We start from the raw sequence: 276198 nt of genomic DNA on the forward strand, positions 1-276198 counted from the left end.
TGTGTTATTGGTCCTTTGGCCTTCCTAAGCTGAGGCAAGCTACATTTGATTTCTTTGGCATCCTCTAGCATGTGTAATGCCAGTGTGTTGCCCTCAGTGCCTTGTGTAAGCCCAACTGGCCACTTCAGTGACCTCTTGTTCTTTCTATACATGGAACATATTTAGATGATTTTATAACTCCTTAAATAAGGTTTCTTTTATTCTCATCTGAATGCCCCATTAACTTGGTTTTGGGTCCTGTCCCAGTCTCCAGAATACCTGATGCTTTATAGTTTGTATATACCAGACTGCTTGCTGCTCCAGGCTGTGACAGAAGGTGTCTGGTTCACACAGTTCTCCCTTTAGATGTCAGATTGCTTAATCCATTTTCCTATCATCACTTTAATAAATACATAAGTAAATGAACGGGAAAAAAAAAAGCATAAGCAGCTTTCCTTCTGCATTCTCACTGCAAAAGCTGCCCGTTAACTCATTTGTGTTTTCTTGTTAGCTAGCAAAAGCAAAAAGTCCCCCTTGCTGTTCAGTTCAGCCCAGGTAAACGGACAGATTTTGCAACAAGAAAGCTCAGCGTGGGCCATTTCAGCACACATTCAAGGGGCTGATGATTGAGGCACAGGACTGTTGAGATGAGGATCTCCCAAGCAGAGCAGGAAACTGGCATAAGAAATGCCACATTTCCCAGAAACTGATTTGTCAGGAGGCAACCTGCTTGCAGGAACACTGGAGAGGGAATAATCTCCAGATGTAACATTAAAAAAAATACTTTTCAATTTGCCGTAATCTGCTCTCTCTCTCTCTCTTGTATTTTCTTTTTCAGATGAATAATTTCTTTTGATTCTAAAGCACCTTCGGTTTGAAATTTCAGTGCACTAAATGTTTCAAAAGTTTTTTGTTATCATTAGATATCAGAACTGGAACAAATTGCTCCCATATGCTTCAGATTAAAGATTTCAGTTGAATCAATCTGAAATTGGAGGGGGGGAGTATGGTGTGCAGAGTTTTACTTGTTCTATTTATTACAGGAGGGGGAAAAAGAAAGCCCTGAAGTCTCTCACAGGATGGGGAATGAGTTTTCTACTCACTTGTAGAGGCCAACGCTTCCAGGCAGAGCTGCTCTCACAGCAACACAGCCTTAGTGAAGGTTTCTTACACCAACAGATGGAGTGAAAATGCTCCCATCTCAAGTACACACTGGTCACGGACAGCAAAATGAAAAATGGAGGCAGATTAGGCCAAAGTGGTCGATGCTTTCTCTCATTCTCAACTCAGCTTCCTCCTCTTCCTCCATATTAACCTGTTTCATTCTACATCTCCTGCTTAGTATTAAGCGAGCAATCTGTGCAGTTATATTAAATGATAGCAATTGACCCCAAACTTCCCCTGCTTTTTTAACTCTCGTGGTTGCTTTTGACTTCTCTGTCCCTCCCATTTATTCCTTGAACTTCACCCTTGAAAAGGCCTCTCAAATCCTGAAACAGCCCCTTGTGTCTTCCTTGCCTGCAGATTTTCCAGCTGAAGCATCCCAGACTACAGCACACTGGCTATCTTTTAGAAAAGCCTTCCAGCAGGAAGCTTCAAGTGTTTCCCCCTGCTCTCCCCCCTCTTCTCACACCATTTTTTTATTATTATTTTTTATTTTTCTTTACAGTTTGAACTCTGGGCTGTATCATCTCTGCAGCCAGTAAATTATCCAAGAGTTCAGTACAAGTGCGTTCAGCATCATGCAGGTTCCTATCAATTTCTTTGCTGTGCTCTACTGCCTTTCTCCTCCACAGCAGTTGGGAGAAAACAGTGCTTTCAGCAGAAAAAAAAAAAAAAAAAAAAAAAAAAAAGGCAACATGAGGATCCCCAGGTCCCTCAAGGAAGGTTCTTCTCCTGCAATGATGGGAAAGGCTGGTGGGAGCCCTGTGTAAAGCAGAGCCATGCTGCAAATTAAATACTGGGGACAAGTGAACTGTGGAGAGGTTTGGGAGCAGGTCAGAGAAGCCTCTGCAAATCTGGCTGCGTTTATGAAGGTTATTATTACTTATTTTATATATATATATCATGTAGAAAGATCTCAGTGCCCCCCTCCACTGGTGGGAAGAGCTGGTGATGGGGTCGTGGAAGGGCTGGGGAGGGGAATTGGCATGCTGCTGCTGGGGAGAGGGCATTTTGTGGAGGCTTCAGATGGGAGCTCTTCCCAAGGCATTCCATTGGGGCTGCATTAGACAGAATATGTTAGCTAACCTCAAATCACTAAGTGTGGAGGCTAGATGGACCAGGATGTGGGGACATTGCTTGATTTGGAGGTTCCTCCTTCATGGGGCGTGAGAGATGACAACACAGGACTGGTCTGGACCAGAAACGGAGGACAGTGTGGGATGGCGAGGACCAGATACCTTAACATAATCTCCCAGGTAAGTGTAACACCAGAGTTTTCACAGGATGTCTCCATTCAGGAAGAAGAAGAATAGGGAACTGTAATCAATCTATCCCTACATGGGATAGCCCTACTGATGTTCTGAAGTTTAAAATAATAACCTGTAATCCCAAGTGAGGAAGAAATTACAATAAGTGTGCTACTGCCTGAATGAAACTATTTTCTTTCCAAAAAAAATGAGTGGTAAAGAAGATGTAAACATTTTAAGAAATTCCCAGCAGATGCCCCATACGTTTTTGAGTGTGTTATTTAATTATCTGATGGGATCTGTGTTGCTATGGAACCTGACGAACTTGGAGAGGCACAGCAAAATGAGGCCCTTCCATTTGGGACTGCGATGTCTTTGGTCCCAAGCACTTTGCAATGTATTGTAATTATTTAAATGCCAGCAGGGCAGTGATATCATGCAAAGACATGACAAATCACACTTTTCTTATATTAGCAGAGAGGGCTGGAACGTGAATATATGTACAGGAGTCTGTAATGAAACTGCTGTTATGGAGCCCTTGTGTGCTTGCAACCTTATTTCATTGACTTAAGAATACTCACTTTTCTTAATGCTCGTTTAATGTGTTTATTTAAATATATTTAATAGCCTATGGAGTCCATTTCCATTTACTGTAGGAGTTTTTTAATGTATCTTATTGGCATTGCTGCAGAAGATAACCATGAAAAACATCAGTAATGATAACATATTGAAAGGGTCTGAGGAATGCGTGTTCAGGCTGCAAGAGGGCAACCTTCAGTTTTGTATCAAAAAACGAGTGAAGGAAGAAAACTGTGGGGGCATATTAAAATACAGCAACCAGCCAGGAAAGTTATAAATTACTCTATGTATCAAAAGGGAAAGAGTGAAGAAAACCAGCTGGTTTTTTTTTTGTTTGTTTGTTTGTTTTTTTCCCCCAGATGTGGAAGCAATAGATACCCAGTTTGGAAAAAAATAAAAAATAAAGTAATAAAAATAGAAGATATTGCTCTCTGCTCCTTGTTCACCATTTGACCTCAATGCTATTGCATTCCTGGCTGTTAAACATCCCAGCCTCACGGAAAAGACTGGAGAGCTCTCAAGAAACCCTATGACCTGGTGGTTAGGACACGTGTTGGTGTGAAGGAAAGGAAAGTTTGGTGCCCCATGGTTTCAGCAAGAGCCTCCCTCTTCCTAAAAGAATACAGTAGCATGCTAGCAGCTGCCACTACCAAGAGTAAAAGAAGGCAGCAGCTGTCCTGGCCACACTCCTGGGAGCCTTGGGTGGCCATGGTGTGGCTGACTGGCTGAGGCTGCGACCGAGCTGAGGTGGGAGATCACCCCCTGGGTTTACCATCACGGGCTCCTCTGGCCGTTCTGAGGACCAAAGATAAGCACCTAGGGAAATTTCAGGCTAAGATGCTACAAGTCCCACAGTTACTCCACAATTCTTGGTTGGTATACAAGAAACTGCCTGCGTGATGACCCAGGGGAAGGGAGGCATCAGAGGAGGCTAAAAGCCTTGAAGCAGAGGCACCGAGAAATCGAGAATCCGCCTGTAAATTGCAGGAATGGCAAGGAGATTTTGCATTTACTACTGCTGTATTTCAGTACTGCAGGCCCTGTTATTCCTGCTGGAGAGGCTGTACATTAGGAAAGTGGGTTCTGGTGGAAATGGACACAATGATCTCTTCGGAAGGATCCCAGCTGCCTTTCCCTGTTCAGTGTCACTCATACTGCCGGGCCCGGGGAGCCAGTGCTCATGCATGTAAAATCACTCTTTTTAATTTTCTGTTTCTGTAACATGACCTATTACTATACTACATCTTCATGAGGCAGAGCTGTCTGGAGAACATCTGTTGCAGTCCCAGCTGTTCGGGTACTTCCTCTGTCTGGTGTTTCAGCCCTGATCTGTGCAGATCACTGGCAGTATCACATCCCCCAGTTCCTCCTACAAAGCCTGTTTTCTCTGTTCTCACAAGAAGAGGCATGGGGAAGAGACTTTGTATGGTTAAATATGGGCTGGATGCTTTATTCTCACCAAATCAGGACCAGTAAGGTCATTGTGGATTGACTCATACCAGACAGACAGTAAAAACCATCCCAGTGTTTATTCCCTTTGGAGCCTGTATAATTAAAGCTGCCCACCTGCTCCTGAATTTTGCTGTCATTTTTTGATGCTACGGGCAATGTGATACTCAGTTATTATCATAAACTATGTTAAGCTCTACCCACTATGGGGTTTATGACAACAGTCCCTGAGAAAACTGTAATCCTCTGTGCTCAAGTATATCTCCTTGTTATAATGCTTATGATTCTTGGCCTGAGATGATGGCAGATGATGGGCCATGAACAACTTCCAAATATGGGTGCTGGTAAGTTGCTCTTTCCTTCGTTTGGCTACATTTAATTAAGCCATTTTCAGCCAATCTCTCACAGGCTTTCAGCACAGCCATCACTCCTGTTCTGGGATGCACGGCTGAGAGATGTGACAGCCTGTCCCAGGGCACTAGTGTCCCTCTCTTCTCCAAAGCCATCCCATCCTGCACACATCTGCCGAGGGTTTGGTTGAATTAGGGTGGCTGCAGGCTTGGAGGTTTCATCCAAACAGCTCTCACGCTGCTTCACCCCAGAGTCTGGAAGCAAACCACCCGACTCCTTCCCCTGCCCAGCCCATAACTCTTGGTTTCATCCCCATGCAATCCCAAGCATCAACATGCTGAGCTGAGGGTGCCCAGTAAATCAGGACAGTCTGGGACAACTTCCAGGGTTTTGGCTGGAAACTTTGCAGGGGCGGGGTTGTACAGAGCCCATCTCCCGTATATTGAGTGAGAACATCACATGAAAGGGTGACAGTTCAACTGTGTGCATTTTAATAGGAAGCACTGCTTAGATTTTGAGAGAAGGGTTGTAGAGAAGAGTGCTCCAGGATGTGGATCCCATGCAGACACATGGAGTTTGGGTATTTCCGGTATCTGATATTCCCTCCTGGAAAAATGGGCATTTTTGACTATCCCTCCTATAACACTGAACAAGTACTGCCAGAGACGAAGATCAAAATGTGACTGCAAAGCTCAACACTGAAGCTGCTACATTAAAAAAAAAAAATCTAGTTTATGAGCTCCAAATACTGTTTATACTCCAAATACTTACAATATTACAAATACAACCATGGGACGGCTAAATGTTTGACAGTCTTGGAAACAATAAAACAAGTTTCCATATCATCCAACCCTGGTGACACAAATATGAAAGCAACAATCATAAGAAGCTCACTGAAACTTTGTGATTGAAAACAGCAGAAATATGTTCCCTCTCTGCAAACATTCTTCTCTGAGTTTTTCTCAAAGTGTTTCTTCTTCTGGAAAATTAAAAAACATCAAGAACTAATCCTTATAATCTTTATAATAACATTTTAAAGATAGTACAAACACTGAAGATTTTGGAAATTGAACTTCTTGGTGACTTATTTTATTATTTTATTTTATTTTATTTTACTTTATTTTATTATTTTATTTTATTGATTCTGAATGACCAAACATCCAAAATTTAATATCACACAGTTACAAAGCATTCACATCTGTTACAGTTTTCACTGAACTTGTGCCTCCCGCTATGATCTCAACAATGAAAAACTATCAAGATTAACAATCCAAACATTTCCTAGACAGTCTGGTCATCCATAATTGTTGGAAGCAGCCATTTCTCTTCATTGCCAAAATATTGTCTATCATTTGTTGCCTGATACTCCTGGAGGGACTTATCAGTGTTTATTAAATAATTTGAATCTGCTTCGTAAAGTTTCCATTTAATGCTAGTTGAAATGTGAATTATTTATCATGTGTTTTTTTGTTGTTTGTTTGTTTGTTTTCCCATCTTTATGAAGGACAACACATGGGCTTTGATAAAAACTTTTGACTGCTGGAAGTGCATGAGCTGGAAACACACATAGCTAACTTTCTGTAGCAGCTGCAGGACAAAGGTTCAACATTGACACTTCTTGCAGGGGTCCTCCAGGATGGTGCAAAACAAAGTATCCCCTCATATTTCTTTTGCACATGTTTATCCAGAAAAAAAAAAAAAAAGAAAAGTAATTTTTCAGTGCTGATGACAGCAGTTGTCAGAAAGCTGTTAACTTTGGAAGATATATGAATTATTCTCCCAAAAAGTCCAGGATACAAATTCCCAGTGACTTCTGTGAGGTGAAGTTCAACCCAAACAACTCTGATGGCCTCACCTGGTGGCTGGGGGAACAGTTCCACTTTCATTCATGGCTTTTAGACCATGTTTTGGGAAAAATAAGGATAAATCAAGATGCTGCATGGAATAACAAACTAGTTGTACCTTCTGTTGAGTGAGAAACTGAGCTCAGCAGTGGTATACAGCCACTCCAGTATATTCACTCTGTCACCAGCTCAGATTTCAGAAATAGTTCATCTTGGTCTTGCTTTGCTTGAAGCTCTGAGAGACAGCAGATGCCCTGTGATTTCCCTGTGTCAAAGAAGCATTAATGATATAATGACAAATTGGTTTGGACAGACATTAATTTGGAAATGTTTTGTGAATCTAAGTCCATAGCTCTGCTCTTGCTGCTTAAATAAACTCTTTGTTTCTCTGAATTTCAATGTCTCTTCTGCACGGAGAGAGTGGTTATTGCTGTGATTCACGGGGGTGTAGTGAAAACAAGCAGGCAGTAGTGGCCAGAGCATAGATACTCTGGAAATGATGATATGTAAACCACGTATGTAGACCATAGCATCTTCTAAAATTACTGAACAAGCAGGGTTTCCTTGATTTTAGGTTCCATTCTGACCTCGTTTTGTCCATGCAGTTTTCTGCCTTCTTGTTTTGTAGGTGCCTGTTCCAGCCAAGATGGCAAATCAGTTTAAATGCTGACGGGACTGGCACTTTAAATGCTAACCGCAGAGCCGTGTTTGCGCAGAGGCCCCTGCATCACTGTCAAGGAACCAAAAAGCAAGTGCAAACAGAGTTGTGCTGACTTTATGGCCCCTTACAAATCTTTTCTGGCATATGGGAGCATTACGTCTTAACACACCAAAATGAGAGAGAAGCGTTTTATCACTTCTCTCTGCTATCGTCCCAGACCTGTCCTCACACGCAGTCTCTATTGTGCACGCACATTTGGAAGAGGCTTTCAGATAAACATCAAAATGCGTCTCTTCTGATGTCAAGCAGGAGGGCTCTTTGCTCTCATTGAACCATGACAGAGGGCAGCTTATGTTCCTGGCAGCGCGGGGCCGGGGCCAGCACACTGCGACGGGAGCAGTGCGATGAAAGCTGGGGCTTGTACCAGCAGGCAATCCCACCCGGCAGCCTCTCCCCGTGGATTCCCTCCCTTTGTTTCCCATTCATGGGCAGGAAGGGTTCGGGAGAGCACCAACCTCCCAGGCTCTGAGACCAAGCAGCGTAAAGAAAGTCACAATTATTTGCTTAGGACTCTACCATTGGGAAAAATTAATGTATATGGGCACTTTACCAATTTGCAGAGTATTTCTGTCATTTTCCAACTCTCTGTTTTGTACCAAAACCCAGATTCATCCTTTTGTTTCATGGTACCTGGATGACAAATCTAGCTTAGTTTGTTGGCTTCAGTGCAACAGTAAACACCTTCGTGGGTCTTAATCTCCACCCATAAGACAAACCAGCTTTGGGAAGTGCCCATTTTTCTGCCCTATTTAAGGAAACTCACAATTACTCTGTCCCTAACTTCACTATCTTGTTTAATTAGGATGAACCCAGACCTGAAAACAAATTCTTACTTCACTTTGAGATCCAGACAAAGCAAGAATGTGGTCTCGTGCTTAGGGACATGGTTTAATGGGTGACATTGGTAGTAGGGTGATGGTTGGAGCAGATGATCTTGAAGGTCTTTTCCAACCATAATTATTCTATGATTCTATGTTTCATATTAAAGGGGTTCACCAGTGTTGTGCTCCAGAGAAACGGCCTGTTATATGGGAATTGAGCCCCGGTTTGTCCTAGATCTGGGGGCAGGTGAAGTTGACACCATGCAACAGCAACCCTGCCACTTTTATTTTAATCTTAGTCTTTAATTTTATCTGCTTCTTTTATTTTACTTGTCCCTCTTGATCATTCACAACTCCTCTTTTCACATTCACCTCCTGTCTTAAGCAGGATGAGTGAAAACATTAATATTGAAATAACACAGCCTTAAATACTTACTAAGGACTATTGAGGATGCTATCTCCTACTGGTTTCAGGATCTGGGCCTCCATCCTTATCTCTCTGATTAAATTATTAGCTTTAAAATCCTTCACTGTTTTCAACCCAATAATAAAGCACAGGAAAACATGGCTGCAAGATTCATGAATATTTATTTTTTCAACAGCAAAGGAGCAAGTTTACCTAACAGCTTTGCTAACTGATTGTCTGCAGAACAAGGAAGTTATGGCCATGTTAACGCAAGCAGTAGTAGTTTATTGTTTTAGTAGACACTTCTTTTTCCTTCCCTTTGAATAAACACACCGTAGGGTCTGGGAGGACGTGTGCCAAGAGCGTTACTGAGTGCAGCAACAGCCGAACAAAGCGCGGCAAAAGCACAATCCTAATCATAACAGAGCAAGCAAGTATTGTTACAAATGTTCCCTTTAGTATGGAAATGAGCCAGGGGTAATAAAAACACCATAAAAATGTCAAAATGACTGATCACCATGAAGCACTGGCCTTTTTATAACCAAAACTTGTAATGAACTTTAAAAAATGCCTGTGTTAAGAGAAATGCCATTTTTACTTAACTTTATTGTTCGACTTATCCTCACTTCACTGCGCAGTTAAATGACTGCAGAAGAGAACAACTTCAGAAGGCCATCAGTAAAGATCTGATTGAGATTAAATGGCATTCAAGCATGATGGTGGACTCTGGATGGAAACAAACTGTTAACCAGGGCATTAACATTAGCACTGCTACTGCCTCTTTATGAGAATATGGGGCATATTTAGGTACTAATTGTTTGAACAGCAGCAATAAAACATAATGTTTAATGACATACAAATGAAGAGCTGTGTAACTCGTGTAATTCCATCAGAAAATGCTCAGGAACAGCAGCTTGACTCTTTACTTAGATCAAAGAAAAAAAGGCATTTTGAAGTCAGCTCTAAAGTGTTATTTATTACTCCTCTCACCAAAGCATAGATTGGCTTGGATAGAAATAGCACTGCAGACTGGATTTGGTTAGTGAAAATGGGAAAATGAAAGAATATTCATTGCTTTGCTGATGCCCATTTATATTGTGGAATATATTAAATCCTAATTATAACAAACTGACAGAAGTGAAAGAGAAAAGGAAGAAGAAGTGTAAAAGTTAAGTTAGGAACAAATAGAGGTCATCGTACCATGTATTGCTCTCATTGATCAGAAGCTGGTGAGCACACACAAAGATGCCTGGGCTAAAAAAAAACCATAAAGTGGACATTCTCTCCTCCAGACTCCGCACAAATATGTGTGTGCCACTTAATAGTCAATGCACCAGTAGTATTTTAAAAATTAAAAATGGTGTAATTCTCAACTACAATAACCCACTTTTTTGTTTGTTTGTTTGTTGTTTTTTGGCATTTAAAATAAACTTTTGTAACCTATGGATCTTAGCTCAAGAAACACTTTTCTGGTAAGACAGGGTAAATAGAAAGTCTGATATACCTACAGATTTGTAATTAGTGGCATTTTCTCCCAGGTCCCCAGTGCAGAACCAGCCTGGCCAATGGCCTGGGTGCATCCCAGCACATTTGGTTGGCAGACCCTGGATGTCATCAGGCAGGTACCTTCCTGCCTCATTTTTTCCTCTGTGAAGTTGTTGCTGAGATCCATAGGTGAAACCCACTCCATAAAGCTGGGTGTGTTTGTGGCTGTGCCCCTTGCACCCACACTACATGGATCACAGGCAGAGGAATTCACATAGGTGCCCTTTTTGTGGCCCAGCACTCATCAGGACCAGGTGTGCGTAGGGGACCTGCAGGGTTCACTTTGGCCAAACCCCACAGCCCAAGACGTGAGCCCACACATACCCAAACAAGCGCCAGGACAGCACTGTGTCCACACCAGGGCGAGAGCAGAGCAGGATCCTGCCCCCTCACATGCACGGCATATAAGGGATTGAAGACACTTACACCACCAACAAGTTTAAGCAAGTCAGCAGGCCATTAACCACATGTGTTTACATTCATATGCACATGTAAATCCTTCATGACACTAACTGCAGCAAATCCAGCAAGATTTTCCAGAACGCTGATAGCGTGGAGGAGTGGGATGTGTGTACACACAGGCCTCTGCCGCTGTTTACACAAGGGGTTATTTGCAGACACAGTAAATGTTGAAGCACAACTCCGTTTCATATAAATAATGCCATTACTTAAGTAATAAGCCAGAAAATGCTGAGACAGCACACTCAGAGCCCAGAAGCAAGCGGAGCTGTAAGGAGCAGAGCTGGGTGTGCAGCCCAGGCCCACGTGCCAGGCAATGCTGCCAGGCCTGCACTGCACACGTGTGGTTACCATGCTTACCAGCCCCTGCCCGGCCTGGAGCAGGGACCCACGCTTCCATCTCCTTGCTTCAGCCCATATATGTGTCTTCAGGGCCAGAAGGGACTGCTAGATGAGCCCACCTGGCCTAGATGTATCCCTTTGGCCTAACGATGTACCCAATACCTTGCACCTGACAGAAGCACCCACAAAGCACCCAGCCTTGATTTGGTGCTTGTAAGAGATGCAGTCTCTATCCCTTCCCTTGATAGCTCCTTCCAAAATGTGTGCATTTCCCATTTAAATGTGCCTGGCTTCTTGCTCTGGCCATTAACTCCTGTCACGTCTTTCTCTGCCAATAGGCCCGCCAGAACAATGATGTAAGTTTTACAATGTCTCCATGCCTATAATTGATTTCCCAATGGATGCTGTGGTGTTTTTATTTTATTTTTTTTTTCAACTGGCATCTGCAAGAGCTGGAATGGGTGTTCTGTGTGGAATAATCACTGACCTCAGGGCATTTGGAGGCCTGGGCACACAATGTACACCATGTTGGCAGAGGTGATGCCTAGATAGCAAAGCTATGAAAAATTCGCCATCAGCCTTTGACCATCTCCCAGTTTATGCCCACTGCCGTGTCTCCCCCAGGGGCTTTATTCCATTATTTCAAACCTCTGAAGATCTTCAGACAGTCACAGAAATGGAGCTGACAGAGAAATATTTCCTCTTTCCCACCACACGTGTACTGTTTCCTCATGGGGCGCTTTGGGTCCAAGGTCCAGGTCAGGCCAAGATGAAGTTTGGGTGAGGGCCAGATGAACTTAAAAGTGTTACAGCTTGGACATTTGCTGCCTCTGAGAGAGTAGCGAGACACCCGCACATTCACCCCAAAGGGCTGGAAGTGCTGGGCCTCATCCTGAAATCCCTGCTCTGCCTTGGACACTGTAATTTTGCCATCAACTCCAGCAACCCCAAATTTTCATCTTCCTAATTGCAGTTTGGCTCTCGTTGCATCTATGGCATTTGGCTATGGAGGTGAAGAGATCAAAAATAGTCTTTGTCACTAAAAAAACTAGAAAACTTTTCCAAACCACTAAAAAGTCTGCTCTGGATTCACAGCACTTACACAAATCATCAGATCAAGTCATGGTGCAAAAATAGTTCTGCAGTATTGTGTGCTTCATCATGCCAGCATATATTCCTCCTGTGTACACACATGCACGTGCACACACTCACACACAGTCACACCACCACCCCTTCCCTCAAAAAATGTTAAATTTATACAATGCTATCACCTAGGAGCATACTTTTTTCTAGTTTTTATTACACAGCACAGCCATACGAATGCTGTGCCATCCCATCTCTTTTTGATGTCCTCAGTTACTGTATTTGCCACTGTTTGAAAATCACGTCACTTTTTATTTGTAAATGTCTGATAAAGGTTTTCAGTTTAAAAGAGCTAACAGTACAGGGATTGTCCATACAAAGTTTAAAAATGCCACACACAAACCGACATGTAAGGCCATGTTTGATCTGTAATGCAAATAAAGTAAACAGAGATGGAGAGCTTTAAGCCTAAAATTCCTTAGATCTTTGAAGCCCCGTGGCTTTAAAAGTACAACTGCCTTCTGTATCACAGCCTGGCATGTACATCTATATGCCTATATGTATACATGTACCTATGCATAAAATAAAAAACTGTGTTCAAAATAGGATCAGTAGTTAATAGCAAGACTATGGTTTTCTGTAAATGCCCTGTATTCATAAGCAAAGAGTAGTTCAAATCTTGTCCCACTGATGAAAAACAAATTCAGACATGAGCAGGACCTGGCAGAATTTATTTAGGCTAAGGAAGACTTTGCAATACATGCAAGGCACAATCAAGCCCTAAAAAGAAATGGCATGCAATAGGCATGGGACAGAGTAACTTGTAAGAGCACTTATGGGTGTTCCGTAGAGGCAAAATAATTCCTTGAAACACAAAACCCACCCAGGCCCAGCAAGCCAGTGCAAGACCCAGACAATATATACAATACATGTGCAAATCGAGACCTCTATAGCATCTCACCCCAGAGCTGCCTTCTGAGTGCAGTGTCTTTACTGCAGCTGTGCTCAGACCTTGCATTGTCCATGCTGGGGGGCTTACTGATGCATTCCCTCTCTGTTAACATTGCTAGAGGTTTGTGTTTAAAGGCTGGAGCTTTTATGGGCAGGAGGAAACCACTTCTTCCACCTGAGCCATCTGGCAATATGTGAGGTGTTGATTTCATGATACAACACTATAGAGTGCCAGGATTACAGGGGCAGAAGGCACCAGTGGAGAGCATAATGCTCAGTGTGGAAGCTCTATGTGGGAAATGCAGGACTGTTTCTTTTAGCCCACTCACTCTCTCTCTGAGGGTCAGTGATATAGCTGCCATTTGAAAAAAGGGTCGTAAGACCATCTTTTAGGGTTTGCATAGAGCTGAAGCATATAAAACCAATTATGCACCTCCTCCTTTGAAGCTGGTCTCAGTACTGCTATCACAGCATGAGCCACGTGTCCCCTGGCTGCAGCATAGATACAGATAGCTGAGAAAAGATCATGGGCTTCCAGATGAATCCTGTCATCTGCCAGGCTCCTAACACTGCCGAGATGTGCAGTAGCTTGGTGCCTACCACAGTGCAAGAAGTAGCTTCCCATAGGCGTGAGTTATGAGATGTAGCCCTTAATCTCTCATGGAAATAGCCACGTGCTGCCTTCTTAAAATAAGGTGACACAATTAGTGTATAAAGGCTTTTTGGCTTTTCCCATGGAATGACTCCATAAAATATAGCCATTAAGAATGCTGCCTACATCATGCCTTACATCCAAGCAGAGCCCACAGCGCTCATATTTAAGCCTCCCTGAAGCTGGGGGGATGTATGCAGAGACATCCAGGATCTGAACTTAACTTTTAGAGGCTTCAAAAATTTGTGTTAACAAAGTTTAACTGAACCCTCCTGCTTCCAATATATATATACACATATGTATATATATATAGGTTGTGTAGTTATAATCTCTACAGAAAGACCATCTTGCTATCAGTGGGCAGGGACAGGGCCACCGACCTGGGTGGCTAAGGCAAAAAGGGGACTTTTTTGGAGCAGCATGTGTTGGTGAAGGAAAACGGGAGCGTATGTGCTTTGCTGAATGAGGGCCCCACCTCACAGTGCTACGGCTGAGCAAACAGGGAGCTGTTTGGTTTGCTGATGATCCAAACAAACCGGCAGAAAAATCACTGCAGGTCAACCTAGAGCAAATAATTTTGGAAACATTCAGAGAAAAAGAAAAGCCTAAAGCACTGTTTTGTTTCAGGTTAAATGAAGTGTTTCACTTTAAATTGGAGCAGCTGGTTTGCTGAAGATTTCTCTTTTGCAGAACAGGCCTGAGAAGGAAGTAATTTCAAACTTAAAAATTGGCATGTCTCAAATTTTTTTTTTCTTCCCCGTGAAACACAACTGAACAGCAAACAGTTGCTGCATTACTGAACCTGCCTTGTCTAAAGAAAATTGTGGCCACTACAGGGTTAGATGCCTCTCTCTACTTGCAGCAGAAATGTTTGCACCTTCCTTCTTGAGGGGAGCAGCTGCCCGCGCGCTCCCCTTGCTGCACCCAGCTCACCCTCGCTGGTTCCTCTAGCCTAACAGCAGCATTTACAAATGAAGGGTTTCACCCCCGTGGCATGCTTTCCCCTCCCAGGCACCCTGAGGCTGAAGCTCATTTTACAGGCTCACAAATTATGATGTTTGATTTACAAAATTTTCTTTTGAAAAGAAAAACCCCTGCAGGTTTGTGGTTAAAAAAACAAAACAAAACAAAAAAACACAAATGTAACCTCTTCCCCACCCCCCAACACGCCCTTCCCCCCCCCCCAAAAAAAAAAGATTCATTTTTTTAAAAAAAGCATAGTGAAACAAATTTCCCTGTGAGCAGAGATCTTTGCTACTGGAGATGACAAGGGGTCCATGGGAAGTGATCTGGCCACTGCATATCCTCACAATCAGCATTTAAATGATGGAAAATGCAAATTTCTAATGGAAATGGTGGCACTGGCAGTACCTGAGATGATGCTAGGAGAGTACATGTGGCTGGTGTGAGTAAGCATACAGATAGATGACCTCCAAGTTAGGAGAAATATGGTTGGTTACATGCTACATTGAGTGTTTTCTGAGCATGGCATCTATAGAACCTGAAAAAAAAATCTTTATTTTCTTTGATCAAAAATATGTATAGAAATGCCTGTTTTGAGGAAAATATCATACATTTTTTTTCTTGTTTAACAAAATAAATTAAATATACATGACTTTGTTTAAACTCTATATAGAATTACAAAGGTTTTATATTTGTAATTGGATTCATTTCCAGTCCATATAGGTATTTAATACGGTCCTTATTTACTCTCTTTTCTTTCTGTTTTTACTGTAGTTTGAACTGAAATGTAGTTGTATCATTTCCAGACTGTTATCTGTGGGGAGGGGGCAACCACACACAACCTAGGTGAATATTTTTCAAATGCAATTTTTCCTACAAGATTATTATTTCATTCTCTTTTTTTCTTTCTCCTTTTTCTCATGTTTATACGTATTTTGCATTGATGTAGAAAATCCAGTAGCTTGTCACTGTAAGCCATCAGAGAAGGACAGTGTGTTTTGCTTTCTTCGCCATCAGCAGTTCAATTATTATTATTATTAATTATTATTATTTCTTAAATATAAATATAAAGGTGTTCTGTACAATGTTCCTCTTTCTTTCCTTCCTTCCTTCCTTTTTCCTGGCAGTGGCACTGAGTCCTAGGACCGGGGCAGTGAGGTTTGCTCAGCAGAACCCTCCATGAGAAATGTGACTTGCAGAAATCAAACCAAGCAGCTCGGTCAGCATTGCAGACAAAACGACTGTGCTTGAGAAACATTCGACATTTCACGTTGTGAACAGAAATTAGCTTTTCCAGACCCTCTTGTGTTATTTTTTTCCCCTGGAATAGGTGAATTGGTCATGTCTCCTCATGCTTTGGCACTAAACCTCAGGTACTTTAGCGCTCGAGTCACTCGGAGGGAAAAGGCTTTTCCTTGTGCTCCTGAGTGGGACAGGTCTGGGGGCTTCCCACCAAAACAAGTGATGTGCCAGGGGAACAGGGCTGCCCACCTGGAAAAGCACCACGGTCACCTTTTCTTGCTCCTTTTAGCTACATGAGGAAGGAGGTGGTGGTTCATATCCCTGCATCCTGTCTTACTTGCCACCACCTTGATTAAAAAATCCAGGAAGGCTCCACTGTTGGGGATGGCTGCCTAGCTGCTGAGATTTGGAGTTCCTTCATTATTCCTTGGCTACATCCTGATTGCAATAATAAAAAAAAAATCTCTTTTCTCTCTCTGTCTTTCTCTATTATATATATATTTATATAGATAGATATAGATATATACACATATATATATACACACATACACACACGCATATACAATTATATATATATGTATATATATATTTAAAACTATATATATAATCTTTTCTGTCTGCTTTGCCTATTGCTGGCAGTGTGAGCTGACTCAGAGCAGTCTCTTCTGAGGTACCAGGGGGAAAAGCCCAAACGAGCTACTGTACACGGCCACCCTCTTAGCACTGGTACTGAATGTGCTGGTGCTGATGGACTTTGCCTTCCACATGCGAGTGAGTGTGGGTGTGGATGTCCGTGTAAATCTTTGGGTACATTTTGGATGCCATGGCTGGGGCGAGTGCAGGCCCTTGGGACAGTAAATGCTGCTGCTGGGCGACGTATTCCTCATAATTTATGGAGGAGATGCAGTCTTTGTCAGGGACCTGGGAGACGCAGATCCTGTCCCGGGGCTGCGGCCGGTGCACGGGGGCAGCAGCTGGTGGGGAGCAGGGTTTCTTCTTGGTCTGGCAAAGCCACAGGAGGATTGTCCCGAAGATGAAGACGGCTCCGGCGGGGATGCCGATGATCACGGGCCAGGGAAGGCTGCTGGCTGAGGAGGGGGGCACAGGTGCACTTGGAGGCTTGGGATCTGGACATTGTGGCAGGGAAGAGACAGAAAGAGTTAATTAAATGCAGGCAAAGTAAATTCGTAACAGATGTCACACTTGGGCTGGCTTTTGTACAGGCTGTCTGGCAACCCTGCCAGACCAAGTAACAAGGGAGAAATCAAGCCAGCACATGAAGTTTGGTAACTGTTTTGCTTTTCAGTGCTCCTGGAAGGACAAGCAACTCATTTTCTCTGGTTTAGGGGTCAGGAGGGTGGCCTTTGGGGGATTTTTTAACTTTCTTATTCAAGTTTTAATGGATGCACTAGAGCCAGCCCAAGAATTTCCTAACACCTTCGCTCTGCGATGGAGTGGGCTTCGGTGCCCAGACTGGAGGACACAGCACAGCACATGTCAGCAATTCCTCCATGTCAGCAGCCCAGGAAGCACGACCGGGTTACGCAGAGCCACTACATGTTGCCCTCTTGTCTTTACCAGGGTAGCTGCGTCTGCATGGGCTTTAGACACTCTTTAGCACCCTTGTCCAGTGCTACTGGAGCTACTCAGCAATGCTCTGACAGGGCAGGCAGCAGGAATGTGGTGATTTGAAGGGGTTGTCTTGAGTTTTTGGTGTGGCTGGGAGAAAGGTTGAAAAACACAGGTGAGCTGCTGTCCTCTCCTTGGTGTCCAAGCAATGGGGAGGTGAAATTTCATATGATATTAAAGCACGTGTCCAACTCTCAATCCCAAATGGGCTCCACCTCCACCAGTTTCTCTGGAGCTGCCGTTGGCTTTCTAGCAGCAAATTCAGTTAACAAAGGAGATAAGATGCTTCAGAAAGCACCTTTCACCCCTGCCTTCTCCCTGCCCACTGTGCTGTTGGCAGCCTGTACAACCGTCAGTAGCTATTCCTGTTCCTCAGCCTGATCCCTTGATTTACAGACCCCAAAGGAGACCTAGGGTAGGGTCCTAGCTATCAAAGTCCCTGTGTAGACAGCTACCAGCTGGTGTTTCCAAAAGCCCTGAAAAATACCTAGGTGCAGAGTTCAGCTTTCAGGACAGCACTCAGAAACACTGAAAACTGCAGGCTATCCAAACAGCCCAGCACGTTATTTTCAAACATACATATCATTTAACTTTCAAGCCAAACTTCTTTAAGACCCTAATGTCTTTTTCTCTCTTTGACAAATAATCCTATGGGTAGTTTGAAATATTAAATATATATGGTGTGGTCTCTCTGAAGTCAGAAGGATGTATACTGTTGACCTCCAGAGACAAACTTTCACCCATCAACACTGGAAATGACAAAACAATTTAGGCTGGGAAGGGACTCTGGAGGTCATCTGGTTCAGCCCCTTGTTCAAAGGAAGACAGGATCAGGGAACTGCCCCAACAGCTGACCACAAAACAACAGTCTTCATGCTGCTTGGCAAAAATCCTCTGCTGGGCTGACACAAAAGTGTTTTGATATTCATGCATGCTGTTTTTCTGAGCTGTCTGTGTCAAATCTGATAGATTTACAAGCAAAATGGTGTTTTTCTAACTCATGGCCTTGCAACCACATCTTTCCTTCAGAGGGCAAGCTGGGTTCTCCTTTTCCGTCACTGCCAATAACAACAGGCCTTCGGGCACGGGTTCTGGTATGAGGCCTCATTGTAGTCGCACTTAAATCAATGGAAAGTCTCCCACTGATTTCATGGGAGCTGGATCAGACTCTCATAGTTTGGAAACTCCCAGAGGCTTTGAGTTATATCCCACCCATACAGCATTGTCCTTCAGAAAAATAAGCTGAAGCTTTCTAGCTGGAGTTTCGTCCTAAATCTAAGTGATACAGAAGAAGACGCTAAGGAGCAGTCAGACTTTCCTTTTACTTGGCAACCTGCTGCTGGTGTCTAAATTCACGTTGTTGACTCTTGACCGCGACTGAGACATAGAGTGTGGCAATCAGAGAGCAGAAGTAGCCATGCTGCCTTAGTTATAGGAGTCAGGAGCATTTTCCCCACCACCTATGCAAAAACCAGTCTCGTCAGCCTGCGAGAGTTAACGGTGTCTCATTGATATCTTGACCAGAGACACCCCATTAGATTTGACAGCTAAAACGTTCTGATATTGGCTCCAGCCCCTGCACTGTCTTAGCTGTGTTGGCCCTGCACGTGTGGCGAAAAGGAAGGAAAAAACAGAAAGATAGATTTTTGTTATAAAGCTGGTGGTTCTAAAGCTAGATTGACACGTCCGAATGAGGCAGAAGGAGATGCCCTTTTCAATGAAAAATATTTATCAGGGCAGAACTGCATGCTCAGGAAGCAAAGGCATAAATGATAAAGTGAGCATGGTGTGCCTGAAACGCACACAATACAGCTTCATTTGGACACAGCCACCAGCTCTGGGGCCCAGGGAGAGCAGGAAGCAGCTGTGAGTTTGGTACAATGGTCCTCAGGAGATCATTGGGTAAGAATTTAACTAATCGATCATTCGCTCTTTCACACTCACTCTTTTCCTTTCCTTGTGACCGGGACAGTTTTTATTCTTCTCTCATTTTATGATCCCGTATTATTGTTTTCTTTTACCAGTAAAGCAATACAAATAAGAGCCAGAGAAAGGAGAAATGTCAGGGAATGGGGCTGCAAACTGTGCTGCTGTTCCATTCCCCTCTCACCTCTTGCACCCTGTCGATGAAGCCTGCAACTGCAGTATGATTTCCTGGCACCTGTTTCACACAGGAGCACATCCTTCATTTTATTTCGCTTTGCTGGAATCATTGTACCCAAGGGAGGGAGAAGAGGAACCATCAGCAAGAGAGATTAAGCAGGGGCAGATTTAAATCAGTGCTAATGCCCTGATTTTAGTCCCTGATTTTAGCTAATTTAGTCCCCCAATTTGCTAATTCTTTCTAAACCTGGACTAGCCTCTGTCAGCACAGCATCACAGAAGCCCATGGGCACCAGCAGTTGGGAATAATGCCATGACACAGGCTATTGGTTCAGAGTAGGGAAATAAAAGCATAACTCACCTGGCAGAACTGTGAGGAAAGCGCTGCGAAAACTGTAGCCCATGGTGTTTGCCCCCAAGCAGATGTACATCCCCGCATCCTCCTCCTTGGCTCGAGTAATCATCAGTTTGTTCAGGTAGGAACCGTCAGGACGGGACCAGACCTCCCCTGTGGGCAGAACAACAAACTTCTGCCCCCCAACGTCGATGGTGGAGTTGTACTTGCTCTCTGTGCCGTACTCCACCCTCTTCAGCCACTGGATGACGGGTTTGACATCGCTGCGGACTTTGCACTGGAAGGATGTGGTCCCGCCGTAGTCTACCGTGGTGTTGACGGGGTGTGTCCCTGTCAGGATGGGCTTGGACCTCGTCCTCTCTGCACAGAAACACAGGGAGATCCATGGAAAAAGGTGTTTGCCAATCTGATTAGCTTGTGATCGTAGAAACACAGGAAAAAGGTATAGGAGAGATGCAAACCATTTAATTCAACTGTCTGCCCCACAGCAGGCTGAGATCTCTGCAAACCTTTCTGATATAAATTTGCCCAGCCTCTGCCAAAGCCTCTAATGGAAGAGACTGTCCAGGTTCTCATTCTTCCATTGTCTGAAGCTTAGTAAATCTTTTCTCATGCTCAACCTGAATCTTCCTATTTCTAGCGAGGCACTTACCCTACCTGCATCAGAACAAGAGAAAACTTTGCTCTCCTTCTTAGCCCTTACAACTTTGAAGATTTTCTTCAGCCTTCTCTTCTGTACCCTGGAGAACACTCCTGGCTGCTAAGCAAACAATGCCCTAAGAATCTCTTATAGAAGGTTTTTCTGTCTGTGCTGTGCTTCTGTTCCCTCAGGTCACTCACTCATGAAACATTTATATTTGGGTACCTAGTTTGCAGTGGTTTTACTCAGCACCACACAGGTCAGACCATGGAGACACCTGGCCCTTCTGCTCCTTGGTAAGAGGTGCAAGTCCAACTCCAACCGCTGAATTTCCCCAGCCCCTTGTTGTACTCTGCAGCTATGAGAAGACAAAAGGGGCCATCCATCCTTGTACTCCCACTAATCCATGTCTCAAGAACCGCATCCCAGAATAACAGGATATTAATGATGCACCTTGACAGGGTATTTAAAAGGCTGCAGAGGTCTTTCTCGAGACTTGACCAGAGGAAGATAAATGGCCTGAAACAAGCCAAAAAGGTCAAAACCGATTTCAGGATTAAATCTGGGTGATATTGCAGGTCTGAACATGAATGAAGTGGTTTATTTCACTTGTTCTCTTGATATTGATTCACTTGTTCACTAGAATATTCGATGTTCACTTGATTGACCCCAATGATGTCTTATCAATGTGTATAAATATCTGAAGGGAAGGTGTAAAAAAGATGGTGCCAGGTTCTTTTCTGTGGTGCCCAGTGCCAGTTCAAGAGGTGCTTGGCACAAACTGGAGCCCAGGAGCTCCCTGTGAGCACCAGGCAGCCCTGCTGGGCTGGGCAGGGATGGAGCCTGGCACAGGCTGCCCAGAGCCTGGGGGGCTCCTCCCGGGGGGCTCCAGGAGCCGCCTGGACGTGGGGCTGGGCACCCTGCTCTGGGCCTTGCTGCAACAGAGGGGTGAGACAGGATGACCTCCAGAGGCTCCTGCCAACCTCAGCCATTCTGTGGTTCTGTGTCTTTTATCACTGTATCTTATAGGGTGTAATTTACAGGTGAATACAACAGAACCTTGTGTATTCCATGTGTAAGGAAGAAATTCTTTATTCAGAGGGAGGTGAGGCACTGAACAGGCTGCTCAGAGAAGCTGTGGCTGCCCCATCCCTGAAGGTGCTCAAGGCCAGGCTGGATGGGGCTTTGGGCAGCCTGGGCTGGTGGGAGGTGTCCCTGCCCATGGCGGGGGGGGGAACTGGATGATCTTTAAGGTCCCTTCCAACCCAAACCATTCTGTGATTTTATGATTCTCAGACACAACCTCAGTTTTTTAATTCAGATTATTTACAAGTATGTGGCTACCCCAGTTTGGGTAAGACATGTTCCTTCTCCTTTTGGTCTTTCCAAATGTCCCCTAAAGACAGAAAAAAAAATGGATGGGGAAAGGCCCCTTCCTTCACAGACTGTCTAATGACAGTGATGGCAGACTGTGGATATTGTCACATCTGTGCTCTCGGAGTCTCTCAGGAGCTATCTGTCACCTTTCCTGCTGGGCCTGGCAGATGCCCATGGGGATCAAACTGTACTGGCAGTCATCCGATGCCATGTCATCCTCACCTATCTGCTTTTATTATTCCTTTCTTCAGCCTAACGGTCCATGTACTCATTGTGGAGTAACTTATTTGTGGAGTAATAGGCCACAGTCATTTCTTTTCTAGCCAATAATAAAATCTTTCATTTCTCACACAAATTTTGCCTCAAGTCTCAGTTGATGAAGGAAACAAGGTGGTAGGAAAGGAAATCAAACACAAGGGTTCACAAGACCATGCTTTCCAGCATGATTGTAAGTCTTAGGTTGTGTCAACTCCACATAAATCCAAAAGAAAAATATATCCCTCATCCTGAGCAATGTTAGGGTCTGTTTTAGTGCTAACATCAGAGAAATCAGTCAGTTTCCAGGCAAGGAGGTACTGCAAACCTCTGTCCTAGGCACAGAGAGAAATTATGGTATCACAGTGGGTGGTAACTGCTGGCAATCATCAACCACTTTTGATGGCAAGCACTGTTGGACTAAGCATGTAACAAAACAGCTCCCACCAGCACAGACAAGAGGAAGGAACAATGGCCACTCTTTCAAAAACTCAGGGTACTGTCAACAGTGAGGGCTCTAAAGATGTGCTTGGGGGAAACAAAAAATACCACCATGGTCTCTAAAGGCTGTGCCTAGGGACTACAAGCAGGAATCACAGCTGGGGAGACTGAGACTCTGATAAGCGGGACAGGCTGAGGAGTGGAGGCTTAAGGAGAAAAGAAGAAAAAAAAAAAAAGGGAATGGAATAAAACCTGAAATGCTCCACAGAATGATGTTAAAAATAGAAAGATGTCTGAAAACTGCTTAATGCCCTTATCTGCCTGACTCTGGTTCCAGCTTTGGTTACTGTTTTCACTCCTAGCCAGCAAAAGCTAATGAAAACAAAGGTTACATACATCTTTAAGTTGATAAAAACCAAGATAAACAAGGACACAGAAAGGGGTTTGTTCCTGGTGCTGTCTGGTTTTGATGAAGTGAAAATGCCACAGCTGCCATTAGGATGGGGCTTGATTCATTTCCCTGTCTCTGCTCCTGGTTTTAGTGTAAACACATGTTTTTACTGTCTCCACACAGCTGCATCTTTATCAAATCCAGATGTCCAGCAGGTTTGTGCCTTCAGAGCCCAACAGAGCTCCCCACATGTGCTTTTAATTCCTGTTATTCCAGAGAAGGGACTTATCAGAGAGCAGATCTTTACCTTTAAGAATAGTCTTTCACCCTGGGATAAACTTTCTCATGCTAAAACTCATGCACAGACAGACAAACAACATGCTTTCCATGTGGCTGGAAATAGCCCTCCACGCTCCTTCTGGAGGATTAATGAGGGATATTTAATCTTCCCCCACTCAGCTCATCTTCCCCTTTTTCTTGAACTGGCTGTTCCATAATCATTTCCATGGCAACTTATGATGATGTCACAGACAAAGCATGATGATTTAAGAATAAGAGTTCTTCTTTGGAAGACTTAGGTAGGCTTTGAGTATAATTTCTTCAGTAATAATAGGAGAAACAGGAAATTAGGGACCAAAAATCAGAATAGCTAGACAGTAAGAAGAGCTATTTACTCTACCTCACCACAAAGCAGGATAATCCTCCAGAGCTTATCTTCTAAGGGCTGAATCTAAAGATACATACAGGACTCTAGTGGGATTTTAAACTCTTTTTAGTATCTCATTTGAATCCACCTGAACTATCAGATGTCTAAATGCTTTTAAAAACCTGGCCCTAAAGCCTTGTTTTGCTAATCAACCTAGTCTTAAGATTTCTGCTAATTCTCTTCAGAGACTTCTCTAATGAAGTGGGCCTCTTATTACAGATACCTAGCCTAATATTTCAGTTATTGGTTTCACCCTACTACCACTCTGAGAAAGTAGCCTGGGCCATCCTAAATGTGCCTTCCTCTCTAAATGTACCTTTCCTCTGTGGCTATCTATGAAGGGCCTTCTCAGTAAGTTCTCATTTTGTCCTTAAATTGACTCTGTCAGCTGCATGGGATTGAACCGGGGAATTGGGAACTATGGCCGTGTGGGTACCTTTAACAATGACAGTTACCCAAGTGTTTCTTTTAATTTCAGACTTCTAAATAGTGTTATTAATATTCTGTCTTGCTCAGGTATTAGGTTTATTCTAGAGTTTCAAAAAAGATTTCACTGTTGATTTCTGCTGATATTTCTAACACTTCCCCATGTCTGCATCCAGCTGTCAGCACTGCATCCTCACAACCACACTCTTTACTCAGCAAGACCCTTTCCAAAAGCTCCCTCCCCACCTTTGCACCCCAGGCTGTACTTACGGATTACTTCAACTTTGTATGTTGCATTGATTTCTCCAACTTTGTTAAACACTCGGCAGGTGTATTTCCCACTATCCTCTGGCTTCAGGTTCTTCAGGTTCAGCGTCCACTTCTTCTTCTTGTTCTCCCCAATCTCCTGGGGCGTGAGGGGCTTATTGTCCTTCAGCCACGTGATGTCAGGCCGTGGGTTCCCGCTGGCCACGCACTTCAGGCGGATGGAGCTGCCAACGGGACGGGCGATCACTCTCCGTCTCATCTTGGCAGGCTGTGTGAACCTGGGCTGGGCTGCAAAAGGCAAGGACAATTGACTGTGGTGAGCAAAGGACGTATAAAGGAGAATACTTCTATCAGGTGCTGTGGCCAAATTTGCTTGAGAGGCACTTGGCAGCACCATACATGCCAGTGTGTCACCGTACCTCATATTCTAGCTCAAACCAAGTTACTTAGCACCCTCCAGTCAGATGCAGTTGAATGTCTAGTGGACTGCAAGGACCACCACGTTAGCCTTCTGCATAGTACAACCCTGGAATTCCTCCGTGTCCATAAGGCAACTGAATGAGTCACATCTCACAAAATAATACCAAAATCACGCTAGTGCAACTGAAGGCAAAACACAGCCCCATAATCACATTGTAATTGTTACCATATTCCATGCCACAAATGCAAGCCCTTAGCCAAGACCAAAGGAGAAAACTCAGATTCCTGTTGGACTGACCATTGTCTCAATCTTTTGCTTGTCACTTGAAGCTTCATTTTCTGAAGATGTGTTTTGCTCTTAAGTTCTCACTGGCTTTAATGGAACTTGAGAAGGGTGAACGTCTATTCAAAATGTAACAAAGTCTTAGAAGTGAGCCAGACTTTTAAACTTTGATCTGAACTAAAATGTATGAGATTCACTCAACATTAATTTATGAAGCATTCATGTGGAAAAGCACAAAGAAATAAGTAAACAAATGGAAAGATCCAATAAAACAAAACTTGAGTTTGTTATTGGAAGATACCCCCACGCCTGTCCATCCTCAAAACTGAGAAGATGAAGTTGGTGGTGGAGAAAATCATGTGTTAAGATAAAGTTACCTTCATTTAGCAAGGAAAACACAAATATTTCTAGCAGCAGTCACAAGAACACTAGAAAAATGTGAGGTCCCCATTTGGCAAAAGCTAAAAAAAGTCAAAAGTTTTACTCCCAACTGCACCTAACTTTAATTCAGATTATGTAAGAATTCCAGGGAGAAAAGAGGTGACATCTTTACACGCTGGTAGTGTTAGTAATATTGCAGAAGATCTTCCTATAAAGTTGTGAGTTGGTCTAACTAATCAAGAGAAAGAAAATGTTCTTTACAAAAGGTTTTAAGACAGTTAAAACAATAGTATATGATTTGTTGCAAAGCAAAAGCTTCTCTAATAGTATCATGTACAGAACATTTCAAAAGAATTTACAAACTTCCTGAAGTTACCTTAGTTATGCAATGTCAGTAAAGGGGCACTTCTAACCACAGCCTCCTGCTGAGATTAACACCTCTTCTGAGTGCCACCTGGCACTCTCCCTCTGCTTCCAAAATACTCCTGCCTAATTCACTTCTCTTCTTTCTTATTTTGACAAAGCCAGTTTCTCCCGAGTCCATTTGGCAGCTCCATAACAGGTTTCTCTCACTGTTTTGAAATCCTATTTTTTTGCTTACTATAATCTTAATTTTCAGCCCCAAAGGGTGGTGACCCCGCATTTTCCTACTCCCTGGTAAATCCTCCCAGATCATTTGCTTGGGAAATTAAAAAAGTAGCTGACAACTGGACTGCTCTGTGGCACATTGGTTTGGATTATGCCCATCAGCCACTGATATTCACCAACAGCAATTGCAGAGCCACAGCCTCAGTCGCACGTGACACACCAAAACAAGCTGGGAAGGTTATGCTTCAGATATCAGGGAAGTTTGCTACAGGACAGGACAGGAGGACTCCCTATCACAGAGCCAGCCCTGCTGCCCAGGGCCAAGCCAGGAGCTCTGGGATGTGCATTATGGTGGAGTTTTGTTGGTTGAAAGAGGCTGTTCTGCAGTTTCCCCCCTCCACACACCAGAGAATCGCAGCCGTTGCCTTGTGAGGTCCGTGAACATAACCCCTAGTGGTCTCACCCCCCTGCAGCCTTGATCCACGTCCCTCCCTCTTGGAAGAAGACACCCTTTGGCATAGCCCTCTCTCCAAGTCCCTTTCTGTAGGAGAAGCCATCTGCCTCCACAGCCTTCTCTTGCCCCCTTTGGCTGTCGTTTTGGGTCCCAGCCATTTCATGTTATTTCAAACTCTTGCTCAGAAATGCTTTGCTCTCCGTGCAGAGGCTTTCATGTGTAATCTAATGAACTGGAGCAACTCCGGCACTGCGAGTCCTTGCCATGACAGCTGAGCAGCAAGTGTGACATACTAACCCACTGCACAGGTCGCGGGGCCTACATGGCTGGGTATTCCCTTGAGGATCTGCTGCAGGAGGAGGCCCCTGCCCAGCAAAAACAATCACCCTCCCAGAGAGACGATTAACCCCATCAGGGCTGCACATTATGAGCACTGACATGCTGTTGTTTAGGTCTGAGCCGAGGGAGATGTGTTGATAGGGGCTGTCAGTGGAGAAACAGAGTGAATGTCTGCAAGGCGCAAAGGAGGGGTTAAGAACCAGCCAGGAAATGGATCTAAATGGTTATTCTCTAATATGGCAATAATTTACTCTGAGACCAGGGACTGCAGGCACAGGTAGGGGTAGATCCCTGCAGGATAGGACTCCTGGCCTGGGATTAACATACTAAAGAGCTGGTTGGAATAGGATAGTCCCTTATGTAGTCCATGTGGAGCAAAGAGTCAAGTGAGTGACTCTAAGCTGAGGCCTTCCCTTCCCTCTTCCCTGCTTCCACAGCAATATTTCAGAAGGACGTTGTCTCCCTTCTCAGTAATAGCACTCCAAAACAGAAACTCTATCTTTTCTCCCCCTATAACATTTCTGTTTTGCTTCTCCCACTGTCACTCCCATGAATCTGAAGCTTTGCATTCACCCCTCATGCAATGTTGCCCAGATACACACCAAGCTACAGGTAAAGCTAAACTCCTTGGGCTCTTTCTGTCTTTCTTCTTCTGTTTAGATAAGGTTAAGCGATTATGTGTTCTCAAAAGCTACTCCAGGCTGTGTGCAATACGCTGAAACCAGATCCCATTTACACAGTCCTGAATGTTTCCTTGACAAAAGCCTGAATTGGGCAAGTTTAAAAAGGCCAGTTAACAAAAAAAGGAGAATGACACACACACATATACAAGAGAAAAATAGACCCAGCAAGCACAAAGGAGAAAGAGGGAGAAGCAGCACTGTGAAGGAGACAGAAAAAATGTCCTTTAAGTTGGTGCTAGTAAATGTCTGTCCCCAAATCTGTACCATTTACAGAAGTTTTGCTTGTTGGAGTGCCAGAGAAGGCCACTACAAAGTGACTCTGTGTTATTTATACTTCGGTTTCTTGTTCTCCACATCACTTGGCGTTTGCTTCATAAACATGAACTACACATTTGTACAGTAAAAATTATGCCACACGCAAGAGCAAGGGAAAACACAAGTGGATGGGGACAATGACACAGTGTTGTGTAAGGGTTTCTTGCTGAAATCTGTTTACCATGAAGGTTCAAGCTAATGAGAATGAAATGAAGCAGAAGGTTGTCAGCACAAAGACCTGGGAAAGAGTTCAGCAGCCTCCTCTCCCTAGATGACACCTTGAGGTGCATGGATTAGTCCCAGAGGCTCCTGTCAGATATTGCTCATACAAGTTTAAGTGGTTAACTAAAACATGTAGTCTGCTGTGATCCGTCGTGATTACCACCACATAGTGATGGTCAATACCACTTCAGGCTTTCGTGATACTTACACAAAAAAAATCCATGGTATTATTAAGTACTGAAATACTTTCAAACCTTTTGAATAAGAGCTCGATCTTTCATGGAATGGGTGTATCTATCTTTCCCTGCTCTTGTGGGGAAGGTCCTTTCCCTGGCAATTTCATTCCATGATAGCAGCTGGAAAGCAGAGTGGGACTATCACCATGCTTCCCCTCTCCCACTTCTCTAGGGCCCAGGACTCTGCAAACACAAACTGCTCTGTCACCCATTCTCTTTCTGAGACCCCGAGACACACACTGAACCCCCCTCATGACAGCACTTTAAAAACCTGGGCCAGGACAGCACAGGTCACAACACAATCTCCTATGAGGACATGCTTGTCTATGAATTCTAGCAATATGTACATCTGTTATTGCAGTATCACTGTGGTATTGATCTGTCATCCACCAGTTCTCCTAGCAGCACATCTACCATGACTTTCAGTATCTACTCTTATTTCCACCAGGATAATGAAGGGTAGAGAAATGGCAACTTTTCTTGCTAGCTAATGAATCCCTCCTGAGGCACTCCTGACCTGGAGTTTACCTGAGACACCCTTTCTTTAGCTCTAAAATGTTATTACCCTTTTCCAGAATGAGTGGAGGTTACCCTCCTCTCTCAGAGCAAACTCAGGCTCAGATGAATCTGTAATTCATGGCTATTATGGCACTGCCTCCTTTAGCTTTGGACTGGACTACACTGCAGCACTCCGTGTCCTTTGTTTGCCAACTCCTGAAGGAAACTGGCCTCAGTTCAAATGGTGGGGACTCATCTGGTGACAGCTTGACAGGTTCCACCCCTACCATTGCTATGAGGTTACTCACTTGCCACGAACGTGGGAGAAAGCCATCTCTATGTCATAAAATTCAAAGGAGGGATAAACTGCGGGAGCAAAATGGAAATGCTGTGCTTCATCCCTTGGGGTCATAAACTCACATCACACTCCTGTCAGTAATGGCCAAAAGCTGTTTGGCATCAGTCTGATAACTTATTGTCCTTCAAGGAGTGCTTGGACCGAACTTTGGATCTGTGAGTCTTACAGTGATTCACAACCTGTTCCAAGAGAGATTTTAGCAGTTCCCCAAAGCTCTGCAACAGCATCAAAATCCTATGCTTGAACAGTCCGGGATTTTGAGAAGTTCATGCAGGTGTCTAAAAGAGAGGGTAGTTTTCAAAAATACTCAGCTTTGGCCTAATGCTAATTCTGATGAAGTGAAGTCAGACCTCCCATTTGCCCTCAGTGGGAGCGGTGTTATGCTGGCACTGAAGACTTTTGGAAATATTGCTGTAAAAGTCAATATACCTTTTATAGAGAGTCTATGAAAGCTGTAATAGCTGCACATGCAAAGGAAAGTCACTGCCCAGAAAAACAAATTCAAGGGAGAACCATGCTGGGGTATAGGGCAGGGGGCTCTAGAGCAGATGATGGGCTGTATTTCGCAGAAGGACGCCTGGATGGGATCCATTCACACCAACATTCAGCTGAGACTCTGTTTATTATTTGAGCATCTGTAAGGAGAACTCATTCCAATTGCTCTGCCTTTTCCTTTCCTTCTGCAACTGAGAAATGTGCTGGCTGAACATCGCCGAAGCTGGAAACAAGGTAAAATATACACTGCTCCTTACCCCATTGCTTCCCAGAATGATCTTCATATTCTCCATTCGAACCTTCAGGTACCTGGCTGTTCTTTCCTGAGCTGGTGTCATCTGCAAAGGAAAGGAAAACGATGTTAGGAAGGTCTCCAGCAGCGCAGCAGTGTGCTAACAGGAGTTTGCATTTCCTCTTGGAGGCACCACGCAGCTGAAAGGCACTCAACATACATTTTGCATTCACGTCCTGGCACTTACAGCATGGCCAGTTTAATGAACAATTTAGTTGCTGCTTTACAAGCTTTTCGGCAGGCTACCAAAGCAATGGGAGATTAATCAATGTTTCCATTAATAGCTGACAAAAGCCTCTTTGTTTATGTTTACAGGTTGCTGTTCCCTAGGAGGAGCTGATCCATTGTACCTTCTATGCAAATAATGGTATAAATCAAAATTACAGCTAATTAAACCTGGGAGGTGGGGAAGACTTATGCGATCGGTCACACAGAGCACAAGACATGGAATTAGGGCCAATTTGCGTTTCAGCTTCCCTACAAAATCCAGAGAGCAAGCAGGTCTGCTGGGGGTCAAATGAGCCCTCAAGGGACACTGAATGCAAAGCTATGGCAGGACAAAGTGATATGGAGTATAAAAGCTTTTTTTTTTTATAATTTAATTAAGGCCACCCTTCCACCTTTATCAATGACACATCTCTGTGTCCCTAATCACTCTAGTTATCTATACTACAATCATGGAGCAGCATCAAAGTTTCCATTCTGTGCCCCATATCACTCGCAGAAGTAGACATCACCAAAAGGTAGACATCATCATCAAAAGGTGATGTCTACCTTCATCAGCCCTCTCTCCAGCAGCCCCCACATCCAATTTCAGCTGTACTTTGACCACCTAAAAGGTCTCCACAAGGGCTGAGGGAGCAGGAGAGTGCCCTGAGCCTCTTTCTGCAATGCAGGTGGTGCTGGTGCTGATGGTTTCACACCTCCACAGCACCAGAATGAGGATGAGAAGCCTTTTCCTCCCCCAAAACAGCCCCACCTTTACTGTACAAGCGCTCAGCTCTCCTAGGAATGCCACATGCTGGGAGGGAAGCCCACCTGAGGGACACCTGGCAGCTATGGTTCATGGCACAGCAAAACGTGGCCCTAACGAGACTGCTCCTGCGCGCTGCAGGCCGAGGTGGGCAGCCCCACAGCGAGGTGAAGTCCTTCATTGAGAGCTGCTCAGCTCCTAAAGTGCATCGAAGTGCCTGAATTGTGTGAGATGAAGCCAGGCCTAAACTCTAATTTCAGCCCTGTGAGAGCAGCTTGATTTTCAGAAAGAGGTTAGGTGAAGGCAGGGAACAAGTCTACCTCGGTAAGGAACTATGCGAGGGTGTAAAACCCATCATGAGAAGCAGAAATACCTGAACTAAGTAATGAATCCTTCCAAACGCTCAGCTCCTAAAACCAATACGAAGAAAGGTTTCAAGCAAATGAGAGGAACAAGCTCTGTGTTTTTGTTTTTTTTTTTAATTATTTTTTTGTCTGTGTGTGTGTGAAAAATGAGCAAATAGTAGAGCTTTTCATTTGCTTTAGACGATGGGTTGTGCTTAAATAGAGTTTAGTGTGTAAAATTCTGTGCAGGCTTTGTGAGAGAAGACCATGGATTTAACCCCATCCTCACCCCAGTTTCCACTACTTTGGAAAATCATCCCGTCCCTTCAATGTGGGGCATTTTGTGCCGCCACATGCTCCACTCTCGTTTGCTGCTGTCTCTTAAGCAGAGAGGCTGCAATGCCATCTGGGTTTGTCCCCCCTCACCCCTGGCAGATTTTTCTCTTCTCCTTGCAGCGACTTCGGCACAGTTCCCCCGGAGGTATGTGCAGCTGTCATTTCGAGGGGGAAAGCAAGCTTTCAGGGCAGCAGCACGCCGTGCCCTCGCTCCGGCAGCTCCCTCTGGCCGACCAGCCCTAGCCACCTCCCTCGCCCTGTGTCTGTCACTGGAAGCCCGGAGGATTTCCCAGGCCAGTTCCCAGCCCGAGTCTCAGGGCAGCAGGGTGAAACGCAGCCAGGCTCAGCACACAGCACCGCCTGCACAGCGCCGCGAGGGCAAATGCACCGTGAAGGCTGCGCTGGGGCTGGCCCGCAGCCCGACTGACGGAGGAGGCTCGTAACCCACGTGCTGCGTTCTGCAAATATAATTTTACAGCCTTGGCAAACCAAACGGAGGGAATACAAATATACCCATTATATATGATGGCTTGCATATGACAGATCATCCCCTTTAAGTCAAAATACTGAGTTGATTATCTTCTGGTGCTTGTACAACTTTTCACTTAAATATTGGTAGGGCTACAAACGAAATCCTGGATGCCCTCTGACAGAGAACTTAGCAAATCCCTCAGCACAATTAGAAAAATGCATTGGGTAATGGAGAAGAAAGGAAAACTGTGGTTGGAGATGTAGGATTCCTGCCCATTGTTAAGCTGCTGAATATCTTAAAAGCGGCTAAGACGTTTAAGTGGTGATGTTCTGTCAATTATATCTTAATCCTACCCAGGGTGATGTACAAAGAGCGGTGTAGCCTCCCTTGCCTCCTGCCTCATGTTACAGTATGTCAGCCCATGTGTGCTCCTCCTGCCTGTACACAAGGTCTGACTGGCATCCCCAACACCTCCTGACACGCTGCCAAGCTTTTGATGTGAGTAAAATTGCTCTGATTCTTTTTGATCCTTTGAAGATGCCTCTTTGGTTGTTATCCTGCCAAATCCCAAACCTGCGGAGTAACCTACCAAACCCAGAGAAAATCATTTTGGAGGAAGAGATCAGGATAGCTAATGCCACCGTGCTGAGCCTATGAAATAAATAATTTGGCAGCGGAGCAAGATTTAAATAAGTAACTGCACGCATTTAGGCATGTTGTTTTAGATCCACTGGAACCAGTTTCATGTTTGTTAGGAATGTGGTAACGTTAACAACAAAACACAGCAGAAGTCTCGGGGAGGGGTGGTGGAAATGTCGTAAACATGGAAACTGGTGTAGAGCAAAACTACTGCTTCCCATACCCAGAGGTGTGCACTGGGTGAGGGGATGCTGCAGATGTCTCTGTTCCAGCTGCAAGATGCAGCCAGCTGGGCTCCTACCTTGAGAAAAGAAATCCCCAAACTGGATGCAACTCAGCACAGCTCATCCGAGGGACGATTCCCTGAAGCACAGGAATCTCAGGCCAAGCTTAAAAGTGTGAGTGAGCCAGGAGAATAGCCAGTAATATAACAATAAAGCGTTAACCTGAGATGTGAGTGACTCAGGGTCAAGTCCCTCTTCTGCTGCATTCAGAGGGATTTGAACCTCCTCCCTTGCACCTTGGGTGAGTGTTTTAAGTTCTGAACTATAGGAGCAGAGAGCCAAAAAAAGAGCTTATTATTATATACAATGGAACAGCACAGCAGGAGATAGGTATCCCAGGAACACCCTTAGGATGGAACAACCCCGTTTAATTCAGATATCACCAAAATTTGACTTCCACCTGCTACGACCACATTGAAAGTTATACTGTGGCTGCACGGGAAGCATCTGTCAAAATTTCATAAAAGTTCAGAGGTGTCTGGTCCAGCCCTAACCTGAAGTCTGAAGCAAGCTCTGAATTATACCAATGAGGAAGAGCAACAAGGTCTGAAAGATCTGGTTAATACCGCCTGATCTGAAGGCCTGCTGCTTGTATTTCACCCCAGCCTTTGCAAATGCAACTGGCCTGGCAATATTCTTCTTAGACAGAGAGTGCACCTGAGAAAATGAGCCACATTCAGCTATGTTTGATCAGCATTTAAAACGATGAGTTTGTAGCAGAAATCACAGGAGTCTTAGCTATATTCAAAAATGACCTAATAAGCCGATTGCTTACTCATTCTCTTGTCACCTCCCACTGAGGCAGCCGGGTCAGGGTGATAAGTACATACAAAAAAAATCAGCCTGCAGCCAAAGGGCAGCAGGGACCAGCTATGCAGCACTGCCAGCTTTGCTGCCAGCAAATTACTGCAAGAGGCAGCACTAAGGAGGATGAGCTGCTGAAGTTTCCTACGAGCTCCCTCTTCTGTGACCTATATTGGAAGGTCATCCTGTACTGGACTTCTTGGACACTATCACAAGCTTAGGAGAGCAGCCAGTTGGAAGACGAAGTGGAAAACCTGCCTTGAAAAATAATCACTGACTAATTTTATGTCACGAGTATCTGGGGGTAGGAAAACACACCCTGTGTACATGATTTAGGTGTCCTCACCATACAGCTTGGTTCTGTGGTGTTACAAAGCACGCTGGTTGGTCAAAAAACCTGAAGTGGAAGACTCCCATATGATGTCAGGTGATAGACTCGGGGACATGGGACAAACCTATGTAACCCCTCTCCCCTCTGTATACCTCACTGGCCATACGAGATGGGGTCAGGATGGATCCAGAGGCACCAGCTGTTTGTTCAGAAATGCCATCCTGGCAGTGTGACCTGCAGAGAGGCGATCACTGCCCCTCTTTTGCTTCGGGATCTTGTTCCAAGCTGGCTCCTAGGCTGAGATCCCTCAGGTCAGATGTTGGTGTGGGCCTGGGAAGTGTGGGGTGGGGTGAAAGGGGCAGTCACAGGCTTGTTTTTGCCTGAGACCTGACACGTCTGAGCGTACGAGGCCCTGATTATCAGTGCTGACGTCATGGGCCAAATTGCCCTTTCACACCCCAGAAAGCATGACACTCCACGTGTATTGCCTGCCATGTGTCCTGTTGGTCAGCACCTTGTCCCAAAGCAGGCTGGGTTTCTCCAGAAAGAGATTTCAGTCTGTAACTCCATCAATTAACAAAGGGGGTCCAAAGGGACAAAGAGTGCCATATAAACGGGGTACAGTTTCTGTTTATTACCATGGCAGAATCGTTCCATTCCCTATTAAAAGTTAAAACAAATGGAAAATTCTGCATAACAGTCCGACTCTGAGAGAAACTGATGGGAAATATTCACAGACTGTTAACGAGCCAGGATCAAATTTTATTTACCCACAGACTTTCTGTGGAGGCTTCGTGTTTTAGCCAAACGGGCATGACTTGTTTTCAGGCCAATACCAGGTTCTTAGAATCCATCCCCAAGTCAAAACAACGTCCCAATTTACGAAGCAAAAAATCTAACCATAATGTTTCTCTATGATTCACAAAGTTGCTTTAATTTGTTATAATGCAAGGCCAGTCCCTGCTCTGACTTGATGGGACCAGCTTTGGAGCCTTTGATGTCAGAGGCCTTGAAAGCCCCATTTCACAGATGAGCCAGCTTTGCATAAATAAACAAAGTGACCTCTGAACTGGAGCCTGAGACCTGAGCACACTTCAAAGCACTGGGGGAGGCGATGGGGGGGCAGCGGGGAATGAAGCGATCAGCATGCTTCATTAAGGCAGCCCCCCGCTCCACGCTGCTGCCGAACAAGGGGTGTAAATAAAAGGAGGGAGGCAAGCGAGGAGGGAGTGAAATGAGGGGGAAAGTGATGTAATCCAGTCAAGCTTGAACAATTATAATGAGGCCTTCTCCCATGGATGAATGAAAGGGACCTCTCTGAACTCCAGCTTTAAGAGCCAACTCTCGCGCTTGCCCAGATGCATCATATTTGCACATCATACTTGCACCCCGATGTCCTTTGCTGCTGCAGAGGTCCAGTGAGTGGCAAATCTGAAGTTCCTTGGCAGACGTGGGTCTTGGACCTTCCCATGAGCTAAATCAGAATTTGTTCTGCTGGCCTTAACCATAAAACTGAGGGGAGGGAATAGGCCAGTAGGTGTTTGGACTTGTTTTCCTGTAGCCCTGATGGTGCAGCAGATAGAAGACAAACTTACAAGAAAGTAAGTACAATCTGAAAAAGTCATGCTCTACAGTTTATCTCCGATAAATTCAGGATTTCCTGTAATAATTTCTGGAATTTAAAAGGGAAGCACAAGGGAAAAATCACTCTGTACTTGTTTTAGTAGGTCTTCTGCTATCCCAACTGGTTCAGCCGATGCCCAGATGAATGGTCCATGAGGTATGTATGTAGACAGGCAGTAACAACTTTATCACAGGGTTTGTGGGGATTAAGTCACTTGCTTTCCCCAGATCTCCTTAATGCGGATTAACACTCCAGGTTTCACTTAGAATTTCAGCTGGTATTAACCCCCAGCAGCCAGGGAAATGCATCCCAACCTACTGGCTAGCACATGATTTCCATCTGAAAGCTACTTCTGTCAGCTGCCAGGATTTTATTGCTAGTCTTGTTAGCCTTGTGATATTTGGGGGGGTTCTGAAGGACCTTGATCCAGGCATGTGCTTGAGAATCTCTCTCTCTCTTTATTTTTGTGTTATTGAATAACAGTTCTTATCATTTGTGATTGTAAAGCAGAACTCTACACAAATATACCCTAAAGACTTGGAGGAATGGGAACCAAAAACTGATTTTTGAGATCTTATGATATTTTCAGCCTGTTTCATGGTTTTCTGAGGCCTGAATTATGTCTTCAGGACTCTTGGGACTGGTGATCCATAGATCAATTCCAAGGCTGATTAGAAATCATGAAAAAGATTAAGATGCAAAGTTTGTATCTTGAGTAATTCTGAATTTCCTCCCATCACTGAGGTATAATTTAGCAAGCCTTCTCTCTGAACCCTCCTTTATGCCAGAGTCAGACAGGAAAAAAACTCACATGAATTCATCCCACTAATATAAACCTGGTTTAAATCTTAGATGTCATTCTGAATGCTTTTCATAGCTCCTCCAGCAACCCTTGATCTTGCTTGCCACTCCTTAACCTGCCTGCTGTATTAACAGTGCCGTCCACTGTATTAACAATGCTGATGCCATGGAAAGGCAGGAAATGTGTTTAGAATTTATTTGGAAGGGCACAGTGAAAGCAAAGGGATCAGGAATATTTGGAGGGATGAAAAAAATCTCCTGGAGAAAACCCCTTTCCTTGGGCCTTGCCAAACAAAACCCCTCAAGATGAAAAAGAAGAAATCCACTCAGAGGAACACATAGCCAAGGAACACTCTAGTTGTGCTGTTTTTTTTTTAAACCTAAAAGGTTACTGGCATTTGGCATACTGGAATTTGGCTCTGTAATGGGCACTGAAGACTTTACTCCTATTGCCTTTGGTTCCAGTTGGACCAGAAATAACCAGAACTATTGATACTAGAATTTCCTGAGTATTTATATGTGGACGGTTTGTGTTAGTGGCTTTTTTGGTATTTTCAGCTCTGGCTATTTTCATGAGAATTTCCATGTAAAAAATGTTATGGATTTTACTTCGGCCCCAGTACTGAGAGTCTCTCTATAAGCACGATGCTTTGCAAAAGAAACCTTGTCAGCCCACTTGCCTCATAAAACACAGGAGGAGCACCCCAGTCTACAGACTAAACCCATGGGCAGTGAGTGAAGAAACCCAACTTTTGTCCCTTTCTAGGTCCCACATTTTTAAGCCACAATAATGAGGGCTAGGCCCATCATCCCTCAGTTGTAGATGGCAAAGTTCTGCATTTTTGTTTATTGCTGCATCCCGCATCTCAACGCACAGGTGAACAAATATTGGGAGCAAGTGCTTTAAGACCAAAGAAGACATAACTCCCTTCTGCAGAATAAAAGGGTGGACTTGGGGTAGCATAGACATATCAGAGCCAATTTATTTTTTGGGTTGACACCAATCTAGCTCCAAGAGAACAGCGGTGTGCTGTTCTGCTTCTCTGGACAGTTTTAGCAGCCCACAGAGAATCCAGCACTGCTGTGCAAAAGCTGCTATCAGCACCTGAGCTAACTCTTTTACCACCAATTCCTTCTTCATACAGCAATCCTCTGCTGGGAGTGCGATGTAGACACACTCCTAGTCTGTAATGTTGCAGACCACTAAAAAATGCTGTGGTTTATAGCCTATGCTTGGTTAAAAAACTTTGATTTGGAAAAGGATCACATATTTCCTCAGAGAAGTAAAAGTGTAAGGTGGAGTGATGGAACTTCAGAAAACTGGACTATTTAAGGCATATATAAAGGGATTAATACACAAATAACAAGATATAGAGAGTATTTACATTTCAATGTATGTGAGCTTCTCAAGAGGGCCATCTGTTAGACTATATCACCCAGAAGAAGCAGAGGTTGTATTACCCTCAATCTTTGGAACATTTCAAATCATAATAGTCTACCTATGGCTGAGAGATTTTACAAAACCATTTGCCGAAGTTGGCTCATCTGGTTCCCAAAGCAAACTGTAGCAATTCCTCTACTGTTTCTGTTAATATAGTATAACTGTATGATCAGGATGAATGAAAATACTCAACAGAAAAGGATGATTATGAAAAAGGAGTCCTTGAAGACATCCCCTCTCCTCCCCCCAAAAAAACACAAACCAAAAACAAACCCTTCCTAGTGGCTATATTTATACAGTGGAACTTTGGAGATCTTCCAAGCTCCTGACTCCATGAAGATGAGACCTGGGTGAGATCTGGGCATACCATGCTCATCTTTCTCCTTCTCTTCTCAGTCCCCATGTCTCCTCTGTATCTGGTCAGGTCTGCACCTACTTTACAGCTAGTTCTCCCCCCTCTTCCCCAGCCACTTCCCATAAAGCTGTGGAGGGAGAAACCTTCCTGAAGTTTGGGTTCTTCCCTTGCTCTTTGTGGTCCATCATTACCCGTGGAGCTCACAAAGTCATCAGAGACACATTCTCAGCCCTGGAACATCTGCATGTAGGGAAGCTCCATCTACTGCTGTAACCACAAAAAGAACCACAAGGAGAGATGGCTGGAGCTGCTCGCTGAACCACTGCAATTCCCTGACCTACCATTATCACAATTACATTACAAAGGCAATCACAGGCCTTCCGCCATGCCGACTCCTCCAGACCTCCCGCCTGCATCCAGGTCTCCATTCCACAGGGTCAAGAAAACAATTCTTCCTTCTCTGTTGTTGTTGCTGAGGTTACTTTTTTATCAGCAGGCTACATCACACACAGACAGCAGTCCCCAGAGCTCTGCACCACAGGCACCAGTCTGCGGTTACACTCTCCACCTACTGCTGGTGAGGATGAAAAGGCAATGAAATCAGAGAACAAGACAAGTGGTTAGGCTTCTGCCTTGTCACCAGCATTTTTGGGGCATGAAATAGTAGCACCAAAGACAGTAATTACCAATCTGCTCTTCCAGCCCTTGAACAAACTGAGAATATCTTCCAGTATTTTTTAATTGTTTAATTGTACCATGCATCAAGGATTTCTTAGAAACAGGTTCCCATTATATTAGACATTGCTCACACACACCATGAAAGACAGTCCCTGTTTAGAGAGTTTTCTGTCTTTTAGAGAGTTTTCTGTCTGGGTGGTGCAGGAATGGAGTGGATACCACATGTATCGAGGTTCCTCAAGAAACATCTTTTTCACCATCTACCCATTTTGGCCTGCAAGGCGAATGATGGAGGTCTCTCATCCCTTTATAGAGTTGAGAAGTGAAGTTTCATTTATAACACCAATGAACCTAATCTCTGCATTTATAACAATTTTATTCAAATTATTTATAGTAATGAATCATTTCTTACTTATATAACGTTAATAGAAATTGGGTAGTGTCATATGATTTACGTTGTTACCTACAATTTTTAAATAGCCCCTACTTTAGAAACCTAACTCTACTGCCCAAGTTAGGAGAGAGAATCAGAAGAAGGTCAGGTTGACATCTACCTCTCCTCCCTGACTGCAAAGGGATGACAGAGGGGGCCTCAGCCACGCACAGTGGGTGCCAAAAGCGAGGTGGTATGAACACTCCACCCAAGAACATAGGCCAAAATTCCATCTTCAACAATCCTAAATTGCTTAGGGTTGGGGGAGGGAGGCATGCCACTGAAAGGACTAATGGAAGGTTAATGATAAGAAGAAGATTACAGCAGAGCCGAGGATAAACTGATAAGACCTGGCTCTCAGCTTTCTATTTTAACCACTACGCAGCTGCTGTTTCTCACATAAAGTTATATCTCTATCACCCCTCTTCCAAGTAGCACTGATCGATGTTCATTATTTCCTTCATTCAGATGTGTAGGAACATCACTGATATGTGTTCAATCTCCCTGAACTTTCATGTGGTCAAAATAGCCAGCTGAAAGAAATTTCCAGAGGGGTCAGAAGGAAAGAGGAGTCAGACATGTCAGTGATTGAGTACCAGAAGTATTTTTGGATGGCATTCATAATCAAACAAAAATAATCAATTGTACAATCCTGACCCTTCCAAACACTGAGTTAATTCCTTAGTGTGGAATTACCCAATCCATCATGATGAACTGGGAATTGCAATACTGGATGTTACAGATAGGAATGGGGATCCAGCTGTTTCTTCAACACCATTACGAAAATTATTTAAACATTCCTTATGGGCTTGCATATTTCATAGTCTTCTGGTAGAAAGTGAAAAATATCTCTTGCAGAACAAAATTAAACATCCTATGTATTACAGCAGTTATCTAATGAAGCAAAGTCTCAGAGAGAACTGCTGCATAACATCTTTGATGGGAAAAGTGAGTTCCCTGTCAGTCTGCTTGAGGCAGAAACTCACACCTCATTGAGATCCATCAACAGCATATTATGTTTTAACTTTGATTTCAATAATCGTACCTCTACAGGGTAAAAGTGCTATGAAATCAATGGAAGATGACAGTTTTCAATCAGATTTTAAAGAACACATAAACGTTGGAGCATCTAAGATGTTAGTTTAATTCAGTAAGGCACAAAATGGTGTTAAGAAATCCTTTGTCTCAGATTTCAGAAGTAAAGAGAACTCCAATTTCAGAAAACAGTCCGCAGGTGTAATAAACAGGATTTCAAAAATGATGTCATTGCAACCATCAGCACCTCAACAGCCACAAATCTATGACAATATACTCAAATATCTTGATAAATGAACTTTATAAAGGACAGGTAAACTACTAAGATAGAAAGCACAGAAAAGGCATTTCAAAGGGAAGAGAGGAAAAACAAATTTCCATTAACTTTGTTGTTGTTGTTCAACTTAGATTTATCTTTGATTAGCAAACTGACGTGCAGCAGTGTAATAGCAATATGGCAGTGGTGTAACCTCTGCTTTTCACACAGTCTCTTTAAACACTGTATTTTATAGCATGATGAGAATCTAAAGGTAAAAAAGTGTGATTCTGGGGTCTGATTATAAAAGATACAAAGTAGGTGCGGTGCCTGAGGATGACGAGCAGACAGCTATATGACATTCTCCCCATACAGTGTCAAATCCATAATTTTATTAGCGAAGTGCCATACACCTTCTACATAATGTTCAGCGAATGCTCCATACATCTCTGGGTCATTGTCAGACTAATAATAGCAAGCAGCAAAATGTTACCACTTTCACAATTCTGTCCAAGAACAACTCCGGACAAGTGGCAATTTTGCTGGCTCCCAAAACAAACTGAATACTTGGCACCTTACCTAACGTGAGGATTACAGTATATTACACTGGATAATACGGGCCTGTGTCTCGCCAAAATTAAACTTAACCTAATTACAAGGAGTAAATTATAGCTTTCCATGTGGGGTCAAACACAAATTGTAAAAATGGTTGCTCCACAATTAACTATATATTTGCAATGCTGTCATTACAAATTTCTAAAACATACTTCAAAACAATGACTAGTGTAGTACAGTCATTCCTGCGGGATGGAATTAAATTCCTTTGTGTTTTTTGTTGTTGGTTTTTGTTTTTTTTTAAATTCCTGTCCGAGCGCAGGACCAGTAGTGTATGAGAATGATGACCAGAGCAAGACCAGAAAGAACGAGAGACAGCAGCTATGTAACAAAACAAGTGAAAGGCAGGATTTTTTCAGTCGGGATTCAAGGCTTTTGGGTGCTTAGCTGCAGAGTTACTGCATATTTTGGAGAGTGAGGGTGCAGCTCTCCCCAGCAATCAGAACTCAATACAGAGACTCAACTCACCCCTTGTTGGCACACTTTGGACCTTGGACCTATTTAAGGGCCTTACTGAGTTAAAGAAAAACTGCCAGAGAATCTGCAATAATAAATCTATTTTGCAGATGGGTGACAAAGACACAAGGACCATACAAACACATTGAGAAGACAGACTAGGTCTGCAACTTGAACCCAGTGGTTATGAATGAATCAGAGCTGGCTAGCACCTAACCAGAGTTAGCTGTCACCTATGACCTTCCCTTGCCGATCCACAACTTTTTTCCAAGAAGTATTTCACCACCTTTGATATTTAGAAGCTAAAGCAGGTGCAGTTTATTAGCTTTCTACATGAGTTACCCCATAAGGCCTGATCTTGGAGGGCAGTGGAAGCCACAGTGTGCACTGAGGGTGCAAATGGGAACATTTAAGCCCTCCATTCAAAATACAAAGAATATATCTCAGTATTAGCTGTGGGGAAAATATTTATTTTTTCTGTATTAAACAGCGCTTTCTCCAAAACCTCTAAATACTTACTTTTATGAGCACTGCTTTTACACACCTTATTTTTCACTGCGATAATGTATACTATTATTAACATACTCATATGAATATTACATAGTGAATGTGTCCCACACGCTGCTGGCTATTTTAAACAACAGATGTGAGAGGGATTTAAATGCCAATTTTAAAACTGTGCAGTTGATTAAAATCCTGTGAGCCATTCATAGATTGCCAGATATTCTATTTACATGTATTCCTCCTATGTAAAATACTTCAGGGAATACTCTAGACCCTGGCATATGGTATAGAATGATGATAACCGATGTTGGAGATGCCACACAGACAACAGGCCATATTATCCGGTTACATCTGTGTGTAAAATGCTTTGAGATTTTTTGATGGATGGAGTTATGAATGTGTAAGGCTGAGATGCTACATTTATGTCCCTCTAAATCATGCTCAGAGATAACAAGCAGCTAAAGCCCCATCAATACAAAAACAAGCACTTTTACAAATGCGTTTCATTGCATCCATGTGCTGTTATTCTCTAGGGCAATTATGACTTGCGGGTGAACCTTGAAAGATTGCAGAGGATCAGCTTAAAAGGAGAACTACAATGCCAAAAAGCATCGAAGCCTTGGAAATGGAAACCTTGTGAGAATAGCCTGTGTGAAGTCGGATCGCAGCGCACTCAGGGCTTACTCTTCACTTCTTCTTGCACCAGGGAAACCCCCATTCATGCCACAAATCTGACTGACTCCAACTTCTGCATCTGCAGCCTCACAAATCCCATGGGCCTGAAACTCCCACGCTCTACGGCACAGGCCCTGCCTGACAGATTACATGCAAATGTTACAAATACATCATAGATTATCGCGGAGGAATGTTCGCGGCGCTGCATTCAGGAGAAAAGGTTCAGCAAGATCCCTTGGTGAAGTCCCCGTGGTTATACACCCCAAACGAGGAGCTCCATCGTGTGAAAACATTCCTAACCATTCCTTCTGTTTTCATTAATAATTTTCCATTTCCTACTTCTGGGGTGCCTTTTTGCTTTAACAAGCATAGGTCTTTTTTGTCTCATCTTCTGAAAGACTGTGCCACTGTAGCCCATTATTGCTACTTACACTGAAGTCGTTTAAATGGCTCAGGCAGCTATATCCAAAATCAGCAATTGGCAAGCCATAATCTCATACCACCAAGATTAACGTGACACCTGAGATGTGTTTTCTTTCGAGACGTAGGAGTCTGAATGGCTGAAAGTGTCAGAAACGCATGAAAAAAACAGTCTCTCTGCTTCAGAAATGTATATGCAGTTGATTCTGTAGTGCTCGTAAGTGACCTTCGGCAATTTTTTTCTTGACAAACAGCCAACTAAAATTAAGTCAAATTGTAATAGGCCAATCATTTGAAATCACAGAGAAAAAAAAAAAAAAAAGAGTTGCTTTTTTACTATTTGAAATACCTCATTCTGGCCCAGAAATAATTAGGGGCGGATAAATTATCTGGTCTACGATTTTCTCTGGCATATTATTTTACTCATGCCTTTCTTCTTCCTCTGCAGGGGGTGCTTGTGGTCATATTGTTCTTTTATTTATGACTCACAGCCTTTTCAGTGGCAGCACGCACACCAAAGCGCAGGCACAGAGCGGGAATGCAAATTCCTGGCGAGGTAACCAAGAAGAGAAAAATGTCCCAGACCATGCCAAATCTTTACAAGAACAGCAGTTAAACAGAAAACTATACCCTTCAAAAACAAAACCTGGGAAACAACAGCGCTTAATTAGAATGTCATGATTTGTATATTTATAAGGTTTAAATATAAGACCTGGTTCCCTATTGAGGTCTAATTGGTTCTTTTGAAATTCCCCTATAAACCAGTGCTCATTTTATCCAGCCAATGCATTCCCCTATTTATTTTGCTTGATGGTGACTTGCTTCCACTTTGAATTGGTCGCTCCCAGGACCGCTCTCTGGCTCAGCTTTCAAGCTGATTTCTCTGACAAGCTGGCAGCAATAAAATAATTCATTCCAGAGGCTGAGAGAATCACCCACAGCATATACTGCGAGTATCGTCTGGCAGCAGTACAGAGGCCGACGCAAGGGGAAGCCTGGGGTAAACCCTGCCCTGGGACACATGAATGCTGCGGGGAGCAGGAAAGGCTGCCGTGATTTGACTAAGAATAAAGGCAGCATCATGGCACTGGGATGGGAAGAACGCAGGAGAGGGGATCCTCCAAAGGAGACTCACTGAAAGGGGGAAGAAGCAACCAAGGAGAGGAATGTATGGAATAAAACCGTGTTTTCCAAGAGAAGAAGCGAGCCCTTGTGATGAACCCCGTGATGTGGGAAGCGCTGCAGTGTGGTAGTTCAGCCTCTGGTTTGTAAATCCACGGCTGGTTTTGGAGGCCAGGGAAGATAACCGAGGAGGACAAACCAAACTGCAGTAACCATGCTTTTGACATAGGTTTGTCTGTATTTCTGCTGGAAATGCTGGGGATCCACAAGCTGTGAAGAGGCAGAAAAAAATCCTTGCAATAAACATGGTGTAGGAAGTCTTATAACTAAGAAACCCTGAAAAAGACGAGACAGAGCTCCACTCCTGTTCAGAAAGAAAGACAAACTCCTTGAAACCGAATGGGAGCACGGGTTTTTGGATTGCATCTGTGGCTGGGGTTTCTATAAGAAATAAAAGGCTCAAGTTACTGCATCTCCCCGCTGAAGTCACTGGATCTTGGAGCGCTCAAGGCTATCAGGACTTTCCCGTACCAGCATGACGTGTAACGAACTGGCCCAATATCTCACTGCACAATCACCAGCCTGTTGCAAGGAAACCTGATTACATATCCCCGTGTACTTCCAAACCAACCACATCTGGGCAGAGATTAGTCACTGTTTTTACAGCAAACTCCTGCACTCAGATCTGCTGTCTGATGCATTTCCGAAGGCTACAGACCCTGCTATCCATATACCCTGAAACTAGCATTAGTGACAGCCCCGGCAGACTCCCATGCAGGGGGAGGCAAGCCGGGGTGATTTGGCAGGGCCCCGTTGAGATAACACAGCAGGGAAGCAAGGAACACAAGCTCAGCAGGGCTTAGCTGTGCTGGCTTGGCTCTTGGAGCACTCAAAAATTATACTGTTGGAAAATGATATCAGCTTCCACATGAATCTTCCTTAATTTGACTTCTGGCTGGTGTAACCATAATTTCTCGCCATTTCGAACTGGAAGAACCCTCTTCTGCAAGACTTATGCACAGAGGGAGCCGGCCCTCCTGCATCACCCAGTGTGTTCAGCTCAGCTGGCAGATTTCCACTGACACCTCTGAAACCTGCCCGTCATCGTCCCAGCCCAGTGTGCAGACAGCCCGGGCAAGGCCACCTGCAGCCAGGAGGACTCTCCGGAGAAGCTTTCTAGAAGGGGATGCACCAGGTTGCCCCTGAACATGAGCCGGCAGTGTGCCCAGGTGGCCAAGAAGGCCAACAGCATCCTGTCCTGTATCAGGAATAGCGTAGTCACCAGGGCCAGGGGTGCTCGTCCCCCTGTGCTCGGCTCTGGTGAGGCCACACCTTGAGTGCTGTGTTCAGCTTTGGGCCCCTCACTACAAGAAGGACATCAAGGCCCTGGAGCATGTCCAGAGCGGGGCTACGAAGCTGGTGAAGGGCCTGGAGCACAAGTCCTGTGAGGAGCGGCTGAGGGAGCTGGGGGTGTTTAGTCTGGAGAAGAGGAGGCTCAGGGGAGACTTCATTGCTCTCTGCAACTGCCTGAGAGGAAATGTGGGGAGCTGGGGGTCGGCCTCTGCTCACAGGTAACTAGTGATAGGACTAGAGGGAATGGCCTCAAGTTGTGCAAGGGGAGGTTCAGGTTGGAAATGAGGAGATATTTCTTCTCAGAAAGAGCAGTCAGGCATTGGGATGGGTTCCTCAGGGAGGTGGTGGCGTCACCGTCCCTGGGGGTGTTCAAGGAGAGGTTGGGCCTGGTGCTTGGGGACATGTGTTAGTGGTGACATTAGTGGTAGGGGGGTGGTTGGACCAGATGGTCTTGAAGGTCTCGTCGAACCTTAATTATTCTATGATTCACAAGCGAGAAGCAATGCAGCGACACTGCCAGGACACCAGAGATGCAAAACAGACTTCATAACATGGCATTCAATCGCAAAGCCCCAAACTGAAAACTTTTCATTACATTGCCAGGGTGAGGTTGGCAGAATTTCGGGTTAAGTTTTAAATGAAGCAGCAAATTGCTTCCATTTTACTTCTCTGTGTTACTCAAGTGACCAGATATTCCAAATGAAAACTGCATTGGAAACTTCCCAGAAACCGAGGTGTGGCATTAATTTTGTATAAAGCAGAGCAGAAGGCAGAACGCTATCTCCTTTCTATAGCATAAGTGGTTAGTTGGTGCCCAGCAGTCTTAAGAAGATTAAATATCACCTTAATTTCAGAACCTTTGTGCGCTGGCAATAAAAATGCTACAACTGCAATAATAATACATCTGCTTGTAAAACTCCAATGTTTGGTTTGGATTAACACCACTGCTACTTTATTCCATGGGGAGAGAAGTGCAGTGGGTCTTAAGTGTTATCTCCTCCAGACAAGAGGGGTTAATTATGCATTATTCATTACAACTGTGGTTTTGCCTGTTCAGTGGACAAATGAAAAAAAAAAAAGTTTTCTGCTTTATAAACAATGAGTTAATCTTATCAGAAAAAAAAAAAAGAAACTACAAGCAGATCATTTCTCTCCATTAGTCTTGAAAAAAAAAGCATAACAAAGTGAGAAAGCACTTTTTTGCTACTGATTTAAAAAAATAAAAGTTAGAAATCTGATTTGGAGACAATAAAGCCAGGGAATGCACATCCACCTCCAAGGTAAACACACCATATGATCTTTGTGCAGGAGACATCTCTCGGAGGAGACTTTCAGGGAGCTGTTAGCCCAAAAGCATGAAAACCCCTGCCCCTTTCCCTTCCTCACTCTTGAGGAGGAAAAAAAGCGGTGCAGACTTCGAGCTCTAGCCATGCTCCAGGCTCTCCTCCACCGCCGGGGTCACCTTCCCTGCCAATGGCCCTGGACCTCATCTGTGAAACCAGGAGCAAGGGGTTCCCACCAACTGGGAGTAACATGAGGATAAATACAGGCAGTTTGTGAGCCTCTCTTGTAGGAGCACAGACGCAGATAGACAGGCATGTTGTTTTAGTCAGTGTGTATAACTCACTTAAATTTACCATGCAGTTTCAGCTTGCAATCCCATATTTCCTCTTCTAATCTCATATACAATGTGGGTTTTGTACTGTTAAACGGCTTCTCTGTGGTTGCTGCACAGCAATGGGCAAATTGATTCCTATACGAAAGGCCAGGCTCTGCTTTCAGATGCAGACACCGTTTCTACTGGTTTGAAATGGGAGTTGCTGGTGTGTTCGAGAGCTGTTATTAATCGCAGGAGCGTTACTCAACTGTCTACAACCAGTTGCACAATAGGTTCCCACTACAAGGAGCTAGTAATAACTAAGAGCAATGCTGGGATGCTTTCAGAGGAAAGCCTAAATGCAAGCTCTTTTAACACTCTGTACAGCATGACAACAACCTTATACAACCACAGGCCTGATCAAAGTGCACTAAAGCCAATTAAAATGTTTCATTGGTTTCAAAGAATAATGGAGAGAGGACTTTAATGTTCAGGGATAGACGTGAAGAACGCTGAAAGACTCAGGAACCTGAAACTGTTCTCTAATGGCTTCTCCCTGAAGGGCTTAAGTGTCCTCCATCATGTAAGAAGGGATTACATGAACAAGGCCGAAACAATGCCATGGGAGAGGGGGTGGAGGTGGGGGAATACAATTAAAAAAAAAAAAAAAAAAGTAGTGGAAAGCACAGGCTGTAGAAGGTCCCAGTAAAAGGAACAATACAAATTACTTAGAAATAAAAGCCTGGATAAAATTACCACCTTTACCCTTGAAAGTTTCTGCCTGAAACCAAATCTAAATCACACCTAAACTGCGCAGGGGTATTGCTGAATGGGAGGATGCAATACCTGGTTAGCAGCAGCAATGCAGAGAGATGCAAAACCATCTGTTTAGTTACAAGTTGCCTTAGGACAACATACGTTATGTAGGTTATTTGTGTGAGTTCTTTGACATCTGATTTGATCTACTCCTTCTTGTTGTTTTTGTTAGTTTTTTTTTTTTTTTTTTTGTCAGCTTAACCAGTAGTAATCCTTATGATAAAACCTGATCTGTATTCACAGTCAGTGGCCCCAGTTATTACAACTTTTGCTTTAAAAGGGAACTATTTTTTCAAAAAACATTATTCCTTGCCTGCGCACAGTAGATAAGCAGACATCGGTCTGTACTTCTGCAGGGATAAGCTTCCAACATCCCTGACCAAATCAGACAGGACATGAGTGAATTCCCATGTGCCTCTAGGAGAGGGAATACCCCACACATGGGAAACTCTACCTGGCCCTAAGTGTTTTTTGCTGTTCTTAGGGTTTCTTAAAACAAGTTACTCATCTTTGCCACTGCCAAAAAACCTATTTGGCAACAAATCACTCCTGACGGAATGGTGGACACTGTGAAGCCACCCCAGCATGGGCGGTTCATGGAATAAAAAGGGAGATGATCCCGCAACAGAGGCATAGAGGCAAAGTTCCAGTGGGAACACATCAAATGGTGCTTGATTGGAACTGGGCGGGCATCACGGATATGCTGAAACCCTTTAGTTTGCAAGATAAACTTTCTCAGAAAGGTGAGGATGTACTTGTTTAGATGGCCTTACTCTGTGCAAGGAGAAGGAATGGATAACAAGTATAACATTTTCCACCTTCCCCATTTCCCTAAGGTGAAAGATAAGTCGAAGGCTCGCCTTTTCCATCATAATCACTGTATTTCACTGTGGGTCTTGGCTGCTGGATTTTTTAATCATGTATCCTCAAGATCTGAGAGCAGGAACTGTTTATTAAAATGGCAGCAGCTATGAGTGAACACAGTTGACAAGCACAGCCCAGGAGGCAGGGGAAAGCTGGCTTTTATGTCATACATTACAGCTTTTGAACAAGGAAAACATAACTGGCAATAAATTACAATGAAAAGAATCAAGCTGATCAAATACTCAGCACTGAAAAAATTGTTGTTAAAGGAAACCGATTTAACCAGCCGCAGGTAGTGCATAATGACACATTTGAGCTTTGCTCTGTGAAAAGTAAAGGAGATGCTCTTGGAAAATGAGCTGAATGCCTCATAACTTACAGAACATAAAAGCAGAGACACCTGTAGTGCAAAGGCACAGCTGAGAACATTTTCAGGCTTATTAATACCAGGAAAAAAAAAAAGGCTTATTTTTCTTCTGTTTTAACTGTTGCATATTCAGCATGGGAAGCAGATATCTCCCATCTTTGCTCCAGCCTGGCCAAGCAGAGCCAAGTAGGTGCTCAGAGAAAAGTGGAGCATCAGTGAGAAATCAGCTACGGATCAAGAAGCCCCACAGGCTTGCCTTAAATCCACGGGGATAACCTAGCAGGTCTAAAGACTCTGATTCATGGCTTAGGCAGGGTAAGATTAGACAGGGCTGACAGAAGCCAAAAAATAGCAGAAGAAAGCAAAAGGAACCCAAAGCCAGGGCAGTTGCTCTGGAGGAGAGGCTGTTGTATTGGCCGATTGCAAAAGCTGTCCCTTTCTTCAGAAATTGCTTGCAAATAACTCTCAAACATTGTAAAAAGAATTGTTCTCTACTACTGCAGAATGTATTGGCATTGTGAAGTTCAAGGCAACCCTTCCCCCTGCAACCCTTTGCTATTACTAATTCCTTACCTTTCAAGAAGTCCTGCCCAGACCCAGATAACCCAGGAGTCTGGGAAAACTCAAGTTTACCTAAAAATGGGGCAGGTCAGACACGACCACCTGCCTGTATCAGACTTGGAGCACATTATCTGCAGCTGCCTGCCTTTAAAGCACCTATTGCAGTTTTCCTCCCCAGAGCTATGTGCGTGGTGGGCTTCATCCGCACAAGTGTCTAATAGCCACAGCATGCAGCGGGCTGCGGGAGAAAAACGGAAGGATTACGCTACAAATGGTTCTGTAGCCTTCAAAAGCCTTCACTATGTTAATAGCTTTTAAAGTGCCATTTCGGAGCACCTGGGCCAGCTGCTCGCAGCTCCACTTCCATCTAAGCCCCTCGCTGCTCATCTCCCAACCCCACGGGCCAAGGTGAGGAGGGCTTGTGCCTGCCTACTCAGTGCTAAAATTTATTGGTTAGGCAAGAGGAGAGAGGACACAGGATTCTCCTTCGGTTTCTTGTGCACATTCTCCTCTACAGCTGCTGAACGTAACTTTAGCAAACATCAAGGAGAACAGGAGGCTTTACTGAATTAAAATATTTAACATACTGGCTAGTCATCGTTCCCTTTGAAACCAATACCCATCTGGGATTTGACTTCACGAAGACTGCGACAGTCTTTCCATACCATGTCCCAAAAAAGTTCAGAAGGGAAGCACATTGTTGTATACTTTATGTGGGCCCACAGAAAGATTGGGTTGGAGTGCGTATGCACACAAAAGCTTTTTATCTCCAGGGACCTAACCTTTGATAACGGTCATTGCAAGCATTTTATTTCGCTCACTTAAGTAGCGCTATCAATAACTGCCTCTTGCTCTAAAGACAAACGTGCTCTGCTTTTCCAAGCAAAGGATAGCAAATTAAAGACTCAAAAAGACCATCAGTTGTTCACTTCAGCTATTTGATCACTATCTTTTTTTTTTTTTTTTTTGGACAGAAGACCCTTCAGGACAGATAATAGTCGCTCACTGCCTGCAATGCTGCACTTCGGTCCGCAGCATGTGTATTTTTTGAGAGCTTCAGTGAAATATGAGCAAGAGGCACAGATTAGAATCTGGCCTGGAATTATGGTTTGAACTGTGCAAAAGCGGATACAGCAGGTCAAATTCTCCTCTCAGTTACACCAGAGTAGCATTCTGGCAAAGAACAGAAAATCCATGTTTTTAGCCCTCATTTTTTTAGCTTATTTACACAAGCCAGAATGATGGGGGGGCTTTTAGAAGGATTAAAATCATTTGTATGAAATCCGTGGCAAGCTTTGTGTATGCACCTCACTTGCGCATCAGCTGAATGCTTGACTGCAGGATAAAAAAGTGTCATTTGGGAGAAGGTAGAGAGGTCTTACTGCTTACAAGTCCTATGGCTCTCAGCAGCAATTCCTGGAGTCTGGCTGAGTCTAGAGGAAGTGCGTTAAAGCAGCTCTCCAGGCAGCACACAGCTCAGCAGGGGTGATTTTACCCAAATACTCCGGATTCCTGGGTTACTCTGATTTGCTCTCCCTACCAGTACGATAAGACACGCAGGCCTTCAAACAACCATGGCTAGATGGATGCTGCTCCTCACGACACCCAGTCTAATCGCATCTGTCATCACTCCATTACACTGAAGACAGCAGTGGAGGCATATCCAGAAAATGGGAAGGAGAATTTGACATCTACCATTAAATGGGCAGTAGGGACATTAAACGCGGTGATAAAGAATAAAGGACCAAGGTATCCTGTGCAATGCAGCCCGGGGAGCACTGGTGGGGGAGAAATGCATGGCATTTCTGATGTGCTCGGAACAAAAGCAGCATGGGGAGCCCCAGACGTGTGCGTACGGGTGGGTGCGACGGTGCGAGTGGGAACGGGAACAGGGCACATGCACCTCTGGTGCTATTGCCCTGGAATTATACAGGAGACAGCATTTACTGGCCCTGCTCCTCTGCTTGCTTACAGTGGAGAAACATCAGGGATGAGTTTCATCCTGTGATTCTAAGCAGCCGGCCAAAACAATAAAACTGCAATCCGTAAGCGTGCTCAGATTTTCTTTTTCCAAAGGTAATAACTTCCCCTTATGTACACACATGCACATTGTTCAGAAATATTAGCCATTTCTCCTCTGCTCCAGCTCTGGTCAGTCAGGTAATTGAAGCTTCAAAGGAGAATCACGGTTTAATGGAGCTGTGCTTGCCAAAGAAGACAAAGGACTTTCATTAGATTTTTTCCAGCTTATTTACATGACTTATCTTTTTATAAATTCCACTTCCTTCCAAAGTTGATAATGAGGTGCCTTGAAAAAAAAAAGAAAGAAAGAAAGAAATGGAATGGTTTATTTTGTCGCAAGACAAGTGATTAGTTTTGTGATAGAGTATGTCTGGTGTAAAGTTCAAAAACAATGGAAGCAATAGTCTTTAGGCAAAACACATAATTGCTCCTGATAACAGTCTACCAGGAAAAATGGCATTTTTTCAGAATTCTGCATAATAGCATTGACAAATACCTTCCAGGAGCATCTGTCATGGTTAATTTCTGCTCTAAGATCTAAAACCAGGGGTGACTTTTCAATTAGATGTTATTCATAACTTTTTTGCATTTCATTTCTTTTGCCTGAGTAGAGAACAGACATTTCCGAGACAGGAAAATAGCTATTAACATACTAGATTAAAATGTTTCCATGCATTTCAGCCCTTGTCATCCTTATTTGGACACAAATATATCCAATTTCTCCACTGTGGAGTCCTCATAAAATCATAGGCATGCTGATAATTTCCTAAACTGGTCTCTGAAGTGTGGCAATAAGCTTTGTGGATGTCAAGATTATAGTAAAGGAAAAACAGAAAGAGAGCAATTGGGTGATTTGGAATAATGATGGAAGCTACTTACTAGGTAAAATGTGATCCAAAAAATGGGCAGGGTGATTTGAACTGATTCAGTGACTGGGATGCATGGAGGAGACTCACCCAAAGCAACAGAAGGGGACAGATGATCAGAAAAGGGATGGAGCAAAGCATCCCACTCTGGAGGGAGTCAGGTTCAGCACTTTAACTAACTACACCTTTACGGTTTGCATAAAACTAACAAATAAGCACCCAACCAGGGCATCCGCAATTAATCTGAGGGTCTGCCCATGTGGATTTATCCCAAATAGCTATCTCACTTCAATCATGTTTTGGCTGAATCTAAATTCACTTGACAAGCACACAGTTTTGCCCCCAAGATTCCTGTTTCTCAATTTTTTCAGTATATACATCAGCAAACGAAATGCTCATATGTTCGAGTTCACTCAAAAAAAAAAATTCCATGTCATGAAATGAAAACAGCATTAAAGCAAAACTATGTGTGCAGTAATTAAACAAAAATAAAAAGCTCTAGCATACTCGAGTAGACGACCTAAAAATAGTTTCCAAGGAGATTCTCAAGATTTTTAAAATTAAAAGCTGTCATAATAACAGCATGTTGCAATAGCAAATATTGCTGTAAAAAGTTCTGAACCTTATGTGTGTGAACTGAAAGAAACTAAAGCAAGAATTTTTACAAGTCGCTTGACTCAATATTATGCTACATTAACCTTGATTTTTATTGCCGCTCAGCATTTTTGCCTTTGGACCAGACCAAAACCCAGAAATACAACTGAATACACAAATGGGGGTAGGGAAGAGAGAAATGGGAGGATCTGGCTTTGTAAACACTGCAAAAAAATGCAGCATGAGTTCTGTGCTAAAACCCGAGTGGGCTGTCATTTTATCTAACTGATTAGCTTCATCCGTAATTAAAAAGCAACTTTTCTCCCTGCAGGCTATGAATCAAAATCCGCGTTTGCAAACTGTGCGGGAGGGATGACCAGGGATGGGACCCGGGCTCAGGTCCAGGACCAAGCTCGGCCCCTCTCCATCACGACGAGGCTCCAGGAGGAGCGTAACTTGCCAAAAGAGCCATTTGACTGACCACCTCTAATTCACTGGAATATCACGTGTCCGCAAAACCCGCTTGCTAAAAATAAAAGGGGTAGCTGCTCTGCTTCTGCCCTGATGGGAAAGGCAGATGTTGCCTCTCCCCACCACAATTTTATTCTGTTTACCCACCACCCCGTGCTCCGTGGCTCATCCTGCGGTAAGGTGCTGGAAGTTAGAGCTGCTGATTGCCAGTATGAACCTCGTGCTGGTGTTTATAGTGCCTCACACCAGCAGCCTTTGCTTGGAAAACAGATTGGAAAATATCAAGAAACGTACTCCAGTCATTCCAGTGGGAACCCGTGAGAGCTCTGAATTAACCTTGGCCAAAAAGGAAGTGAAAAGGGAAACAGAGAAAACAAGTGAAGATAGTATTCCCGACAATGTGATCGGTTTATGTGCCTAAACCCTGTCTGCAGATAGAAACAGGCGACTCGGCTGCTAAACAAATGCTCGAGCCAAGAATTTGGCACCTACGTTTCTAACCACAGGCCACTGCGAAGCAAATCGTCTTCTCTGCCCTTTGCAGACTGGGAAAGGTCATTTCCCCAAAAACACAGAGCCCCAGGGTGCTGCGGTGGGCCAGGAGACCCCAGAAGCACAGGGAGCATGACAGAGCAGCAGCAGCTCACCTCAATCTCTTTGTAGGGCAACCAAGCCCTTCTGCAGCCTTCCAGGTGTGATTAAAAGCTGCTTGTGTTGGACACGACGAAATGCCGGTGGTGTGGCCAACCTAGCTTTTCTGGGCTTCCTCTCGTCTCTCATCAGGGCCTCATGATCTCACGATTATCCCAGACTCGTCCCATTTCACAGGTTCAAGCTCTGCCAGCACAGCGCGGATGCCCTTTCCCACCCAGTGTTTGCATCCCTCCTTGATTCAACACACCTTTACAATGGCCATGTCTGCAACCAAATGTCAGCGCGTTACCGTGGGACTTTTGTAAAACAAATATTTGAGTTGAGATTTCTCCTCATAACAAAGAGCTCCTGCACTGAGCTGCGAACGCTGTTCTTCTACACACGTAAAATTGTGAAAAAACAGGCAGACGCGTTTCAGAGGAGCCAAACAGATTAGGGCAAACGAGCTGGCAGCCAGAACTGAGAGGAAACACCGTAAAAAAATGAGCCCAGATTTCTTTAGTCAAACTGACATGCGAGTTGTTCAGCTGTGGCTCATCTCTAGTGGAAATGCAGCATACGCTGAGTATTTCAGTGATGTGGTGAATGCAGTTAGCACAGAAATGCAAGCCCTGAGGAACACATGGCTGGTTTTACAGGAGGTACAACACAGACTCCTCTCAAACAGGCTCCCTTGTCACCAGCCCACCTCCATCCGTCCAGATATTTTTTAAAAATGTCTAAACCTTCTAATGTTCAGCCGTATATCCCTTAATTCATAGAGGTGTGCACACTGGTGTGCCTTTACTGACCAGGAAATGAAAAGAGGGTATGAACACACATGTGAAAATAAGTGAGGGTTGTAACTTGATGATTTTTTTTGCGCTTCTACTTGAAGATATTTTTTATATTCCTCAATTGTTGCTCTTTCTTTAAGCTAAATGATTCGGATGCCTTTGTATATGCAGGCTGGCATGGGGAGGCAGTGAGACCGGACCTCCAGGCCCACCAAAACTCCCACTGCTCCAGGGGAAATAACTCTGAGAGCATCTGCGCTTGGAGCTGGCTCCAGAATAATTATTTTGCTGTAATCCCCTTGACAATACCCTTATTCCCAAGCTCTCTTTCCAGATGAGGAATGAGCGGTGAGCTCAGGCCCCTGGAAAGCGAGGTCTGCACTCCAAAATTGGTGCCTAACAGTGAATTTAGGCCACAAAAACCTTTCCAGAGTCTCCAAGTGTTTGTACGAGCAAAGCAAACCAGGCTCCCCGGACAGGTCTCTGTGCCAGTTAAACCTGCATTAATTCTGCATTCAGCCGCACTCCCCGAGAAGAACAAGAACTATTTTGGTTGCCAGAGGAATGTTCCATAGGAACAGCAGGAGGCGAGCCCCGGAGCCCTGAGCCTGCTGGCCGGGCTGGCCGATGCTCAAGAGAGGTTTCCGTGCAGGATGGAGGGAGTTTTACCTGCACACTAACTTCACGCTTTGTCCCCAGGCAAATATTGATACCCCAAAATATTAAAAATAAATAAATAAATAAAAATAAAGCCTCTCTGCCTCCAGAGAAGGAGCATTTGGGAACGGAGGGAAGTTCAAAAGCTCCTAGCGAAGGGAAACATTTCCATGGAGAAACTCCTCCGTGAGGGCAAATTAGTAGTGGAAAAAAAAAATCAAAGCTCTGGAGGGTTTTATGCAACAGTAGCCAAAACCCTGAAAGAAAACATTGTTAAAGGTTTGTATTTTCTCTTTTCTTTGGGGGACTGTTTCTTCTGGAGTGGCCTACGTTCTCAGGCCTGAATGCTCCCAAATTAATTGCCTGGTGTCCCCTTCCCTCCCCCAGCCCCTTTTCTTTCACTGCCTTCAGCTTAGTCCCAACCCAGCGAAGTCCTTGCGGGGCCATAATGAGCTGGCAGGATGATAAAGAGAGCCTGGGCTGGAGGGGAGCGAAAGCCCGCTAATAAGGACAGGATCCCCTACTTACGCCGTGCCCCACCGCGGGGAAGCCATTAAAGACCGGCAGAATGGAAGAGAAAAGGAAGAAAGTTCTTAGGGGGAGACCTCCCCTCCCGGCCCTCTCCAGCACTCGTTGAGAACAGAGCCCTCGACATGGCTAATCCCCCCGCCACTTAATGAACTACAAGCTTCCCTTTCACTCGGACAAAAGTTTCTTTCCTTTCTCGGGCCTAATCGCAGACAAATGGTCCCCCCACCACGATGCCTGTTAAAAACCCATTCCCTTTTTTGAGGCTGCGAGGCAGGAGGAATGCCACTGGCAAGAATAGGTACCCTTGAAACGAGCTCCTTCTGCGCTTCTGGGAGATAAGTGGGAGATGACATTGGAGCTATAATGGAAAAAATATTTTCACAAGGCAGCATCTGTTGTTTCAGTGGATGCAGCCCCATTTTTGTTCCAGAATGCTTCTGTGCATCTGTCTATATCTTTTCTGTCAGTGAAACAATTACCTCCCGCCCTCCCTCTCTCCCCTGCTCGCACACATGTATTATTGGTAGGAATGTTGTATGGCTGCACAATAAAGCTGCCACAGCCTGGGCCGACATTCGTACAGACAGCAACTTGCTGCAAGAGATATTTATCGGTTTGATTAGGAATGAAATACTAGGCATGACTTTTACAATTTCTGTATAATGCTTCACAGCATGTGGGATGCGCTCAAATATTGCCAGTTAGATACAGAAAAATGAAGATATGCTACCTAATTGAGTATTAAAAAAAAAAAGCATACAAATTTTATTTAGGTGCATTATTTCAGGATAAGAAAGAGGCAAAGCATTTGCAGTTCTCACTTCTGCTCAGTGACAACGAAAACAGGCTGGTTATCCCAGTGCTTAACATTTGAAGTATGGTATGAACATTTCATCTTGGATGACTTTTTAGATGAGCATCTAAGCTGATTTCCCCAGGTTTGTAAAATACGTCAGTAACAGATCAGGGAATGCACCAGGTCTTCTGAGCCTCCCCCCGGAGCTATGTCTTCTGTCTCACACTCATGTTTGACAAAAAGATGTATAGACTTTAAAGCAAGTAGGGAATGTTTGATCATCTAATCTGAACTCCCATCTGGTCAGTGCTCCTGTATTTGGCAAAAACATTTTCCAGGAAGGCTTCCAGAAATAAGCTGAAGACATCAAAAGGTGGAAAATCCATCCCTTCCCTTGGTAGTTCATCCTGAGGGTTTTTCACCTCCCCTGCCTGGCTAGTTTCTAACTTGCTTTTGTCCAGACTCACCTTTTAGCTCTCTTATCACCTCATGACTTTCTTTTGCTAAATTAAGACCTGTTTGATATCCTGCACCTTGCTTCCATGAAGTACTTGCACGCTGCAATTAAGTCACCTCTCAATCTTCTCGTTGATAAGGTTTACAGCTGGAGTTCTTTAAGTCTCTTCCTTTAAGGCCCTATCTTTCTCCTGTTGATATTTTTGCAGTTTTTCACGGTAAGTCAATGTATTTTTTAATGCATGGGTGGTTTGGGTTGTGTACAACATCCTATCGTCTTACCAACTCTGTTCACATGGCAAAATGACTTCCTACTCCTTACAAACAAGACAGGCCTTTTGCACTAATTTTCTGCAGCTGGACTGAAAGAGACGGCAGACTTCAAGTTGTTTCCAAAAAAGATTTAGTTACTGGACTTGACTGGAAGGGAAGGGAGAAGGGAAAACTCCTCAACCTATCCCAGAATAAAGCCTTTGGACACAGGCTTCTTTCATGCTCCATCATAAAGAAATGCTGGAGTTTGAGTCCAGACTGGAAGCATGTCTCCGTAGACTTCATATCCAGTCATTTAATATTTTAAAAGGGGAGAAAAAAATCTGTCTATGGATTAAATGAGCAGCTGTTGAGCAATTAAGACCAAATGCTCACAACAACAACAAAAAAAATCATCAACAAGCAGGTCCAATAAGACCCAAAGCATGTCTCTGGGGCATCACACACACAAAGTTTCCTCCTATTACAAATTGTCACAGCAATAGTAAATGCAGTTTCCTAATGGGCCCCTGTGTAGACGCTCAAGAGTTCTGGGTATGTCATAGCAGCCTACAAAGCCTGCCTGGGAAATGACAGATGCATTTTTCCCTGCAGGACTCCCAGCAGCTCTTGCTCTTGTTCTGCTTTCCTGCCACAATATTTCTGCCTGCGCTCTGGATATTCAATCCAACAAATGCCAAGGCCATGGAGGAGATGACAAGCAGCAACACCAGCACGATGGGAGCTGTGCAAAGCGACCCAACACTGCTGTGTGCTGTGCAGGAGACAGAAGCTGAAATCTGATGGTGAGAATAGCAGCACTGTGGCTTTGAGCCCACCTTGAGCCACCGCATTTATCTAAAACAAGGGTGATGACACACATTTGGACCACCGAGGCTTTAAACAGAACCAGTAGCAGCTACACAGAATCAGGAAAATGCATTTTTGACAGAAGATGTCTCTTCTAAAGGCCTTTTCCCACTGCTACACCACTGAATTATGGCTCTCCTGGGAGAGGCTCTCCACACTGAAGTGGCATGGCCCCCCCCGATATCAGAGTTACTCCGGGCTTTTGCAAAAGCAGCACGGAGCTTATCATCACTGACTTACAGCAGGGTTCACACCGCAGCCTAAGAGAATCTTTGCCAATGTCTGTAAAGCACCTAGGACGTGAGAAGTGACAAGTATTAGTACTTTCAACCAAGCATTTCTGACTCTCCAGAGCAGGCTCAGTTTCAAAGGGCTGGATTCAGTTCTTATTTCTCTCAAGATTGTCTGTCCATCAGTATTTGCAGGGTCAAGCATGGGAGGAGGGGACTTCTACCCAGCAAATCAAGCAACTACAAAACAAAAGGAATCCCATTCAATTATTCCCAGCAAGAGGATTAAGCAATGAAAGCGACATACGAGTCCTTTGTGTGGTATTTTTGCAATTATGTTCATTTTTCCTACATTACTAATATGCTACTAGAAACCAGACACCATGACCAATAATGCAAAAACAAGACAAAAGAATGGAGCCAAGATGGGGAAGAAACAGAGTGGAAAATGCGAACCAGTAAACTATTCCTCTTAGCAAATGCTAAGCATCAGCAAGGGCACACTATAGCCGGGCTCCAGGCTCACGCAGCAGTGAACTGGGAGCAAAGCAGCAGATGGCGGTGCAGCAGATCACAAAGTGACACCAACTGCCTGTCTGGAGAGCTTTGCTTGTGGTTACAGACTTGAGAGTAGAGCAAAAACCCGTAGCAAGAGGCATCAAAATGTAGGGATCCTTGAAAGAGGAAGGGCCCAGGCTCAACGGAGATTTAATCTGCCCATGTGGGCTCTACCCTGGCAGTGTCGGGGAAAGCAGACAGCAAGGTTTTGTGAATGTGTTACTAGAAAAAGTAACTGGATCGTGTTACTGTTTTGAATCAGTGCAGCTGCACTGGCACAAGCAGATCCCAGCCCAAATGTGCTCGCTGAGATTCCGTCTTCAGAGACCAGGCAAGAACTGATGAAGGCAATCAGCTTGTGGTGCGTTCACAAAAAAGTGAGAAGAGAGGGAAAAAAACAACAACGACAACAACAAAAAACTTGGTTTATATATGTCCTAGAAGGAAACACTAAAAACACATTGCTGGGTGATTTTTTTAAAGACCACTTACATACTCTGACCAAGAAGGGCTGGAGCAGCTCTGCAGTTCTTGTAGTCTCTCCCTGCCCTTTCACAGAGCCTGGTGTCAGTGTGCTGAACTCTCCACATCACTCTCATGGTTTCTGGACAAAAGGATTGAATGCACTAAGATGTTTACTTCAGAAGCATACCTGTGGTGGGAGAGTTTCAAGCACACCAAAGTACTTACACGGTGCTCCCTTCAGTGGAGACCAATGATTAATTCTTCTTTACCTATCTATCCCCACTGTCGTCCACGGGTAATGGCAGACTGCAGCACTTTTTTAGTGTGGAATAAGAGTGTCCAACAAACTATTTCATTCAGAGTTAGCTTTTGAACCATAGATTCACATTCCGTCTCCCATTCTACAGAAGAACCCATTCTCAGCAAAGTGCATTCACTGAGAATGATTACAGCTTCTGCTTTTATGCGATTAGGATCACTTTGAAGGACGGATGATCAGGTATCTCTTGAGATGACAAATGCAGCTGGATAGTGTTTGTTTGCTACCTTCACACCACCTAATGTTATTAACAACCTGGAGGAGTCGGAACAGCCAACCAAATAATGTCACAGAGCTTGGTTTAAGCAAGCTGAATGCTCCCTTGACTCACAAGGTCATCCTCATATTAAATGCTTAACTAAATTCTTGATAACTAGCAGCAGCTCCTGGTGTATCAGTGCATCTCTAACCACGAGATGACAAACACCACACCTAAGCATGAACCAAAGAGGGCAAAAGTTTGACTTCAAACTTTACCACATATAGCCTTCCCCATGTACGACCAGAGATATTTTCCAGAGCAGAAGTTAGATGAAAGCCTGGGAGGAGATCTACCATAGCAGGATGGGCAAATGTGCCTGTATGCATATATTTATCACTGCGGTTCTCCCAGCCACTCAAAGTGCCTTCTGCAGAGGGATACAGTTTCTTTACTGGGTGATGTCCAAGCATCAACTTCTGTCGTTGGCTTTAACTCATGAAACATTCTGACAATAAACTGCAGCGAGCCGCATACCACATCCCTCGTTCCGAACCCGTGTGTGTTTGCACACACATTTTTGAAAGCACATTTTCCTTGATGAGCCTGTAACTCGACTCATTGGGTTAGAGCAATGTGCGGTAAACGGGATGGGAGAGTCCTTCACAGTATCATTCACATGGCCAAAGATCTGAAGCAAATCTACTAAATGCATTATGTTATTCCAGATATTTAGCTGTGGAAACAAGATCAGGACCTGGCTTATGATCACAAGAAGAATGTCCCTTATGACCTTTGTCTTTCAAGAGTGAGGGGAAAAAACTGCCACTTGAACACATATAAGGTTTACAGATATAGATTTCAACCTGGACCAAAGAGGACCTAATGAGTGGGGCAAATGTTAAATCAAAGCAAAAAAGTATTCTACAGCAGGTCAAATCTGCAGCTCCAGTTGTCGGTCCCACCAAATGTTGATGTCTTTCTATTCCAGCATCCTCCAATCAAAGCAACACAGGACTTCATTCTCTCTTGGGAACACAAAGCTCCAAGTAGCCTTGCAGTTTTACTGTAAAATATCTACATGCATATACTTTATAATTGCACCCACACCTCAGCATGAACCCACTCAGCTTATGGGAATGTATCTTAGTAATAAACTATTTTTAAAAAGGAGTGAAAAAGGGAATGTCTTCCCATAAATGCCGCCATGAACTTTTGAAGGAAACCCAGTCCCCACCAAGGTAGCCGTCCCTGTCACAGAGGGCGACTATAAGGAGGAGAAGTAAAGGTTGGACGCGGTGCTTAGGGACATGGTTTAGTGGTTGACATTGGTAGTAAGGGGATGGTGGGACCAGACAATCTTGGAGGGCTTTTCCAACCTTAATGATTCTGTGATTCTAAGTACCAGCTTAGTTCATCACTAACTTTCTAAAGTCAGGTTTGCCATGAACAAAACCATTTCCCCTTAGCCCAGGTGCTCAGAAAGCTGGCATTTTCACATTGTGTTTCTCAAACAAATTAGATTTTCCTGGGAAATAATCAAAGCACACAGGCTGCCTTGACAGGGCTTTTTCTGAGGAGACCGGGAACATGAGCAGCAAGATGTGTCATCGCTCACTGCCCCATGGGATGTTAGAGGGTCAGATCCTGCTGGCCATGCCACTGGCACACACCGGGAGCCCTGGGAAGGGCACAGTCAGGGTTTGTTGCCACCTCCAGGAGGAACAAGCCCTGATTAGACTGGCCAAGGCAAATGCTGGCCTGCCCTCCCACCTACCGCAAAGGTCAGCGCCGGCGGGGCCAAGCCAAGGGCTGGCTGTCATGTGCTGAACCCATGCCATTCCCCAGCGCAGACGAGGCTCTGCTTTTCCGAGACGCAGCCACGTCCAGGCCTGGCAGACACTCTTTTTGTTGGCGATGCCAGGACTTTCGCCTTGGCTTGGCTTCTCCCATTTGGATGGGAGTCACTTCTGGCGGCAGACAGGCCGACGCCTGACGAGAGCTGCCCTGCAGGCAGGATGCGACCCCTCAGCGTTGACCAAGGCCTCCTTTTTCCCTCGCCTTGGGCAAGTCCACAGTGCACAGGGCTGCTGGATCTGGCCCTTGCTGCTCAGCAGATGAAGGCATAAACTGTGGTCGCTCCATCCGCTGCAGAGAGCTCAAGTCTATAAAACAGCAGAGCTGGCAAAGTTTCTTTTAAAGCCGGTGTTGTTTGTAATGAAGGCAAAAGAAATCTGTTAAACTAAAACCCCAATTTATAATGGCCTTTTTACATCAAAAGGGAATTTAGTGGCTTTGTTGCTTTCATAGTACTAATAAAAAAAGAATCGCTTCTTGGGAGACACAAATTAAATATTTGTCTTCTTTCCTGGCAGAAAGGGTGAGGTTTCTCTCATCTGCTGCACAAGTCATTTGTGCGCACTCCCCTCGTGTAACACTATCCCTGGCTGCCATCAAAGCAGTGTGTGGGTAGAGTTTAATCGCTGCCCCTACTTGCTCTGCCTTAGCAGACAGGTCTTCCCTCGGAGATGGATTTTACCATCAAATCCCTCTTTTCAATGCCACACCCACCGCACAAGATCACAAAGAAAAGGGATTGTTTGAACACAAAACCACAACTGTTTGATCACAGCAGAGCTATCACGTATAGATACTGCAGATTCTTTCAAATCTCCAGGTATTTATGTAAGAAATAGTTAATCACTCTTCCATGTCTTAAAGACATATTATACCCTCTTCCCTAAAGTTGAATTAAACTCAGAAAATGAAAACGGCACTTACATATGTAAGGTCTAAAAATACGTTTCTATTCCCTTTTCTACACATTAGAGTTCTACTTAATATTAACCCAAGCCAAAAGCCAGGATCTAAACAACATCAGGCTGTGAAAATATGTGGATCCATCAGAATTAAGGCCGGCCTCAAGCAAGATAACATGAAGATACCCTGGAGCAAAAGAATTAAAGACCCCTTCCCCATCTGAACCAGAAACAAATTGTAGCAGAGTCCTTCTTTCAGTTTAAATGGCTTTCTAGAACATCAGCATCTGTGTTACTTCTAATGCAAGCACTATGTAAACCTGTAAGATTATTGTACGAAAAAATAAAAAAAGAAGACGGAACAATCTAGGATGAAAACATGCAAAATAACTTGAAATAAATAAGTGCATACCTATAGCCCAGTGACCTTACAAAGATGTATCTTAGAAGTTTGCTAGAACAACTAACACAGAGAGAGCTCTTGAGACAACTTTGAGCCTGGAACAAACTGAAGAGCACAGAAAAATGCAGAATTTCAGCTTTATGGAAAATTCTGACAGTTCAACATTTGTTTTATTTGCTGTGTCTGCATACATTTTTCACACCTTTCAATATCTGTCTAGCGGACAAAATGACAAGCTGATTCATCGTCATGTTGTCAAATCAAAACAAAACATGCTAATATTCTCATAAATTAAACACCCTATTGAGATGCATTGAAACAACCTGAAATGCTACATTTTCTCCTTTTTTGCCATAATACTCTCCTACTTTTGCATATTGACTTATGGGAGCTGTAGTCCTTGGCCATACCTCATTTCCTATTAGGTGTGCAGAATGATTCTTGGGATGGATCAAACAAGTTTGGACAAGAGATACATGTACTATGTTACTAAAATAGCTCATGGGAAAGACTGGAGTATAACAGTGAGAAGGTGCTTGCTGCATTAATAGAAGTAATTTAATACCTAATTGACTCAAAACAAAGTAAGTAGAGTCAGATTCAATAAAACAAAATATTTTAATTTGAATCATACATGCTCAAATAAAATTTCTTTGAGATTTTCCCAACAGGAGAACTGATATTTTTGGCATAATCAGATGTTTTCTGAATTAATGTTTTTTTAATTTTATGGAAATTCCACTTTCCATTAGAAAATGTCCCAGGGAAAAAGCTCCCAAACAGCTCTCAGAAACTTTGTGGGGCAGCAATACCTTTCTGTTCGTTGCACACTAGCTGGTACAATAGGCTCCCAGTTTGTGACGGTGCTCTTGTCTTACCTTGTTACCAATATCTTTAAATCCTACAAGAAATACACTCCCATTGCCTTGTTTTATAACAGCTCTTTTGGTTCCCTGTGGCATATTTCTTTCATCTCTAAGACAGAAGTCAATTTGACATTAATGAAGTTTCTTGTATTGCCATAGAAAGAACTTGTCCTTGGATCATGAAAGAAGCTGGCAAGGTTTCCAAACCCTGGCAAAACTCTTCTAACATGGCTTAAATGCCAAATTTGCTTTGAAAACACCCAGAAGAGAAGCCTCACACTAATTTCTTGCACTTCACCCATACACCACCAAATAGGTCCCCTATGGCTGACAACCCACAGGTGGGCACGTTTCATACTAATCTTCATTCTCATGGCACACACCTACTCCTCCATGCAAGAGAATTTAATTCCTGGGCCTGAGGGAAAGTATTTGACAGTAACTGATCAGGACGAATGGCTGCTGTGTGCCTCCCCGAGCCAGTAAAACACGGGAACGCGCCATCCAGAACTTGTACTACCGCAGCTCAAAGCACTTTAGGAAAACAGCCTGATCAATAAATCCTCAATGAAAGCACTATCGCATTGCTGTGTTATCACGTGAGTGGAAACAACAAATGTGTCACTCCGGCAATTGTTTGATGTGAAACCATGTGGAACGCCTCATTTGGAGGGCGGCCCGGTCGGCCTCTCTGAAACCGATCCCCCTCGCGCCATGTTCACGAACGCCAGAGCGTGAAACCCAACCTCGCATCTGCGCTGTTGCAGTCTCGTTTTGTGCCCGCTACGTGTCAGCGTCTGTTTTTATTTTCTGGCACCTTGAGCAAGTGTTAGTGACTCTAAATAATAAGTGACATACAGGCACTTTGCTGGGAACAAGCACCTGGACTGGAGCACGGCATTCATTAAACCCCGACGCGTTCGCCCGCCACGCTCTTTTCAGTACTTTTCTTTCTCTCCCGCGCCACATGATTACTCATGTGCCTACTGGCGATGTGAGAAATGGAAAATATAGCATGCCCCACCGGCCTAACAACTGGAGTATGATTCCAGCAAAACTCTCCTCCTCTATGGTCCCTTTTATCCTTGTTGCACAGCACACTTAATAACACCACAGGCACACCTTGGTTGGTTTCCTCATTATGGAAGATTAGGCACTTATTTTTCTTTGCTGCGTTAAAACCAGGGATGCCATCCAGAGGTGCAGTCAAGCTGAAATGGTAATTATGTTTTGCTTTAGATGGGAAAACAAATCTCAGAGTTTAACGGCAGCTCTACAGCTTTATAACTTGCAAATAGTGATGAGTGTTTGATGCACATCTTCCGTGAAGCTGAGCTTCAAAGTACAGAACAGAGCATGCACCACGATGATTTTGAGGTTTGTTAGTTCCCTCCTATCTTGTGAAACAACTATTCACTTACCAGCACACTATGACTAGGGAAGGAATTTAGAACACGTACTAGTTCCTCGTTTTACAAACTTGAGGAGGTGAATTAACATGGAAATTTGTAGTCCTGTAGAAAACAGAACAAATGTGCCTTCTCAGCTTGACTGCTCTAGCCTATGGCACTCTCAGTGTCTAGTGTAGGACAGACAAACTCTGGACAGGTCCAACTCTTCCCAAAGGAAGAACCTGACTTGGCTTTCACATTTAGCTTCAGACCCCAATTCCTATATCTGATGAGTCGATAGAAAAAGATGGAAGAAGATACGTGTTGAGTAACTTGTGGGTGAGCAGGAAGTTGCCAACAGCCATCATCCCCTAAAGATTTGTTGAATGAAGCACCCAATATCCTCCAAAGATGAAGGTGTGTCTGCAAGGGTGTAGGGAGTATAATCACTGTGCCATACTGCACTGGGTAACGCAGGATAACCTAAACATTTCCAGACCGTGTGAAGAAGAAAGAGAGATTTATAATTATAACTTTTACCTACAACAAGCCCAATCCAATGAGCTCAGTCTAGGACAATCAAGAGGCTTTTTCACAGAGTATCTACTTTCCTTGGCAGACCATTCATTTCCCTTAGCAAAGACAATGACTGCTCCTTAAGCCTCTAGTCATAATGTGTTGGTTTTCTTTTTCTGTTGTTGCTTTTTGTTTGTTTGTTTTAAAAGCTTTCCAGGGAGTATTTGGAGTATTTAGTCCAAGGAAATGGAGCATTTAATCTATTCCCCATGCAACCAGTAAACTTCCCATTGGTCAAAAACTGTCCTGGCTAAAATGGTGTGTGAAAGTAATACTAAAACATTAAGAAAAAGCATATATATATATATATATGTACACGTATGTATGTATGTGCATGTGTGTATATACATATATATACACGTTCCCTGAAAAACAGGGAGAAGATTGATGACAAAGAGTATTATTAGTCTTTAAAAAACACAGTCTGCAATAAAACTCAAGCTAAAAGAGTGAAATGCCAGGGACTCACAGAGCCAAAAACAATAAAGCAGCATTTAAAAATCCATTTCCAGTTTAGGATAAGCCTCTTCCTGGATGGGGAAGGAAAATCCACCAGTGGTAAAACAGAAAGGACAGAAGAAAAAGAAGCTTGTGGAGATTGTACACACTGAGAAAAGAGATGGCTGCTGGAGCATAAACTACCCCCTCCACTGAATAGGTAACTATTCATCAAAGTGCAGGTCAATGCATCCAAATGCAGAGATTTCAGCACGACCAGCTCAACTTGAACTCTCAGGCAAAATCTGTGACGAAAAAAGCTAATGTATTATTTGGATATAAGGGGAATATTATATAGAAGTGGATAGGTGGTGTGCCTATATACACAACAGTATATGAGATAGCATTCTCGGTCCACTCGATGCCATGGCTCAAAAACTAAATGGAAATAATGGAAAAAAGGAGGTACAAAAGTGGGCTCAAAATAATTAAGACACCAGGAGAAAACATTTGTAGGTGTTAAGGTCCTCAACACATCCTAATACTTAGAAAAAAGGCTAAGTGAAAGATAATACTACATAAGCAACACATAAAAGTAGGGCTTCTACAGCCTTAATGAATGAGGGAAATGTAAGCCCATGGCTGGGGTTGGAAGTCAGCAAGTGGCAAAGGAGAATTTGCCATGGTATAACTTTTTGTTTCACTTGACAGCATCGTCAAACCCTTGAATAAACAACTTTCCAACCCTTTCCTTGGAGCACCCCTACTTTGCCACCACTATTTCCCTACCTGTAGCTTAAATTTCTCCTTTCCATTTTCAAAGCTGTAAATTCTTGGGCTCCTTTAAAATATTTTTCTTCACTGCTTTTAGCCTTAAAAAACAGTAGTTCCAGGTCTTTTTTCTTCTTATCATAATGCCCACTCGCTGGCTACAGAATACTGTGAGTCAAGATGGCAATTTAATTAATATGTTTCTACTATTGCAATTGAGAAAAGCACCTTCATAAACCGTGTTCACTGCTATCAGCAACCACTGCTGTCAGACTAGGCGAACCTAGCCACAAGAGTTCAAAACTCTAACAGTCCAAGCAGTTTGCTATTTTCTATGCAAAGCAGCCATAAAGTTGACTGCCAGCTGTTTTGAGCCCCTACATAAACAAAACACCTACTTCCTAATATTGGTTTTGTGCCAATACAGAATACCTGGATTCCAATAACCACCTAGTATGGAGGCACAGCATCAATTTCCAGCCTCCTCAGTACTTCACTTCAGTATGTTTCCAGCACCTGAACTACAAAACCCACAGAAAATCTTTCGCAGTTTTCTAATCCTGCCATTTTTCATCAACTTTAATTTTGGCAGGTAGCAAAGTTTCACCCTACTTTATTAAAAAAAAAAAAATCCAAATATGTCACAATTTTCCCAACATAAGGAACCAATGTAGTAGCATAGGTAGCAATTGTGATGACATTTGGGATTATCCTGTAAAACAGTTTCAGTCTTCCATCTGGAGAGTGGAGACTGAATGGTCTGAAACCTGTGAAGACATTTGATTTTAGAGACATAGCAGGTAAATAAAAGGCAGCGTAGGCCAATGACACCAAACATGCTGTACAACGTGCAGTATGCTGGACCCAGATCTTTATACGTGTCCTCTGTGTGCTTACTCTCATATAAACAGTTACAGCAAAACAGAAATATGTGCTGTCTGTGCAAGACGGACCGGAATTCTGTCCTTGCTCACGCCTGATCTGTTCACACAGAAGTCAGCAGGATCAGCCAAAGGAAGAGGAGTTCTCAAGACAGAAGGTATTTAACAACAATAACAGCAAAAAAACTCTAAAAAATTTGATCGCGAAGGAAGAAAGGTCATGTGGAACAGAGTATGCATCTTTATATTCCTTGTGTTGTATGTGACTATTTGTATTGTGTGTGACTAGCTCTTGTCCACTAACTTAATCAGGAAGACATATTTTAGAGAGTGACAAGGAAGAATGAATACAGTCAGCCTTGTTTTCACCGCAGGACACAGAGCTGGGGTTTGGATGTCTTTTTGAAACATTCATTTGCCAGGCAGCATGGGAGCCTGAGGGCAGAAGGCTTCAAAAAAGAAAAAAAAATATATATATATCCCCAACGTCATCTAAAATATAGGGCTACACTGTCAGTTAGTGTAAATGAATGTAACTCCACTAACGAGACGGAGTGTCTAGAGTATAAACCAGAGGAGGATCTGGCCATGACAAACTGAGATTGTGCCCTTGGTCACATCTGATGTATTCACAAAAATATGCATGCCTTCTGGGGCAAATTTTGCTATCTGCTCAAGTTTGTTTGGGGAGTATGTGCAGCTATGTCTGCTGGGAGACCCAGGAGGGGCAGAGGGAGAGCTCTGGCATAGAAAGCACTACATCATTAGGCATCTCGAGGAGAAAATCCCACCCGCTGTTGCACAGAGGACAATTAACCCCCTTCAGAGCTCTTCTGGTCCAGACGATCAACCCAGTGCCCCATATTCACCATTCTTATAGCAAAACTGACAGAGCTGTTCTTCTCCAAACACTGTGTTGGCACAGAATAGGAGCAAGTTTGCTGAAATAACCATCACAGCCCGTTTACCATGCAGCTGAGCTGCCTGCAAGGGGAATGTGGTTAGAATTAAGAGAGAATTTATCTGTCACGAGTGGCAATGTGCCCCAGTTCAGAGCGAATTCCTTGTCATTTACGCGTGCAGCTCTGTGTGGTTTTAACCTTAGCGGAGTCGCTGGTAAGTCAATAGTAACAGAAGGGGTAGGGGGAGGATGATTTATTTTTCCTTCTTGCTGCTGCAGAGCAACTGCATATTTTCCTTGTCAACAGCTGTGGTTCATACACACTACAGAGATAGGCGGAAAGAAGGAGAAGAAAAAAAAAAACACCCCAATAAACAAGATGTAGGACTCTGAGGAATTGTTATTACATGCTGAGCATGCCAATATAATGCTCCTCAGTCTCCTCTCTAGTTCACCAGAGATTCCGGCGTCCTTTGTCCAAAACAGTTGCTCTTTCCCTGGAGGCTGTGCAAGCCCTCGTCTTTCTGCCATACTGCCAAACCCCAACGGAGGTTTTAACCAGGGCAGGGTGAACAAGTGTCCCTTGTGCACCTAGCTGAAACGCCCCTGCTCTTCACACCGTATTACCAGAAGCCTGTCTACCGTCTTTGTATCCTTCTTTCCATGCTTCTTTTCTGCTGCCTTGCATGTGACTGCTCGTGTCTGTAATCCCTTCCCAGTCCCACTTCTCTAATGCCTTCAACACGCTCCTGCTGGGAGGTTTCACTGATGCTAGAGCCCACGGGACAACTAATCTTGACACTGGCAGGCAGCGATGCTCCTGCACACTTTTCACCTTCTCTGTACACAGCATCTTGGTCATGGTTTAGCACACTGGATGCTCCAAGAGGATGAACAATGCTCTCTTTTAGCAGAAAGGATCAGAGCCAAAGAGAGCAGAGATGCTCTGGTTGTCCCAGCCAGCTCTTTGTCACAGTAAATAATAACTCAGCCTGCCCCGGCAGAAAATTAAACATGGGGATCTAACCTGCTGCAAATGGGATAGCTCAGGAATGCCCAGTTTTGGTTACCACAGCCCAGCTGATGAGGGGTAGCTCATTAAAGAGTGTTCACACCAGCATAATTCATCAAAAGCCTGGGTATTTAGGTTGCTTGAATTCAGCCGTAAATGCACTAGCACCTTACTGGCATGAAAAGCCACGTGCATTCAGACTCAGCCCCCTGCTTCAGCTTTTTCCTGGCTATGACAGCAAGTATCGTCAGCTGTCTACGAACACAAAACACAAGTGTTGACCTGAACCTTCACCCACCATCTGAGCCGAACTAAAAATGTATTCCAAGGGGGAGGAAGTCCTTACCTTACTCTAAAAACTGCCCTGAAGTGTTTTGGCACTTTCCACAGAAGCCAATGTCACAGGTTTGTGACAGATGCTGTCTGTTGAAATGTTGATTAACGTTTCTGTTAGTCATACAGAATATGTTAATCGTATGTCAAAGATAAACTCTGTCAGGTCCCCATTGTCTGCAGCAGCCTCTTAAAAAGCATTCAGCCTCCTGAAACACCAAGTCATTTTTTCAGGTTTACATGCAAAAAAACATGCAAAAATATTCCCAGGGAGACTGTGACAATTGTAACAGGGCCACACAAGCCACCACCTGAATGACCCTATGGCCAAATGCACCTACTGCAATGCAAAAATGTCTACCTACATTCAACAAGAATTTCTTCAGAATGGATGAAACTGGGAAAGAGAAGAAATTAAGGTTAATCATTCAGATCTCCAATGAAATTCAAGTAAACCTATTTATTGATGGAGTTTCGAGCTTAATTTTGTCCAAAGAGGAGCTCAGCAGAAGTTGAGGTCAGTAGAAAGAACATGGTTTTTCATTGTTTTCATCAGAGTGAACATTTTTAGGGGAAAAATAATACTGTATCTGAGCCACTCACAGGAATCATGGTATCCAAGTTTCTCAGTTTGAGATCTCATTTCATGCATGTAATACCGGCTGCATAAATGGCTCTTGGAGAAAATCATGTTACAAATACAAACGTATCAGGAACAGATGTAGTCCTGCAGAAAACCATCTGTTCTCAGGTAGAAAAGGAAGGGCACAGAGCACCCAAGACACTTTTAACGTTCGTTTTCATAAATATATATAGATAATAGAAAATAGTCTGTGATAGTCACAGAGGTGCTGTAGCCAGGCTGAAACCTGTCTGCGAACTAAGCGTTGTGGAAAAGCGAGCAGCACAGCTGGCACTTCCACAAGGCAGGTTGGAAGCAACGCTATAACCACTGATTGACACTCGACCCCTTCCAAATATCCTTCAGGAGGTGCACAAAACCAACAGCTCTCTGCACCCACTTGCCTTCCACTCCCGCTCCCTGGAGAAGCACACTGCATCCTCCCAGAGGGACTGAAGTCGGATACTGGCAGCTGCACGGACGAGAACAACAAAGCACAAAACATCTCGCTCCCAGGGGCAAGGCGTTGAGCTATGCCTACGTGTCTGGAGACAGCTCCTTTCCTGCCTGGCTTTCACAATGCTAACTTCTCCTTTGTCATGCAGCACATCTTACACACAGAACCTGGTATCTGCTTTCATTTTCATTCACAAAGATCACCCACGCAGCCCGCCCGGCGTGTGCCTGGGAGGAAATCTCGCTTTCACTCGGTGGGTTTTATGAGGGCTATCTTCCAGCTTGCCCAGCTAATAAATGGTCTGATCCAAAGGGCATTCAAGCCCGCAGAAAGGCTCCTGATTTCCACAGGCTTTGGCTCTGGCTCCTCTGAACAGCAAGGAACTGTAGCCTTCATAAGACTCTGGGCCAAAAATAGGGTTGAGCATATGACATGATTCTCACCCCAAGCCTGCTCTCATCGCCCACCTGCTTCTACAGGTCACGGCTTTGTAGCCACAGGAAGATGTTTACACCCTGGTCCTGTTGACACGGGTCAGAGTTCAAGGAAGCCCAGTAAATCATGAGGCTAAATAGGGCAGGGCCAGAGCCAGGCAGAGAAGAGAGGGGAGGTAATGAGAGCAGCACCTCTTTGAAGAGGAACAAATGTGAATGTTTACAGTCCCCCTGGTGCATTCTCCCTCTGCTGAAAACATGTTCAGGCGCTGGGTGGATAATCTGCCTTCTGAGAAGCTGTGCTGAATGGCAAGGATCCCTATTCACTCAACAACATCTTAGCCGATGCTTTAGTTTACCCTGTAAAAATCCTAGTGGCATGGAAGGGAGCCAATGCATTAGTCCTGTATTTTTGCATGCACTGTATCGAAGAGTCCACAGACTGAGTTCTGTATCCTCAAAAGGTTGGTGAAATCAGACGCGGTGCCAGCAGAGCGGGATTCTGCTGAAAAGAGCAAAAACCAAGAAAAAGGAGAAAAAAAAAAAAAAGCCAACCAGCAAACAAGACAGGGCATGTTTCTGCACCAAACCACAGCAAATAGTTTAACAACCTTGCACAAATCTTCGTCGTTTATCGTTAATCTGAAGGCAACTTCTTTTTGCCCAGCAGAGTACGTGTGACCCAGCTCCTTAATACTACAACATTTCTGGGTTTTGTATACTGTCCAGATGATCTCAAAGATATTCCTGCTGCCCGTAATTACTGCAAAGGGCATCAGCTCTCCACTCCGTCACTCACTGATTTCCTCTGCCTCATTAAGGCTCCAGGAGTGTCTGATGAGAGAATTTAATTAAAAGTGAGCACAAGCTGATTATGAGGCCTTATGATCCTTTTGATCATCTGTTTGCTGATCAGTAAATGGTAAATGCTAGGGACTGAGGGGGAAAGCATAGGACAAAATGAGTGGAGGAACACTCAGAAGGGAGAGTTGACGTCCAGGTGTGGGACATCAGGAAAACCGAGTCCATGCCAAGGTCCATGCAGCAAGGGTTGACATTGTGTTAGATATGCTTGACCTTTCTTCCTTCTTAAAACAGTTTCAAAAACATCTGAAAAGCATTTGCAGGATGGGACAGTCCTGTGAATGGGGACAGGCTTCTAGAGGGAAGTGTGATCTGTCTGCTGTGCTCCATCCACTTAGCAAACATAATCCAGGCTGTCTTCAGAACAGCCTCTTTACTGATGCCTCATCCATGCTGGAAACATTATACTTGCACAGCTTTATTGCCAGCCCCTCCCTTGCTCAAACAGACAGAGCAGATAATAACATGGACAAAATCCTGCTATTGCTAGTAAAACTGATGTACTCCAGCTGAGCAGCTGGTCCGAGGCTTCATTTTTTCTGCAAGAAAGTCCCAGCAGGGATTCCTACAAAGAAAGGGAGCACCAGGTAAAGGGAACATTCGTTTGGCTTCCCGGATGTAGCCTTGGCTGATATGTCTTTTATTACAAGGCTGTTTCAGTGAAAAACAGGATATTTATCATGTGGACAGCCAGCCTCCCATTTCTGTAGCTAAGAGTGAAATCTCCAGTTTGACTTCAGACCTTTTAAGCCACAAATATTGTGCCTGATCAAGCGTCTCTATAAATTGCAAAGGCAGCCACTTCATTTTACAGCAGTGGCCTAACTATGGTCACACAACTCCTTGCCCACAGAAGCCAAAGGGCTCCTCTCTGGAGGCAACCACAGAAAAGCCTGTGGGATCACACTGGCCTTGTACACTTGAAGTTGTAGTTAAAGGTCAAAAGAGATCACTGAAAAACTCTATGGTGACTGCCTACCTAACACGTGGCACGATATATTGCCTATAATCTTCACTGAAAACCCAAAAGTCTTTAGTTACACAAATTTTCCAATTTTCAAGCAGCTACATTGAACACAACAGGGAAGGCCCATCCACTGGCTCATTTTCCAGGCCCTGCTGAAGAAGAGGGTTAATTGCCATACCCTTGGCTGCAAGCAAACCACAACAAATAAATCTTGAGAGGTTCCTGCCAACCACTGCTAAAGAAAAAAAATTGCTGGCTTCCAGTCTGGCAACGAATGGCCCGTGCCATGTGAGAAAGACACAGGAGACAGACACTGAAACCACTGCACTTGCTGTCTCAGTAATAAGACAGAAGGCCTCCATTTTGTTGGTATAGTCTACTCAACTGGACTATAAAGCAGGATAATGTGAATTATTCTGTGGTAGTAAGAATGTTCTTCATTCTTTCCTCAATTACTTTTCTGTTACCTGTGATTTTTAATAATGTAGGATCACAGGCATTGCAATGACAGCTGTTTTCATTATTTAATTCATAGAATTATAGAATCAAAGAATGGCTTGGGTTAGAAGGGACCTTAAAGCCCATCTAATTCCAACCCCCCTTCCATGGGAAGGGACACCTCCCTCCAGCCCAGGCTGCCCAAAGCCCCATCCAGCCTGGCCTTGAACACCTCCAGGGATGGGGCAGCCACAGCTTCTCTGGGCAGCCTGTTCAGTGCCCCACAATGGCTACCACAGCCTCACAGATACCACTCAGGCAGTCCACTCAGGTCCAGTGTCTGGCCACACTGCACTCCCCATAAAAAACAGACATAAAACATGGGTGAGACTCACAGGCCAGGAGAGTACACACAAGGTGACACGGATACGCAAACTAGCCTTACATCTGGCCTGTATTCTTTGAATCATTGTTATTTTCTTGTTAGGTAACGAAACGTGAGATTCAATGGTATCAGCCATTCTTCCCGGCGCCTGCCCAGCCACACAAGTGATAAGCAACAAAGCCCACGGTGCTGCTTTTAACAGGGGAACATGCATAAATCCCTCCTCTGGCTACCTGGAACAATACACTTCAGTCTTATCAGCGCCGGAGAAAAGCATCATGTTAGCAAAATATATTTGTTAGCACAATGTTCAACACCATTTTGTCCTTGGGAACAATGACTATCACGTTTAAAAACACATTAAGCGATCTCAGATATTTCACAGAAACCCAAATTGGTTACCTGCTAATACCTTTAACTGTACCTTGGCCCAAGCCCTCTGGGAAGATGAAGTCAAGGACAAGTTTATCTCCCTATCCACAAAGGACTGAACTATCTTTACTTTTATATATATATATATTTTAAGAGTTGCTTGTGATACTTACTTGCAGAATTCTCTGATTCCTTGCATTCTGAGCTGCTGCAGGTATTTTTGACTACCCTCAACTGAGCATCCAGCATCCAGTGCTCCCCTCTCTGCAGAGGATGCAGTCCATCAGCTGCAGCATTTCAGACAACTTTCCTAACACCATCCCATGATGCAATGTCTCCTGCTCAGAAATTACTCAGAAATTCCCCACTTCCAAAAACAGGACACAGGAAGAGGATTTTTAGGACACCCAGGACAGGCTGGCATAACCACAGCTCTGTCAAATGTATGTGTCCCTCCGCGGACATGGTAATGCTCTTGCACGGTTAAGTGATGCAACCTGCTATGTTCCAAATAAGCACCAGCTGCAATTTTCTCCATATTTTGCAAATTACACGTGGCTCTCAAGAGCTTGGCAAATTGTCAACGCAGCCCCTAGTCTGGTGCAATTTAAGTGTCCGCAGTCCAAATCGTATAAAAGGAAACAGTTACAGAAAGTCTGAAATACAGGATGATGTTGGGTTGATCGCTTTCTAAACATGTCTTAAAGTCCTGGGGGTGCCTTCTGTAGACATCTACTTTCAGGCAAAACTTTAAAAGCCTGCCATCACTTTTTAGAGAAGCTAGCTGAAAAGCTATATTTAGAAGATCTTGTCAAACAAAGTTTCCTTTAAATCAGGCTGCTTAGTCCTACCCAGAAAAGGATGTCATTTTATACTCATTTGCTTAACTTTTAGCTATTTCCACACATATACATTTTTGAAAAGAGAGAGATGACTGGGCTACCTCCTAAACTTAAATGAAACCATCATTAAAAGCTTGCAGAGAAAATGCCAGCTTTGTGCTTCATAAAAACCAACGTAGTATTTTCCTGGCAGCATGCAAATGACTGATTCAATGGTTGTTATCTTTGCAAAATACTCAAATTAAGAAATTCTTTGTTGGCTGGCAATTACCGAAAACTTTTGGGCAGAACCCAGCTTATGTGATTTGAGCACTGCTTAGCATCTCTCATGAGAAAGGCTTAGGATGTGTTTTCTTCTTCTGCGGGAATGCAATGAAATAAAACCTGAAACTATGAGGAAAGAAACAAGTGAACAGAGTGGCTAAGTTACTACTAGCTTAAAGTGTCTTGAACCATCAAACTTTAATGGGATGTCTTGGGGATGAATTAGATAATCTATTTCTGTAAGTCTTTTCCAGCTCTTACATCTATGACTCATCCCTCTTTGGGGCAAAATGTAAAGCCAGTGTGCTGATCATTCATCATCATTAAAAATCTCATTGTATTTTTGAAAAATTTGTTTGTTCTGGGCAAAATTCAAATTTGCGTAACTACTGTATACCCTGTTACCTCAAAAGCTCCCTTCAGTTTCAGCCACAGAGGCATTACTCTATAGTATCTTCTTAACAAAGGCAAAAGGCTTTGTTCTTTACTTTCTTGAAGGTTGTGCAGTCACTTGCACTTACCCAAAGTAGAGACAGAGCACTGTTTTGCTGTCCCATTTCAAAGGACAGCACGTAAGACCCTGAAGAAAAAAACCTCAGTGACAGTACAGCAAAAATACAGATAATGATAATTTCATAGTATAATTTTGTAGCACAAAGTCCAGTACAGATTACAAGCTCAAAGACTCCTCAAAAAAAAAAGCAAATCTTTAGAGAACAGAAATTTTACTTCATTTATTGTAACAATGCTATAAATGCTATATAATTCTAAGACCAAACTGATTTTGACCAGGGGGTCAAAAAGATTTATGGCACCTCCAGTATGTTGAGACATTCTTAAGAGACCCCTTTGGGTCATTAATTTAACAACTAAAATGTAGTAACCCCCATGCCCATAAAATAAATTTGGACAAGAAATACATATATGTGTATAAATGTATATAAACTAAAGTGGAAAGCATTGACCATAGCCAGGGTTTAGGTTAGATCGTAGATCCTTCTGGGTTGTTAGAAGATTGAATCATCCACATTTGAGCCAGGTATGTGTGCGTGGAAGCACCTTTGTCTCATGTCTTCTCTTCACACTGGAACATTATAGTGTGCTTTAATTTCTTTTAAAAGCATGGCTAACACGACACCTACCACATGTGTTGGATAAGTTTCCTGTCGTACCAACAGATCTTCTATTTGTAAGTAGGACCTAACCCAACAGTTACTGTGCTCTATCATGTACCTGAATTGTCAACAGTAGAAAAACAAAGCCAAATCCAAAGGCATTATTGAATTAATTACAGTGTGTCTACCTCAAACTAGCAGGATGAAATTCAACATGAAAATATTTAAGCCCCATACCAGTAATTCAGAAAAGCCCTCCATGCAGAGAAATAATGTCTATTAATAAGTTTTGGGGAAGGACAGACTTCTGATTCTGGCACTGGGACTTGTAGCACAGGGGCTCAGTTTCCAGTTCCTGTACAAACTTCCTTTGGGAACTGGGACAAGGGCTGTCACTCATCATTCATCTGTGTAATTGGCTTTGCCTGTAAGATCATAGGGGTGAGATACATTTCTTACTACATGTTAGAAAAATGCCCAGCACAACGTGGCTTTGCTTTCCATCTGCACTTCTGAGAATTATCATATAAATACGAAATAACTCCAATCTATTTAAAACTGCTTGGGACAAAGAACTAAAAAATAGCCTGAGGGGGACAAAATAATAGCAATGATAATAAAAAAAAATGCTTCTTGCAAAATACGGTGCAGAACAGGAATGGAAAAAATGGTGTCCAAACAAAGACCTGTCCTGGGGTGGACAAGGCAGAACTCGTAGCTGGGTATGGGCAGTAGCCTCCCAGGATCTGGAAAATGGGTGTTGCTGCCTCGATACCCAGGACAGAAGGATGGGAGCATCACTGTATCCATCCTGAGCTTCTCGTCTGGTTGCATATCTGTCTTCAATTGCTCTGAGACACTGCTGGGGGCTCTGACGGCAGCTCTTGCTCTGCCTTCCTCAGTAGGGCACCTTGGGTGACTCTGATGCAGCAATCACATCTTCCAGCCTCAGCAGAAGTCTATCACAGCACCCATCCCATCACCCAGGGGACACATTTATCTGCTGGTGTCTCCCTTGCTACTAGCCACCGTCGGAGAGGCAAGAAAGGACATGGAGAAGACACGGCATAGTGCCTGTTCTCCCACGGTAGGAATCTTGGATCCTGGAAAATACATGCTGGATTTTCCCTCAGACAGAAAGCAGAAGGATTTAAAAACTGGGGAATGAAATTCAGCCTTGGCACAGTCCCAAGCAAGCGGACAACTCTGACTAGACTGAAGCCCAGGGGACTGCAAGGCAGCATCCTGCTTTTTGGCAACACACTGGCTTTTGGCTGTCCCAACACCACACTGCAAATTAAAGATCCGTAAAAGTCTCCACTTTATAAACCTCTGTCGGATACTCCCATGCCATACAAAAATGTACCTGGCAGAGAGAGGTAAGTGGAGTGTGAGGGGGAAGAACTAAGGAAATCAAATGCTGTGTGCCCAATGGATGTAAACACTGAATATTGACCTCAATTTAAAACTTTTTTCCTTTACAGTCCTATCAAATCACCTTCCCAATCATATGCACTCGCTCTTTGTCCCCAAGGACGTGAGCACAGTTAGCAAAACATCTGCTTGAGGAAAAGCAAAGCGGTGATAGTGTGACATGAACTGCTGAAAAGCACCTGACTGGGATGTGCTACCGAACGGATGAGCCCAAAAATCACTAATATCTCTCCTTCTGTCTTTTGATTCAGCCACTCTGTGCTAACCTTTCGGCTCACCAGAACCCACATTTCACTTTAATTCCTAAAATAAGGTAATTACGATAAAAACCTGAGCTCAGCTGCTTTTGTCTTAGCCTGAGATCTGCCCCTTGAATGAAGGCACTACTTTCTCAGCTTCTATTAAATGGTTTTTGCAGAGGAAATTGTTTTAGCAGGAGCTACGCAAATGCTGAATCTTTTGCAAGCTGTGAAGATCCACAGGAACTGAAGAGCTTTTCTCCCATGACTGTTGCATTGTTTTGCACAAGGAAGGATGAACAAGAGGTCAAAAGCAACGCAGGAACAGAAGCCTTTGGCCAACTTTGCCTACTGAGGTCTAGGAAGTCCCACTAGGAATTTGCTCCGCATTGCACAGAACAATATGGTCCCCTTGCAGCGTCCAAAAAGCCTGCCCCACCTCCTCAACAGTGGCACATGGCATGCAAAAACTGCCTTAAACTATTCCATCCTGTGCTCTGGCTAAAGCATTAAACCAGGTTTCCTTCCATCCCTTAAAGCTCATTCTAAAAAAAAAAAAAAAAAAGAGCCCCGAGCTCTCTGCAAAGACAATATCCAGAAACGGGTCTTTGACTTCTCTCACATCCAGGACAGGCAGATGCAGAAATAAGCTACCACGTCTCAAGGATTGCAGAGAAATTACAAGGAAAATACTTAAAAACAGTCTTTTGTAATTTCAGAGTGACTCACCACTAAAAACGATCTGAGGCCTTATTTGAAAACTTAGTAAAGAACGGCAGAGGATTGCTTTTGGAGTGCTATTGAATAACAGGGGGAAACAATTCCAGATGTAATGGGGATGGAAAGGAAGAGGGTGCCTCACGCTCCTTCGCAGTTGCATCTTCAGACGACTCTTCTGCTTCAGCTGAGATTTCCCCCTCCGTGTCCCAACAGCGGAGGTCTGCAGTGCCTGACACACTGCTAAGACGAAGCCCACAACAAATAATAGCGCTTTTGTTTCAAACCAGCTCTAATTCCCATGGTTTCGTTTGAGATCCCTCTCCCCCTTCACAGATTCTACATCGTGCTGACTTTTCCTTATATTTAAGTGTCAGCCAGCGAAGAATTGGCAGCAATTGTGGGACAATTGCTTCTCCTCATCTCCCTCTTGCAGGAAAAAAAAAGGGGGGGAGAATTCAGACAGCTTGAATGAAGCAGTGAGGCTTAAACTGTAACTGCACATTTTCAGGGAGCGTGAAGCTGTAAAGTGGAAGGCTTGGGGAACTGGAGAGACACAGCACACCTCAATATCTAGGTTCGTCGTGCCACTTGAAGCAGGATTTAAGGGCTGAGCCATATTGCAGGGCTCTTAGTGACTCCTGCAGTCAGACACCAGACACAACTTCGCCCATGGGTGTGCAGGAAGGGTTGGAGGACCCAGGAGACCTGGGATTTCAGAGACCCAAAGGCATCTTGAGTGGGGCTGCTAACTCCTAATGGAGCTCACAGCCTGATGATGGCTCCTTGATGTCAGACTATAAAACATGAAGAAAACTGTAAAGCCTTGGAGTGAGCCAGGCAGGGAGCTGTTTTCTTCCTGGCATGGTCCGCCAGGGAAGGAAAAACTCCCTTTCCACTGCCTTTCTACGTCAGCCTAGGCTAGCTGCCACAGAGACAAGCACAAACAAAGCACAGATAAATTGTCTTTAATGAACAAAAGGTGGTCCAAGACATGCATTTGCTGCTGGCTCTTCGGGAACTTCCAGGAACTGGGGTTTGCTACAAGCGAACTCAAACAGCAACCGATTTTTGTCTTTTATTTGAGATCAGAAAATAGGTACCGCTCTCGGGAAGTTTCTAATGCAGTCCTGAGTGCCACAAAACTGCAGCTATTCCCAATCCTGAATCCCGAGGACACCTGAGATAGCCAGGAGGCTGGGGAAAAACTGATGCAGGAACCTTTCCTACCTTAAACTTTATGGGCATGAACTTGGATCCCTCCTAGTCTCTCACACACGGGTCCCTGGGACAAACTGCCTGGATTATTCACCTTCCTCTTCCTTTCCATCTTCCCTAATGCCATTACACCCAGTGAAGCCCCATGGGACCCGGGAAATGGCTTTGCAATTGCTCTGCATGAATCCACTGGCTGTGCACAGGAACGAGAGCTCAGCCCGGAGACATAAACCCAAATATACAGCCATGGACGGTATGCTGAAAACTAACCCGGCACAGAGAGCTGCTTTTATGGGCAGGATTTGTTTTTCCAAATGGGATTTATTTAAAGGAAAATTGAATGGTTATAAAGAGCTCACTCTAACAATAACACAGAAAATGAATCCAGTGTTCGCTGCCGGCTCTGCTCCATGGTACGATCCAGACGGAGAAAACTCCTCCGGCGGGGCCTGGCAGCAAGCAGCCGGCCCTGCAGAGCCTCGTGGGGAAGCGCCTGGGTGCAACTGGGACTCGCTGGTGCCTGAAGCTAAGGCAGGAATTTCGCTGCGTGGGGTTTGCAATGCCGATGTGAGGAAGGGAGGATGGGAACAGCCCTGTTTCGATAACCCGTATCACCTGCGTAGCCAGCTCTAGGAGACAAGGAGGGCTTCTCCTTCCAGGAGATCGTTGGTGCTCTCATTCCCCATTTCACCATCTCCATTGGCAGGGCAGGGGCCCCTTCAGTCCAAACATCGCTTACATTCCCTTGCTGCTCCTGCCAGCTGTATAAACTGCCTCTGTAAATCTTGCTTCTATTTTACTGGCATTTGGGCACTAACCTATGGGTACTGTGGAAGCATGCATCAATAAAAACCTGAAACTTTAGGTTTCTTCGTTAAGTGTCCTGCCCCACTGAGCTCCTTAAAGCACTTGGGACCTTCACACTGTACAACTGACCTTCTCTATCTGCCTTTCCCAGTGCAGCACAAAGTGTTGCAGCATCCCATGTCCTGTTTTCCTCCTCCAGTGTGTCCCAACAGGCTGATACACCCAAACACCTAATTGCAATTTATCTGACCATCTGAAGAATGGAAACACAAATAATTAGCTGTGATCATTAATATTTCCATTGCAATTTACTTCAGATCTACTAAATCTACTTCAGAGATTTCTCTTCTTCTACTAATTAGAGAGACCATTAGATGTCATTAATCTGGGGCACATCAAAGATCTTTCTTCCCCAATTAGGCAATGGGCTTCACTGCGTCCTGCCCAGGACACCGAGCCGTGCACTGTGGCACAGATGTTTTCAAGTCACAGAGCTGAGCGGGTGGGGGGGACAATTTTTACAGCTCTTACTGGAAACCTATTAAGGTCACGGTGTTGAGAAAGAGCACAGTATGGCCTTCATATTTGAAGCTTTGGAAATATCAACCCCAGATTTATAAGATTATTTATTCTGGAAGCTGCCTAGCAGGCAGTTGCCAGGGTAGAGGTAACCAAGGGACCGGCTGGCCTATTAATCCTGACATATTCCCTTGCCCACAGTCTGCCCATAGCTTTCCAGCCTGCTTCATAGTTAGCAGATAATCCATTACACCAAGAGGTCCCGATGAAACCCCAAAGGCTCTGGTTTTAATCCAAATCAGCTCCCATCTCCTCGTCCCACTGCTTTAAAGTTATCCTAAAGGACCTCACATTTCAACAGCAGTTCCAAAGGTACCTGCTTGCCCCCAAACAAAGCAGATTTCTCCTATATAAATCAGCCATGCTGATATCCCAAGCTCCACCTTGTCATCAAAAACATGCTTACCTGATTCCCTCCTGGGTTGTTCGAGGATTAATTCACTCAGAATTGTACAGCACCTTGAACAGGTGAGCCACTTGGGCAAGGGCTAAGTTTTAGTAGGGTATATGAAGCGATAGTGAAAATGAAGTGGGGTGTCTGAATGATGCAACATAAACTGTGGCCTATTTGCTGAGAAATCCAGTGTTACCCAGCGCTAAGGAAACCCTGTCAAATAGCTGCCAGTGTTAAAAAGGAATTTCCCTTACTTAACCTTTTGAGGAACAAGAGGTTAACAGAAAAGGTAAATTGTAAATCTTACCAGTTTAGAAAGTGGGACCTTTTCAACAGCATTTTCAAGAAAATCTACTCCCAGAGTGTTCCCAGAATTAAAATGGAAAACCTGACACCTTTAACAATTTCCTGCCACTGTATAACTGTCAGCATTGCATGGATTTTATCAAGCCAAAAGTCAGGAAACCTTTGCATTCACATGCTTTTGGGCTGTTTTTACACACTTTTCTTTCCTCTTCAACCTCAAGATTCCTGGCTGAGGAGTCCTGGGAAAGGCAGCCTCGTGTTGCCTTTCCACTGATTCTTCTTTCCCCGACGCAACACCATGAAATACCAAAAAGGATCCAAAGAGGAGAGCTGTGGACGACTCCTGTGATCCAAAATAGCTCAGATCTGGTGCCCTTCATGTCAGGGCAGAAGGCACAACTTCTACAATGCTGCTGAAGGAGCAAACAACATCGATGTGGCTTCTGCTGGTCATGCAACTGAATCCAGATGCCATAACCAAAATCAGAGCCCCGTGGGGATGAACACTCCACGATTACATGAGGGGCATATGCAAGACCCGGGTAGGAGAGCAATACCCAGTGGCATCTGGAAGCTAAATGCCAGAACCAGGAATAAAATCCAGTTTTCCCAACTCCTTGCATCGTAGCCAGTCTGTTGTGGCACCTGACTCTGGGGTGAACTGGGAATTTGGCTTAGCAACTTGGGCTGAGTGTAATTCAGGCAGGGAGGACTGTGGTGAAGTTATGGTCTTGCTGGGTTCATACCACACGTGGATGCACACAGCTCTTACAATCTTATCAACCTGGATAAACTTTTTTGTAAATCACAGTTTCTCTCTTGGTTTCTCACTCATATGCAATTAAAAGTCAACTTAGCATCACCAAGATCACAATGAACATTTAGAGTCACCAGAATGGGAAAAGGTCCAAAATTTTACTGCTCCCTCCTGTTTATTAGAAAAAAAGTGCTGGCTTTCTTCTTCAGAGACGTTCTAGAGAAGAGCAGCCCACTTTAATCACTGTGCGGGCATTCGCATGCCCACATCTCACTCAGAGGTGCCCCATTCAAATGTTTAAATACAACATTATAAACACAACCTGTAAAGCAACCAACAAACATGTGCATCGCTAGAAGAGCAGAAGAGCTACAGGAAAGCAGCCCACATGGGAAGATGCAACTACAATTGCAGAAAACGCTTCTACAGTGCTGATAATTATTTTAAAGCCATGCTCGCCAAAATATGCATTTTTTTAATTTTTTTTTTTATTTTTTAAACAGAAAGAGCATTTGAGCCAGGAGAAGGCATTCGGTTCAGCTGTCCGCTCCCAGCCCTGCAAAACCACAGGGCGCTCTCTGTGCTCCCACCTCCGCCGCGCCGGGGAATGACATCAGCTCTGCTCAGGGCCGGCGGGCCAACACAAATAACTCTTACTGACCAAGAGCGCTATTGCAAGGAATATTTTTGGAACCGTGCTCCGCATTCCTCTGAGTCCCCCGCTTCCTAGTCCAAACACATCATGGCCTAAAAATTCCTCGCATTTTCTATGCAGTGTTTCCTTTGGGCTCACACAATGGGGCAGTTCTTCTGCTCAGCAGCACTAGTGTTCGGGAAAGGGAAGGAGAAAAAAAAAAAAGGCTGAAGCACCAAATAGCCCAACAGGCAACCGCAGGGGCTGCGGTGTTATTTTTAGGTCAGAAAAATGATGCAGGAGGCAACGGAGTTACCTCAGATTTACCTTCCAGTGGCCTTTGCTGAACAAAGGGCTAAAGAAGTCGGTCATTGCTTCCACGTGGCGGTAACGGGGGCTCACCTATGTTTGTGGCAAGGACCCAGCTGGTAAATCCATGGGTTTGGGCATGGAGGGAGGAGGACAGGAGGATGCGGCATCTCCCTCTGAGAGGAGCTCTGGGACAGTGCAGGGGTAATGAAGCCTGAAGCCTCCTCTCCTCTGTGCTCAGCTGCCAGAGGGGCACAGCAACAGAGGCAAATTTTTGGTTGTGTGAAGGATGTGCACCAGCAGCCATCATGTTCTTGGAGAGAAGAGCAGGAGTCCCCAGAGGTCACCGGCTCTCCTAACAGCCCCCCCAGTGACACTGCACTGATCCCCTCCACTGCCACATCTTACATCACGTCATTCTGGGCACTTTCTTCCTAACAATCAAACCATTTTGGCAAAATGCGTTCACCTAAAAACATTCCAGCCTAAGTCGAGCAATGTGCAGAGCCCTTATTCCTTCTTCACTGTGCATTTCTACCATTTTTTTTCCTCCTCCACTGGAAGAAAGCTGATTTTCCCAAGGTCAAAGTCATGGCGGACCTTGCAGGGAGAAGCTGTGTGCACCAAAATGGTAACTCCATTCCCAGCCTGCTCCGTCCCCAGCACAACTATTTACCCATTCTTGCTGCAAATTTCTATGTCAATAGAGACGGAGGCTATTAGACAATATGTGCTTTACTGGCCAATACCTTGTTTCTTTTTTTAGCTGCCGAGATAAGAAAAACAATACAGAGAGGAAAGTAATAGGGGACATAAAGAGGCCACTTACACCACTGATGTTCTGCACAAGGTTTAGAAACTCCTGTTACCTTTGTGTGCCTCCTCCAGCCCTTGATCAACTTTATCTGTCTAGACTATGAAGTCTGAGACATGTTTTCTGCTGTTTCCCACTCCCTGTTGGGCCTTGAAGCAAAACTTTATTAGAATTTATAATGTTTTTAAAGACGTCTGGATTCACTGCACATCTACAAACAAACCAGTCGCCGCAAAACTGTTTTCAAACAGAGGGAGAGCAAACAATATTCACTCTTCAGGGTGTTGCGATCGAGGGACGAGGAATGGGCTGGGGAAATCAGTATTTAGGTGGAACTAATTAGTAACGACGAAAAGCTAAATGACAACGTAACCCACAGCCCCCTTGTGGGATGTTCTAAAATGGCTGTCCCCGTCTGAAATGTTTCAAGGACGTTCATTATCTGCTGGGTTGAGCGCTTTCGCAGCTCAGATCAGCATTTTGAGCCACGGCATTCAGCCTGTTGCCCTGCGGAAAAACTCCCCAGTTCATAACATCCAGCGATACAGAAGCACACAAAACACGATATCTTTTACTAGGCTAATAAAAATCAGAACGTATACTGCATAAAGTTTATAGACCACAAAGGTCTATCTTCCGTAGGAGGAAATTGGTACTTCAGACTACTGTTGGCATTGTAACAGAGAAAAAATATTTATCATCTGCTTTGGAGAACCTAACAGATAAAAGTCACCAGCAAAGCAAAATAACATCTCTGTAAGCTTACCTGAATCATTCCTCTCCGTGGAACTTTCTCATGGTACGGTTTCAACTTGCTGATTAATGCACGTACAGCCACAAGGGGAAAAGGGCCAACAAGCAGGAAAATACTTCTGCCTCTTCGAGCCTACACCGAGCAGGCAACTCTATAGGATCAGAAAGCAAAGCGCCAGCGCCATAGGGGTCTCACTCATGCATCGCTGTGATGAGCCCGCTCTGGGGGGGGACTCAAGTCCCAGCTCCCTCCAGCTCCGAGGGGGCGTTCAGAGGGGAAAGTCCTGCTGAGTGAGATATTCCCATGTCACTGAGAGCTCTGCTACACCAAGCACAGCCCTCACGGCTGTGTTGCTCCTTGCTGAACCAGGGACAGCAGAGTGGAAACCCAAATATCTCCTGAAAGCCACCTGGGTGCCTTCCAGGAGCTATGTCCCAAGCTGAGAGGATCCATATGGATTCAGCTTCTCTATGCACTGGAGGAAGGCAGGATGTGAAAACAGGAGGAGGAAGAAAAGGAAAAGCAAAATGCAATTTTCCCCAAGTTGTTGAGCTACTGCTTTTATAAAGCTGAATGACTTGGTATGAGGTAGGAGTGAAAAGATGTTCTCTGCTGGGGAAGGACTTTCTGACTGTCAGACTGATGAAAGAGGGAAGAAGCTGAATACTGGGGTCACAACAGAGACACAGACCGTGGCTCTGAGCAGAAGCTGGGAACTACAGAAGAGAGCCCAGGAGAGGTGAGCTGGAGACCTTAAGAGGCACTAATAGAGATTTTGGAGATCACCTCAGGGTTGGGAGGATCCCTACATCTGCAATAAGTTTATGTCTCTCAATATAGTTCCTGTGTGGTACAGAGCAGAAAGTGACTGCTTCCAAGATGTTTCTGCAAAATCCACGTCTGCATGCTTGAGGGCAGAATTGCATGTCCCAGGTGAAATCAGACACCTCAGTAAATGCTCTGGAGTTTCAGAAAGTTCCCAAAGACCCCAAACCTCATCCAGTTCCTTTGAGAGCAGAGGCAAGACCAATACCCTGTGCACAGGCCTGAGCAAATGGGTTTTCGCGTGCCTTAATGGACGGCTCCACCTCTAAAAGCGGTCATGGTTTCCCATGAAGGAGAACATTTTCCCCTTGGGTTGTTTAGGTGTGGAGTGCCTGTCCACATGCAAACACCTCTCCTCACCTTCCTTTCAATGCTCCGGGACTGAGCAGCTTCAGAGAGGAGGCATAATGGTTGTACAAATAAAACCAGCCAGGGACCATTTGTTGGCATGGAGGCCACGTGGCACAGCTCAGCTCATATCCACAGATTTAACTTCGCACCACTGCTGAAAACAGACCAATATGCCTCTTAGGAACAGTCCCTGGCCCAAATATTTCTAATATTACAGAGAAGGTGACCTGAAAAGCCATTCAGGAGGCTGCAATCTACCATCACATTTTTGCTCCTCTAGTGACCAAGGAGGACAGAGACTACAAGGCAATGCAAGCAGCAGTAAAAGCCAAAAGGTTGTTTTTGCTTCCCCCATGATGACAGTTAGGCTGGATTGCACAAAGCAATCTGACTCTTGCCAGGGTAAGCAAAGTGTTCTTGGCCCCGAGAAAAAACATCCCCCAAGGCTTTCTGTCTCACCCACCATGGACAAGCATGGCACTGACCACTCTTCTCTCCAGCCAAGCCTGTTGCAAGGGAAGATGGACGGGTGTTTGCTCCAACTGGCTTCCACCTACAGAACTTCAGACTTAGTCCCAAAAACATCAGCTGATGATCTCTGCTTCTAACAAATGAACAAACAGAATCCTTCCCTGGATTTGGAGAAGGAAGTGAGACTGCAGTAAACTTGGCAGGTTTGAGGGAAATGGGAAGAGCAGAGAGAAACTCTATTGAGATAAAGTTCCTCAATAGTATACCTCAGGGGTCTTTCAAGGTTGTGTATAGACAGTACTTTTAGGTGGCTGGGTTATGTGCATTCTTTCTGGAGACCCAAAAATGTCTGCCTCAAGGATAGAAGCTGTGAGGCTTTACAAATGTTCAGTCTTGAAAAACAATATTAACAAAGATTCAGTCTTATGCATTAAAAAACTTCTCTAAAGGGTACAGGTAACTGGAAGAAATTAACGCATAAACAACAGAGTTATGAAGTATAGACAGTGCTCTGATCCTCTTCACCTCTCTGAATTTTTCTTTCTAACTCTATTACTACCCTAAAGCAAGCCCAGGCAGCCCACCTGTGAACGAAAGCCTTTCGTCCCACATCCACTGCTGATAGCTCGTTTCAGTGTTCCCTACTTCCACAGACAATTTAATGGATCTTCAGTGAGGAGGGGTCTCCTAAACCTCAGGAACACCATATAAAGATCTATCAGCACAATAACTAAGCACTGAGTGACAGAAAACCTCCAAAAGTGCTGTCTGCCCAACTCGCCTCCCGCTGGAGTCAGTAGGACTTAATTACAGAACTCAGCCTCCTCCAACAGCAAGTTGAAGCCTGGTGCAAACACGACACTCCCTGACTGTTACCTCTATTATTGGGGGTTAAGCACTGCTTAAGCCTTGAAAAGTTCCCCTTAACTGGCACAGGTGAGTCACAGAAACATCTCAGATGCACAGCTCTGCCTGCCAGCCAGTGTGGACCCTACGCGATCGCCAAAGGCTCCTCACTGTGCTTTCCACCCAAAAAGAGGAGCTTTGCACCCAAAAAGAGAAGAACAGAGCTCTCTGTGCCTAGGTCTCAGCCTCCACGGCAATCATATCCTCATGGCTGTGAGTGCCTTAAGTAGAGTTTGACCCTCTCTTACAACAAACCTATAGCATTTCTGGACAGTTAACCCAAAATACACTGATAGTGTTCAATTCATGAAAATTTGGTCTAGGAGGCTTTTGCTGGAGAGATCTGTGAACACAGACTAGCTGTTCATAAATGTGCACGGATGGATGGCTGTATGACTGCCATCTGAACAGAGAGTACAGATCCAGACATCAATTTTAATGCAGTGACACGAAAAACTCTAGCTTAGAAAACAATGAAATTTGTGCTACAGGTACAGTTGTGAAGCTTGACCTTTCCAAAAACCCAGGGAATATATGGTGGAAGAAATGAGTGTATACATACACACGTATGTAGACATAGGCACATACATGTCAGGTATGTCAGCAAGGATCTTGCTCCTGTGTTGGGTGGGATCTGGGAGCTAAAAATGGGCCACAAAAGGGAGGGGAAGGATTGAGAGGAGAACAGTAAATATTTATACAAAAATAAATAAATATTCTAACACTGCTCAGGTTGAAATGTCAATTCCCCAGCACTTCTAGGTTGTGTAACTTTTGTTTTAAATCTCCAAGGGAAATTACCCTACCTACTCTGAAGTATTCAGCCCAAGGCAGTTGTTCATTAGCCCAGGGGGAGCAAGACAACCCTTCTGAGGGCACATTCACGGGGTTCAAAGATGAGGTTCTGCTACCAGCCCAGTAAGCCACCCTGCCCTCTTTTCACAGAAGAGAGAGGGAGCCTCATGACCAGCTTAGCACAGGTTAGCGAGATGAGGAACCCATCCCAACAGTCTAGTGGAAAAAACAGCATGTCTTCAGCCCAGCTCTAGTCCTCATTTTGGTGCTAAAAGATGGAACAAATAGATCTGGCTCATGACTTTGACATTTGCTCTGGTATCATCATCAGCTCTATCTGATAGGATGACACTACTTATACTGTGGTAGCCAGAGGAAATCCAATGCTAAGGAAATGGACATTCATTTAATGTTTATCTAGGATCTGCTCCACCAATGAATTCCAGATGTTGGCTTTAATTGTCGCATTCTGGTATGTTTAAGCAGCAGGAGTTTGTAAGGCCGATTTGTAAATCAATCTGGCAGACTCATACAGAATCCCATCTCTGCCAGCTTTTCTAAGTAAGATGCTCTTAAAATATTAAGTACTTAACGTGTCTGCAATACAAAAGGAAGGAAAGATTTTGAAGAAATCCCTCCCCTGATGTTTTTCTCCTTTTGCTCCTTCTCCCCTTCATTTCCCCCCTGTGGAACTGCAACACAAGCTATTCCCCTTGGATGAGTGCAATGAATTTTAGCAGTCCTAAAGCTGAAGAGGGTGACTCCCTGCAACAGGGTATGAGGGTGACTCCCTGCAACGTGGGCAGAGCACCCTGCTCCTGACTCACATGCATTCTTTCTGGGTAATTCCACCGATTTCCCACCACGACCAACGGCAACTGCATGCATGGACTACATCCAGTGATAGTGCTCCTGATATTTGAGCTCTGAGTTCTCTTAAAGCAGAAGAAAAAAATTTAAAAAAAATTACTGTAGTCTTGGAACTGTCTCAGGCCCCACCTTCCATGTTCCTATTAATTTGTATTACACTGTTACAGAGGTCACAGCTCACATTCAGAGGTGGCTCAGAAATGCCTTTCACATTCTGAATCCCAAAGCATTGTACAAGCTCTGAGTTAGGCACTAGCAAGCCTTGCAGTTGTTTTGTGCTCACTGTGAGTTCACCCAACAGCAGAATGTGTTGCACTTGTGTTAGAGGGATTGCTTATTGCGACAGCAATACTGGTCAGGCTTTGCTTACAAGAGAGCAAACTATCTTTAAAAATAGGTTCAGCTTAAGTACTATTTCCCTAATGGTTAGGGCACACACTATAGTTTCTTAAAATTGCTTTAGAAATCCATTCTCTCAATCTCCTTTTAAAACACCCGTTCCTGAGAAGCACCTCAGTATTCAACACATGTGAACCCGACTTACATTTTCCCAAGGAATGTGTGCTCAGTACACACATTTTTCAAAAGGTGTCACTGGACGGGTAGGTAGGGTTTCAAAACCTTTCAGCATTGGCAATACTCATCCCAAGGAAGTTCATGGGAATACTTCAAAAGGCATTGACTCAGCCTCGGCTGAGTAATTTTGAAAACCTCCCCTTTATCTTCCAGCTTTGCTGGCCCCAGAGATAAATTGCTTTAAGTTCAGTTAAACATCCTCCTTTAAAATTACAGGCTTCTAAATGGGGTCCTTCTCTCTTAAGAGCACAAAACCCATTTCACTTGTGGCCTGAGTCATGCCATATTTGAAGAGACATTTGGGAAAAGCAGTGGCTAAATACCCACCCATTGCTTTACACGTTGAGCAGGGACCAAAACATCAACAAAGAACCGGCTGTACCATCTCAGCTTACCAGTGGTTTGCACTTGGAGGCTGGAGGAGAAATCCCACTTCCCCACAATCCCAAACAGGCAGGATGCAGTGAGCAGGCTTGGAAATACCAAGGCACAAAAGCAGCGCCATCCCAAAAAGTTAAATCACTGCTGGTGTGAAAAAAAAGCTGGTAAGGGGCTCCAGAGAGGTGGTTGTCAGTAAGACAAGCAATAAAATACTGCAAAAACAGGCTGCAGCAAAAAATAACAGGAAAAATGTGCAGACAACTTGTTGGGTTTTATTTTCTACGTCTGAAACCATTTCTGCGGTCCATAGCACATGAGCAAAGACAAACAGATTTGGCCCCAAACACAGAGGAGTGCTTTCTCCAAATACCAGATGGAAAGGATCGAGTGAATCTTTTAATGAGTTTGCCTTTCAGGACATGCCAGAGTGGCCTTGTAGGAGAGGGGATGCTTTCACAGGACCAGCAATACTCCCTCCCTCGCTGCAGATGCTGAAGGATGGCAGAAATGTCACTGGTGAGCAGCCGGGTGTGCAGCCTGTCCTCCTGCAAAATGTGGCACTCGAGCACAAGAAGAGCCAAAAATTCCTGAGAAGAGCTAACACAGGTCAAACAAACAAATAGCAATAACCACATAGAAAGCGCAACCTTGGTGTCTGAGGTTTAAGAGTTTAATTTATAGCTGAATGTGTCCGTGACCCAGGTTTTGCCTAGAACAAGGGTAAAACATATCCAAATCATTCCTGGCAGAGGAATAGGAGATGCACTCGGGTGCTGAGGGTACTGAGGGTGTCAGGTGGTCAAATTCCTTTCTGATGCAATTCCACTGACCTACCCCAAAAAAGCCGCTGCCCTTTGGTCTGTGTACCATGGCAAGGTTTCAAGGGCCCACCACAAAATTATCTGTAATTACCCGAGGATGGAGTGCCCAGAGAACAACCTCTGTTTTCTGAAGGTCGCGGAGCCACGTTTTGAAAACGGGCATGATCACAGCTTCTCAGACACCTCCCTGTAGTCTCCGAAAACCATCCCAGAGGCAAAGGGCTGGTGGAGTCCCCGCAGATGATGCCAAAAGATCCACTAATGTGCGTGGGAAATGGCTCACATCTCAGGAGCACATGGCTCACATCGGCACCAGAGCAACACGCCCGGCACCTCGCTGCAGTTTCGAGCCAGGGGCACAGATCAGCTCCTCACAATTCGCCCTCAATAGTCTTCACTTCACACAAGTGGAGGCTGCTGCATCTTCCAAACCTCCTTGAAGGAAAGGGATTACGGAAACCACACTCAAACCAAAGCAGCTCACAGGAGACCCTGGCTGGAACAAGCTGCTCTGCGTTGAATTTCCCCAACTTTCTCTTGGGTTGGAGCATTTCTCCTGCCAAAGCACACATGAGGGCTACCGGGAGAAGCTGAAGTGGGCTCACAGTTGTCAGGAGACACTGCAAACACAGCACAAACACTGGGCTGTGCCAGGGGCTGGGGAGGCACCATCCCTCTCCTCTGGTACAATATTCCTGGGATTGCTCCGGAGAGAGCAGCAGGCAGGTCTGGGAATCCCACCCGTGTCTGCAGTGGGTCCAGCTCCCTTCCCAAATTCCCTGGCAGCAAATGAGGAGGACTGCCACCAGCCTTTCTCTGTCCTGCCAGCTGCACGTTCAGTGCAGGTGAGATGGAGACTCTTGGTTACTTCAGCAGATAGGTCATTATAATTTTTTCTAGCTGAAAAAAAAAAAATCAATATGCCAACCCATATGGCTTCTCTTTAAGAGGCGAAACTCTAATACAGGACCGAAGAAAATTCAACTGAGAATCTGGTGGTGGTGTTTTTTTCCAAATCAAAATGATTTTGTGATGGAGGATTCAATCCCAAATGTTTCAAAGGCCTGTGTTGCCAGTCAAGCAGAAAACTGACAACTCAACAGCTGTAGTGACTTGACAATGTTTTTCAGGGAAACAATGAACTGGAAGTAAAACAAAAATGGTAATAGAAGTCCTATTTGGACTGCTATTTTGGAGTCCAAGAGTCATTTGGATTGTGTGATGAACTCAGATTTAATGGCTTGGTTGGCATAAGGAGATCAGAGGATCCATATTCTGCATTTCTTGCCCTATAAGCTTTGTAGTGTGTCTGTAAGAAAATTGTATACATAAGCAGGAACACGTGTATGTGTATCAACATGAATGGAAAGAAGAAAAAAAGAAAGGCATCAACTGCCTTTGTCGCACTGGATCATTGCAATGGAAAATAAAACTATTTGCTTCCTTTTAATTTACATGAAATATTTTCTGTACAGGGCTGCTTATAATTTAGCTCGTGATTATACAACAGCATTGTTCTTACTGTTTGTCTCCCTATTGTTCTGCCACTTGCAGTAATTTAAAGCAACGCAAGAGAAATCACAGACAGATGCATTGTGCAGAGGACAGATGTGTTGACCCACAGGGTGCTTTAACAGCTAAGCTTGTAAGAACAATGTTCATGTTCCTCACTTTTACTGAACATGAAAAGAAAGGTCTCTTTAAAACACTAATTTGAGAGCTGCAAAATACATTATGAGAGTAGAAAGTGAAGGGATAAATTCTATGGTATCTGATTTCTTTCACTGCTTGGAGGGGCTTTATTTCTCCCCTCTTTTCCTTGGCTTCACTGAGAGCAGCAGGTTCCACCTTGTCAGCGAGAACAGAGTAAAACTGACATTTTATGAGTGGAACCAGTCCAAGACTGGTGGCTTATGCTCTTAACATCCTGACATCTCAACCTCCGAGAGCAGCAGCAGCGCTGCTTCCAGTGGCTGCAGAACACCTTAAAAAGCAGCACAAACTGACAATGAAAATAAACTACGGTTGCTGCACTGCTGGAGTCTGGCAGCCCTTAACAAATAAAGCGGCGTCTGGGTGTTAAAATACATAAATCTGTCATCATTACCAGGCTAAGGGGTCGTCATCCTACTCACAAAATAAAAGAACTGTGCATAATCAGTAGGGCAGGGAGTTCAGAACAAAGTACGCCTTTTACAAACTCTCAACTGCTGATAGATGGATGTTTGCAAGGGACTTAATGTCTTTAACAGGGTACATTCAAGAAGGAGTGTAGGTTTCAGAACTCCTGGGATTAGTGTTTGTTTTTTTTTTTCTCTTCTTTTCCAAATTTATTGCCAGAAGTGTATAATGTAAACACGTGGGTCTTCTAACTGTGAAACCCACGTTATTATAAAGTACGAAGAATTAAAGCATTCTAGCACAATGATATTATTCATCAAGCACAACGTTGAATATGTTCTCTCATCAAACAAAAAAAAAAGGATTTAAAAATAGGTTTATACACAAATTGCCAGAAGGTTTTCTTTTCTTTTTCTTCATCTTTTTCTTAATGTGGATGCCAAAGACAGCACAGGAAAGGTAGAGAACCAGATCCTACAGGAATGTAAAAATACACCTCCTCTACAGCCATACATTTTAACAGGCAAAGTATCTACATGTATAGATCAAGAAGCAGCATGTGAGCAATCAATGGTGTGTGCGTGCATGCATTTACACATAAAGAGGAAGTCTCCAAAATCAACAGTCAAGTCACACCTTATAAACTTGCCCAACTTCTGCTGTTCCCTCTATAATAAATATTATGCACTCTGCCTTAATTTACAAGCATGCTTTTTGTACATTTCTCTGTTAACTGATACTAAAGGACTGAAATTTGGCCACAAACTACCATCCATGGTATTGACTGGGCAAACTGAGGACAGCAGAGCTGTATGACACCCCGTGAACAAATGGGGCACAGTGCTCTTCGGCAGGGACCTCCTGGAGACACTGTGCCCAAAAAGCTCGACCAGCTTCAGTGGTCTGCTGTGCCTAGTGTGGCCATGTGAAGTCCAGCCTGGGGCAAGAAGAGGGAGCACAGATGCCAAGGAAACACTGGCAAGAAAATGTAAAGATACTTGCAGAAATTTTAACAGAAAGATCTTCCTGCTGGGGGACGATGATCATCTAGGATGGTAGGTGAGATGGCAGGTATCTCAGAACTGTTGATGACCATTCTGTCCATCAAGCCTGTAATTAGCCTGATTGCCTCTCGTTGCTTGGGGCACCCCTAATTAATTAAAAGACCCTTAACTAAAGATCTGCGGTCACAGCAGGCTTTGTCTGGTAATCTAGACCACCTTCCGCAGGCCTGCTCTCTACACACATTCACATCTCCTGCTCGGACCTGAGACTGCTGTGGCTTTTGGACCAGCAGATGTGGACAGATCAGCAGCTGTGCACATCAGCATTGCTCTGGCAACACAGACTGAAATTCTGCCCATTAGCTCTATGGAAGATTATAACAAAGACAACTCTGATTAATAAAATCAGAGGCAAAAGCCGTTTTTAGCCTCAGACTTACTGACCAAAAAAGCCCAACGCATACGCCACAACCTCATTGGGATTCTATTAATATCATTTAACAGAAGGAAGCCATAAACTGCTCAGATCAAACATACTTTTCATGTCAGCCCTCCTGGCATTGTGTATTGCTTTCATTCCCAAACAATATTTGTGCAGCAAGCAGAGCTGCAGCTTGATACTTGCACGGGTGTAGCAGCAGCTACACACTCCAAAGCATCTGCAAAGGACTGTGGGCTAACTGCATCCATATGTCCTGCACGCCTCGCATTTACACTGCCTGCAGCTCTGGTCTGCCACAGTCTACCACAGGATGGAGTATGGGGGGAAATTATATATACATACATATATGTATGAATTTCATGCTTACATTCGTGGAAAAAAATCTTTTCATTTCCTTTAAATTGTGAACAGGTGTTGTCACCTTCTTAACTCGACTTCTATGTTACAGTTTCACGAAGGGAAAAAGAAATCTACCCGAAACAGTGAGGCTTTTGTTAGCCAGAACATGATGTATTGATAAGCGTACTGTAAAGTTTGTTATAAAATCAAATGAAACTAATAAAACCCAACAAAGATCTTGTAAAATCTGTGGACATTATACTGCATTAGTGCTGAGCTACGTTATAGATCTGGACGTGGAAGAAACAAGACAACTGCCCAGTTCTGATGTTTTCCAGCCTTTCACACCCATTCACCGAAAGCCGTAGGTTAAAACTCTTGTTGATACATTTTTGATCAGTCATTTTCAGGATGATAACAGCTAACATTGGCATTCACATCATCACCTCTTTCTGGAGAAAGATTTTTCAAGAACAAGTTATTACGGGCTGCAGTGACCTCAATCTAAGTGTAGAACTCATCAAAATGACTAAAATTAATTATTTTTTTTTCCCAGCAATCCAGAAATAGTCATATTTTCATTAAATTATTTCTCTCTCCTCCTTTCCTCTCCCAGGACAGTGGACACTTTCCAGGACTAAACGTGCTGCAGATCGGGACAGGGAGCTTGTTAGACTCTAAGTGGGATTCCCCAAATGAGGAGGAAATGAAGCACCACTGAAATTCAGGGGATGGGAACACTTAATTGCTTTTAGATGTCTTTTAACATCCAGACCTGTGTGCTTGTGCTGTCCTCGCACAACACTAAGCTCGGTCAGGGTGTGTGTCTTCACGCCTCAGCTAATAAACACTCGGAAGGAAGAGCCCTTGCTTGGGTGAGACAACCATTAGTCAACGATGAGTCACTTCCACTGGAAAAGGAGCTTCACTTCCAACCGAAAAGTTTTAGCTACGAATTTACACTGAAACATGAAAATACTCATACGTGCTGAGCATTTCGTACTCCTCTATGTTAGTCAATGGGACCCCGTCACTCAGCACCACAACGTGCATCTGCACCGCGGCCTGCCGTGCCCCGGTACCGCGTGCTGGCCAGAAGGCCTCGTGCAGTCACTGCGACTGGTAGGCCTCAAGTAGTAAATTAAGGCTCCCCTTTTCTCCTCAGCTCCCAAAGGCCAAAAGCAATCTGAGCTTTAATTAGCAACATAACCATTACTAAGCATCAGCAACTATGGCCAGATCCTCATCTGGTGTTAATCAGGCTGCGTATGCACAGGAGGCCACCAACGTAGATCCAGCTGCCGGATTGGGGCCTTAACAAATTAAACATGAGAACTTTGTTACTGTTTATTGTCACAAGGAATTCTTCATTTCCATATAACAACTGACTAATCATCATTAGTCATGATTATATGCCCTGTGATTGTGTTAACGGTCCCATGCTGGATGGGCTGCCTTTCGCACTTGGTGCTGAAGTAAATGTGCTAAAGCAGGATTGCTAGCCCCATACCATGCCTAGCACAAGCTTAAACCACCTTGTTCTCAAATGCAAATACTGCACCTTTTTTTTTTTTTTTTAAAGTGTTGACTCATTTCAGTTTTTGCTTAGCATTAGCAGTCCCTCGGTGCACACATTGCTGACTCAATGTTGATTCACATCTTCTTGCTGAGCACATTTCTCTCTGGTCCCCGGAGTTTATTAAGACGCCAAAATCCAAACATAAATGAATTTGTCATGCTTTTCCAAGATGGCTGGTGGCACCTGACTCTAGGCTACAAATGTTTTCTCAGCTTTTGCAGTATAAATGAGTTCTGAGACACGGATTGATGACTTCATTGGAGAACTGTAATGCAAACCATATTTTACTGTACTTGACTTTTTTTCACTCAGTATTTTCTACTACTATGAGCAGGAAAAAAAAGCACATTAGAATAAATATTCCTTCAGACATTGCCATGAGATTTTTCAGGATACTTATGCTGACTGTTAAGAAAAAGGTTATTTTAATGCAAAATTTTCACACATGCCTGTTATCCAAGAGAGCTGTCTCTGGACAAGTTGTAAAAAGCATAAAATAGGAGCTGGCTCAGCAGGAAAAAGCTACTTTAAAGATAAATCTTCTGATGTCAGGGAAGATTCTCACGGCAATCAACTGCAGCAGACAGGCAGCAGACATTTAAGAATAAATTTGATTTGTTTGAAAACAAGATGTAGTTCAATTTCTGAACAACCCATGTGAGTGAGGTTCAGAACAAGCTGCTCTGCCTCCTGCTCTATGCATCAGGATTTTACTGATGGCTTGGCTGCTCAGAGGGCCAGGCAGCAGAAAGAGAAGTATGAACTGGATGGTGATGGATTCTTCCCCAAATCTTCCTCCAAATAAACCCAGAGAAGAGAAAAAGCAAATGTGACGGTCAGAGATACAGGACAGAAAGAAAAACACTGGAGCAGCTGTTCCTTGAACTTATATGTTGATCTTTTGGGATGGTGTGCAAGATGTCTTTTGCAGCCTACAAACATCAAGTGAAGCAGGAAACCTACAGAGCAGAGACAATCCCAACTCTGCTCTTGCTACTGCTTCCTATTTTCTTTGCTACAGAAGGTAATAAGAAACAAGCATGCAGATGCAAAAATAAATAAAGTCTGATCTTTCATCACTTGGTTTAGCAGTTGATGCAAGACGAAGTATTTACTGGTAGCACCTGTAGCAATAGCCCTGTGTGTTGCAACGCTGGCACACCTCGCAGGATTTCACCCAGAACATTTCTGTAAGTGAAAAACCTTCTGTGTTGTGTATTAGTGAAAGAGGTTATTATGCCACAGCATAAATATTTGCTAATAGTCCTTCCTACAGCTGTTCATCGATGAATTTCCCTTCAGAAAATGGCCAGACTTCTGGAACAAGTGATAACTGTTATTGCAGAAAGGGATGGTGGTGGAGGTTGTCCAGCACTTCCTTGTTAAGTGGCTTTAGTTTGGGTTATTCATAAATTTCATCTACTTGGGCTAAGATTCCCCAGGGAGGTCCTGGTGGCTGCAGTGTGCAATGGCTCCATCTGCCTCCAGCACCCACATGTCTGGGCTACAGCACTGATGGGGGGAAAGACAGGTGAGTATTTTGGCTGGCAGAGCAGGGGACCCATCAGGTGACACACACATGGCATTGGGACAGAACATGCCCCATTCAGTACACAAGGTGGACAGTTTTCAAAGAATGAGGAGACATTCAACACTCTGCTTCTTCCTTAGGCTTCCCTTTATAGCATACCGGCAAGGAAGTTTCATTGTGCAGTAAAGAAACTGCACGTTTCAACCAAGCATCTAAAAACAAAATAAAGCTACTTTTCACACCTGGAGATTAGAAACCAGCTCTTCTGAATTGATTTAGCTGGGAGAAAAAAATAAAAAAAAGACACCCTTCAGTGGACAATCAGAGGTAAGATTTCATGGGCATCATTGTACAAGCAACTTTTTGGGGAGGTACAACACATTTCTTTTGATGAGCCTGCAGATAATTCTCTGCAATAAGGAACTATTGTACTTAATAACTGTAATGCAGATTTAATACTGATTAAATAGGAGTTCCTTTTCCAGCATCTGTAAATCTGTCTGTAGTTTAATTGGCATCCCAAATTTTGTGGTAAGCCACAAAAACTATTAAGGCTGGCTAGGAGAGGAAATTGTAGTTTTGACTTATATTGGTTATCTGCTTTTACTGGCTTACATTTCACGCAGGGATGCATTTGAGCAGGATTCTTTGGATCTTTGGGATCTGGGTCCTGCTGTCTGAGAGGATGGAGAAAAAAACAGTGCAGAAACCAATTGGTACCATCTGGGTTGGCAAAACCTTTGTCTGAGAAGGAAGATCAAAACCCCAAAATAAGAGAGGACTCCCTTCCAACAGAGCAGCAGGAAGATACTAAATTAGGAAGAAAAGACTTTACCTAGAGTTGTGGAGAAGGAATAGAGTGAGACTTAAGAAGCTTAGACTCAACTCCGAGGCACAGCTCATATTTTCTGTGGTCTTGGATTAATCACTTGATCTCTCTTTGCCTTAGTTACCATCTGTAAAATCCCAGTAATCCGTCTCATCCACACTTGCAGACTGAACGTCCTCCAGCCAGGCAACATGTAGGTATGTCTACCAGATGGGCGGAGGCTGACCCAAGTTTGCTCTGCTCATGAGCTGAGCTGGCTGGCTGCAGCAAGATCTGGCACAGAAGCCACAAAGAGACATGAGAAGAGCCTTAAAGCCAAATTATCACATCTCACAGAGACCAGACGTAGACAGGGGAGCTCACCTCTGCCACATCTGCTGACACCCATTGATATTGGTGGATCCACTGCCTTATATATGGTTTTTTTTTTTACAACGTCCCAGATTTTTGTTGTCTTTCTGTAGTACTCTAATAGAATATAAGGACTAATAAGAGTTAAGATTAATAGGAGCTATATAGCACTGAATGCAGGCAGAGAGGTTCAATGCCACTGAATTTTAGTCTCTGCTCTTTGTAGGGCCTTGGTTAAACCTTCACCATATCCTGCCACAGTTTACATATAACCCAAGGGTGACAGTTCCCCACTTGCCAGTGGTGTGGCAGAGCTCAGTTAAAAGCATATAGCGTTTAACTACAAAATCTTTCAATAAGCTACTGTATGGATAACAGATATTACTGCTTAAACTCACAGAATGTTTTCATGCCAAACTAGGTTTTATTTTTTCAAGTCCCAGTGTTTAATGAATCATCTGATTCTACTCTGGATTTAATATCTTAACCACCTTGCCGGAGTCTGACACCTGCGTGGTTTATACATGTTAGGTGTCGGCAGTAAAGCAGAATAAGAGGGCTTTTTCTCCTTTGAAGGAGTGGGAGAATGAGAGGCCATATGGTTCAAAAGGCTACTGTGCCTAATGAAGTTTGTGCTTTCCGGAGCACAAAAAAAACAGTTCCATCAATTTGATCTTCATCCTCAGAACCGACATGCGGTTGGTTTTAAAACGCTGCCTCCTTCTCAAAAACCAACAAAGGACCTTTCTCGACCGAAAGCATTTTCACCAAGACGAACGCGAGCATCTGGTCAATGCATTAAATGTTTGGATCCTTTGAAAGAACAAGTCGGCCATACCTTGTGTTTACTTGCAGACCTTGGAAAGAAAGACACTAGGGAAACATTTGTTTTCAGGGGAAAATCTTCTAATGAAAAGAAATCGTTTTGAAACGTTACGTGAACACATCTGTACCAGTGGAGACAAGGGACAGAAGTAATCCATCAAAAATGCTCCAAGCAACAACAACCACACTGTGAGACAGGGCAGCAAGGTGCAAAAAGGGTGAGAAATAATATCTTCAGCCAGCATTACAATAAGGATGCGTGGAGACAAACGATAACTCAGCCCATACATCTGCCACACATTTATTTTAAAGTTAGCCTTTTCTTGGCAGTTGGTGATCGATATTTATTTGCATAGGGCTCAATCTCACACCCACAGAGGCTGGTGGGAGCTTGCCATTTCCTTCCATAGCTTCCTGATGAGGCTCCAAATAACTAGTGTTTGTGCTCAGGGCTTTTCATTGCCAAATATAATGAACGCTATTGTTCTTGACACAATTTAATTTGATAACCCAATTTCCCTGAGCAACTGAACTGCAGTTTTTGCCTCAGTCTTTCCTGAATGCTAGTCAGCTTTTACCCTGCGCCTCCCCGCTTTTCCCTCTCATTTGTTTCTGTCATGCTCCCAAGAACAGGCAGTGCCTTCTTTGACTCACAGATGCTGAGATGCCACTTTGCCTTGGAGTAACAGGAGCCATTTTGGACCCTGAGCCTAAGAGAAGACACAGGATGACAGAGATTAAAGACTCTGGCTACCTCCGTGTACAGCAAAAGCACAAGCAGGGCTGAAACAGCTCCTGTAGCATTCCCTCCTCCACACCAAACAGTCTAGAAGCCATGCCCAAAAGGAGTCTGCAGAGACATCAATTTTCATAGACTATTTCCACTTCACCATTCCTGCACAGGGGAGCAAAGAAGGAAGGATGAACACAGGAAGGAAGGAAGTGTATGAGGAAGACCAAACCACAAATTGCATGTAAGCTGTAAGCTGGCTTTGGCAGCGTTATATCACTGATGCTCCAGGAGCTGTAAAGCAAGAGGGTTCCCTCACCTAGGCATCTCTTTCCTGATAAGACTTTTACGTTCTGGTCTCTCTCTCATACTGGCTCCGCAGCAAAGTGCATTCTCCAAGAATCACCCTGTTATCGGGTGATAATCCTCCATCGAGCAGTGCCAAGTGTTTGCTACATGCTCTGAGACCACAGCAGCCCTCCTACTGTGAAGGGGAAGAAGAAGAAGTAGGAAAAAAAAAAAAAAAAACCAGGCCAAGTGCCAACCAGCAGGCAGCTGGATACAGCCCGGAACTGCATCCTCACTTTTACTGTGTGGGCAGAAACAGGACTTTGTCGGCCAGATACCGGTGTGTTGACTGGACAATAGCATGAGCAATATGCCTGATTTCCCCCCTCTTTGTACCCTTTTCTTTTGCTCCAGCATCCTCCAGCATGTCAAATTTCATCCTGCCCATTCCCAAGTCTTTCCCCTCACACAGACAAAGAGCAACGAACACATTTCTGTGGCAGCCACAGCAGAGGAATCTCCGATTATCCAGAGGAGTTTCTTTGGGGACCTTTAGGAATGCTCAGCCCAGCAGGTCACCCCAAAATCCCATCACCAGGCCAAGGAAGCCCTTGGGGGCCAATCAAAAGCACAACTGGAGAACCCACGGTCACCAAGTTGGCATCCAAAACTTTTAATCTTGTCTACATCAGGTGGTTTTCTCAGCAACTGAGCATCCTTGAGTCAACTACCAGCTCTGGGCCTTGTTTCAACCTAAATATTACTATTCCTGAAGATACCACGTTTTGCAAAAGCTCAGTACATGCTGAGCTGTACCAGCTGTACCTTTTTTTATGGGTACCTTAACATTTGTTTTGAGAACTATCCTGTTCCAACAGCAAACATAAAGATCAGCGTGACCTCTCCTTATCACACAGCCTTTCCTGTGTGGAATTCACTGTGATCTGGACCCTAGCGGCTATTGCATCATTTCTGTTTATTTGTAACCTTTGGCACCGCGCAATCTTATCTGCCTGCAGTCGGCTGCAGCAGAAGATGTGCAGCAACACCGCCAGCTCTGGCAGTCCTCAAACACTGGAAAGGGCCAGCCAAGAGCGGAGGTCAGTAAATGATTAGCAAAGCAAATCTGCAGTCACTGATGGCTACGCAGAAATCAGCTAGCCCTCTCCTCCCTCCAGAGCAGGTGAGGCCGGGCGTTTCTCCAGCCCTACTCACCGATCACGATGAGGGTGTAGTTCACATTGGTGCTGCCGAAGCCGTTCGTGGCTTTGCAAATGTAGGTTCCCGCGTCCTCGCTCTCCACCTCCTTGATTTTCAGCCCCTGCTGAAGGATTCGGAACCTCGTCCAGCCGCTGTGGATCGTGCGCCCGTCCTTCATCCACATGGTGAGAGGCGGAGGGTCGCCCTCCACCGGGCACAGGAGCTTGATGGTCCTCCCTAGCCTCACAGACTGGCGGTGGATCACTTTATCGGCAATCCTTGGGGGGCCTAAGAAAGAACAGAGAGAGGAAGAGTCGTTACTGTTTTTGCTAATGATATAGCATTGATTTAAAGACCAGTCATCAATCAATCCACTGCACATTGACTGCTGCACAGAGATACAGGGATAACAGGTGGTAGGGACTGTTGTAGGTTGTAGAAACAGGGATACAGGTTGTAGGAGATTTTGGTGCTTACCAAAAATCTCTTACAAAGCCAAATAAATGCAGGTGATTACGGAGGGATACATCAACAGAGATACTCGTTTGTGTGAGACCTGGAGCTACAGCTTTCCCATCGGCAGCAGTTCATGCTAATCCACAGCTCTCACCCACCAGCCTGGTTCTGATCCTCTCTTCCTTTCCCAAAACACCCGCGTTTTCCTACAGTAAGAAGGAATCCTGTATACAAACTGTTCAGCTGCGTTGGGTAAAGCAACTGTAGTTATTTTAAACTTAACACCAATCCTAAAGGCAAAATTAGTAACAGTGCTGGTACTTAAAACAAAACACTGCCTCCCCCACCTCAAAAAACAAAAAAGTTATAATCCTTTCATGTTGTATGTACAGTAATTCCCTTTAATAGTCAGCAGATGGGCTCTATCTGAGACCCGTAAGCCCGCAGTTGTCGGACATAAAGTGTTCATTGGGTAATGCTTCACCAAAAGGTACAGCCACTAACACTGCTTATAGTCCAAAAGAGGATATTTTGATAAATTGCCTTGGCAGCCCTGCTGACTTGGCCTGACGGCCGAATGTTTGTTCTTTGCAAAAGGTGATCATTTCATGCAAAACAGAGCGTCCCTGGAATGCCACAGAGCGAACACGCTGTTTGCCATGCGGTAACAGGACACACTCGGACAGGCCAACACACCAAAAAAAAGAAGTGATAAAAACAGCAGGAATGGTCCCGTAGCTGAATTCAACCTGAAAATTTCCTCCCAAGGCTCCAAAAAGTTGAAGCAGAGTCTCTTCTTCCTGCATCTGCATTTTCCTTAATCAGTCCGTTGCACAAGTTCCCCGCTCCAACTGCAATAGCAGTGCTTTTCCCAGAATCCCGTATTAATGGGTGTGATAATGAGCGCCCTGCTCTTGCATAAGGACAGAATGTTTTGCTAAGGATTGCTGATGCTAAGTTGCACCCAAACCCACAAGATGTTTGTGGGATTTGAAACTGCTCCTTCGTGTTTTATTTCTATTTCTAGCGTTTTGCAGGACAGGACCCACATGGAATAATCTACAAAGCTCATATTTGCGCTTATGACTAATTCCTATTATTTCAGTGTCTGCCTGAATTTTCTCCAGCATGACTAAGGCAGCACGTACGGTCCAGCTCACGGATGACTGCAGAGCTGCTGCTGCAGTTGCTCATGTTGAAGAGCACCCATGGATTTCGCAGCTTTGCTGGTGAGCAGAAGTGCTGCTCCAGCTGAGAAAAGAGTCAGGAACTAGCTTGAAACCCATTCATTAGTTTAACTAAGAGCCTGGTTAAGGCAATGGGGCTTAGTTTAGACACACAGGCGTTCTGGTGAACTGCTGAAGTCCCAACACGGGGATCTTGAGAGCAATTATTCTGAAAAAGTCAGTCCCAAGGAAAGATCACACCCATTCCAGTACACCTTCTGCAGGCACCCATGGGACACGGTCCTGGAGGTGGTGGTGCCCTCCCATACTCCAAGGGAACTGGCACAACACCAAGAGAAATCCTGCCCAGCCAGGGCTTTCTAAGCATGGGAAATCACGCTGTTGATACCAGTGTAGTGTGGGAGATCTCCAAGCAGTTCTGTGGATGGACGAGATAATCCCGAAATCCTCTGAATGCTGATCTGACACAAGCCCTGCTGCCGAATCTTTTAAAGAGGAGATCTGCTCATCAGGAGGGATTGTGTCTGCTGGCTTTGATGAAGTGGAGTTTGCTGATGCTGGATGAGGATTCAGCCCAAATTCTGCTACGTTTTCTCACCTGGTGCAGCATCTTACTCAGTGTAAAGAAGCGTAAGTGTCCAAACAAGTCCAAGCTTTGCTGAAATTCTGGGTTGGCCCCTGGAAAGGTCCTTTCTGACTTAGAGCCCTACCAAACCAAGTCACGCTTTAAGAGCAGCTTCCTTACAATCTACTTGCAAGCCAGGATACTGCCCTGTGCACATTCAAATTGCAAAAGCAGACCTATAATTAGTGCTGAGGAAAAATGGTTGGTGCAGGGCAAGCAGGGACAGCGGGGAGAGAGCGCCCTCCTCCCAGCCTGGGAACCTGCCGCAGCTCCTTCAAAACCCCTTTCCTTCCGACATTCAGGTTGACTCCTGATGAATTTTGAGACCTGGAGGAATCGGATAGTTTCCCAGTCACGTCATGAGCCCCGTTGGGGCGGGCTGCACAAGCGGCTCTCCCGATGGCACCGGAGTCGCCTCTGGATCTGTCACATGGTTGGGTCAGCGATAAGCTTGGTCCTCCTAAATGCCATTTTCCTTTGATTGACCTTTCATTCTGAGGAACTGCTGGATCGCTCTCTGTCACAGGATCTACTCGCAGACCTCCATGACATTTAGGAAAGGGTGCGTTTCTCAGAGCCTTTCTGCCTCAAAAGAAAAACGCCTGCGGGGTCCTCTGCAGCCCCTTCCCCCTTCGTTAGCCCCTCCGGTGCCTTGCTCAGGATGAAGAGTAAAAAATTCTCCCAACATTTTTTCCTGCTGGTAATTCTTCTGAATTTTCTGCACTTCCCAGTACAGTACAGCCCCAGGACGTAGATGCTAAAACCTCACTTCTGTTCATCTGTGCTGTAAATACTCCTATTTTATTACCCATTACCTCTGTATCAATAACTTTACATGTCAGCACTACCCTCTCTCTGTAATCAGTGCCTTTGCACGTGCCAGCGGCTTCAGGGGCCCTGGCAAGCCCATGATAGCCGGACCTCCCATAGGTGGTTACAGCAGAATCAAATGTTGATACCATCACGGCTCTCTGTCTCTCCTTCTAATGTACAGGCATCTCCTGGGTCCTATTTCACTACATATCTGTGCAGTCCTGCCTTGGGACTGCACCAGGGACGGATGAATGCTTTTCAAGTCAAGACACACTCTGGCACACCTCACCACTCCGCGCTGGCAGTATTTCGAGGGAAGGCAGCGGGGAAGGGGAAGGGGAAGCGTGTTTTACAGAAAGGCTCCTTTGCAACATCCCCTGTGCTGCATGACGTACCGTGGAAATCCCTCAGCATGCAGACAGAAAAGTACGCCCCCTCCGAGTCTGTGCATTACACTGCCCAGATCCTCCTTGAATCTGATTTCTGGGCTGCTCTATGGCAGCTCCACCTTCTGCTAAATGAAGTGGGTAAAAAGATGTGGTAGAAAGATGCTGAGTACCACACCATGGGTCCTGAAGGCAGCTCCCCACCTGGCAGAGCTGCCCCATGGCATGCCGGGGGGTTGCCAATAGCTGCCAGCTCTCCCATGGCATTGATTTGGGGACGTCCCTTGGTGGCTGCCTCGCGCGGGGCTGGGACACACGTGTGCTCACAGCTGAGCGCAGTGGCATGGCAGCGGAGCCCAGCGTGCAGCCCGGGGCCCCCCAGGCTGGATGCATTTCTACAGCTGCTCAGAGAGGCAAAGTCCCAGGAAAGCACCTGCTGCTTCACCTACAGCTGCTGGCGAGGTGAAAACTGGCTGAACCCTGAGCACTGTTGACTCCCCATCCTTTGGCTGCTGTTGCCTTCTGCCCCACACCCTAACGCTGACTTACGAAGAGGATGCAATTGCTCCTCAAGCAGCCAGGGTCAGTTTCAGCCATCCTAGACCCCAGCTTTTGGGTTGTACACAAGCAGAAGTGATCCAGTGTATGTTTGGGATTGATCCCCCTATAGCTACACAGGGCACAACAAGAGCTGGATAGCAACACTGTAAGGGACTGTTTCAAAACCTGAAATCATGTTGTTAAACCATATTATTAAAATCTGTAATGCAGACATCTACCAACACAGATTTTTTTAATGCCAATATATAAAATTTTTCCAGTTCAGTCCCTCTATCCTTATCCTAGCCATTTGGGGGATCCAATTGCCATGTCCCACGACCCACAGGCAAAGGCACAGAACTGGGTCCTCTCAAGACAGAGCAGGAGAGATCAGTGCTCGTGGGTCCTGGTTGGAAACCCTGGGCAAGGAGTTCCTACTCCATACCCCCCTCATTTCTTAGCCACTGGGCAGTGCTTTTTGAAAAAATCTGCTTGTGTAAGCACTGAGAATCTGCAACCTCTGATGCTCCTGGAGACAGAGGGAACTTCAGGCAGCATTTTGCCATGGGATATGGGAGAAGAGGCCACAACAAAGCCCCCAGGTAGGTATTTCACTAAAATCGCTGGTTCAGATTTTTGCACATTTTTATAGTCGGCAGGGAGAGAAAACAACCCCCGTTTCTTGTTCCCTGCAATTTTCCATTATGCAGAGGCAGCTCTCTATGGCTCCAGGGCGCCGCTGAGAAACACCCTTTAAGCCAAGCCCCACTGGAGAGGGTGAGCTGACTTCAGAGCCTGCGAGAACAGAAGGAGCTAGTGCAATAAATTAAGCCCTACCTCGACACGAACCCAGCAGGGGCTGGTTTCCTTCAGTCCCCCTTGTCCTCAGCCCAGCAGTTCGACAGAATCATTTCTTAATATTTTGGCTGAGGGGGAAGGGTGGGGTTTGACATCCGTGGATGTGACTTGGGAAGAAGTGACGGGAATGCAGCTGCCTCCCCCCGCGCCTGGTTGTTATTCTTTCTCCAAATACAACCTAAATATAACTTTGCCCCATACCATTCAAATCATTTTAGTTACTAGAAGGGATCATGCCTGGAGTTCCAAGGGCCAGGGTGCAATCAGGCTTAAAATATAATTTAAACAATCCAGATCCTGCATTTTCCACCAAGTTGTTTTCCTGCTTTTAGTTTCCCCATCTGCAAATGCATATAACTACACCCAGAAAGAAACCAACAGTCCCAGCCAGATGCCAAGTTTTCTGTTCAGGATCATATAAGTTCAGTCAAACATTAACAAGGAAATGCTGTGATCACCTCATTTGTTTTAAATATTTCTGCTCATATACATGCAGACAAGTGTGCAGATTTATTTGCCTCATTTACGAATACAAGCAACTGGAATCTCCATTCTGTTCCATTATATAAAAGACAGATCCTACACCTGTCGTACTGAACAGCTGGGCAATTTTCAATTTATATCCTGCGATTCTGCTATCCACTATCCTATACCGTGGAAAAGCCCCACTTGCTGCTCTGCTGCTGACGCTGCTGTCCAAGCATTCCTGCTCTTCCTCCCCCCAGTGCTTTGGAGGGGCTGGTGGTTCCCACTCCTTAGCAAAAGGGGCTACATAAAACCCAAAAGAGCCTCTCTGCTTTAGTACGTAGCTATTTCCAGGAAGCAGCAAAAACAATTTCTAGAAGTGTATTTAAAACACAATGGTGGAATAGACCGGAGCTTCCTGTCCACATTTCTCACAGTCAAAAACACACACACGTGTAATTATATTTTCCTGGACTGCATCGCAAAGTTCATGCACTCGTTCGACTCATACATGTAGTAAACATGATTTATAGCTCTGTGTGAAAAGCCTCTAGATATATGGTGTTTTGATAGTGACTCGAACCTCACGCTATAATTTAGTAACACCTAGCAGTGAAAGCTAAATGATTTCCCACTCCACATTCCTAACTTTCCATGAACCCCTTTTACTGCTAACCTGGGGAGGAGATACTGCTTCTACGATTGTTTGGACTTAGCCTCGTTACTCCTTGAACTAAACTGCACACTAACTTCAAGCGTCACATATGGTGAACACACCAGCACTGACCCATGTCCTATGAGACCATTTGCCATGATACAGTTCAAAGTGAACTTTATTAACACATTAAACATAATTACAAAGAGGAAATTCCAAGGAAGGTCAACCAGCCCGGACAGTTTCTTGGAATGGAAAGTAATTTATAATATCCACATACTGTATTGTAAAGTTTATAAAGAAGTCAAATAAGTTTTAAGAGCCCCATGGGTTATGTATATTTTATTATTTAATACCAAACACATTCACTTTCCATGAAGATAAGATTTCTTTTGAAGTGCTGTGTTAGCAAATTAGCAAAGTCATTTACCATGAAGCACCCAAACAACCCATCAATGCACGCAAGGAATTGACATCAGGGACTGTGGTATCACAGACAATGCGTGTCCTACACAGAGGATAGAGCAAAACACAGAAATCTTTCATTATGACAGTGAGATGAAGGAGTTGGACCACGGCTGCTAAGCAAAGCACTCATTCGGTGCGAGCCCGATCTCTTACATCAGCGCTTGATGCAACATTTGGCCTCCGCTGCACTCATCACTGTCAAACCCGATCCCCCAAAGCCCTTAGTGCAAGGGTGGCTCGCACCAAAGTCGATTTCTGTCACCTCTCCCACGCTTCAGAATTAACATGGATGGTCGGAAAGGACCATCTAAGAGCCAAGTTTTAAACTTGCTTCCTGAGTTGGTTAATTTGGGGAATCCACTGCCAGAAAGTTGGGCTGGACAACTCTGCTCAGAGTAGGAGTTTAACCCATTCGACAGTAATTCTACCATCTCTGCAAGACCAACATGAGGATTGTACACTCTTACCCTCTTTGCATGTCATTATTACCATTATTCACATTGCCATCCAAGTTGTAATGCTGGGTTGAAGCCTCACTACACCCTGAGGGCTGGACAAGCACCTACCAAAAAGCAAGTCCCAGGGGAAAAGCTTACAAGCAACGATGGCAAGAGTTTTAATTAACATGAGTAGGTGTTCCTCAAAGGCATGTGTTGGCTTTCTGCACACACTGGGAAGCCAGTAACCAGAGAGTAGAACTGATAAAAATGTTTTTTGACAGAGATAAAAGGATGAATGCTTTGCCCATGTATACCAATAACTATTGCAATAAGCAGTTCAAAGGAACGGTGAATCCCAACACCTTTTCATATTTTCAAAACAAAACCGTCTGCGTTTCCAAAAGGCTTGCGGTAGCCAAGGAAAGGGGGTCAGCGTAGGGTAACTGGGCCACATGCTTTGGTATGTGACATAAAGAGATCAGATTAGATGAGCTAATGGGTCCCTCTTGGCTTGAAAACATAGGCGCCCACAGACAAAAACAATGCTTATCAAAAACCATCAGGAGATTAAAGAAAAAAACAACAGCATCTCTGCAGAACAAAGGCTCTTAGAGAGGAACACAAAAACACCACAAGTATTTGCTGACCAGCCCGATGAATGGTCAGGCTCAGCTTTGGGAACAGAGGACTACTCCCAAGAGCAAGGTCTAAGCTTGGGCTGCACGGCTGAGCCCAACAACATGATGGAGAAAACAGCTTTGCAGATCTGTTTTACGGCAAGTAAAGTGGCATATTTGCTTTCTTCCCTACCTCTGTGGCAGGAGCTGCTTTCCTGGAGAAATGGATATTTATTGATAGCACTGCCATATTTTTACATCAGTAATAACTAGCCCCTCGGGTGAAGGCTGCCAGTAAATTTCCTACTCTAGATGGTCCAAAAATAAGAAAAAATAGAATATTTGGGAACATGTTCCATTTAATTAAGTGCCCTGCATACACATTTCACTGAGATTTAATAAAATAGTTATTGTATGTTAAACAATTGGCACTTGATTATTGCATAGATTTATTATAGTTCAACAACAGTAGATGAGATACGTATCTCTTACATGGGTTTTAAATCCTTTGAGCATATGTTTTCAATAATCAGTTGGTATTTATTTAACATGAAATTACCATCTTATTAAATTAAATGTGCATGGGTGACATTCAATTTCAAGTGTTGCTGAATATTTTTTCAGCGGCAAAAAATAGTAACCTTATCCCTTAGGTTTTGAGGTAGCAAACGCAGAGGAGAGTTAGGATTACTTCAAATTACTTTTGAAGAAACAGACTTCACATGTTAGAAGTTTTCTCTTCTAGCGTGGAAGAAAAGATATTATTTATAGTTTCTTAGCTGCTGCCAGTGGGCTTAGCCTGGGCCAAAAGAAAGGACTAATATTTTTACTCGGAGGCTAAAATTGTATTGACGGTGCACTCCAGGTATGCAGTACAATGAATAACCAGAAAACTTTCTGTAGAAGTATGACAAGGTGTGTCGGTGCTCATACCCCCACAATTTACCTCTTTCATCCCCACTCAAGAAGGCAAGCCCATCTGAATAATGACATTCCTAATTTGCCTTTTCTGAAAAAAAAATAATAACAATTAAAAAAAATAAATCATTAAAACATGTTTTCAAGTTTCTGAAATGAAAAGGCTTTTTTTAGCCTCCTGTTTCCAGGCAGGACAACCCCCCGATGCTGGAAGAAAGGCAGACGTCCTCTGGCCTGAGTGAGGCAGCAGGATCCAGAACCCAAGTGAAAATCCTGCCCAATAGCCCCAGCCTGCTCTCCCCAAACCCAACCCAGACCCCCAGAGCCTCCACCACAAACTGCTGCCAGCACAAGGCGTTTGTTTGCTTCCCATACTCTCTGGGAAACAATCCAGTCAGGCAGCCCTGAATTAGCTTCTGGGGTTAATCTACCCCAAATTCAACATAAATGCTATTGCACTCCTCCCTTCCAACTGCTTCCAACCATGCAAATCCTGCTTCACGAGCCCAGTGCGTTTCCCAGCCAAATCGCCTACCATCTCCAAGACTTTTAGCAAAACAAACCAGACACTCTGCAAAGCTCAGTTTAATTCACATATTTGTAACAAAACTCCCCTTCAAGCCACCAGTTGCAATCATGCTCCAAAACCCAAGGCTTCAAAGAAAGTCATTTACTACAGAGCCTTTACAAAACAAGCTGTTCCCTTTTTTTTTGTCCCATTCTTTGTCCCCCTGCTGTCACACAGCACCCGGTTTCACCTATCCTTTTTATTTGAACAGCTCCTCAAAAATAGGATGCCCAGGTTCACGTTCGGTGACACAGATTCCCCTTCAGCTTTGGTAGTCAATATTTAACCCAGGCTAAGCACAGTGCAAGGTTTAATAAGTAATTAGCCATTTCCCTTATAGACAGATGTTTGTGTGAGAGCCTTACAAGCAGGAAATTGTAAGTGTCATTGTTTATGTCTGCAGGGAAACAGAAACCACGATGGTTGACTCCGTGCCATATTCGGGAATGATGTGAGCAACGATCTGCAAATAGCAGGTTTGCCTTCCTGCTAGCCCACAGCGGCGAGTCCTTGGCCATGCACTGACACAGGGACCTTTTTCATTTGTATCCAAAAATTTGGTTTTCCTTAAAATATTCTTTAAAAACTTAAAAAACAAAATCATCTCAAAGGGATGAAATTGAAGGAGAAATGATACTCTTTCATCCAGTGCTGGTACCCATCAGCCTTTCCCAATAGCCATGGTGGAAAAGGCAAAATAAAGACTCAGATTTTTAAAAAAATAATAATAACAAATAAAAAGGTCTTGAACACTCACTGTGAACAGGAAATGGTGCCAAAATATCCACAAGCCGCTTGCTGTTGGGAAATCAGTGGCAGTGCCCTACATGGTGAGGCTGCTCTCAGCCCGCAGTTTGCTCTGTCCTCATCAGTGGGGGCTTCTAAGTTTGGCCACCACAAAATCGCGGTAACAACTGTTTGTTGGTGACCACAAAGAGATAAACACCGTGGTATTTAAAAACTGAAGATATTTTTGGAGGCTTCTCTAAAACAGAAAGCACTTCTAGCTCAATGGCTGCAGAGCACACAGTACGGGAGTGTTTTGCTGGAAAGGTTTTCTATCAGCAAATGAATTTCTTGTCAAGAACCAAAGTTTTGCCCAGATTTGTCTTTTAATATTAGCTTTTTCAGTTTGATAAATATTTTGCTTTTGAATTTTGGTAAATTATAATGAATATATATGAACATAAGTCTGAATTTTGAAAGCGTACTGATTAAGCAATAGTGATCTTTTTTCAATGGACTACTGTATCACTAAAATATGAAAACAGTTTTGATTTGGGACAAGAATAAATGAATTAAAATACATTAAAAATAGAAAGGGTGAAAAATATAAACATGTATATATATATAAATCTGTAAATAAAATAAATAATATAATAAAGTGTATAAATGTGTATATATATAAATCTGTCTTACTCCAAAAGTAAACTGAGAAAACCCTCACCTTGCTCCAGAAGAAAAAAGGAAACCAAAGCTGACATTCTACCATCTTTTAAGGTACCAATTTAAAATTCTACCTTTGACCATTCATAGTTCCTCTCTAGACTGAACCCTCATCATAAGGGCCTACATAAGAGTGCCTACGTCCGTATTTGGGTTTGGAACAGGAGTGCATATTAAAGTGAACTTTTCCATCATTCCCACTAAGTACACCTTGGTTCATGTCGCAGAGCAGTTTTGAAGCACACAGACTGAACTGTTTTTGTTTGAAATTAAAATGCAAGATGTTCATATGGCCATGTAGTCCACAGGACCAGTCCAGGGCTATTTTGAAGTGAAACACCCCCTGAAAATGGGGTGTCAGGTGCTGAGCACCAGATGCTTTGCTTTACTGATCCCATCTTACCAATTCTCAGCATTTGCTAATGCAGACACAGCCAGCATTTGCTAGCTGGTAAAACAAGAGTTCCTGGTAAAACAAAAGCAGAAGCTGTGCTCTTGGGTTTCCATTAATGAGAGCTCAGTCTACATGACCAGACTGGAGCTAATCCAGAGTAAACTCCCCAAACGCCTGAAGTGTGAACATCACCTCCTCAGCACCAAATATTTCATTTTCAAGATCGGCTCCTGCTGTGCCATTCTGCGAGCTAACGTAGTCATGCCTGTACATCTCTTCCAGGAGGGGAAAAGACTTAAACGGGATTTAAAAGAAAGTGTTCACATAGGTTGATTCAGTGCTAACATACATTTAAACTCAACAGATGCCAAGTGTCCCACATACGAAAACAAGGAGTCCATCAACGAATTCTTATAGCATTCACATCTGGTTCCTGCTCCAGACACTGAGGCACATGCTAGCTGATGCAGAAGCTTGGTATTGGCAGGAGCAAGGGCTTCTTAACACAGGAAGCCTTCATTCCTACAGAATATTGTATTGTCAGGTCTCACCTGAAGCCCCAGCTCCAGGACATACCCAAAGAAAGCAGGTAACCCTTTCTTCAAATGGATCAATGCCAGTTTGTTGCCACAGCAGTGTTAAAACACACAAAGATGCCTGCCCAAGTCCAGGCACAACCAACCCCCTTGCTGCTAAAACTCAATTTATCTTCAGCACAGCCATGGTTTGTGCCTAGGAATGCCAGGTGCTTTTCTGGACAGTCGCAGGGCTGTTCAGCTTCAGACAAAATCAGTGCATTTCACCTGGTGTGTCTGAAACTCTGCTGCACCCCTTGCCACTCAAAAGCTGCTTCACATCATCAGGACCAAAGTGCTTTTCCTACACAGCAGTGTGGCATGTCACAGGATGAGCAGTATTACCAAAACAGCACCTAACAGTGGGTATATTCTGACTCACTTGAAATGCTAAAACTAAAAATTTGGAATACAAACCCATTGAAATTCCCCATACTACCCAAAGGATTTGGAAATAGATTTCCTTTGCAGAACATCCCATATGGCTAACCTGTTATCTCTATAAATCTGCATGAGTAGAAAGATGATGCTAATTATTATCTGCTATTCAATTAAGTACCAATGCCGTGTTATTAGCTCAGCCCGTGTCTGTCAGTACTTTCCTCAAGCTGCCCCAACGTCAGCAGCTCCTGCGCGTGCGGGAGTTTTGCCGACATCGATTGCTCTGCAACACAAATTACACGTAACGCTGGCGGGCTGCACGCTGGCACGTAACGCCGCATCCATCAGGTAGATAGAGCTGCGCTGGAATATCAATCAGCGAGCGCTCCTATTACCTCACAGTCTGGTAATGTTGGGTCCCCACTGCCCTCCTGCAAGCGTGCGTGGGGGAGAAACCTGGAGAGGCTAGGAGCTATCTGGTAAAAGCTGTGCACGGAGAACTAGCATCTCGCCGTGCGATTTCAGAGCTGCAGGATCCCCCTTTGTACCCGTGTGTGTGCCGACATGCACATTGCATCGGCTGTCGGCAGGAATCGCCACAGTCTGTCCCGGCTGATGCACGTAAGAGCAAAATCCCCATTCGGGGAAAGATTTCTGACTCTCTCCGTTCACAGAAACACAAGTTTTGGCTGTTCCAACAACTTGGATTTGCTCTTGAGGGAGGCCACCTGAGAAATCACTGCTGTGCTGTGTGCTGGCACCTCCACGTGAGGAGTCAGGGGGTCAAAGCCCAAGGTCAGACAAAGCAGGACCTCTTGCCCTACCTGGAGGAATCAGCACTTTCCTAAACAGTTGCGAATCTTTTCATCTGCATTGCATGTAAATTTCAATCCCTTCCCAGTGGCTGTGCCATGGTAATCTTCAATCTGATTACGGCGAAACCCCGTTGGAAAATTCAATGATAAAAGACGGGTATGTGTAAAATCGATTTGCTGTATTGAACAGTGCCATACATCCCTTTGGATCAAAGAACCGCCAGCAAATACCGACAAATAACGGGTTGTTTAAAATGTTTTTTATCTCATAATGGATTTGACTATCTGACAAAAGACAAAATTCGGAAAACAGGGCATTGTTTTACATACAGAAACAGCCAAGTTTGTGACCAAGGAAGAAAAGGCAGTGTAAGGCAGTTTGTCATTTAAGGCTATGCCATAAAGTGAGAGGGCAAAATAGGCTCATGGCTTACCTGCAGGAGCTCAGACTGAGCCAGTGGTCTCAGCTTTACCCCCAGAAGGCACAGCAGGAGCAATGCAGGCAAGGAGTGGTTGGCTGACATATTTGGCATTTGGTATTTATTGTGATAAGAAGCAATAATCATTTGTAGGGCTGAGCAAAACGCCCCAACTTTTGGTCCTGAGCTCTGGGCTGAAACGGCCCAAGCAACAGAGGTGGCAGCTCTGGCCCACCAGGAACAGCCTGAGCTCCATGATTGCTAAGTGCAATGGTTCTTAGCTTTAAAAACAGTGGGAAATTGATAACACTTATAAAAATAACATATTTTGGCATGATCTCACTCTCATATCATTTTTCTACAGTGAGTAGAAAGGAAGCCGAAGCCTCCTTCATGTAACCCACTGAAAGACAGAGAAAAATATTAAATGAAATGCAAGCAGAGGCCAAACTAACTCCTGTGTTTCATTCATTGAGGGGAATTTGCCAGCATCCATAATTTTATTTTTTAAATCTCGTGTGATATTAGGTCCTTGTTTCTTACTGCCTCTTTTCTGAGGGCATAATCACGAAGGAGAACCTCCTGTTTATTTGAACGTGAAAGGAAATTTGTGACCTTTGTGATTGTGGAGAATCACTAAATGCTCTAAAAACAGGAAGCAAATAAATAAAATCCAATTTGTTGTAACATTCATGATATTTAAGCCCCAGTACTGGTTTTCTGGGGTCTGACCCAGGAGTGTTGAACACGCAGGATTAGTAACATGAGTGTTTCCCACGGATGTGTCCCATGCGATTTATTTAGGCGTCTTTATGACATGCATTAAAAAAAAAAAAGCTACACTAGTTATGGGATCCAATAGCTGTAGGATCTACTATAGCTTATGCTCCTCTCAACATAGATGAAATTATAAGCAGGTGCCTCTCCTAGGGAAACTGGTGTGCTACAGTCAACAGGAAGCTGGCCCATGTCCCTAAATGTTTGCCATTATGGGAAGCAGGGAGAAAGAGGGACGTTAGGGTCAATAAAACCATGTTGCAGCACCTACAATCCAAGAGGGACTCCAGTAGCTCAGTTCTGCCACTGATAAAAGTTTTACAAGACCTCTGCTCCAAACAGCCCTGAAATCAAAGGTCTGTTTACTTAGCCTTTGCTTGCTAGGCTTTAGGATAGCGCAGGGAAGATCAAAGCAGAGACCTCATTTAACACGTCCAAGTACACAACCAGCAAGTCTGTTTATGTTGGATTCCTACACGCTGAGTGTGCCACTGTCTGTCAATGCTTCAGGCTCGTTTTTGGCAATATTGGGTGAGGGGGGAAACATTCAGAAGCGCCCCACAGATTTTGGTCCTGCTGAACAGAAGTGGAAGTCAGAACAGAGACCTTCACTGTGACTGCTGAGGTCAAAAATGAACTCCTTGAAGGAAAAAAGAAGTAAACCTATGGTCTCTGCTACACCACTAAAATGCAGCTACAGTCTGAAGAACTGTAACATTTTCATTTATTTTTTCTCTTGTTTGTTACTGGTGGATTCTGGAAGCAATCTCCTTCCAGAAGAGAAGATCTCCTTCTCACTGTCTTATCAATAGGACTGACCCCTAAAAACAGAGACAAGTAGGAGGAAAGACAGGCTAATGGTTCAGATACTACCTTAGGTCTTTGAACCAAGTCAGATCTCCAGGGTCACGCAGGGCACTGAAGTGTCTGCAGTTACACACAGGGACATCTCCCACCCCTGAGGTGACGTGAGGATAACCACCAGACTGCAGACACCTTGTAATGAGGGGGGTGAAGACAGATACCTAGACAGACACACGGGTTTCTGTCAAAATCTCACCAAAGAGTCTTCACGGCCTGGCAGGGGTGTGTTCTCCCTAACAGGACAATACAGCCTGCTTTGCTCTACCTTATTGCACTGCCTCTGGTCAAAACCCTCATCTACACTCCTAAACTGCTCCTTCCCCCACCTCCTGGCTCTGATATCCAAGCCCTTCATAGACTTGTAGACAGTTATTGTCCCCTCAGGTGTCACTTAGCCAAGCTATACATATATTTACAAGCAGCTCTTTTAATCTTCTCCCATAAATCAGTCCCTCCAGTTGTCTGATCAGATCATCCAGGCCTGTCTCACTCTGTCCGGACGAAAACCTGCCTGTCTCCCTGACATCTCGTGGATGTCGAGCTGTCGGCTCAAGCTCAGAGCTCTTAATCTTCCTCCCCCTCCCCACCTCCTTCCTTAATTGCTGCAGACGCCGCTCCTGTCCCGGCTGTTGCTCAGGCCCATGGCCTGGCTGATGGCTTTCCCTCGGCTCTCCCTCTGGCTGTCCACATCCCAGACCATGTGCCGTGGTGGTTTTGTACCTCACTGATAAGCCCCAGCCTTGGATCTCCATCTGCTCGCTCAGTTTGCATCCAGACTCCCGTCACATTTCATCAGGATTCCTCTGCTCCAGCCTTGATGAAGGACACTTGTCTCATCTATATTCGTGTTTTCTAGGTACTGCTCTGGCTACACAGAGTCACAGCATCACAGAATTGTAGGGGTTGGAAGGGACCTCGAGAGACCATCGGGTCCACCCTCCCTGCCAAAGCAGGTTCCCTAGAGCAGGCTGCCCAGGCACGCATCCAGACAGGCCTTGAATATCTCCAGAGAAGGAGACCCCACAACCTCCCTGGGCAGCCTGTCCCAGTGCTCCGTCACCCTCACCGTGGAGAAGTTCTTTCACATGTTGGTGCGGAACTTCCTGGGCTCCATTTTGTGGCCATTGCCCCTTATCCTGTCCCCACAAACCACTGAAAAGAGGTTGGCCAAATCGCTCCGTCTCCCACACCTCAGGTATTTATAAACATTGATAAGATCCCCTCTCAGTCTTCTCTTCTCAAGGCTGAACAGACCCAGGTCTCTCAGCCACTCCTCACAGGGGAGATGCTCCAGGCCCTGTAGCAGCTGGGCCTGACACCTGCTGGTCCTTGTGGCCAGCCCCATCTCCTCCTTGTGCTTTGCACCTCTCCATCCTCCTGCCGTCATCCTTCACCTCGTACCCCCAGGAGGCTCTTCGGGCACAGCCTGTGTTCAGACGACACAGTGGGACAAGGCCCTGAGCACAGCAGTGACACACATAAATCACGCTAATCGCCACAACTTCACTAGCACCTCTCTGCTGATTATCCTCGTTTCTGCATCCACAGCATTAAAGTATAATTGCATTTTAACAAGCTTCATTAGCACATCGCCTGAGTCAAGCTTAAGACAGCCCAAGCACCCAAGGAAACCTCATGGTGCTTCTCTTCTGCTCAATATAATTTTCGAGGCTTCTGTAACCCGATTTGTTAGGAATAACCTCAGGGCTGCAAAGCTTTTCTTCTGCCATCCAGCAATTAAGGAATAATTTGTCACGGAGCAAGTCAAGCTGCGGGGCAGGAAAGCCCTGTGCAATACAATGAGGCTGTGTAAACCATAGCCCTCAGTGCAGGGGCGAAGCAAGCATCCCTCCCCTCCTCCTTCGTTAGCCAGGAGCCTGTGCTCAGCAGCAGCCCCTGTAAAAGCTGCAGTCTCCCAAGTAATGCAGCTCCTTGGCTGCAGGCAGAGAAATGCCTGGATGCACCCTGCCAGTGTGGGCTAGCTGTGGCTCTGCCCGTTGTGCAGGTTTTTGGACACTGAGCAGAAAGGTAAAGAGAAAGATGCAAAACTGTAACATTGGCATGAGCTTTATGGTGGAATAGGATTAAAAAATTAATTGGAAAGCTTTTTTTTAGGAACTTTTACGAAGCTCCAAAGGATAACTGAAAACCCATCATTTTTATTTATTTATTTTTTAGAAGCTATGCTAAGAGAAAGGTTACTTTCTTAAAAATAAGAAAGAATAAGCAAAGCTAGGTGATGAGTTTACAACACTCCAGATGCCTTGGACTGCCTGAATTTGTGTACACTGCTATCCACAACACAAGGTGCCCTGGGCGTGTGGCACAGCACCGCAGGGTCAGGATGTGCTCCCGGGCAGTGACTCCCAAGCAGGGACACACTACAAACAACCCATCAGCTGGTGGTTCAGCAACGGTTTGAGTAGCCACGGGCAGATATACACACATACAGTCTCACTTTGGAAAGGAGGAAGAACAGACAGCTCTCATTTCTGTAGAGCTCAGCGCGTATTCCTGTCTGACTAAACCTTTGCTAGCTTTAAAGTCGTTTAAAACTTTCTCCAGTTAAGTCAGTGACATAAAAGTCAAACACTTTCCCAAGCATTCCTGGAAAGATGCTTCCTGTTTCGTTGAGGGAGAGAGGGTAGTTTTAAATAAAAACCAATCTGACTGTGCTCGCTGTGTACTAAGCCCAGTCACAAAACCAGAAGTGGTTTTGCAGATGGAGGTTGTTACCTGATTTTTTTTCCTTAACATCCACAGTAGCCAGATTAAGGAACTGCTAGCAAAATTCAGTCACTGTTTCCAAAACCCTAAGCAGGAACAGTATGGCAGTAATAGAACACTATAGAGTATCAGCTGCTACGGGGCCCCAAACAGCTGCCTGTGAAAGCAGAAAACACGGGGTTAACAGCTCTCTCAGCTCTTTTATATTTTCCCTTTAGCTCTTGCAGACAACTGAGGGCTGGCATGGAGATCATTGATCACTGCTGGAAATTCTGTGCGCAAAGAGACAGTCTGATCCTGTGAAGTGTGGGTAATTCTCAATTGCCATTAATTTAAAGGGTGATCAAAGGTGTCCAGTATTTTGTAGGAAATTCCAAATTTCTGGACAGGTAGGCTCGCATCTCCCTACAAAAAAGGGTTCTCCTCCAGCAAACCCTTCTCATGTCTCTATTCATCCACACTTTGTAATTTTTCAGCTTACACACATGAAAAAGAAAAAAAAAAACACACTGATGTTACAATAGTACATTCTTCAGGAATATGTACTTTTCTCATCCTTCTACCGTTATTTTAACTTTCAGAGGTAGAGGAAAAACTTCACCCATCCCCACCTTCCTCCCCCTTAACCAGACAAATAAGGCATTCAGCTCGTCTGAATTTAAATTTTTATTGGAGCTGATCCAGCAACCAGAGCACATTGCTAGAAGCCAAGGTCCCGCTTCCTTCAATACACCCCCTTCTTTCTGACTCCCTGCTTTTGTGCTGCTTTGGTAATCTCAATCTGTGGTCAGGGACAGGATAAAATTTCAGCTATTTCCCCCCTATAACTGCACAGAACAGGGCTTGCTCTTAAATCAAAAGGTACCCTAAACCTCTGGTTAAGTACTTAACTATAGGCAAATCTTTGAAATCATCGTGGGCTTTTTTTTTTCTTTTTCTTAGATATAGCTCTGAAAACCACAGAAGTAAACCAAATTCTCAAGAATATCAAAGGTATTCAGAGGAAACTAGGGTGAGAGGGGGCACATAGCGTGAGTCCACGGTGCTTTTTTGCCCCAATCCTCTGAAATAGATGGCATTACCAGTCCTCATCGAGAATGTGAAATTTCCTCCCTTATCCTCTAGGGCACGAGAAAATATTGTTAACTTTTCTGGAAGCGTTAGGAGCAGACAGCAACAGGAATCCAAGCAGAAGTCACATTTCTGTCATTGCCTTGGTAAATGACCTCTACCTTTCTGCACAGGATGGTGTGGGCTCCCACATATATTCTACAAATGTTTATATTTTCCTCTCTCTCTGTTTTTCTTTCTTTTTTTTCCCCTCCATTCCCTCTCCTCTATACAAATAGTAATTCAAGAACCACGAGCAACCCATTGCTTGGCTTCAGGTCTCTCGCATAGGCTAAAGTTACCTCCAATTCTCCAGCACGGTTTGGGAAATTTATTTATATTCTGTGTTCTGGAGATAGACCTCATGTCTTGCCAAGGGCTCGCATGGGTCTTACAAAAGGAACACTGACAAATATTTATGGAACCTAAAGTGAAACTCAAGACACTGTTAAAATAAAGTTTGCCTTAGTTTTTTTTTATTTTCCTGAAGAATTGACCTGGCTTTCTTGGCAGAAGGACTAATCCACATGCTATTGGTATCTTAACAGCTCATAAGAACCACATGCTTCAAATAAAGCCATTACTATCAGACACGCTGAGTGGTTCAATTAAACAAATATGAAAATAGACACTTCATCCTGCTTTAACTAAGTGGGATCACTTCCCTCCTGAATCCCGACTGACAATGGAAATGATACAGTATTTACCGAGCGGCTTTTTATCCTGAGGGATCCCACGGGATTACGTGGACCCCGCTCCACAAACTCCCGAGACGCTGCCACTGCCAGGGAGGAACCCACGAGTCGTCTCACGGCCCCGAGTGACAGCACACGGCAGCTTGGACGGAGGAGCAGAAAGGAATTTCACTCTCAGCTGAAACTATAGAAGGGAATTTAGGCGAGCGGAATGGAGTTTGTTTAGACTGGAGCGCATCCAGCACAGAGGAGGTATAGCGCTCCAGTGGTTTAAATGTAAAAGTTAAGGCAAAACTACATAAAAGTTCTGGCTTAAACTATCCAAAAAACAGAATTTAGAGAAGAAAATGGAATACCATTGAAGATGAACAGTTTCACTCTGCATTTGTGCACAGGACATTCTCCAGAAGATGCTCTTGCATGCTATTCCCTTCAGGAATACAACAATCAGTACTAACAACACTTCGCACAGCTGCCCGCGAACGTGAGGATGACACAGGACGCTCTGTGAATTAAAGGCTTGAAAATGCTTTGACCTGTCATCGCATGCAACTCACAGACAAGAAAATGTGTCTACCTACATCAAACACGGGACCACATCAACTACTGCCAGGATCCCTGCTGGCATCTCTGCCCCGTTTCACATTAGTGGTGCGACAAATATAACACAGAGCAGGGTGCAGAGACAGAATGACTTGCCCAAGGCTGCCCTGTGAGTTTGGATCCCCAGTGCGCTACCTGTGACAACCCAAAGATGTTACCTCCACTCCAGGACACGCTCCCTTCCCGTGAGAGCTTTGTCAAGTACGAGGAGCTCAGCAAGCCCTGGGGTTTTCAAATATTATGTTAATAGGTGGCCAAGAAAGTGGCAGTGAGAGGCTTCTGTGGAGGAAGGAAAAGGAAACCGCTGATTTGTGGAGTAGCATTGTGGCAGATAATGGCGAGGCAGGGAAAATCCATCATTTTAATGTGCTAGGGGCACAGCAATGTGACACGAAGTCATGAGGGGATGCACCAAATGTCAACTGCAACACCAGGGCTTGCAGCAAGGACTCAGGCTATCTCAGACTGAAGAGTTCAGCATGCGGCTGTGCTTACGTAGACACGTCCAGAAGACCTTTTGATGCACGTTTAACTGATTTTTTTTTTCTCCCTCAAGTTTAACATCTGTTCTCCTCTTAAAATGACAGTGGTCTTTCTTCCAATTCCCAGCGACACATCTCTGCAGAGATTCAGTCCTGTCAGCATTGCAGCAAACATCCCCCCAGTGCCTGAGTGTGGAAAGAAACACAACTGTGCAGCAAAAGCTTTCTACCTGGCCCAAAAACAAAGAGTTGGCAAAAGCCTCTCTGCAGAACAATTAACCGACAACACTGATCCTGTAATGCTTCTTTCTCTTTTTTTTTTTTTTTTCAGTCCATTTAGCCTAAGTAGAACAATCAAGCCTCTTCTGGCAGGATATTACATTTTCAATATGTAACCACTTAAAGGAAGAGGACAGATATTGCAGAAGTGTGTCCCAGGAGGAGAAAATATACAAGTGAAAGGGATTTCTTGGGTGTGACTGTTTTAAAACAATATTAATCTGTTTTTTGTTGTTGTTGTTGTTGTTGTTTTTTCTTCTTTTTCTTGCAGGACTGGACGATGAACCTTTCTTTCACTCAGAAGCAGTTGTTCACACACCTAATCCTCTGTGATGTCAATGAAACCCCTCAGGCAGATAATCACCTACCAGCGGGAGGAAGGGGCTGACACTCCAGGTACAGCCCTGCTTTTGCCTTGGAGGCAAAGGGAATGGGAAAGAGCGAAAGGAAAACACTCAGCCTTCAGAGATGAGCAAAGAGGAAGGAAGAAACTGTGTAATGTAGAAAACTTTCAGTAGCTCTAAAATATGCCAAGAGCTAATCCCATTTTCCTATTTATATGTATTTTAGGGAGGGTTCAGTAGTCACAGAACTCACACAGCTGACAGCAGGGAAGGAAACGTGTCTATACAGAGACTGTGCATCTCCCTGCTGTGCCAGGACAAACCGTCCTCCGATGTGGTGTAAAGGGAGGAGGCAGGGGGGTTCAGCTCAGTTTGGGGACCCACGGCTGCCGCCGACACACCTTTGGTGTTCCTGCTCAAGCATAGTGACCCATGTGGCAGAACACCACTGCACAGCCTGGCTGAACACTCCTGCTAATCCCCCCGCTAAGCCCCCCAAGCACTGCGAGCCTGACACGCTGCTGCTGCCCTGAAAATAATGGTAACTCGCTGGGAATGGAGGGGAGGGGGAAAGGGCAAGGGAAAAGGGTGTGTTTAATATCGCAGCAAATGACTGAAGACATTAAAAACTATTTGAAATTTATGTTTCTAAATCAAAAAAGATTTTTTGGTAAAATTTAGCTGCTTGTAATTGGTTCTTCTGTGTACGTATACACATATACACATGAATAGCACACATAAAGCACATGTGCATGTACACACAAGACCTACATGTGAAAACACGTGTTTTATCATGTAGGTCCTGAAGATCAGGACAAAACATCATCAACATACACAAAATGCATGCGCGCGTATCGCTACATATTTGATAAAACGCAATTGGGATAGCATTGCATGAATGAAACATATGATGCTGCTCCACAGCCGTGGGGCTCTCTCTGTATGTTGAAATGCACGGCTGTGCTGCCACATGCAGAGCCTACGTACTGCAGCAGCATGACACCTTCTGCTCCACACTCAGGGAATTATTATGGCCTTGCCTGCACTGCAAAAGCGGGCCCCATAATTCAAAAAGAAAAAAAAAAAAAGTGCTGTTCAGCCAGTAGCAGCATCAGCAGTGCTCTAATGCAAGACTGTACTCAGCTGTTTTTCCATAATGGATCATATAACTCTGCTTAGAGTGGGATTAGAAAACACACTGGGAAAAACTCCCACACCCTGCCACCACCCCTCCTAACAATGGGCTAATCGCCACGGTCGCAAGGGGGAAATGGTTTTCCAGGCCCTGGAGACTTCTCTGAAATTTCAAAAGGAAAATTCTGCTCCAAAGAGGGGTAACAAATAACGATGAAAAGTAAGAACCTCAGGGTTTTCTCAAAATACTAATCTAAGAACGTTTTCCTATCTGATCAAATGTTATATCAGTGGTTTGGGAGCGTTTCATTTCAATCCTGGCAGTTGCTATTAATTGTTAAACTTCTGGTAAAAAGATTTGGTAAATTTGGCCTTTTGGTAAAAAGTAACCTAAATCACAGATCAAAACCAAAGCATTTCAAATCAGAAAATGATGCTTTTCATCTGAAGAAAGTGAACTGCAATCACAACCTCCCTGGGTGAGAGACCATTTTACTCCTACCATTCTTCATTCATACAACAATTAGTCCGTCCCGATCCAAGACGAAGTCCCGCAGGCACAGTTGTGAAACAGATGATAATAGCAGTGGGATGTTGTTGTGGAATAGTTGTGGAATAGCAGTGGGAATAGTTGTTGGATTTTTTTTTTTCAATGGACCTGATGAGTGACTGAAATCAAACCTTTCCTCAAAGTTTCAGTTATGATAAACCGGCGCTTTTCACCCCAAAAATGTTACCTCCAAAAATTCTCTACGGTGATACAGGATCATACTGAATTTCGCAGCAGCTCATGGGTGTTATGCTGTTCCAAGGTGCTTCTGCAGCTGTATATTGGCACAGCCCACAGCTCCTCTTCTTAAACACAGACTACATAAGATTGCATGCACACTAGTCTTTCAAACAACAAAAAGAAAGTAATTCCTTCCCCTACATGGCAATGCCATTGAAAGATGAAATGAATTGAATTCTTTCAGGCGCAGGGGCAATGAGCCATAGCACAGAGCAGCACACTAGTTCCCCATGTCAGCAAGCACGGAGGAGACACAGCGAGACCTCGTGCCAGATGCACCTTATCGCTTCACTCGCATGCAGCGACAGACGAACACATCGGTAACGGCACCCTTTCCCTCTGGTATGCTCCTATCTCTCGATTCCCTGCCAGGGGAAGTGAAACCCTTGCAAAGTGACCTACAGGCTGCGAGCATCTGGGAGGCTGAGCTGTGCAGCGAGCTATCTGGCATGGCCTTCAAGATCTTCCATTCCTCTGCACAAATTACTCTGGTCATTCAGATAAAAGCAGAGGGAAATGAAGAAGCACTTGTGTCTGGAATTCCCTGAATTTCATTACCAACCACCAAGGGCTTAGCCAGGGCCAAGCTGTGTGGTTACTAGCACAGCCACGCTTTCATTTCAGGCTGATAAAGGTCCATTCATTGCCACCAGTGAGCCTTGAGGGGTGCGATACGAGTGCAAGGAGGAGCAAGAACACGGCCCCCACGGTGACACTGGATTGAACTCCTACAAATGGGGTGGCTGCCGCAGCACCCCTGCTCTGACGTGTGCTGCCACGGTACTTCTGCTGCTCTTATAGCGCTTAACCTATGTCAACTGCCTTCTGAGCCATCCGCTTCAAGATGTGATAGTGACAGACTTGTAATTCGGTTTGGGAAGGCGTGAGACCCAACGCCTGCCCTCCTTTACCATCCCCCTGCCATGTCCATGCACTTCCCTGCTGCTGGATTATGTCAGCCCAAAAGCTTCCCCGGGGAGAAAAGTAACAGCTGGCTCTCTCCAAATCATCTCACACAATTAAACAAAAAATTGCAGTCTATGTTTGCACACTTTTATTGTTGACAAGGCACAAGGAGGGTGAGAAGCAACCTCACCCTCCCTCTGCTGTGCTGACTCAGTGGGATTCCTGGCAAAAGTCATCCGAACAAGAAGGTGCCACTTGTAGCCCATCATTTCTCCAAGGAAAGCCAGGCTTATAACTGTTAGTGTCTGTGCAAAACTCTCCAAGATGCCAACTGTGCTCTTTTCATCCCAAGTTTCATTATATTTAGTATGTTTTCATCAAGTCCCTGCTTCTGGAGGCATGGGTTAACACAAAAGGATGAGCTTCAGGGAATTTTTTAGCTGTTGTGGTGATGAGCTTGTGGAAATCTTGACAGTTTGAACCCTCAGCCAGAAAACAAGTAACGAGCATCCAAATGGTAATTTTAAAAGACCTTATAATGCCCTCGTGAGTGTTGAAGACTGAGTCATGGTTCTGGGAAATGCAACATTACATCTTTATCATCTGCTGCAGGACTTAATCAGGATGAAATCAGAGGTTTTCTGTAACAATTCTGCATCTCTGTCTCTTCAATGAAGGGGGTGGTAGCAGAAGGTGCCTGCCTGTTAAACTGGCATTAAATTAATAGAATTACAAGAGCTTAACAGCTTTCAAGGATCAGGGCCAGGCAACACATTTGGGTGTTTAAGCATTGATTTAAGCATCTGTCATCAAACGTGCATTCGAATGCTTGGGACCTGACTTCTTAGTGTTATTTCTTCCCAATAAAGTAGATCTAAATCTAAATCTCTACCTCACTGCAGCATCACGGGGTTATTCTGGTGCCTGTAAAGGAACCTGAAATTGAATGAGATGTGAAATATCCATGTGATAACTTAAGTCAGTAGGGAAAGCTCTGGAAGGAAATTTTGTACTGGGGATATGCCTCAGTAATGGAAGGAGGGCAGGGGAGGCCTGGTGGATGTGTGTCAGCAATTCCTAGGCAGGCCCACGGGTCCTTCGTTCTGGGATGACCCTCAAAACAATTTCCTAATGGCCACAAAGCAAAGCATGACATGCGCCTAGGAAGATGGCAGGGATTCACCTTGCTCTCAGCCTTTTCACACAGTGTATCCGCAGAGCCCAGGCTCTGGCAGCCCCGAGAAATGGGCACATCACTGCTGTTCTCCAGAAAAGTCAGGCCCATCAGCTTTTAACCAGGACCTTACACATTTTGTTACACCCCTGTAACACTGCGGCACACAAAAGCTCCCTTCTCTTGGAACAGAGCCCTCAACTCTGCAGCCACACACTCAGCCTGGTCTTGCCGTGGCCCCCTACACAGAATTTCCCATATACTTTGTTATTTATTAACAAATAGCCATATATTTTCTTCTAAATATGCTGCTCCTTCACACAGACCACGGGGCTGTTCAGCTGCTTGCCAAGCAGACCTCTCAAACACACGGCGTTAAAGCTAAAAGGGCCCTTGTAATTGTGCAGTGTTGTGAGGAGAAACGTTTCTTCCCTGTTATACCTTGTACCCCGGGGTACAGCAGTGGGCCAAGGGCCACAAAGCGGCTTTGCTGCCACTACCCTGACACATGTGGGGAGCAGATTTGTTCCCCAGAGGACAATCTGATGGCCTGGATGTGGCAGGGGACAGCTCACCCCTCTCATTCAACAGCCACGACAGGACAGGGTGCTCGGCCTGGGCCCATCACGTTGGTCTTGGGATCCTGTAGAAGACACAGTGCTCTGCTCCGCTGCCCCGGCTCTCGGATATGAAACCACTGCAGAAGTGCCACAGGGCCTGGTGCTAAAAGACAAAGGGACTCCTGCTTCTCAGCCAGCCAGCCAGCGACTTCCATTCCCCTGCTCTTACTGCGGTACATGCGTACGCAGCTGCTCCTAAGGTATCAACAACCATGGCGGGGCTCAAAGCTGCCAGACTCACACTACAGCAGCCTGGTGCAAACCCGAAATGGACAGCTTTCTAAAAGGTTTGCTACCTCTGCACAATTCACGTTCCATGCCTGACAGATATAATGCTGAAATTACCACGTGAGGCTCTGTGAAGCCTGTTGTGCAAGAGGTCGGATGGGATTCCAGCACAGCAATTTTCCAACTGCCTGTGTTTCAGTCAGAAGGTGCCAACTTGAAGAAAAGTGCAAATTTGGGGTGAAAGTATATCAAACTTGCATCTGTAAAAAACGTTTTAGGTCCAGGATGGAAAACTATGATTCCCAGAAGAGCCATGGCCTAGATAACAAAAATCTCAGTTCAAGCCCTGTTATAAATCAGTGAGAACAAAACTTTCCCATTTTCTCACAGCTCTGGTGCACGCACAGATTCCACTCTATAGCCTTTCTCTCCCTCTGGCCTGAGGAATACTGACTTTGTAACAACTAAGAGCTTCAAGAAGCAAGACACAGACACCTTGAACTGGCTAAGTTGGCACATACTCCTGTCTCTTTTGGGCATTTTCCTTGCACAAATACCACCTACATATACAAAATACAACAGAAAACCTGAAAACCCTGTTCATGATAAGGGAATCCAAATGATCCCTTTTGCCTTTCACATCCAGGAAACGTGTTTCTGGCTTCCAGAGTACTTTGACCTAGGGAAAACTCTATGATGGTTTTTATAGGGAAGCTCCCACAGCGCCAGTTCTGTTAAGGTGAGATGCAACAGGTAAGTGGAAATATGCAAAGGAGAACAGGTGAGACAGCAAGAGGGTTGCTGTAACTTTGCACTATAAAACCAACAGAATAAATAAAGCAAAGCGCATTAAAACTCATCCCAGGTTGATTTTATTATTATTTTTTGTTTTGTTTTGTTTTCCTGAAGAGTCAACACGAAGAGAAATTAGGTTGTTCAGTCCTGTGGCTTAAGTCAATGGTTGCCTGCAAAAAGCCATATTCACTCTTCCCTACTCCCAAGTAGTTTTTATTGAGCAATTGGAAGATGTTATTTTCAAAGCCAGGACTCAAGTTGGTTAATCGTTGATTAATCGTTACACCTCTTTTCTTTCAACGAAAAACAGCTACAGGTTTGCAGGAAGGAGCCTCGGGGCTGCAACAGATGTCATGAGCCACTTCCTACAAATTAGAAAAGGAAAGTAACCCCCTCAGGTTAATTATGGGGAGAGGCCACACACGGAGCTGCGTAGCGAGCCTGTGGGACAGAGAGAAGGCAACTGCTTCATATTGGATTTCAAGAGACAGAGCATGAAATCTCTCGTGCTGACTACAGGCTTTACGCTGCAAGAGCAATGCCTTCTCCTCTGGGGAGGCTACAGGCCGTACCATGGGGCAGGCAGAAGAACAAGGAAGGCTATGACTACCCTCCGAGGATGGCCCTGAGCACAGACATCTCCCCAGCGGATGGCCACGGCAGCTTTACACCTGCCTCACTATTTACACAGGTGCAAGGTAGTTAGAAAGCCACAGCCTGAAGACTAAAGCATAAAGACAGGGACTTGGCTGACCTGGATGTTGTTGTTTTCCTGGTGGGATGAATAGGCCAAAGTCCTTTCATCTTTCTCTGCCTCATTTCCCCATCTGCCTAATGGAGATGGTGCTATTCATCTTACTTTTTTTTTTTTTTTTTTAAATAAAGTGGTTAGATTTTCACTAAGGAAAAGCCCCAAAACAGTCCTAGATAGCATCACCACCAGACCCCTGGTTAGAAGTTATGACCCTTTTCTCTCTCCTCCCTTTCTCTTCCACCACCCCTTCCCCAACAGGTTTGTCCAGCCTTGGCTGCAGGCCCATGTATCATCAAACTCTTTCCTTAGGGGCCAGGTCACTTTAAAAGACACAGATTCTCACTTACAGAAAATTTCAAATTGCAAAAGCCATTGCAACTCAGCTATGAACCTTAGCTGAAGAATCAGCCCCATGCTTCCTTCAACTTACACATCCAACCGTGGTCAGGTTAGCACGACCTGACAACAAACCCAGCAACGGAGAAAACAACCCGGAGCGAGCCAGTCAGCGTGCCCCCAAGATTTATTTTGGTGAGGGGGAAATAGCTTCATGTGTACTTAAAATACGACTTGCATGGGTTAAGTGACAATGAATCCACAAACAAGGAGAATCCTGGCAAAAGCCAGGATTGAGCTTCACCCTAAAGTCATCGCTGACAGCAGAGAAGGGCTTTTTGGGATCTAAGCCACATTGCACAGGCACAGCTGAACTCCTACTGCCAGGACGGCCATGCATAGCTCATCCCAAAGAAGTACGGATAAGTAACTGCATGTTTTGGTGGTCTCGCACAGTGGCCAGGAGGAATGGAAAAGCCCAAGATTTTCAGTCCAAAAGGGATAGTTGGGTGACATTTTAACTTGAGGGAGGAAAAAAAAAAAAAAGTGAAACATTCTGGGTTTGTTCCAGTGCAGAACAGTATTTTCTTTTTTTTTTTAATCTCAAAAAAGCAATTGGAGATAGATCTGCCAGCCTTTGGACAGCCGCAATCACAGCCTCCTCCTGTAACATCTCCTCAGCTGTGTACACACCACTTCTAACACTTTGGGCACTTTTGGCGACACTGCGCTCAGAAGAGGGGCCGAGCATTTATTTACTAGTAGAAAGGTCCGAATTGGTTCAAACTTCTCATACAGTATGACCAGTGCAAAATAACACAGCTCCCTTGTTGACAAAAACATTGAGCAGTGTTTGTGGCAATGGACTTTCATCAACACCTATCAGTTTCAATTGTACAGGAGGATATTCACAGATACACAAAAAATGAGTAGTTGTCAAAAATACCTAGTATTAAATGTCTTTCATTTTTATTACGCTCATAGACAAACAAGCAACGTCCAGACACGAACTGCCAATTTTCATCTCATCTAACTTCCCACATCTTCCAAAAAAAAGGTTCACCAAATCAACAGATTAGAGGCTAAATAAAACTAGTTTTCTTGACCAGGGTTAGTTGAGATGCTTCTAAGATAATCTGCCTGCCTCTCAGGCACCTTCTCAATATTTAGAGGCACCCATTTGTCATCACTGATGCATCGTCCTTGCAAGATGGAGTGACCCAATCCACAAGGCAGGAGTGCTCATGCCTGTGAACCTGCATGTGCATCTGCTGAGCAGAAAAAAGCCCGTGGCCTCCATATTTCCATCTGAACACCAAGACTGCTCAGAAATTAAAGGGAGACACATTGCTGAGCTCCGATCGCCCTGTCCCAATGATGCAGGATAGGACTCAGCTGAGTTACAAGAACATGGCATGGTAAGTCTTCATAAAAATGGCCCTACAGCTGGGCTACATGAGCGGGTTTGGTTTCTTGTGGCAGATATGAAGGGCACGCACAGTCCAGCTGGGGATTTATCAGTGTCTTGTTAAGTGCAATGGGACAGCAAGGCAGCCCGGCAAACTGAAAGAGTACAAGTCTTGTTCACACTTATACCCACTTTTCTTGGGCTCAAAGGATTTCTCTAACATTTAAACAAGTAACAGGATCGGAAGGTTTTAAGAAGCTCCCACAGGCTCATAAGCGGAGTCCAGCCCTCAGTGCAGTCTTTAAGTTAAAAAAAAATTCAACTTAAACACAGCTATCGCGATTTGATGCTGAGCATCTCTCACCCAGACTGTAACAGGAACATGCCCAGGCTGCTTGCCAGCACCCTTGGCTTTGCTGCCGTACGAGCGACGGGCAGGTATGCGTGACCACTCACCATCAGATTTCTCCACAATGACAAGCTTTGAAGTCAGAGCACTTTGCTCTCCTTCCCCAGACCGTTTTCGCTCAAAACAATAACTATTTAAATGGGAACCTCGCTAAAGTCATTTCAGATTTCTTTCCAACTCCTCTGTCAGTGATGAAATGTAGTTAAATCACAAAAACAGAGAGACCTGCCTGCTCCATGGCTCCTATTCAGCACAGGCTGGATATCCCAACCACCCCCACTATTTTTCAGCACTGCAAGAGAAGACACCAGCTGAAAACCTAGAAAGAGTAGGACTGAGCAAATGCCTCTTTTTGCTGAAAATCTTGTTAAGCTGCTCGCTACGAAACCCGCTAAAAAGCTTCTTGTAGCCAGTGGGGCTGCCAGAGGCTAGAAAAGTGACTTGTGGCCCTCATCCTGCCCATTCAGAGCAAAAGATAACACCTGCGGGAAGCAGGCGAAAGGTTAAAACCTGGTACCTCTGTGTTTTCCTAAGTGCCGAGCTTGGCACCAGAACAGAGGCTGGGAACAATAGTAGGAGCACTGCGTGTGTTTTCTTTTCCCTTAAAGTAACATTTTTGCTGCAGTGTCATCTTTCTGCTCAGCCAAGCAGGCGCTCTGGGTCAAATCAGCTGCGTGAGCCGTCAGCAGATTTTTCTGGCCCTTTCAAAAGATCTTCAGGCATTGTATTAAGAAGCCAAATCGGTGAAAAAAAACAGGAAAAAAAAAATCACAGACTGCCCACACGTTTTACCGGTCAGGCGCTCGCATGACTGTGAAATAATCAGCATTCTTTTGGTGAAATGTAGCAGCTTTAAGCCAGCAGTCTGGCTTCAGTCTCTGGAAAACAGTGCACTTTCTCGAAAAAGCTAAAACCAGGGTATTACAGCCTGACAGCTTCAAAATTCCTCAGACCTCCCATAGGAATTGCTCACAAAAGAGCAGGCTGTTCCCCAGAGCTGGGTGTCAGGGTAACAGCCCCTCTGATGGAAAACCCTAAGGGAAGGCATACTTCCATTTATACAATCTTTTATGCTCTGGCTAAATGGCTTGTTTATAATTGTTGGGTTTAGGCGAGAAGAGGCTTCACCTCTCCTCACAGTTCCTGTACTGTAGCAGTGAGGGATTTGGGGCCTGTTGGGTCACTTCCCAAATGGAGGAGAGAGAAGCATAATTTCCTAGAGTTTTCCACGTTTTCACATGAAGTCAAGCATCCTCCAGCAGACGTGGACACCAACAGCATGGGTACAGTCCCACTTTCACAACCTTTACCTCAAACCATACCCATTTCTACCCATACACCAGCAGAGCAGAGAGAGAAGAGGCACTGAACGAACTTCACCACTGTTTGCTAGGGCTGCCAGAAAAATAACAACATTAAAACCAAAAACAACAACAAAAACACCCTTTCAATACAAAATTTCTTCACAGGCTGTTCCTATCCCAAACAGGAAAAACTGCAGAGTTCCATATGGGACTTCTAACAGCTACCATGAGTCTCTGTGGTTAGGGTGAGAATCATCAGGTTGTTAAAACTGAAGATGACAGAAGTTAAATTGCTCATAATTTTGCCTAACATAATTGTTTAGGCTAAGGTTTTGCATGCTTGGGACATGTAATTACATTTTTACGGGGAACTGTAATTTTAGGAGAAAAATGGTAGGAGAACTTCTAATTATAAATTGTATCACTTGGCATACGCATACAGATGCTGAATTAAGCCAGAAGAGGACATTTCCTTCGATTCTTTGTTTTGCAACTTTAATAATTCAATGTTATTTTATGTATATACATTTAATAAATGGATAAATTAACGCTGATTCCTAGTACTTGTGAAGAAGAGGAGCTGAACCAGTCATTGCTATGCTTTAAGTAACAGGTGATGACCTTAATTTCTATTTGTACAGTAGTAAAACGGTGGCCTTCAAGCTCACGCCTTCCCTGCTGACTCTTCCCATGTTAACTTCCTCCCGTTTGCACCGTACCGCAGGAAAGAGCAAATCGTTTCCAAAACGAGACAGAAGCCTGAAATCCAATCAGAGGAGGAAGCAGTCAGAAAGGGGTCTGCATACGGATTCGGTAGGTTATCAGGTCTTTTACCTGACCGGTAATCAATCCTGGTGCCTGATCAGCTTCAGGGGATGGACCCAAGAGGAGCACAAAGGCTCTTTATTCCCTCTGCTCACGTTGTGACTCTGCTATAAAGCCTAACCTGCTGGGAAGGGCAAGGTGGAGCTGGACATAGGGCCTATCAGGTAACGTTAATGTTCAGCCAAGATATGGACCTTGTGTTTGAACGAGACAGACAGACTTTGAAGAATATAATCTGTGTTGCCAATAATGGCTGGAGTGAAAGAACCTTGCTCTGGTTACCTTACAGGATGGGCTGGTAAAGCACAGTCGGATTCTTATCAAGATGCTGGGTTTGTGTATTTTTTTAAAATCACTGATTCACATGGTAATCGCTGAGAGTACAAAACGCAAGGTCTTCAAACGGAGGAAACATGAGAAGAGTATAGATTTACCCAGTTCATGTTAGGGTTGCACGCTTTTGTACTGTGTGACTGGGTTTTTTTTATACGTATAAACTCTCCTATACTCAATGGGACTAATCCTACCCATGTCTTTTCAGATTCCCTCCAATTCCAGTTGGACGCAGGCTTGCCAGCAGCGGTGAAAAGCAGCAGCTCTCCTGGGGTGCTGTGTTTCTCTGATTGACCTTAGCTCTGTTTACCCTTGCTACAAAAGTTTAGGCCAACATCTGCTAAATAAACTGGAGTGATGGGTCGATGGGGACAGGGAGGGGGAGTTAAAAACAAATGGGATTGTTCTGAAACAAGAGAGTAGCTAGGGGAGCTCAAGGGAGATTGTGGTGGGTCAGAAAATAGATGCAATTCCCATTGAAATCTACAGAAAGCCTCTGGCATCTCCCATTCAGTTTTGAAGCAGGCAGAACATACCTGTCTAAAGGTAGTGTTTCCTATTCAGATTGAAACACTCTTCAAAATCTTCAACCAAGCCACAGTGCTGTTTCTTTTGTTTTGTCTTCATTTATAGCACACTGAAAATACTCAAAATACCCATGCATGCAGTAGTGGCTTAGCTCATACAGCATGTTTAACGGGGACAGCAGCTTACGTTTAAGACAGCAGCATCTGCCTGCCCTGCCAGCTGAATTCCAGTTAAACAACCAAACAGCAAACAGCTGCAAGAATGGGGGCTAGAGGGGTGCTTCCGAAGCTGACGGTGAGTTCATCCCAATGCACTGGGGAAAGCCAGAAACACCAAATGGGACGACACACATTTCTTCTGCCTCCAGACATCCAGGAGGCAGCTGTAAGTCTTGGAAGGGTGTTAGCGCTGTAAGGATGAGGCTGCTTAGGAGCAATCCCAGCCTCACTCAGGAGTCCCCAGCGTAGACAACATGTATCAGAAATCCTGCAGTTATCTTTGGTTTTCAGAGGATGCTTTAGCTGTGTGGGCTGAAGTACGGCTTTGTTTTAGCAGCTATGTTCACACTAGGAAACCACTGACTGCATAGCATACCATTACACACCAGTAAAGCAGTCCTTAAATAACCGTATGTTCAGTATTCAGCATATGCCTTTAAAGCATCAGGATTAGCATCCCTTAAAAAAGAAGAACAGGGTAATATGAGAGCAGATATTCCCATTATCAACATATCTACATATTTTTTAATCCCAACCAGCACGTGCCCCTGGTGTTATCTCATGGCAGTATGTTCCAGAGCTTATCTAGAATAACTTTGCTTTTCATCACCCTCAAAGTTCCCTGAATATTTCCTTGTTTGTCTGTCAGGCAGCCTTTTGGCATACTGGACAGCTCTGTTCATGCTCAAGAACCTGAGAAAGGGACAGAGCCCAGCTGATTCAAAGACACCGTCTAGAAAAAAAGGACAAATGAGGCCTTCCTTGATAGCGAGCCGCCTGATACTCTTTCATACAAAGCAATACTGAGACTGGCACGGTGTCATCTGACGTGAGCACAAGCCCATGTATACAATCTCAGTAGTATATAGGGCTTTGGGGCAAATATTGAAGCCTGGACCAATCGAAAGTAGGTAAATCAATAAGAAATGTCAGTAAAAAGCAACACTGATTCATGAAAACCGATTTTCTAGACACAAGAAGGTGACACTGCCTTGGAACAAAGCTCCACTGTCTCATGCCAACCCCACTGAGAAATGGAAACAAGGTGGAACTCATCTCTTCTGAAAGCATCTCGCTGAGCCATGCTGAAACTATCAATGAGCGGGAGGAGACAGGGGCAGGTAATGGCAAAGATGGCAGGGATTCCTCTCAGGTCAGTCAGGTAAATTCCTGATGCTTCAAGATTTAAGCTGTAATTTGTTAAGTCCAAGAACGGTAACCATACATGTCGTGTATGTATCAATCCCATCTTAGGATGCTTAAGGGTTAAACAATTCTTACAAAGCATTTTTCTTGGCTGATGGTAAAGAGTTAGAAATATACTACTAATAAAATCAATAACAATTACAAAGGAAACTCTAACAGTATCTGTCACGGTGGGAACCCCCTGAATTCTGTTTGTAGTCAAAAGCAGCAAAATAGTAACCTAAGCCTGCTCAGTTCACCTTTAAAAGAAGAAAATTAGAAGAAGCAGGGAGTTGAAATCTGTGTCACTTGATAGCTCCTGGCAAACTCTTCTTGGCTTTATGGTTATGCTTCTAAATCCTCTCAATTTAATGGCATAGGTTTCCCTATTTTTAGATCACAACTTAAGGCAGCTCTACTTTTTTTCCCTGCGTTACTTTTTAACCAGACCCTGGTCATTAAACTTAGCAGCAAAGGAGCAAGAGCGTCCTTTCAAAAGGAAAAAAAAAAAAAAAAAAAAAGCATTGATGCACAATAACTGCATGGCTGGAGAAAGGAAATCGCTCCCAGGGGCTGACAGACCTCTTGAGTTTCCACTTCGCTGGCCCACGAGGCTGGTCTGGTGCTGGGACTCCCGAGCCCCCAGAGGTGCCAGGGCGCTTGGCGGCTGACGGAAAAGCTGCCTTGGCACAAGTCCTCCATCGAGGGCAGGTCACCAGCAGGTCTGCATCGAGCTCCATACCGCCTCGGTTGGATTATAATCAAATAATCCCCAGTTTAGTGTAATAATCAGGGTGAATATTGCACCCCGCTGCTTCGTCCCTGCCCGACTACGGTTGGGCTGGGGGAAGCTTTGCACCGGGAGGGCATACCGTCCTCCAGATTGTTTTGAAACAACAAGAAAAAAGCTTATCGTAATCCTCCTGGCAATTAGAGCCCTGGCTGGCTGTAAAGTGTAATGCATTTATCAAAACCTCCTTTGAAGGTGCTGAGGGAAGTGAATTTGAAGCTGTCGGGGACTGCAGGAGTAAGAGAGCTCAGCTGCTGCCGGGGAGCCTGAACTGTGGCGAGGGGGCAGAGGGAGGAGGAGAATTTCCTTGCCTGGGACGTGCACATTTTCCATCAGCCTGTTTGTACAAGGATAAATAAAACGTTATCTTGCTCAGTGTATCTTTCGAAAGCTTGGCAGATTACAGCTGGCATGCTTCGGAGGCTCTTCCTGCAAGGTTCGCCAAAATGTTAGCCACCCTGGAGCCATAAATCATCCCAAACCAGTCTGCTTCTCCCCTCCTCCCCATCAACGTGAGAAAAACCCAAGCCATTTAAATTTAAAAAGAGAGAGAGAGGGAAAAAGTTGCCACTTCTGTGAAATGTCAGGAGGACGAAACTGGAGGCTCTTGCCTTTTTTACAACACGCGTCAGATGTGTTTTCCCAGAGGTGATTCATACACAGAAGCACGATGAAGGGGATCATCTCCCCTTGCCACACAGCGAGGCCCTGGTCCAGCAGCATCAGGTGAGATTACAAGGGTGCAGTCTTGTAAAAAAACATCTAAAGAAGTAGTCCTACAGACCTCTGGACGTTGCTTTCCCTCTCCCTTTCGGCTGCAGGTCATTTCTTTAGAGGGCAGGGGGAAGAACACGGCTCGTGATGCTCTCTCCCCTCTTCTGCTTCCCTCTGGTGTGGGCACGCAGCCCCCTTTGGCCACAGGAGATCCTCTTCCCCTTGGAGCAAAGATCATCTTCCCTCTGAGACAAGGCCGTGTCCCTGGATTTTACGGCCAGCAGGGAGGTGGATCATGACACCAAGGCTCTCCCACCGCAGGGAAAGGAGCTGTGTCCAGCCCGTGGCACAGCCACTTGAGACTACCAGGGCTCTTTGCTGAAAGGTGTTGGCATATGCATGCCCTCAGCAATAAGAGGGATGTTAAGGATGTTACTGAAAGCCAGGGAAGAACGGGAAGAAGCAGAGGGGAAAGTAAAGATGAATTAAATTGACCTGAGCAATCTGCAGAGCAGGACCCCTGGGCCACCCCTGCACCTCCTCCCCGCACGGGGTGGGATTTCTCTTTGCTCATTACAGAGGCACAGTCCCACTTCCCCTCCCAAGTCAGCTTCTCTCCTCCGCCAAGTTTTGTTAATCCAAACCCACTGAACATTGCCTTGCGTATTTTTTTTTTTTTTTTTTTTTTTAAATCGCTCCCAAATCCCTTTCCTTTTCGGGATTCCTGCTGAGATCCCAGGCTGGGTTCTGCCCTGGAGTAGCTCAGAGCAGTTACGTAGCTGGGCTGCTGATTTCCATCTACTGGAGGTCTACCCCCCCCCAGCCAGCTTCACTCCCTACACACGCCTGTGCACAAACCTCATCTAAAAACCTCCTGGCAAAACCTTGCAGTGCATCCTCCCCTGCACGGGGTTATCCTCGGGATTTAAGGAATGCAGGCACTATATTGCTATGAAAAGGGGCACTGTACTGAATTTATACACGGGGAGGTAGCGGGGATGATAGCCAGGGTGTAGTAGCCTTACATCTGTGACAACGTTACAGGGGTGACAACAGCAAAAAACTTTGATCAATCGCAGAGTACAAACGCAGGTTTATATTCTTGCCATCTGGCAGAGTATCATGTTAAGAGCCGTGCAGACAACAGTGGCTGCTGCTACCCAGTGTGCTATATACCAATAAAAGCTGAATGGATCTACAATAAAGCAGACTTTTGAAATAGCTGTGAAAAGAAAATCTAGGCCACTAAGTGCTGTTAGAAACAATGTCCTTATATTTTTTTCCCTTCCCTGGCTGTTCTCCTCTGTCTTGCTACTGCTCTTGGGATTCCTCTTCCCTCCCTTTTCCCAGCGCTGGTGGCTGCACAGAAAGCTATCAAGTGAAATGCTGAATCTAAACTAAAGGGTGAGTTCCTTTAACAAGCATTAAACAACCGTCAGAAGAAGCAGACTGGCAGCTGCCTTCACAGCTGAGACCAATCCCCCCTCTATGAACTGTGACGTGCAGCATCCCCATGAATGGAGGAGTAAATGCAGTCTCCTCTTTCCGGCCTTTGCTTCCCCTGCTCAGTGCAAAGGGATAAGAGTCCCAGATAAAGTTCTGGATAAAGTCCTGGGCTGGCATAACCATTATCATTTTGCACTTCTCCAGAGCTTCTCCAGTATGAGGATCTCCAGTCACCCTCTGGACCCATGCCCATAGCAGCTATAAACTCCCAAATACGCTCAAGCCACCCCTGCTCAGTGGGCATGCGTCTCAAATGCAGAAGTTTTAGCTCAAATTCACGTTCTACCCTGCACTTTCCACATGCCAAGAGCACATTTGCTCTGACACACGCAGTAGTGCATTACACAGGGTTGTTTGGGCACAAAGAGCCAGAGCATCCCACCGATGAGACGCAGAAGGACGGATAAACCCTCATTTCATTCATGAGTTCACCATAGCTTAAAGGTATTTCCAAAGCTAGAAGCAAAAATTTTCACACTGGTGAAAACGCCACTGCCAATGGCACAACATCTGAGGGCCCCCAAGAAATCCCTTCTCTCTCTTTGGAGTATGTATTTCCCATTAAAATGACTAAGAACATTAGCCGGCAATTAGATGGAAGAAAAATTTAGCCTGGGAGTTAGATCTCATTGTTACTACTTTTTCCTTTCAGGAAACACAATGGTCTCAGAAGGGAAGCAATGGAAACCCTCATTCGAAACAACTGAACAGGTTGCTGGACTAGACAGCCCTGACCTGGCAGGAAGACCCAACAGCCCTATTCTTCCTCTTCGGCATCTGTGATCCTACAATTGCTCATCCATTTCAATAAATCCTTCAGCTCCTCTATCAGATTTCATTTTTTTATGGACTTAATTCTCAAAGGAACTCATTGCCCTGCATTCAGGCCAGCTTTTCATCTTCAGTCGCAACTCGGAGCTTTCCAAACACGCTCAGTGCCCAGGAGGCTATCTTCGGAAAGCCCCAGACGAGGTGGTATTACTTTGCCAAGACTCTGAAGTACTATGGATATATTTGATGGATGCCTGACTCTTCAACAGGAGGAAATGTCTGCATGATGTTCTTATGGATGTCCACACTTTCAAAAGAGCTAGATACTATTTTCCCAAAGTAACTTGACCCGTTTAAAGAACTTGTCCGGGAAAGCCAGTTGAGTATCTCTGACATCTGCATTACCACAGACACTCTGGTATTAACCATCCCCTTTATCTCACTATATTTCTGTTGATAGCTGAACTATGCAATGCAGTGGTTCTGGCATCCCAGCAATGGCTAGTTATCAGGAGCAAGAAAGCACGAGGTCTGGGAACTCACTGAAAACATTCAGAGGCGATACGTGAGGGACTGGGAGAGATTAGACAGAGTTTGCTGGGGCTCCAGGAATTCCTGTAATTCAGGAGTTCCATGGTGAGATTTTCTTTTTTGTATGGGACAGCAGCGAGCAGGAAGATGGAGTTTTTATTCCTCTTTAAAGTTATTTTCCCAAAGCCTTCATATATATATAGCTTCTCCTGCTTTTTCTCCAGTTTCAACCAGCTGGGGTACCCAGGACAAGTCTTCAGAGTAACAACACTCGTGTCAACTGGAGAGGCTCACCTGGGCTCTCATTTCACCAGGAACTAGATTTTGGTGTCTGACTGATGGCATCTACAGCTGCCGCCCTAGCAATTCACCACTTAGGGCTAATTAGCATGAGCTAATTAGTTTCAGGCAGAGAACACTTGAAAAAAAATAATCTGAGTGTGTAAGTTCAGCCTTCCTAGGTTTTATTTAACATACTTTTTTTTTTTCCTCTGCTGCTGAAACAGATCCCAGAAAGATGATGTAAGACACCTAAACTAGGCAGATGCTGGAGATACAGAGTCAAGTGTTCAAACTCACTAAAATGCTTAAAGATGTAACTTCAACCCTAAATGCTTTTGATGTAACAAGCATCTAAAGTGTGGAGGTTTCGTGGACGATGCTAATTATCCTAATAGCTCATCTCCTTTTCCCACACGCTTCCATACCTAGGTTCTTGGCTTGCCTGGGGAAACAACCAAGACAACACCAAAGTGATCCAGCAGAAAACAGATGTGCCAACAACGAGGTCTTGCAAGAGTTGTGGCTACAGTCATTTACGGGCTCCTGCCCGGTCATGGGGCAGCTGTGAAAACAAGGCTGCTGGGAAAGCACCAAGTGAAGCCTGGGTGGAAATGCCGACACAACCCCAAAGCACCAGCAGCCAGTCTCAGACACAGACGCTACAGTGGGAGCCTTCTTGCATTGTTGTTGTTTTTCCCTGAAATAGCCTGTTAGATAAAGAGAGCCAGCGATTAGCTAAGTGCCATCTCCCCTGATACGCTTTGCCCATTATCTGCTCCTGACACCTAATATCTAATTGCACTGAAATGTCCCAGCAGGACAGGCTGTTCTAAGAGGGACTGAATAGACTGACTGTGGGAAGGGGAAAAAAAAAAAAATAAAGAGCTTGCTGGCACATCCAAGAAATGAAAAGGCTGCACTCCAGCAGGGTTAGGATGTCAGCATGGGGATTTCAACAGCAAGAGTGCAAAAGGTTAGTTCTAGGAAAGGTTGGCTACCTCTCAGAAGCACATCCAGGTCCAAACTATTGGGCCTGGTAAGGTTTCCTGCCTGCAAAAATAGTTTGTGTGCTCTCTGATGATGAGGCCTGGGCTCTTCCCTCCTTCCCTTCTGTTTATAACACATCACTTCAAGGACGCCAGTGCCTCAGAGACGGCCCCTGCCTCGCCGTGCTTAAAATCTGCACGGAGTAAACAACGGGGGAGAGGAAGTGTTATCAACTCTCAAGGGGGTTATTATTGCTGTCTTGGTTTGGGGGGGTTCATTATTTTTTTTAAACATCATCATTTCACTGATCCTGTTTACCAAGCAACCTGATCAGCACAGCTGGCAGAGCAGCACAGCATGGCACAGGAACAGGTGACTGGGGAACGGGCCCTGCCTGAAAAAATAGCATGAAGTGCACAGAACTACACTGGGAACCTTTGTCAAAGCCCAATTTCCCCAAGCTTCAACATAGAAGCATGAGATCCATTTGCCTTTCTTCCATCTGGTAAATGACGAGGCATCTCCAGTGGTGCAAGAGCTGCATACCAAACCTCGTGGGTTCTGGGACTGACACAAGTCATCCTGCCCCTGAATGCAGGGCTGCATCCACCATAAACATGACATTGCTTCAGTGTTTGCTGTAAACTAAACAGGAAGGTACCAATTGCTTGGAAGCCTCACGCTGTCCATGTTGGAGGGAGGAAAACCATTAATCCTTAAACAGAAGTAAAGGAAGATTATGGAGTCTACCACTGCTGACAACTTTTGGCTATAAGATTTGCCTTCTACCTTGTCTCCTCTCATAACGAAGCACTTTTGGGTTATGATCTGCAGATGTATGCAAAATACCAGGAACAAGGCAGAGGTTTGCGGACTGTGCTGCTGTGCTTTGTGGCTTGCACATGCAATACACAGCCATGATGCATCCATGACAGTCACGACAGCATAAGAAACTCATGCTCCCCAAAAACTGACATAGCTCTCCATCCTATGTCATGCATGTTACACTATCCTGAATACTATTTATCCAGTGCATAATGTAACATGCAGTACTCAGGGACACTGCTTTAATTGGCTTTGAAATCAGCCTGGAAGCATCCCAGTTATCCAACATTGGAAATGTTCATGATGCATTAGATCGCTTTTCTGCCAAATACCAATGCAACCATTTTACAGCCCTAAACCTACTCTGAGCCCTCTAATCTAAGCAGAAGCAGCAGTGCTTGAGTCTGGGACCAGGCTTGGTTTGCTCCGGTCTTAGGATGTGAGATGTAATCTTTGGCTGTCGATGTAATTAGGCTGCAGAACTCATTTCCATGATGCTGGAATCTTCCAGACTGCTCTGATCAGATTCATACCACCTGGAGAAGCATAAAAAAGTTCCCCAAACCCACCATGCACTGTCATAACATCACTGCTGTTCTCCTGATCACCATGTTAAATGCAGCCGAACTCAGAAAACAGACCTCTCTGGTCATGCAATCCAAATCCAAAACCAAAAACTGTTACGTGTGGATTGGATTTAAGCAAAAGCCTTTCCTCCACATAAAAAACTAGGATGGAGATATAACAGGTAATGCTCCCATTCAGAGGGACCTCAATAGGTTGGAGAAATGGGCAAACTGAAACCTCATGAAGTTCAACAAGGGAAAGGGACGAGTCCTGCACCCGGGGAAGAATAACTCCATGCACCAGGACAGGTTGGAGATATCTCCATCTTGGAGATATTCAAAACAAGACTGGACATGACACTGAGCAACCTCATAGACTATATGGAGAGTAGTGAAAATGCTATGTAATAGTGATTTGAACCTGGAGCTTCACGTCCCATCCTGAACTAAAAATGAGAAGGACCACACTGTCTTGCTCTTCCTCTTGCTTGCTTGGCTTCTCTCTTTGAACCTTCCTGATTAAATTTTCATTAAAACTTATACCTCTTCCCAAGTATATGGGTTTCAGCAAAAGTGCGAAAACAATTTCAGGAAAGCTTCATTTCCCAAATACGTTCCCATCAACTCTAACAATGACGTAACCTTCTCTGTGTATACACAACACAAGTCCAGCTGCAACGTGTGTTGTGTAAACCTGGTATAGCTCTGCTGAAGTCAGCAGATGTGGTCCAGATTTGTGCCGCCTTCTTGGAATGAGAAGTTTTGCCTTCTATTTATAACATACTTCCTTGCTAAAGAAATAGCCTTATAATGGAATCCATTTTTTCAGTAAATGCTTTAGAAAAAGAAACAAAAGAGTCCATCAATTACCAAAAAAGACTTCCTATGCAAGAGCAAAAATAGCATGTAGGCCAAGTTTTGTTGTTATGCTGACACAAAGCTGGAGTCATCCTGATCTTGTCATTAAGATGACTGCATATTCACTCTAATTTAAACAGACAGCAGAAATATGTTCTCATGCAAGTAATACATAAATCTGCCAGGAATCGGTGAGACTTTAGCTCAATTCGACAGTTAAGCATACCAACAGACAAGTATTGATGATAAATAAAGACAATGGATGAGAAACTTGTGTTTAGCAGCCTAAGCGATTAATAACTAGAGAAAGACAGGCAGACAGACATACGAAATCTGTCAGCACGTGGAAAGGATCCATTAATTGCTTTGCATGCAACTTGTTAAAGTGGACAGCTTTTTTCATGTTATTTTTCAGAAAGGCAAACTTGTAAGGGCATTTATAATGATGGTGCTAAGCCATGGCAGAAGCTCCCTCCTGAGCAGAGCAATGCCATATCCACCAGGCATGTCTCAGGTGGAAACTGGGTCACCAACAGCACCCCCCGATATTTAGATTTTCCTACATTAATCAGGTGACTTTCCTGTTGACTTACCTCCCTTTTCTTTAATGTCTCTAGAGTAGGTCTTTCCAACATAAGTCCCATTCATATTTAATCTCTCCCTCTATTTAACTTGTCAAGGCTCTAACAAATGAGGAGCGCACTCTTGGCTGAAGGTTTTCCTCTGATCTGCTTGGTCCAAATAGGTACACGGAAGTGGGTATACACTTCAAATGACACAGCTCATATCTCAGAGGACATGAGACTTCAGCCAGCAGTGGGGCTTGCAGGCACCTCAGGGGCACACCAGACCTACCACCATACCCCTTTACGTTGAGATAAATAGATATGCTCCAGCACCCACCTTAGCCTTGCTTGCATGTCCCAGGTAACCCTCTGGATGGGTAAAAAAACAAGTGAGGGAACCTCCAGAGGGTGAAAGTGGGTGAAATGAATTAAAACTCATTTCAAGGACTGCAGGAGGCTGGGATGCAGGACTTACCATGATCTCCTCGAGGTCTGGAAAGGACCATTTTAGGCAGTCATTCCACCTTATTTTTCAGGACCAGGGACTAATCCCACTCCCATGACCTCTTTTGAGGCCTCACGGAGCAGTGCAGCTTCTGCCAGAGCTATGGGATAAATCCAATAAACACCCTTTAAATGAAAGTGTAGGATACCTGACAAGCCGAACAGGCTGTAAGCACCAGAAAAGAATGCTCTAACCACTTTCTTCCAGAAATCCTGCTTTTATTTGACAGCCCTTTCATCCCTTTTGCCCTGAAAGCCTTGCCTTCATCATCACTCACAGACCGGGTGCTAGCTTGCATTGTCACCAAGACCTTCCCTTTTCTCCCTCCTGTCACACACACAGCCCTTACCTGTAAACACTGGCCCTCCAAACAGACATCAGGCCTGCGGGCCACCTCAAGAGCTCCCTGCTGCCATACCTTACCCATCATGTTGTGCCATACCTGCCATCTCATGTCCCACCCGCCATGTTGTGTCTCACCCACCAACCCACCCAACCTCATGGCAGCCATTGCAGCATGCCCAGACCTCAGCAGAAAAGAAGAAACACAGACTATCCTCTGCCAATTTTCCTCCCCCCACCTCCATGCCAGAAGGCATTTATCTGAAAAAACAGTCACCTTTAAAGCCAAAACACACACAGGGGCTATTCACAACACCTGAGTGATGGGAAGAGGAGCACTGCAGTCCCAGTAGCCTTTCTGTCTGTGTGCTATCTCAAACTCGGCTCCCTCAGTCCCCACACAAGCATGGCTTCCCTCTTGACTTGCTATTTAAAAACCAGCCCAAGACTGGGATGCAGCAGTTTCAGATTAACAGGCCGGGGCTGTGAGCAGGTGGGTGGTGTCTCTCCTCAGCTCTGTCATCATCTGCAGCTGAGCACTAGGCTCCCCCACGGCAGAGCTGCTAGGGCCTCCATGTTGGACTGGCCTGTTTATTTACTTCTATCTTTGTCTTATTTTTTTGATTTAAGGAAGACCATTTCCAAAAACAGGTTAGAAACTTTGATTCTTAGGGAGAGAAGACTCGGTCATGGGTATACGTTATGCAAATTTTAGGTTTTATTGAATTTACACATCCACTGTGAGCTCACTTTACCAGAATAGCTCTTTATCTGCAGACACGGCTTGCTGACCTGGGCTGAACACGGAGCCCATGTCGAGGCAGTCAGCACTACACCACGATTATTTAACTCCTTGCCTTGTGTCCCTCCAGCAAACCCACTCCCTCAGACGCCCACAACTTCCCCATCCCACCGCGCATGGCATAGACAGCCTCCTGCCGTCTGGAGACAGACAGCAGACAGGCATTTTGTTTTGCGTAGGATTTCAGAAATTTCAAAATCCAGCTCAACATTAAGTGGCAACAAAACACAAAGTGTGAAAAGTGTCTTAAAAGTAAACCCTTATTTTCAAGAGGATTGTTTGGGTCTGTAGATCAGCAAAGCCTCTGTGAGGCATTTTCGTTTTAATGGGATGGGACTTTTTCTAAAGGAAAACAGTTCCTTTCCCAGATTTTTTTTCTCTATATATCAGAGCTAATGTAATTACATACATGGGAAAAAGAGAGTGCATTTTTTTCATTTTGCAGCAATCATTTACAGTGATGCAAAACGGGTTGAAGTCCTGTCATGCTAGCACAGTAGGGTTTTACATCACAACTATCACGGCAGCTTCCCAAGGTCCTGGTCAGGTCAGAGTCCTGATCAAACGAGGTGTGGGGCAAATGAGAGAGCACATCCAAATGCAGCAATAGGGCAGAAAGCAGGAGGATGAACAGAGCTATGAAATGAATTGCAGCAGGCTGACTGAAGAGGAAGGAATACAGCCCCCACAGGCAGCACACACCTCCCCTCCTGCAACTTTGTACAACCATAAGTGGTCAGACACTTGAAAATCAGACTCACTGTACAGGGAAATTTGGCTTTGGGGCGCACTGGTCCAGACATACATGCCGGGGGCCTCCTCTTTACGGCTCACAGCTGCTCTCTTGCTTCTGTGGCAAACCGAGACCAACCAGTTCTATTGAAAGATGGTGACATCATTTAATACCTTTGCTTGTTTTAGTGCACCTGGCCAAGAAACACTGCAGATATTTTCTGTTGATTCAGGATATAGAAGAGTCCAGCTCTCTCAGGATTTAGCTGTACCACAGCAGGAGAAGCCTGGGGAGACTGCGGTGGGATAGAGGAAAAGAAATATCCAGCAAGAGGAAGAAAAATAAGCAATTGCAAGAGGATTGACAGTGGAGGAGCCTCAGTGATAAAACCCAGGCGCAAAATGCAAACATCCAGAAGCAACTCAAAAAAGAAAAAGAGAAAAAAAGCAAACAAACACAGGAACATGGACAGACATTTATGTCATCCTTGCGCAAGCACACAGCAGCTCTATGCAGATGGGGTAACCACTAAAGGCTGTAGCCATCTGAAGGGCTGAAGTGACAATTTCCAAAGCCAATAGATGGGAAGAGCTTTAATTACAGCAGGCACAGTCTCTCAGTGTTTTGTAGGACCAGCTTAGTATTTCATACGGTCATGCTGCACCCTACAAGCTATGGGGTGTCACACTCCTTTCACCGTGCCCAGCGATGACAGCTCAGCGATGAGATGGCATCGCCTCTCAGGTAACACTGTTAAGTCACAGCATGCAAACAGAGGGGCTGGAAGCTGAAAGGGCAACTTGGGGGGCTCCACCAACTTAGTTATCCTGAAATTCCTAAAGGTGGTGTGTGCTAAAAAAGTGGGTGCTATGGAAGAGATCTGATTAAAAAAGAACAGCAATTGCATTATAATCCCACGAGGTACATGGTTAAGTCCACGGAAAATCTGTTCTAGGATGCCTAGCAGACAATCCAAGGCTCAAAGGCTATCGTGGTGAGTCCTCAGTGCCCAGTATTTTGTTGCCACTCAAGCACCCATCCCTTTTAAACCCCATCAGGGAGCAAGCTCATCCACACCATCCTCGAAGAGCCATCTTCAGAGCACCTACACACCTGGCATCCTCCACCTTGCACCAGCACTCACCCAGTAGCACAAGGACCACGAGTGATCAGATGTTTCCCCTCTGATGGCTTGACCATGGCCTGGCAGAAGGCTTGGAAGTGCCTGGTTTGGAGGGCAGCAGCGGGGCCACCCTCTCCAGGCAGCGCAGCCATGCACGCGGCTCATGCGTTTACAGGCGACCATTTCGGCTCTGTAATTGCTGAAAGCAGTTTTTTAGGGGCCGACATTAAAAAGGGAACCACATGATTACAGAGGGCTTGTGGACAGCCACAGGCAGGCCCACCAGAGCTGAAACTGTGGGCTCCCTGAACAGTAGATGGAAATTCCTCGGGAACCTCAAGCCCATTACCAGGCGCTGACTCCTTTGTGTCCCTTCAGATTCAGATGAAGAGAACAGGCATTAAATCCATAGCAGATCTGTGGTTTAGGACTCCAGTTAACAAGGGAGGCTTTGCCTTGCTTATTTTTACATTCCAGTCGTACATAAACGAAGAATATAATCTGCTTTTGAGGATTTAAAATGTGTGAATCTTGCTGTCAATGTTAAGGTGCTTAGCCAGTGCCATCCGCCTCTGTTCACTGGGTCTGACACGTTAAGTTGATTTTTTTTGTTTTGTTTTTCTTTTCTCCTGATGATTTAGAAAAGGAGGGAGCACTACAGAAGGGAAAATTGAGGTTGCTTTTGAAGAATTGCTTACTATTAGGGAAGGAAGGGAAACGTTTCTGGTTCAGATTAGCAGGGGTGGATTATGACAGAGGAGACCTTTCTCTACAAGCCCTCGCATTTCATCAGCACATGAATGCTTTGCTGATGCACTGTCCAGCCCAGTTCTGACCATTAAAGCAATGGCATTTTCAGCACTGTTTCCCTCGAGAGGCTGCCCCATAAGCTCAAATGTCTGGAGCTATTTACACTGTCTATCTTTACCTTCCTATGTAGCTAGTGGACAGAGTAGACACAACTCAGAGTCCTCACTTAGACACCTAAATTAGGTGCCTACAGTTAGTTGATACCCCCACTTTATCACACACTCCCTTTCGCGTCATTTTTGGACTGTCAGATTGGTGCTAACAAACCTGAGCACCCACAAAATTAAGAGTCTCTCTTTTTAGGATTATATTACCCCAGGAACAAACTGGCGGCTACAGTTCAACTGGCTGTTGGCAGTCGGTTTGGGTAGATTACAAAAGGTTCATCTACTTCGTTGCACTTTCGTGCACGTTAAGAGAAACCCCGGATGAAATGCGGGACCAGCCTCCTGCACTGCAGCACCTGTCCAGAGAGGCGGTTTCTTGCACCCAGTGTTTGATTTGCCGTGAGAAGGGGAGGAGGAGAGAAAAGCCTCTCTCCGAATGTATACAGCACCTGTCCAAGTGGTCAGCTTGCCTCGGGCGCTCTCACTTTGACACATTACACACCGCATTTGGGCTGTGAAACGCTGTGCTGCGACCTGTCTGTAGAAGGAACAGCCACCGTAAAAGACAGAGGGGGGAGGTCCGGGTTTCCTGCAAAACGTAACCAGCAGGAATTAAAATGTAAAAGAAACACCCTCCGGGGGGGCTTCACAGAAGCTATAAACCCAAGCAACTGTTTTGCCAGGTGTTATGGTGTGCAGCGCCTGCTGTTAAAGGGGCTCTTTGCTGGCACCTCGCCTGTCTCATCCTCCCAGTGCCCTGAGCCCACCGGGCGGGCAGCGCCGAGCGGGGGCAGCCGGGGAAGTTATTAGCCAGAGATGCTCGGCAAAGGCTGAACCCGTGACAGGCTTTGAGCGGCTGAATGAAGTGCTGTCATTTCCCAGCTGGGAGCGGGAAAGAGCACGGCGCCGCTTCCTGATGCTGTTATTTTATTTTGCAGCAGCTTCCCCTTCCCGCTGTCTGAATGTCACAGATTACTTCACTGCTGTGCGAGGCTTGGGGCAGGGGGAGCAGAGAGGGAAGAGAAAAATCTGGCCAGCGCTTCCTGAGCTGCTGGCATCCCCAGTGCCCCAGCTGCCGCACAGAAAGCAGAGAGGCTGGAAGGGACGGGTGGCAAATCCATTTTTTTGGGAAGCAGGAGCCACGCACAGGTTGTTAACCCACCCACCGAGGTCTGCAAACACCCGAGGATCCTGCTCGTGCTCCCATCTCTTTAACCCCTGTGCACTACGGCTCGCGATGTCACGCTGGCTCAGGAAATATAAGCCCCGGGGCTGCTTTTCGGAGCCTGTCAGCAGCGCTCTTTTGTCAAGCAGAGGCCTTCCTGTCAAGTGATACAAAGTGCTCGCTCTCCTTTGCCCCTTGGGAGCTGCACATGCTTCCTCCCGCAGCAGCCCCGGCCTTTGTCAGCCCAAGGGAACAGGGCAGCTGGCAGGACGCCCGCGTGTCTGGCAGGAGACCACGTTGCGCGGCCCCGCACATCGCCACCGAGCGCGTGCAAGGGGCCTGGGAAGGGGAGGCAGCAGGGAATTTGGGGGACCGGGCTGGAGAATGGCCTAGGTCACCGGTCGGGATGAATGGCAAGGATCTGCACGTTGCTTCAGAGCAAAGCAACTGGGCTAATGGTGCTCAGAGCTGCTCAGAGCTGGTGCCCCTGTTCTAGGGCCTGACCTACTGCATGGCTGCTGGGAGCCCGCACGCCAAAATGGAAAAGGCAGCAGCAAGAACTCCATCCGAAGGCATTATATGCTGATTTCTCACCCTCTCCAACCTGTCTGGCTTCAAATTAGAGGCAATGAGAAAAACGAAGGGTCTATTTGATCAAGTCAGAACAAGTGCTGCAGCCACGTGATTTCATAGAGCCTAATCTACAGAAAGCTCCTTCCCGCAGCGGGACTAAGCTGGCTGACTGAAGCACTCAGAGAACTAACACAAATAATTAAGAATAAGAAACAAAAGAGCCGTGGCATGATTTCATAACGATGCTACTGTCACAGCAGCAAGAACATCAAGTTCTCCAGCACATGGGAGAAGCCCCTTTCACCAGAACATCCTTGTCTTTGTTTCTCTCTGTCACTTCACTTGGCCAAAGCCCTGTTTTCAGGAGCTTATCTGCATCCGTATCTGCAAATTTACGCACTTAGATTTGTATCTTCAAGGTTGTTCACACAAAATAAACTAGAATAAATTCAGTTCTTCCTCTGTATCAATAACCTGCACCTTCATTCTGAGTGAAGGGCCATGGGAGGGAGAGCAGACAGCAGCAGTTTGAGCTGGGGTGATCCAACGCCACCCTCCAACCCTGCCACATCTGCTGGATCTTAACTCTATTTTCCTTGCTGCTTAATTAACTGAAAGCTCTTACCTGTGCCTTGGACACATAAAGAAGGGACATGGGTGCCAACCTCCCCTGTAAGGCATTTTGAGACCTACCCACTGGAAGGTGCAATACAGAGCTTACCACCCATTCATTTCAGCAGGGCTGTTCCCTGAACAAGGTAGCACACAGTGTGAGGATGGTTAATGCAGCCACGTAATTTCAAACACAAGCCAAGAAGACAGGTACCATCTATTTTTTCTCACCCCAGAGTGCCAAACGGCACTTTTACATCCAAAGTTCTGGCACAAAGATGCATGCTGCAATGCCTGCACACAAGTTCAGAGGGTAAACTGAGGTTACTAAAATCATCCTTTGTATTAAAACAAAAAGAAGATGCCAACAGAAGCATTCTACATAGGTTTGTTCATTCTGAAAGAGATGCAAAGTGCTTTCTTCACAATGTGAACACTGGAAGGATAATTAAATGGCAGAGTTGGGGCAGCATGGTGTTTCATGGCAACAGCGTCTTGTTTGCTCGTTCCCTACATAACTGTCATATCAGAAACATTTGTTAAAAGTTTTGTGTCAGAAACGATTAAATTTACTACATTTTCAACTTTTAAGTGCATGAGAGCACATTGAAATCGCAGCATAAAAAGCAAAAAGTCAGGCTCGAGGACAAAATTAGTTTCTGAAGAAAGGCTCCTCTTCTGATTGTGAGGGAGGTCTTGAATCACATTTTTCTCCAAATGGTCTTTCCTTTTGCTTCAGCAGTTTAAAAGACAATTAATTTTAATAGACAAAACCATTGGAAGATCCCATGGCTCACGTGCATCACAGCATCAAGACAAGAGGACCACAACAGCAGCCTGGAGCTCTCTTTCTTTTGCACAAAACTTCTAGCCATCTATTTGGGAGGCTCTACAGGAGAGTCAGTAAAAGTTCTACCTGTATCAACCTCTTGGTGAGTTCCTCCAAACTGGGCACAGAGGGACGGATCCATTAACATACCAGTACTTTGCAGAGAAGGGCTGAACTTCCAGCCCATTTTTAACCCATCTAGCCTCATCCTACATCCGAGAGAGACAACCACAAGAGGAAAAAAGGCTGTAGTTGCTCAGCATTGGCCTGAATTGCCACTGGGGCTGAAGTTGGCTTTAATTTGGGTCAGATTATCACAACTGCTTACGGCATCACTAAGCAGGGGGTAGAGCAGGGCTGATATGTGGTCAGGGGAAGCAGACAGGTAGGATCACTCCTCTCGGTTTCAGCTTGTGAAGGCTGAAAGTTAGACATAAAATCACGCTGCCAGCTCTGGGCTGAAGAACAGAAAACATTTGGTAGCGCCCAACACTGCTTTGCAGTAATTGAGGCTACGAGGTATTTACCATCACACGGCCCCATGGTTTCAAGAAGCATTTAAGCAGACAGGTTGCATTAAATCCCATGTCAACACGCAGCCTCCGGCTTAGATGTTTGGATTGAACGAGTGTAACTCTCCACTAATCTCTGGGGTGACGGGGAAAACACTATCCCCACATCCCTCAAGGCACAAAGAAAATCTTTTAGTTCTCACTTCTTCTTTTTCACCCCTCTTAAAGTGACGGCATTCCTCACCAGCTGTAATCAGCATGCACGCTCTCCCAAAGTGCCATTTAATACCGTCACACAAAACTGCAGTGTGACTCGCTTTGGGTTCTTATGTGCAATAATTGCAAGACACAGCAGCCCTGGTCTGCCGGGCTCCAAGAGGCTTTCTGCAAGGACACCGACTCGATCCCCCTCTCCATGGACTCACAGCTACATGTCTGAGAGATGGACAGCATTTCTCTCTGTTGCATCCACCCCCACCTCCACTTAATTTCATGCTTGGGCTGTGACTGCACTAACAGGGCATATCTAGTTTCTCCCTCGTATGCTGATTAAACCGACATGGTGCTTTGCACAGTCTTTCACGGACTCCTTATCTCAGTAACAAGAGGGAGGAAAAAGCACAAGGACAACTCTGAGCAAAGCAACACCGTCTCCCTTTCTGGCACTGGCAGAAGTCTCGCTGGGAAACGGTGTGCAGTCTGTCAGGAAGCTGGGAGAGAAAAGCTACGATGGCTCAGGAGCTCCTTAGGGAAGGACAGTACCAGTAAAGGGGAAATTGTGGAGATCTATTTAACAACGTTTTCCAAACTCTTCTATTTTTCACTTAGAGGAGGCAGGTAGAAACTAGTGGCTTGGTAAAGCTCTGTATAAAGATTTTCAGAAGTGGCCTTCGCTTCTGAGAGCTCAGCAAAACATGCCCAGGACTGGGCATTGTGCTGCCTTGCCAAACCTCGTGTTCAAGAAAATCAGGGTCATGGCTGCAGAAGCAGGGCACTAAAGCCACAGCTGAATTCTGCTACTTTACATCAGTCCAAAACTCGTTAGATCAGTTTTAACAGAATGATTTTTCCTAATACTGCGATTTTTGTCTGTCAGGTTTTGGGGTTGTTGAATTTATCAAGCCTATGGGCCTTTTCTAGAGAAACCTTTTTTGTCTTAGGACTGAAAAATACTCTAACAATGAATTGGGGATTTTCATGTAGTTCATTCTTTGTTTTTTCCAAATGGTCATTAAAGCAGGAAATCCTCTAAGGCACACAAGAAGTAGAAAGGGAACAGCCACCACACCAGGATATATCAGTGGCAGCACCATTGGTAGATGTAGGGATGAGAGCTCTCCTGACTTTAGGGCCTTGCGACAGCCTAAATGTAGGATGTCTGGGGCGGTCCCAGGTCATCCATATGGGGCTGGCAAATAGGACACTGAACCTGTGAGATTGCCTATATTCTTGTAGAGTAACAGGGCCTTGGGTAAGAGCCCCCATGTACCACTTATCTGTGTTTGGGAAACCAAATCAATCAGTGCTTAGATTTCTATGACGCAGCTGCCTACAACCAAACAATTCCCCTTCAGCTCCCTGCAACGCAAGTACAGAGAGGCTCTGTTCATCTCGTGGTAACGCATTCACTTCAAGCAGGTCTCCTAGCACATAGCCCACCACTCTTTCTCCACAGACTCCATTTGACAGGCTCTTCAGATGGCAGTAGAGCCATGAGTGCAGGGACTTAAGGATGGCTGCAATTCAAAGTTTTAGATCAATCCTAAGATCTGAAGTTCCAAGAGACCTCTAGGAAATGCAAAGACATTAACTCGCCTTTCTCTCCTGCCTGCTTCTTGCACTCTAGCCAGGTACAAAACTGCTTTGGTACCATAACACAGACATTTCACTCCTAATGGGCTTGTGAAGCACTCACAGCTTCTTTCAGCTCAGACTAAAACCATCTGACACCTTTACAAGCTCCTTGGTTTCTCAGAGGAGCCAGCCCAGAATCTCTAGAGCAGAATATCAGAGCACAATGCAAGGATAAAATGCAGACCTTATTTCTAACTCACAGGTTAGAGGCCTGGCTTTAGAGAACCTCCAAACCCACCACAAACATATTTGCTGCCTCCAAATCCCCTTTCCACAACCTTTGCAAAGATGGCAGCACCTAGAAATGGAGTGAGGGGAGCTGGTTTCAGGAGAGGATTGATTACCTGTGATACACCTCATTGATACAGAGACTGGCTCAGACCTCAGCTTTCACGGCACTTCATTTGCTTGTCACACAAAAACTAAGTATGAGACAGACTTGTTCTACACACACATAACTACAGTTTACATGTGTGCAGCCGATTTCAGGAGGAAACACCTTTGTTCAACTTGTTGATTTTTTTTATTATTTTATTTTTTTTGATGGGACCAGAGAATTGCAGCTGATAGCACTATTGAATGGAACTAGGCCAGGTGGGTTACCGTTCCAGATAGCCAGTCTGCTGGAAAGTGCTTTTACACACACACATGCACATACAAACAGTTTGGCTGGGCTGGTTAAAACACTGCAGCACTTATTGCTCCTTGAGGCTTATGAGTTCACTTCTAGGCTCTGGGCCAGCTTGGAAATCACATAACCCACATGAGCAGCAAGGTTGTAAGGAGATGTTTGTCAAGAAAAAAGATAGTTCCTGAGTGCCGTTCCCTGCAGGCCATATCTCAGCAACCCTGAAACCAAGATAGTAACTAGTCAACACTTCAGGGACTATCCTTGGCGAGGTCAGCCAAGAAATGACTGCCCACCACCATGACTGAGAGGGTTACCATGCTGGGGAGAAAGGAGAAAGCTCCTTCTAGGCCTGCCTCTTTTCTGCAGAGAAGTACAGAAATTTTGAGTCATCGCCCCAGCACTTATGTCAAGTGAAAGGGCCAAAGAGACATAAAAGGGCCGTAATTTATTTTAGGAAAGACAGCTTATTATGAGTAGGTGCCTTCCAAGGACCTCCCTGCAAACACGGGTACAAGGGGCAGGAGGAGGATGCCAAGTAATCAGAGCACAGCATGCTCAATACACATGGAACAATAGTGCATGACACTACATGGCCCAGAAGACCCCTCATTTACAGACATGCCTCTGAAGAAGACTGCAAATAACTATGGGTCTCTTTCACCCACACAAGACAAGCAGCCAGCAAGGTGGAGAAATGCCTTTAAAAGCTTAGCATCTTTCCACATAACAAGGTCCTTTCTACAAATCCTGGCAGGGATAGACATGCTGGCCCTTCACAAATCCATCCCACTTGTATCCTCCCCTTGTAGCACCTGGTGCACCTCCTTCAGCTAGACCACAGTGGGGTGAAGACTGTGTCTGAGACATCTGACTCTCCACAAGCACATGCCACCACTGAGGAAGTCAGTGGGGTTTTGGTCCATCATATGGAGTTGGAATTTATGCTGAAACAAGCAAAATTAAGGGTGAACCCCTGCTGCAACATGATGTAACAACCCTCATGAAAGGAAAACACAGCTTTTCATATCATCGGGTTTCCCATACCCTGACCATCGTCTTTTGTTTTAATTTTTGCTGTTTAGAGGTAGTTTGTTATTTGGGGAGAGCGAGGGGTTATGTTTTTTTCCAATTAAATTGTGGCAGTGGTGTGCAGAGAAGCACAGCACTTCCCCTCTCTCACCGGGTAAGCTGCAGCACAAAAGCTTGGGGCTGATCTCACATCCTCTTCAACAATTAGAAGTCAAGGCCAGCAGCACAGCCAAAACTTGACACGCTCTTTAGAGAACAAAGGTCACAGGATTGAAGTCTTCACTCCCCACTTTGGCTAAAGCAGCATGAAACATCCTCTTCAAAACCTAAGGCAGTTGAATCTTTATCAGGTGATGATGGCTTTCTGGAGAATAAAGACAACTGACCTCTGTGCCTTCCCTCCTACCGTTCCACACGAAACCTTCAAGCCACATAATTAGTACAAATCATTTTTCAATAAGAGTTCCTGCCCCATGATGGCCTCATCAGACACCAGGTCCAGAGATGACACTCCTGATGGCTGTGATAGCAGCTAGGCCAACTCTGGGTATGATGGCTGAAGCAAGCCAGAAGCCAGACTGTCACAGGCTAAGGTTGGTCCTGGCTCCCTGAGGAGCAATGTGGGCTGAGGTGGTCATTGCAGAGCTACAGATGTGACCTCCACACAGCTGTAGGCCACCACTGCCTGGCCAGGGGACAGAAGGCTGGAGAGGACAACAGCTGGGCAGGAAACGAGCCAAAGAAATGCTACATTAGAAACCCCTGCACTCCTGATGCTTCTGCATAAATAGCATTTTTGGAAGATTAAATAAAACAAAAAGTCACTACATGGTTAATTAATTAATTTCACAGCCACGCTCATACAGCTGACAGAAGTCCTAAGTGCAGCCACAGGCAGGCCGTGTCCAAGCCTGACAGCACCAACACCCTCCCAAGAAATGAGGCTTCACTAAATAATCTGGTTTTGGCTAATTTAAAATTAATCCTCAGAGCACGCTGCTTGGTCAGCCCAGGAGTCTCCCTCCTGAAAGAGTCCCAAAATCAGACACGTGGCACAAAAGTCAGGCATCTTCTTGTGCATCACACCAGGCTAGGCCTAACATCCATCCCAGAGGCCTTGGAGACCCTTCCTTCCTTTTGTCCTTTCTGAATGCTCCCTGCTCTGTCCAGCACGCTGAAATCCTTATCTGAGAGCCCTCCCAGTTCAAAGGTAGCCTCCAACTTCTCGACACTTTGTGTGAGTGGTGAGTAAGGCCTAACATAGTCCCAACTCCCCCTTTGCTGCTCAAGGCAGGAATGACCTGTGAGGAGAACCTACAATGGCAGACAAAGACAAATTACCTTGGGGTTCAAAGGATTTACCTTACTCCCTTCTTCCCACAGCCTTGGACAGATGCTGGAAGAGAAGTGCAAACACTGACTGCATTTCCCCCCTTTGTTGGTTTGCTTCCAGCATAGCTCATCCCAGCACAAAGCCTTCCTAACATTTTCCTAGCAGCCAGGGAAAACCCTCATAAAAAGGGTAAGTTTCAGGAGCTGTTTCCTCCCACCCATTCGAAGAGCAAGTGATGTTTTCCTATCATTAGCCCAACAAAAACAGAAAGCACAAAGCACCACGGAATCACACCTCTCACTTCCATGAAGAACTCCAAGACCTAAACCAGAGCTCCTCCAAACTTTGGCTTAAATTTTAAAATCCAAACAATGCCTACCACCACCACCCAGAGGGCACTTGGATTCAGCTATGAACCCAGAGAGATAGATCTAAGCCTAAAGCAGACATAGTTTGTGACTTGCTCAAATACATTTCTAGTTTGTGACATCTGTGAGTACATGAACTCTCATGACAGGAGCCAGAGGACAGGACAGCAGAAAAAGGGTACGAGGAACTCCAACTCCAAACAAAGCTAAAGCAAAAATCAAACTGACACTTTCCTCAGAATGTGATCACTCCCTAGGTATTGATGTGGTAAGAAGGAAGATTCAGGCCATTAATTCAGCAGAAATGTTTTGTTGCATTTATTTTCAGTTATGTTATGAGCCCTACTGGCCCAGTGCAGCCAAACGAGCATAAGAAGGCAGCTGGCAGCCAGGAGCAGGAAAGGATGTGGGGAGAAAAGGGCCTCCAGAAAGAAACTCACCCGAAAATATGATTTTTATATGAAACAGCTTCTGCTGACAAATAGTTCTTTGTCCCAGTGCAAAGAGAACACTTCAGGCAAGAGCTGCTAAGGAAGAATTTCCCTTACGTGACTCCCTGCTCAACAGAGTAGGGAAGCTGTGCTTCTGTACTGCAGAAGCTGGTACTGCCTCCACGTGCCCTACCTGGTCAAAGACAAAACAGGTCTTGAAATAAAAAAGTACTCCATTTCACGTATTGATCTGTTCTCCATTTGCTGAGCCGAAGTCAAAATCTTCATCCAGTACCACTGAAGCCAGTGGAGCTGTGCTGCTGTGGCCCACGCAGAACCACTCTGCACCTTGGTCTCCAGTGTTAATTGAGGCCCAGAAAGCAAGACATTGCATAAAACACAAGGCAGCTTTAATCAGGTTACCATAATTGCTACATTAAATACTAGCATGTGATTCTAGTGAAAGAGAAAGAGGAAGGGGAAGGGGAAGGGGAAGAAAGAAAAAGAAAAAGAAAAAGAAAAAGAAAAAGAAAAAGAAAAAGAAAAAGAAAAAGAAAAAGAAAAAGAAAAAGAAAAAGAAAAAGAAAAAGAAAAAGAAAAAGAAAAAGAAAAAGAAAAAAAGAGAGGGGGGAATCCTAATTTTTTTTTCCAGTTTTCTCCCATGGGATGCTGAAGAAATTCTAACAGATGGATGGATAGAGTAGAATAAATTGTATTTGATCTCTGGAATGAATTCACTTAATAGTCCTAGTATCTTCTGTCGAAGATTATCCCTAGAAATCCAGGATCCAGGTTTATCAGACATTAATTACCTATATTAAAAAAAAAAATCCCACCTCTTCTAAAAAACTAGTGATTAAAAATATAAAATTGATAAAGAAGTCATAATGGATGAACACACACATGCACTCACTCTGCTACTTACTAACCACAACCCCTAATAAGAGATAATGGAAGTTGCTTTCAAATGAAATGTCTAAATGGGTCTAGAGCTTGTTTTCTCCAAACTCAGCCAGGCATTACTGCTGCCACAGCCACTTTCAATCAAGCTTTTACTGCAAAGCAAAACAAAGGAAGAAGTTAAATCCATGGGAGATTTCCAATGAATACTTAAAAATCTTTTCATGGGACAGAGTGAGGGAACTCTGTACCAGCAATGACCTCAGAAATCTGGTGAGTTCACTACATTGCAGACTGTTCCCTCTCTCCGCTAGATTTTAATTAGCTAATTCAAGGCTTTGTATGGAGGAGGAAAGAGTATTGCTTAAGCAGCAGAAAGTTCAGCTAAATTTGCTGTGTGCTTGGAATTTAATACATGAATACCAAGATCCTTTAGGGGATTGTTATTTTACACAGTTAAAGGTAGACATGCGGACACTTAGAGCTTTTCAAAGGAACATGTACACAGTGTGCCCATATCTGAAGCCACAGCAGCTGTTCTTGTATCAAGTATACATTTGGATTTGTGTGCAATGTGTACACCTTCAGATGTGATGGGGATGCATGCATGGGGAGAGGTGCCACTGCACTGTACGTGTGCATGCTTGTTGTGTAGACACACAACACACACCAGAGGCATTTTCTCCGTCTGCCTGTTTTCCTTCCATAAGCTCTTTTCATTCGTCTGAGGAACAAAGCCAGTGGTTGAAAGATTCGGCGAAAGTGCCTTGTTATGCAGAAGAAAGAGATACTTTAACTCAGCTGTCAATAAGTTTTGCCCATTTACATGTGTGCGGAACACTTTGAATAAATTATGTTTCCAGGATTTAGCTCCACGGCACCAGCCTAACAAAAGCAGACTTACAGCACTGGGTGAGGGGAGGGGTAGTGGGGGAAATGCATTTTGCACGAGATAAAATCCCTTCCGGGACCACAAGGGAAAAATGAGTTGGTGTTTTAATTTGAAGAGCATGGCTTTTACATCACTTTCAGTTTATTTTCAGACACATTTTCTACTTTAAAAAGTTGAGCTTGCATCATCTGTAGAGAGTTCCATGTAGTCTCTGTGGAGGTGGAGACTGGGTAGTTCTGCTTGTTTAATTACAGACCCCAAAACAGTAAAAATGGTGGTGGAACCATGGGGTGCTACTGATGTCCAGTGGAGATCTGCCCCTTGGGGTGCAGATACACGAGGCTAATAGCTCAGGCAGGTTCCCCACGAAAGCGGCATCTGAAAATGTTCCTAACTGACAGTCTCTGCAGTGCTTCATTGTCAGCAGATTCAGATGGCCAGCCAAAAAGAGTTAAACACAACACAATTCCTTCCTCCTCGAAGGCAGTGAATGCAAACATGAATTCCTGACCTCTCTGATACGAAAATGAATACGCTGAAGGTGATAGGAAAGGAAACCACCAACATCCCAGCTTCATGTTTAATATCAACGGAAACTTGCAGGACCTTTCTTCACTGCTTCAGACGAGTGACTCATTCCCGTTGCAGCAGCAACCTCCACAGCTGCTGCCAGCATAAGAAACAACGCAAAAAAATCCATCTCAATTAAGTGAGGTCTCTGCCCCCAGCATCCGCCAGCGAGAGGGGCTTGACAAATGATATGGGAAAACTTTTGAAAAATTTCTCATCATCCAAAACAGCCTCTCTACAATTACCCCCCTAAGCCAGTCAAAACCACTGGCAGGAGTGTGCCGATTTCAATGCTCTTAATCTTATCTGCAGAAGAGGATCCAGGGCATCAGCTTCACTGATGGTTCCAGGAAGATGTGCTGTAATCAAGCATTTCTCCTCATGAATAACAGACAAGGAATGCCTTTGCTTGGCCAGCAGTAGCCTACAAAAATTAACAAAACATTGTAAAATCCCCTTTGGAAGCAGGGGAGAGCTAGCAGAGGATGCGATTGCTGTCTTATCTCCTTCAGTACAGATGCTGCTAAAGCAAGGCTGACCCACAGACAGGCTGTCCCTCAAGCTGGCCTAACCAAATCTGTGAGGTCAAATGCAGACACAGGTCCTACTGTGTCTGCATAGAACAGGTCTACCATGCTCGATTGCCATAATGGAGTTCTCTGCACCTTAAAATGTGTTTTTCTATTGAGAGAGCTGCAGTAGTTACTGATTTTCTTAAAGCTTCTGCTGCTACAGCATTGAAGCAATGTGAAAGTTGCAATCAAATTTAAAAAAAAAAAAAAAAAAAGCTGAATGTGCAGCAGAAGTAGTCAAAGAACCACAAACCACTTCAGGTACAAATCCGAGACTAACCAGCCCCAGTGTGGGGACTTGACCCATCACTCCGGAAGGCACCAAGTGGGCCCTGTTGACTTTTTACTAGAAGATACCCCTGAAAAAGAAAAGCAAATGTTTGCAAATTCAATTTCATGCCAGCTGGGCCTGGTGATTCCCAAGCAAACCCCATGTTCCGGCATGGTTAGCAGACAGTACTGCACTTGCCAGGAATAATTGCTAATATTGGGATAGCTGTTCCTAAGTAAGTAAAAGCACTTTCAAGTGTGTGCGTGCATGCACATTTGCCATGGCACTTCTCAGAGATCTGACAACACGTAGCAAAGGGTCAACAGTTCTCTCTGGAAGGCTGTGTTGATATCTGCTGCCAGATAACGCGCCCTGCAGTCAAAGAGACTTACTTATTTTCTAGGCTTGTTATCAGTTGTTATTGTAAGTAAGCAGTACTATGTCAAATGCCCCTTCGTTTTGACCTTACCATGGGCAGGACCCACTAAGATCTCCTGGAATGTGAAATAATCATTAATACTGTCTCCTTGGCAGCGCTAATAAATCATACAGCTCAACATCTTGTAACAAAGCAATAAAACTTTGCCAAAGACACACCAATAAACTGCACACACAAGAACTCTTCCACCCCCAGCCTCTTCCTTCACATTCCAAAAACGCAGACCAGCAGTGATGGCATTGGCTCTCGTCCTCTAATCCCCAAACCCCCAATTACACCGAGGGAGCTGAAGATAACACAGATTTAGGACCTGGAAGGAGGCTTCTTCCAGAGGCAGAAGAAAGGTGTTAAATCAACAATCCTGGGTAATGGATTCATTTACCATGACACTTCTCCATCTGCAGACAGACGGAGAGCATAATGTCTGTGAACCTCTGGCCTCCTGCATAAGGGGGTTGGTGGTACCTGAGCCTTATGCAATGAGCTGAATTTCGTGCCAGAAGGAAAAAATGTTGCCTGCGTAAGGAAATGGGCTGGCTCACGTTATTAATAGTTATAACACTCACTGCAGTCTGAGGGTGAATTTATGTTTATTGGTTTTAAATTAGAATTTCCCCTTCTACTCCAAAGAAGCCATTCCTGATTTCCACCATCACTTGCTCAGAAACAGACCTTGTCAAGGCTGCTTCACCTCTAACTTCAGACATACACGGTGGAGGCACCTGAAGGCTGCTTTGCCTCCCTTTATAACCACTGAGGAGGAAAAGGTGCTTTCAGGGCATGACGCATCTCTTCCTAATGCAAGTAAATAAATTGGTAAACAAACCCTACTCGTGCCCCCATTGATGCCATTAGGGACCAGGAGTTCCCCCAACATTAAGCAAAGTGACTCACGTGAATATTAGGGGCGACAAATGATAATTGCTTTGCTCAAACTTAGGAAAAAACCTCGGTGTGGACATGCCCGTGAATTACCCAGAGGATTTAGTTATGGGTACTGCGTGCAGATAGATGAGCAGTAACCACATATAGCGCCACCATTAACTATCTCAGGAACCTAAGTATGTCCAGGACTCAGCTCTCAGATTCACCTAAATTTACGTGTCTAACTCCCATTACAGTCAGCAGAGAGCAGGTTTACGCTCTCTGTCGCCTACACACATCACCATGGACTACGAGCGCAGCTCAGATCCCAACAGGTAGATGGCTTCATCACCGAGGTGAACCCATCTCACAGTCCATTAGCTTCACGCTGCAGGACAGCATTCCCGTGCCTGATGGGGTGAGCCCTCATGAAGGGGACAAAGAGGTCCCCTGGAGCACCTTCCCCACAAGAACCCATCCCCTCCCCAGCAGTGCAAAGGTTCCTTACCCACCCAAAGAATCCATACACCAGCAAATAACTCATGGACCTGCAGATGCAGGGGGATCAGTCCTACCCAAGCAGCAGCACAGGGATGGGGCCAAGTATATGTCCAACCTACACCCTTGGGTTCACTGGGGCTGTCCTGGTGTCCCCACAGGCTACTGGCCACTCAAGACAGGAGCCAGTGATGGGAGCACAGTGTGCAGGCAGCAGTTCCCAGAAACGCTTTTTCCTGCTGACTAAATCCTCAGCCCAAACCTTTCCCTTTTGCTCCGAGTCTTTGAAAACACTAGCAAAACCTTTCCCGTTAATCTTTCTTCATCTTGCTGAAACAACACAGACTGTCTGTCTCCAGGGAAGGCTGTCACAGGATATGGGGGAGGAATCTATCATTTGTAATGCACGGAAATATAACTTACATATATCAAAGGCATTTTCTGTAAAAACAAATACGCAGCAGAGATTGGGAGGCCAAACCCCCCCATTGCCTTCAAGCTACCGTGCTTAGCAATCGTGTGAGCAACAGCCTAAGCAAACCCAATTAACTTGATTTGTAGATTGCACAGATTAGCAATTGTGTTCCAATCGCAAATCCCACAAGGAGCCCCTTTGCTTATATTTCTGTACAGCTCCTCATTCATTACGCTAATACTTCAGGGCACCTATCTAAATCCCTTAAATTTACGTCCTGCCAGGTGTGCATCCTTGGCCTCCAACAGTACCTTCTGACCAAGAACTCTGGAAAACTCTGCAAATTTTAATCCTGAAAAATCTCCAGTATCTGCAGCAGGTATGCAAGCAGAAACCTTGACTTACGGCTGAACTGAGGCACCGAGAGGCTCAATTTAGCTGTGAAGGCAGAAAGCTTGCAACACAACTGAACTGTCTCGAGGAGAAGATTTCTGATGGGCTTCACACTTCAGCCACCAGCCCCACCAGGGTTCCAGCACCCTCCAACAGGCCTGATCCAAATTTAACACTCCCAGTCTGCTCAGATCCAAAAGTGAGGCCCTCGGTATGGTAACAGCCCAAACAAGGGGCATGTATGCAAAATAATTATTTACTCTGAAAAGTGAAAAATGCGGCAGGATCCATTCCTGACGTAGAAATTATTCCTTCAGCTCTATGAAGAGTTATTTCTCAGTTAAAAATTTCCCAATGTAGAAGAACACAGTAAATTTTGCGTGAGATTCTGGTAATTATTGTTTTAAAACCAGAGATGCCTCCCCAAAATGAAGAGGTTTGTGAAGCTGGAAAAAAAGCACACAGTGGCGACAGAGGGGTAGAGCAAACCTTTATTTTTTTTGTACTACATCAACTAAAGAAACATGTTCTGCTCGTTAAAATAAAAAGTAAAAATAAAAAAGCAAGATGTCTGATGAATAGCTCAACTGATATTGACTGCATTTCTATATTTCTAAAAACATGAGCACTTCATAAATACACTGAAATATTCTGTCATCGCCAGACAGAATGTGCCAGTTTTCTATAAATATAGACATCTGGCGGTGGTTTCTTCTACTGTTATGCATTTCTGGTGTGAAGAACACTATTTTGTGAGCAAACGCATGTTTGACATTAATTTCATATGCAACAGGTTACATTAAAGAGCAAGAGAGATTTGCTGGGCAGAAGCGCAGAACAAAAACACTGTGTTCCCACACTGCTCTGACCCTTTGTATGAGGTTGCCTGCACAATACTATAGGCATGAAGCCTGTCCCTCCAAGCACTGCTGTGAAGCTTAACGAAGGCATGCCCAATAATTGCACTGAAACTTGAAAACGGGACTTGTTTGGCATCATAATTCCAACTGCGGTGAAACACCACTGAGAAAACAACGTATATTAAATATCAGCCAATAACAGCATGTTTTGTGCAAACCACCCGAGAGCTCCCAACAGGCTGTGCCATTAATTATTCAGGGATTTTTTTTTTTTTTTTGGTGGGATTTCCAGCCAGATTCCTGTCCTCATGTGCCATGATGAAACCATCCACAAAGTTGCATCAGGCAGCGGGCAAGCTGGGGACGCTGCAGGGTAACAGCACAGACATGAGGATGGGGGGACACCCTACGTCACTAAGGGATTGCTCAGGCCAAAACCAGGCCATTACCATCAACAGGTAAATCAATTTTGGCTGGAGGAGTTTCCTTTCTGTTTAACATAAGCCAAATATAAACATTCTCTTGCAGGCTAACAAAAGCCAGCAGCCCGAACAGGGACAACGCTTTGCGAAAACGGGAGCCGGACTGGGGGGAAACACTGAAAAAAACAATCACAAGCTACATTTCCTACACTGTGACACATCTTAGCCAGTGATCGGGCACAGGGTGACTCTATGCTGCTTCTCAACCCCTTTAAATGCTGGTTGGGGGGAATATTTCCAGCTGGGATGATCACAAGAGCAAAGGCCAAGACCTTCCTCAGTACCCACCTGCCCTGCTCCCTTCAGTAAACACTGCTAATTCACCAGCTCCATTAGCACTCTTTTTTTTCCTTTTCCTTTTTTTTTGTTTTTCTTTCTTTTTTAAAACTCCAAAACCACCCTAAAAGCATTTTGGGACTAAATACAAAGAGAAAGGAGGGGGGGACCCACCAAACCCAAAGTCTCCAGACAGCTCTCAGCATGCATCGAATACTTGCTAAGAAATCCAAATAAAGACAAACCCAAAAAGCCTCAATGGCTTGCGTTATCTTTGCAGGCTGGCTGCTGCCTTATCAGCTCCGACAGAAAACGGCATTTAAGAAAAATTCAGTAGCCTTTGGGTGGAAGCTGGTTCCTAAGAAAACACGCAGCCGAATTGCTGGAAGTTGGTTGAAGAGGAGAGGAGGAGCGAGTAAGGGACGGCCCGAAAGCCTCCCTCATCGTCTCGCCATTCTCCATCAGGAAACACGTTGCATAATTTGTAATTATTTTTCATAATTCACTCCTCACGCTTCACACCCACTGCACAGGCCAAGAGCTACAAGGGCAAACAATGACTCAAGATGCTGCTTGCTCATATTTTGCTGGGGTCGGGAGAGATGGAGCCCATGCAAACCCCCTCACCTCTCAGCACCGGGTTTCAAAGATCTACCAAGAGCATCAGAAGTGGAGGAAGACAAGAGGACAACCTCCACATTGGTGCTAGCTACCATTGTCCTGCTGGGGAAGGAAAATGATATTTTCCCCAACCTTCACTTAAAGATACTCTTTAAAGGATAAACTCCATGCAGAAGAATTTGAATGCTAAAGGATCATGTTTTTTCTCTGCCCGGTGAGCCACCCCTAGCAGAGGTCCTGCTTGCTTGCACATGTAACTAACCACATATGGATTTTGGCAGGCACCCCACATAGGAGTTGTGCTTTCCCTCACAGGGGTGTGAGGGTCCTGCTCTTAAAAAAGTTATAAAACAGTTATAAAACACCTTTGCGTGATGTTAATTGACGGGCAGAACGAACTAGGAAGACATGAGCTGTTTTTTTAAGGCCAAGGGCTGCTTTTCAGTGTCTCATTTGTAACGTGACAGAAGGAACAGCTAGGAGGAGGTTGTCTGCCTGTTGTCAACCCTGGAGGGAAGGACAGACAGACAGGACGCTCCCCAGGGAGCTGCCCTGCCATTATAAACGCCTCCAGTATAGGGTGAGCAGCTTTCTACCTCTGACCTGAACCTTCCCCCCCGGAGAGCTCTCACAAATCTTCCTCAACAGCTAGCAAAAATTGAAGTGACACAGCTGGGCCCCCAAAATGTTCTTTTGGTTGATTGGTTGGTTTGGTTTTGTTTCTTTTCTTTTTCCATCCACTCTTTTTCAAGGTAGCCCTATGGGGAAGATAAAGGGATGTAGCAACAGGAGCTACAATTGTGCAGGGTGGCCGTGTGGCCGTGCTGATGCCCTCATCAACAGCAGCTCGGGGGTACTGCCTGCCCCTGGCACCCAAAAATCATAAAGCAGGCTCCAAAATAACATAATTGGTTTAAAGAAGTCATGCAAAACTTGCTTTCATATTTCCTTTCTGGTGTAAAAGCCTGTACATACACACAACTCACATTTTCTATCCATCCTCCAGAACCCATCAGGACTAAAACCTTGCAGGTTAGTTTTACCTTTCTTTTTTTCCGACCTTAAAGTTGAGCTGCTTGCATAATTTCCATGACTCTAGAAAAAGTATTGTAATGGGAAAAAAAAATAAAGTGTCAGAGTCATCCCAAAATAATTGTTACCACTTCAACCTATGCTTAGGTCCTCCATATTTCAAATAAGCATCACACCGTGTGAAGTGTCCTCTGCAAGTATTTCTTTGAATACAATGGATTTTCAGGCGCTTAAAAGTAAGTATGTGCTTAAACACTCGGTTAAAATGGTGTCTGAGATCAAAACCTTCTGTAGTTAACTTCTGTGGTTACAAAAGTGCATTGAAAGACTTGTTTTTGTACTTCCCCTTGCGTGTCTCCAGTATCATGCTACATGAGTTGCAGTGGATTCAAACCAGGATGAATTCAAATAGATGTGTCATACATTATTTTCCTTGTTTTATTTAACTTTAATTACTTCTTAACAGCACTGCTGTTTGAAAATCTGTCTCAATTGAGGGTGTTGGTTATGCCTAGGGCTGCTTGGCCCTTTTCCACCAAAATGCCCTTTCAACAACCACCACAGTCTTTCCAAGCAAAACGAAATCTTTTGGAAGAACCTCTCTTTTTGCGTGTGTGAAAACTTGCCTCTCTCAGCTCTTTCCCCCTCCCCCTGATTTTAGGCTGGCATTTGTTCGCATTGCTCTGGGAGGGAACAGAAACCCCTGGTGGGCTCCAGCAGGACACGGAGCAACGCTTGGGAGCGGGCAGACTTGGCTAGCACGCCTCAAAACACCTTGCTGCTACTTGAATAATCTTGGAATTCATCTTTTTTTTTTTTTTTCCCCTTCCTTTTGAGGACTCTTCCTACAGTTTCCATCAAAAATAAACACAGCAAAATGTCCAACTTTTAATAAAGTCAATGAAGTTCATACCCAGCAGAGAGGGGAAGACTGGAACTGTGATCCCCGGAGGCAGACCACGCTGGGCATGCAGTGCAAGCTCTTCAGTGCGTGCACACAAGCTATACCTTTGCACCTGTTTCACCCTGGGCACTTGCCCAGGCTTTGGACACAAGTAGACGTTGTGTGGTCTGTATTGCAGGAGCGGTGAGAAATCCTTATCCGGGCAGCGTCTGCTTTGCACGGAGCACTGTAGGCAAATACGGGATCTCATCTTTCTCAGGTTTACAAGGGTAAAATAAAACTCAGCTGACCAGCGGGTCTGGTTTTTGGAGGGAGCCTCTGTCAGAATCAAGCACAAAGCCTCTGCACAAAAAAATCATAATAACCTGTAGTTAAGGCCATATGATGGTCATTGTGGGTTTGACAGCCCTTAACATGACACCAGGATTTTGGTGCACAATTAGGTCTTCCAGGCACTAATCCCCAATACTAAAAAATTACACCACCTATGAAAACAACTTTGCTTTATGCTGCATCTGTTGCATAAACCAAAACCTTCATTTGTTTGCTGGCATGCATTCCAAGGGCAATATAAAATATTTCAGATGTTGCAGTACTCCTCCTGCAGTAATATCTCCGTCCTGTAGCAAAATACCCTCCAATACGTGCCACAGAAAGAAGGCTCTGCTTTGGTTTTAAGGCTGGGATACTTATAGCAGACAGCTCTTTCCATTGCTTTGGTGAGTTTTTCATCTCCCTTATACAAGTTATTGGTTTTATTGTTGGTGTTGTGTTTTTTTGTTTTTCCATTCAACATAGTGCATGCATTAGTCTTGCAGAGGTATAAGGGAAAGCACCTGTAAGTACACAAACAAAAAGATCCCCATCAAGAGGCTATTAAAATTGATTCAGGCTTGTTCCTCTCTGCTGTTATTTCAATTAGTGTCTCATAACCAACCTGTTCCCTTTCAGTTCTGCATTGCACATTTTTTCACTCAAACGATTGTCTCACAGGAAGCTCTACGCTGTTTTCCTTCTGGAGAATGAAACCCTAAAGATATATTTCCAACCTCCTGGCTCAGTGTTTCCCAGATATTTTGAATCAGGGACTGCAGCCAAGATTCACATTTTTCCAGAGATCACTGCACACCCTCACACTCGCAGAAGAAAGCCATCACAGTGACACACAAACGGACTAACTCTGGAGCAGTTTACATTGCCCTCGTCCTTTCAGTCCATGAGCCACTGCTGTGCTTACTCCATGGGCTAGCACAGAACCAGCACTCCTGCCTCTTGCACTGCCCAAAAAGATTTGGCAGATTTTAAATAATATTAATTAAAAAAAAATAAAATCTGTGCTGTCTTGGGATAATTATAATTTAGTACCGACTTCTGATCTTCCTGAACAGACCCAAATTTAGTCTTCCTACCCAGAGCAACTCCAGCAGCCTTCATGTGGGCACTGGGCCATGCACCAGGTTCTCCTCTCTCTTTATATTAATAAATAAACAAATGAATGAATAAATAAAAAGAGTAATTGGCAAGTGAAAGCCACAGCTCCTCTGGGGTGCAGGGTCATGGCTCATTGTATTAGATGTGTGTCAATAATCCATGGCCAGAATTCACCTGCTGCGCCTCGCAGGCCAACGTAAATACCCCTCCTTCAGAAAACCCCTAAAAGCATTGTTAACACAGCCCTGTGGCTTTACCTTTTTAGCCTACTGGCTCAGTTCCCCTGAAAAAATGTTTTCGCCTGCAGGGAGTATTTTGCACAAGTTGTTTTCTCCGCCTTATTTTTCGCAGCCGCCTGAAGCCGTGTCAGTAGGCAGAGGTCTGCAGAGGGATAAAGCCTAGGTTGCAGGGGGGATCCAGGCTTCTCGCAGCACAACACATTCACCTCGATACCAGGATCGATGTATGCCACATTGGACCAAGGGGAACTCGGTCAGCAGCAGCCCTGGTTGCTGCCCATCTTTGCTGCCGGCCATGCTCCTGCGGCAAAGCCTCCCTGCAGTGGGCAATGCTGCATGAGGGCCAGGCAACGCTGGCAGCATGAACTTGCCATTTTCCAGCTCCCCAAACGGCCCTCCTACATCAGAAACCAGAAGTCTGTAGAGGACAGAAGGAAGAAATCCCCTTCCCTGAGAGAGCACTTTGGATTCCTAGAGATAATACCCTGTGAGGGCTTGCCAGTCCTTAGGAGCCCCAGATGTCAGAAAGGGGGAACGAAGACAGGCAGCTTTTGGGAACACGTGCCTCGTGACCTCGTGCTTTTGGCCTTCTCTGGAGCTCCTTGGGTCAAAACATGCAGTGGCTGTGACTTAAAACCCGGTGGAGGCAAGACCAAGGTAACCACCCAAGGGGATGAGACGTGCATTTGGGAAGGCCGCTTACAGCAAGGGAAAGCCTGGCAGCCGGGGTGCAGCAAAGGCAGCCAGAAAGCAAACATACCAGGCAATACTATGACAAACAGAAGATTGTCCTGATGTAGAGTCCAAAAGCTGGAATCTCCCAATGCAAACAGGCCAGAGATGAACCACCCTCCGACTGAGCTGAACCAAGAGCAAAAGTCAACGGGGAATAATTACTGCCCATCCAGAATGGCCCAAACCACTTCAGAGATGAGATAATTCAGAGATATAATATGCGCTTTTTCCAATGTGATCCACTGAGGCAATTTAACTCACTGCATTCTTCCCTGCGTTGGCTCCTGCCAGGACAGGCTGCCCAAAACACCTGACAGCAAGGCCAGAAGAGCTCTCACACTGGCACAACGGAGGTCCAAGGTCCAAGGCTGGGAACAGAGTAGCCCAAGGACAGGATGGTAGTGGAGCCAACTTTAATCATCTTCAGCTGCCACGATTTCGCACCTGAGAAGCATTTACTGCCAGAATCCAAGCAGCTGTGACTGGGCAGAGGAAGGGCTTCCTATTTGTGCCACTCATGACCCAACTCAGCAGGACAGCAATCAAATGCTTGACCTTTCCCAAAATCACATGAAGCAAATGCTCCACATGACATAGTTCCAGCATTATCTACCCAGCACAGGTGCACGATTGCAATTAGAAGTGATCAGTTGTACATAACAGCACCTTCCAACCCAACTCAACCCATCCAAGAACAATTGGAGGCTCATTTTTCATCTTTCTATCCAAACTCCTCGGCACCATGCCAGCTCAGGAAGCACCCCTTGAATAATTCCCCTTGAAATCATAGAATCATCTAGGTAGGAAAAGACCTTGAAGACCAAGTCCAACCGTCAACTTAATTTACTGATTCTCACCGCTAAATCACATCCCTCGGCACCATGTCCGCACATCTCTTAAACACCTCCAGGGATGGGGACTCCCCCACTTCCCTGGGCAGCCCATTTCAATGCTTGACCACACTCTGTGTACAGAAATTCTTCCTAATATCCAATATAAAACTCCACTGGTGCAACCTGAGCCCATTTCCTTACATCCTATCACTTGTCACCCAAGAAAGGAGCCCGACACCCTCCCCGCTGCAACCTCCTTCCAGGTAGTTATCGAGAGCGGCGAGGTCTCCCTTCAGCCTCCTCTTTCCCAGACTAAACAAACCTCACAGCTATTACTTGGAAATTAGATTGGAAACCACAACACTTCTGCATGCTGGTAGATCTTAAACTTGGCACTTGGTTTGTCCCATGACCATTTTTCACCCCCACCCCTAAATCAACTTCCGCCGAGAACAATGCTGCCGGTTTGTGTCTACAACAGATTTATTTATTCCCCCCTTCCAGCAGCTCGCTCTGCCTGTGCCTTCCAGGGGCAGTAGCTACTTTAGGCGAAGGGTTCCTTCTGGTTCCTGGAAATAAAAGGCTGCCCTCCATAATCAGGGTATTGTTCTCCCTAAATGGACCCAGACTCTGTAAACATGCTCCTCTGCGCTGTGCTGGGAGGGCGACCGTGTGTGTGTGTGTGTGTGTGTGTGTGTGTGCGCGTACATACATGCGGGGAATGTGTCCTGTTTTAAAACCAGTAAATTATGTTAATTCATTTCCTTTGCCCAAACACTGCTAATAAACTCAGGGAAAGGAGGAGGAAAAAGTAAACAGGAGTCGATTACAAAAAGGTGAGGGGGAGAGGTAACCCAATAACTCCACCAAATGTCTCCTTTGGGAAAGGACAGTGAATTTGCAGCTCGGATGTGCTCCACGCAGCCCTCCCTCGGCCCCGGTGGAGGTGCAAAAGCGACTGTAACGCTTTCTTTTTTGATAAGGTTTCAGGGCCAGCCTGTTTTCTGAGTTCAATCTTGGGAGCAGGGAATTGGGCCCCCCGAGGTGCTCTGATCCACGGCGAGCACGTCCCCAGGGGCTTTGCTCCGCATGTGATGTGTGTGCTCCGGTGGCTGAGGCCAATAGGAATCGTCAGAGCTTATTCGTAATTTTCTAACAGGAAAATAATTTCGCTAAGCAAACGACCATGCTTTGACTCAAAACCCTGATTAACACAGTTTGAAAACAGGGCAGCATACTGTTCTGGGAATTAACTTGCTTGACCCCTAGTCTATAACGGCACTCAAATAATCTGTGAGTCAGACGAAGTTGAAAAACTCTTGGAAGACCACACTGAAAGAACTTACGGGATTTATTGGATTTTCTAGGATAAAAGAAAAATAAGCCTGAAACTCCACTTAGCTAGTCTGTAGTCTTCAGAGAGACAAGCTTTTTCTCCCAACAGTATCTAGAAGAGGAACAACGCCTATGCTGAGCACTGGGTCTCAATCTTCCCTGGAAACTCTCAATAAATTGTAATAAGTATAAAAACATACAGGTTATTTTTGAAGAGTGCCTTGCTGTGTTCTTCCTTGGGATTAGTGGTAAAACATGGAAAAAGCAGACAGATTCCCACCTCTATGAACCTGCAATCCTTATCCCAATAGGAGTACTCACACCACAAACTGCTGCTTGAAATCCTCCAAATCCTCTGGTCTACCCCAATTTGAGCAGGCAAGGAATCAGATCAAAACAAGCAGGCCATGCTCTGGTCTAGACCACTGCCCCATGCCTACCTTATGGTTTCTGCAGCCCCTGAGCACTTGCCTCTTGCCTCTACCACTTCTTTGTGTCTCTTTTGTATCACAGAAACAATAGATGGGTGCTGAGAACAGTGGCAAATGTTTCCAGATAACAAATCCGGCAATTAGAAATCAACTGCCCAAAGCTTGTTCCCCTGCATATGCAAATGTCCCCATAATAGGTTTACAACTCCTTGTCAATCAGACCTGTCAAGGAAAAGTAAACACCTGTCAGGGGCCATGATTAAGTTGAAAGCTCCACTTTCATTAGGCCTGAACGAAATTAACCCCACCAACACTGCATTTCTGATTGGTTGCGAATAGCAGGAGGAGGAATGATACCCATCAGCTCTGATCCCTTAATCTAGTTTTATATTAACTCCTGCAGATCACGATGAACCTTGCCTTGGCTTGGTGCCCCGCTACCCAGATCTGACACACAACCTGGTCTGACAAGGCCCCAGTGCCTGTTCTCTGGTAGGATTATAAATTTTAATGCTACTCACAGCAACTCAGCCACAACTCGCTGAACCTAAAGGGACTGCCACCTTTGTAAGTCAGAACAGTATCTGACCCCAAATGCCAAAATACGAGCACAGAGCCTGATCTCCATATGCTGGTGGAGCTGGCAACTGTCCTTCCAGCTTCCCACTTTAAACCTCCCTAAAATACATTAAGTAGTTCCAAATATTACTTGTCTAGCTAAACAAACACTGTGATTGCCACCCGGATGCTGTGCTAATCTGGAGAAGAATGTGAAAGATTTTGGTCTAACCAGAAGGAGAAGAGGATGGCTTATAGCATCTCCTATCACAAGGGTATCCAAACTTTGAAAGACTTTTTGATACCAATTTTACATCAACTGGTCAATGCCAGACAAGCATTCTTCCTTCCACAGAGTCTGCAGTATCCCCGGAGAGATATCCCGCAACGTCCAGAGGTCTGTCCTATTATTCATTAACCTTTCCATCCTTGACATGCAGTTCATACACCTGTAACTTGTCTGATGCTTGTCACTGCTTAACCAGCGTTAACAGATTGGTTTAGCTGAGAACAAAAATAGTAGCTCCCTCAGTTACTCGAGCTCACACAGATCTGTTAGTTGAGAAGAAAAAGGAGAAAAAGAAACCAGTTCACAGTGCTCCAGGGTCTGTAGCAGCCCAACACCAGGAGTTTGGCTTGTTTAGCTCTGGCAGGCTGGTGGGGCTGAGTCCCTTCTTCCTCCTTTGGAGTTCACTTGGCCTCACCCCATCCACTTCTGTCTAAAAAAGGGAAGATTTAAATCCATAAAAGGCAACAGTAAAATATTGGCAACTATAATGAAAGACCTCCCTTTACAACAGGATGCTTCTGCTCCAAGTCACATGGCGGTCAAAAGTCAATCAAGCATCACACCGTAATGGCAGAGGGGTATCTGGGAGGACATGGATGAAAAGGGAAATAGGGCAGATTTGAAATAGCTGCATCCCACCATCCTGTGCAGAGCAAGCATGCAGCCTACTGGAGACCCTCTTCCAAGGCTTGGCTTCATTGGGACTCAAGGGCAGCAGTACCCTAATCCGGGGTAAATTCTCTCCCAGAGGCTGGCTAATGCTTAGATTTCCCCCCATGACCTCCTCCAGCTTTTTTCTCTCCTGGACACCTGGTTCTGGACAGAACTGTGACATCCACAGGTGCCACCGGGAGTCAGCACAAGGCCAATACCAAATTATTATCATCAGTTTATTAGGCATATGCGAGCAAACCCAGCACAGAGAATATGAATTAATTTGCACAATAGGCAGTTCTTTAAAATCTCAATTTCTGCATTTATCTGCTGTTCCTGTGCTTTTATTTAACACGCACAAATACTGACAGCTCCTAAAATACCCACCAAAGTCAATACAACCCAAGTGGCATGTAGGTTATGACACTTCTTGCATTACTCACTTCTCAGTCACTTGACAGGATGCCCAAGATTGTGCAAATCTTTCATGAAATAAATTCACCAGACATGAGGAGAAGCAATTTTGGGTCCTGCCAAACCAAGAAGCCACCATTGTCACTGAGGAGAGGCTGAGAATAGACGTGCAGCAGTCCTGAGAAACATTAACCTTCTCTGGGAAGCCTCTGTTCCCAATTTACATTTTCCTTCCCTTAGCGAAGTTCAAAATTAAGTTTGAACACTTAATGGAAGAAGTAGCCCGGAGTTATTGGCTGAAATTCTTCCTGAAAATTGGAGTGGTTGGGACGAAATAAAAACGTTAGGTTATTCGCGGCACCGCTGGATACCGTGTTTCTCCTGCGATACAATGGGGAGACTGTGTAATCAGGGCAACCAACCAAGCTCCAAGCAGCCCGTGTTTATTTGACTCAGAAGGAAGAAAAAAAAATTTTAAAAAAATCGGAGATGTGAATGGATTCAGCGGCAGACAGCATATATTAACTTGTTAAATAACACTTGGGCCAGTCCACACCCAGCAACCCTGCCTGCAGAATGGCACCCGTTCTTTGGGGATAAAACCCCCTGGGCTGACCCGAAGTTACAGCAATGAATTTCCAAGTTGCTTTCAGCCCAGTTGCCAGCCAGAGCCTGCAGCAGGCAAAATCAATGTGTCTCTAGAATAACAAAAAAATCCAGCCCGGGCTGTACCGTTGAGCAGGCGAATGGCAGGATCCGAAATATCATACTTAGCCCACGGCTCCTCTTCTGGCATACTTCAGGGATCAGTCCAGCGGTTGATATTACAAATCATCTGTGCAAGTCATCCTTAAGAGATGGATCCAAAGCCCATGGGACTGAGGAGGAGTCACGGCACTAACGCTCACAGGCTCCGAATCAGGTCCTAACCTGTTGAACCTGGCATGGGCTGCATCTGCTTATCTCATACAATGTTGGGACAGCAGGATCAGACTGCTTGAGCCGACTTTTGCAAGTTTATTTATTTTATTTTAGTACCACAGCTGCTGCGAACGAGCACCAGGCTCAACAGGCTTGCAGCAGGCAGTGGTCTTGCAACTTCTGCATTCATGCTGGCTCTGCTCTTAAAAAATTCCCCTATATGAACAAGAGTATTCATAAAAAACCCTGGTGCAAAGTATTAGGACAGGTCAGCACAGCTAAATACATATGGAAGCACGTTTTTATATAGAAAGCTCCACGGGATGGCTGATTGCGGAGAACAAGAAAAGGAATAGAAATCCAAATTAAATGTCCAAAACAAGAACAAATGCATTTCAGCTTGAGTAGCCCACCAGAAAACACAGGAAGAGAGCAGGTGAAAGACAAACTCTTTGAAACAAGACAAAATGATCAGGTTAATGAAAGAAAAGGGAGAAAGGAGCATTTCCACTGACTCCTATAATGCTGGATACAGTTGCACAGACCCTTTGAACAGCGTGATTTTACAAGTCACTGTAGACACAAGGAGTTTTAGGAAAAAAAAAAAAAAACAAAACAGAAAGCTGCACTGATTCTACTCCCACTGAATAAATAAATCTACAGCTACAGGATTTTGTTGTTCTGTTTTTTAATTTCAAGCTAGGCAAAAGAAGACTTCTGCATTATTATTTTCACACTTCAGTGGAATTTCTTTTCTTTTTAAATCTCTTCCAGTAACTAATCCAAAACGCACAGCCCGGCAGTGACCATCTCTACTGCATTCACCCCGTTCTGCACCCACGTGTATCGATCGGCATCAATCCCAGACCATGGCACAGCGAGACGGCCGCTCGGAAAGCGATTATCAGACAGTGTGTCGGGAAAGGTTGGCTCCGTCAACCAAAAAATGGGTTCCTACTTGCTAGCAAGTGTCACTTCTTCTACTTATTTTTTTTTGAATGACATTTTTTCCAGAAAGAACCATTTCCCCAGCACTGCCTCATGGCATCTGAAAGTTTCTGCCGTGGACAAAAGTCAAGAGTTCGGAGCTCAGCCGGTGTTGCGAACAAGTTCATCATGGAAAAGGCGCGTTTTAATTTGCTGTTTGCGTCTTTTAACGAAGGTCAAAGAAGCATATGTACTTTGACAGAGTTATAAAAACTTCAAAGAAAATCTAAATGCATTTAGTAATTTGCCGAGTTCCGTAATATTCCTAATAAAAATAAATAAATAAAATCAACCCGAAGTTTCCAGTATGACGCACGCTGTATTTTATGTTTAAACTCAGACGCAATTTAAAGAGACCAACAGTCTCCGAAGAAGGGAGGAACTGGGGCTTAAAAAGAAACAAACAAGCAACTAACCAGGATTTTCATATATTGTCATGTTGACTCTGGGTACAAGTCATGATGACAGATCATTCATGAGCGAGTTACCTAACAGCATAATACAAAAAAAAAAAGGCACCAAATTTAACCAGGAGGTCTGCAGTGACTTACGTAAAATTTGAATCAGACTATGGATGTGAACGTGCTTCTCTTTCACAAGCGAGAAATTACCTAATTGTTATACCTGATAGCACCCATTGAACAGGAATAAAGGAGCTTTTAAACAGAAGCCAACAGTAATCACTTTAATATTATCATTACCTTACCCACATTAACTACTGTTCACTTTTATAAACCGCAGAGTTACAGAAGGGAAAATATGAAGAAGAATCACGAACTCATCTCCCAAGAAATAACAATAATAAATAAAAGCACAACTACCACAAACTTTCCTGCACCCTACTCCCTTTTCTCCAATACTTCGACAAGTAAAAAATGGCACACGGCACTATTTCTGTCCCAAATTGTTGAATTTTGAGGCAGCCCCTACAATAAATTCCCCACAAAGCTGGCACCAACCAGACTTGCAAGCCAAGCGACGCGCAGAAAAGTGCGAGAGCAGAAAGTAATTAAGGTCCTGCTCTTCCCCTCCCTACGCAATGCACCGAAAATGAAATCAACCTCCAATCTAATTAGTTTCCAGCAGAATATCAGTTTACTCGCTAACGGGAGGGTTGTCGCTGCTCTTACCAAAAACTCCCAAACATACCACACGAGGTCTTGCTTAAGCCACAGGCCCAAGCCCGGCACGTCCCAGCATTACCGTGTACGGTAACCGAAGCGAATACGATGGCTACTTGACAGATTTGGAACAAATATTGCGTTGCGTGTCACTGAGCTAACACAAGCAGGAAAATATCAGATTGTATTACCTGTATCCGACCGGAGGTGTGGACTGGTCGGAGCTACATTGCTGCAGGACGCAGTCACGAAAGGTTAGTGACCCAAGATGGCATTCGTCCCTGCGGAGAGGGGCCAGGGCAGGACGCTGGGGACTTTTGTACCCCGTATAGGGCTGTCCAGAGAGAAGAGGAATGGAGTGACACGAGGGACGAGCCACCGGACCTGCATCATTGTCCCAGGTTGAGGGCTGACGCTACCCGCAGTGGCTGGCAGGAGGGCCCGACGCGGCTGCCCTGCGCCCAGCTGCCAGCCAGAAGGTATATTCCCCCTCAGAGAGCCACAGCACGCAGGTTTCATCCTCAAAGAGTGGATTTCGTGCCCACATAAGCTCTCATTTTCACCCAGAAGGGAAAGAGGGAGCTTGGACGTTTACCAAAATAGCCTCCGAGGAACACTAATTTGGTACAGGCTCCCTCCAGGAGATCCTTAGCCTGGATTAAGATTGGTCACTGGGGGATTTATTCCAGATTAACTATTCTGGAAGGGTTATTCCAGTGTATTTGCAGGTGTAGACGAGCCCCTAGCCAAAGTCTTTAAATTTCAGCCCCTGAAAATGTAGGTTCAGGCTTTGCCAGAGCTACCTCATCCTTCATCCTTGCAGACAGAGCAAGTTCTGCACCTGGACCTCTGAAATCAACCCTGCTCTCTGCTCTGCGTGGATAGTTTGAAGGTTTTGCCACTTTCTTAACAGTTTATCTTGCTTTCCTAAGAAATCCCCCTTCCTGCACTGCTTTGTACCCCAGCACTGGGTCACAGGCGTACAAGGGACAGTGCCAGTAGGCACCGCTCCGAACCTGGAGGAAAGTGGTGGCGTTGGCCCAATCAGGCAGTCCTGCAGGGCCCTTCGCCTTACAAGGCATCACCTAAATAAAGATATAAAAATACTACAACATAACATTTAATGAAAGATTGCAGCTGAGCACTCAACTGTCAGGAAATAGCAAGGCTGGAGCGCGTGGGCAACTTAACTCTGCCCCCTTGTGCAAATGCACTTCGGTACAGCCCTTCCCTGACACCAGCCGTCTCCAAACAAATGTTCTAATTCCAGCAAAAGCACATTTTGCCTAATAAAAGTAAAAGAGAAGGGCCAGTGCTTTCACACTGCGCCTTCTCAGCCACCTTCCTCACTCGACTGCGAGCCAGCACCTATTTAGCTCAACGACGCAGCTCAGGAGACGTTGGCACGCTTTGGCCACACACGCACAATCTACAATCGGGACAGAGATATTAAACACTGTTTGGGCAAAACAGAGAGCCCTTCTTCCTCCAGGGAAAAACTTCACAACCTCAGGCTGAGATGCGACCAAAAGACTGTCCACAAAACCCAAAACAGGTAGCATGTACACATCTCCAGTGGCAAACCCGCAGCATGATACATCCGGAAAAAATCCACAGGCACGTTAACAACCAGGCACTTTTTTTTTTTTTATGAGAATATGAATTTATCCCAATGTAAACACCTAATAATCGGCGACACTCGGCAGCCCAAAATAAGGCTTCAGTGTGCCAAAGAGTGTCCCACCTCTGCTCACGTACGAGTTTGATCTTTCATCTATGTCCACCGCTACCAAAAATACTCTCGATATTAAAGAGGCACGCGGCAGGACTTCAACATTAGGGTTGTGTCTTTCTTTTTACCACAATTACACCTTTTTCCTTCTCTTCCTCTCTGTAGCAGCAAGTGAGTGAATGACAGTTTTTAAGCATTTGGCCCTGGCTTTTAAACTCTGTTTCATTTTAAATAACCAGGACCATCTCTATCCACTTGCAGGATGGATTTTTCTGGCTCTGAAAAGAGAGAGTTCAGTTAACCCAATCACTAATGTGATCCTGTTAAAGTTACCTTAAGAAAACCCTTCATATAGGAAAAACAATGATGTTCTGCAATTAACGCTGTTAATTTTCTGGCGCTTCATCACACAACAGCAGCCCACAGTCAATCACACTGCATTTTCCAGAGGCAATAAAAGAATATGAGCAAGACAAGTGCAAACAACATTTAAACAGGGGCTGCCAGGAAAGCAGCCGACACTCTGCTTAGAGTGGAGACAAAAATCTTTTTGTCTTCTCCTGCCCACTTCAGATTTTTTCCGGAACTCCACCGACTTCTCAGGTCTATTGCAATAACCTACATCCATGAAGTCTTCTTAACTCACACACCGCTGCCTACAACTTACACTGAGTCTCCATTGTAAACCTGGCCTGGAATTCGGGCTCGCAGGACTTCAAGCCTATATACTGTTTTCTTTTTCATTCAGCTTCCAGCCGAATCATTTTATAGTGCTTCTGCCTCCATAAAATATTTTCTTGGGAGCCAATGCCAAGATGGAAAAAAAAGCAACGCACTAACCAAGCCTTGGGTTTTTAGAGTAACGCTGCTCCCCCTCTCACTCCCTGCTTTTATTTTTGGCAAGTTGCAGCCCCAAACGAAGGGCAAGTTTAAATCTTTTAATTCACAGCCTCGTGGCGCTGGGTGATTTAAAGGTCTTTCAATGATTCACGCAACACCGATACTCTTGGGAATTGCAGCTGGAGCGATCTGCATCCTAAAGCCATACACCCATTCTGCTGGAACAATGCAGCCTCTCCTTTGTGACCAGAGCCGGGCTGGCTGGGAGCGTGGTTTCTCATTCAGGCTTTCCAGGGACAGTACCCACCAAGGGACCAAGAGACGGGGCAGGAGAAAGCGGAGGAAAACCCAGCGCTCCCCCTGCCCCGACCTGGAGCTTGGGTTAAAGCACCTTCCTGCAAAGAAATGTCTTTTTCGCCCCCGCCGCTCCCAGGTCAATGCATTTTGCTGTGCTGCTGGTGGGGTAACCTGTTTATTGAAACCTGATCGACTGCTGGAGCCCCAGCGTTAAAATATGCTCTCGCTGTTGGGAACTGTCATTTGTCTGTCACCGAGGAGGTTAATGGACGTGTTTGTTTAGTTAGCTAGTGGGAATATACAGGGCAGAGGCTGGCGGGATTACAGGAGGGGAGAGGTATTTCTGATCCACGGAGGAATGTGGTTGCTTTTCTTTAAAATCGTCCATGTACTTCTTATAGGCGCACAAGAAAAGCCCCTGCGAGTCCACCTGTGCTTGCGAGACCTCCTACAAACCCCATGCTCCATCCACAGCCCCGAACCCCGCAGGTACAGAGACGTGCACGTGGGCAGGGGCATGCACCCCGAGCGGAGGACAAGCCCTGGCGGCAGCAACACTGACGGGTCCCCGCCAGGGCTCCGCGGTCCCCTTACCTCTGGCCGAGTCCGAAAACGCAATTATCCCCGCAAAAAGGAGCACGAGCTGCAAGTCCATGGTGAAAGTCAGACCCCTCCGGGTCGTGTGGGATACCGTCCTCTCAGACCTGGAGGCAAGGGAAGGAAAGCGAAATAATTACGGGGGGGAAACAAACCAACAGCCCGCGACTTAGCAGACTTTTAAAGCCTGTTGCAGAGGCGCGAGGGCACGAGCAGCAAATGAAACAGCGACCGTACTTGTAATTCATTCCTCGGCGTTCGGCGAGCAAAACTTTGCCCTCCTCTCTGCTTCAGCCTGATATAAATCAAGAACCCACCGAGGCCAGCACGCTGCTCTAAGCTCACAGTTAGTGCATAATTCGCTGATATCCCGCACGGAGCCAGTCCGGAAGGCAAACAAAACGCTAGCGAGTGGCCATAAAACACGATTCCAGGTTACCAATTTGCAGAGGAGCCCGGGCGGAGGGGAGGAGGAACGCTTCCTCGCCCATTGGCACCCAGCAAACTTCGTGCGGCCGCCTCGGAGCCCCCAGCCCCGCTCCGTGCCGGGGACCCGCGCCGCTTCGTGCACCCCACAACTTCTCCTACCAGCTCTCCTCATCCCTCTCCTCCTTTTTCTCTCCCCCCCTACCAAGCCAAGCCAAGCCCCGCTGGTTTCCCTGCCCGCCAGAGGTGCGTCCCACAGCAAAACCGCATTAAATTATCCGGATTCTTGAAGATGCCTTCGCGGCCAGACGCGCAAGCGGGGTAGCTCAGCTTTAGGGTAATTACCCCCCCGGTGTCCCCCTCTCCTCAAACTCTCACTCTCTAAACACTGCCTGAATTCCTCACCCTTGTAAAGTCCCCCCTGGGAACACCCCGTGCCCCCAGGGGACACGCAACCCGCTCAGCATCCACCAAAGCTCCCTCGCCACCAGGTTTGGGGTCACCGTGGCACACGGGGGGGGGGGGGGGGGGGGGGGGGCACACACACAAATACACACCCCAAGGAAGGGGCTCCCCCCTTTTCCGGGAGGACGGGGCACAGCTTTAAGCCTTTACCAGCCGGGATTTGCTACGGGGATTGAGGGATGGGGTGGGGGCGATGGCACCAGGTGTGACATGGGTCGTGAGGGGGGGGGGTCCGGGTGTGTGTGGGGGGGGACACACAAGGACTTACCTCGGCTGCCTGCGGGGCTCTAGCACCGTGCAATGCCGCCCATCCCCGTCGCCTCATGCCCTCCGCGGCCACGGCGCCCGGCAGGGCGCTCTGCCGCCGGCCTCTACCTCATCTCCCCCCCTCCCCCGGCCCCAAAACCGGGGGGCTGCCTTCGGGGGGGGGGTGTCCCCGGTCCCACAGAGCGGGGGCTCCTCCGAAATCCCCGCAGCCCCCCCGGGGGGTTTGCCAGCGGGGAGCCACCGGCGAGGAGTGAAGGGAAGGGGAGGTGGGGTGGGAAGGAAAGGGGGTGAAGAAGAGGGGAGAGGAGGGGTCGTAATGCTGCTTGCTTCCCTGGGGGGGGGGGGGGGGGGGCTGCGTGTGGGGAGGGGGGCAGCGGGACCTGCCAGGGATGCCCGGGGATGCCGTCCCGCGGCCCTCCGAGCCGGAATCCCGTTTAAGGAGCCGGGAGGGGGAAAGGGCTTGGGGGGGAGGAAGAGGAGGAGGAGGAGGAGGAGGAGGAGGGTGGTTGGGGGCCAGGAGGGGGCGGTGGGAGGCGGGGGGGGGGTGGCGGAGCGCAAGGAGCCGGGCTCGGCAGCAACTTTCCCTGCAGGGCTTTGTGGCGGTGGGGGCCGAGCCGCCGCGGAGGGCGGTGCGGGGCCGCCCCGCTCCAAACTTCGCACCAATCCCGGGCAGCCCCCGCCCTCCCCGCCGAGCCGCCGCTCCCCTTAACCCTTTTGCGGCGGCTGGGCCCCCCCCCCCGGACCCCCTCAGACCCCCCACGGGCCCCCTCATAACCCCCACCACCCTTTTTCCCCCGCCCCACAACCCTTCCCTCATTCCCCGCGCACCCCACGAAGTGATGCTGCCTCAATGCCCCCCTCATCCCCACACCGCCGCCTTCCCCTGAGGAAACCCCCGTGGGGACAGGCCGAGCCCCCCCACAGCCCCCCGGGGTTTGGGGACATGGGGACGAGGACATGGCATGTCCCGGGGGGGTGATATCCCACGGGGGGGGACATCCCACCCTGCCAGCACGGGTGCAGCCCCTCTGGGAATGAAGCTAAACTAAACTTGAAGCAATCCAGCTCGAAAATAAAACTGCTGGGGAGTCTTCTCCTTGGGTTAGTCGCTGAAATTATTTATTTTTCACTTTCATACGGCTCAGCTAATGCGTCCCCTCTCATAACTGCTCTCCGCACGGGATAAAACTCAACCCGGCAGAGCTACCAAACAGACTAAACAAATGCCAAGAGGGAAAAAAACAAGCTGCCTGAATAGCTCTACTATGTGGAGAGAAACATTGCTGATGTCTTTTATTGGTTCTCTTATTTGATAAGCTCTTATTTCTCTTATTTGATAAGCTCCAGCGGGAAGGCCTCCATGAAAATGAAGGGGTCGCAATCCTCAATGTTGGGGAGAACCCCAACACCCAGGCCAAGAAGCAGCTTCCACCTCCACTTTATCTATTTTGTGAGAATTATGAAAGCACACCCTCTGTTATTATTGTTACCGAATGCTTTTACTCAGCAATTCTTGACAGCATGAAATCTGGCTATAGGATATCCAAGTCAAAAACATTTAAGACTAAACATATAACCTGCCCCCCCAACCAGAAACAAACAAAGCAGCTGACAATATCTTTTTTATATATTCTACATATTTTTATCATCATTTTTATTATTAAAGTTCATTAATTTGAGAAATCCCAGATGGGCTACTCCTCCTATCAGGCAATAACTTCAGCCTCGTTGACTTCAAAGACGGTGTTGACTGAGTCAAACCTTCAGGACTTGACCTATGTGGTTGTATTCATGCCATGGACCCTGATAAAGTTGCTTCAAGTTGCACCAGAATGAGAGCTACATCTCGAGCAATGATGTGTAAAAAACTTCTTTGTAGAGTTTCATATGGAGTCAAGGTTTTTGTCCCAAGGACATCACCATCTAATATATGGTCCCAAAACTGTTTACACAACCTAATGTTCCCATGCAGAGTGAAGCCCAAAGCAGCCTCAGTTTTGGCTCAGAGGATAAATAACCTCTGATGGGCTGTGCTCCTTCCATCCTTGCTTCTTTACCGAAAAATCTCACGTGTGTCTTTGTGGGCTCCAGTGCCTCCCAGTCTGTGGGCGTTTCTCCTCCCAGTGTATCGATAAAGCAGCAAAATGCCTCCTGCAGCCTTGCCCCAGTGGGAAGTTCTGGGCGATGGAGCGTTACAGAGGCAGCCCACAAGATTTTCTAAAGCATCCAGGTGCCTAAACGCCTTCAGATTCCCCTTAGGTCTCTGTCTTCAAGCACCCAGAAACTTTTCAATAATTTGACTCCAATGGATGTTGTAAAAGGATTGAGCAGAGGGCCAGGGAACAGAGCCCACAGCTTCCAAACCCCAGGCTAAAATAACCAGAGAACCACCTCTCCTGACTCCCAAACGTCTGCAATCTTTATATTTTTGCTCAGGACTTTGGGAGTCCTCAAAAAGCAGCCTGAAACCAGGCCATAGACTTCATCCATCTTGTTCACCGTACAGCAGCGTGGAAAGAAATGTAAAACATTGATACAACAAAAATAATTAATATTCCTGCAGCAGCTCCTAGTTTATCAGAAACAAAATCTCATGCTGTTTTCCCAACACTTCTACCTAAATAAGGAAACATGCCGAGCCGTGTTTTTCTGGGCTGGCTGTAATTTCCAGGATGATTGAATAGTCTGCAAGTCAACAGCCCCGGTTTGCTGCTGCACCCCACAGTCCTGAGACAAGGCTGTGGGAAAACAGCTTTCTGGAGCCGGCAAACAAAACCAAATGCTAAGCAACGAAGAAAGTGTCTCTGCGTGGCCTGAGAAGTAGCCTAACAGCCCATTTGTATCCCGGTTGTCCCCAAAGCCCCGCTTGAAGAGCGTGGCTTTCCAGATTTCGCCTAGCTGTGATGGTCTGGTGAACATGCATCCCTGTAACAACTTCCCTCATCTCTCCAAAAACACGGGTTGGCCTTTTTCCAGCTTTCTTACCTCTTTTCTCCAAGGAGCTGCTCACCTCCATCATCACGGAGCTCCATTTTTTTGGAGCTCTGTGATTTTTTTTTTCCCATTCTCTCCCTTCTATCTTAGCAGTTTTGCCTTTTCTTTTCCCCTACAGATAATTTGGGAGACCATCCGGGCTGCAATTCCTCACCTCCTGTTCCTGGATTCCCTCAAACTGCAGGGCAGGTCGATGAAATGGGCCGGGGCCACCGACACCACCCGGGCTGGCACCGATGCCTTGCTGGAGCACGAGGCCCTGTGGCACGGGTCCATGGGGCAGCCGGGCGCAGCTGACGAGCACGTGAAGGTGAGGGAAGGGCACGGCCGGGGTTAGGCACATTCCCCGTTCACACAGCCCTCCTCAGGTTACGGGTGGGAGTAGCCACACGGGGCCAGGCCCCGAGGGAAGCCTGGCTTTGGGGATGGTGGAAAAGGTGAGTAATGGGGTTAGCGGGCTGGATTTCCCCCATGGATTGCTTCCAATGGGACGTTGGTGTGTGACAAGGCAGCAGCACTGAACACATCCCGGCTGGGTGGGCGAGGAGCACAACTCACCCGTTTCCATCTGCACAGAGGAACAAGGTACCACCTCATGCGGGTAATGGACTTCACAGCTATGTAGCTGCTTTAGCTGGAGGATTGTGGAGATCACCCCAAAATGATGATCCTTCTACTTGGCAGCTCACATGGGACCCTTCAGGCTCCAGGCACTGAGATGAGTTTTGTCAGAGCCACTGTGCTGACCCACTCAGGTCTATAGATAAAGCTGAAAAGGGGTTTTGTGAAGAAAGCAAGATTTTATGAGAGCCGTCACCATCTGCCCTACCTGTGGTGACTTAGGTGTAGCTGTAACGTAGGTAATATTCAGAGAGGGGGTATGCACAGATGGAAGGATGGACACGATGATATGGTCCTGTAATCTATATTTTTCCCTTAATAAAAAATGCCACTTCTCTTCACATACACACTTACTTTCTTAAAGTATGCTTTGTTCTAAGCCATGTTTCAAAAAAACTAAATGGCCCATCATATGTATAAGTTTAACAGTTATACATGAAACATGAATGCCGTGCTCAGGCAGAGAAGAAAAGATGATGAAATGAGGGCTCAAGGTCCCGTTACCAAACGCTGGGTCCTGCACAGGATGCTTGGAGGTCCCACTGCCCCAGTGCCCTCACATCAGGGCTTCCAAGGATTTTTGCAGGCGTGGGGATTGCTTTGCTCCTGCAGTACAGATGGATCGCCAGGCTCCAGGCAGTGTGGCAAGGGCCGGTGCAAAGGCATGGACATCTGAGCAGGCACATGGGGAGGGGGAAGCATTGCTTTGGGGTGCTTTGAAGGAGCCCAGTGCAGTAAAAACTTTTCAGCTTAGCCCACCACCTTCTGCTCCCCCGGCATTTTTCACCTTCTGAGGTGGGTTTTGAAGTGTACAACTGCTGTTGCATCTGACAAATTAAAGGACTGAGAAGGGCCAACCAGCACCTTACTTTGGGTCTCCAAGAGGGTTTGTAGCTTCAGGGTGAACAAAAGATATTACCTCCCGCGAGAAAATTTGCTTGGCTTCCTGCTAATGACTGCACCACCGCCATTCCCACAGCAGGAAAACCACATCCAGTGGGTTCAGTGCACCAGTTCCATGCTCCCAGAAGGTGCTCAGATATTCAGATGGGGAATCTGGTATTAAAAGCTTATGGCAGATCACATTGCCATTCTTCTGAAGGAGCTCTGCTCCTTCTGCTTTCTTCAAATGGATCTCATTCTTCTTTCTCACATCCCTTTGCATCACCTTAAGCAATTTATTTTATGCTCGGTACTTTTTCCACTCTTAAACGTTTCCTTACGCAGCGTTTGGTAAAACTACAAGTAGTTAAAGTTTCCAAATGTTCTCCATAAACACATCCTTCCTCAGGCCCCTTATCCTTTATATCACTCAGCACGGGTTTCTTGGAGTCAGCCTGACACTGATGTATGAAGGATTTGATTTTGCTTTCCTTTTACATCTGGCTAATACAAGAGTAATCCCACTGGAGCCATTGGAGTTGTTGTAAGTGAGAAAAAAAAAAACTTATCAAGCCAACAGGCTCATCTGTACAGCAACTACGTCGTCCAGGTAGTCTTAGCTGAAGACTCTGAATATGCACCACCGAATCCAGGTATCTCATATGGGAAGGTGAGCACAGTTTTGAAGGCCTTAATCTCCTCTCACTGCTCGTTCACATCCTCCTCCTGTGAGAGAACTCTGTCTACGTGCACCGATGCTGGGTTCGAGTCCTCCAGATGTAGCAAACATGAAAGGGGAGATGCAAAAAATAACCAGAAATAAATTTTACAGAAGCCCAAGATGAACAGACAGAGAGAAAAACAGAAATGTCAAGTATTAATTGCTGCACAGACGTGAGGAATGTTAAGAGAAACTGTTTGGGGATTTATGTTCAAAAAAAAAAAAAGCTTCCCAAACTATTTCCTTTCAAATCTCTCAGCGTTTTCCATAAATTCCATGTGTGTGTGTGGCACTCTCTGATAACATACAAATCTGAATGCATAAACTGTTATGAAATGTTTGTACAATTTCATCCAAAAATATGACTGCATGTTTGTGCTTTAATTGTCAGCAATAGGATATTAGGCAATAGCCACATGCATCGTGTCAGGGGCACTGGGTGAGGTTAGGTGGTACGAGCTCAGGCTGCCCCTTTCTGGCCATGTCTCCGCAATGAGGGGAAACCCCAAATTATTGGGAAAAATAACCTGTAGCAAAGCGGGCTGCAAGTGACAGCACAGCCCCTGCTCTCAGTGGCAGGAGTGTGCAGAGAAATCCAACAAAATCAATAAATATATTTCAGATCCATACAGGTCTAACTGGGATCAGAAATCTGATGATTTCCAGGTAAAGCATTGTATTTTTTTTTTGCCATTCTTTGCAAAAAAAAATAAAGCCTTAGCAGAGGAATGGACACTTCGCTTCAATCAGTGTTGTTTGAAATGTCTTTCATATATTAACATTCTTGCTGAAGCTGAACATTAGTTCCACTTTATCAGGAATATAATGCAGCTGCATTTTCTGGATGGGAGCACCACCAGAAATATGTTAACTATATAGTCAATAGCTATGCCTTGTTTACTCTTATGCATAAAGCCATACGGAAACAATCCTCCCAGGAAATCTTTATTATTTTTTTTCTCTCTTTTTATGTATGCAAATAAAAATAATAGCAGAAGCTGGCCTGGGATGCTGGCTAAGAATCGGATGGCAGGAGCTTGCTTTTGCTCATGGTTTGTTGAGAAACTCTCTGATACCCCCAGGGGCAGACTGGGCTGCTCTGGTACAGCAACAGGGTTTGCAGGGAAGGTGCATCAATCCCCATCCGTCCCTCAGTGCCTTCACCCTAGGATGTTCCTCCTGAAGACCCAGCCAGCACACTGTGATGGCTCAGCCCCGGTGTTCCCCGTGCTGGGGGATCTGCTGGCTCTGAGAGGGGTCCCCGTGGGCACAGGGCTTGGGGACCACAACGAGGAGGGCAGCTCCAGAGGGGTTCCCATGAGCTCACAGGGGACCTCTTGGACCTTCGGCTGCTCAGACATTCACCTTGTCTTGGTGCTGTGCTCATTGCTTCGTCCAGCAGTGCTGGGGTGGAGATTCACAGGTGGAGATCCACAGGAGGACAAATCCTGATGGACCTGGGGAGCGCTGCCCGCTTGCCCACAGCCTGAAGAAGACAGCTGCAAAATCCACAGCAGTGTGACAAGCTGCAAGATAACAAGGCAGAGCCTCCATCCTGCCCTCCCCAGGCACAGGCAGGGTTAAATATTAACCCTGGGTCTGGGAGACAACCCCTTCAGTTGGCCAGCCGCCCCCACCGCCATCCCCACGTGAAGGGAAGAGCAGAGAGCACACTAAGGAGCCCGGGAAATATGTAAGGAGCTGCCAGCATTTGCTGCCAAACACTTTTATCTTTAGACAAAGATAAATCTGTTGCTTACTTAACCCAGCCTTTACGAAACTCGCAGCTCTGGGTTTCCAAAATAACAGGAGCAGAGTGGAGCTGGCTGGTGTCCTGGTGAGCAGCAGATGCACACAGGGCAGCAAGAAGGTGACAACATATCCCGCCGGAGAAATGGCTGGAGAGTAAATCATTTGTCAGGGAAATAAATAAGGATTTAACCTCCACAGGCTGGAGAACTTACCTGCTCGTGTCCCTGCAAAGTGCAGGTGTCTTTTTTTTTTTATTAAGAGAGCAATTAGGATGTATGGTTAATAATGAACAAACAAAAAAAAAAAGCTGCTGCTTGCAGCATGAAGTGAGATGCAATCTCAAAAGAGCAGAAATGTGCCATGAGTGTGTACGAGGGCGGCCGCAAGGTCTTGAGGAAGATGCCAGCGATGCACGGTGCAGCACCTGCCCTGCTCAGCTCACCAAACTGCCACGGACGCGCGAGCCTGCTCCCCATCTTTTATTTTATTTAAAACAGGCTTGTATCCACAGTGTGCACAATGGTGGGGTCTAAGAGAGAAATGAAAGGCACTCATAGGGTTTGGTGTCAAAATGTGAGGTGAGGGTGTGAGTTTGGGGCTTGCCTTGTCCCAGAGGTCCCACGTAAGAATGCCCGGGCACTGCCCATGTACCAGGCGTTTTGTCAAACCTAAGGCTTCCTGCAAAAATGAGCTCAACCCCACCCTCATTTTCAGGTCATTCGCTTGTTTTTGGGGGGGGGCAATGGTGCTGCAAAAACAGTGCAAGTATGCATTAGTAACAGCAGCTCCCTATTTATCTATAAAACTCACCATTCACAGTAAATTCCCCCTTTTTTTTTTTTTTTTCTTAATGCTAGAGTTATTATCTGGCAAGAATATAGCCCCTTCCTCTGCCACCCGTGACCCAGGCTGAACCTGTTTGCCCATGTTATTGTGCTGGTGTAATTCAGTGGAAAAGAGATTGGATTAAACAGGCAGCTCTGGAGGAGTAAATAAAAGGAACATGCTTTAAAGAGTAAATAGACAAGCCCGGGTATAATAGAATAACTCCTGGCGGTGCTAAATCAAAGGGAAAATAATGCCCTCACTAAAATCTGAACGGTGCTTGTGAGGAAGGGAAGCCCACAAAACTGGATGATCCGTGCACGGGCAGACCTCTTCCACAGAGAAGTGCGGGGATAGCCGGGTTAGCTCCCGGCAATTCCTCAGCGAGTCCAGCCCAAATCTGTTTAGCAGCAGAAATCCTTTTTTTCTCCTCACTGCCAGCCCTGCAGTTCAGCCTGGGCTGGCGGGTCAAGTCCTCGGCTTCACCTCCCTTTTGCCTTTGATGCTGCTCCAGCGAAGTCGAGAGCGTGTCTGAAGGCAGCAGTGGGATTTCGCTAGCACGGGGGATCCTACAGGAGCAGCCAGCAGCTCGCCCTGGCCAGCAGCACCACGTCCTGGGGCAGGAAAGGGCTGGGAAGGTCTGACGCTTTCTGGCAGCCTCAGCACGCAGATCCCCGCTTTGGGAATGCTTCCCCGATGGCATCAGTCAGCCCAGCTGTAAAGGCAATTGATCTGTCTTGCTCCACAGGCTCTTTTACCCCTAGCAAAAAGCTGTGATGTGAAGCTCACAGCGATCCCGTACCGCTCTCAGGTGCTCTGCACCCCTCCAGAGAAGGGAGGCATTTGCCTCTCCAGAATCACAGCAAGAAAAAAAGCTTTTGGCAAGCCCAGAGGCCGATCCCAGTTCTGTTCGTACCTGTGTAATCCAAGGAGGGCCCCAGTCTGTCTCCATCCTTCTGCTGTGTCAGCCTGCAGAGCTAATAGGGGAAAAAAATTAATATCAACTGAATATACGAGCAGCAAACTTCCGAGTGGGGTAAAGCATATGTGGAGTCACTTTTCGGAGCTGGCATCCTCTTTTTCACACAATGGCATTAGGTAAAGCACACTGTGAATGACTCTGGGACATTTGTTTCCCATCAGCTGCAGAGGAAATCCCCTGCGCTTGCAAGGTGAGAGTCCTTCCCATGGGAAAGCAGGCTGGTAAGTCTGGGAGCTGAAAATCAAGCTCTTTGCCTCATTTCTGCAGAGATTCTAGTGTCAGAGCTTAAAAGATGAGTTGTGGCAATGCGTAATAGAGCTCAGCTTGCCCATTGGGGATGCATTACTTCTCTGCTAGCAAGGGGATGGGGATCATCATTTCAGTTGAAAACAGAAATACAAGTATACAAAGCCTAAATATAAAAAAATTTATATGGACATTTTCCTAACCATAATCCAAATGTCTTCTCCGTAAATCATTGGCTAATAAGGAAAGGATATGAGCATGTGAACATTTGGGGATCCTGATGTGACCATTCACTGAGATGCACAGATTACAGACACAACCATCCCTACTTCAGCATAGCACATGATGCGAATAAATGGAGAGCAGGAATTATACATATTGTAAAGTTATACAGTGCAAAAGAATTCTTCAAGGAATACCACATCCTGAGTCTTACACAAGGAAATCCAGACCAGGCATTGTGGAAAATATTAATACATTTCAGTGTCAGGCAGAATTATGAGGCTGATCAAACTGAATAATCCAAGGTGCGTAATCTCCGGGGTATTTTCCTACAAAGTGGAGTAAGTGTGAGCCTGTCACGCAATCCAGCACCAAGGAGCAGGACTTGGCTTACAGACACAGAAGTCACCTGCAAGAAAAGTTCTCCGGGGCTTCACTTCAGAAGAGAGACAAAAGCAAAAAGAGAATTAAAACCGCAGCTCAGCTCTTCCAAGTCACCGACCGTGATGCCTGGTGGGGAGATCCATGCTGGTTAGCGCACTGGGTGTGCAGCTCTCCAAATCCCAGTGCAAAGCCAAGGGAGCACCCTGCTTTCACCAGCCTTCAGTCCCCTCAAAGGCAACCAGTCCTAGAGTCTCTCTGTGTTTACATCTGGGCAAGATTTAGTCCCAAGGCATGTTTTCCCAGAAAAGATGTAGGTCACGCTCATGTTGATGCCATCCCCAAAAAACACAACAAGCTGTGCCTTCTGAGCAGTGCTCCAGGAGGGACTTTGAGGTGGGCTGTGAGGAATTTGAGTGCAGGAAGTAGGTCTGCATGGCTCGAAACCCAGGAGGGCAGGAAACAGCAGCATCCTCCTGCAGAAACACAAAGCTTGAGCCATGAAAAATGGTTTGTCAAGAGAATGTGGAACAGGAGGGCATTTGAGCTTGTGTCTGTGGGTAGAAAATAAGAAGATCCTTCTTTCTTAATCAGAAAAACTTGATTGCTAGCATCTATGTCCTTGTATAATTACTTTCATTAAACATAGGTTCATGCTTTACTGAAGACAGAACCCAAGAAGACTAATATGGCATGGGTGAAGACATCTTAATTATTAGCACTTACTTTTGCACAGCTTTCGGAAATGTGCTGGGTCTAAATGGTTAAGATATGTTTTTTGGATCTAAGTAAAGCCTTTGTGTCACCCAAAAGTGACACAAAACTTAAAGTGGAGGTGAGGTTAGCCTAGTGCCATTATAATGTTTCTGACAGGTCCATTTAAAGACAGAGTGGCACTATGTTATATTAATGAACTCCAACAGCGTGGTCCTCCAACAGGCCTGGAAAGTCTTTTGTTCTTAGGCTAAGCCTTTTGCCGTCTAATAAGGGCTTTTTGAACTTTTCTCTTGATCTTCTTCACCTGGGAATGAAAATGTGAAAAATTGACCTTGTCTGTTTTCATCCATCTGATGTTGGCACTCAGAGAAAACGAAACCTTCCTATATTCAACCCAGAACGGGTTGATTTGCATCTTCTGTCCTTTTGTTTCCTTCTGGAAGCAGAATTAAAAATGTAAAGCACATTTAGCATGGGTACAAGCCTGTGAGAAAGAGAGTGCAGGTTGCAGAAGGTTCTCTGGTACTCCCATCACCTCGAGGTGCCCTTGGTGCCAGCCTTTACATTGATATCATGGACTTAATCAGAGGCCAAGGCCCCACTGCACTGTGCAGGAAGGCACATCATGGAGAAGAGTTTTCAGGCATGATTCTGTAGGAATCCACCCAGGGCACAGCCAAGTCTCACCCTGGTTTCCTAATGGGGATAACTGGGATCGCTGGGGAATGCATCAAAACAGTGAACCATGCACTTGGATCAATTGAACACTGTGGTGTTACAGCCCTGACAAAACTGGAAGCCACGTTGCTTTAGAGTTAAACGCAAACTTGAATGCTGGCATGGCTCAGATGTTTCTAGGAATAAACCACATACTTCAGAAGTTCAGTTCTGTTTTTCCAATCAGCAGAACTAAATGTTTTCAATGTTCTTGAAACGATTTAAAGTGTGCAAAAAGCACCCAAATCCTTACTCAGGGAAAACTGGCAAAAAAACACAAGGAAATTGAGTTGTTTGGAACTGCAAGCTGAAACACCACTGTGTACAGTTGTGATGTCTCCAGCCTTACATGCATAGAGCTAGGGTCATTTTTGCGTGCATCAAGAAACTCTTATAGCCAATACCCCCACTCATCAGTTCTTAGGCTTGTGTAAGAAGCTGTTTGGTTATCATATAGATATATACCAGGCTGGTCACTCAGGCATCTCTAAACATCTTAGTACCACTCATAAATTAAATCTCCCAGTCTCCTGCTTCACTGATCTCTGAGTACCTCCATTCCATGGAGAAGCAAGATGCAAGGACAAGTTCAGTCACTTGGCTGAGCTTTCTTGGTCAACTGCAGCTCTGGGGCTCAGATTCCTGGTCCTTCCAAATTAACCTTAGTGCTTGTGGGCACTTCCCATGTGAAAAAATAAAAACAGAGCACTGTAAGGTGTGAGAACAAGTCTGCCTGGAACACACTCCTGCAGGAGACATCTCCCAGCCCCAGAGCATCGTATCTGAAGGGCTTTCGCCGGAGCAGAATTTGCCACCAAGGACATACCCAGCACAGAGCATGTGTAAGCCAGATGTCAGCCCTTGTCCTCTCGCTGCCAGTTCAGATGTCAATCACGTGCAGGCTCCTGATTTATAGCAGGCCATGCCGCCACTCCTGTGAGCTGGAAGTGAGAATGCCTGCGTGAAGTCCCGGATGCCACCTCCGAGTGCGGGACGCATGGTGTGAAAGTGTCTCTTAACAATGCCGTCCCTGTAGGTGTAGGGCAAGCGGCTGACACCACCACCCCCTAACAAGGGGACTTTGCACGAAGAGTAAATGTGAAGCATGTGAGCTAAGGCTGGCAAAACACTGGTCAGGGATGAGCTGCAGACAGCGAATTTGGCTCAGAGTCCAAGCTTTTCCGAAGATCAGGAACACTTGAGCCTGGAGCTGTTCAACCTGTTGGAGACAGAAACTCTCACAAAGTCACTGTGGAATATGTCCTCTGCTGCTTTGGTTTCTGCTGCCTACATGAGCACATTCCCCTCCCAACATCCTCGTCTTCCTCTTCCCCTCCCATGAACTATCCCACTGTCCTCACATGTTCTCATTGCCTCACTTTAGTCAATGTCAAGTCTAGGAAAGCTATACAGATGCTGCTTCTCAGCTTTGCATTTGTACCCCCAGTCAATCTGCAGAATAAACCCACTGCCCCTTTCCTTGATTTTTGTGTTTTTGTTTTGTTGTGTTGTGTTTTGTTTGCTGCTTCGTTCCTCCTTTCTGCTTTTCCCTTCCATCTTATTCCAAGCCTTTGCTTAAGAGGATCCCCTCTAAACCCAGATGAAAAGGAATCAATAGCCTCATCCCAGTTTGTCCTGAAGATAATCTAGGAGACCACATGTTCATACAGGCTATAGGAACTACTTTCTGTCAATCAGTTTGCCCAGAATTAGTAGGTAAAAGAGAAAGAGAGAGATAAACTCTGCCGAGTCTTAATTGTGGGTCAATAACAGATGGGTGGTTTAGCCCTCTGCAGCAAAACCCTCTGGGTGATGCAGAGACATCCAGCTGAGCTCCATCAGAGGTGGTGTGACACCATCTTCTTACATCTGATGCTGATCTGGTCAGCAAACAGCTATTTGATTTCCTGGGCAAGGTCAAAAGCCTTTGCCAGGATCCCACTGCTGGATCCATGCACTTAAAAGTCCTATGAGACCCAGAAGTGCTAAGGAAGATAAGGAAAGATGGGTAAGAAACTCTGCATACGGTGTCCCAGACCTTCTGGGAGGGCTGATCATCACCCCAGACTGCAGGCATGTTTCCAGTGCGTTCCAGTGCATCCCATAACCTCCTCACTTTTTGTCAATATCCAACTATTCCCTCCCCACACTTTCCCAGATAATGGAAGCATGATTACACACCGAATATGCCAAAATCTACTTTTGTTTCTTCTTTTCTTATTCACATCTCCCTCTTAGCTGGTAAGTGCTGCACAACTTCTGTTTTGCCATGTATAGCAGTAGTGTGTGAATAATAAATAACAATGATATGCTTTCAGCTGGAAAATAAACCCCATATGTGTCCTCAAGTCTCTCTTTTCTCTTGAAGAATTCGTGCAGACATTGGTTCCAGAGACAGTTATAATCCTGTTTACTTGTCAATGCTTGGAGTGAGCATGTAATTACAGTTCCACTATAAGATACTTAACATGTAATTCAATGGCAAAGAGCTACCACATTATTATAGTCTTCTAAGGTTGGATTTATGCCCTGAAACCTAAATTAGTCCCAACAATTTCTGTTCAGAGGAGGATAATTTAATGCAATCATTATCAAGTACACCAAAGAGCAAATTTCACCGAGGCAAGGGACAACACAAGCAAGTAATTTTTTTATTTTTTAGCTCTCTTTGCCACCACAGTTTTCTTGGACTTGTATTTTCTAGACAGGCAAAGGGTTTGTGTTGGAGTAAAGTGCAAAAGTGAAATAAAAACTGCCAGTGACAATCAAAGAAACCTTGGGAATTAGTTCTGTCCTTGGAGATGGACACAAGACCTCGGGACACGTCCCTCAGGATGATGGGCAGTGGCATAATTCTGATATCAGTGCAGAGCTAAGAGGTAAAGAAAGTGATAGAGTATCTGGCCTTACTCGCTTCTTCACCCCCAGTGTTTCTAGGACCTGTTGTTAAGCCGCTGCCTGTCATACCACCATCATCCACAACATTAATTGGGCCCTGCCTTAAAATAATCCATCCTCAGCACCACAATGCTTAGCACTCCTACGGGCCTGTTCATACAAGACTTTCAGAGGGCTTAACAAGTCCTGACTGTTTAAGCAATACAATGTGCCCAAGAATTTGGTCGGGGGCACTACAGGGGTAACTGCCTTTGCCACAGCAAAACTACGTGCTTGCCTATGACCACAGCCGAGGCTGCTTGAGGAACAGAGAAAGGAATCTGGCTCCTGGCTGCACTCATTTTCTTTGTGCCCAATAATTTATTTGGTTACGAGTCTCAGTTTCCTGTATAGAAAGGGAGCGTTGGACTTTTAGTCTTCCCAAGGGCATGGTGACACCAACCATGGGGCCCTTATACTGGCTGCGAATAACCCACAGCCACAGAGATGCCTGGGGCTGCCTCTCCATCTCTTGGCAAGGTTCCCCTGCTTGAGCCATCCCCTGACACCTCTTGCTCCAGGCTTTAAGGTACCAGCAAAGCACGGGCACTTTTCTTACAACACATAGCATCCACAGCTGGTGCTGGGCGTCCACAGGAGTCCCTCGAATGTGGGCAGAAAGTCCCCAAAGCTCAGAGGAAGGAAAGCAGAGGAATGCAAGCACAGGGAGCACCTGGGGCTCCAGTGCTGCCAGCAAGCCCAGGTGTGCACGGCACAGGCGGGGGGACCGCAGCCGTGAGGCGGCGATGACAGCTCGGGGTCCCTAATACATTAGTTCCTGGGGTCTCGCTTGCATCTGTTGGAGGGTTGGAGATCTGCCGGGGGCCGGGGGGATAATTAGGCAGGTGGGCTGCTGGCTGTCCAGCACGCCTGCCAAATCCAGGCTGGAAGTGGGTGTAACCCTATGGAAATCATATATGTGATATCCTCACCCATGCACGCACATAAACAGATGGGGGAGAAAGGAAAGGCGCATGCACGCCTGGGCCTGGATGCATTTGCAGAAGCACAAAAAGACCCCAGAAAGACAGAAGCACGATCTGCAACACACCAATGTTCACCCGAGGGTCACCATACACCCCTGGGCAAATCTCTGACCATTTAGTATTCCTCTTAGCAACTCTCATCCCTTATATTTAGGGAAAGCTCTCTCATGGGACTGAAAAGAATAGCCAGGTTCATACAACGGTTACATTGTGCCATCTTCTGGTTAAAGGCTGTGGATTCCCTCTCTGGGAGTCCTGCTTCACTCCAGCACAGAAGAAAAGCCTTTCTTTATATCTTCAAGAAACGAGATCCAGCAATGCCCCAGCAGCTTGGCTGTCCTAGTGTAACAGCATTACCTGCAGAGATGAGTTGCAATCACAAGGCAGTGTTTGCAGGGACCACAGGGACGTAGGAGCTGCCAAACAGAGCCCTGGTCTGCCAAGTCTGCTGCTCCAGCCTCCAGGAGACGTGATGCTTCAGCATAGCTCTCCAGCCCAATATTAAGGTACCCCGACATCCATCTGAGCAGCTGTGCAGCTGTGAATCACCTGCAGGTGAGGAAAGTGAAGAAAAAAGTGGACTCAGGAGGGTCCACAGAGACAAAACACGTTCGTCTCTCTGCTGAGGAAGATCATAAATATCTATAAATGCATGAGGACACATGTTGAGAACAGCTGCCAATTACTCATCTGGATCGTGAATATGGGGAACTGGATGTTCCCAACCCACCCTTCGCTGCAGAAAAAAAAAAAAAAATGAAGATACACAACTGCAAGGGGATGTGTGATCTTGGAAAGAGCTGCTCATAGGGAGATCACTGGTCTGAATGTACAGGCCCAGACTTGATGAAAAAAAAAATAACAAAGCTGACAAATCTTCTGTCTTCCAGCAGCACACTTTACAATGTATGGTTTTTTTAAAGCTCACCTGCACCATTGTAGCTCCCTTGATTTTGACAGCAACATCCCTCCACCTGCCAGGATCACTTCTCACGAGTAGGTGTTCAAAAGGAGCTAATTGTGCACAAATTAGACAGACAAATTAGGAACAACGACTTCACTAAATACTGGCTAAACAAATATAGCTTCGGGGAAGATCCATGCTCAGCGTTGTCATCAGCAGCGCTAGTGTGAGCTAGATGAATTAGGTGCACGGCACTGCCCACCAAAAAGCTGGTGTGTAATGCTGTTGCTGCAGGAAATGGTATGAAAGGATGAAATCACCTCCTGTTCCAGGGAAGGGAAAATAGCCGCTGCACTTCAGACACTGCAGAGCATGGGACCTGACAGCCTGGTGGCTGCAAGCATTTGCTGTCCCAGTAATATTTAATTATTGGGCTTGTAATGAGCTCTACAGAAGTGTTTAGTCTCAAAATGTCCTTTGCTTGTGCTCTGAAATGTCAAGTAAATCAGGATCGTTATGAAAGCAGCCTGATGCTGCACACGGGCATCAGCCAGCGACTGTCTTCTTCTCAGCTTAACTCAAGCAGGAGAAGCAGAGACAGAGAGTTGTACAAGACTTGGATAATTTCAGCCTATTCTGACAACTTCATAATCTGCACAGACGGTATCTGAGTATGCACTGGGTATCTCCTTGCACGTCTGTCATCAGGAGGAGATATGGGAACACGTCCAGGTTTTGAAGTCCCTCAGCAGGTCTGCACCCTCATGGATCTGGCAGATGAGAAACTGGGAGTTTGGATGGCACCGGCGGTGCTTGATGTCCCTGTGAATTACATGGACAGTGGGAAACGCTTACTGAGAGATTACATCGGGGTCACCAACTGCAGAAAAAAGGCTTTGGACCTGAAGTTTGAGACTCAGTGGGTTGAACTGAGAACTGGAGCATATAAGATGTCTGAAGGCAAGGCATAACCTCTGCTAGCATCTGACCGCTGCTGTTATCTCGTCATCTTCCGAGAATGAGCAAGTCCCGCCCTGCATTTACATCACACGTTAATAATAAAACATGAAGTGCTTTTCCTGCCTGCAAGCATACCAAATATCAGTCCTTCTTCCCAGCTTCCGAACGCTGCACCATTTTTCTTTTGGTTGTTTCCGTGCCTACATTTTTTAGCTAGAATGGACCAAGCCTGATTAAAATATTCAATGTGGGGTCTTTCAGGGCTGTGGGGTTGTTCCGAGAGCAGTAATCTAAACTTGTATTTATTTCATTATTTATTGTAACTCTCAAATCTTCTCTAAACTCCTTTTTTTTTCCCCCCATATCTGCTTCCAAGATGCTGTTCACTCATCGCTGCTGTAGCGTTTCTCCTCTCCCCTCCAGCCAGCAGCCGGCTCTCAGCACAAGCATCACCGACAGCACCCGCAGCCCACAGATCTCCCTGTTGCCCTCTGGGACCAAGGGAAGGAGCAGGTCCCTAGATGACCGGGCCTGGCCTGGCCTTGAAGGCTTGAAATTAGAGTCACCTCCACTACTGACCTCCTTGGCACCCTGCTGTGCCCTGGGGAGCTCACCAATAGCAATACCCCGCTGCTCCTGGATAATATATAGTCCGTGCAAGTGTATTTTTATCCACTCAGTATTTTTATCCAGTTTCTAGCGCAGCACAATTTCACATACCCTGATGGGTCCCAAGCACATTGTGGCTGTGCTAGATTCACTGCATCCATGAAATCAGGACAGCAGTTATGTATTTGCTTGGCATGATCTATTTTTAATACGCTCATGTTTGCTTGCTATTGGGCACTTTTCTGCCAAAAGTTGTTACACAAACTCCTTCCATGCACTGTGAAGTCTGGACACTTCTCCAGTTTAGACAACAGTCTAATAACACAGGAGGTGCCAAGACCTGATTTCATGATCTTCCTAAAGACAGGTTTCATCACCAGATGCTTCAGACCCAGAGATTTATCGACTTAATTTTCACTGGCCGTTTTGCTGTGATTTTTTTTATCACTAGATGCCTGATCCAGCAGCTCTCATGTTGTCAGATTCCCATTGAGGGCAGAGGGAATTTGTGCTGATCAAGGGCTAGAGGACATGGCCCTGGGATTTCTCAGCTCCCCTGGGTGCGTTTTTTCTGTTGATTTGTGTGAGAAACAGTTAGTTTGCCTTGGTGGAGAAACAAAAACACCCAAGTGAAAAAAAAAAAAGGCGGGGGGGGGGGGGGACTGAAGACACAATGGTCGTGCGGTTATTGAAATGTGCTTCTCGCTTCAGAAACAACAGTCTGGGCTCAAATGAAGTGATAAGTGGGGACAGGGATTAAGCCAAAATAAACCTCCTTATCTTAAAAAAAAAATCAGCTTCCTAAAGCCAACCTGGAGCTGATCTGTGTGAACAACAAGAGAAAGTGCAAGAAAGCTGAGATATTTCTTAAAATAATATTACTCTAGGACCCAGCAAAAAGTAAATGCTGCTCACGGGACAAAAGTAATTTACAGCCAGCACTGACATGATGCCCATGGGAGGTCAGATGGAGAGCAGAGCTCTGACCTTTCTGTGTCCTGCACGTTTAATTTACAAACACAGACAACAATCCTGCGGAGAGATACCTTGGCTGGACATCAAACACCCAGTGGTTCACATTGTCCGTGGACTTCCCTTGCAAAGCAACAGGACTCCTCCCAGCGCATTGAAGTTAGAGGTCTTTGGTTAAAAACGGTTATGGAACTGAGTTTGCCAGCTCCCATGGGGCAAAAAGGATGATGCCCCATGTGCGGCGATGGGCAAGGTCAGAGAAGTTTCATTTTCAGGTCTTGGTCCTGCAAGAGACTTCCTGGGCATCTTTCCCCACCAAATTTACCTTCTTTTAATGCCATCCCTTGAGGTTGGATTGATCAATCAGAGGAAAATAAAGGGAAGGAAGAGATGTCATGTCATGAACCCTTCAGGACCTCTGGGACTTCTGCATGCAAGAAGCCATTGGTTGCCACCATGGGCAGCCACCCTTCAGCCAACCTGACTTTTCTTCCTCAGGTTAGCAACAAACTGGCCCATCCCAGGGGTTTTGCCTCATAAATACATTGTAAATCAAAATATCCAGCTAGCAGCTCACATGGACTCCAAAGGACATTTAAGTGCCACTGTCACACAACCGCAGGGAAGGGCCATGCCAGAGGTTGGCCTCTCCACCATCCCCTTACCTCCAGGTTTTGGTGGTGGCAGCTCTAAGAGAAAGAAGCTGCAGGTACACCATGAAGGAAACATCGGGCTGTTTGAGTAAGGAGATGTTATTATCCACATGGCACTGACAGAGGACAAATTAACATCTCCACGTGGTGCACAGAGGGTTATGGATGTGCCCAAATAGCTGAGAGCCCAATGCAGTCCCACAGGAACAGAGTCCATCATCAAGCTCAGAAAAAAGAAAAGGCCATGACTTTACCAAGTATTTCAGAGAGGGAGGAAGAACATCCTCCCCTGGGCCACTGCTTCCAGCAGGGCAGAGGAGAAATGACTCTTCAGACATGCTGCCCTGTCTGGGCACCTTCTGGAGCCGGGCCTAACACTGTTATCCCCCACTAACACCCATGCCCAACTGGTGGGGTTTCTGGAAGAGGTGCAGCCCCACCATCAAACCATCCATGAAGGGAAGGCACTAACGAAGCAGAGCATCCACTGGGACAGGCTGCTTCTCCTTTCCTAACTTGCCGAGAGTCTCTCAACACCGTTTCGATCATATGACACACTCGGCAGCAATGCGGCCTGAATTGTTACTCCTCAGGGTCTGCCTGCCAAGAAAACTGGGGAATGACTCATGTCGTGGTGCTCAGAGCCAGGGGAGGGCAGGACCGGGAGGTGACTAATGATGAGAGAGCACAGCAGCTTGCTTCCAAGAGAGGACGATGCAGTGAAAGGGCCTTGCAGCACATCAAGATGGCAGAGAGAATCACTAGGTACGTGAAAGGCAGAGAAATGTGTCTCTGTTTGAAGGGAGAGATGGCAGATTTGCCCTTTCCATGAAAAGGCAAGTGACACAACTAATCTGCCACGGACTGGGCAACTCAGAGGATGTGGACAAATAAAGGCTGGACCAGATCACTGGAAACTAGATGAGGGCAGTTTGATGGCAACCTGAAATGGGGTTAGAGGTTTCTGGTGGGTTTCTTCCTAAATCATGAGAAAGACTCAGTAAAGACCATGACGAAAAGGGCCAAAGACTTCCTCAGCCAGAGGAGGAGAAATTGTGTCCCGGTGGAGATGCACTGTGGTCCATATAATATCTGTGTTTGAGAGACCCAGTTCTGCCCAGATGCACCCAATGTAACATTTAGGGAGCAGGCTACACAAGGGGGAGAATGCATCCTCTTTGCTTCCCCAAAGACTTGCTTTCCATCTATGCCTTTAAGCATAACAAACGATCCATTTATGGAGCCCAGGTGGCCTGTCTTTTGCACTTCTTGCTGCTTAACAAACCACATTGAAAAAAGCTGTACCTCTGTTCCCATCCCCTGCCGGAAGGACAGAGTCAAGCAAGGAGGAATAGAAAATTTAAAAAAAAAAATGCTGGCTGCCTGTTAAATCTCTGCTCCTCTGCTTTCTTGCAACTTTGTCTACAAAGGTCCCACTCTGCTGTATGCACTGGTGTCCTCTGGCCCAGGCTGGGCATCTTGCAGAGGCAGTGGCACCTCCATGGCCAGGAAGGACCATGTGAGCTCTAGGGAAAATGGATGAGTGCTGGAGAAAGAGTACCCAAAGAGGCAGTTTTGCCTTGAAACTAAAATAGAAAATGCGCCTCTGCTTAAGTGACACTCGACACCGACAAAAGGAGCTTGGAGTGAGAAAATAAAACACCTCCCAGGCTGCTGCCAGCACCAGGAGCGTCCAGTGTCTAAAATTGAGACAGCTCACAAGCCACAGGGCATGGGGTCAGGCTGCAAGTCAGGAGAAGCAAGATGGACAGATGGCCCTGGCATGGTGGCCCTGGGGACAAGCAGGGGCTGAGCATGATGTCGGGGCAGCCCCATCCTGGGGCAGCCCTGTCTGGGTGCAGGGCTGAGGCTGGCTCCCGACCTAACTATGGTAAAAGGGTTTGCATTTGGCAAGGGGAGAATTGCTGCCCTATAGGGTCAGGACTGGCTGCTTATACGATTTCTGGATCCAGGCCCTGATTAGAAATTATCACAGATGGAGCAAGACAGGGGCAAGGGTGGAGAAGTGAGTGATGGATTAACCCGTTTCGAGTCACACACTCCTATTAGAGCGGATTGCTTTCTGCTCTGATGCTGAGTTATGCCAACAGGCACTGCTGAGACAGGGCCCGGGCAAGATTTATTTACCTTGAATCCCTTTAAACATTTCAACACCCTGTGCCTGTGCATCCAGCGAGCCTGTGAAACCACATGCCTTGCAGTTCCTATCCGCTCCCTGCTCTTACCTCCTGCTCGTTTCACTCCCTCCGTGCTGCAAGCCAGATTGCTCGTCAAAATTAAAGAATAAGCCATGGGAGGCACGCACTCAGATTCCCCTTCTGCCCATCTGGTAGGGCTCTGATCCTGCTTGAGGAGCATGGGACATCTCATAAACACATAATCAGCCCTAAAAGACCCCATGGCCTCTTTTTTTCTTGAAGGTCCAAGGCAATGTGGATGCTGGAGAGCAGCATCAGCATGGGTTGCTCCTTTTAAATGGTGTTAACTTTGGAGCACCGCGTGCTGCACGCAGGGGGAGGCTCCGCGTGTCTTGGGAGGAGCTCCTACATCTGCAATCCATCACCTGCAGACCCAGCCAAGGCGCTGAGGTGAGACAGCCCTCTTGTTAACTTCTCCATCCTGATGACTAATGAAACATGGTGGGGATGGTTTATAGTAGAGCCCTGAATGGCACAGGAACTCCAACAACATTATTTCCATCCAACACCATTATTCGGAGGACGCACTGAAACTGTCGGGGCTCTCTGTGGGGACATGGGGCTGTTGGCCAACCATAAGTGGCTCTACCAACTTCAGGAGACCTGCAACAATGGAAAAGGACAGTAATTTATTTTGCAAGAGAAACAGTCAAAGCACACAAATTTGCTGCATTCTTTCACTACTGGATGCATTTTTTCTTGCTTCAGTCTGTTGAACTTGAGTCGGAAGCCTTGCAGCTCAGCTTTACCTTTCCATGCTGTCCTGTAGTCAAAATGCCTGCCTCCAAAAATGTACCATTCATCCCCCTTCGAGGAAAGATATCCTTGGCAACACAAGTGGAGGTTTCAGGCTCCTTCCTCCCAGGCATTCTCAGAAACTTCCCTGCATGTCCTCGCCTTCCCACCTGGTGAATGCTGTGCTTCACTGCTACACTGTTTCCACCATTATGATATTTAGCACCATTTAGAACGATTTCATCCAAAGATCTCAAAGTACTTTACAAGGTTTAGTTAATTAAGCCACTGAAGTATTATTACACCTCTCTTATGGAACAGAAAGCCAAGCAGAGAAGTTAAATGATTTGCCAAACGTAATATGAGTCAGTAGCTAAGTTGGGAAAAGAACCCAGGAGCCCTGACTCTTAACCCATGGCTGTAAACCATTTTTCTCTATAAAAAAGAAATGAAGCAAGCAGAAGGGTGGTGGCACAGCTATTCCTTTTCCTTGGGCTGCCTTATAATTAGGGCAGAAAGGAGAACACTGGTTCCTAATCTTAGATCTTGGTACATTTGTTGAAGGGTTTGTGTAGAAGTTTGGGAGGACTTTCTGCTTTTTTAAATTCCTGTATCAAGGTTGTGTTTAAAGAGGGCATTGTGCTAGCAAGAGTTATGGGCTAGCTGTAGAAATGAGCTGTGTTATCTAGGAAGTCAGAGCAGATGATCCAAACACCGCTTGAAAACAGCCTGACAAATCTATGACATCTTCCTGCAAACTGCAAACATTAAAACAATCAGAACAAGATACTCTTTGTTCTATCACCAAGAAGCCAAAAAGGGACCATTAAGATGATTTCTCTTGCAGAAAAGGGTTCCTCTTCCCCCAACCCAGCCCAGGATCTGTGAATGGAACTGCTCCAAGCCTGAAGATAAATAAAGCGATAGCAAGGGCATTTCCACAAGGCAGCCAAGGAATTTGAAAGAGGAAGGAGAAACTGGGACCCCAATGAGCCATTTCCCTGTATCCTGCTGTCCGTAAGTTTTATAAATTATGGGGGTAAAAAAGGTGTGCGTAACTGAAAGCTGCCCCTAGGCACCAATAATTTGTCCGACCTGCGCTTAGACAACCAACCCGCTCCGCTCTAACTAGCCTTGGCAGCCTTGCACAGGTCATATTTTTACATGGATGAACTGTTCTTCAACAATTTCCCCCAGTGTGCTAGCAGCACAAACAGGCTTTTTGTACACGAGCGGGTACGTGTGCCTTCTCTGTGCGGTTATTTCTTTTCTGACACACGTGGCTCGCATGGCCATTTGCAAAGAAAAATTGCCCAGCCCCCTGGCTCTTTCCTCATTGCAGGGCTGCTGCACTTTCATGGGGTGGGGATGGGGCACAGAGCTTTGCTTAGGTTTGGACTTACCTCTTTTAGGAGGTAAGAGCATCACCTTTTTCTTCCAGTTTTACAAGCCTATTCCTATATTTTCCTACCTATTTGCCTGTAGTGTTGTGTTTTACTAGTCAAGAAAGTTGCTTTTGGTCATAGTGACAGCCGGAATTTACAGATGCAAAATTCCTGTTGCTTTCCAGGGTAATTCTGAGGCTGTTAGACATCCAGGAGAAATCACAGCAGAGAAGGGGAGAGAGCTGGGAGAGCTGGGCTGTCACTTCCCTAAACCCAGCGCTCTCATATTAGGAGAGATTACTTGCCATGGCCAAAGCCCTGTAGTCCCTTTGGGTCTGCAGGACTCAAGATTCAGTAAGAAAAGCATTAAAGCAAGAAGGTGACAAGGGCACTGTCAGAGACACATAGATATATATGTGTACACACAAATATATAAATACATTTGGCCTTTCTGGGAAAGGATTCATAGTATGCGCCAGAAGCTGCATGACCCCAGGGCTCAGTGCAGGATTTAGGTTCTTGTTGGAATTTGCCCTTGCTCCTTATTTAATGCCGGTTGGATTGTGCCTACATGAACCAAACACATCCACTGGTTTCCCTCAGACATTTCGATGATGGATTGCTGGCATCACTTGTTTTCTTTTGAAGGCAATTCATTTATCAGAAACAATTACTCAACTGATAAGCTCCGTGTGTTCAGCTGTTCATGGCTATACAGCAGCGACAAGCCAATAAATATGAGCTGCAATTAGGCTGATTAATGATTTCAGATCACTAAACTGCAACTATGTCGGAGATAAGATTCTAATAAGCTTTCCTGACGAATCTGGCAAATTTGGTGGCAACGGTGACACTACCTCCTTTGTCAGGGCCCCAAGCCCAGCCACCACCTCTGCAATTAAGCCAGTCCTGCTCTTTGGGACCCCTGAAGAGCTCAGCAGGTGTTTGGTGGGCGGCGTGCAGCGATGGGCAATCCCCTTCCATCTGCTGCACAGCAAAGCACGAAGGAAATTGTTTCCAAATGCCCCTTCCCTAAGAAGTTCGCTTCCCCCTCCACCTCCTGTTGTGCTCCTCAGGGCTGCTGACCCTCACCTCCACTGCCATCCTTCAGCAAATCCTGATGGTGACCCAGCTGCGGGCCTCTCTTGGAGCATGGAGACACGAGCCAAGGGAGGAGAAGATGTAAGAACCCAAACATTGCGTGCAGACCCATTAGCAGTGGAAAGAGGGCTTGGGGAGGACCGTGTTTGATTTAACATGTTGGCAGGAGCTAACATATTGCTGTGGTGAGACTTGTGGAGCGCAGGGCTGTGAGCACTGATAACAATCCCTGCAGCTGGGATGACTTTTACGTTTCATTTGTTTTCTGGCTATAAAGAACATGAGCGTGAATGCACGTGTGCATATATGTGAGCCTACGCGTGCCTACATGCTCCCTGTTAAAGGAATCAATGTCACTACTTTTGTGCCACAAGCCCAGACCGGTAAGGGCTGTGCTTGTGGAGCAGCAGTTGCGAAGTTATCAGCCCTGCCAAGCCCTAAGCATGGGCTTGAATGGGCCATGAAATGAGCTGGGGTTCACCACACTGCATCCAGCATGTTTTGTGCAGACCCAGTCCCACCTCCTGCTCCTACCAGCAAAGCCATTTTCAGGCTGGAGAAAAACTTCTGGGTATTGCAGACCTCCAGAGATTTGATTTCATGATCTGGGGAACGATGAATTTGTCAATTTTTGCTTTAGGGGGAGAAATTTACACTGTGGAAAATAAAAATACTCTTTTTCCACCCCTTAGCATGCTTCTTGGTGCCCAGGGTATCTGTATACGAGACATTCTTGTGGCAATCTAGGAAACTTTGAAATCAATCAATAGGCATATATAGAGAAGTGCAGACCACCACTGTTTGACACTGCAGATATAACATGGGCACTTACCTTAACCAGGTCACTTTGGGTCTGTAAGTGGGGCATCCTTGCCCCAGTCAAGGGAGAAAAACAGGCCATTTGCTGCTAGCAGGAATCTGATGGTTTCTGGGCTCGAGGTGATGCCATGGGCAGGGTCACAGCTGCTTTCCCCGCCCTTTTTCATGTTTAGGTGCTAAATTAGCACCTCAGCTATCTCTTCCCAAGGCAAGAGTCTCAGATCTCCTTCTAAGGAAGAAATGTGGAAGAAAGGAGAAGGTGTCCACCTTGATAATGATGCAGCATTCACTTGTGCAGTGTGAGATGTTGGGTTCAGTTCTTGCATCTACACAGGGCAACCCAGGACAGAGCCACCACGGCTGCATGTCATCTCCACATCCTGAAAATGGGTCTCACACAGCTTGGGTACGATACGGCCACAAGGAGCAGAGAGGAGAGCCATGGAGCACACTGCAGGAGGAGGAAGAGGTCTTGCTTGCCCCACTCGCAGGGTCCTTCATGCATTTCACATTACATTTTAGAGGAAAATGCACTGACTGGAGCCGTTTATTTTATGCCTCTCTCATTGCTCAAGTTGGCCCTGAGAACCCGTTGAAAACATGGTGTAAACATTTGGAAATCAATATAGTTCCCTGGGAGATTTCTTCACAAATGACAGGTAACAGGTATATTTTATTAGCTTAATTGCAATTGCTCCCCCTCATACCAGCAGCCCAGTAATTATTTATCAGCCACAGCCAAACATTGAACTGCTTACCCAGATGTCCCTAGGGCTTATTAAAATAAAAAGAAAAACAAACAAAAGAAAACAATCCACCTCAAATTGTAGGCATGCAGGGCTGTGTACTCAGACCTGGATGTGCTCATTTTGCAAACAAGCCTCGGGCCAGGAAGGCTGTAACAAACCCCTCTGGAGGAGCCTTCAGCCTGGGATCCATCCACTCTCCCCCTGCTCTGTAGGACTGGGAAAGGACAACAGGGAAGGGGAGCAGGGAGGAGGAATTGCTGGTCCTGAGATGTGATACAGACTGCATGGTCTTGTGGTCAGCGAGGAGCAGCCAGTGTATTTGTCTGATCTTTGTTTTATAGAGATGCTTTGATGCGATTTTTGTAGTCTGTGGCTGTCTCTTTACATCATGAGTGGAAAGTAAGTCCCTTAGAAACCTCACCTATAACTTTGGGAAGAGTTCAGGTGACATCTCATTGTTGCTCAGACCTCTTTGTCTGCATTGCTGGAATTATTCCTTTACTGAATCTAAACTGGAGATCAACTGTCCTCCAGAAAGAACATGCTGATGTCATTAAACTGTAGGGTTGCCATGAAAATGTCCCAGAACAGAGACATGAGAAATCCTGGAGAGTTCTGATGCTCATAAAGCCTTAAATCTGCCATTTCAGCCCCTTCTCAAGACAGCATATCTATTGATGCCAGAATTTTCCAGGTTGTCCCAAGAACATTTTTGGAGGGTCGTGTGTTACATTGATTCTCCGAGAACCGAGAAGCATACTAAGAGGTGGAAAGAAGATATTTATTTTTTCTTTCTGTAAGAGAAAATGAAAAAAGTGTATGTCTGGCTCCAGGTTCCAATGGATTCTTAAGCCTTGGAATTAATTTGCTAAAAATTCACATTCTGCTCCTACAGAAGATGTTCAGCAAACCACTTGGAGCAGGTTGAATTTTAAAACGAGCTGCCAACAGAAAACAAGGTGAGGACCATAAATAGTTTCAGATCCCACAGAAAATCTGCTAGTCATATTCTATGGTAAATGGAGGCAAAATCCTAAACTGCTACTATATCAAAGGGAAAAATAACAAAGGAATCATGGTTACATCAAAGGATGAATAACAATCTCTTGTAAGAAGTATTAAAGAAGGAAAGGATGGACAGACTGAGGGCAATGTTATGTCATCCATTTTACAGGGTCCTACATCAGTGACACTGGGGGAATTATTTCTAATGTACATTGGGACAAAGGTGCTCAGAATCTGGCCAAGAGGTGGGTGAAGACAAATTAATGCACAGGGATGTATATGGCCAAAGCCTGGGCTTGGATACAGCCAAGTAATTTCCAGCTGATCATCTTTGTTCTCCCTGAAGCTACAATGGCTTGAGGCCTTGAAGGCCGAAGGTGGACCTTCAGCTGCCCAGTAAAAAGATCCAAAGCAGCAAGAAGCTGGATCAAGGGGCAGGATGAGATGAAAAGAGAAAGAAGACTTTGCTGATATGAAAGACAGAAACAGTGGCACTCTGGAGAAGACAATATCTGGACCAATTTCCACAGCCCAGTTTCTAGAAAAACATGGTTTTGGCAAACGTTTTTTTTTGGTACACCATCCCTTGCCAGCCCAAGTGGGGTTTTAGCAGGCACGATGACAGCAATCCCCTGCGAGAAGAGAGTTATACCAGCACGTACCTCATCGGCTGCAGCATGGCCAGGGGCCAGGGGAAACAGCAAAGGCGATGTGATGAGGTACTACATGAGGTAGATGAAGAGGTCTCGGCCTACAGTGGAGAAGGGAAGTGAAGGGGAAAGCTGTGGCCAGATCACACGTTGTGGTCTCAATGCAACCCACCACAAACCCCCTACTGATGGCAGAGAGGATAGTTTAGCCCAGCACAGAGGGAGAAATTGTGTGAACAAGAGCAGGGAAGACACAGCTGCCCATGGGCTGCACCATGCCCATGTAGAGACAGAAGTCAGCAGGCTGGGCAGGGAAATAAAAAATCCCTCAGTATGAAAAGCCCGTAGGAAGCCCTCCTGAAGGGAAGGCTGGCAGGGTGCTAAGGGTGTAGAAGAGGTTTTCACTATTTTGACCCAGACCCAGGGACATCCCAAACCCATAGCAATGCAGAAGTCTAGCCTACAGGTTGGGTTTCATGGGCAGACCTTGACAGCTTCATCCCAGCTTTTGGAGGACTCATCACCAAAACTGTAAGCTAAGAAGGAAATGTTTTACCAACTGAAAACTAATTTTAACAACTGTGCCAACTGAAAAATCCTTCCCAGTCACCTAGCTCCATAAAAAAAAAAAATCCCTGAGCCTGAATCCCTGAAGCCCATATAGCTTCAGGTTCTGTTTGTTGTTGTTGTCGTTGTTGTTTTTCTTTTCAATTTGTTCTTTTGTGAAGAGTGGAAATAGGAGTCTTTAACTGAATATTTACTTTTACTTAAGAACCCAGATTCCCCTTGTTAAAATATGTAGCTTGAAAATCTTCTGCTAAATCTTAGCATCAGTCTTGTGTCCAAGGAATGAACAGGCAAATGTGGTTTTATTTTACTCCAGTTCCCATTTCTGCATTTCTTCTCCAGTCAGTGTAGGGCAGGAGGAGAAACCTGATGGTGAAGGGTCTCCCTTCCTCCCACATTACCATTAGTCCCTTTCCAAGTGAGTCTTTCACCTTTCCCAGGCACTTCATTTGTACCAGTCTGAAATAACAAGATAAGCCCGGTGACTGTTCCAGTAATACCCCCCAGGCACAGGAGGCTGTTGAAGCCTTACTGAAAGCTACTGAGTGCAAATGTCAAGATCTCCCAGAAAACTGCCAGGGGTGAAGCAAAGAGGTTAAAGAGGCAAAATTGCCCAGTTCCCACATGGATGAGCAGATCTTGGCCGTGTTGTCACCAGCAGCCAGAGCACACGTCCCATTGAGCGATGCCTTCAGAGAAGGAATCTGCAACCACAGACAGCCCCAATTATATGGACCGACAGACAAACGTGCAACAGGGGATGACAAATGGCCACAAATATTTTTTTTACTGAGCAAGGAGGGGGAGGTGGGAGCCCCTGCTCCGGGCAGGGGAGGTTTATTTAATCTACCCGGCCCCCTCTGCTGACCCCAGATTGTTTCCTCCTCCAACAGCTGCAGCCGTGGGGGACGGAGCAGCACAGAGACATACAGCTGTCCCTCGACCAACACCACACAGCCCCACCAAGGATCCAGCCCCATGGGTCCAACCCTGAGCCCAGCTCCCCTAGCTTCTCTCCAAACTGTTTGGAAAATTTTTTAAGATTTCTTCCCCCATATCAGTTTGGAGAATAAAAGGTACAGCCTTTCACTGAAAACTTTGCCTGGTTTAAAGCCTCCAACTTGCAAAGCCACGGTGCAATAGCAGAAACGCACTCCTTGCAAAGCCAGGTCAGTGACTGTGCAATCAGGACCTCGATTTGTATTTTAAGTATCACATATAAATACGTTCCTCCTTCACCAGCACACGCTGCTCTTGATCTGTACACCTCCCACGTGAACAGCGGTGAAACTTCATTTTTGCAAAATTCAGCTGTTGTGAAGTTTCCTGAGCAGTTTGTTAAATCTCATCTCTGAGGATTACAGTGCTGCTTGAGGTGAAGGGTTTGGTTTATCCGTGTCCAGTTGCAGCATTTTGGAGAAAAGGTTTGCGTTCTTTTTTTTTTGTCAGTCAGCTGAAGGGGATTTCTGAACAGGAGGACTCTGATGGTGGTGAATGTCACTGCTCACAGGGAGGCCTTTTTTCCATGGCAAAATTGGCACAGTTGGAGCCTGAGCACAACAAACCTACAGACTGACCAAACACAAACGGGCCTTTTAAAAGGTCTGCATCACATTTGCTAATGCCAGGCCACAAAGACCTGGGTACAGTCACAAGGACAAAAGGTCTAAAAGAAGATGAATCCTCAAACCAGGCTGGCTCCCCCAGCACAAAGGGGGCCAGAACAAGGACATGAAGTGCATTTCTCCTTTTTTTTTGGTCCTATTTAGCTTGTCCCTACCCATAGCACAATTTCCTGGCCTGGCTCTGTATAAATGACAACCTTATAAATTTGAACTGCACTTTTTTTTAACCTGGATTTTTTTTTTGGACACAAAAAGTTTAGTATTTGACATAATCACCTTTTGGCATGCTGTATAAATATGTATTTTGTTAGACTGATTGACTCTGTGTGAGGACTGAGAAGGAATAAAGTTCCACTATTCACCATTGTCAAAGCAATACCCCAGACTCCTAATCAAATCTGTTCCTGCGAAGGTAGAAAAAACAATAACCCTGCCATAAGTAACTTCGCTGGAGCCACCGCTCTGACACCATGAAACTGAGGTTTTCTGTGCTGCAGAGAGACTTGACTGAGGTCTTTTTTTCTAAGTTGTAGACAGTTGTTTTCTAACTTGTTCATTGCCATTTTCTTGATTGCACAACATTTTCTCCCAAGAGGCATCACAAGGTACACGAGCTACAGAGGGTTCGATCTCAATGTTGTTAGAGAATGATCCCCACTGTTTCAGTATACATAGGCTGAAGGTGCATGACTGTAGAATTAAAGAACCACAAACTGGCCAAAACTGCATCTATGTCATGTCCACACAAATCAGCATGGGGGTTCGTCATACTAGATTTAAACAAACTCCAGCTGACAACTTAATTTGGGATAAAATCAGTATCATCACTGATCAGCTACTTCGCATTGAGTCAGTAACAGACCCATTACAGGGTCAGTTTGATGCTGATAAATTTGATGTTGTTGTTTTGAGGGCTGGGCAGGAGTTTGGACTAAATGATCTCCAGAGATACCCCAGAGATGCCCTGTTTCTTGGTGGCTATGTGCAGGTCTCTTTATGCTTCTGCCACTCGTAGGACCTCAGCATTTCATTAACAAATGAGAAAATCTGCCTTGAAATTTATATGCAAAGGGATCAGATTCACTGGAGACAGAAAAATACGTTTTCACAACACCATTTACATTCTTTGGAGTACAAAGAATAAAACTAATCACTGGCATAATTACACAGATTTTATATGTGTTTTTTTGTTTGTTTGTTTGCTTGTTTTGTTTTGTTTTGTTGTGTTTTTTTCTTGTCCAAGGTATAGCTATTTCTAAGATCTGATGTGGAAATTTCATCATGCAAACAGCCCAGTGCATTCCAAGGAAAAGCAATCTTTTCTTAACAGATAAGTGATTCAGTTCCATTTGTACTTCCATATAGAAGAAGGGTTTAATTTTATCTTTGTACATAAGATGGTGTTTGGGATCAGGAGAACAGTGTCCAAATCTCTTGGGAATTTCTCTTTTTGAAGGCTGTGGCAATAAACAGATGCCTGATCTGCCATACCACTCTGTTCTTAGCAATTCTCCAAGTCACATGAAATATTCCTAAATTAGATTATTAATTATCAAGCCGACAGACCAGCCTCACAGCAGCTGCATAAAACCAGCTTTACCAGTTGTGTCAATAGCAATGCCACCTCCAAAAAGAGTACAGGAAAACAATAATATCAGCCCTGCTGAATAACAAGTCTAATGCTTTCAACTCACATCTCCAAATTATGTGAGCTGGTGAAGCCATTTTTGTCACACAAGAAGGAATAACGTCCTGTGCTACCCTTTAGGATGCTACAAGGGATGGTGCAGGTCTACAGTCCCTGTAACCTCACAGATGGAGGAAGCATTCACAGAAGGATGGATCCCCAACAACTTCAGCCTCAGGTAGCACACAGCTCACCGTTGCGTTAGGTACCTCTGGGGAGGGTTCATACAGAGCTTCGTGAGTCTTCCTGAAGGACCTACAGCATAGATGGATTTAAATTTTCTGAATCCTGGGCCAAAAGTCCTGGCAAAAACCTAGACTACAATAAGGAAAAAAAATGCTCAGAAAGAATCTCTTATGTGTTCATCTTTGAAAAAGTCCCTTTTCTCTAAAGCCACTTTTTGTACAGAAGACACAGGAGCAGCAGAGGCCATGCAAGCAGGCATTAGTGCTGCTGGACATCTTCCCCAAACTGCCCTGCATGTTGTTGCCAATGTTGGATATGCTTTCAAAAATGCTCCTAGCCCATACCATATCTCCCTTTTGGAGATCTCCAGAAGACACCTGGATGTGGTGCTGGGCACCCTGCACGGGGTGGCCCTGCTGGGGCAGGGCTTGGAGCAGGAGGACCCAGAGGTCCTTGCCAGCTGTGGCCATGCTGTGGTTCTATGAGGGCTATGGGTTAAGAGCAGCTTTGGTTTGCATCTCAGTCTAAGCCTTATTGCAGCTTTTACATCAGGAAAAAAATATTTAACACACAGATCAAAGCCACTCCTTATCTTCATTACTAACATGAGGTAGGGGGAGGAGGAAAAGACCCTCATTTCTCTGGCTCAGGCCTCGCACTGCTGGCTTGAGTGCTTCCAGTGGAGTTGAAAATGTTCTTATAAGCCCTGGGACTCCTCTGCATCTCAGCTATTGGGATCAGCTGGAGGAGAGGAATTTGGGTGAATGACCATGAAACTTATCGCACAAGCAGAACTCTGTGTTCCTGCCTGTTTGCAAAGGGGAGATAGGAGCCTGACGGGAAGCAGAGCAAGACCTAAAAAAAAAAATAATAGTAATAACTAAAGAGGTGGAGGATCAGCAAGTTAGTCTCACTTTGAGGGTTTTATACCATTGCACAAGAAAACATTTGTATTTGCACCTTCAACCCTACAGTAGTTGTGGGAAGGAAGAAGAGGGCTCTCTTCCTTAAAAATATTGAAATTTTATTTTAAAGAAGCTCTAGTGTTCTTCAAAACAGTTTTGACAGTGTGATAGCCATGTGGAGAGGAGATTGCAGCTTATCAACTTGATGGAGATGTAGGGAGAAAGGCACTGAAAGTACATAGGACACCCTCAAGTGCCAACTTACACAGGGAAGAGTCCACAGTGCACATGGATGGGCTTTTCAGATGTCTCAGCACCAAAGGAAGATGAACCCATATGTGCCATGGATGAAGAGATACAAAGCCAGCACTGCCAGTGCCCAGGCTGCTGAGATGCCCTTGGTCATTGGGAAAATGAGTGTTTGGTGAAGCTGACCTTCACTTAGCTAGGCGAGGTGGTAAAGCCATGCTGCCTCTTTTACCACTGTCTTCATTTCTGCTTCCCAAGCATCTTTGCTGAAGCAGCTCCAGCTGGACTAAATGAGGTTTCACCAAATAATCTATACTCGTTCTTTTAGATGCCAAGGAGGGGACACCCAAAAGCACCGACCCCACAACCATTCTCCTACGCTCGTCATGGCACGTCATTCCCCTTACAACCCCCCCACAGCTGAAAACAGCCTTTGTTCAGCTGTGAAGGAACACATGTTCCCCCTCTGAGTGACCTACAGCCGACTGCAAAAAACACGTGGCAATTCCCATAGCCGCTGCACATGGACCATGGTCTCCCAAACCCTCTCCTGGGCAAAGCGCATGCCAGGCCAGCCCCGCGACCTCTCCCTACCGTACCCAGGTTGCCATCCCAGCAGCCAGACTGACTTCTGAATGAGAAAGCGAGGGTCCTGCTTGCACCACACTTCTCAAAGAGCACATTAACCCTGATTGTCTTGGCTAACTCTCTGGAATTTCCTTCCTTGCCCCGGAGACAGAGCATTCTGTGGAAATGAAAATTAATACTTTCAGGCGGCTTGACTTGGGGTGTGTTTTCAATTATTATTATTTTTTTAATAAAAAAAAGGGGGGGGGGAGGGTGCAAATTCAGTGGCTGCTACAAATAAGCCCATTTTAATTGTAAATCCATTTAGCAGGAGGTGGAATTAATCACCTAGAAGAGAGCAGTGGGTGAGCCCTGAAGTTGCACACAAAGCGAGGAGAGTGCGAATCACACAGTCGGCATGAGATCCCATTTCATTTTTGTTAAGTGCAGGGGTTTTAAGCCCCCTGAATATCTCACTGTTCTCTCCCTCCTGTTCTCCAGAGGGAGAACAAATGCAAACGGTGTCGTGTGAGAAGGGGCTAAAAGGGCACCCTGTAATAATCCAGTGCACGAAACCCCGCGGGCTCATCAATGAGGGAAGGTGTAGCAGCCTTCGGGAAACCTGCAAGAGCCTCTGTGTACACATAACACCTCCGAAGGAATTTTCCGCAGCTATTCAGGAACAGACCCGGGTCTATTCACCCTGGCTTCACCCCACAGCTCACTCACACATGCCTAGGCAGCGCTCAGGGGAGCGCGACAGAGCGCCGTGCCGCACCAAAATAACCTCGGCCAGATGAAAAACAAGCCCTGCTGTATCTCCCATGGGCAGCGGCGTTATGAAGGCTGACATGCAAGGGGAAGGAGAATCTTCCCATAACATGCACCCACAGCACGTATTAGCAAGAGCAAGAACAAACCCCAGCAGCAGCCAGTTGCATTATACCACTTCTTCACGCCATGCTCTGCAAACCCCTTTTTCTACCCCAAGCACGGAAAAGAACATCCCCAACAAGACCTCAGCATCCACGATGTTCCACCACAGCCACCTTGGAAGCTGCCTCTGATGCCACCATGCCCCAGCCGATGAGGCCACAGGACAGCGGGAGGCATGGGGGCTGCAGGGGGCTGCCGAGCAGAGAGGAGACGGTGGAGCAATGGCCAAGGTGGATCAGCTCCAACAGGTTTTCCATACGCATTTTCCTTGAAGGCTGTGAATGAATTCAGCCTGGGCAAACTCGCCTTCATTTAATATTCCTGCTCCACAAACAGCCAAGCTTTGGCTGTACAAATACTTAGGGAAAATATTCCACATTTCCAGCCAGTGTTTGTCACCTGTCACATCTGTACAGCCTGAACCCTTTCACTGTCAATGAATTTGTCCAGCTCCTCCTTGGAGCTGACATGGTCTCCACAACCTCCTGTGGCCCCACTGCTTTCTGCCTCTCTGCACAAAGAAGTTATTTTAAACTGCTCTACCAGTTTTGTCTCTTAGTTTTAATATGAGGAGGTCTGGGGGAAAACAGCATCACATTCAGCTTATCCGCTGCCATAAGACTTCTGAAAACTTGAATTGCATTCATTACCCTTCTCCTCTCCAAATATTGCTTACAATATTGCCATATTCTGCAATGATTCAAACAGGTGAGGCTCTGGGCCAAAGGAGAGCAGTCATCAGGCCAATTAGTCACCTCCACTGAGTGATCTGCATACAATGCTTAATTCCCTAGCTAGGAGCTATATCTGATTTTTATCTTTATGGCTGGGGTAGAGAAGGAATGGAAAGTCACGTAACTCCAAAAAGAAAAAAAAGGTAAATAGGGGGTTTGGGTTTTATTTTTGTTTTTCAAAAACATCTTTTGTAATTTCTTTTTTCTATTTTGCAGGCTGGCTCTGTATAACACACAGAAAACAGTGAGTTACACAAGCTTTTGTAGGAACCAAGTTGCTGGCATTGCTACATGCAAGAGCACACACCAGCTGGGATGACAAGAAGCACCGCGGGTCTCATCTAACCAGCCATGGCTCCCTTCGACTCTTGGAAAGAACAAACCTCCCAGTCACGTTGTTCACTTTACAGGAAGGGGGAAAAATCCTTTTGCAGTGCACAAAACTGTGAATAATCAATTTGTCAGTTTAGCCATCAAACTGAGAAGCTGAAAACTTTTTGGTTTGAGCTGGTTTGAAACTTTATTTTTGTCCAGGTTTCCTTAGACACGAAAAAGATATCAATTCCCAAATGAGGCACGGAAAGCCTCACACAAAAGCACTCATTTAGTGTTCAAAAGTGGAAAACGGTCCTTCTATACCTCTTTCTGGGAAGCACTCTGCAAACCTCAAAGCATTTCTCAAAACTGATGAGCTGCAGGGAGAGTTTGCTGCCTCCTCCCCAAGACCTGGGCACCAGTGCGTGGTCCATTGACTCACAGCCCTCTGATGACCACTTCTGATGGCCTCTGCAGCACGGAAATGGCATTTTCCCCACTCCACAAGTGACAGGCCTTCACTTCAAGGGACACCCAAGCAAAACAAGGTCTCCCAGCATGCCATGTGTTTGTCCTTGGTAGAGCTTTCACCATTGGGCATGTGTCCTCCAGCATGTGACAGCGGGCAGGAGCCCAGGCTACAAAGAAAATATATAATAAAGGCAACAATTAGTTAAATTGTGCAGTTACTAGGAAGGACGGAAGGTAATGTGTATAGGCTGTAGCATCACAGAGGGGCACAGGCTGCACTCAAAGACTAAATTCAGAGCCCTCCCCAGAGCTCCAGAAGTCTGGTGTTTTCATTACAAACTCACTTGGTGGTAAAATAAAGCAAACTTTTAAGCCTGCAGCTACAAGAAACAGTCTTGGCCTAGATAGATAGATAGATAGATAGATAGATAGATAGATAGATAGAGATAGAGATATATAGTATATACAGATCATAAGAACTAGTCCTGGTACTGGCTGATATCATCATACTGATAGATACAGGCTTAGCCAAGTGATTTATAAAGATCAGATGTTGAAATTAGCTAGCTTAAACACAATATCTGGGAAAAAAAGTAAAGCTTATGCTTTTTAAGGGAGGGATAAACAATTTCTGAAAGCAGGGTATGGCTACACTTTCTAACTAAGTGTGGTAGGCTCACTCCCTCTTATTTATAGACTTTCATTATTACACCAAGCACGTACTTCTCTTAGTGAAGGTGGCAGTCAATTTTGCAGACTGCAATCTCTTCATCCCTTCCATGCATCCTCAGCTCAGGCCCAGCAGAGCCCCAGACAAGCTCCTCATCTCGACCTGCTGCCAGTTATTCAATAGTGATTTCATTTGCCCATCCAGACCAGATTTTTTTTCCCTTTCTAATTTCCTACAGATAGACATTGCATAGATTTGCAAAAGTGCTCACTGGCACCATTGGCATCTTCCATTCTGCATCTTTACAGCAGAAATGTGCGGTTTCATGCAGTCTATTCTCAAGCACTGCAGCTCAAACAAAAGTTCATAAAAGCAGAGGGAAGTATTCCAGGGTAAATATGATTCCCACATTGCTTGGTTTCTTCAGAGTAGCAGGCTGAAATACTAAGCTCTATTTCTCCCACTGCTGGTCATCTTTAGGCCAGGCGGGAAAAAAAAAGGCTTTAAACAAAGTATTCATTTAGAGAATGTCAGAGATTCTTATTTAGGTGCTACGTAATGGGAGTATGTGGGTGCATTTTGTTACCAAACCCCAGTAATCAGATGCTAAAGCAAAGATATGCATCGCACAGAGCCCACTAGGGCTTTGCACAATGTTCTGAGCACTGGAAGCCAAAGGACATGCTGGTAACGGCTTCCTTGGTTGTGCAATTGGACTGAAGAAATACTAGCTCTCTTCAATTTTTAAGAAAAGAAACAGAAAGGATAAAAGGGTTGATATGAATCACCTGTCATATCTGTACAATAAGAAAGAGGCAAGCTAAACCCTTTGCTCAAAATGTAACCTTTTGGGTCTTAAGCCCTGAGAAAGACTTTGACATAAGATACACAAATATTACTATTATAAGAAATGATGCAGGTATGTCTTGCTAAAATAATATTCACAATAAATAGACAGAAATTTAAGAGGAGAGAAGAACTGGCACAAAGGAGTCCCAAAGAAAAAAAAGAAACACCCCACAACCCCAGCTCTTGCAACACTGATATTGATATGTGGGAACCAAATCCAACATTACGCAGCTGGAAACTTGTGAAACTTGTTTCCCTGGTCCACAAACACTGCCGAGATGCAGCCAGGGAGCCGAGTACAGAGAAATGACACTGGGAAACAGTGAGGTTATGGACGGGGCACCATCAAATTAAGCCAGGAAGAAATTAAATTGGGAGGAAGCAGGAATGGGCAGTTACAAATGACATTGGGCTGGCTCCTGCTGCAAGCTGTCTGCCCCACGAGGAGTCCCAGCCCTCAGCACTTGCGTTTCTGTGGGTATCTCTGCTCTGCTTTGAGAGCAACCACCCTGTGCAGAACCAGAGAGGCTCAAGGAGCTCAACATGATGCTGCATTAAAAAACTCAGATTAACTGGGAATGTACCGAGATCTGGCAGGGTTGCCTGATGTCACAAATCCCTAAATATAGAGAAAAGGGAGGTTCCTCTGCACGTTGGCACAAGGAATTGTTGCTGCTCCTTCCCCTTGCTGAGCAGCATCCCTTCCTTCCCTCCCACTGCAGCCCAATGTCACTGCACAGCAGAAACTGTGTATTTAAACCCAAGGAGCAATAGCTGATTTGTTTGCAAAGTAGCACCATTTCCCCAGCCAGTAAGAAAAAAACCAACAAACAAACAAAAACCGACCACCTTGGGGACCCTCATTAGATTGAAAACAGATTTTTTTCCCATCTATGTTAATTCAGCAACCTGAATCTTATGGGGCTTGCTTGAGGAGGGAGGGAAGAGAGAGGACTAACTCTTTTCACCTCATCCATCATTTTAGGGATGTAAGATCATCCTTGATGCTATTATAGACAAGGTCCTACAAGGTTTTGTAGGCATTTGATTGGCTAATAACGAAAAAATATCTCTTCAGCTTGTCAGCTGCATCATCCAGATTTATATTATGACATCTGGATACTTAGGGTAACCTAGCACACTGTGCCACCACCACTTGGCTAAATTTGGAGGATTTTTTCCCTTTAGAGCAGGGCTTCTTGTTCAAAGCCCTTCATGCTTCCTGCTGATTGCAGGGGTTTTCTGTGTATGTGAGGGTGGCACAAGCATCATGTGATGAAGGATGGCTCATAAATAAATAAATAAATAAATAAAATCAAAACCACCACAGTCTTCACATAGCTGCAGCTCTCCAAAAGCAGCAGCTGATGATTCTTCACCTGGCTGGACTCTGCCAACCTGCTCGTTTCACCCTGGAAAGTGCCTGATCTTCCAGTTGGGAAGTGGTTTTTCATCATCCCTGGGGCCCACAACGTTCAGCTTGATAAACACCAGCCTTGGATCAAAATCCCTCCGTGTCCTTGTGAGCTTTTATTAGAACAGGTATGGACTAGAGAGGTGCTCAAAGAGCATGTGTGGAAAGTCAGTGGTGGATAAGGGCTGTGTTTGCTCAGACATACAGAAGTTCATGGTTAAGTGAGCAAGAAAAAAAAATTAATCATGCTTACATGGGCAAGTCTATAAATAATCCCAGTAGACAAAGTACACTGCAGGCAATTTCCTTGTGAAAGTGAGAGCTGCAGCATCTACCAGACAACGTGAATATCCCTGGATTTTCAGGGGATGTTAGTCTCCAGGATGCACACATTTCTGCAACCTGACAGAGTTACCATGCAAGAGAGGTTCTTCCCCAAAGCATTCAGGTTTTTGCAGAGCTGTGCAAGTGTGGGACATGCTGTGTGGCTAGATATATGGCAGCCTGGTCACAGCCACTGTGCCATTGCATCCAAGTCATTACTTATATCAGAGGGACTAAATTCATAGACAACAGCCTCAAGAGTCTTCCTGGGCAACATTTCTAGGTGGGAGGAAAGCCTGCCTGAGAATATATGGACAGACAGCAGCAGCAGGAGCCCTGATGGGACCTTGGAAGTCCCCTCTTATTTCTGCAGGCAGGGCCCAAAGCACAAAACCTGTTACCCATTTCGCCCAGGAAAGCTGCACATCAGGTTGAGTAAAAGCTCTTAGTAAGGTCCCGCTGCATCCTTGGGCACATAAAAGCCAAAGCATTTTTCCACATCTATCAGTGAGTTACACTGCGGCTATAGAAAACATCTGAATCAAAGCAGTGATCCCAAAGGCAAACCATTAATTCTGGTCTCCTGGAAGATCCCAGCCCACCCCCTTTGCTGGGAGTGGAGAAAACAAGATCATATTTGATCCTCGGTGTGAAGAGACATATAGCATGAACGCACAAATTCAGCTGGAGCCCTCACAATTAGCAGGGCTCCAGCTTAACTTTGGTACATGAAGGTGTAAAGCTTTCAAAAGCCTGAGCCAAAAAGAATAGCTGATGGGTTTGGGATGGAACAAGCAAATCTTCCCCCTGCAACAGCTTAACAGTACCACCTGGTGGAGAAACCCAAATTTGCTCTGGCTGCTTCAGAGAGGGTTTGCAAAGGGATGCAAGAACCGGTAATCAAAAATCACACAAGGACTAAGTTTCATATGCAAGAGAGAAGGGACTCTAGTGCCTCTCAGTGCTAACCATCCCCAGTTACAGCTACTTCAGAGCTGGACATTTAAAAAGTCAAGTTCCCTGAAATTTGTATTAACGAAGTGGTTGTTTGGAGAATCCCTGGATGAGAAAAGGAAGAAATATTTAGTCCACCACTTCCATACCTCCACAGATTCCTAAACTTGCACACATCTTTATATCTAACACTTCTGAAGTGTTTAATTAGTGATCTTTCCAGAACCTGCAGACAAAACATTAGTTTTTGACAATGTGTGGGTTTCATTACCCTTAAGCAGCCTCATTACACAGTTCCATCCTGGTGTTTAATCAATTAAGCACGGCTGCAATAAAGCAAAGTGGAACTAAAACTGATGTTCTAGTGGGAGCTAAATCACTGGGATTATTCAGAGTGAGAGGCTGCTTAAGGAGAGCCAGACAAAGTTTATTTATGCTTGCGAGCATCGCTGCACTACACCACACAACCTGCCCAAGGAGATCCTGACCTCCTTCTGCACTCCTGAGAAGCAGCAAATTAAAGCCCTAAATCATGGGAGGTGTTTGTGCTCTCAGTTAATTGCAGGCTCTGAGTAATTGCATTTAAACAAATATATATGTATATACACATATATATGAAACAGAGAAAATTCTATCAAAATTAGAGCTCTAAAGCAGAGTTTCATTCAAAATCAGCAATTTCTCAATAGAGACAGGGTAAATAATACCCACTATTTATAAAATTGTCCAGTCAAAAACTATGAGCCGGAGTCTTGACTAGTGTAAGCCAGACACTGTTGACTTCTACTCAACTACAACAATTTACAGATGCCTCCACAATTTGCCATGGTCACTAATTAGTTTATTAAAGTCTCCCTGCCAGCTGTGAAGTCCTGAGATGATGGAAGCTGGAGCGTCTGGGGACATTTTTACTATTTTTTTTTTAACATGTAATTAATTTTTCCATTTGTGATTTTTTTCACCATTGCGCTTGGCTCAGCCCGGACTGCTCCGTCTTTGGATTGTGTTGGCTCAGCTGACATACCAAGCACATTGCTGCAGCTACATTGTGCTCAGCCTGGGGATTTCTCACCAGATGCTAGTGGTGTTCATTTATTAAGGGAGTAATTGTGAACAGGACTGCTCTGAATTTGAGCTGAAATAGGTTTTCAGAGCATCTGAAAACAGATGTTTTTGTGTTTTTGTTTGTTTGTTTCGTTTTGTTTTTAATTGCTCAGGCTGGTCAGCTCTGTAGGAAAACCAAGGTTAGAACATTTTAAGCAGAAAACCGCTTCTGTTTGGAAGTGTTTGTTGGGGTATCTATGGGGAGGTACATCTTGGGCATGCGTCACCTGCTCTTTGTCTTGCAAAGGGCAAATCAGATTTTATCTGAGTCCTCAGCTCCCTTAGAAGGGAAAAAAGTTATAAAGAAACCAGGCGAGCTCCTCAAACCACTGCTGTGATGTCTTGCTGAAGTGAAAACACTTTCGTTGTCCACCACCGTTGGCCCAAGACAGGCAACTTTTGCACAGAGCCTTGTATTTTGTGAAAACTGCAAGTCAAAAGCACTGTGCTCCCCCTCAAAAGACAATTTCAAGAAACTATTTCCCTATATTAAGTTATTTTACTAACATCCCCCCAGGCAGCATTTTAAATACCATTTGCCTGGAAACAGACCAGCTTCCAGTAGGAAAACAGGGAGCACCGATCCAGCATCTCCCCAACCAGCCTGTGAAGACGGGAAGGAAATTAGTCCCTGGTAGATTTCCCAAAAGTTACACAATTAAGCAGAAAAGCCACTCTGATACCTGAGCCAATAAAATCATCAAACTGGGGAGCAGAAAACTACACCACTGTTTTGCCTTCACAGGTCAGTGGGAGCGTGGCCATGGACCAGGATGGGATGGAGGGTTAAAGCCGCTGCTGGAGGATGGTAGCTCCACAGCATCCTGCCAGGATGGGCTGTGAGGAGCCAAGGAGTTGGGTAAGAAGACAGCCTGGCTTCTCTCACAGCGTCACGGAGGCGATACAGCCCTGCAGAGTGTTTCCATTGTAACGAATTGGCATTTTCCAATGGAAAAAAAAAAAAAAAAACTCTGCCTGGAAGCAGTTTTTGAGTGAGCGCTGCCAGCACCCACTGGAGTCAGCGGTCTTTTTGGGAAGCCGCTCACTTTCTCAGGTGTCCAAAATTAAGTTTCAGAGCCCAGCCTCAGGCTCTCCCTTTCTTTCCCATCTTGGCTGCTCTTCAGCTTTCCACCAGACCGGTCGGCAGCAAATCTCATGGCCCTCGTGTCACCTTCTGCTGAGGTGGGTTGTTACACATTGGGCATCCTCCATCTGCCTCTCTACTGGGTTTAGGCAGATGCAAGGCCTGGAGATCCTCCTCCTTGAGATCCTGTCCCTAGGAGGCTTTTATATCTTCCCTGTCCTTTTTGTTGTTGTTCAGACTCCAGAAAAATAAATATTTTCATTTCCCATCCCCACTCAGGCTTGCTTCAGAGACAAGAACAGCCTGCAGCATCTGAAAGATGTTGGAAAGGCCAAGATTGGCCACTCTTGCCCATGCAAGGAGAACTGGAAAATTTTGTTATTTAGCCCTGCCAGCTGCTGCTGCTGGACTTTTAGGCATCCTGGCAATGCCCTCTCCTAGAGGGCAACCTATGTGGAGGGGTGGAAGCTGCCGGCAGGGAGCCAGGGCGTGAGGCCCAGTGCAGGCCGCAAGCAGAAGAGTCATTCCAGCTGGCAGCCCTTCTCTGGTGCTTCTTCCACCCAGCTTCATGGGCTTCCAGAAGCCTTTGAGAAAGTGCAGGCCTGCCCACAAGGCTCCCCGAGCTCCCCCAACCCCAGTAGCAAGCTGCACGTCTCCTGTCCCACAGCTCATGTTAGACATTCATGGGCCTCCCCAGCCAATTCTCTTCTGGGGAAAATTGTCAAGAAAACAATCACTCTCCAGATGTAACATCCCATGCCCTTCTCAAAGCAGCAGGGGAGCTCCAGTTTCTTTCTCTTTGTCACAACGATATCTGCAGCTTCCTCCTCCACTGCCTCCCAGGCCTTTCCCTCACATTCCATCCAGCTTTTCTCTCCCACAACGTGGGCTCCAGGGAAGACTTTGCCACCCATCACAGCCTCAATCTGCTGCCACAGGTTCAGGAGGACAGGGGACACTGGTGTGGTTGCCAGGAGAGGACCCATAGGTCTGTACCAATACCAAACCTTGTGCAGATGTCACAACCTTGCCCAGCACCCAGGGCTCACATTTCCAGCTCATGCCCATCACCTCTCCCTCCTGGCCTTGTTTGGTTTCTGCTTGGAGGAGCCCGCTCCAGCTACCAAAGCCCATCTACAGCCTATTCTAACCACTATTGAACTTTCCTGAAGGATCAGCACCATAAAGTGCTGATGGATCTGCTGGGATCAGGACACCTTGCCCAGATCAGCAACCTAAAGCTGGTTGAGGGAAGTGATTTGGAGGCTTCCTGGAAGTCTCAGAAAGCTCCTGTGTATGTAGCAAATGAGAAGAGAGAACAAATCATCCTACACAAGAAGGACTTTGACCTGAATTGCTGATATTCACAAGTGTTTGAGTGCTGAGACTCACTAGTGTTTGAACTTCTAAATAATAATAATTATAATAATGATATTAAATTAATTAAAAAGAAAATCAAAGGAACTTACTAGTTTCCAGCAACAGGAACCATTTTCCCAAAGACTAGACTTCCCAGGCCTTCTGTCTACAAACTAGGAGATCACACTCAACCTCCTTTGGCTCTAAATAACCTGGTTTCAAGCACTATGATCCCTGGACCCATCTCTTTCTGCATACAGAAACAGCTCACACCTTGCTCAGGTGAAGCTGAACCAAGCCTTCTTACAGGGTTGTGTCAATCCAAGAGGGCCACCCAACAGTAACACCTGAATGAAGGCTTGCTTTCAGAAACCATGGTCCCAACAAACAATATCTGCTTCACTGCTGTGTCCTCGATGATGACAGTGTGGGAATAGGAATAAAACACATCGATGGTAATGGAAACACAATTTTTTTCAGGTTGTGGTGGTTCTTGAAACTCCTCTTTCATCGACAAGTACCAAAAAGTGAGAGAGTGGGATGTGGGGAAACTGCAGGAATAACTGGCTGTTTTGGGAGCAATGGAGGGAAAGATTATGGCACCTTGGACTGTGAAGGACAGGGAAAAAAGTCACACTTCCAGCTTCAATGTGCCTTTTAGCTCTGCTTCTTCACTCTGCCCTAGGAACCCCAACCCAGCTGGCTTTTTGAAAATAAAAATAAAAAATGCCCCCTTGTTGCTGCAAGATGTGCTATCTGCAGAGCTCCTGAGGGAGGCAGATACTCCACAAAGATCCAAATTAACATAGACATATTAAAAATAAATAAATCAAATAATCGAATGTGGTTATACTGAAGTCAGCAGCAGACACTATTTGTGAGAGAGCTGGGGGCCAGAAGGAAGAAGTTGCACACCCAGAATTCAAGCTATCGCATGTCCTGGGGTCTTGTTTTTGCTATCCAGGGCCACCAGCAGGAGCAGAAGCAGAGCGCTGCATGCCAGAAATGGGACTGCCCTTCCCCCTGCACAGCCCTGTCCTGGATTAGCTGCAGATCCAGTGGAAGAAATTCTGAGCCCCAAGCATGCACTGGCATGCACACAAAGGAGAGACAGATCTTCAAATAACTTGAGATTAGGCAGCTCTGTAAAGTCCAAATTACACTTCCAGAACTGCATAAGAGCCTCTGAGCTGCACGAGCCCTCTCCCTTCACACAGAGAAATCTCGGAGCACTAATGCAGAAAACCAAACCCACCGAATGCAGTTTTCCCTTCCTATCAGCAGTTGCCTATCCTGATGCTTGTGCCCAGAATGGCATGGAGGCCCACTGGCACACAGCCACCTGTGTTCATGCTGCTGTCCTCCAGAGCAGGGTGGCTACGTCCAATCTGCCATGGGGATCAGTCCCCAGCCCCGCTAACTCCCAAACTGTGTGCAGTGGCTGGCGAGGGACTGACAGTTTAACAGCACAATGGAGTTGCGGTGCCTGAGGACATTCCTTGGCTCTGCTCAGCTCGCTTGGTGTAGCTGCAGTTCCTCAGACCGCTCCCTTCCTGCCTTTCTTTCATAGCCAATGCCTCTTTGATGCGTTTCCAGTGTAGGTTTGGTTATAAAACTTCTACATCGGAGAGACCCTCGCGTGATCACTTTTCAAGGAGGGCGTTCCTTACCCACCTCTCACATGATTACTCAGCATTGTATAAATAAAGTATTTGCTTTTATCTCTTCTGCAAAAAGCACATAGCAACTCAACCAGCAACAGACAGGCTGCTTCTGGATTACCTCTCACTGCAATTCCAGAACAAGATGGGTCTGCCCCATGCACTCTGGTTACTCATTTGCACCTGTAGCTGGTCATTCCCACAGCTATTTGTGCATCAAGAACTATGTCAGGTGCACAGGAAATGTGTTTTTTTTTGGAAGTAAAAGGGCTGGATGTGGTTCAGAGAGACTGCAGAAAATACTACTGACAAAACTGATGCAGTGCAGGAGAATGAGAAGCTGGGGAAGGAGGGAAGAAGGGCACCCCTAGCCAATATTGCGAACCAAAAGACAGCATTGCATGAAATCAGAAACCCACTTAGTGACTGCTATGGTATTTGCAATTTACTCTTTTAAGCTAGCGTGACAATGTCCGTATGAGCTGCAGCCACAGAGCAAACTGCTGTGCATGGAGAACCTCTCGTTTAAATAAAAAAAAAATAAAAGAAACAAAAAGTAAAAAAAAATACATTCACAAGAAGATGGTTATATTTGACCTAAGAGTACTGTGGGAACAAACGTCAGCAGTACCGAATATAGGTGTCAGTGCAAATTTTCTTCCTTAACAAGCAATCTTTTACTATTTAAAAACCCCTCTTGTTCTCAAGAACATTCCATCCCTGAATTCTCTGCACAAAGCTTGGATCGGATGTCTACTATTCATATATTTTTCCCTCTTGGTTTCAATATTAGCTGAGGAGCATTATCGGCAGGAGTTAGAGCCGGAAATAGGAAATGAGATGGAAATTGTTAACAAGAGGGGAAAATAGTTCAAGGAGGTTGGTCCTTCTAAGAACTGCTACTTTTACAGCCTAGGATTATGTAACACTTGGACCAGAATGAATTTAATAAAAGGTAAATTCAAGACATTTGTTGATTTTGATCATGTCAGTCAGATATCTTATTGTTTGTTATGTTCTAGAGTGCTTTGCAAATGCAGAATATGCATGCAGTCCTTGTGCAAGAAGCTGACAAGCTAAGTACAAAAGAAATGGTAGATACGTAGCATGAGATATAAGATCACACAAGGAGGTAATAGGGGTCAGAGTGGTAAGTTGTGGACTCTTGAAAGATCTGCTCCTGTCTCTTCTTAATAAATGAGATGTGTCCTGTATCGGATTGGGCACTGCATAGACAGAAACCAAAAGCTTAAACGTCGGTGGGATAGAGGCAGGATGTGAAAGCCAGATGCTCCAAGCCCATCTCTGCCAAGTGCAGACCTGATACAGCTTTAGTTCAGCATTAGCGAGACAAAGGACGGCAGGTGGTCCACATTGCAGGGTGGAGGCAAAAGGGAACATGTCCTAAAGCATCTTTATGGGTCAACTTGCCATCATATAAGGCTTTCTTATCTAAATGAATAATGTTCCAGGGTAAGATAGGCAGAGAGGTAACTCTTTTCTACAACAACAACAACACAAATCAATGCAGCGGGCAGCTTTCAGTGTTTCTTTCCATTGCTTTTCCCATTTCTGCTCTATTGGAGTTAATGTCTTATCTTATTCCAAATAATTTCTCTTTCCTGAAGACCAACCCTCTGTACTTGTACACAGCAGTGTTGAAAAACCTGTCTGCGTGCTAGAATATATCAACATCCCACTGGCTGTGAAACAGGTTCTCGAGGGACGCTGCAGATGTTTATTGCTGGAAGCTATTTACAACTAGATTAGACAAAACCATTACTTATATGCTGGAGAAGTTTTACCCCAGCACAGGGTAATCTGGGAGTAGCTACCAAAGATCATAAGCAATTGAGTTTGCACATCTTGAAAGGTAGCCTCCTTTCTCCCAGGAGCTCAGAGATGAAAACTCCTCATGTGCAGCAACAACAAAGCAGAACAGGCTACCAGATTTAATCATTGCTGTTTATGCTACTTTCTCCATTGCTCCTCATGTCTCTGTTCCTCAATCCTGAGCAGATTACACAAGAAGACTCCGCAGTGGTTCCCCATAAGCAATCTGATATTGGCCATCCATTCTGCCAAACCTGGGATATGGCTGTGGACAGTAGCATGCATGATCTGGTACACAACACCCATATTTTGGATCCCACCCTAGGGCACATTTCTTCATTTATGGATGCATCTTCTGTTGCAGCAAATTCATTCAAACCCAGAGGGGGCAGTTTCTGAGCAAGGAAACCCTCATCTTGCCCAGCAAGATGTAGCTGGAAGACTTTGGTGTTCAACAGCAGCAGAGATCAGGACAGCACATGAGTGTGGGTGTAGAGTTTTTAATTCACTTCCAAAGGGACTGAGTGTGTTTGTGCCAAATTTTCCGCTCTGGATACCACTATTGCATGGATGAGGACTGAGAGATTTTTCCAATGCAGAAAATTACTCGCATTCCCAAGGTTTATAAAAGATATGCACTGCAAGAAATGACACAAATACAAGCAAGGGATGGAGAGGCCAACTCTTACACTCACAGAAACAAAACCAGACATGGGATTGCAGTTGGGTTGCTGAACCATCACAAGAATTCACATCCAAAAGACTCCCTCCAGCCTCACTGATCGTGATCTTTGAGCCATATGGTGCTTGGAGAATGCTTCAGCCCAAGCTTTCAGGGAGAGGGTAGGCACTGTAAAGTGGATCAGACTCCCTGAACTCTGTGTGTAAAAGGAATATTGGACTCTGAAATCAGCTATCTTAGCACCTCAGGAAAGAGGATGCATGCCTATTTTGTTAATCTACCCACACAAATTAGTAGCCGACGTCCTGCGCAGGGTGGTGCCAGTAAAATCACATGATTTGGGATTTATTTTTATTTTTTTAAGCATTGCTGTGCACTGCTCTGTCAGGGTCTCTAATAACATCTTCACTCCTGCCCTCTCTTCCTTCACTCACATCTTTTCTGGCTCAGCTGGCACAGGCATCTCCCAAGAAGACACAAAGTTAAAATACCCTGGTCCAGGCAGGTCATCATTCGTCACTTCTCTGTCCAGGTTGGTCAGAGTGTACCTAGGAGCTTTTATTAATTTAGCTTTCCCACACTATTGCTGCTGCCCTGCTTCTCCTATCTAATTAGAAACTCATTTCCTGAGGGATACACATCTCCCAGAGGGGAAACAATAAGAAACATTCAGTAATTACTAGCCTGTGCTATAAGTTTATTTTAAGGCTATAATTGCTGGGAGTTCCAAGAGATTTAGTGGATATTTATTGTTACAGCAGAGCAAGTCAAAGGACTGGCACTAGGACAGAAGGCTTTCATCTCTGGGTCACTGCTTCAAACCCAGCACAGGCCAACAGCAGCTATTAGCTGTTTTTAACCAACAAGTCCTCAGAGGTGAATGTGGTATTTCTTTAGGAACCCTCACTCATTTCCAAGCAGGCTCCCAAACCCACTGCCTCTGGGTGACCCCACCAGCAGAGTGAATACTGGTCTGTTATCGCCACACAAATTTTCACTTGATCATCTACAGATCCATGATATGAGCACCCTTCATGCAGCTGAAATAAAACAAATGCTGTTAAATGAGTATGAAATCTTCATCGGCATGGTGAGTTCCAGGTGGCTATACCCTGAGCATGGGTCAATTGATTGAGAGGTGTGGATGTGAGACCCAGTCCAGGCTTGTATTGAAATACTCCATTAGCCCACCAGCCTGTCATTCATTCAGTGACAGACCCCATGAACTGCTGGCTATAGCCTGTAGATCTCTTTGAAGGCTACAGAGACCATATTTCTTCCTCACGCTCAGCTCCTGTGCTCCCAGGCTTTTGACACTTTCCATTACAGCTTTGCACCTTGGCCCTTGCCTCTTGCAATAGACACTTCCATGACGTCCAAGATGCTTTCACGTGGACACAGCAGGAGAAAGCAGTGATGTCTGGCCAGATAATGTGATATCTGAGACTGCAGCAGGGCTGGCCCAGCTCCAGCATGGACATTGCCTTACTTATGTGTGCCTGACTACCACATAACTCACCAAATTCAGCAGGACAACTGCACATGAAGCTCATGCACATTCAAAACCCGGATCTGGTCCCATATTTGCAAACACTGTTGTAAATTTTGGCTCGGGGCAAGTGGTTAGGTGGGCTCTGGCAGGCTGAGCTTACACCGTGCCTTTTGAGGAGCATATTTCCCATTTATGAATTGGAGGCTTCTTCTCAGACCCACTGACAGCTTTTGGTTTGGCCAGGCTCAACTCAGTTTCTTGGGAATGCCGGAGGGCAGAGCCAAGCTTTGAAGCGTTAAAACCTGAAAGACACAATTTTATGAACAAGAAAAACAGAAGGTGCACTTGATCCTGACACCTTTGCACAACCTGTGTATTTCCCCAAACAAGCCTTGCCTAAGCCTTCCATGGGCTCAGCATGAGGTTTGTACATGTGGACGATTTCATTTTTGATGAGCAGAGTTAAATTACACAGCTTTTCTCACATCTGTTACTTAATTGGCTGAGACATTTGAAATTAGACCTAATTACTTTTCTCACTCCATTAGTACCCAGCGATGGTTGATTTCTGTTTTGTGAGAAGCGCTGGAGCTTTTGCTGAATTACTCAACCACAACCTCATCGTGACGGGTCGTAAGAAGCAATATCAACAACAGCCTTGGCTAGTTTATGCTAAAATGCCCTACACATCCAACCTGCTTCTCACCCAGCTCCATGGGCTGTAGTTAAACTTCCTTGGCTCACACATTACTTTACTTTGTGGACTGCTTGTTCTTATTGGGTTGCAGTGAGTGGGCTCCCAGTGCTCTCTCTGCTGGCAGATGCTTTGCTGCTATCCCACACTGCTTGGCTTGGCGCCTTCTTGGGTGTCCGTCTTTGCCCCAGGTTATTCTGGCAGGATCTCCCCTCCCCATTTAAATTCTTGTGGGCAAGGAGAACCACGCCACGTTGAGGTCAACCAGCAAAGTGGCCATGTAAGCTCTCCAGTTGCCCTCTCCCTCTAAGCTTGCATGTGCATCTCTTGAGAGGGTTGGGAACAGATGCAGCTCTGCATTTTCAGACTTTCCTCAGCATCTTCCACACCTTGGCCAGCACAAACAAGGGAGCATAGAGGGTGACTTGAGTCTCCAGGGGAAATGAGGAGGCCAAGAGATGGTCTGGTCCAGGAAAAACTGCAGTTGTTCCAAGGAAAGGCCTTCAGGACAGAGTTTCCTGCAGCATTTTCAGGAGATCAGAAAGATGCAGATAATTTTGCAAATGTGTGATAAAGACAATTCAGAAACAAAATATAACAACAAATGTCTTGCTGCTAGGTAAATCGTCTTCTGTTTTTCTAGTCTCCTGGAAGATACAGGCTATACTCTTTAATGAGATTAATATTTTTGGTCAAAATAATTTGAGTATCTTCCCAGCATTCACCTCCACTGGAAACACAAAAGGAGAACCCTTCTGCTCATGGCTTCTGTGATGTGATTATGCCACACGGCTACAGTGGGTGTGCTCCATGGTTAGATCCATACTAACCTTACCTGTATGTGGGTTTGTGTTTGTTTGTTTTTAAAGATTGTAAAGATGTACTTATTTGCTCTTTTGTCTTTTTTTTTTACTAACTCCAATAATGAATTTTGTGCAACTCAAATGGAGAAAAATATCACCAGAGTTCTGCCTAGCACTTGTAAAATCACAGAATCACAGAATGGCTGAGGCTGGAAGGGACCTCTGGAGGTCATCTGGTCCAACCCCCCCTGCTCAAGCAGGGAAATGTTACATCCTCCCAGATTACTGGTTCCTACCAAATCAGAAATCCATCTTTTTTTTTTTCTCTCTTTTTTTTTTTTTCAGCACATTTCAAAACAGAGGCACAATGCACTCCTGACCTTCCTGTCGTCATGCAGGGCATTTTTACACCCGTCCACAATGTGTCTGCTCCTAGCCATGCTCTAGCATCTCCCTTGATAGCCTTCTCCATGAAGCTGTTATCTCAAAAGGAAACAGATGGGAAACGACCATAATTAGTACAAGGCATTCCTTCTTAGCTGTCTTCCAGAAACACAAGACTCACATCTAAACTTTCTGTGTAAAAATACATAGAAAATGATGAAACTGTAATCTTCTTCCCAAAACACTAGAAACACCACAATCCTGTCCATGTCCTTAAGTGAGCTGAGGAGCAGCCATTCCCTGGCATGCTTTGGCCAGAAGGTGTGCAGTCTGCAACCCTGGCCCTTTTCAGACTGTTATCCCATCAACACTGAGTCGTCCCATCACAGAGACACTTCATTCCTCCTGAAATGGCCGTTTTCCAGGCTGGGGGCATCCTCCAAGCAATGCTTGCTTCTAGCTTCTCTGAGAAATCCCAGTGAGGGAAAACTGCCAATAAGTCCCTGCTGCTGCTGGGCTTTGCAGTGTCAGCACAGCTGAGGAACAACTGGGATTGCAGGTTGGGACTGACCAAGCACATTGCCACACTGTGGGCAGCAGCTGAGAAGCAAAAGCCATCATCAAACAGGTGGCTGGCAGGTCTGCATGCTCCTGTCCTGGGAGAGTCAGAGTAAAGTCTGGCAAACAACCCCCCCCGCCCAGTTTCCCTAAATCTGCACTACGTCTCCCATGTATCAACACAGCCTCATCTCTGGGCTGAATGGTTAAAAAAAAAAAAAGTCCAAGTGGTTTCCTAATCTCAACATGTGCAGCCACAATACCATCCCCGTGCGTCAATGGTCAGAGCAGGCGGGAGCAGCCCCCCGGCTGTGACAAACAGCACCTGATAAATCAGCTGCTGGAGTAACTGCCTTGTCTCTTTCTCCTTTAGCCACTGTGCAGAACCACTGCAGAACAAGCTTTTAGGAAACACCGGACCTCAACCCCTCCACCTGCACAGCAGGAAATGTGCATACGTCCTTGCATCCCTGCAGCTGGCAGCTGTGACCACTGTCCAGATTAATGAACACCAGAACAGGAAACATCACAGAGTGTTTCTTTGACCTCTCCTAGTCACAGCGTCCTTGTATTTTGCAGAAGGCATTGCGGAAGGATTACAAAGGGCATTGCTGAGCACAGAGGTGTGGGATGGGACTTTGTGCCTCATGCTGCTTGCTCGGGGCTGTCCCTGAGTGCACAGCAGTTTGTGTGTGCACCCCGAGGAACAGGTTCCCCAGGGACGGTGAATTCCCCATCATTTTGCACCTTTGCCTGAAGTAAGGAGGCGCTCATGCCAGAAACACTGAAGTTGGCACTGGTATCCACCGCACTGGGAGAGGTCAGATATATTAGATTCCATTTTGGTCTCAAAAATCTTAAAAGAAATACCTCTATTTCATTTCATCCTTGCCACTGCACCTGCTAGCAGCATCCCAGCCTGGACTGGAAGGACCTCCTGCACTGCTGACACTTGCAGTTCTAAGCAAAAACACCATAAAAATCCTTCTGCAAGACAAACACACTCCGTGTCCTACTGACACCTGTTTTCCCCCCTTCCTGCTTAGGAGGGAGCTCATTGCTCCAATTGCTAACAACCTTTCCCTGATTTCCAACCTAGCTTTATTCATAGCTGCTTCGTGCCCATTTGTTCTCACGCCAACATTGTCCCTAGGCTGAAATAGCTCTTTTCTCTCCCAAGTGTATTTATAGACAGCCGTCACATCCTCCCCTGGGCTTTTGTTTTGCTAAACTAAACAAGCCAAGCCCAGCAGTCCTTTCTCACATGACAGGTTCTCCCAAGTCCCGATCCTTTCCTTGCTTGCTCCAGCCTCAGGACAGCTTCCCAGTGCCAGGAGGTCTGACCTACTCCAGATGTCCCCTCATTGCAGATGTCCTATCACCCAGATGTCCAGGTCATTGCAGGCTCTATACACAGAGCCTGGGCGAGGGAAGAACAGAGAGACATGATGCAGCAGCTGTTTTTTCACCCAGATACACAAGCCAGTAGCTCCCATCTGTTACCACTCCACACAACTGATACAACACCTGTGATGGAGCAGACCCATCATGTTGTGCAGGTAGCACAGCCCAGGGCCAATATGTGAAACAGCTGGTCCAAGGGTGAACACCAGCTGAGCACTTAGTCCCACAGTGATTTCTTCCTCCACTGGGAGAATTTCTCATGCCTATCCTGTTCTGTTGCTCTCATGAGCCCATCCTACAAACAGATTTTTTACAGTGACTACAGAGAAATACAGAACAGCAGGACAGTGAGTTGTGTTAGTGAGGGGCAGCTTATGAAAGAAGAAATAATTTGTGGGTATTAAGGGAAGGTGAGCACACCTGGACACAGCTGCCAATGATAGGGAAAGCTGGGAAGGGGAAGGAAAAGAAGCAGCAATGCCATCACGTAATCTGAGTACAGATTGCCCTGTGGCACGACACCCTTTGAATTTCTTCCCACTCCTGCTAAGTGTCTCCCTGCAGAGAAGCATACAAGTTGCACAGGGACCCTAACTTAGTAAGGTTCCTAATTAAGTTCCTGATTAGGCACCTCGTCTGAGAGCTCAGTTTTATAATTTTGATCTTATTTGGACATGTATTGTTCCTTATACTTGATCATTTTAAAGGTTATATTTCCATTAAGCATTGTCTTGATCATGCTTAAAGCAGCATTTAGCCATTGAGATGTATATTACTGAAAAAAAAAAAAAAAAAAAAAGCTGCCTGCCCAGAAATAGGGAGGTTATTATAAACATCCTGTAGTCTCGAAGAATCAGGCTTTGTGTCAGCTCTCAGTGGTAAAGGGCATAAGGATTATTATGAGTTTCCCTACAAGTGTAAATTTATTTTGATTTTGCTGACGAATGGGTGTTCAGGCAGCTGATTCACCTGGGCTGGGACTTTCCTATTCATCGGGCATAGGGAAGGTTATAATAACTTCTCAGAAAACTAGAAACTCAAATAAGACCATGGAAAGTTACTCTGAAGTGACCTGATGTCCCAAGATATTGTGTTTCATTGTTTATATGTTTATTTACCAGGAGGAAAACCTAGCAGTAATTTCTGCTATGCAAAATGCTAATGTTTTAGAAATTCTTGGCCTGTGCAGAACTTTTCCTACTTGGCGATGACCATGGGTGATCTAATTCAGATTTGACTGCACTAAGCTGAATGTCTCCAGATATTAGATATGCCCCAAAACTTCAGCAACATATTCTATATGACATAGAAAATAGAAATCACAGATTTTAAGCCCATGCATTGCTAAGAAATTTCACCTTGTGAGCCAATGTGCCTGAGGAAAGACTGCTGCTGTGGACACCTCTCCTTAGTGTCATGCTATGTCCTAAATGGCCTAACAGTGAGGAGCTCTCAGGCAGCAAAATATTGCCATCACTTCAATCACCTGCTTATCACCAGCTCCAGACACACCACTGGGAGAGGAGGAGGAGTGGTGAAGACAGCAACAGTGAACAAGTTCGTGAGGTTTTGGTATTTTTAGCAAGCTGTTTTCCATGTCCTTAGCTTTTCTGCCCAAATTGCCCTCTGATCTCATTTACTTATAGGATGTCAGAAAGCGGTTATGTGCTTGAGAGGATGGGAACAGTCATAAAGCCACCATGGGAGAAGGTCAGATAGAAAAGTCCTCCAGGTGCAACAACTCCAAATAAAGCCAACGAAGACACCCAGAGAAACACCTGTGTTTAGAAGTCTCCAGATTTTGAGCTGTCATTGAAATCCCAGTAAACAAAGGTTCTGAACCGTCCATCTGTCATACAAGGGTCCATAAATATCTGAAGTATGATAGCTCTGCTGGGAGAGACAGCAAAGTGAGTCAAAACAGAGCATCATAACTGAGGTGTAAGGAAAGGGTTGTTAACTTGTGTTTCAGGCAGGGGATGTTTAAGGTATTTAGTCAGATTTTTATACATGGATACGAATGACAGTGGTGACATTCCTGACTAGCAATTTACAGTTAGTGAGATCCTTACACTCCCTCTTAACATATACGAACAGTTGACTATGCTTTTAGCAAAACAGATGATTCAGCTTCAGCTCAGCACTAAAACAACCTTGGTCCAGCCAGTTCATTTGATAGTTCAAGTATTCTATTGTGGGGTTGTTTCAGTATTTTATTAATAAAAATCGTAGCCTCAACAATGTTTTCTTGGTTTTAGGTTAGTTTATTTAACAGCTCCAATAAAATATTTAAAACTGAAACTGATACTGGACCCATCTCTCTGGAGCAACCCTGCTCCAAAGCCTTGGAGGACCAGGAGCGGATGCCAGGCGGGCAGTTGAAAGGCAATTTCCCCCAATAAATCTGTGCTCCCACACACTGGGAAGCTGTTAACAGTGAGTGTGGGGAACTCGGCTCAAAGAGCGTCTGGCTGCAGAGGACCACACAAGGTGCAAGGTAGAGGAGAACTGGGCCATAAATTATCACTTCATTATGTTACTAGTTAAATAGCCTTTGGGGTGGTGGTTGCCATCCCCCCTCCACGTGTTTTGCTGACTTCCTCCTCCAGAGCATCTCTCCTCTGCCCCACTCCTCCCCAGCCTGCCTGGTGGAGAGAGACCCCACACCTGAACATCATCAAGCTCCATGAGCTCTCCACTTCTCCTCACCCCTGGCATGTCCTGAGGCTGACAACTACAGAAAGTGGGATTTTGGGGCTTCTTAGGGGTGTCTTTGGTGTGGACCTTCCCTGCATGGCAGACACTATATTTGGAAGCAGTATAAAGGCCACAGAAGGCAACATTTTGGAGTAGGCCATCATGGCATTGAGGTTCAGAAAGACTGTGTGAATTGGTAAATGAAGAATGGTCCTTGGCTGTTCAGAGTTTGAATGAAACGTTGTTAAGAGACACCGGGGTATTTGTGATTAACTTACAAGTTTTTAGGATGCCATGGAAACTGGAGCTTTGTCCTTCACCACATGGTCCATCACCAGACAGAAGAACAATGCTGCTTTATCTATGTTTTCCTTTATTGCAGTACAAAGGAAGAAGAAAGGCAATTCCTTAAAAAATTACCATACAGCCCAATTTTCTCAAATTCTTTGGGATCAACATTTTTAGAAAAGAGGAAATCGGAAGTTTTTTTAAATAACCTGGGTACTTACATGTTGTTTTGTCGTTAAAAATGACCATGTGCCAGGAGGCAGAAACTGGAGGCAAGGGGCACTGAAAGGACCTGGGATTTATGATTCCTCTCTTTGGAGAGTGCTGAAGTCTGCAAACTGCAGCTTTATAAACCTGTACACATATTTTGAGTACAATATTCTGCAGTGAAGACCCACATACCAACGCTCCTGAAGATACCACAAGAAGTTAAATACTTTTTTGAAATCACTCAGGTCTTCTACCTGTGAATAACCATTTAAAATGATGGTACTCTGCTAACGCAAAGAAGAGCAAAGTCACAGTAAACACTTGGCCATGAATACCAAAGACCTCAGGAGCCTCCATTGCCCTCTCTCCTATGTAATTGTTCTCTGTGATATCCAAGTGATAGAGACCTCTGACCTCTTCCCCCCTGGCAGGCACCTGTGCACCTTCAAATCAGCACAAATTCTCACCTGTTCATATTGATCCCAACTCAGAAGTTATTTCTGCCAAGCGCCAAGAAGATCCCAAAGGCTTTTCAAGCAATATACACTCTGAACTGATGACACTCAGCACCCATCAGTTATTATAACCACGATCCAGGTACCAAAGAGGCTGACTGTGGGATGTTGGCCCTCATCTGGCCATGAATTCACTCCGCTCTTGCAGCAGGCAAGAGAGGGCAGGATGAATTGCCCCAAATCCCCAGAGCAGGGCGGATATTTATGGACAATGCTAAAAATTATGGCACAAGGAAATCAACAAGCTGGAAAGCCATGCTGGCTGCAGCTCTGTAGGAAGCAGTGGGGCGGAAAAGCAAAGTTTGCCAAATGGATGAGGAAAAATACGTTAAGGATGCTTTTGCTGCTTCTTTTTTCCTTTCCTTTTTTTTTTTTTTTTAAACAAGTTTCCAAGGATATTTTACAAACAATGAAGCACAGAAGAAAATGCAGAACTTGTTTTCAAAAATAGTGCCTGGCCAGGGAAGGCAGCTGCAGTTCAAATGGAGTTGAAATTAGTGAATGACGGATATTGGCTTCAAGTTCTTGGCTCTAGCAGATCTTGCCCAACCCACCTCCAGAGCAGCATGGATATCAGGGTCCTCATGCCTTTTACCTGGCCAAACTATCTTCCTGTCCTTGCTCATTGCAAAAAATGTAACTACCAGGAGCATTAGGATCTCATTCCTCTCTGTATCATCCCAACTAGCTCTTTTTTCTCCTCTCTCCACCCCAGATACAACAAAACACTTTAGTATCTGCTTGACTTCAAGCCCTGTGCTTTGATCCTCCTTGCTTTAGATGAATTCAAGCACATGGGATGGATCTGGCCCTCAGAACTACCTGCTTCTTCTCTCCAGTCATCACAACAAACATCAGTCAGGGACCCCACAAAACCCTTGTGCAGGCACCACGTCTCAGCACTGGTCAGGATTGCAGAGGAATGTAAAACCAGACACTGACTCACAAAACAACCAGCACCTCTGTTTTGAGGAGCCTCCCAACAGCAGCACCATCCTGTTTCAGGAACAACTGGCTTATGGGGCTTGTAAGTGGATGGAAATATGTTTACTAAAAGGCAGGCAGGGGTATGGAGCATGAACAAAAGAGAAATTACGGAACTGAAGAGGAGCTGCTGCTGCAAACCTGATCCCCTGACAGCTAAGATGTCAGGCAAAATGTATTAGAGGACATAGTCTCTGCCCCTCAAAGGATGGAGGATACCAAAATCACCAGTGAGTCAAACCAAAAATCAAATCAAACCATTAAACCAAATAGCAAATGGAAATTATTAATTTCATTTAATTAATTAATCCATTAATTTCATTATTTTATCTCGAAATATCCGTTGAAATAGCAGGGACTTTTTTTATATTTTTTTTTATTTCTAAGTATAACAAACGTCAGCATCCAGGCAAACCAGAGAATTGGCATTTCAAAACAAAACTGGAGGAAAAAAAAAAAAAACTGTTTATATACCAGTCATCATTTTAAAGCCTTCCTGCTTGGATTTTCCATCAGAATCAGCATTTTTAGTGGGATTTGCTAAGTTATCTAAGAGCTTAGTTGCAAGAAAGATGCAATTTAAATTCTCTTTAGGCTCCATATTTTCTGGGATATTTTCAGCTGGAGGTGGAAGTGGCAGAACAGTAAGTTAATGGTATAAAAGGAAGAGACCAGGCTCCTTTGCTATATCCCTGGTGGAATTTATCCCCTGGGGATGGGGCTGCTGGACACCAGGGCAGGCTGAGCAGAGGCCAGGCCTTAAGCCCTGTTGCTGTAAGAAGTCCAATGCCTATCTCTGGGATGGAGAGGGGTGTTTTTTCCAGTGAGAAATAGGACACCCTTGAGCAATGGCCCACCATGAGCGCTGGAGAGGAGAGCCACACGAGCGAAGATCTCATAACCAGGGCAGTCAGCATTTTGTTCTTGTCAAGTCTTGGTTTCAAAAATCTGTCCTGAGGTCCATCTCCACCAGCATTCCACAGGATTTTGGTATAATAACGGGCTAATAAACAGTTTTCTCCATCAGAGGCTCCTCTGACCTGAGAGAGGCCAAGAGAAGGGCTGAGCACAACAGCCTGAGTTCTGGCACTGTGGGTACGTGGGTGAGGCTCAGCACCCTGGTTGTGGCCATTGCCAAGCTGAAGTAGGGGTGCCTCAGGGCAGATCTGTTATTTATAATCTTGTTTAATTTCAGACATCAAGGAAAAAATACCATCACCACCATCAATGCTGTGTGGCTGCAGCCGTAAGTGCAATAAGCATCTGGACCTAAACTCAGCTGTGAAGTTTTTTGGCTTGTGTTTTTCTTCCACTTCAATTAAGGTAGATGGAGCAGCAAAGCCAGCATAGGAGTGTGTCATACAAAGAAGAAACACCAAAGAAGGGGTTGTCCCCAGAAAACATTGCATGGCCACATGTTGCACATACAACTTCCATAAAGTACAAGCAGATTTGGCTGCACCTTGGAATAAGGCACCCTGGAAGGGCCTCTGTTGTTGCTGGCACCTCCTGAGCATCCCATGGGAAGGCTGTGCTTCTGCTGGTCCCTTCAGGCTTGGCCAGCACCGAGCACAGCCACGGGGAGGCATATGCCCATGCGAGGAAAATGTTAGATCCTCCCTTGTTCTGAATTTGGCCCAGCCTGATTAGAAATTTCTGCAAGCCATTCCCAAGCTTGGTGTGGGATCGGAGCCATCCAGGACCTATTTCCCTTCGGTGCTTTGGATGCAGCCACCTGGCTGGCCATGAAGATGTTTGCTAGGGTCCATCACCTGCCAGTTGGCCTCAGTGTTGAGAAATGTCATTGGGCACATTTAATTCCCTAGTACAGATATAGCTGGAGAGACCACAGCCCTCTGTGTATTCCCTTTTGCAAGGCAAACAAATCACTTTCACATTTTAAATTAAAATGATTAAAACAATTTTAAAATTTCTGTTGAAAAATTATTGCAGCTTTTGACCAGTTTTACTAAATGTTCTCAGGTATTTTTAGCCTTCACATAGAAAGTCATCCCATGAAGAGCAGAGTTTTGTTTTCTTCTGCGTTGCCGTACAGGTCTAGCCGCTGCTACAATGAAACCTGACTCTGGTTTTGGTTTTAATGACCTGACAGAGGCCCAGAGGGCAGGGCCTCTCTCATTTCTTACAAACAAAAATAAATAAGATTCAAATATAAACTTTGGGAGACATTTTCTTAAAGGTTTCTATAAAGTAAGGTTACAAGTCACAGTAGATCCAGGTCTTTGTAATCATTTTTAATAGGAGACTTACATGATTTAAAAAAGAAAAAAAACTTTTCCATGAAAAGATTAAATGACTTCTTGATATTATTCATATTTGTAATTTTTTATGAAAACAACAACTAGAGGGACCCACTGATCATGAAATTTGAGTGTAAATTGGAACCAAAGCTGGGTTAGAATTCTGGGTGCTCAGGGCTGGGACTTTTTTCCTGCCACAAACACAAACTAGGAAGTTCACGTGCAAATGAGCAGTTTATGAGCAGGATTAGCTGACTTGGAGGCTTTCACCCTAAGGCATCCTAAAACAAGTGCACGCAAGGCTCTTCACCCATCTGCACAATGCAATCCCTTCTCTTTTGGAAGGGGCATCAGTTTGGCACCCTGAAACATGATGGGAACCTTAAGAAGAGGAATTCCAAAAGACAGAGTCCAACCAAAACCTTACAGAAATGCCCCCTTTGCTTTGTAAATACATACCATAGGCAATTTTTTTTTTACTTTAGTTTCCTACTTCAGGGAAAGTTTTTCTACCATCCCTGTTTATAACCCTGTACAACCCAGCTAAAATCAAATGTCGAATCTTCATAAGCATCTGCCCCTCAGCCAGAGGTTGTTTTTCTTCATGGATGAATCAAGCATACTGAGTAAATCACATGAATCACCAACGGAAACATCATCCTTACAGCATCATCTCACATTTATGAATAAGGAGCTTGTTTTGCAAGTCCCCAGAGAAGAAATAAAGCAGTGAGAGCTCAGGGAGGGGCCCAGAACTTTCACAACCATTTTGTTTTAGCAGGTCACAAACAATAAGGTGTCTCCCCCTTCCAAAAATAAAATAAAATAAAATTATAGGCAATTGCTTTACAAACCATCATTCAATTTAGAAGTCCTTTTATTAATAAGAAAATGCTTACACTGATGACATAGCCCAACAACCCAGTTATAAATCGCATAAATCTGTTGCAATGGTTACAAATGAGCAGCATGATTTATGGCCGGGGCCACTGACTTCTACACCTGACATAAAACTTTGTAGGCAATCAGCCACATGTTTCATTTTAGTTTTATATTTGGCATATAAATCAGGTAGTGAAAGGGACTCTCCCTCCACCCCCACTCCTCCCCTTTAAACAGATGAAGCAAATCTTTTACAAGCAGCATGTAGCTCTCTGCAGCAAGGACACAATGCGAGGTATGGAAAATATTACGCTGCGATTTCATTAATTTCACGTGAACCAACCTGAGGTGCAGTGACCTGCTTGCAGAGCAGGCAGGTTTAGAGGAGAAAAACCATGCAGGTCACCATGGAAAAACCCTTGAGAAAACAAGTTTTTTTCCTGCACCACAAATGCCATTTATTTCCAGGTTTTTCAAACCTGGGGAAGGCTTGCAAGGGAGGTTTGTGGAAGACCTTTCCCTTCTGAAGTCAAGCTGAGTTTGGCTTTGCTTTTGAGGTGAAGGTGAACAACATAACCCCATAAAGGCGGTTTGACCATGAACAGGATGGAGCAGAAAAGGAAACTTGACAATCACTAACTGGCTTTGGGGAGTTACTTTTGATAGGTGTTAACAAAACAATTCACTGCCCAGCATGTACTGCAGGATCTCTCTCCTCTTCAAATGCTAAAGCAGTTGTCCTTATAGCTCAAAGCTTCACATCTGAGCCCCAGCTTCATGCTGAACAACCATTTTTATTAAAAATAAATGCATCAGGAGCACATTTCAGTCGTTTTAGAGCATTCTGGGAAAACTTTCAAGTTTCTCCTGCATCTGTGTGACCCAGCTCCAAAGCCTGTCAAAACCAGAGAATCTTCTGAGCATTGGCAAGATCAGCCAGATCTTTGTGCAAAGTGAAGCCTGAAATTAGGTAGCTAAATATTTGCTTTACAGACCCAAATAAGTGCTGCTCCGCTTGTCTTGATGTAAATTCAGATGTTTGATTTTCAGCAAGTGAAAGATAAGACCCCAAAATATGGTAATCTTCTAATACATACAGAAGTGAGATGTGATGTAAAACAATACAAGAGTGCCTAAAAGAAAGGTTATTTTAAATAAGTGTCAAAAATCTGAAGAATCTTCCTCCAATTGCACAAGTTTGCTTATCTCAGCTGGATGAAATCCTGACAAAGGTTTTTCTATGCTGTCTTCCAAGGATGTGAATTTTTCCACAACAGAGGTGTTGGCCATTTCTGGAAAGCTCTTGCTATGAGTCAGGCATGTACTGCTTTTCCATTTTCTCAGAAGAACTCTTTAAATACACTTGAGGCAATGGAAAGCCATCTGGAGGCAGAAGTTGAAGGATGGGTTATGACTGCTTCGTTCAGTGATGCAGACCTCTGGAAACAGGATAATAAGACTCTGCGATGTCAAACCAAGATTTTTGTCAGAATTAATCCACTACTTATTTACTTATAAGCTTCAGCAATTTTATGCGTTATATTTTATGAACACAAGCTTCTTGGAAACTTCAGTTATGCTCTGATCAACCATTTAAGTTGCTCCACCATTCAGTTTCTTAGTGCAGATGAGGCGTTTGCATACCCTCAGATGATAACTACATCTTTAATAACACAAATATCTGCAGCCCCATTGAGACAGCTGATGTCTCGTCTATGCTAAGAAATACCTGTATGCTGTAACCTAATCAGACGTTAACTGTAATTGGGTTCATCCAGTGTGCCAAGTGGAAAACAAATGATTTGTTTATTACAAGATTATCTGTTTTGACATTAGTTGAGGTCTCATTATTTATTAAAGAATAATTTGCAAAAATTCAATAGAAAACCCAATTTACACTAGCTGAGAATCTCCTTGTAAGCTTTTCAGCTGCTCATGACTTTACATCTTCACTGACGGGTAATGGAACTGATTTTCCCATATGCAGAAGGGGCACCGAATACCAGAAAGTTTTCACCTCTAAGTGTTTGTCTTAATTAAATGTGTTGAATGAGTCTTGGAAGAATGGCAATTAAGAGGCTCTTGTCTGCATGCAAATTAACATCTAGTGGGGGATGACGGGATTGAAACAAACACAGCAATGGAATTATTCAAGGTCAGTAAGGGACTAAGAGTGAGCTGCCAATGTAGAGGCTGAGTTTTAAACCATGCCCAGGCTTGACAGCAGAGGAATCCAGCACATCACCAGTGTCTGAAGCCCTTGCTATAGAAGCGAATGCACTAATATGTCCTCATGAGCTCATAGCCCACCTTTTGCTTATTTGGCAACCAATGCTTGCAATGTGACATCTGTTAATGAACACCAACCTTTCCATCCATAAATTGCTCTCACTTTCCTACTCTGTGAGTCTTCTCTTGAGCAACAAGATGTTTGTATGCATTAGCTACTTGTAGTGGGACTCTTCATCCTGGGGAATAGAAGATTCAGGGGGGATCTTATTAATGTGTATAATTACTTGATGGGAGGGAATGAAGATGACAGAGTCAGACTCTTCTCAGTAGTGCCCACTGACCAGACAGGAAGTAATAGGGACGAATTAAATACATGAAATTTTTACTGTGATTGTGGCCAGACACTGCAACAGGTTGCCCAGAGAGGCTGTGGAGATATTCAAAACCAGACTGGGCAGGGTTCTAGACAATCTGCTCCAGGAAACCTCAACCATTCAGTGACACTGTAATAAAGCATTGCACAACAGCCACATTGATCTTCTTTGAGGACCGAGTACAAGAATATTCAAAGCACAGCATTATTCACTAGCCTGCTTATTGTCCATTGGCAAATTTCTCATTGGCATATTAAAGTATGCATATTTTCAGATTGTGTTTTCAGTTGCTGGCAATTTGACACACTATAAAACAATAATTATAATTGGAAGTGCAGCAGTGATTGGATCCAAGAAGCATGTTTGGCTCCAGACTCCCAAACTTTCAGGAAGTTCCAGCGCAGATCTGCACATCGCACCTGGTTCCTGTCTGTGTAATGGGCAGAACCAGCTTTTCTTATCTGAACAGCCACCTGCTATATCAAGAAAACCCAAAACCCGCAGCTTTGAAGACATTCTTGTTTAGATTCAGACTCAAATTTTATACCCAAAGTCAAGAATGTAAATGTAAAATTTTCAACCCATTCCACTCCATCCTTCAAGAAAAATGTGTTAATACAGAAGAAAAAGGTGTTAACACATATTTTAAAAGAAAGGAAGTCATTGAATTAGACTTGAACAAGACAAGGAAAAATGTTTCTAAACAGATTTGATTTTCATTTTTCTGGCAAGATTTTCAAATAACTTTTGGTGACACATATTGCTGAAGTGGAGCCAGAAAAAAAAAAACTGTTTACCACAAATTGCTTTTCTAGTAAATGAGAACCATGAACCATTTAATATATTTTTTTTCAATCTTGGGATAGCTCTTTTTGATCAACTAAGCAACCTGAGTCTGCAGAGGAGAGCTCTCCCAAGGCAATGGCCCTTCCCTATCTGAAGAACCGGGCACAATAAGGGAAATCCTGAGTCCCAGATCCCAAATGAGAATTATTACATTACACCAGGAGGGTCTAACCTCACAAGCTGAGAATGCATTTCCTTGGCACCTTTTCCAATAAGCATGGGCTCCATTACAAACAAATGTGTATTATTGCAAATAACGTGCCCTGATGGAGCATAAATTCAGACTATATTTTTTTTCTCATTTTGTTTTCTGCTGGGGAATTCTGGTGAAACTTATTTTCCTGCCATTGCCTACATTCTTCATATCACAGGAGTTCTCTTAAACCACATTTCGTGTGGATCAAAGTCCTGACTCAGAATTTAAAAGATCCCCTAAAAGAAGAAAGCATCACTCCAAGAGCATTGCTCTTTTTCTTATTCTGTCACACCCCCAAAAATATTCAGTAGAGTCCTTTTGATGCTACTTGCACATGTACATGAAATAATGATCTAAATTTCATTAATAACTGAACAGATTAGTCTCAGATCAAACTCTTTCCATATAAAGCAAATTCTTTCTGCTGTCTAACAAAAAAAAAAAAATGACATTCATTACTCTAATGGTGAGCTCAAGTAAGAAAGCTTATTTATCCACTCTGAGGTCTTTTCTGCTTTCCTGTGAATTAGCAGATGCCACTGGACCACGGGCATAGCAGGTTGTGCCCTCCAAAGTGATGCCCTCCCGCTGGGTCACTTTGTCCCTGAGGTCAGACCCCAAAGTCAGCAAAGAAATTAGCAATTTTCTAGTTTGTTGGGTCTAACCTATGTGAGTCTCAAGACTAAATAAGGCTGAAATTTCTGTGCATATCCACATACTACAGTTTCTTTCCCCTCTGATATTTTGTCATCTACAAAACTCCTCCTTCACCCACCAGGAACACCACTTTGGGGATCACAATAATACTATCAAAATCCAGGTAAATCTGAGTGCAGCCTGTAGCTTTCAGTCATCCTAGGATAACAATTTATAGTGAATGTCTGTTGTTCATGTCAGTCCTACCTGACAACTCTGGAGTTTACGCAACCAAGAACAAGTTGTGGCTTCAGAAGCAAGAAATGTCTTCAAGTTGTTCTCCTGGGGAATAATTTTTCAAAGGTAAATCTGAGATGAGGCTCCCTTATTAATATGTATCTTTCTCAATCCTCAAAAAAATGGCTAAAATAGATAAGTAATTTCATTTTAAAACTTTATGGTCCTTCTAAACATTACCCAATGTGGAAATCTATAGATTTTAATCTATCGTCTGCAAATACACATATTTATGTGTCCTTAGATGAGACAGGCAGACCTCCTGTACTGGGTGGGACATAGTTTGGCCATGTTCTCCCCATCTCTTACTGCTCCATCAATACGTTTTGATGTATATTGTCCCGTCTAGTTAAAAGGTATCATCTGCTGAGCCTACCAGCATTTCTTCCTTACAACTGTGGTAAGTCTATGCACATAGCCTCCTTATCTTGCAGCTCCTGGCTTTGGCACCAACTGTGCAGCACAGACCTGTCTTGGAGGTTGGCTTAATTTTGTGTTGAAATTTCATGAAGTCTTAATAACTTCCACCTCCTTTGCAGCCAAAACTTCACTCCTTTTCAACCTGGAAAAAATGAAGATACAAACAAAAGTCTGGGAAACGAATGCTGAGCTGAACCAGTTTACCAGGATTAGGACTATAATTGCTTAATGGGTAAAGCAGGTACCTTTTAGCCTCTTGCTTTGCCTTACTTGTGGTGATGGAGAAGAAATAAAGATCAGCTCAGTATACGAAATCAGCAGTCCAGATCACCCTAGGCTGTTGTTAACTACATTTTATTTTTTTTTACCACAAGGAACCTCAAGGAATACAATCTGACATCTGACAAGATTTCTTGGTGAGAACTATTGCCACCATCTCCTTATTAACAGTTTTATCACATTCTGAAAAGAAGTTATTGGGAAAATATTGTAGCAGAGAAATGATAAATATTATTTAAAATACCTCCTCCATCTGAGTTTGGCAAGTCCTGACAACATTGAGCTAAGGTACATCGTGCAATAGGTAACGCAGGCCTGAAATCAAACAGAAAGCATTGCACAAGTTTGGTTCACATCTTGACAATAACTCCATACAGCTTCATCTAACAGACAAATAAGGAAAATACAATATTTAAATAATAGCATGGTGTGATTGTATTCCCTTCCTGACACTCCAAACTTGGCGCCAGACCTGCCGGGGGTTTTGCTGACTGCTGAGGATATGTCTGACAAACCTGGCTTGAGTCTTGGGCTTTTAACCAAACAGCCAGTGCTCTAGATAGTTATTTGTCCCCAGATGCCCTGATGTAACAGCCAGGTTTAATACAACTCTCCCTTCAGCTGCTGGAGGTATTGGTAGTTGCCCGTCACTATTCCCTTTTCTGTTTCTAGCAGATGGGAATTCTCCTCTGGGGATCAAGCTGATCAGCCTTAGAGTCTTGCAAAAATAGAAATGATGTAAATTGAGATGATAAGGCATGTTTGGAGAGGGGCAGAGATATTTAGGGAAGAAGCAGCAATGCGCTGGGGAAAAGGAAGGTGCATTTTAAGTGCTTCTGGGAAATTCAGGCCCAGCCCCTGAAGTTCAAATTTATGAATCTATTCTGGTTTTCTGAAATGATTGAACACACAGTTTAATAATATGGATCCTCACTTTAAAAGCCTCACTAGCATAAATCACAGATCTGCATTGTCTGCAATATGCATGCCACGTCTATTACCTAGGTTCATGGCCAACACTTAACTTAATTTAGTGCATACCCTTTCATGTAATGTATTCCAAGATATGCATCACTTGACAATTCAGCACCACGGTGCTCAAAACTGCCTATGGTATCAATCTATATGATGATTAAATCTCATCATTTTTTAACATACCAGGCTTTCAGAGCACTAGATGGTGCTAGAGAATGCTCTTAGCCAGCTCCAGGGGCTGCATTCCTGTAAACTCTCTCCATGTACCATTTATTTTTTGTAGGATCTAACAGTCTTATCTGGATCAAGCATCTATATTCTCAGCAGTGCTTCAGATCGGCTGCTGATATTGTCCATCACTCTTCCTTGTCATGTGATGAGATATTGTTTGTTATTGCCAGAAGCAAGCTGTCAAAACCATGAGTCAGGCTCCCCAGATCATAAGACAGCCTTAAAAAACAGGGATATGTATATTTTGTAGTGTGTACTTTTTATTTACATTCTGGTTCCTAAGCTTTAGGACTGATATGATGATGTTAACGTGCTCCCTAGGAAGGGGTGGCAGTGCTGGGCACTAAAAGCATCTGCCATTAGGGCCAGGCATGGGGCTGAGCTGCAAGGTTCAAGCCAATGTCCAGACCTTGACCTGGGGGTGTTCTGGAACAGGGCTATGACCCATCCAAAGTAAAGGAACTGCCCTCAGAAAACACCAGGTGGAAAAGACAATTAGGAAATGGAGTATTTTTCCCTCCCTGACAGCTCAGCTGTGAGGCCAAACATACAGCAGGCTGTGCAAGACTCAGGTGCTTCGAGGCAGGCCATATATCTTTGGTAGACAGGTGCTGAACCGACACAAATTTCACAGTGCCGGCACTATAAGCGGGGCTCCCCAGCTGTGTCTATCCCACAAAGCCACCGGGCTGCAGACAGCAACTGCTGCCGGACAGCTGGAGGGGAAGCGGGTTATTGGGCTGCTCCGGGACAGCCCCGAGGTGCAGCTGGTGGTGGGCATGATCCTTCCCCCCACGAGGCAGCTGCTCACAAGAGGAGAGCAGCCTCCCCAGGCACCGACACCACAAGGGCTTGGCCTCATCCTGCACTGCACAGTGTGGGTTGGAGCCTCCTCCATCCCACCCGGCTGTGGGGTCATGCTCATCAAAAGCCCAGTTCACATCTATATGGGTAAATTTGGGTCAGGTGTGATGGGCCAAGGCTGTGGCACATCTCCTGTGGTTGGCTCTTCCTGGGCACGGTGGAGCTACCCCATGCTCTCGAAACAGCCAGCAGCACAGATGGAAACACTGGGGTTCAGCCATTGGCCCTGCCGTGCTTCATCCCACCAGGAGCACAAACGAAGGGTGGTGCAGAATAAAAAAACATTGTTTGGATGATATGGGAAGGAAGAGCAGAAATTTGGGAAAGCCGGGTCAAAATCCAGATGGATGTTACGGGCTCTGCATTTGCACCTCTCCAGTATCATGGACCAAAAGCAATTACTCCTCGGGATTTATTTAACCTTGTTTTTTTTGGTGGTACGTGATTGCGTCCCGCTCCAGATTGATGACGGTGTTTAATCCAGATGGAAAGAGTTGAAAAATTCAGACATGATGTCATGGAACTACGACATCATCGCGAAAACAACCAATCAGATAACAGCTAAATAATGACATTTCCAGGAAAACGACATTTATTTCTGTGGCAGTTCTAGTGCAATTAAGACCTGAAAGGGACGCAGTCAGATCATGTTAGGACCGTAGCTTAATATTTTCCAAAAGATCAGTGGAAATGCTCCCGTGGCTTTTCCTTTAGCGCAAACCAAATCGATTGTTGGTATGAATTTAAATATATCGCAGAGGGTGAAGCTGCAAACCAAGAGAAATCCCACTGCTGTGCTGCTTGCCCCATCTGAGCAAGTGCTTAAACACAGTGAGAAAATCGCCGTGTTGCCACATCTCTGCCTCATTTTATGTCACCCACAGTCTTCTAACAATACGGCAGGGCAAGAGATTTGCTTTTAATTGATTAGGACCTACCAACCTACCAACCTCCCTCTGTGTGCCTTTTATTTACATTAGCAGTCTGAAAGGTTGAAGTATTCCCCTTCAGGTTTTATTCTGCCAGAGAAACGGGTTTGCTGTCATCACTCCTCACCAGCACAGCCTGAGACCAGCTTGTCCTCGGTCTCTCCCTTCCACCATTTGTCTTTACTACCTCATAGCTGTCAGCTTTTCCTTTAGCTGCTACTATGACATGAGCACAGGGTTAGTTTGGCTAAAAAGCACTCAAAATGCCATGAGGAGGGGCAGAGGGGGGCAATTATTGATCTTCAAATGGGAAACATCCCTGGGATGGTATCCTTGACTAAGGGCTGCAATCCCCAGGTTGAAAACCTCCATCAATGTGTACCCAATAATAAATCCAAGAGAATTATATGGGATCATGACTCATTATAGACAATTCTGTGATTCTGTAGTGGAGGACTCGAGTTGGACTAGATGAACTTAGGGGTTATTTCATTCATGCTGCCTCAGTTTCCCTACCTGTAAAATACGCATAGTGGTAGCTGCTTGTTTGACAGTGGAAGATCTTGTTTAAGGAGTAACAGGGTTTTCTATGAGCCCCTTGTATTTCTTTCCCCAGCTGAACAGGTATTCAAAAAATAGACAGAAATTCATGCGAGAAGCAAACCCAAGGATCTGGGAGAAGCAAATAGCCGAAATTACTACACAGCCCTCATTGCACCACCCCATGAGAAAAGCCATGTTCAGGCCCTTTCTGTTTGGGTGATGGATGTTTTAATGGACAGTCAGATAAATATATTTATTTTCCCTGAAAAAAAAAGAAGCCTTGTGCAGAAAAGCCTGCTATATTTTAATGTCACTGCAACTTTCACTTGGGCCAGAAGTCTAAGCATTTCTTTCCAAGCCCTTGGCTTCCCAGAGGAATTTTTTTCCAAATGGTCAGTGAAAATGCAGACAAATGGGTCAAATATCACAGGAATTGTAGAATGAAAGATGGGGTCCATTGAGATCAGAGGGTGGGCAAACTGCTCTAGGTGACACTGTTTGAGTAGGGGTTGGACCAGGTGGCCTCCAGAGGTCCCTGCCACCCTCGGCCATCCTTGTGAAGACAAGAACAGGAAGGCTCCTTCCTTTATCCCGTTCAAGCTGTTTGGCATCCTGCTGGAAGCACTGGGTTTGGGGGACACACGATGCATCCCAAGAAGGTTTGAAGGGGGAAGGCAGATGAATTCTCACCCCTGCATGAGGTCCTGGTAAGAGCAGCCCATCGGGCAAGCGGCTGGCACTCTATGCAATTAGATATAATTAATAACACACAGCTTGGAGCAGGGCCAGCAGGCACCGGTGGTGGTCCGGACCATCCCCAGCCACGATGGGGTGCTGGGTGCTGCCACCCACCTACCTTCCAGGTGGCAAGGCCGTGCCCTTTTGGGGAGCCCCATACATACATGCTGCCATACATCATCCCGGCTGGCCGGGCAGCAGCCCTAACCTGGGTCTGTCCATCAGCCCAGAGCCAGGCTGTCCCCTCGCTCCCCTCCCGCCACCCCCTTGCCGGCCGCCAGGACTTTGTGTTCTAAAAGCTCATTCTTTCCATAGCGTAAAAAATAAACCAGCATGTGCTCCCTCTCCAATGCCGCCCATCTCTGCAACGGCCCCAGGTGGGTTGTTGTCGTAGTTGGGCTTGTTGGGCTTGGTGTCTGCTTAAATAACAGAATTACAGCGGGTCTAATCCTGCAAAGTGCTGAGTAACAGCTCGTTCCCAATAAATTAAGTAGGCACTCAGCGCAGCGGCCTGATATTTGTATCCATGTCCTCCTGGATTATCAGTCTCTCCTCCTCGCTCTCTCCCCGGCCCCTCGGGGAGCAATTATCTGTGAATGAGAACAGAATAACTCTTTTAGCAGAAGGTTTCCACACTCGCGCACAAGGAGCGCTCTGAATGGATTTATCATGCTCACTAAAAAGGGAGGTGGAAAAAAAAAAAAAAAGTCCCCCCTTCTCTCTCATTTTTTTTATTTTTTTTTGTTTTAAGGAGAAATCCCTGAAGCGGCAGCCATTCCCTGGTGGCTCCCCGCACCAGAAAAAAATAAAATAAAATAAAATAAAATGGATATAGTAAAACTTTTTAAGGGAAGCATGAATCGCTTCTTCAGAAAAACAAGGCAGCGGTGCCAACTGGAAATGTTTGCTTTGGGGGTGAGTTAGATGGCTGGCGTCAGCCAGGGCTAAAGACATGCCAGCGGAATGCAATATTGGGGAAGCAGCAGGTCACTCAATCACTGGCAATTTGCCCAGGAGCAACTGGATGCCTTCAGATTTTTTTTTCGTGTGTGTGTGTGTGTGTGTTGCTTTTTTTTTTTTCTTTTTTTTTTCTTTTTCCAGGCAAACAGAGCCTTAGCAGTTTCAGGGCCGGTGAGAGCTGGAGAATGGTATTTCTGAGAGGCATGCTCCTGCAGGAATATCCCTCGGTCTGCGCGGCTGTGCAGCTGTGACATCTGGCAGAAGAAGGTGCGTTTCTCCAGATAGGGCTGAATCCCGCCCACGGCCGCACACAGCAGAAGATGCGGCACCACATGCAGGGAAAGGATGGGGCAACGGGAAGGGACAGCAGTGCCAGCACCTCTGAAAATACCCTCCACAGGGAAGAATTTTTTTTTCTTCCACTAACAAATATCAAACACCAGAGATGAGTTTTTGCTTATATTTTCGGGAGGCAATAGTTGTTTTTTTCAAGGTTAACTTGCTTACAAGAGTAGAGAAAGTAAGTGAAATATAAAAAGAAAAAAATATTTTGAAAAAAGCACATCAACATGGAGGAGGCAAAACCCTGACAGGCACTTTTTCCGTATTTTTTTCATGGTTCTGTCACTTGTGCAGGGTGCCAGGCTGCAAAACCTGGGGAGGGAGGGCTTCCAGCAAGCCCGGCTCGCAGCAGCCACCCTCGTTAGGGATTTGCCCTTTTTGCTAACAAGGGAAATCGGTGTCCAGTCAGCGGCTGAACGCAGCACATCATGTGCTGATGTCAACCATGGAACTTTTCCAGAGGTGAAAAAGAACAATAAAATTGCCCTCACCACTGTCTCCCTTCACCCGCATGGGTAAAACCCAAATGTGAGATGGAGAGGAGCTCCCACAGAAGCATGGCCCTGAATCTATGGGGTTTGATACTGTTCAGAGGTCATCCTCCATGTAGGCAACCTGATCAACCCATGTAGAAATCAGAGAGAAAGAATAGGTTTTTCGAGGCAGATCCCAGCTACAATCAGAAGGTTGGGATCCCTGAGAGGTCTCCTGAGTGGGGTCACGCAGAGGCATTCAGGAGACAATTAACTGCATGTGCAGTGCAGCCACTGACAGCAACCAAGTGACAAGCTCAAGAAGCTCTTGACCACCTCTTGGTTCCAACTCTTTGGGCTTTCTTGAGGGCATTGGTCCAAATTTTCTGCTGGTGGTAACCCCACCAGGGGCTCCACTCATGCTCTGCCAATGTCCCCTGACCTGGCAGCTGTCCTTGCACTGCCATGCCATGGTGCCTGGTGCCTGCCACCAGCCCACCCAAGCTTGGAGACCATCAGGCATTGAACAGCAGCTTTATCTCGGGACTCATTCCCCACCTGAAATGCAGCTTTTCTGCTACTCCTGGCTTTCAGAGCAGCTGCTCCAGCAAACACGATCATAGCACGATCACTCTTGTCTTTCCATTGACTCCTTTCTTTTTACATTTTCCTTCTGGCTTTGGATCTTGATCCAACTGTGTTACAGAACAGACCTAAAAGCACTCAGCATCCCAGCTCTCCATCACTCTTCTTTTCTGCTTCTCTTTTCATCTTAAAAGAATCATATTTGGAACACGAGATGGTCATTTAATCACTGGACAAGGGCTTTAGTTAAAATGAATTGCATTCCCAGGTCAGTCACTACTTTCTTGTGTGATCTTGAGAATGTCCCTGCCCCAGATCTTTGTGCTGTCAGATGGATATTGCAACCTTTTCTTTTCCTTGCTAAGTCTTTTTTTGCTCTCAAGAGCGGAAGGAGACTCTCTCTTGCAATGTGCATGCATGGCAAACTCGTGAAAAGAATTTGGTTTTACTGTAAAGTATCTTGAACAATTATTTAATAAAACACCCTAGTTCTTTACAATGATCTGAGGGAAAGAACGTTTCCCAACTTCTTTTCTAGATGATTAATCTGGCTTTCTCTCCTTGCAGAAAGGGTCATATCAGAGCATCCAGCATGTACAACCTCTCCAGATGCCATAATGGCCACCTAGCAATGGCACCACATCACCTGCCCGCAAGCACCTCCCGCTTCCCAGGAGGACCTCTGGTGTGGTTCAGGAGGAGCACTGATGGGCAGTGATTAAAGACAGAGTGGACATACTCAGTAACCCAGCAAGATCCTTGTCACAGTGAGCTCTCCCACCCAACCCTGTACTCCAGGGCTGCAGCACCAGGCCGTCACCTGCTGGAGATGAGCAGGATCAAGCCCTTCTCTGCTTCTGTCTCAAGTGTTGCTGTGTTGCTTGGGCAAATCATTTTTGCTTTCCATACCTCAGTTTCCCCATCTGGAACATGGAAAAAGTGATCTTGGCTTCTTTTTAAAGCCCTTTAAGATGTGTAGATGAGGAGCCCTTTTAAAGAGGCAAGCAGTATTATAAGCAGCGGACTCTCGTCTGCCAAGAACCAGAAGTGATATGAGGGTGATGAAATTCAGGCCACCTCATCAGCAAAGCATGTTGTCCTGGCCTTCAAGACAAGGTTAGGGCTCTCGGAGAGAGCCCGTTCCTTTTTGGGACAGAAAGGAGTGGACACAGACCCAGCACATGCTTTCCTATTATTAGTCATTTGTATCCATGCATTGCCACAAATGTATATGGCCCTTAAAAACCCAACCAAAGCAAGTGCATAACCTAAAGCCATCTAACCCAGGAACTCAACTGTGCAACATAAGCCGATTTTAAGTCTCCAGCTAATTTCCCCGTGATGGCTTGAGCAGGATGGGCGCAACCAGCCCTCAACAAGCTCCCAAGCCCCATCACCTCCATGAGCCTTTCAGTAGGGCTGGAAGGGGACAAGAGCCAGCAGGTGGACCTGCCTGGGGACTGAAGCTGGAGAGAGCATCGAGGCTTCTCCAGAGGACCATGCAGGACGGTGACGCACGGCTTGGCCGAGGCAAGAAAGCTGGATGGAGGCAAGCCACAGGCACGGGAGAGCTTGGTGAGGACCTCACAAACAAGGCCGGAGGCACGATCAAGAGCTGCTTTGCACGATGAGGCCAAATCCGTCCCTGGCACGGCTCCGCTCCGGCCACCTCCATATGTTTGTGTAATAATCCCGCTCCGGCCGCTCAGGGAGGCACCGGCTGTGCGGGGCTGGCGTGCCAGCCCGGAGGCCCAGACGCCAGGACAGCGCCAGATGCAGGGCATATTTTGTCAGCTGCGCGGCCGCGGGGAGTCACACGGGGCCCGGCGTGCACCTGTGCGACCCTGAGCCGGCCTGCTATTAACAGCCGGCAACAGCGCTCGGATGCCGTACGGCTGACCGCTCCGTTCCCCAGCGCAGTGATAAATTAGCCTCCCCGCTGGCAGCCCCGAGCTCTTCTGCAGCAGGGATTGATGTGAATGCTGAGCGAGGCCAGCCTAGCTCCGCAGCCTCCTTCCTGCCTCTGCCACACGGCCCCGTGGCCTTCCTGCACCTCAGCACCCCATTGTGCACGGGGTGCCCCCTGCTCCCAACACTCTCCAGTCAGCCCCTTGAGGTGAGGTGGCTTTGAAGGTCTCCTGATGCAGCTAATTAACATTTGGGGTCTTCCACAATGTTTGAGACTGGCACTGTTTTCCTGGAGAGGAGATAAGATAGGGAGGGTCAATGTGAGATGTGAAGTTGCTGGGAGGTGCTTGAAGCCAGAGGAAGCACCCAGAGGTAAAGTTACAGCAGACACTGAGTATGAGGGGGCTAAAGCTTTCTCAGATTTGGGGGACAAAAGCTAGAGGTGTCAGGAAAGGAAGTACTGATGGAGAAAGCTGCATTTACCTCTTCTCTCATTTGCCCTTTGTGCCCTGAGTGGGCACAAAGTTCAACATGAGCCAGCAGTATGCCCTTGCTGGAAAGAAGGCTAATGGTATCTTGGGCTGCTTTAGGCAAGTATCACCAAGAGGTGATTCACCGACAGCTCATCCTTCCCTTCTATTCAGCACTGGTGAGGCCACACCTGGAGTGCTGGGTCCACTTCTTGCCCTCCCAGTACAAAAGAGCCATGGACATACTGGGGAGAGCCCAACAGGAAGGCACCAAAAGGGCCTGGAGCACCTTTGCTATGAGGAGAGGCTGGGAGAGCTGGGGCTGCTGAGCCTGGAGAAGAGGAGGCTCAGGGGTATCTCATCCATGTTTATATACACCTTTATATACATGAAGGGAGGCTGCAAAAATGATGGAGCCAGGCTCTTTGCAGTGGTGCCCAGAGCCAGGCCAAATGGCACTGGACACAACCTGGAGCACTGGAGTTTCCCTCTGACCATCAGGAAGCCCTTCTGTGCTTGGTTGGTGACACTGCTTGGTAGGGGCGTTGGACAGGATGACCACTAGAGGTCCCTTCCATCCTCAACCGTTCTATGATTCTGATAAGCACCAGCCCTGCAAGACTTGCAGGAAAATTCCTGCCATGTCCAACCCCTGTGGAAGAGACACACAACAGGCAAAGTGATGGTCTTCACATTTTCTATTTTCTTTCACTGCTGACCCAAAACAAGCAAAATCTGACTCATTAACAGAGCTAGTTAGCGTCAGGATGAAAGGTCCAATAGGGACTGCAGACTCTTGGGAAATAAATTTTGATGCCTTGGGACTCAGAAAAACGATTTCCCAGGCATCATGTGCATAGCACAGCTGGCTTTGTGACTTTTCCTCCTTTTCTTCATCAGTTCTTGGTTCTAGCACAAAAATGATTTTTAATGCCAAATCATTGTGCTTCTTCCCTCTTTATTTCAGGCCGCAGGCTCACCACATTCTGGATTGGTTGCAACCCATCTGGTTTCACTAATACTTCTAATATAATATTTATAACTAGCTAAGGGCTGATCATATGACGGGTGTAATCAATAAGTCATGTGCCAATTGTGGTTATTCTACACCTCAAGCCATTTTTCTGTATTTTGGCATTCAGAGCCTGTTGGGGTATTTGCATGTTTTGTTGTTGTTGTTCCTTTCCACCTTTGCAGCCGGGCATTAAAGACGGCTTTCCTGAGTCTCAGTAATTGAGAAAAAAGGCACATCACTTTGTTTCCACCCAAAAAAGGAAATGAGATGAGAGAATCAACCAAAAGCTCTGCTTGCCAGATACCACTTGCCACCATCTTTGGCTTTGCTGAAGGAACTTGCGCTTAGGGAAGTTGTTCAATCTAAACAAAACTGTCTTTTCAACAAGTTTGTCCTTTGCTTTGCCAGAAGGCTTACCCAACAGGAACCAAAACCAGGTCTGACAGTTTTAGCTAACCCATGGCCAGCTGTGGCAGCCCAACTTCAAATTCAATGGGCACAGGACATTTCCTGGCAGATCATCGGGTAGCAGGGAGAAAAGACCACCTATATCGAAGGGGTAGGGCCTATTGCTTGCAGAGACCTCCTTCTTGTTCTCTCTGCCCTTCTCACTCTACATGGCTACAGTGGGCTCGAAGGGGAAGGAATGTCTTGGTAGATGCTCAGATAAAGCAAGAGGCCCCTCCAGAAAGGGACACTATCAAGTAACTTCAAGAAACTTTGGTTGAAGCACTTTTGAGGGTGAAAAAAAAAAAAACACTTAGCTTCATTTTGAAAAGAGTGAAAAACCAAGGTTTTACCTTGGTGTAAAACCACTGGAGTTGCACCAGGCCAGGATTTGGCCCTGTGTGGCTGCATGGAGGCAGAAGAGTGAACTCTCCCTTTCCACGGGTGCTTATAGCTGTTATAGCTGGCCACAGCCTGAGAGCAAATGATTTAATGATTCATTCTGGCAAGCAGGGAAGCATGACTTCAGGTTTGAGCTTCCCACATCGCTTCTACCAGCTCCCCCTGGAGAGCCAGCACATCGGTGGCCAAGACGATTGCACGTCGCAGAGCCAAGCAGTGCTGCCTGTTGAGCCCTTGAGCAAGAGCACCACAGAGGGTCCCTCCATGACACCGCCGTGCGGGAACTCAGAAGGGAAGCAGAGGCTGTGTGGCAGCCCCAGGAGCACAAATTAAAATATCTCCTTCTTGTGCTGAGGCTTTCAGTGGTGACAACTGCTACCTTGTGAGTCAGTGTATTCAGAACGGCCCAGCACTAACAGGATTAACAAGCTCTTCACTGCTTAGATCGCTTCACAGTGGGAAGATCTAAAATCAACTGATGGAAAAAGGATAATTCCTCCTGCGGACGGAGCAAGTTGTTTGTGGAACCAAATGATCAAACAATGAATCTGAGTGCTGCAAGACGTTCGTACGTGGAGACACACACCCAAATTCGGCTGGGTGCTTGGGCTCGCAGTGCCATCGCTTGGTTGCGACCCCCTGACCACACTCAGGTGCAGCATTGTGAGGTTGGTGTTTTTGGGGGGTCAAGGTTTGAGTCGAGGGTGGGAGAGGTGAAAGGAGAAAGGAGCAGACGTTCTCTCAGGCACTTCTCACCTGCTCAACCTCAAGGCCGGAGGCTCAGCTCCAGTCAGGAGCTCACACTGTTGAAGCAATATTAAGTCCTGAAAAGCACCAGCTCTGCTTCACCTGAAGCATCGCAAATAATGTATCCATGCCCAAAACCATACAAGGACATGCAAAAACCTTTCTTTTCTTTACAGAGCTGGGTTTCTCCTTCCCCACAGACACTGCACGGCCTTGTGCCTTGCGCAAAACCCTGTCTCCAAGGAGGAAGATACACTCAAATTCTCCCAGTACCAAGCTTGCCAAACTCATTTTCTCATTCATCGATCTCTCATGGGGTTTGGCGCTGAAGAGGAAGAACTTGCTGAGCACCAGCACCCAGTAGATGGCTAGAGTTTGTGATAGATGAAGCAGCAAGTCTCCACCATCAAGCCTGAGAATCATTCAGTGGGCCTAGTTTCCTGCTAAGGCCATATCTCTACCATGTGCCAAGGGCTGCACTGCAAAGCTAGGGCCCTGCCTGCTCAAGGCATCCTGAATTGGGGTGGGTTGATCATCTCAGCTTGGTACACGTGCTCAGAGATGGGCAGACTCCAGAATGCCATGTTCCTTTGGGAACGAACTAACTTGCCAGCACCAGGCACCAAAAGCAGCCATGCTCAGCAGACCAGGGAGGTGACAGTCGTGTGGCCCCAGAAAGGGTTACAGCTACAACCTGAGGCAATATTCCTTCCCCGTTCACATAACCTGGTATGTGGGGTCCACTTCTTAGGAAAGAGGAATGCTCAAAGAGACCCCATGAGTGCAAATGGTTTATGCTAAAGGCAGTCATGCGTTTAATGTGTGTGCATACTTTCAACTCTGAGAAGCTTTAGGACCCTGTCAGAAATTGTTATGAAAAGTTTCATACATGTTGTGTTTTCCTTTTGTCTTTCCCATGGCAAGGAGCTAAGCCATTTGACAGGCATGAGTGAAACTTATCTAGCCAGGACCTGACTAAGGGGTTCCAGTGTTCACACAGAGCTTGACACTTCAAAATGACATTGTTCGGGCTCTTCTCCATCTGGAAGAGTGAATGAACTACAGCTGGTCTGAAAAAAGAGTTTTCTTCTTCTACAAAATAAAATAAAATTTAAAACCCCTATCTTTTAGTTTAAAAAGAAAAAAGAAAAAGAAAGAAACAGCTGAAAATAAACTTTCTGCTTCTAGCTGAAAAGCTTCAGTAAACATCTGAAATTTCATGCTGAAAACAGACACTTCTCAAAAAAAATGCTTAATCCATAATGGCATTTTTCTGTCAGAAAACATTTGAGAGGTAAACATTTTTAAACATCCCTGGAAATGCTTTTTTGCCTAGCAAAGTTCAGTGCATGTTAACAATTTTAGATATAGCTTGGAATACTGTCAACTGGACTTTTAAGAAGAATTTTTTTTTAACCCTCCTTCCAGGTAAGCTCAGCAATAGATCCTCATAATGTCTCTGTGGCTTTCCTCCCATCCCATTTCCATCCTGATTGTCACTACATTTAATAGTTATAAAGATGTGTACCTGCAGATTTAAAAGTAAATGAGTCTCTCAGGAATTTATCAGGGTCTCTAAATCTCATTAGGAGTGATTGGTAGCAAGAAAATGGTTGTAAGTTAGGGTGAATGCTAAAATTAAAGCACCTCAGTTTCTTTTCTGACTGCACATCATGTTTAGCTCTGCTAAAAGGGGGTGGAAAGCGCAAGAATAAAAATGTCCACATGAAAACTGGACTCACGTCCACAGTGCATATTTCAATAGGTTCCTGTTTCAGGCTGGCTAAGATTGCTTTTTGGTCAGTTTAGCTTGGTATCACAAAGAGAAACATTATCAGTTCTTTCTGTTGTGTTAATATCCAATTTATGTTTCAGCATTGCAATTTCCTGCCTACTCTTTGAACAGCTATCAAAGGACTAGACAACAGATCATGGTACACATTCTTCTCATGGTGACATCTGCTAAACTAGTCAGTCTGTTCCTATACAGCCCACTCAGCGCATCCTAAAATATTTTATAAGCCACCAGTGAAACAGAGAATGGTAATATTGGTCCCTGACCTTTATTCAATCCACCTTGATGTTCACTGCAGATGGAGAGTCACACTTCAGCAGCCAGAATTTCTGGGTCCATTCAGCTTAGGGTTTCTGTGTTACCTCCAAACCCCATAAATTTCACTTAATGCCATCTGGCACTTCATATCCTTCACTGTTTTTCATCTGACAGTACTGGCAAATCCGCATGTGAGGCTCAATCCAAAAGCCTCTGAAAACCAATGGAAAGATGGTTTTGGATCATAACTAAAAGTGCAAGACTTTATTTAGCAACATGCCTTCTACAGCTTTGCTGGAAGATGCTCTTCTTCTGAACAAGCACTCAACCAGCAGTGGGCACTTTCCAAGGAAAGTACACCTAGGAAAAGGTTGGTCTGATTACATTTAGAGAAGCTAAGAAATATCATTAATAAGATAATTAACCTAAACTCTTACATGTGAGAGTACCATTGCTAATTTTGTGTTGGGCAACACCACTGATACCATGGATATCAATGTGTTTCACAAACATAGGCAAGTTCTGCTAGGGACTACTTACAGCTAATTTTCAGAGTTATTCATAGGACTTGCAGTCTCTGCGTCACAGTCTCTCCTAAGGACTCTGGCTATATCCCAACATGTTTTCCATACCAGTGACGACTTCAGCCTGAATTTCCTGTCCTGTAGCCAGAAAAATAAATAAGTAAATAAATAAATATATTTTTTTAAATTACTCAGACACCTGAGAGTTTTCTTGAAGGTTTGATTGGTGGTTTGACCCAACCAGTTATTACTCAAAGAGTGCTTCCCATTCTTCTCTGCCCTCACTATCTTTCTGGGTTGTGGTTGTATCTCCTTAGCCACATCTCTGCTGCCTTTGAGCCCTGGTTTCTGATCCCCATCTGCCTGACCTCCCCTTCTGCCTATTCCTTGTTCTAGATCCTATCCTGTGACACTGCTCTTCCTAATCTTCAACAAAATCCTAGGCTGAACTTTGATTTTGTTCTTGAAATAGCTCCTGCATAGATTCTGAGCAAATTTATGGCCTTTTATCTCACTTTTCTGGACCTCTGTGTTCTTCACACTCCCACCCGTTGATCACAGTTGTCCTCATTCACTTCTTTTGAGCCCTGCCTGAGCCTGACCCCCTTACTGACACCCCTTAATAAGCAGGGACCTGGTTAAAGGGCATGGCTGAGTAGCAGTGTCATTAACTGTTTGATAACCAGCAGATCTATACCACGTGCCACATGGGTCAGTCACAGAAAATACCACTTTGTTTAGCTCCTGAAGATTGTTAGATGCAGCTATTTTCCTGGTGTTGACAACCATTTTGAGCACTCCCTATTCAACCAGAAAGCTTGGTCCTCTTTTCTCCCGCACAGAGACTGAGCTGAGCAGTACCTATGAAGCTGATGGCCCAGCAGGCTGGAGGAAAGAGTTTAGCTTAAATTTACACCCAAGAAAACAGTTCAAAAACAGTAGCGAAGACTTTGGTAGTATGTATAATAGCAAATAAAACAGGCAAAGGTTATTTTCCAGCTATAAGGCCAATTGTCACAGCATAATAAGGGTCTAGATGGATAAATGCTCCTTGCCCCCAACCCTAGAAAAAAAAAAAAAAGGCAAACAAAAAAAAACCACCATGTTGACCACTTGTGACTTTTCCACTGGGAATCTCTCTGAGCACAGGCCATCCCCAAACCTTGCCTGCAAATCGTCTGAGAAAACCCACTTGGCCGAGACCCAGACTGTCCCATGGAATGCGCTTGCCATCTAACAGCACGGACAACAGCTCGTGCTCTGGTGTGATCTGGCTCTCTGGGTGCATACCAGAGGATAGCCCTCTTCTGACAGTCTTTCTTCCCTACAAGAAAAGCTGACTATTTTTTTTTTCCAAGAAGGGCCTGGCTGGTGCATTGATACAGTCCTGCTACAAACATCTTCACCTGGGAGGGACAGGAGCAAATTCAACAATAATAACGAACCAATCCATCTATCAGCCAGCTGAGGACTATCACTCCTGTGACTAGCCAAGGGAAAAAGTGCCAAAGCGCAGACATGGTAATGGAGGATCAGCCTCTTCACATTCTCCCCATGACAACCCAGATGAATCGACGTGTCCAGTTCTCAGCACTCAACAACTCATCCCAGATAGCAGGATACCCAAAGGCAAGCCTGAAGGTAATCTCCCACTCTGAGGAAGCTTCATATTTGACAATGTATTAACATCTCCCAACCTTCTAGGCTTTATAGAGAGACTTTGAAGTCTCTATCAAGGGTCAGCTGCTGTACCTCAGCCCGTCACTACTTTCTCTTTTACTTTTTGCCACTCTGTTCACTAGGACACCAATGAGTGTAGATGTCAGAAATTCACAGACCATACTGTCAGAAAGATGATAATGTCCACAGAGCATTCATTTATGTGGTGTGAAATGTGTTAGGAGGCCAAGGTGGAGAATTTTTATTGCAGAAATGGCTTGATTCTTGGCAGCGTTTATATTTTATATCAGATTAAACCTAGGAATACATTTACTGACTAGTACTAAACCAAGTCCTGCAGTGAACTGACATATGTGTTACCAATCACATCTTTCATACATTAAGTAGTGGAGCTTTTTCTCTATTTGTAGGATGCTGACAGGCAGGAACAAAAAAATGAAGAGCTGTACTGAAAGGAAGTTGAAAGGGAAAGTTAGGATTTAAATTATTTCAGTACTCACAGAGTCTATTTTAAAAGTACATTTTTTTGGTGCTAAATGTTAATAGATATCTCAAAACAACAACAAAATTAAAAAAAAAAAAGGGGGGGGAGAAAAAACAAAAAAAATTTTAAAAGAACCCCTAAAACCCAGAATTGTTAAACACCAAAATAAAGTTTATTAGAACTAAAATATGAGAATGATGTTCAGAAAGGAAATATAGAAAAGACATACACTTAGGCTAGCCAATGCTAAAATTAATATAAATATATTCAAAACCATTCTGAAGAACAATTTCCTAAAGCTCTAAAAGCTTTTAATAAAAACTGCTCCAAACACACCCAAAGAAAGTGGTTTGCCAGAGGCTTGGCTAATAGATGATCTGTACGTGATAGCTGAGCACTCAAGAAATATTATCTCATGATAGCAAAGTTAAATAAATACTTAGGATGCATCCCACACCGCAGCTTTCCTTACTGGGAGCTCGTCCGAAGAGATATCTCAAATTGAAGCGTCAGTAGAAAAGATTTTCAAACAAACTGATAAAGTGAATAAGACAAATCTACAGGACCAGATGGTATTCACCCAAGACCTCTATTGGAATCCAAAGAGGAAATTGCTGAATTTCCACAGTGCAGAGCCAACCTGCTGTTTAAATCAGCCTATGTCAAAAGAATAGAAGCAGTAAACATGATGCGAAATGAAATAGCAGTTTCCAGAGATGGCTCATTGAAGAAACAGAGACAAGTGTGATTCTGTATAAGGCAAAGTGATAAATGTTCTAAAAAAGAAGAGTAGACAAATCAGGGAGCAAGGTTTAATGGGTAAGAGTCAAGTATTGCATCCATAGCTTTAAGTCATGTCTCACCAGTCAAGTCATCTGTGGGTGTCATGGAGTTGTGGGAGTAGCGATCTGTGTAATATGGTCTACTTGGATTTCCAAATGCTGGAACCTATTAGGTTATTCCTGAACAAGGAAGCAAGTCCTCTCATTGTCTCAGCAAATGGTTACAAGTAGGAGACCAAACAAGGAATAAATGACCACGTACCTAACAAAGGCAGCCAGTCTGCAGGACTGGATGAGGTTTCGTGCTGCTAGGACCTCTGGTGTTCAACACACATACTTATTGTAGACAAGCTATAAGAACTGAAAAGCAAGGTGACAACTTTTTACTGACGATACTGAAACATCTAAAATATTTCAAACTAAAGCTGTGAAGAAAAAAAGATCAGAAGGACTTAGAATGCTCAGTGATTCTGCAATAAAATGGAACTCAAAATTCAGAGTAATATAAGTAATGAGGAAAAAAAAAAAAACAATAATCCTAAGGATCCATGCACAATAATGAGCATTGCGTGAGCTACTACTGTTGGAAATAAGATCCTGGAGTTACTGTGCATGGTTTTGTAAAAATGAGAACTTACTGCTCTACAGGGATCAAAAAGGCAAAGAGAAAATTAAAAACTAGTAGGAAAAGCATTCAGAAAATATAAAAAACTTTTGAACATAGCTCCAGTGCACCCATCTCATATAGGATATAGCAGAATGAGAACAGTTACAGTAAAGGGCAACAAGGCACCAGAGACAGGGAGGAGTTTCCAGAAAGGAAGAGCCAAAATAGGCTAAAACTGTTCATTTTGGGAAAAAAGAAGACAGAGGTGATCTGAATGATGTCTGTGAAGTCATGAGTTGCATGGAGAAGAAGAAGAGAAAATAATTACGTACCATTTCTCAAAATACCAAGGGCCAGAGATTAACTAATGAAACAATTAGGCAGTGAGTTTAAAACAAACAGAAAGGGGTTTTTCTGTCCCAAATGAGTTATGGAACTCATTGTCGTGAACAGAAAAAATTACAGTAGGGTTAAAATACTAAAGTGGGTAACTCTGGCAGGGCTACCAAAACCACGGACCAAACTCAACCCTTAGTTCTCAGTTGTGGACTGCCAGAAGCTGCGTTGGTGTACCAAAGGTAGGACCACTCTGCAGTCAACTTGCTTCCTTTTTTATTATTATTACTTTATTTATTTATTTTGACTTTCCCACCATAATTCTGTTTTATTACTCTGACCCTGCATGACTCCAGACTCCCATGTCCTTATCTACTAACATGCCTCTAAAGTAATATATCCCAATGTGGAGTCCAAACTGAACCAGAAACAAGCTGCTACAAAGAAAAATACCGAGTTACACTATTGATATACACTATTAATAAATTCAGACCTTCTAATGAATGGTCAATAGCAGAAAACAATGAACTTTACCAGGCAATAAGACCTCCTTCATGAAGATGAGCCTCTCTAGGAATCCTCTACTACCTCAAACCCGAGACTTCTGCATGATTATGGTGACTGCCCACTGGAGATGTGGGTACTTAGATCCTGTAAATTAAGTTCTTAGTGGTAGTACTCTTCCCTTTTCACCAGCAAAAGCTCTTTTACACCCAAAGCATATGACTAGAGAGTTTATAATAAATGTGCCTCTAATGGCACTCTCTTTACTGTAACCACTAAGAGTCATTGAGGATTCTTGGGACCTTGCAAACCACACTCAACAGCCACCATTAAAAAATCTGGCAGACTAGCGCTTGCTTTGCCCTCACCCACAAAAGTAAATTCCTATTCAAAATATATAGGTTTGAACTAAAATAGAGACTGTAGTAACTCTACCTATGTTATATTTAACATTTGCTGTCCTTTTTCTGAATCCAAAAAATATTAAGTGAAAGACTTCAGTGTTCTCACACCTCATCCTTTTTTCCTTTTTTCCTTTTTTTTTTTTTGTTTTGTTTTGTTATATTTCTGCCTCAATATATCCACAAAGAAGACAGCTCTATCCAAGGCCATCTCAGCCTCTCGTTCACCTGCATTCCAGAGTTGGCCAAGAGCCGTGCAGCGAAACAAGCAGGGCTGGAAGGGAGCGGTGTTGGAGGTTGACCAGGAATATTGGCTTGCCTTCACTGACCAGAGAGCAGGAACAGTGCCTTGACAAGCTAAAGGAGGAAGAGTTTGAGCTAACACGATGCTGGGTGTCTTGTTGTTGCTGTAGGGCACAGGGAGTCCAGCGAGGAGGTGGGCTGGGGCAAGGAAGGACTCGGTACTGCTGCTCACCAGAACCCACGGAGACTACGAGCACTTTAGAAACAACCCACAACAGAAGTATCAGCAGGGCAGGGACTGGACCTCGTGTCCACCTCTAGGCACAACCCCTCTCCTGACCACACGAACAACCTCGAGCCACAGACAGGTCCGAAGGAAACAAATGGGAGGATTTTTACTGGTTTCAGTGATGGATGAGTTCAGACTGGGGTGGAGCCAGACCAGCTGCCAGTGCAACTGTGCATAAATCAGTGAATTGGCTCACAGATGAAGAAAGAGTTGAGGTTTGTTTTCAGCTCTTTCTCCAGCTATTCAACCTCCCATACATCTCGCAACCCTGCAGTGCAGAAGCCCATATCTGCTCTTGCTGAAGTCAATGGAAGAGTTGTCCGTGGCCTTGACAGCTCCAGAGTCGCTCTAAAAGCTGATACAGTGCGGCTAAGCCTCTCAGCAGGTTAGTGGAGACAGATTTTTCATCTTGCCTTAGCAGGAGGAAGGCAGCAAGGCACTGGCCCTGAGTAAAGTAGTACTTCCGCTGGGGCTGGGCTGACAGCTTCGGGCTGAGGTTTTTAATTTTCAATAAAATTGTTCTTTATAAAACTGAGCCTCTCAGTGTATAGTGGAGTGCATCCAAGCCAATATGTGTGACTGCCAGGCAACCAGCAGCTCCCACCAAGATGTACATTGATGTTTCAGAAAGTCAGATACCTAACCAGGAATCAAAGGTATTAAGACCAGAGGGATCCTGTATGAGTGTTCAGTCCAGCTTTCCACATGGGAAAAAAATAATAAATAAAAATAAAATAAAATAAAATAAAATAAAATAAAATAAAATAATAAAATTATGTAGTAAATCCTGCACCAAGCTTAACCTATAGCTTATATTTTTAAAACCTCTCCAGTTTATATGTATACGCTCACGACACTTAAAGCAGTTTGGAGAATTATCCCTTTAGGTAATATATTGCAAATATTGTTATGTTCATTGTAACTACATAGTTCTTATCACAAGGCTCATCTCTTCTGCCTCTGGATTGCACTCCTTCATGATAGACTAGAAAGCCACTGGGCAGCAGCGATGTCCTCTTCGTGAAGATGTGAGTAGGACAACAAGCATCTCACCCACAACCATCTCACCCCTTGCTGCCGTACAGTGACAAAACATATTTTTCAGACCTTGGGTCACTCTTACAACCCCTCTTTAAACCTTCTGGAAGAGAGGAGAGGAGAGGAGAGGAGAGGAGAGGAGAGGAGAGGAGAGGAGAGGAGAGGAGAGGAGAGGAGAGGAGAGGAGAGGAGAGGAGAGGAGAGGAGAGGAGAGGAGAGGAGAGGAGAGGAGAGGAGAGGAGAGGAGAGGATTAAATTTCATCATTTCGTCTAAGAGAATAAAATAAAGCTGCTGACTGCCATAAGCACTTTTTCCTCTGAGTGCATAGTGACCGTGTTATGGAAAAAACAAGCATTTAAAAAGAAATACAAAGTTAAGCCAATGACAGATGTGACTCCAGTGCACATTGGGTGTGAATAATTCTCATTTGTTACCTCATTTCACTATTGTTCCTCAGTTTCATATTATCCAAGAAGACTATCCTATAATCCTGCCCATGCACGTTTGCCAAGTCTCCAAATAGCTTTAAAAAACCCCACTGATGAGAGACCACCAACTTTACGATTTCTTGCAGCTCCCACTGTACATTTTATGGGTATTTAGCAATGCTTTCCTAATGCTGGAGAAATTTCTCTTCTCTTCATTAGTAATAGATGTGTTTCATCAGCCTTCTCTCACTTTCTCTCTCCTCTCCTGCCCATATTCTCAAATTGCTGATTTTTAAGATGTATTTTTCATAGAACTGTAAAAATAGTATATTTTTTCCTTTTCTTTTTTCTTTTCTTTTTTTTTTTTTGGGATTAGGGACTGGACAAACTTTTAGCCTGCCAAGCCTTTTTTTATTTCTTTTTTTTTTCTGTTGTTGTTGTTTAAATACTTCATAATAAAAGAATGTGCTCCTGATGGAATTTTTATTGCAAAAAAAAAGTTCTCCCATTCTTCTTTTTTGTATCTTACACACTTCAAAACACAAACTGAAATTCTATAGCCTCCAAGAAAGAGGGCTGCTCAAATGCTGCCAACCTAGTAAAGATAATGTCACAGTACATGGCACAGATGTAAAAGTGAGAGGAAGAAGATTAATGCTGCATCTCCATCTTGCCTGGGTGACTCAACTTTACATTGATATACTCCGTGTGCCAATTGCGATCAGACTTCTGTTTTTGCTCTTCTACAGCACTTTAAAACAATTCCTCTTGCCTAAGGAGGTTGCTGGAAAACGTACATGGGAGCACACATTCCTTTTTAACAAGTGCAGAGCCCTAGTTTTTCACAGCAGTTGGAAGCGTGTTCTGGTTTTCAGAGAGCACAAAGCTGTCATCAGCCACATCACCTTTCAGAAATATTCGAGACGCTTTCCTGAGGATGACATCCCACTGCTAGTTGTCCTTCAGCCTCAGCTTTGGGGCCATTTCCCCAGCACCCTCCCACAGCAGGTCTGTCCACATTGCCTATCCTGGGAGCTGAAGAGAAGCCCTTCAAACACCCCAAATTGCACCTACTGCTAAATCTTGCCATTTAGCCACTCGATTGTTTCTGTCTCCTTTTTTCTATTTATCAATAAAAATACATATTAAGTGAAGACACATTCTAGAGTTTCACAGTCGTTTTAGCAGAGGTGTTTCACCCACTGGCAGGAGGCAGAGATTAGCTCAGGACATGGCACTGCAGTGTCAGGGCGAGCTCAATCCCTTACTGGATCCGCACTGGATTTAATCCATGACTTTGAGTAACTCGGTGCCAGATGATGCCGGAATGAGAGGTTAACACTTCTCCAGCAATAGTCCGCTCAGATTTTTACCCAGGCTTTGTATGCCCTTCACAGGGGACTGGCAAAGGGTTCATTTCCTTATTTATTTACCCTTAAGGCAGAGGTAGCAAAGCTGCGTGGCACCACAGGACTGTTAGGACTGACGCTGAGCAGCCAGAAGAAAGGAAAAGTCAGAGGTTTCTCTGCTTCTCACAGCCACAGTCCTGTTCCTCCACGCTTCTCTCCCACAGGCAGGCAATTCCCTCCATCTGTTTTTTACCTCATGTCATCATTTTGGCACGTAAGTGCCGCGCAGCAGAATGAGCTGCTACATCCATATGGCACGGAGCAGCCAGCGCCGCGCCCAGATTTATTTTGTCCCCAAAGCTGTGTCACTCCAGTGGCGTGGCACCAGGCCGTGCTCCTCGGAGCCACAATACCCACACAGCACGGCCCCACTGTTGTGATTTCCACCGGCAACATGGGCTCCGTGAGCTCAGGCATTGCTGTCCATCTCCATTACACGTGGCAGGTGTGCCAAAGGGCTCTGGAGCCACCGTGGCTTGCACAGAAGGGCAGGACCCTTGTGCTCGTTTCATGGAAAGCCTAACTTTCAGTTAAATACCATAGCCTGGCAGAAGAGGCTGTGCAGAGAGACCCTTTCATCACATTTAAATCTTTCTCCCTTTGGTGCAGCTTTGAGCAAGCTTCGGTTTCAGCCACACTTTGGTTTTGGCCACTCTAAGTTAAGCAGCAGCAAGGCAATCGGATGCTAACATGCAAAAGTTAAAGGAAGCAAGGTTCAAAGTTATAGGAAGTTCAAGGCAGCTTGCACTGCTTTGAGTAGTGGAGTGCAGGCAGGTTCTTGCCCCCGGTGTGTGCTGGTGTGCAGGGCTGGCAGCTGGCACTGCCACATCATCTGTGAACGGGGCTGGCCGCAGCACTCTGTGCCACCCCACGGGACAAGGACCACCAAGTCCTGGCCCATAAACCATGGAGCCCTGATTCACCCCAGTCCTCTTGTGATATCCATAACCACAGGGATACTAAAATGAGAGGAGGGGAAGGTCTGACACATGGTTACGTGACCAGAGAGGCACAGGTTTAGGTTTCTTCTTGGAAGTGCTCTGTAATGCAGCCACCGCCAACAGAGACGCTATATAACCAGCACCCAGAAAGTATCCATGCCTTGAGGTCATCAGGAAAAACAAATGGTGCAAATAGTTGCAAATTCCTTTGTTCGGAATGGGTTTCACCTATCTACCACCCAAATGGATTTGATCCACAGAGCCAAACTAGAACAGCAGGGGATTTTAGGGAGGCAGGATTTAATGGCTGAGAGTGAAATTTGGCCAAGGTCTTGGGTTTAATCCTCCTTCTCGTGTGAGAAGAGCCTCAGAACGTTTCTCAGTAGGCTTCTACTGAAAGCCAGATCTCTTGAATGAAGAGGGTAGAGCCTGCTGGCAGGGCTGGTGCCACTGCCACCCAGCAGGACATTTGGGAGAAAACAGGTCAATTATGAATCCCGTTGTTGGCTCTCATCTTGGAGAGTGAGAGGAGGTCAGAGACGAAAGATGGAGAAAATGGTCATTGGGGCATTAGTAGCTGAGGGTCAGGCACTTCTGAGTTCAACTGGCTCACCTAAGTCCTTGTACGACAGAAAACCAAACTCCAAAGATTGCTTGGGCAGAGGATTTCATGGAGGAGGTGGCGTGGCCATCACAGAACCAGGACTCAGCACATCTTTTCTAGTATCTCCCCTTGTTATGTCAGCTCTGGGGCAGCCTGGCCACGGAAGCACAAAGCAGAGGACCTGAGCCACCAGGCAGAGCTTGTCTTGCTGCTTGGACCTTAGCTGGGGCACCGGGAGCGCCCCCTGCTCCCCCCACACGGTGCCGATGGATGCTGTGCGCCATGGAGGAGGGCTAGGAACCAACTTCCCTTTTCCAGCAGTGAATACAAGCATCTCACAGCTTACAGCCGATCGGTTCTCAACATGGCACAATCTCTGGGGGCACCACGTGCCTGGAAAACAGAAGCCAGGTGCCCAGATAGTGCAGATACCCCTAAAAAAGCCAGAGGACCTCCTGAGGTCCCTTCCAACCCGCATTTTCCTACAACCCCGCGGCACACAGCTCATCCCCAGCTCTGCCACTGCTCTGGCGGTGACCCCAGGCAAGTCCCTGTTATCTCCATCCCTTTCTCACCCCATCCTCACCCCGCCCTGGGGCTGCTTCCTCCAGCCAGGAGACCTGGGGGGGGGGAGGCCGGGGCCAGCAGCATTTCCCCCCGCGTCCTGGCTGCCTCGTTCTCCCTGCAGGAGAATAAGGATCCCAAGCGGATCTGGAGTCGGTAGCAGAGCGGTAACCGAAGGAGAGCGGCTTTTGGGGGAGGCACGAAGGGCAAAAAGGGGCGAAGGGAGAGGACCGGGAGGGTGCTGGAGCCTCCCCCGCTCCCCATCCCGCCGCGCACGGCTGGGAAGGCGGCGTGAAGCCGGGCACACCCCGGCTCGCAGCTCGGGATTTCGGTGGGGGAAAAGAGTGTTAGGAAGGGAAAAGTGTGTGTGTGAGGGGGGGTGCCGGCAAGCACAGCAAACCCCCGATTTCCCCGGGGAGGGAAAGGGGTGAGAAAAAAAAAAAATAAATAAATAAACCGCAGAGCGCGCACGGTGTGGGTCGCGGCGAGGCTCCGGGGGGCAGGATTTCTCTTCCATCGCCTGGAAGGGCGAGATTAAAGAAGAAAGTGGGAGTGGGGTGGGAGGGAAGGGAAGGGAAGAGGGGGGGGGATGAACAAAGGAGATTGGCAGCACAGCTGTTTTGGGAA

At 45.2% G+C, this 276198-nt stretch overlaps 1 protein-coding gene and 1 long non-coding RNA gene across 4 annotated transcripts; one reads left to right on the forward strand and one right to left on the reverse strand.

Annotated features, from left to right (window-relative positions):
* Positions 1 to 15096: 15096 nt before the first annotated feature.
* FGFRL1 (fibroblast growth factor receptor like 1) lies at positions 15097 to 184854 on the reverse strand. 3 transcript variants are annotated; one of them, XM_035547407.2, is made up of 7 exons: positions 184684 to 184854; positions 183522 to 183631; positions 104128 to 104400; positions 29918 to 29998; positions 24392 to 24676; positions 19892 to 20245; positions 15097 to 16925 (listed from the first exon to the last, which is right to left on the reverse strand). In XM_035547407.2, exons 2-7 carry the CDS (start codon positions 183580 to 183582, stop codon positions 16516 to 16518), a joined length of 1464 nt encoding a protein of 487 aa, XP_035403300.1. In that variant the 5' UTR covers positions 183583 to 183631; positions 184684 to 184854; the 3' UTR covers positions 15097 to 16515. The 3 variants fall into 3 exon arrangements, with proteins under 3 accessions (XP_035403300.1, XP_035403301.1, XP_035403299.1); XM_035547408.2 differs by lacking the exon at positions 184684 to 184854 and adding an exon at positions 183964 to 184011; XM_035547406.2 differs by lacking the exon at positions 184684 to 184854 and adding an exon at positions 183762 to 183972.
* A 19592-nt stretch (positions 184855 to 204446) lies between these two features.
* Positions 204447 to 220694, forward strand: LOC126913303 (uncharacterized). The gene is made up of 3 exons (XR_007708251.1): positions 204447 to 204528; positions 207565 to 207734; positions 220099 to 220694. It is a non-coding gene; the product is annotated as an uncharacterized LOC126913303 (long non-coding RNA).
* The last annotated feature ends 55504 nt before the right edge of the window (positions 220695 to 276198 follow it).

The sequence above is a fragment of the Cygnus atratus genome, chromosome 4, assembly GCF_013377495.2.
Source record: "Cygnus atratus isolate AKBS03 ecotype Queensland, Australia chromosome 4, CAtr_DNAZoo_HiC_assembly, whole genome shotgun sequence".
Lineage (NCBI taxonomy): Eukaryota > Metazoa > Chordata > Aves > Anseriformes > Anatidae > Cygnus > Cygnus atratus.

Coding starts and splice junctions, on each gene's coding strand:
- FGFRL1 (XM_035547406.2), bottom strand. Junction 104,401..183,521: donor GTTTTCGGACTCGGCCAGAG/GTAAGGGGACCG, acceptor GTTCTTTCTTAG/GCCCCCCAAGGATTGCCGAT. Junction 29,999..104,127: donor CTACACCCTCATCGTGATCG/GTGAGTAGGGCT, acceptor TTTCCTTTGCAG/ATGACACCAGCTCAGGAAAG.